Here is a 288,358-nt window from a genome sequence, read left to right as displayed (position 1 = left end):
TGAAAGAGACAGAATAGGTGCTTCAGGGTCTCTAACCCTCACAAACAAACTCCAAGTGCACCCATCACCTTGTGCATCTGGCTAACATGGGGCCTGGGGAACTGAACCTGGGTCCTTCGGCTTTGTAAGCAACTGCCTTAATCACTAAGCCATCTCTCCAGCCCCACACATTTTGTTTTATTGAGAACCTTAAGATAAGAACATACTGCAAATTGGCCATATTCCCATTGGGTTATATTCTTTATGCCCTCTCTCCCCAGCCCCCACTCCACTGAGGCCCTCCTGGGTGGGGTTATTGGCATTCACTGTGGGGTATACATGCACCAGTCCATCTCTGGGAGGGGAGCAGTGTTTCAGAATACAACTTCCCATTCTGTGTCTTCCATTTGTCCCTCCCCTTTTACAGTGTTCACTAAGCCTTTCGGGATACTTTAAAAGTCTTTTGGGGGGGGGGGCTGGAGAGATAGCTTAGTACTTAAGGTACTTGCCTGAAAAGCCTAAGGACCCAGGTTCGATTCCCCAGGACCCACGTAAGTCACATGCACATGGTGGTGCATGTGGCTGGAGTTCATTTGCAGTGGCTGGAGGCCCTGGTGTGCCCATTCTCTCTCTTGCCCTTAGCGTTGAGCTCTTGGCAGCCTCTACTTTTCTGCTTTCGTGAGTTTGGAGTCTCCCAGTGTCTACCACCACCTCACTGGAGGAGGGTCTCGGGCCAGCAGTGAGAGCAGCTCTCGCATTTAATCCTCTGCTTTTCTACAGTGTCTCCTGGGCTCTGGCCGAGGTGATAGAGAAGACTATGTCTTGCTAAGCAGCTGTTTTTCCTTTGTTATCATATTCACAGGTCTTGGGTCTCCCCATTATTCACTGTCATCTGCACAAAGTAGATTCTCAAAAATAGACCATTTCTCCAGCCCCCTCCGCTCTCTCTAAGAGTGATATATCTTTTAATTCGCTAATGAAGAGGTGTGTTTCTATGGCGCTCATTCATGCCATCATTGGTTTTGTGTATCTGCCCTCTCCTCACCCCCTCTACTCTGTCCCCAAACCCTGTACCCCTGTACTCTGCCCCTCCGCTTGCCTGTCTTGTACCCCATCCTCCATTCCCTTCCTGCCTCTCCTCTCTCCAGCCTCGCCATAGCTTCCTGACCAGCCTTACTGATGCTTTCTGTGACTTCTGGGCAAATCAGAAGATGCCATGTTGGGATCCACATGTGAGAGAGAACATGCAACATTTGTCTTTCTGACCCTGGACAACCATGTGTAGCACAGCTTTTTCCAGGTTCATTGACTTTCCTGCCAATTTCACAATTTCATTTTTCCTTACCACTGAATGGAATTCCAGTGTGTATATATACCACATCTTCATTACACATTCGTCAGTTGTGGGCATCTGGGTTGATTCCAGTTCCTAGCTGTTGTGAATGGAACAAACATGGCTGAGCAAGTATCTCTGTGGTAAAGAGTGGAGTCCTTGCTGGGCATAGTGGTGCACATCTTTAATCGCAGCACTCAGGACAGAGGTAGGAGGATCACTGTGAGTTTGAGGTCAGCCTGAGACTACATAGTGAACTCCAGGTCAATCTGGCAGATTTTTTTGAGGTAGGCAGATCCTACCTCAAAAAAAAAAAAAAAAAAAAAAAAGGAGAGTCCATAGGGTATATGTTCAAGAATGATATAGCTGGATAAAATGGCAGATCTATTTTTACATTCTTGAATAACCTCCATACTGATTTTCATAATGGCTGTATAAGTTTACACTCCTACCAAGAGTGAGTAAGGATTCCCCTCTCCCCATACCCTCAACAGCAGTTGTTTTCATTTTAGTTTTGAATGATAGCCATTCTGTGTGATGGGATCTCAAAGTAGTTTTAATTTACATTTCCCTGATGGCTAGAGCTTTTGGACATTTTTGTTAGATGTTTACTGACCATTTGTGTTGCTTCCTCTGAGAACTCTCTGTTCAGGTCTCTACTCCATTTGATGACTTAATTGGCTTTTTATTGCTTAGTATTTGGAGTTCATTTTATATTCTAGATATTAAGTCTGAATTAGTTAGATAGATGGTAGATTTTCTCCCATTCTGTAGGTTGTCTGTTGATGGTTTGTTTAGCTGTAAAATAGCTTTTAAGTTTCCTATTAACCCAGTGGTCAAGTGTTTGTCTTACTCCCTGGGCTACTGGGGCCTCACTCAGAAAGTCTTTCCCGATGCCTATCTCTTGGAGTGTTCTTCCTAGTTTGTCCTGTGGATGTTTCATAGTTTCAGATTGTATATTGAGGTCTTTGATCCATTTGGAACTGATTTTTGTACAGGGGGGAAAGAATGCAATCTAGTTTCTTTCTCCCACATGCAGTTATCCAATTTTTCCAGCACCATTTGTTGAAAATGCTGTCTTTTCTATAGTGTGTGGTTTTGACTTCCTTGTCAAAGATCAGGTAGCTGTAGTCAGTAGAACTTACATCTGGGCCTTCTGTTCTATTCCAATGATCTATGAGTCTGGTTTGTGTCAGTTTTATTACCATATCCTTGTAGTATTTCATAAAATCTGGTATGCTGATACTACCAGCAACATTTTTCTTGCTGAGGACACTTTTGACTATCTTAGGCATTTTGTCCTTCCATATGAATTTTAAGTTTGTTTTTTTTTTTTTTTTCTATTTCTAGGAATTGGCAGATTTTTTTGTTTGTTTTGTGTTTTATTTTGCAAGTAGGGTCTTGCTCTGGCCCAAGCTGATCTGGAATTCACTATGTAGTCACAGGGTAGCCTTGAATTCATGGCGATCCTCCAACTTCTGCCTTCTGAGTGCTGGGATTAAAGGCAGGCACCATCATGCCTGGTTTGGTACTGGAATTTTTACTGGAATAGCACTGAATCTGCATATTGCTTTGGTAGAATCCACCCACCTTTTTTGAGGTGGGCCTTCTCTCTAGCCTGGAACTCACCCAATTAGGCTGGACTGGCTGGCCAAGGAGCTCTAGAAATCCAACTTGGATCACAAATGCTGGGATTGCAAGCACATGCCACTGTACCCAACTTTTGCTTGTGGGTTCTGGGATTGAGATCATCTGTTTATGCTTACAAGGTGTGATGGTTAAATTTGTGTCGACTTGATCTGTTTAGGAATCCACAGACATTCCTCATAAGTAGGGCTCTGAGGTTGCTTCCAGGGAGGATTAACTAAAGGAGGAATCCTTGCCCCAGGGTGAGCCCTCCCCCAGAGTGGGCGGCCCCTCTCAGAGGCGGGGGGGGGGGGGGTCCTTTATCTAAAGAAGCTCTGGGAAAAAAGGATCCCCTCTTCCCACCTGGCTGCCAGTGCTGCTTGCTGCCTTCCACTGTGGACTGCAGAGCAGCGTCTCTCCAGGACACCTCCAGGCCTACAGTGCTGGATTGGGACTGCTGAGGCATCCAGCCTCCTGGACTGAGATGGTTCCTTGACTCCCAGGCCTGCAGAATGCTATTGTTGGGCTGCCATAAACTAATCCAATAAATTTCCTTTTAATACAATTCATCCTATGGGTTCTGTTCCTCTAGAGAACCCTGACGAATACACAGGGCAAACACTTCACTGCCTCGTCCAGATTGTTTCCCTCGACACACTTCCATTGTGTTTTGCTTCCTTCACTGTTCTTTCTGAATTCCTGGTGATGCTTTGACCGGTTTCAGAGAGCCCCTGACACTGCTGGGCCAGGCCTCCACACAGGAAGAGCTCAGCAAGTGCCTTTTGCTCAAGGATTAAGTTATTTTGGGACACTGTCACCTATGATTGCCATCTGTCATTCTAAAACTCAGGGAAATCTCCATTAAATGTGAAAAACACCATGCACAGCAAAATTGAATCAAGCATAGCTTTTTTTTGTTTTGTTTTGTTTTGTTTTTTCACTCCATGCCCCTTTATATCAGGGCTCCTGAAACTTTTTTCGTGGAAAGCACTATTTTGGCGTTTTGGTGAGGTCTTATGCTCAGATTAAGAGTTGGGTTTCTTTTTTAAACAATTAAACAGTACAAACCAGTAATGAGGGAGGAAGGAAGGAAGGGATGGAGAGAGGGAGGGAGGAGGAAGGAATGAAAGGAAGGAGGAAGAGAAGAAGGTAGGGAAAAGAGGAAGGGAAGGGAAGGAGGGAGGGAAAGAAGGAATCAAAGAACTGAGAGGTGAAAACATTTTATCTATAAAGAAACAAAGGTGAAACTGGGATCCATTTTCTCCACAAAAAGAAAAATACATATCTGGCAAGTGAAAAGAGAATAGAATGATTTAGTGTAAAGCAAAAATAATAATAATGATGAATTCTGTACTCTGCAAAATTATTCTTCAAAATTAAAAGAATGCCTTTCTCAGAAAAAGAAATTTTAAGAATGAGACCTTTTATTTTCCTAGTTCTCAATCTAACAGGTGACAGTTTGTTCAAAAATAATAGCAATGAGCCAGGCGTGGTGGTACACACCTTTAATCCCAGCACTCGGGAGGCAGAGGTAGGAGGATCACTGAAAGTTCAAGGCCGCCCTGAGACTACATAGTGAATTCCATGTCAGCCTAGACTAGAGTGAGACCCTCTCTCAAAAAACCAAAATAATAATAATAATAATATTAATAGCAATGATATCTTCAGCTGCATGTGTCATGCGTGTGTGGATCAAGTACACCACCCATGGAACAAAGAGCAGAGAGGGGCTGTGAAATGGTTGTTCTTTATAAAGCACTCACACAGCTGGTGAAGCCATGTAGCGTTATTAGGAAATGGATTAGTGGATAAATGTGCATTTCAAACTCTAGATCAGCTACTAACAAGCTTTTAAAGTATATTTGGCATGAAATGACATGTAAAACATAGAATCATACACAATCCTCAATTAAATCTACTAAAGGCAGAAAAGGTGTCACAGATACCAATAAGAGCAAAAACAAGTGTATCGAGTGTAAGTTGTAATAAACCTGATATTAATACAACTATGAAAACTGATGTTAAAGTAATCACTTTCAACAAGTATCTAGTACACCAATAAAAAGGCAAGTATTATCAGAGTGGACTTAAAAAAAAAAACTAAGACTCAAATAAATGTCAATAGGAAAGTCACTTTATATATAAAAACAAATGCAGATTAAAAATAAAGGAATGGAAAACTATGTGCCCTGATAACACTAATGAGGAAAGGGGAATTACATTTATTCATCTGAGACAGAGCTGACTCAGAGCAAGGGAAGTTATCAGGGATCGTGACAAAGGCATCAGTACTCCAGGAACACTTGGCAATCCTTAATGTGTATGCATGCAACAACATCAAATTACAGAAGGTAAAAACTGATAGAACAGCAAGGAGAAACAGATAAATCCACTATTTTACTTGGAGATTTAAACATCCCTTTATCAGAATTGGACAGATTCAGCAAGCAGAAAATTACCAATGATATAGCTGAACTCAAAGGCACCATCAATCAATCGAATACAAATGACATCCATGGACTACGCCATTCAACAATGGAAGATTACACATCCTTCTCAAGTTCACGTGGGTAGACTATGTCCTGGGCCATAAACCACATCTTTTAAAAAAGGAATTTTAAAGGATAGAAATCAAACAACATCTTCTTTCAGTCCACAGTGGAATTAAACCAACTAACTATAATTATCTATAATAAACATATACCTAAAAAGTCTCCAAAGACTTAGAATTTATGCAACATACTTGTACATAATGCATTCACTAAATTTCAACAATATTTTGAGCTGAAAGATAATACAACTAATAAAACTTGTTAGATGCTGGGAAAGTACTTACAGAAAATACAGAATTAACTTATGTTTCTAAAAAAATAAAAGGTCTAAATGTAATAATAAAAGCAAGCTTCTACCTTAGAAAGCTAGAAAAAGACAAACACATTAATTCAAGAGGGGTAGAAGAAAAGAAATTAATAAAAACTAGGACAAAAATCAATGGTATTAGAAGCAGGAAATGAATAGAGAAAACAAACAAAACTAAAAATTGTCTCCAAAAATGATTTTTAAAAAATAGCCAGACATGGTGGCATGCCTTTAATTCCAGCACTTGGGAGTCAGAGATAGGACGATCACTGTGAAGTACAAGCCAGCCTGAAAGTACATAGTGAATTCGAGGTTAGCATGGGCTAGATTGAGACCCTGCCAAAAAAAAAAAAAAAAAAAGATAAAATTGGGACTGGAGAGATGGCTCAGTGGTTAAGGTGCTTGCCTGCAAAGCCAAAGGACCCAGGTTCAATTCCCCAGGACCCACATAAGCCAGATGCACAAGGTGATGCATGCATCTGGACTTTGTTTGCAATGGCTGGAGGCCCTGGCACTCCCATTCTCTCTGTCTCTCCCTCTCTCTCTCACTCTCTCAAATAAATAAATAAATATTTTAATGATAAAATTAGGGCTGGAGAGATGGCTTAGTGGTTAAAGCGTATGCCTGTGAAGCCCAAGGACCCAGGTTTGATTCTCTAGGTCCCACATGAGCCAAATGCACATAGTGGTGCATGCGTTTGGAGTTCAAGTTCATTTGTAGTAACTAGAGGCCCTGCCATACCCATTCTCTCTCCCTCTCTCCCTCTCTCTTTCTCTCCCTATCTCTGTCTCAAATAAATAAGATACATAAATAAAATGTTGTTTAATGATAAAATTAATAAACCTGTAGTTGGGCTGAGAAAACAGAGAGGACACATCACTACTAACGCTATGGACATCAACAACAATAAACACAGCGTTCCAAAGCAACTGCCCCCATCCCGTGGTTCTTACATTCTTTCTGCCACCAACTCCACAATGGCCCCTGACCCTTGGCGGGTGTGACGCAAAGTGGCCTTTGCAATTCATGAGCTCACCCTGACCTTTATTACCTGCAGAAGACATGCATGATATCGGCATCATCGCCGTGTTGTCCTGGATGATAGAGGAGGGCAAAACAGAAATGACATCAAAAGAGAAGAGAGACTAGTTGGGAAAATGGGGAGGTTAGATGGAGTGGGGATGGAGGAGGGAGAGAAAGGAAGGTACTGGGAAGTGTTTTTTTTTCTTTTCAAAAATATCTTATCATTCCTTTATTTGAGAGAGAGAGAAAGAGAAAGAAAGAGAATAGGTGCGCCAGGGCTTCTACCCACTGCAAACAAACTCCAGATGCATGTGCTACCTTGTGCATCTGTTTAATGTGGGTCCTGGGGAATTGAACCTGGATCTTTTGGCTTTGCAGGCAAGTACCATGAACACTAAGCCATCTCCCCAACCCTCTTTTTTTCAATTAATAAAAGAATATTATTAACAATCTATGCCCACAGGTTCAATAACCTAGATGAAATAAATCAATTTCTTGAAAGAGACTATCAATCTATCGATACACAAAAGGAAATAGCTAAAGGCATGAGTCCTCTGAGGCACCTGAATCGATAATTAACCTTCCAAAACAAAAAGCGCCAAGCCCGGGTGGATTCAATGAATATTGACTTTAGAGACTTGTTATAAGTTTCTTTTCCAATACTTGTTATGAACATATGTGCAAAAGTCCTTAACAACATACTAGCAAATTGAACTTAAAATGTTATCTAAAGAGTTTACATTGTTACCACATGGTCTTTATGCAAGGTACATAAAGCTACTTCAGCACTAGAAAACACATTAATATAACTCATTACATTCCTCAATAGGCTAAGAAAAATAGTCACATAATTATATCAGCAGGTGAATAATAGCATGGCAAAATCCAATATCTAAGATAAAAAAATTTCAGCAAAATAAGAAGAAAGGGGTATTTCTTCAAGTTGATAAAGAACATCTATAAAAATCTCTTGACATCAGGAGTCAGAAACTCAATGACTTTCTATGAAGGCCAAGAAGGGATTTTCTCTCGCCACTGCCCTTGAGCACGGGATAGGAAATGTTAGCTCCCACGAAGACACAAGACAGCAAAGTACAGAGACAGCGTACAGATTTGGGAGGAAGAGCGGGAACTGTCTCTGCTCTCAAAAAGCTTGAGCATCTGGCTGCAGAGATGGATCAGCAGTCATGGCAGTGTGCCTGCAAAGCCTGGTGGCCCTATGTTTGACTTCCTAGAACCCACATAAAGCCAGATACACAAAGTGGCACATGCACCTGGAGCGGCAAGCAGCCTGGCATCCCCTGCTCTCTCTGCTTGCAAATAAATGCATAAATGTATTTTAAAAATATTTTTAAATTTTTTTTGGTTTTTCGAGGTAGGGTCTCACTCTAGCCCAGGCTGACCTGGAATTCACTCTAGAATCTCAGGGTGGTCTCTAACTCATGGCGATCCTCCTACCTCTGCCTCCCTAGTGCTGGGATTAAAGGCGTGCGCCACCACAACCAACTAAAAATGTACTTTTTAAAATCATGAGCATCTATGAGAAAAATCTAAATGAATTGACAAAAACATTGAAAACCAAGAAGTGGTTATGGCAAAGTTATAGGACACAAGGTCAACATATAAAAGTTAAGTGTTTTCCTATATGCTACCAATGAATAAGTGGAATTTGAAGCTTGTTTGCAGTGGCTGGAGGCCCTGGTGCACCCATTTGCCTCTCTCTCTCTCTCTTTCTCTGTCAAATAAATAAATAAATATTAAATATTTTTTTAAAAAAAAACAGTAATCAGGGCTGGAGACCCAGGTTCGCTTCCCCAGTATCCATGTAAGTCCGATGCAGATGGTAACACATGCATCTGCAGTTTGTTTGCAGTGGCTAGAGGCCCTGCATGCCCATTCTGGATCCCTTTCTATCTGCCTTTCTTTCTTTCTTTCTTTCTTTCTTTCTTTCTTTCTTTCTTTCTTTCTTTCTCCCTTGCTCTTTTTCTTTCTCTCTCTCTCTCTCTCACAAATAAATAAATAAAATTAAAATAGTAACCATAGGTAACACATAATTATTTCATTTTGTGCAAAGAGCTGATCTAAAAGACTTCACATCTAATTTGTCTGACCCTCTAAACTTCACAGTACATTTTGCCTGAGGTACTACTACCCTCTCAGTGAACAGATGAGGAAACTGACTCATTCAGGTAGTCGATATGATTACCTGAATATGCAGCTTTCGGGGGTTCATCGAAATTTGAAAATAGACTATCGAATTCTAGTATTTTGTACTTATGTTTCCTGTGTCTCTGGGTCACTGACAATGGTCTAGGTAATGAATTCTGGCAGCCAAGTGCTTTCCACCTCTGGCTGCCCACTGGTTGACTTTAAGACTTCAAAATTCCCTAAACACCTATCTACCTCTTTCCCTAAAATGTACCATAGAGCTGATCCTTATTGCAGAGTGACATCCAAATTGTCACTTAAATCATCAAAAATGATTCACTTTTCCCAAGAATAAAATAGTTTCCTAAGCTTAAGCCACCTATAGGAAAACTGGTGACCCATATGATTTTCATGTATTCATTCAACAAATATCATGGTAGACCCACAAAGTAAATACTAATCTAGGTATAGGTATCACAAAACTATAAAACAATGGCCCTGCCCTCATGGGCTTTCAGTCTACTGTGGGGAGAGCAGGAGAGAGATACATAACAAACAAATAAAGAGATCTCTGCTGAAGACTGTAACCAAGGAGAAAAAAATAAAAGAAAGGACATTTTCTGGGCATGGTGGTGCATGCCTTTAATCCCAGCACTCGGGAGGCAGAGGTAGGAGGATCACCATGAGTTTAAGACCATCTTGAGAATACAGAGTGACTTGCAGGTCAGCCTGAGCTAGAGTGAGACACTACCTCAAAAAAAAGAAAGGACATTAAACCAGGTTTGGTGGCACATGCCTTTACTCCCAGCATTCATGAGGCAGAGTTAGGGGGATCACCATGAGTTTAAGGCCACCTTAAGATTAAATAATGAATTCTGAGTCAGCCTGGGCCTGGGCTAGAGTGAAACCGTACCTCAAAAAAAAAAAAAAAAAAAAAAAAATTAGAGCCGGGTGTGGTGGCACACACCTTTAATCCCAGCACTTGGGAGGCAGAGGTAGGAGGATCGCCATGAGTTCAAGGCCACCCTGAAAGTGCAGAGTGAATTCCAGGTCAGCATGGGCTAGAGCGAGACCCTACCTTGAAAAACAAACAAAAAAAAAAAATGGCTTAAGACAAGGTGTCATTGTTTGACGTTTCCCAAAGCTACATAAGAAAGGTAAGCAATAAGTTCCCATAGTTTTATAACTAAACTCAGTCACTCCATTGCATAGATTGAAATATTTCTCACATTAAATTGTGAATAATATAAAAGTATAGATATAAGGTCAGAATTATGCATAGTTCTTTGTAATGATGTGTTAACTTTCAGCCAAAAGCACTGCAAAGGTATGTCATGGAAACAACTGTTGTGTTTGTGATGTCATGGAAACAACTGTTGTGTTTGTGATGTCATGGAAACAACTGTTGTATTTGTGCGAACTGTTTTTAAGTTCTTATTACATACCAAATTTGTAATCGATAACGCCTAGCCAAGCTGCTTCTTTTGAATCCATGGAAACTTGATATTGAATTTTTTTAAAGCTCTGTAGTTTATTATTCAAAGCAAATTTAAAAATCTTAAAAATACTAATTTTATTATAAAATTCTGAAAAGAAGTTATTTTAAGGTAGAAATTAGACTGGGCATGGTGGTACACACCTATACTCCCGGCCCTTGGGAGTCAGAGGAAGGAGGATCGCTGTGAGTTCAAGGCCAGCCTGGGACTACAGAGTTCCAGACCAGCCTGGGTTAGAGTGAGACACTATCTTGGGGGGAAAAAAAAGGAGAAATAATCTTTAAAAGGAAATTTTACAATAAGACGCTATTTCCACAAGTGTATTTTCACAGGAATCTTATTTTTGTGTCCGTAAGGCTGGAGATGTAAGTGTGCTTTCCACATCCTCCTAAATGTCAAGACAGGATCTCTAAGTGTGGACCCTAAGATTGTGCTCCCTGAGCCCCAGAACTTGTACATGTGATACCCCTCCTGTTACTGCCCTGAGTGGATCTTGAACAGGGGACATCGCCCTGTGGGCATAATCTAATCACATCACCACTTAAAAGCAGGGGCTTCCTCCTCTAGTGGCCCAAGAGTAAGGTAGGAGACTAAGGTAAACCCAGGAACGTGCTGAAGGTGAAGGTGGCCTCGGCACACTGCCGCTGGTCACGACGGAAGGGGCCAGGGAAAGGTGCCTCCAGCCATCGCGTGAAAGGGACAGATCCCACCCAAGGCTCAAGGAGAGATGGGGAGGAGAGAGACAGAGGGGCGACTGTGCCCCAGCCTCCAGAAAAGCAAACCTAGCCCTGTTATGTTGCTAGCTTGATTTAATCTTGTGAGATTTGAGAGCCAAAGATCCAACCATGTTTACCCACACTTTTTTTTAAGTTCTTTCTTATACTAAGACAAAAATCTGCCCCTCTCTTTATTTTTATTTTATTTTTTATCTTTGTTTTTGTTTTTTGTTTTTCGAGGTAGGGTCTCACTTTAGCTCAGGTTGACCCGGAATTCTCTATGTAGTCTCAGGGTGGCTTCGAACTCATGGTGATCCTCCCACCTCTGCCTCCTGAGTGCTGGGATTAAAGATGTGCACACCATGCCTGGCTGCCCCTCTCTTGCTTATATATTTTATTTGTATTTATTTATTAAAGAGAAAGGGGCAAAGAGAGAGAGAATGGGTGCACCAGGGCCTCTAGCCACAGCAAATGACCTCCAAATGCATGCACCACTTTGTGCATCTGGCTTATGTGTGTCCTGGGTAATTGAACCTGGGTCCTTTGGCTTTGTAGGCAAGCACCCTAACTGCTAAACCATCTCTCCAGCCCCTCACCCACACTTTTGACCTATAGAACTGAGAATTAATAATCCGATGATGCTCTAGGTTCATAAATTTATGGTAATCTGTTAGGACAACATTTGAAAACAAAAACCTTAACATACCCACTCATCCTATGTCATAATAAAATGTCTCTAAACAGTTTCAGTTTCTGTCTTTAGGACTGTTTTCTGTTGAGTTCACCCAACTGAACTGCATGTCACAACATTTAAACATAGTGTCTCTTCCTATTGCTTTGACTTTGTTCCGTTTGCCTGTGGTGTTAGGTATTTTCCTTATGCTGGTACAACATTTATTAATTAGTGAGGGAAATTTGCTCAGGGTCACTGTATGTTCTGTGTGACCTGTTGCATTGTTATCTGTGTTTCCTTAGGTTTCTGTAAACTTTGTGATGCTAGTTTCATCATTTTCCTGGAAATCTACATTTATGAATCTACCATTTTAAGGAAAGTATGGCACATGAAAGTATTTGAACCATCGGTGGAATTAGTATTATTCTTCAAATGCTGCATTATTTTTCAAGTAAAGCTAGTTGTTGTTTTGGTATTTGGTAGTTGTGACATAAGCAAATTGAATAAAAATGCAGTCTCTCAAATTACTATTGGAATCTGATATAGTACACAAAGCTTCTTTCTCACTCTTCATAAAATATGAAAATATCCTAACCTCTTCCAAAACTTGAATTATGATTCATGACTTCAGATCAGTGAAAATCGGCTTCCATTTCCAAACAGAGTAACCAGGTCTCTGGGTGATACAAAAAAAGAAAAAGAAAAAAGATTGACAATCCTCTTTAGTAGGTGTGATGATTAATCTTCATTGCTAATGTGACTGGCGAGAAACACCTGTGAGTGAACCTCGGCAGACATTGCCAAAGAGCATTCTGTGACTGAGGAGGAAGATACACCCTGAAGGCAAGTGTTGCCACCCAATAGGAGGGGGCTTGAATGAACAAAAAGGGGAAACATTGCCACATTTCCTTTTATCTGTTTCCTGGCCTGCCATGAAATGGCTCTGCTCTGCTGTGACATGTCTTCATGTCTATGATGAACCAAAGCCTCAGGATGTATAAACAAAACTACCCACTCTTCCTGGAAGTCATTTCTCTCAAATAGTGCAGTCATGGCAAGGCAAAACAAGAGTTGGTACCAGGAGTGGGGTCATTGATGTTCCTAAATCTGACTATGTGGTGGCTCTTAGGTCTTTGCAACTGCTCCAGAAAAAGATTCTGGGAGAGTTTAAAGATGAGAATAAGTAAGGAAGCCCTTGAATGTTATATGCAGCACTTAATGGGTGATTCTGACAGGAGTTTGAAAGACAAGATTGCCAATGATATGCAGATAGCAAAGACTTTACTAGCAAGGTTTCAAATGAGAAGAAGGACTCTGGAATTTGGCTAGAAGGTGTTCTTGTTATATTCTATGGAAGAATCTGGTTATATTTTATCTGTGATCTGAAAATTTGAGCTGAATTCAAAAGTAATGGACTAGTTTATTTGGTGGAAGAAATGATAAAACTGGGCTGGAGAGATGGCTTAGCAGTTAAGGCATGTGGTAGTAAAGCCTAAGAACCCAGTTCAATTCCCCAGTACCCACATAAACCAGATGCACAAGGTGGCACATGCATCTGGAGTTCCTTTGCAGTGGCAAGAGGTCCTGGCATGCCCATTCTATCACTCTCTCTCTCTCTGTCTAATAAATGAATAATTTTTTTAAATGATAAGACTGCATAACATGGTCATTGCTGCTTGCTTTTCTCCAGATTTACAGTGAGAATTGAAGACCAAAACCAAGAGGAAGAGTTACAAAAGCATGCACTTTGAGCACAGTCAAATTTAAAATAGTGGACAAGACAAATGCAAGCATAGCAGCTAAAGCTGACAAAGGGGTTGCCACCACCAAAGATAAGGTGTGTGCTTTCGGACCGTGGCAATGCAAAGGGTGCCCTGAGGGTGAGACACCACCTGCTGAAGACTCCAGGGTACAAAGCTAAAACCTCATTTGAAAGACTCATTGTTGTTGGGGGAGGAGAGTCTCTGCTCAAACAAGGCAACCCAAGGAAGTGTTTTGCCAGTTTCAATCATGCAGGCAGTTAGAGGCCATGACAGCTACGGTGTAAGCAGGACTGACTATTTCTCAAGGTGACAGAAGAACTTGGTGTAACCCATGTGGTGCCAGTCCTGCACACATGAAGAGTACAAGAATTATAGGGTATGAGGGCTGGAGGGATGGCTTAGTGGTCAAGGCATTGGCCTGTAAAGCCAAAGGATCCCAGTTCCACTCTCTCAGGGCTCACATAAGCCAGATGCATAAGGAGGCACATGCATCTGGAGTTCATTTGCAGTGGCTGGAGGCCCAAGCGTACCCATTCTTTCTCTCTCTCTCTCTCTCTCTCTCTCTCTCTCTCTCTCTGTCTGTCTCTCCCTCCTTCTCTATATGAAATCAATAAATAAATAAACAATATATTAAAAAAGAATCATAGGGTATGAGAGACTTACATGTTACATGTTAGGCTAGGTGATGTGTTGTGAAGCAGGTTCACCTCCCCTTCATGGGGCTCTTGAGAGGTTAATGCATCAAGCTTGAAGGTGAACCCTACATTGCAATGGTGACCCAAAAATAGAGGAGATGCCAGGAACACCCAGGCGCTTATGAGGGTGCTGGACTCAAACTCAGATGGTCTCAGGCCCTCATTCTTGTGTGGCACCGACCACAGCTTCTGGCTTTTTAAGGAGGGTCTGAGGATCAAACACAGGTACTCAGGCTTGAGCAGCAGACGCTTTAACCACAGAGCCATCTCCCCAGCTCCTGTTTTCACACCCGCTTTGCATCTTGTGATCATACAGTTGTTGACAGTCTAGAGTAAAGCGGTTGAATTCTTCCAGAGAGGATTAGGAATTGCTTTTGCCAGGTTTTTAATTAAATTAAATTCTCTTTAGAATCTTTGGACCACTTGGGAGTAGTAAATTCAGACTCACAAACCTGCGTATAGGTTCCCGCTTGTGGCACAAACACTCGAGGGAGACTCCGTTGTTTGTCTTTCTCAGCACAGCACTAAATTAATAGAAATTTCCTTTTTTTTCCCATATGGTTTGGGGGATTTGTGTCCTGAATTTATATGGGGGGGGGCTTCCTCTTTTGGATGTTAATATCTCTCTTAGTGGCATATCTTACAATCAATGACTTTCTAGACTAGATATGCTTAGATACATTAAATGTTAATAGTGAGGATATATTATGTTTTATTCTTTTGCTGATTTTTTTTCAAAATTTTTAGCAAAATGGCATGATTTTCCTTTTTTATCATATTTAAAAATTGAACAGCCTATACATTGTAATTCTGAACCAATAAACTGTGTGGCTGGTTTGTAGGGAAGAGAAAATATCTTCTCCTTACACCCTTATCAGGAAAAAAAAAGACAGATACATGAGAGAAAGACATACAAATATGTTTAATATAAATTTTACATGACACAGAAGCCTTCCAAAGGAAATGAGGAGCGGAGTAGAGAATGAAGGGTAAAAAGCTGTGAGGAAATAGAGTGGAACTAAAAAGACCCGAGCTGAGCTGGAGCCATGGCTTAGCTGTTAAGGTGTTTACCTGCATAGCCAAAGGACCCAGGTTCGATTCCCCAGGACCCACGTTAGCCAGATGCACAAGGGGGCGCATGTGTCTGGAGTTGTTTGCAGTATCTGGAGACCCTGATGTGCCAATTCTCTCTCTCTCTCTCTCTCTCTGTCAAATAAATAAATAAAATGCCTTAAAAAGACCTGAGCTAACAGGAGAAAGTGTCCTCTCAGGTTCCTCCAGTGTTGCCTCACAGATGTAGATGCTCTTTTCCCCTGGGTGTGGGAGGGTGTCTCACCTGAGGCTCCTAGAGCCTGCCTCATCCAGTCACAGTCCTCCCTGAGCATGCCGTGCCTCAGTTTCCTTCAGCTGAAAATATGTTATGTCAGAGCACTGCATTCTGAGATCGCACATCAGAATCATGGACACTTGAATTCCCAGACATTTTACACTTGTAGCGCTCATGATATGATATATGAGATCATTAAGTTATGGAAGAAACAAGGTTTATTTTGCTTCAAAATTCTAGAAGCAACAGTCTAAAATGTGGGAAGTTTACTGCTTTGGACCACTGGCAGGAACCCGGATGGTTACTGTGTGGTATACACAGCAGAGGAAAGCTTCTCACAGCACAGATCATGAAACAAAACTAGGGAGGCAGAGGTGGAAGGATCGCCGTGAGTTCAAGGACAGCCTGAGACTACATAGTGAATTCCAGGTCAGCCTGGGCTAGAGTGAGACCCTACCTCAAAAAGAAAGAAAAAGGGAGAGAGAGAGAGATACTGGATGCCTCGTGTTGTAATCAGCAACCTGTTGCTACGATGAACATCCCAGCAGACATAGCTCAAGGTGGAGGGGTTTATTTACTCAGCTTACAGACCACAGGAAGTTCCACCGACGGCCGAAGAAGCGGTTTACTTCCATATCGCCAAGCAGAGAGAAGAAACGGCAGCAAGCAAACACGAACCGCCAGCAAACATCATCGCCAGAGCCCAAACTGTCCGCATCACCCCCTTGGGCTTGAATCAGATTCGCCCCCCCCCCCGTGACACACCCCATGTAGCAAGAATTTGCCTGCTGGAGGCTGAAGTTAAAAACTCATTTCTGGGCTGGAGAGATGGCTTAGTGGTTAAACGCTTGCCTGTGAAGCCTAAGGACCCTGGTTCAAGGCTCGATTCCCCAGGTCCCAAGTTAGCCAGATGCACAGGGGGGCACACGCATCTGGAGTTTGTTTGCAGTGGCTGGAGGCCCTGGCGCACCCATTCTCTCTCTCTCTCTCTCTCTCGCTCTGTGTGTGTGTGTGTGTGTGTGTGTGTGTCTTTTTCTGTCACCCTCAAATAAATAAATGAAAAATAATAACCTTCTTAAAAAGAAACTCATTTCTTTTTAAGGCAAGCCAAACAGACTGGCCTTTTTGATGAGAGAGAGGGAGATTGGGAACTGGCCCACCAGAGTTTCCAGCCCCTGTAACTGAACTCCAGACACAGGTGCGACCTTGTGCGCTAGCTTCACCTTGTGCGTCTGGCTTACGTGGGACCTAGAGAATTTGACATGGGTCCTTAGGCTTTGCAAGAAGAGCCTTAACTGCCAAGCCTTTCATGCACAAGGGATCTGCCTTTGCTGTCCAACCCACAGCAGGCACCTCAGCAGTCTGGCAGCCAAGACCAGACCCCACAAAGAACTTTTTCTTTTTTTTTCCAAGGTAGGGTCTCACTCTAGCTCATGCTGACCTGGAATTCACTATGTAGCCTCAGGTTGGCCTTGAACGCACAGCGATCCTCCTACCTCTGCCTCCCGAGTGCTGGGATTAAAGGCATGCGCCACCACACCCAGCATCACAAAGAACTTTTTACGGAAGTCTGGTGTCTACTTCCTGCTGAGGCCAAGACCAGCCCAGGTTGAAGGGACAGGCAGGAACGCTGATCCCAGCCTCAGGATATGAACTTGAGTGCAACTGGTTTCAGGTTCCTTAGCAGCAGACTGGCTTGGCCACTGTCTGCTCGAGGTTCTCTGATCTTGGTTTGCCATTCTGACACACATGCACAATTTCAGTAAATACCTTTGAAGATGGCCACCTTAGTAAAATTGTTGTATTAAACCAGGTGTGGTGGCACACGCCTTTAATCCCAGCACTCAGGAGGCAGAGGTAGGAGGATTGCCATGAGTTTGAGGCCACCCTGCGATTACATAGTGAATTCCAGGTCAGCCTGGACTAGCACAAGACCCTACCTGGAAAAAACAAAAACAAAAAAAAGTGATGTGTTTGGGTTTCAAGTTGACAAGGGGTAGACTTGTAACCTATCTTGTCGACTTGAATGGACCTTAAAATCACATAGTAGACAAAGTTTTGGGCATGTCTATGACAAAGTTTCTAGATTAAGTTAGTTGAGGTGAGAATGCCTACCCTGACTAAGGGTCATGGCATCCCATGGGCTAGGATTCTGGACTGAGTAAAAAGGAGAAAGCTAGCTGAGCATCAGCATTCATCACTTTCTGCTCCAGACTGGGCGGTGAATATGACTGTCTACTCTAAACTCCCTACCGACCTTAGATCTTAGAACTGAAAGCTAAAATAAACCCTTCCTCCCTTAACCAAATAGATAAATTAAATTAAAGCCTTGGACCTATGTTCCTCTGAAGCAGGGTCACTGCTGATCCTAATGAAGGAACATTAAAAGGTCCTTTGATGGAAGTTCTTTCTCATCAGTGAGTGCAGGTTGAGTGGACTGTTCAGTTTTGCTAAGGGGTAGAGGAAATGTTGAAGATATTAACCAAGGAAATTAGCTAGAGACACGGAAAGAATTTCAAAACAATACTCAGGATCATCCAAACCCGTCCCCTCTTCCTTTGCTATTTTATTTTATTGTTGAGAGTGTGAGCAAAGTGAGGCCAGGGCGGGCGACTGTCACAGGCAGAGGTTCTCCGAGGACCCCTAAGTCCAGGAGCAGGAGCTAAGAAATAGCACGACAGTCATTGCCAGGGGTGGACAGTGGCAAGTCAGATGTCAAGACGGCTCAAGGAGCAGTCCAGCACCCGGAGAGGCTGCTGCTAAAGGAGCCAGAACCATGCACCAAGGAAAACTCTGATGCCCGCTGTGTGCCAACACACGCACTGCCCCGGCAGCCTTCCCACCTGCACTTAGATGAGGAAATTGAGACCCCCAAGTCAAACAATCTCCCCACTGTTAGGGGCTAGCGTTGGTGTCGCACGTGCGTGCACGCGCATGTGTGTGTGTGTGTTTACATGTGTGACTGCAGGTATACGTACACCACTATGTGAGTGTGCAGGTCAGAAGACACCTTCCAAATCGTTTAAGGCAGATAACGCTCTTCTATTCTCTCTTTCCTGTTCCTATTCCCCTGGGGCCCACCTCTGTTCAGCTATGGGAGTCCTTGTGGGTCATGGAGGCCTCAGTCAGTCCCAGAGGAATAGTGGGGGATGGAGTCAGAGTATTCCCACCCACCCTGTGGCTCTGAGGCTCCGTCCTCCTCCTCTTCTGCAGTGTCCCCTGAGCTGTGGCAGGCCCACGGCAGTCTGATTGAGCACTGAGCTCTTTTTGCAGCCGCTGGATGTCTGCTGGGATAGGTTGTGCCTGATCACCGTGTCTGCCACCTCTAAGATCCATTTTTAAAGCATGAATTGCAGAATTTTATGTAACTAATAAGTTCACCCAAGAAAATCACAAGTGGATAGTGATTTTTCAGAAATAGAGATTCCTCAGCCTTTTCACAAATGCAGTAAATGAGTATTTTTCTCTGATCTAAGTGTCCCTCCTTCTGCCTTGACTTGTCTCTTGGTGAGATGGCCCCTCTATTCCTGAACAAGACCCACTATGACTGGCACTCTCATCTGGAGAGAGTGCTAAGACTTTGGGGCTGTGCTGGAGAGATGCCTTAGTGATTAAGGCATTTGCCTGCAAAGCCAAAGGATCCCAGTTTGATTCTCCAGGACCCATGTAAGCCAGGTGCACAAAGGGGCTCATGCGTCTGGAGTTCGTTTGCAGTGGCTGGAGGCCCTGGCACACACATTCTCTCTCTCTCTCTCTCTCTCTCTCTCTCTCTTTCATAAACAAATAAATAAAATATATTTTAAAAAGACTTTGGGGCTAATCAAGGAAAAAGACATGCCCACAAGGAGGTAGCAGCAAGCACAAACTTTGGGTGTCGTTGACAGGTTCCTAAACAGGGCAAGTCCCTCACATTATGAGACTGTGCTGTGCTGAGGGCCACTGAGCAGGGCACACTATTTATTCAAAAGGTGGGGGGACCAGGGAGTTCCCAGGAAGTCTGCTCTAAGGGCAGCAGTAGCTTGGTGTTTGTATAACCCCAGGGCTTATCTGAGGTACAGCTGTAAGATTTGGGGGAAGAGTTTTATAAAGCCTGCAAAATGGGCCAGTTCTATATCTCCTTTCTGTTTTGTTGTTGTTGTTATTTCTTCTCAAGGTAGGGTGTCACTGTAGCCCAGGCTGGCCTTGAACTCACAGCGATCCTTCTACATCTGCCTCTGAGAAAGGCGTGGACCACTGCCGCGCCCGGCGTGGGTCCTGTTTTAAACAACGGGATGTGTAAATCATTTGGGTTTGATAGCAGTAGACTTTTGAGCTAACAGGTCTCAGCTCGCTGTCAACAAGGACATGTGCAAGGCCCTCTCGCTGCACATGCCATTAGCTTCCAATCTCTGGGACAAAAGCTACTTAAGGGAAGAAAGGGTTGACTTCACTTGCAGTCTCAAGGGGAAGGTTTGTCATGATGCAAGCAAGACAGGGGCATTTCACATCTCGCAGCATCTTCCTGGGTGGCTGCGCTAATAAGTTTCAACCCCCTCCCCAGTGACACACCTCCTCCAGCGAGGTTCCGCTTCCCAAAGCGCCCACGACCTGCCCAAATTTCCAGCACCTGGGGACTAGGTATTCAAAACATCTGAGCCTTATAAGGGACGGTTCTTTCAAACCCACCACATGGTTCCCGCCCAGCTAACCTTGCTGAAGCAGCTCCAGGGTTCTGACTGTCTCCATGTAACAGTCCAAGCCCATTCATCTCCAATTGTTTTGAACCAAAGTGGGTTGGCGATGCCCGGATTCCATTAAGTCTCGGATGGCTCCATCCTGTTAGAGCTCCTGTCCTCTGGGGCCGGCGGGCATTTTCCTGCACCGTTCCTCCTCCCCGCCCCTTCCTTTCTGTTTTTATTACGAAGCGTAGCCTTTGTACGGACACATCAGGTGCTGGTACCATCATCTCCTTCCTCCCTTCCCTCATTCCACCGAGGACCCTCCTCAGTGGGGTTGCTGGGATTCCCCACGGGACTGTGGGTGACCTGCACCACAGGTGACAGACACTGAGGATATCCAACAGTTACCAAAGCAGAACTCCAGAGGCTCCTGAGGGCTCAACGCTGAAGTTGACTTAAAACACACCCACTACAGCTCAGGGAATTCTGCAGAAGAGGGGGGCGGAAAAATTGTAAGAGCCACATAGCCGGGCGTGGTGGCGCACGCCTTTAATCCAGCACTTGGGAGGCAGAGGTAGGAGGATGGCTGTGAGTTCGAGGCCACCCTGAGACTCCATAGTGAATTCCAGGTCAGCCTGGGCTACAGTGAGACCCTACCTCAAAAAAACAAAACACAAAAAAAAGATTGTAAGAGCTACAGGTTAGGAGGGACTAGACAGACGCATTGCCCCCAACAATGACTGACTGCTGACTTCCATTCGTCTTAGCTGCTCTGATAGCAGGTATTTTGGTCTCAGATGTTATATGCATTCTCCTCTTTTCACCACTAGGCTGGGAGCTCAGCTCTGTTCACGCTCTTGTCCCCGAGGCCAGGAGCGACGCTGGCCCTTCCTTGGCAGCCCACCCTTGCTCGGCGAATGGTGCGCCCCCGCCACGCACTGTGAGCCTTCTTCCATGAGTGAAGGAGACATGTTTTGTTCAAAGCTGCTCATTTGAAGAGTTATTATTCATGCATATGTTCCAGGAATTTTTTTTTTTAACACAACTGATTATTGTTTTTTTCCCCACATTTTCATCACTAAACCTCCTGCAGGGATCAGTTTATGATCAGCTTAGGTTCAGGGCCATATTAATGACTGTCCAAGAGTAATTACACTGCAAATGTTTACGGACCACTAGTTTCTGACATGTGATCTAATAATGACGAAACATTACTTGCATTTCGCCTAATGCACAGGATGTTTGCTGTTTCTTTCTTCCCGCAGTGGGGCGGAGAATCAGATGCAGAGCCTTGCACAAGCCAAGCCCGTGCCCACCGCTGAGCTACAGCCCAGCCCTTCTGCTCTGTTTTCATCAACAGCTTTATTGAGGCATGATTCAAGCACAAAAGTACCCATATGCCTTAGTCTGCACGAGCGCCTATAACAAAATTCCTGGAATGGAGAATAATGGAAGTTAGGAAAGCCAAGGTCAAGACCCCTCTGGGTCAGTGTCGACAGAGGATACTGCACCTTGCTTCCCAGATGGCACCATGAACCTGCTTCCTCCTGAGAGAACGGACAGCTTCTTCTTCATCTGGTAGAGCGGGGAATGCTTCTCCTTAAGCCCCCTAATAAAGCAATCATCCCACCTCTGAAGGTAGAGCCCGTACATCTGAACCATATCCTGAAAGGCCCACTTGCTCATCTCCTAGGTGACTGACTGTGTAATCAGTCAAGTTGACCATCAGCATGATCCACCACACTCACTGTACAAATAAGAACAAAGTGGCTTCAGGAAGTCCCGAACTTTTAAAAGCGATCTATGCCCTCATCTTTGACTCTGGAAGTCCTAAAACTATCCCAGAATGACTCGTTGACAAAATACTTCTTGCAAGCCGAGTGTGGTGGCGCATGTCTTTAATCCAAGCACTCAGGAGGCAGAGGTGGGAGGATCACTGTGAGTTCAAGGCCACCCTGAGACTCCATAGTGAATTCCAGGTCAGCCTGGACTAGAGTGAGACCCTACCTCAAAAAACCAAAAAAATAAAAATAAAACTTCATGTAAAACTCTCTTCTTGCTGGTTTTGTGGTAATTAACCCTAGAGCCCAGAGCAACTGTCAGTGACAGAGCCAAGCACCAACACACAGAAGAGAGGAAGGACTTCCAAGACCCTCTATGTGGCCGGCAGAGAAATCCTCCCTGTGGTGCATGTTTGTATTTATCTGCCGTGGAGCCCTTTAATATAATCGGAAATCTACTTAGGATATTTAACTACCTCCACTCCTTTCTTATCAAGATCAGCATTCATCATTTTCTGATTTCCAATAAAGAGTCTGTACGTTGTAATTGTTGTAGTAGTATAGCTTACAAGACTGGCAAAGTATAAGGGATCCCAGATCTTACCTGAAACCCCAGTAGTTTAAGACGTGGATGAAATCACCATTTGAGCCATATTCCCAGCTAATGTTTCTTGAGTTTTATATTTACCTAAATTATCTCGTTCAATCCTAAAGATGTCTCTGTAGAGAAACCATTACTTCCAGCAGACTTGGAGAGAGGAACAGAGTGTGCATCCATATAAATCCACATCCAGGCACTTTCACCCAATTTCACTTGATTGGTCTGACACACAGACCAATCACGTAAGCGGTCCTCCTAAGTTTGTGCCATCCAATGACGGCAGCCACTGGCTCCAGGAGCTGTGAAACACTTGTCTGAATTTGAGACGTACTCAAAGTGTTCAATCACCAGGAGACTGTGAACATGTGTCATGGTTGCGTTATGCTAATTAAATTATATTATTATAATGCCACTTTTTTTTTGTTTTTTTGAGGTAGGGTCTCACTCTGGTCCAGGCTGACCTGGAATTAACTCTGTAGTCTCAGGGTGGCCTCAAACTCACGGCGATCCTCCTACCTCTGCCTCCCGAGTGCTGGGATTAAAGGCATGTGCCACCATACCCAGCTCATAATGCCACATTTTTTAACATTTTAACATGGCTGCTAGAAATTTTTTTAATTTTTTTATTTATTTATTTGAGAGCAACAGACACATAGAGAAAGACAGATAGAGGGAAGGAGAGAGAATGGGCATGCCAGGGCTTCCAGCATCTGCAAACGAACTCCAGACGCGTGCGCCCCTTGTGCATCTGGCTAACGTGGGACCTGGGGAACCGAGCCTTGAACCGGGGTCCTTAGGCTTCACAAGCAAGTGCTTAACCACTAAGTCATCTCTCCAGCCCTGCTAGAAATTTTTTAATTGCTTATGGTGTTCACATTGTATTTCTGTAAGATAGTGCACCCAAATATTCATCCCAAATCCCATTTATTCCCAAATATTTAACAAGCATTTACTAGGTGGTTGGCATACAATGCCAAATGAAAAAAGCAAATACTTCGTCAAGGAGCTTATATTTTAGCAGTGCAGTCAAGAAATAAATAACTAAACAGTGTGAGTGAACAAAATAAGCAGATTGGGAGATAATGGTGATGCTTAAGGGAGGAAAAGAGAGAAGGCCAAAAGGAATATTGACTGGTGAAAATTAAAAATGGTTTGTAATGAGAAAATGGTATTTCCGTAAAATCTTAAGGAACTGAAGGAGGAAGCCTCCCCATTGTCTAAAGGAAAGGTGCGTGCAAGAGAAAGCGTCAGGGGTGAAGGCACCGAGGCAGGAGCATGTCCGCCGCCTTGGATGGGCGTTGTAGCATCTCATAGAGCTGCAGCAGGGAGAGAGAGGTGCTAGAAAAGCAAGAGAGGCTGAGGAGTGTGTGGAGGGCACTGTGGAGGGCACAATCTCTCCTCTACAGGGAGACTGTGGTGTGCCTAACAGTGGAAGGGCATAATATGGCCTGTATTTTGAAGAATCACCCGAGCTGCCATGCTCAGGATAGACGGTTTCAAGATCACAGAAGTAATGGGATCTTTGAAGAATCCAGGAGTAAGGGGGTGGCGGTGGTGGTGACAGAAAGATGGGGAACAGTCGGGTTCCCTATGTACTCTGAATGCTGAAAGAACCATCAGGATTTCCCAGATCAGATTCAGGCACTGAGACCACAGAGAGAAGGAGGCATTTGATGGCTTAAGGTCCTCAGAATAGAAGGTTTTGACCGGAAAACTTGTCCACAAAAGGGGTAAGAAATGAGAAACTTCCTATGACCAATCTAGTACCAAACAGACACGTGAAGAAGTTGTCCTCAGTACGGGGCAGCAATGTAGGAAAACCAACAGTCTGGTTGAAGCCAAGTCTGAGATGATTGCTAAATGTCAAGCTAGGGAGTCTAGTGGACATCTGGATACACAAATACAGAGTCCAGAGGGACAGCTGGATTGCAAGTTCAGGAGACAGCTGGATGTATGTGAGTCCAGAGACCAACGGACAGCTGGATGTGCAAATCCAGAGTCCAGGAGACAGCTGGATGTATATGAGTCCAGAGAGTTCAACGCCTAGGGGACAGGGCTGCACACACATACAAATCTGGGTGACATTAGCAGTCAATTGATTATGCTATTTTAACATACAGCTGCGAATCTGTAGGGAACAAAGGCATGCAGGGCTAATATGAGGAAATAAGTTACTGTGGGGATGAACTATGCCAACAAACTGTGGGAATGAACTATGGGAATATTTCTTTTGAACATCACAATCTTCTATGAGAATTTTGCTGTGGGATGCTAAATTCCTAACTTGTAACTTGTCCTAAAGTCAATCTTACAACTGTGCCATTCACCCTGTTAAAGCAATGTGACTGATTCCTCTGCCTTGGTGGACCTATGGTCTGAACAGCGCAGGTGACCAGTATTGACAAGCAGTGTGTAAAGATGCTGACTAATCTTAAGCTACGCGCTTTGTCCAATTTCCACAAGTTATATCTTTATCTGACTGAAATTTATGCTATTGACATTCACCTTGTCCTTTGTTTATAAATGACAGGTACTCCTTGACTTGCAATACATAGTGACCTCTTGAAAAACCCATCATAAATTGAAAATATCATGTCAAAATGCATTTAATACACCCAACCTTCCAAACATCATCCTAAACACTCCCTTCAACACACTCAGAACCCTAAAATTATCAAACACCTGGATAAAATCAACACACCCGAAGGATGAAAATTTATAGTAGATCACTGAAAATCCTAGGCAATCTGTTGAATACTCCACTGAAGGTCTAACAGAATGGTTGCATGGATGGGCTTTTACTCTTTTGTAAAGTCGCAAATCTCAAGTCAGTCCATTATAATCACAGGCCAACTGCAGACCCAAATCCCATAGTCCTAGAAGACTCTGGAACATTGGTATTGATAGGAATCATAGTTATTTTTATATTGCATTGCCACTGCTACAATTTCTTGAAATACCATCTATTCTCATTATAAATTTAAAATCACCATGGTTATTTAGATTTATGCTCAATCTGATTACTTAATGTGCTAATAAGTTATATATTGCTGCTGGTACATTTAAAATGTCATTAGGATAGACATACCTAAAATAGTTGTCTTCCTTAAAATCCTATACTGCGTGTATTATATTTTTAAATGTGACTTTTCCACAGAACTAAGTGGGTTCATAGCATAAAAAATTAATCATCCCTAAAAGAAGGGTTGCTAAGGAATATTTTAAGTTATGAGATATGAGACAACCTTCTATGAGGCAAGTTCAAATCCAGGCAATAGGGTGTATCTTGAGAACACGTGACTTGTAAAGACAAAAGAGGAGCTGATACGGAACATGAGGAGGAAAATTGGCCAATGAGGCACTCCAGAAAAAACAGATGAAGACAGTATTTCAAAAGGAGACAGAGGGCTGGAGAGATTGCTTAGTGTTAAGGTGCTTGCCTGCAAAGCCAAAGGACCAGGTTCAATTCCCCAGGACCCACATAAACCAGATGCACAAAGGGGCACATGCATCTGGAGTTTGTTTGATGTGGCTAGAGGCCCTGGCACATCCTTTCTCTCTCTCTCTCTCTCTCTCTCTCTCTCTCTCTCTGTCTGTCTGTCTTTCTCTCTGTGTCACTCTCTCTGTTTGCAAATAAATAGATAAAATTTAAAATATTTAAAGGAGGGCTGGAGGGATTGCTTAGTGGTTAAGGCATTTGTCTGCAAAGCCAAAGGACCCAGGTTGTATTCCCCAGGACCCACATTAGCCAGATGCACAAGGGGACACACATCTGAAGTTCGTTTGCAGTGGCTGGAGGCCCTGGCATGCCCATTCTCTCCTCTCTCTCTCTCTCTCTCTCTCCCTCTCTCTCCCCCCATCTTTCTCTGTCAAATAAATAAAAATAAAAAATCTATTTAAAAATAAATAAATAAATAAAAGGAGATAGAAACATACTGTGTCAAATGCCAAAGGTCAGGTTAGCTAATTATAAAGAAAGGACACTGCACTTAACAATGCTGCTATCACTCATGACCTTGGCAGGAGCAACCTGAGAACCTTCGAAGATGTGCGGACTCAGCTGAAGTCTGTGCAAGTGGAGGGACAGTTGGAAGTGGAGCCCGGAGCCCACACCTTCAAGACATTTCGCTCTTCAGTGAAGGAGAAAAACAGAGCAAGACCTGGAAGATAACGTGGGGTCCGCACGTTGGGGCAGCTTTCTTTCTCTAACGAAGAGAAGTCAGAGCGTGCTTCCATTCGGACGTCTGCGGTCCGGGAGAACGGGGAACGTGGAGCCAGCAAGGCAGAGGGCAGCGAATGGAGAATCCAGAGCTGCTTTCCCAGAGTCAAAGGGGAGGGTGGCATGCGCGGGCACAGGCACAAGGAGGAGAGGGCGAGTGTGGGGCCTTTGGCAGGTCCCGCCCGGTTATTTAATTTTTTTCTAGGGACCCAGAAGACCACCATCAGCCAGTATTTGGAGATCCAAAAAGAGAGGAAGGCAGATGAAATCGTCCTCTGTTGAACCGAAGGGCAATTATCTTTCGAACAATGATTCCCAAGCAGCATGCATGGGCTTGACCTAACGCCAGGAAGCATCAACTTACAGGGAGCCAAACAATTCCTCTAATCAAGACAGGAACAACAGGGGCTGGAGAGATGGCTCAGCAATGAGGGAACTTTCCTGAGAAGCCTAAGGACCCAAGTTTGATTCCTCAGGACCACGAGGTGGTGCATGCATCTGGAGTTTACAGTGGCTAGAGGACTGGCATGCCGACTTTATCTATTTCTATCTGCCCCTTTCTTTCTCAAGTCAATAAATAAAATTTATTAAATATTTTTATTTATTATTTATTTATTTGAGATAGAGAGAAGCAGAAAGAGAGAATGGGTGCGCCAGAGCTCCCAGCCACTGCAAAGGAACTCCAGATGCATGTGCCACTTTGTGCATCTGGCTTACATGGGTCCTAGGGAATTGAGCCTAGGACCTTTGGCTTTGTAGACCAGGGCCTTAACCACGAAGCCATCTCCCCGGCCCAAATAAATAATTTTTTAAAAAAAGGCATGGACAAAAGAGATAGCGGGGCATGGTGGCACACACCTTTAATCTCAGCACCTGGAAAGCAGAGGTAGGAGGATCACCATGAGTTCAAGGCCATCCTGAGACTACATAGTGAATTCCAGGTCAGCCTGGTCTAGAGTGAGACCCTACCTCAAAAGAGAAAAGAAAAATGGGGCTGGAGGGATGGCTTAGCAGTTAAGGTGTTTGCCTGCAAAGCCAAAGGACCCACGTTAGCCAGATGCACAAGGGGGCACACGCATCTGGAGTTTGTTTGCAGTGGCTGGAGGCCCTGGTATGCCCATTCTCTCTCTTTTTTTTTTTTTTTCTCTCTCTCCCCCTTTTTCTCTGTCAAATATATAAATAAATGAAAGAGAGAGAGAAAGGCCCTGGCCTGAGAACCAGGAAGCATGTTAATGACTGGCCTTGAAGGCTGAGAAAAGCAAGGGAATGAGGGAAGTGAAAATCGAAAGATGGCAAGACCTCTGGGCATAGTAAGGCTAGATATTACAGGAAAGGCAGATAAAGGCAGGAGGTGGCAAAGATGCACGTTGGTGGTTACTGGATGACAAGGAAAGCGTGAGAGGCTGAGATAGAGGGCAAGACCGTGGATAAGTAAAGTTTAAGAAACCATGAGGGTGAATAGATACAGAAAGCTCTGATCATTAAGATGGAAAGAAAAGGAGAGAGTGACGGTGGTGATGATAGGAGGAACACGCTAAGTGTCCCAGGGGACATGTCCCACACACGCAGAGTTCGAGTGGATGGGATGGGATGAGCCAAGCCACTTAATTTAGCCACATTGCAGGTGCCAGGCCCCTCCATGCACCCTTGTCCTCCTCGACTGGAATCACTGGAAGCATTCTTCCTCCTGGCATGTCTGCATGGCAAGCTGCCTGGTGCCTGTAAAAAATCCTGTCTGGGGCTGGAGAGATGGCTTAGCGGTTAAGCGCTTGCCTGTGAAGCCTAAGGACCCCGGTTCGAGGCTCGGTTCCCCAGGTCCCACATTAGCCAGATGCACAAGGGGGCGCACGCGTCTGGAGTTCGTTTGCAGAGGCTGGAGGCCCTGGCGCGCCCATTCTCTCTCTCTCCCTCTATCTGTCTTTCTCTCTATGTCTGTCGCTCTCAAATAAATAAATAAAAAATTTAAAAAAAGAAAATCCTGTCTGCTAAAAGCATCCACCATGTTGCCTTGTACTCACCTCACACGCACACCTCCAAGCCCGCGAGTGATAAGAGACGCACTCGTCTGAGCGGGAAGAAAGCCTCACAAAGCGTTTCACAAGCCCGGGTTCTAAGGGCTTGATTGGAAGAAATCGTAATTTGGAATATTTTCCTAGGAAACATGTCCAAACCCTCCTCATGAAATGCTGGTCACATAGCCTTTAATGCCTCAAGTTTTTGCTTCAGTTGCAAGCTTCACAGGGAAAGCGCAGGCCAACATGATCCCCACTGCTTCTCTCTCCAAAACAATTTCCCAAGCCCTAAAACACGCATGCTTACCCTAACGAGTGGTCAATGGAATAAGAGTTCTGCTCAAAGGTAGGAAGCAAGTGAATTCTCCAGAGCCGAGAACTTGGTTCTTCATCAATCGAATTCTCAAGAGGTCAGGAGTGCACCACGCACTCAGCATTCGAGAACGCGCACGGGTTCTCTTCCACGTTCTGCTCACGTTGATCCACCTGCCCAAGCCTTCTCCGCTCCGGCGTCTGCGGGGCTCTGGGTCTTTCCACCCAGGTCTCTAACCAGTGCTGTGTCCTCGGAGGCTGGCAAACTGGCGACCCCAAGTGTCCAAGTGACACTCTTGCCCAGGAATGCTCCTGCTGACAACTGAACTGCCTTATTCTGGTTTATTTGGTGAGAGGAGGAAGAGGATAGGACCGCATGCATTCCAGGTTGGCCTCATTCGGAAACACAAAATGATCCCCCTGCCTCCACCTCCCTAGGGCTGATATGTGTCACCACGCCTGAATTATGTCATGCTGGGGATCAAGTGGAGGCCTTGTACATGCTAGGCAAGCACTCTACCAACTAAGCTACAGCCCTACCTATTTTATTTTCCTTATGGTGACCTAAAATCCCATCTACTTTAATCGCTAATGAACATTCACTGCCAAAAACCTTAGATCTGACACCAAGCATATACGCAACGTATGTGAACTGAATGAAGGAAAATGTAAGTGTATGAACTGAAAAATATGAATGTAAGAATTGATGTCTTGAGGAGAAAATGATTTTAGTAATGCTTTCAGTTCATGATAAAGCAACCAATTAAAATATATATGCTGCAAGCTTAAATAATTAAAATAGAGTAATATTACAAGAGAATTCCATGTAGCTAAGAAAAAGGCAAAGCAGAGATTCAGCCCAGAGTATATGCTTTTATTTGAAAAGTAAACACTTAAAAATAAAGGGTTATAATGGAAGGGTTTCATCAAATATGTTGAATGCCTAAGGTTTTAAGCACCTCGACATCACACACATTAAAGCAAAGGTTATACAAAAATGTACACACACTTCTTCCCAGCTAGTTCTGAAACAGAAAATTCCAACCTCTGGTTGATAATCACAGGGATCTTTATGGGAATTACCGTGTTAAGCTCCAGGAGGTATTCCTTGCCAAAAGATCAATGTAACCCTCTACCCACAGAAGCATCTGTCGTCGGGGTAACTTCCTCCTTATAGATTCAGGCAACATGAGACAGCATTTTCAGCTAGTTCTGGCTGAATTCCAACCCTCTTCTCACAGAGTCATTGATTCGGTTAGGGGAAGGAGACAGAGTGGGGGAGAAAGGAGTCCTGCTTCCATGCCTATGCTGATGTGCAACTGGACAGCAGCTACGGCCCATTTCGGAAATGCCACTGCCTTGCCATGGCTTGTTTCCCACGTACCCCGTTTACAGAAATTCTGCTAGCTTCCTGGTAGCATGTACAGGCACTTACCTGCTTATTCTCTTCTAAATACACATTATACATATTTTATTCAACCCCAGTACTTTTTCCTTTTTCAATTTACTTATTTTAAAGAGAGAGAGAACAAGGCAGACACATATACAGAGAGAGAGAAGAATGGGCACACCAGGGCCTCTAGCCACTGCAGACAGACTCCAGATGTATGCACCACTTTGTGCGTTTGGCTTTATGGAGGTTCTGGGAAATCTAACCAGAGTCCTTAGGTTTTGCAGGCAAGTTGTTTAACTGCATCTCTCCAGCAACCCCCCCCCCCCAGTACTTTTTACTTTTAATATTTTTATTTATTTGTGAGCAGAAAGACAGAGAGAATAGGAGTGCCAGAGCCTCCTGCGACTGCAAACAAATTCCAGATACATGCACCCCTTTGCATATCTGGCTTTATGTGGGTAATGGGGGATCAAACCCAGGCCAGCAGGCTTTAAAAGCAAGCACCTTTAACGACTGAGCAATCTTCCCAACCTTGACCCCAGTTCATTTATTGAAATTTCTTGGGTATCTACTGTGACAGAAGCTAGAAATGCTATTCTGGTCATCTTTGCTTAGGGTGTGGACCTAGAAAGTAGACTTCACAAAACAAAGAAGGGGAAAAAATATAACTGTTGGAGACATTGTGTCCAGCAACTCTTGGACTAAGCTATTTTTTTTCCTTTTTCTTTTTTTGCTTTTTTGAGTTCATTACTCCCATTACCTCTCTCTTCCCCTCTCCTAATCCATACTCTAGTTTCATGACCTAACCACACACACAGATACCCTACAACTTTTTTTTCAATGTAGGGTCTCACTCTAGCCCAGGATGACCTGGAATTCCCTATGTAATCTCAGGGTGGCCTCGAACTCATGGCGATCCACCTACTTCTGCCTCCCAAGTGCTGGGATTAAAGGCGTGCGCCACCACATGCGGCGGATTAAGCCATTTTTATTCTTGCACTTAAAAATTGTATTTGTTTTGAAGATTGACTGCTCATTTTTAAGAGCTTCAAGCCACATTCCTGTGACATAGCCCTGTGGGAAACTCCTAACCTAACCTCACCCAATAGTCAAGGAGGCCCATACCCAATTTCAGTCTTACAAGTCTGGCTTTCTTTAGTCTCAAGTACAATCACAGTCTTCCGAGACTAAGGGCCTCAAAACACAAAGAAGGCAAAACATGCACTCACTGTTTCAGATAGTCTTGCTTTAGATGCTGGGAGATTTATCTTTGATACTCTGAAAGGGGCAAGTAACTCTCATTCATTACTCTACTCATTCCCGCACGCCTCTGTGCACCAAGTCTATTTGTAAGCACCTTGTTGGTGAGGTAGATGTGTCCTCATAGAAGCACCCAGAGGGGCCCCTGTTCCTGGTGGAGTCTTGGAGAGGGTTATCAGCCAGCTTCCTGAAGCAGCTGCCTCTCCAGGCTTCTCATGCAAATGCAGACACAATTGCCCCCAGGAGAGAGGTGGTCTTCATTCTGTAGGGCATTTCCGGCTGTCCATGGCAGACACACTCTGGATATATCCAAAGATTCTTAATGGACTAATTTCATTGCCCCAAGCTGGACCCAGGAAATGATCTGCAAAAGGATAAAATCAGAGAACTGTAGTATGTGATGTTTCCTTTACCTTCCGTTGTGAATAATTGATCACAAAGTAGTCTCAAATTCTGAATAACACAAGCACGGAATGAATTATTAACGCGTGCTTCCCCAACCTAATCACTGTGTCTTCCTTTCTGGCCTCAGGCTCCTCAGACGTCTGCCACAACGTCATGGAAGCATCTCTATTCTGGGCTCTTGGTGCTGTGGGCTCAACATGCTTCTGCCTTGTGTCATTACTTGTAAAAGGGGTGTGGTGTGGGGGTTGCTCGGATCAATGACTAATAGTTTGTCATGTTTCTGTCACGATTTGGAAGAAGAGGTGGTTCCTTGTCCTGGTGCCATTCAGAAGCCATTCAGCTGCTTCTCGGGGTAAGGATTAAATCAAAGTTTCTCAAAGAAATTCCCACCCAGCTTGAAGCAAAGGACAGTTCACCACAGGATGAGTTTTCTGCAGGGCGATGCATGATAATGTATTCTAGTCATGAGGAGCACTCATTCAAAACAGGAAGGAGGAAAATCAAGCAGAACGTCGAAATGAAAGAGTGCAGGAGTGACTCCTCAGATCAGAACGTTGCCCCCACTTTCCCGTGGCTCCCCATTATTCCTGCTCCATTCCTGGCACACCTTGGGCCTTCTTCCCTTTGTGTCACGAGTTTGAAACTTATGACAGATTTTTGTCCTTTCCTCCTTGCCATTTTCCGTCATCACTCTTCTCCCCCACGCCACTCTCTTTCTCCTTTTTCTTCTGCTTTACCAGCTATCACCAGTTTTCCTTATTGGGAATGAAGCTGAGAGACAAAGGAACAAGTGAGCTGGAGATAAGTGTGGCAGCAGACAGACTGACCCAGAGCAGAGAGACTGCGGGGCAGTAACTGTTTCTCCCTGTTCCTCCCAAAACCTGTCATTGAAATAATACGCACTATCCTTGTGGGCTCAAAGGAAACCTCATATCCACGGTGGCGTGTGGCGTCTGTGTGTCCTGTCATGAGTCAGCCATCAGCAGGGGGTGACGCCTTTACTTTCAGGGAGTCTGGTGGCTGCTGTGGTGCCAAGTCAATACTTCTGGGGACAGGAGAAGAGATAAAGAAAGCGGAAGAGGGAAGTTAAGGAGAAGGGAATCAGGATGTGCATTTGACTGACAGTTTTAGCATCTGTCTCAGTGCATTACCTGGGGAAACTCAGCCTGGTCTGAGGATAGATAATGTCAGACTTCCACGCCTATTTTTCTGCAGCACCTTTAAAAAGATAACTATATCCATAAAAATTATGTTGACAGCCTCGTTCATTGATCCTTAAGGAATGGCAAACTGGAAAATGAAAAAACATGCTATGCATCACTGAAAAATACTACCACGCTTGTCTGCAAGTTCTCACAGAAGGTTTTATTGCTGGTCCTGAGGTTTAGACCAAAAACAAACAAAAAAAGCAGATTTTAGCTCAACATACCTGGTGAACACGTCGGGCACCAGGCCCTGCAGTGATGAAGGATGGATTGCTTCTTGCATTTAGAAGCTGCTCATTGGGCTGGAAAGATGCCTTTGCGGTTAAGGCGTTTGCAAAGCCAAAGGACCTCAGTTTGGTTCCCCAAGACCCAAGTAAGCCAGATGCACAAGGGGGCCCACGCCACTGAAGTCTGTTGGCAGTGGCTGGAGATACTGGAGTGCCCATTCTCTCTCTCCCTCTCCCTCTCTCTCTGTCTCTGTCTTTCAAATAAATACATGATAAAGTTTTTGTTTTTGTTTTTAAAAAGAAGCTGCTCATCATAATGGATTGCTCAGTCCTTTGGGTCTGCCAACAACAGAAACCACTGTGCTCACTGAACGAAAAACGGTCGCTGAAGAAGGGCATCACTGAGAAGCCCGCAGAGTGGCCACAGCAACATGACCGTCACCCTGGAGCTACGAGACCTCGCTGCCCAAGTCCTGTTCAGCAGCAGCCCACTGGGGCACACCGCACTGGCACTGGGCAGCACCTCAGCGGTCAGCACTGGCTGTCACGCCCACCACCCCACTGGACCGTCCACTGAACTGGACCCCACAGGGATCCCTTCTCATCCATCTCCCAACGTGCGAACTCCGGGTCCAACCGAGCAAGTATTCGCTTTGGGGCTTCATCGGACTTACACGGTGGGGTTTGCTCCCTGAGTAAAAAGGGGAAACGGATGTGGAAGGGTAGAAATAGGTAAAAAGGGGCTCAGTATCCACTAAATGCATAGTGTCATTTGACATGAAATAGGCAAGACTATAAAGCAACGGAGAGGCGCCTGGCCCAGAGGGTCGGAGGCGATAGTCACAGCAAAGCGGGGTTCGCGGAGTGGAGGTCACATGCAACGTGCAATAAGAGGGTGAACTTGGAATCCATGGGGCTCAGTGTTCCTATGGCAGAAGTCTTCAGTCCTGGCTTCTCAGCAGATGCAGCTCCGGGATGTTTCCGAGAGTTACCTCTGGCCCCGGCCTGGACATGTCCCATCTGGGTCCAGTGGGCACTTGGCGCAAGGGCTTCCGCGTGCAGAAGCGGGGCCAGAAATGCTTCTCTCGGCAACGAGAACCGCCTGCCCTCTACATCTTGCCTAAGAGCCTTTTACCCCTGAGCACCGCACCCATCATGTTCCAGGGTATTTGTCTCTTGATGTTTGTTTATTTGTTTGTTTTTCACAGAGCAAATCAGGCCAAATTGTACTGAAAGGTGAGCAAAAAGAAGAAAAATCAAATGATTTTGAAATACCATCTGCTTTGAAATTGAAAGGGGTTATTTTATATATATGTATATTATTTATTTATTTGAGAGAGAGAGAGGTAAATAGAGAGAGAGATGGTTATGCCAAGGCCTCTAGCCACTACCAACGAACTCCAGATGCATACGCCACCTCTTGCATCTGGCTTATGTGGTACTGGGGAATTGAACCTGAGTCCTATGGCTTTATGGGCAAGCTCCTTAACTGCTAAGCCATCTCTCCAGTCCAAAGGGGTTCTTAAGAGCAAAGAGAGAGCACTAGAAAGACTTCAATTGGCAGGTGTGAGGACCCAGTAAATGAACCAGGGGTAATGATAAGTGGATAAAAGTCTAGATAATGGTTTAAAACTTGACCTGCCTATCCAGAGCCGGCACCAATCGTTTTGTGGGATTTTGTTATTTTGTCTGCTTGGTTGACTGGTTGATTGGGTTTTCTTTGGTTTTGTTTTTCTTGAGACAGAATCTGGCTACATATGTTACTCAGGCTGCCTTACTCGGAGCTGGGCAGAGCTTGACCACAAATGACACTCTCTTGTATCATTACACTTTCTTATCCTAGAGCTCTCCAGATTCAGGATTCAAAACTGTAGCTTCAAGTTAGTCACAGAAAATATGGATTTCTACATCTTGGTTCATTGTGAATATATGCTAAGGATGGATTCAGAACTGGGATCAGTTCTGTTAAGAACTATGCCTAACTATCAGCACCCAAGCATGAACTAGTGAGAGCGGCCACTCCCCAGCCGCTGACATCCTGTGACTCCAGATGCATGTGCCCCCTTGTGCATCTGATTTATGTGGGTACTGGAGAATTGAACCTAAGTCCTTAGGCTTCGCAGGCAAGTGCTATAACCACTAAGCCATCTCTCCAGCCCTTTCTCAATTCTTTATCGGTCAAAGGCTACTTTGTTGGCTGGCATGGAATCATTTCAGCCTCTTTTTTTTTTTTTTTTTTTTTTGGTTTTTCGAGGTAGGGTCTCACTCTAGCCCAGGCTGATCTGGAATTCATTATGTAGTGTCAGGGTGGCCTCGAACTCATGGCTATCTTCCTACCTCTGCCTCCCGAGTGTGTTGGGATTAAAGGAGTGCACCACCACGCCTGGCTCAATTCTTCCTTATTCTAGTGACGTTACCACTATTTAAAAATACTTACAAGGTGGAGAGATAGCTTAATGATTAAGGCACATGCCTGGCCTAAGGACCCCTGTCCAATTCTACGGGTCCCACGTTAGCTAGATGCACAAGGGGGCGCACACGTCTGGAGTTCGTTTGCAGTGGCTGGAGGCCCTGATGCACCCACTCTCCCTCCCTCCCCCTCTCTCTCTTTCTCTCTCTCTCTGTCTCAAATAAATAAAAATAAAATCTTAAAAAAAAAACATGAGTAAAAATATTTACAATTAAGGGCTGGAGAGATGGCCTAGTGGTTAAGCACTTGCCTGTGAATTCTAAGGACCGGTTTCAAGACTTGATTCCCCAGGACCCATGTTAGCCAGATGCACAAGGGGGTGCATTTGTCTGGAGTTTGTTTGCAACAGCTGGAAGCCCTGGCGTGCCCATTCTCTCTCTATATATATATGCCCCTCTCTCTCTCTCTTTCTCTCTCTGTCACTCTCAAATAAATAAATAAAAATGAACCAAAAAGTAGTTACAATTAAGCTTGTGATTTGTGGGTAGTCACCAAGCCAGTCATTTGTGCAGGAATCAAATGGCATACTCCAAAAGCTGTAAAGGGAGAACTGAGCAAAGGGTGTGCTTCAAATGTGTGGCCAGGGCTAATAGAAATCAGCAGGTGACAAAGTTGTACAGATTTAGACCTGAAACGGGCAAAGGAAGAACGCAGTTATGAATCCCCTGAGAACTAGTTGACAAGAGCCACCTACGCAGAGTGGTGGTCTTAATATGGACATAAGCAGAGCGAGCAAGGAAGGAGCTTAAGGAATAAATGCCTGGACCACCTCTCTTTTCCTCACCTTCATGTCTTTGATCAAAATGACCTAAGAGCCAAAGGGGCCGGACCACCACTGACATGGCCCACAGACCACCTCCCCAGACGTACAGAAGCACGGAGTGGCCCTGGAAAGAGGCGCCCCCTCCACCCCCCCCACTGGTCCGCACTCTCGTTCTTATTGTTTCTGGGTTCACTGAAGCACTGCACTTCCTCGCTCTTGACATGCAAGACATATCAGCAGGTAAAACGTAAGCTCTGCAGGGCAAAAAAGACAAAAAACGTTTATCTAGCTTGGATCCTCACTGTGTTGCCACCCCCGAGGACGTCTGGCACGTAACAGGTGCCACATCAAACCTTCCCAGCTGAATGATGTGATCACACCACTAGGTAGCGTCAACTGTGAAACTCAAATTTTCCTATTTTCAACCTTGCAATTAATTATTCCTGTCTTCTTCTCTCTCACAGATCCTGAGCAAATTCCCCACAGTTGTTGAAGGGTCCACATGGACCCATTCACACGCCTTGGACCAATTTCCTTTGAAACAAGGAGCCCTCTCTTATCTTTTCTCTCCCTGGAAACTGTTCTCCAGGGACTGTACCTCTGTCCAGCTGCATCCCAGGTACTTCTCTCCAGCTCTCAATGTCTCAGAGCTTCAGTCCCTAAATTTCCCTCCTGTGTAGTTCTCCCCACTCTCTACACTCTGTAATCAGCCATAGCTTTTTTATATGTTTTATTTTTATTTATTTATGAAAGAGAGGGGGGAGAGAGAGAGAAAGAATGGGCATGCCAGTGCATCTAGCCACTGCAAACAAACTCCAGAAGCATGTGCCACCATGTGGGTATTGGGGAATCAAACCTGCGTCATTAGGTTTCGCAGGCAAACACCTTTACCCCTGAGCCATATCTTTAGCCCAGTCATATCTTTTATAAAAATATAAGACCCTCTTTCCACCCTAGAGATTCTAACACAGCAAATCTTAGTGAGCCCAGACATCGGAGTTTTCTAACAATGCTGGGGATTCTGAAGTGACTCTAGGTGCCGAGAAGATGGTTCAGTAATAAAGTCCTTGCAGCTCAAGAATGAGACCCAAGTTCAGATCCCTGGTACAGATGCAAAAGCTGGACGTGGTGGTGTGCCCCTGTGACCCCAGCACGGGGGAGGTGGAGATAGGAGAATCTCTGGGCACGCCGGCTAGCTAGTCTAGCAGAACTGTTTAGCTCAAGATGCTGTCCCCAAAATAAGATGCATTGTGATAGAGGAAGATACTCAACACCGACCTCTGAATACCCCCCCACACATGTACGCCCACACGCGTGTGAGTAGACATGCATGTACACCACACACATGTACACACCAACAAACGAAGTAAGAAACACCGCTCCATTTCCAAAATGGAATTCAGGAAAAACCTTTTTCCACAAGCCAAGGTTATTTCTAATCTGTCTGCTTCCATTATAATAAACCCAGCATTTCCCACCCACCCACCACCAACACCTGGTTCTCTGTGACTTCTCCCTCTCAATCTTAGGAAACTGTTGGCCCCACGTGGTTCCCTATTCCTTGTACCATTCTCCATCTCAACCACTGGTAATGATTCGGACATCATTTCTCTCCACTAGCAACAGCACGGACGGATATCCTCGAAGCCCCTAGAGGTACCCCCAAAGCCTCAGACGATGTAGAGTCCAAGGAGTTTGTTACTAGAACCGACCTGCTTCATTCCTTGTCAAGCGGAATTTATTTCATTAATATGAAACTTGTCAAGAGATATTATCCTCATTTTACTAAAAAAATGTAATCTGAAGTATGATTTAAAAAATTAAATTTGGGGGAGTTAGACAGATGGCTTAGTGGTTAAGGCGTTCACCTGCAAAGCCAAAGGATCCAGGTTTGTTTCTCTAGGACCCACATAAGCCAGATCTATCTGGAGTTCATTTGCAGGGGCTGGAGGCCCTGGCATGTTCCTCCCCCCCCCCCCACCTCTCTCTCTCTCCCTCATTCTCTCTCTCAAAAATTAAAGTTTTTTTTAAATCTTTTTTTATTTTTGGATTTTTGAGGTAGAGTGTCACTCTAGCCGAGGCTGACCCAAAATTCACTATATAGTCTCAGGGTGGCCTTGAACTCATGGCAATCCTTCTACCTCTGGAATTAAAGGCATGCACCACCATGCCCAGCTAAAATTAAGTTTCTCTGCTAAGGTGATAGAATCATGACTATTTTTTTTGTTTGTTTTAGTTTCCCCCTTATTGGTATTAAATTGCTGTTTGTTCATAGAAACTGAATAGACCGACTACTTGGCGACTTCCCCCAGCTATCCCAGAAGAGTAGACCAAATGTTAAGCCAACACAGGAGACCTTTCTTAAAAATGTATTTCGTTGTTTATTTTCATTTATTTATTCAAGAGCAATAGAGAGAGAGAGAGAGAATGGGCACATCAGGGCCTCTCGCCACTGCCAACAAACTCCAGATGCATGTTCCACCTTGTGCATCTGGCTTACGTGGGTCCTGGAGAATCGAGCCTTGAACTGGGGTCCTTAGGCTTCACAGGCAAGAGCCTAACCACTAAGCCATCTCTCCAGCCCCCGAGACCTTTTTTCAATTACATCTCTAGGATTCTGAGTATTAAACCCCAGGATTATTGTCAGCATGGACCTCCAGGCTTTTACCTTTGCCAAGAAAGAAAACATGTTGATGTCACCAGATCTACCCATCTGCTCACTTTTCCAGTGTCCTATGAGGTCCTCTGTGTTTTGTCTTCACACTGCCTTTGTTGCCACGATCTCTCTTTGCCCGGTGCAGCCTCACTGGCCTCTGAGAGACATGCTGACCCCCCCCCCACCTCTTTGTGGAGGACTTTGCCCTTGAACTTTTCTCCACCTGGCCGGCTGTTCCCCAGCCCCCTCCCTCCCAACGAGACCTTCCCTGCCCCACTCCTCCCCTTTCCCACTTGCATTTCTCTCTAGCATCATATTTTCTCTAATGCTAATGAAAAAAATGCCAAAATACCAAAACAACCACTTTTGGAGGCTGGATGTACTCTAAGACCATCACATATGGTAACTCATCTAATCTTCACAGCAATGACACGAATCAAGTCCCATGTCACAGGTGAGGGAACCGAGCCACAGACAAATTAAGAAGCTTCCTCGAGGTCACAAAACGACTGAATGGCGGAGCCAGCATTGGAGCATGAGGTATTCTGCTGGGAGACTCCCCAGCCCCCATGCCTTCCTGATTTAACTCACTCGCCAAATATTTTGAGCTTCCTCCTCTGTACTGCAGACCCCATAAGGCCAGGATTTTTTAATTGCTGTAGCCCCAATGCTAATAAAGGTGCCTGACCCAGAGTAATAGTTATCGCGTCTGTCTAATTTATCGGTTAGCTAGTTATCATTTTCACCCCCTTCAACCGCTGGTATAGCCCCACATGCCTAATAAGGTATCTAGTAAATATTCATTGGCATGAAGTCAATGCCCAGGGTATATAGATTTTGGTTTTGGTTTTGTTTTGTTTTGCGAGGTAGGGTTTCACTCTAGCTCAGGCTGACCTGGGATTCACTATGGAGTCTCAGGGTGGCCTCAAACTCACGGCGATCCTCCTACCTCTGCCTCCCAAGTGGTGGGATTACAGGCATGCGCCACCACGCCCGGTTCCAGGGTATATTTCTGTGATCAACTTATCCTACTGTTTGCTTTGGGAAGAAGCACCCATCAAATATGAGAAAAGATCTCTCTTTCTTTCTCTCTGTCTCTCTCTCTCTCTTACTTTGGGCCAAGGTCCCAAACGCTAAGAACAGATAGTGGGCACCAAGGATTCCTCATTCCCAAGCAAGGCACAGAACCAGCGACCCAGGAGAAGAAAAGAACCTTCAGACTGCAACTGTGCCAGCTGGACAGGCATGAGAAGCCCGCAGAGAGAGGCCACGTTCTGCTCCGACATCAGGCCAACTCCGCTCCATTCCAGAGACCAAATAACTGCTTCTGACTGCTTCACGACAGCTCTCACCCGCTACTTCACTCTCTTCTCTTTTCAGGGAGAGGGGAAAGTTCTCGGGACAGAGTGTCACACTACAGCCCAAGCTTACCCAGAACTCATTATATAACCAAGGTTGGAGCAGAATTCCTGACCTAGAATCAGCTGATAGGAAAAAATGGTTTTAAGTTAGCTTACAGTTCCAAGGGGTAGAGTCTATGTTGTATAGCAATTTTCTCCAAATTCAAACATTCCCTTCCAGGGGGAGGAAGGAAGCTCAGGAGACTCAGAAGGTCAACATGTCTGGGGGAAAAGTCGCAAGACCTGGCCCTAAGGGAATATAAAGAGGAACAACTGCCTAGAGACATTCCGACCAGCCAAGCTGCCTGCAAGTTTTGCAGTGTGCTGGAGAGATGTGCTGCTTCCATGAGTCTATTAACCTTTTTTTCAAGGTAGGGTCTCACTCTAGCCCAGGCTGACCTGGAATTCACTATGGAGTCTCAGGGTGGCATCGAACTCATGACGATCCACCTACCTCTGCCTCCCAAGTGCTGGGATTAAAGCACTGTACCACCACGCCCGGCTCATGAATCTATTACTTTTAAATTCAGTTTTACTCAAGTTCTCACAGGCAGAATGCCGCCAGTTTCTTTTCCATAATACCACTTAAACTGCCTCTAGCCCAGTTCCCAATATTCTCCTTCTTCCCCTCTGAAACTTCATGAACAGAAGTAATACCCAACGCTGTCATTCCCATTGATGGTGGGTTAGTGGACTTGGACTCCGGAGAAAGGAAGCATGTTATTTTTATGAGCACACCTGGGCAGGGGAATATCCAAGGTAACACTGGCATTACCTAAGCCATTAGAGCACTCCTTTGAGCCTCCAGCCATTCTCTACTTCCTTTTCCTGTTAGGTACTTTCAAGACACTGGCTTATTTATTCATGCTTCAGGGAGACTTAAGTTCACCATGGTCAATAAACTGGCATTGTTGTAAAATGTTGCAAGGCCTCTGTTGGAGAGCCCTGCCAAGTGGGCCGAGGGGGCTCCTGTCTCACAGCACTGCCCTTCTCGCCTTATCCCACACATGAATCCCTAGACTTAACTGTGCATGGTACTGATTACTGTCTGCTGGGTTGAGAACATCACTTTGCTTGTTTTCTGATTTCTGAGAAATCTGATATGGTTATGACATTGGAGACCATTAAATATATTTCTGCCTATGAAGTAGGCTGGAAAATCATTTATTCCTTTCACTGGACTCCTGTGCATGAATTGAAATATAAAACAGGCAGAGTATAGATGGTGAACTCACGTTGACTTCCCAACTTCAGTGTAACCTACTTTAAAACGTATTCACACTCAAACAGTGTGTCACAGTCCTTCTCCATCCTTAAGATCAATGAGTCTTGAATCATGGCCAGAGTATCTAAATGGACTTGAAAATTGCAATAAGACCTTAAAGATCACTGATGGAATATGGAAGACCCTGATGAGAAGGAGATGGCTCCATCGAGCCAGGAAGCGACGGCGTCTAAGTCAGATGCTCTTCACCACCCTTAGACATGCATCTAAGCTCTAAGGTCCAACTTGGATTCTGCTGAGGAAACAAACTTCCCCAAGAAACCCTCTTTATAGGCTTCTTGACTGTGACCACAGTCACTGGTCTATTATCTTTCTATACTAGATGGCAAAGCTATTGGTGGTGACGGTCACACCATTTCTTCAAACCCATAACTTGTGCCAGGAGGCAACAATACCTTTGCCTTGTGGGAATGCAGGTTCACTTAGAGTTCCGGACAAGTAGCTCTGTCTTGGGAGGTCAAAGACAGACAGTTTTCTCCAGCTACCTTCTCCAAAATTCACTTTTTTTTTTTTTTTTTTTTTTTTTTTTTTTAGTTTTTAAGATAGGCTCTCACTCTAGCTCAGGCTGACCTGGAATTCACTATGTAGTCTCAGGGTGGCCTCAAACTCATAGTGATCTTCCTACCTTTGCCTCCCAAGTACTGGGATTAGTATTTCTTATGGGAAATTATTTTTGCTGAGTTCTAAAAGCCTGCTTTGGCAGGGGAAGCTACTTTCGGAGTTACGGATTGACTATTTTGCTAAATTTGGTGAGTGTGGGATCAGGGCTATGCCATGTGCCTCATTAACTTTTTAAAGAGAAAGACAAGAACTGCTCTCATGAACTGCACCTTGAAAACCTCAGAAAATATAAGTATTGGCAAGGACACAGAGAAATTGGCAGGAGAGGAAATACATGGAAGGGAAGCACTAAGTGACTATTTACTGAAAGCATTAAGTGACTATTTACTGAAAGAATGTCACTTCTGTAGCCTTAAAGGAACTATTCTCATCACAGATATAAATAAGACAGACTGCCCCAGGCTCAGTCCTCAAAGGGTGACCTGAAGACCACTAACGGATGCCCAGACCCTTGAGGGAATATGCCATATAGTAGACACACACTGCTTTTGTAATAATAGTAAAATGTTAACATTTGCACCCATAATACAAAAGCAAGGCTGGATCCCTAATGGCCCTTGGTGTGGGCAAGGCATGGTACTTATGGGGCTCAGCATGCACAACGTGTGATGATTAGTTTCCATTGTCATCTTGACTGGATGTAGAATTGCTTAGGGAACTTTAAACACAACTTCTGGGTACATCTATAAGAATGTTTCCAAAGAACTTAACTAAGGGTAGAAGATTTACCCTGACTTTGGGCAGCACCATCTCACAAGCTGGAGCCCCAGGTGGAATCAAAAAGAACAAACGAGGGTAGCAACATCATATATCTATCTCTGCTTCCTGGCTGTGGATGCAATGTGATCAGCTACCTCACGTTCCTGCCACCACGTCCTCCTCACCGAGATAGACTGTGCCCTTAAACCACAGTCAAATAAGTAAATCCATCCTGTCTTAAGTTTCTTTGTGAGCTGCTTTTTTTCACAGCAATGGGATGAATAACCCCCAAAGGCTGGTACCCTGGCATCTAAGAAAACAGTAAAAGTAGGAAGCTCCCTGTGACCTGCTCCTGACATTCTTCCCTACGGCAAGTAATAAAACTTAGAATTTTCTGACGTGTCTGTAATGCTGGTCATGTGATCTTTGTGTGATAGATGTCTGCTCTGTACTATCTCTGAAGACATAGGAACACAGAGAAGAATACAAACACACAGGCCTTGATAAGTTTCCCCTGGTTTATTACCATTAGGTCACATCTCACTTACAAACAGTATTTTTCTGCCACCATTGGTTAATTTTTCAAACTTAGCATAACAATACAGTTTTGTCTACTTTGGGGGGTCTTCATTCCCTGTGAAACGTTTTATGATGCATGTAACATTAAATCAATATGGTTGCTTTTCTCTTGTCAATTTATCTTTTGCAAGGAGCCTCAGAAGTGAGCCTTAAAGTGGACGATGAAAAGAAACCACTTTTCTTCCCCATAACAAGCAACTATACTAACGGTCATTGATTTAGTCACCACCATACTCACAAAACATAAAATAAAATAAGAACAAGCCACTTTTCCTTGAGGATGCCCTTAGTGAAACTGCACAAAATTAATTTTATTAAGTCTCATTCACTGAGTATACATTCTTTTAATATTCAGTATGAAAAATGTGAAGACTACATACATTAATTTTACAGTTTACCAAAGTATTGAGGTTGTCTTGAAGGCAAGTGCTATGCAATTGTTTGGATGAAGACCTGAAGTAAGGCTGTATGGTGGCACACTCCTGTAATCCCAGTACTCAGGAGGCTAAGGCAGGAGGATCGTGGGTTCTAAGCTAGCTTGAACAACAACAGGAAAATCCCATCTTTAAAACTAGCAACATGGGTGCTAGAGAGATGGCTTAGAGGTTAAAGCACTTGCCTGCAAAGCCAAAGGACCTAGGTTCAGTTCCCCAGGACCCATGTAAGCCAGATGCACAAGATGGCACATGTGTCCGTAGTTTGTTTGCAGTGGCTGGAGGCCCTGGCACACCCATTCTCTCTCTCTCTCCTTCTCTCTCCCTCTGTCTGACCCTGTCATTCTCAAATAAATAAATGAAAAATTTAAAAAAAAAAACTAGCAATAGGGAGTTGGAGAGATAGATCATCACTTAAAACAATTGCCTGTGAAACCTAAGGACCCAGGTTCTACTCCCCATGTAAGCCAGATGCACAAAGTGATGTATGCATTTGGAGTTTGTTTGCATTGGCTAAGGCCCTGGTGTGACCATTCTTTCTCTTTCCATATGCCTCTCTGTCTACAAAATAAGCAACTAAATAAATAAATTTAGGGGAAAAAAACTATCAGTAGGATTGCTCAATGGTTAAAGGCACTCCTTGCAAAGTCTGCTGGCCTCAGGTTCAATTCCCCAGTCCAGTATAAAACCAGATGCACAAACTGGTGTATGCAGCTACAAAGTGCTTAGCATGACCCCCCTTTTAAAAAAAACTATCAATAGAGCTAGAGAAATGGCTTAGCAGTTAAGGCACTTGCCTGTAAAGCGTAAGGACCCAGGTTTGATTCTCCAGATCCCACATAAGCCAGATGCACAAGGTGGCACATGCGTCTGGAGTACGTTTGCATTGGCTAGAGGCTCTGGCATGCCCATTCTCTCCCTCCTTCTAATAAATACATAAAAATAATAATTAAAAAAGAAGAAGAAGAAGAAAACTAGCAATAAAGCAGGAAGCCAATCTTCTACCTGTACTCTCTTCTTCCTCCTCCTCCTCCTTTTCCTTTTCTTCTCATTTCTCCTTCTTTTGGGAAAGAATTGCTTATGAAATATTGTAAAGGAACTGCTGTGGTTATTCAATTTAACTATTTGGAAAATTTTCTTTTTCTCAAGAAATGAACAAGGGTATCCTATCTGTTTAAGAAAAATAGCTGGCAATTATTGTTGACCACAATAAAATTCCACTTTCTGAGAAAAAAAAATTAGAATTTTAAAAAACTTACTTCTGGAACCCTGAGCGTCACAGAATTTTCTAATAAAATGGATGATGACATGAGTAAATGTGATTTTTAACCTTGGGTAATGAAATGTGACAGTATTGTAGAGATCTGTCTAACTCAGTGAACAAAATTTTCCAAATGATCAATATGTGAGGATAACAAAATGTGGTATGAGCGAAAGAACCTTCCAAAATGCACGCTACGGCAACAGACTTTAACATATTAGAGAATGAGAAATTTCTACATTGCAGCTGACCTAACATCGGATAAAGAAATCCGCGATGATCTGAAATCAATGCAGGAATACAAAAGGCATCATGCTCTTCAACTTCATTATCTCTGGGAAGCTGGATTGTCTTCAGAGTTGTCAACCAGAAGAACACAGTACAGGGCACTGAATACAAACGTGGATAGGAGAAATACCCCATTAGCAACAGCTCAGAAAAATAAAAGCATACCTCAGAATAAATCTACCCAAGTAAAAGACTCTATAGTGAAAACTTTTAGCCATGGAAATAAAAACAGAAGCCAAAGAAGATACTAGAAGATACTGTTGGATTGGCAGGATTAATATAGTGTTAATTGGCTATGAGTAATTTACAGATTCAGTGAAATTTACATCAAAATTCCAGTGATATTCCTGACACAACTAGAAGAAAAAAAAAATCCAAGAATTCATTTGGACACACACACAATAAACCACAAATAGCCAAAGCAATTTTCAAAAAGGAAACAGCTGGAGGTGCTACAATACCTGACCTCAAATTATACTAGAGAGCCATAGTGACAAGATAACATAGTATTGGCACAAAAACAGACACACCAACTAATGGAACAGAACAAAGTAGGGAAAAAAACACATATTTTGGTGTCCTAATTTTCAACAACAATAACAAAAATAATCAGTAGCAGGGCTGGAGGGATGGCTTAGTTTTTAAGGCATTTTCTACAAAGCCAATGGACACAGATTCAATTCCCCAGTACCTACATGAAGTCAGATGAACTAGGTGGTACATGTGTCTGGAGTTTTGTTTACAGTGGCCTTAACACACCAACTCTTTCTCACTCTCAATCTCTCTCTGTCAAATAAATAAATGTTAAAAAATATATATCAGTGGGGGAAAATGACAGCCTATTCATCAAAAATATGTTGGAAAACTGGATATTCACAGAAAGAAGCATAAAATTAGATGCATCTCTTTCACTCTGCACAAAATCAATTCAAAGTGGATCAAAGACTGAAACACTGGAAATGCTAAAAGAGAACAGAGCATTCACTTCACCATATAGCCAAGAACTTTCTGATCAGGACTCCAATGGCGCAGGCAACAGCCTCAAGAGGAAACAAGTAGGACTACATGAAATTTAAAAAGTTTCTTCACAGTGGAGAACACCATCAGTTAAGAGAAAGGAGAGCCCACAGAGGGAGGGTTGCCAGCTATGATTCGTGGCGCTAGGATAATATCCAGAAATTATAAAGAAAAAAATTACACACCAAAATATCCAATTACCAAATGAACTAATGAAATTGACAATCCTCAAAAGAAAAGCCAACACAATGGGCTGGAGGTTAAGCCTGTGAAGCCTAAGGACCCCGATTCGAGGCTTGATTCCCCAGGACCCACGTTAGCCAGATGCACAAGGGGGCGCACGCATCTGGAGTTCGTTTGTAGTGGCTGGAGACCCTGGCGTGCCCATTCTCTCTCTCTCTCTCTCTCTCTCTCTCTCTCTCTCTCTCTCTCTCTCTCTCTCTCTGTCTCTCTCTCTCTCTCATCACTCTCAAATAAATAAATAAACAAAAAAAATTTTTTTAAAAAGAAAAGCCAACACTAATGGTCAATAACTGACTTTTTACATGTGTTCAACATGAGTAACCATCGGGGAAATGCAAAGAAACAAAACTTTGAGATACAACCCCAGTCAGAACGTCTATCTTCAAGAGAGCCGATAATAAATGCTGGCGATGCTATGGAGAAAGAAAAGTCTTTCTTTACTGCTGGGGACAGTGCAACCTAGTGTGGCCATCATAGAAATAAGTGTGAAAATTTCTCAAAAAAAATAAAAATAGAACTGCCACATGACCCAGTTGTACCATTCCTGGACATCCAAGCCAAGGACTCCACATTCCCCAGCAGGGCATTTTGCACAGCCGTGTTTATTGCTACACTATTCACAATAGCAAGGATGTGGAACCAGCCACATGTCCTTCAACATTATCCATGAATGGATAATGAAAACGTGGCACAAGTGCGCTAGGAAGCTGATTCAGTGGCTAAAGGCACTTTGTTGCAAAGCCTGGTGGCCCATGTTCGATTCCCTAGTACCCACATAAAGCCAGATGCCCAAAGTGGAACATGTGTCTAGGTTTTGTTTACAGAGCAAAAAGCTCTTGCACACCCATATCCTCCCCTCCTGTCTCTCACACACACAAGTAAATATTTTAAAACACGTTTTGTTTTGGTTTGGTTTGGTTTTCAGGTAAGGTTTAAATCTAGCTCAGGCTGACCTGGATTTCACTATGCAGTCTCAGGGTGGCCTCGAACTCATGGTAATTCTCCTACCTCTGCCTCCCCAGTGCTGGGATTAAAGGTGTGCGCCACCTCGCCTGGTTCATTTAAAATAATTTTTAAAGAAGAAAATGTGGCACATATACACAAAGGAATTTCACTCAGCAGTAAAGAAAAATGTGAATATTAAATTTGCAGGGAAAAAAATGTGGATGAATCTGGAGAGAATTCAATCCAGTAAGGTTACTCAAACTTGAAAATATAAAAACGTATATGCTCTCTCACATGCAGGTCCTGGCTTAGGACACTTATATGCGTGTATATAAACAGGAGCACATATGGGTAAAGCACAAGATGTAAGAAAAGTGACAGAAAACAAAGCACTGCGGAGGTGAGGAGGAAAGGACCCGCGTGAGTGAAAACCAGACAGGAGGGGAGACGATCCAAGGGGGTCAAGGAGTTGGGAGAGGTGGGGTGACTCCAACTAAAACCGTGTCTGAAAATGCTGTACTAACACCTATTACTTGGTGCGCTGATTTTACAAAGTAAAATAGAAGGGAACATGCCTTTGAGAAAAGGCACCATTATGAAGAGGTTTTGTGGCTAAAACAATGGCAGATCTGAAGATTCCGTTGTCTTCTGCTAAACCAAATGTGAAGACGACTCGCAAACATTCAAAAAGTAGTACTTTTTTCACTCGATTTTAATTGACACATAATTATTATATATATTCATGGGACACAATTCTAACCATTAGGCATATATAATTTGTATGTTCTGGAACGATTAAATCAAATTAATTGGAATATCTGGCACGTCAACTGCTATCCTAGCAATTTTAAAGTAGACAATATGTTATCATTAACTGTGGTCACCATGCTGCCAAACAACAGCTCACCAAAACTCCCCTATGACCAGCCTCCTTTCCCCACTTTATAAATATAAGTTATTTATCTTAAGTTCTAATTAGGTTTGTTTTGTTATGTTTAAATGAAGTAGTAAGGACTTTAATGCTTTGTTGATTTTAATTTTTTAAAACTTTTTGTTTATTTTTATTTATTTGAGAGCAACAGACAAAGAGGCAGAGAGAGAGAGAGAGAATGGACGCACCAGGGCCTCCAACCACAAATGAACTCCAGATGCATGTGCCACTTTCCGCATCTGGCTTACATGGATACAGGAGAGTCAAGCCTCAAACCAGGGTCCTTAGGCTTCATAGGCAAGCACGTGACTGCTAAGCCATCTCTCCAGCCCTAATTTATTTTATTTTATAACAGATTATACTTTTCCCCTCCCCCTCCCCATTTCTCTGGGAGCCTCCTTAGTGAGCTATGGTATTCACGGTGGGGTCATGAAGGCTTTGGTCAGTCCTTATCGGGTAGTGGGGAGCCATACCTTGGAGTATTCCTACCCACTCTGTGGCTCCTACATTCTTTCTGCCCTTCTTCCACAATGATCTCTGAGCCATGGCAGGCCTGTTGGTAGTCTGATTTAGTGCTGAGTTCTCTCTGCAGCTCTGGATTTCTGCTTTGATGTGTTTTGATTGATCACCATGTCTGTCACCACTGCCCTGGAGCTGGTTGTCAGGCTGTCAATAAGAGAAGTATTCATGTCGTCCTCTGCTAGTTCTCTTGGGCCCTGGCAGAAGTGGTAGAGGTGGCATATCCTGTGGTGGACAGTCGGCTGTCTTTTTGTCTTATCGATGGATCTTGGTTCTCCTTCGTCTTCTCTGCCCTCTGTAAAACAAAACAAATTCCCCAACCAAGAATGAGAGCAGCGCTGGTGTTCTGTTTTTATTTTTATTCCCAGCCTCCCAGGCAGCCATCGCAGAGTGGCCTAATGCTCAGTGTTTATGATCCAATATGGAAAGTGTGGTGCCTACCATAGGATGCACAGAAACAGTTCAGTGCTTAAAGCCTGAATGCCTCTTGGGTAGATAATGGTCTCCTGGCTACAACAGTCACAACAAGAAATTGGAGGGTGAAAGGACTGTAATAAATGTTAGTTTTTTACTCACACAGAAAATTGAATTTACTTTCAGATATTAATTCCTGTATATATTTTCCCTTTAATATGCAAGAAGATTGAATCATTGGAATCTAATTTCTTGGTCATAAATATGTAATGTGAGAGGGCTTGGAATCAAATTTGGAATATCTGGGTTGCATTATGCTACATTGTTTTATTCTGCGGTCACGTTGCGTGCTCCTTTCACCTCAGAGTCTGGACTGGAGACACTAGAATGAGCTGAACTTCATGAACTAAGTGGCTGATGACAGTTTGGGATGGAAATGGAAGAAAGATTTCAGTTTCTGTCTAGGCTTTGAGTTCACTGGTTTTCGCTTTAATTTCACTAATCCACCTTTTTTACTGAATTGACGTTTCCAGGAGCAAATCTACTCTTCTCCGGTTGCATAAAAGCCAGTGGCTGGCACTGATGAGAGGCGGCCCTTCCTGAGTGTCACCTCCTGCGTGAGAAATGCCACACTTGTAGCTGGTGTCCCCGCTCCCACTGCACACTTACGAAGAACTAAGCTCAACAGAAACGAAAAGACAGACCTGCTTGTTGATGCCCACTACTTGGGTGGTTGAAGCCAGAGGATCCCAGGTTCAGGGCCTGCCTGGCTACAGAGTGAGTTCAAGGTCACAAGGTCATCCTGGATGATTTAACAAGGCCTTGTTTCAAAACTACAACACGGGGCTGGAGAGATGGCTTAGCGGTTAAGCGCTTGCCTGTGAAGCCTAAGGACCCCGGTTCGAGGCTCGGTTCCCCAGGTCCCACGTTAGCCAGATGCACAAGGGGGCGCACGCGTCTGGAGTTCGTTTGCAGAGGCTGGAAGCCCTGGCGCGCCTATTCTCTCTCTCTCTCCTTCTATCTGTCTTTCTCTCTGTGTCTGTCGCTCTCAAATAAATAAATTAAAAATTAAAAAAAAAAAAAAAAACTACAACACGGATGATGAAAGAAGGAGGAAAGACACAAAGCATCAGAACAGAAGAGCAACTGCTTGGCTGGCTGAAAGGAGAAAGGGGTTCAGCGGAAGGGGTGTAGAGAAAGAGGCAGACCCGAGTGATTGGTGGGTGAGGATTGGGGGTGGGGATCCTGATAAGCATCTATTATGTACATATTTAAAATTTTTCAATCAAATGGTCTTTTAAAAAAGTAAAAAGAAGTGCTGGCCTAGCATGTGTGGGGCCCGAAATTCAATCTCCAGAATCACATCATAAATAAATAGATGTAACATGAGTTATAAAAACAAAGGGTAGCAATGACAGCAGAAGTATGAAAGGCTTGTGAGAAGATAATTCCCAGGATTTGAAGGCCAAATAGATTTTCAGGAGAAAATAACTCAATAAGATCTCACTCTCAGGTAACAGAATCGCCAAACAGAGTAGTTGATTTATTGAGAAAAGTTAATTGGGTTCTTACCCGGCCCTACAGACCTTTCCCTCAGTGTGGAAGGTTCACTGCAAGGAGAAAATCACGCATGTGAACGTGGAAGTTCATGAACAGGAGGGCATGCTTCACGCCTGGAGACACTGCAAAGAGCAGCTGCTGACTTAGCAGAACCCGAGAGGAATCGGGGAAGCTTCCTGAAACTAGTGAGCTCCAACCTCAGCTGTAAAGGGTAACTTAGAACCAGCCCGTAATTAGAGCCCAAAAAGGTATGAAGGTGAGAAATGCTATGATATGTGTAAGAGAGAGAAGTTGGAGTGGTAACAAGTAGAGTAGGAATTTGAGGAGTGTGGATTTGGGGACATAAACAGAGACACTCATGAAAGCCAGGGATTGAGTGATTTAGACGACAGGCGATGCGACATGTGTGACTTCCATTGTCAAGCGTACTGCCGGACGTGGTGGCGCACGCCTTTAATCCCAGCACTTGGGAGGCAGAGGTGAGAGGATCGCCTTGAGTTTGAGGCCACCCTGACACTACATAGTGAGTTCCAGGTCAGCCTGGGCTGGAGAGAGACCCTACCTTGAAAAAAAAAAAAAAGAGTACTGGTACACTTATGTCTGCATTTTATATACATCATTTCAGCAGTTTCATATAGGAATAATTTGCATAAAACAAAACTGTGCAGAGATTGGCTCTTTAGAAAACAATGGGTACAATGACCAGTAGAAAAAGGAAGACCCCAAGTGAGAACAGTAACAATAAGTGAGAGGATGAAGACATCTCTTTGCCACACTCTTTCGAGTGTGGAGAGGCATTTAAACTTCCTCTGATCAGGGCATGTCTGCCTTCCAATGACTGCTTTTCACAGTGGAGATTTCTATTTGGTTCTCTTCTCAAATATAAATGATAAATGTATCTCTTAGTTCTTCGTGCTATCTTCAATATTCTGTATGAAAGCACGTCACACAAACCTCACGGTCTCAGATGCTGATGGATCCTGATCGTGTCTGCTTGCCTCACTTCTCTGTTCTGTGTGTCTGTCGCTCTCTCGCTTTTGCTTACGACGGCTTGCTTTGGCTTAAGCTATTCCTAAGGTAGGAATCCATTTGCTTTGGAACATTATTCATGGGAGATCTTTGAGGTCATAATAAAAAGTGTGTCCATCTAAAGGAGGATTTTCATTTGCTGTGGCCAGCCTTCTGAGGCACCCACGAACGCAAGATGTTCTAAATTTTCCACAACCACACAGGCAGGGGAATCTTGGCTCCAAACCTTTATAACAGAAAGCTTATAATTTGAAATTATAAAAAGAACTTTTTTCCTGCAGTTCATTGACGTCTGGGACAACGACGTGTGTCCAGTGTTGTCTCCGGCTTCTTTTTCCGCGTGTCGGGTCGTTTCTGGTTCCTCCGGGTTGGAAGTGGCAGACTTTGATGTGACTTCTGACCTGACCACTGTCACAGCTCCTCAGTGCTGGGACGCAACACCCAGCCAGAGCCAGCTCCGGAGAGGACAGGGTTTATTTTCTCTTAAAGTCTCGTTGGGAAGTTTCATCATGGCAGGAAAAGATGGCTGAACGTCACATCTTGTCACCACAGCAAGAAAGTCAACATGAGTGAGCTAGATAGCAGTGGGGGGTAGGAGGGTTGAGAGGAAGTGCTGGAAGAGTCCCACAGCCTGCCCGTGCACCTCCAGGGACACACCTCCTCCAGCAAGGCTTCACCCCAGTTACCTCCTCAAAATGCCACCTAATCGTCTAAACACTTGAGCCTGGGGGGACATTTCATTCAAAGCACCACAGCCACTTCTCCCGGGATGGGTTCCGGATTTCCCTCCTGTCCCTGTGTGCTTGGCCCATTTAAAGTGAGAAAGTCAGCATCAGCTTCTACTATTTGTTTTATAGGGCAAGCCGTAGCTCTCCCCCCTTGTTCCTTTTTTTAAAATTTATTTATTTAGCAGGGAAAGAGGGAGAGAGAGAAAGAATGGGCATGTCAGGGCCTCCAGCCTCCAGCTGCAAATGAACTCCAGATGTGTGCACCCCCTTGTGAATCTGGCTAACCAGGGTCCTGGGGAATTGAACCTGGGTCCTTTGGCTAGGGATCAAGTGCTCAAACACATAAGCCTAGCAAGGACACACACATTCAAACCTCAACATTGTGCCCTGCCTCTGCAGAATCTGGAAGGGAGAGCCATCATCCTGAAGTACAACTCCAGGAAGACCAGCCACGTGCTTATGAAGCATGGAAAAGACAGCTGGAAGCCGGGCGATAACAAGACCAAACCATCATTCCTTCCACGTGACCTATGTGAAGATCCAGACAGGCATCAAGTAAGTCCACACCAGAGTGTCATTAGGAAGAAGAGAATGTCAGCCAGGTGTGGTGGGCACGCCGTTAATCCCAGCACTCGGGAGGCAGAGGGAAGAGGATCACCGTGAGCTCAAGGCCACCCTGAGACTCCATAGTGAATTCCAGGTCAGCCTGGGCTATAGCGAGACCCAACCTTGGAAAACAAATAAGTAAATAAATAGAATAGAATAGAATTTTGACATGTCAATACTTCCTTAAGTAAGGAAGAGCTACTCAGGCTGAGCAGTCTCCCAGGGAAGCAGCCCTACGTGACCTCACCAGGTGTTGGGAAAGTGCAGGCGTGGGGACTCTCAAGGCAACTGGGGTGATGGAAGTACCACAGGTAGGGTTGCCGGTGCTGGCAGAGACTGTTGACCTGAGAGAACTGTCCCTTCGCTGACTTTCGAAAGCAAGAGACCACACTCATTACTTGTCTTTCAGAAGCACATTAACTGATTAAGTAGGCTTAAAACTACTACTTCTGGGTCCCATGACTGTGAAATTAAGCTTCTCCAAAAGTAAGCAAGTTTAAAATCCACTTTAATGGCTACTCGTTACCATGACTACAGAATAATCAGCCTTTTCCTAATAGTGTGGGAAATACCTTAAGGTGAAAAAAAAAAAAAAAAAGATGTCATCAGAAACTGTGCAATAATTTGTAGCACTAACTCTTGACAGAAATCCATGTACTTTTTAGCTAAAACTGAAGTCCTTGAAGGAACGTTAAGCTGTCACTGCTACAATTAACCACGTATGTGTACACATATGATATGCAATGCAGGAGAAAGTGATAATGATAAAAAGTCCTGCACCAGAGTTGGAGTTTGTCTTTCACACGTGTGACATTACAGCACAATGCAGCGTCACGCTCACTCAGGGGGTTCGCAAGCCATAAAACTGCCAATCATAAAATAAGATTTAGGTTTCTGTTACAGTCTGTGTCAAAAAGAAAGAAAGGAGATATGTAGCCCAGATTTTTAAGTTTGAAGGAAAAATGTACTTGATATAAAATAAATTAGAAAAAAAATTAAACTTAACTCAGATATCTCATTTCCTAATGATTTTCATTAAGACCAATTACATAGACATTAATGTACAGTGAGAGAATTCTAGACATACTGAAGGTATCCATCTTATATTCTATTTCATTTATTTCACTGCACTAGTAAAAGTACTTGTGGGGCTGGAGAGATGGCTTAATGGTTAAGACACTTGCCTGCAAAGCCCAAGGACCCAAGTTCCATTCCCCAGAACCCATGTAAGCCAGATACACATAGTGGTACGAATGTCTGGCGTTCACTTGTGCAGCTGAAGATCCTAGTGTGCCCATTCTCTCCCCTCTCTCTCTCTCTCTCTCTCTCTCTCTCTCTCTCTCTCTCTCAAGTAAAAATAAAGCATTAAAAGGTACCTGTAAGTTCAGCACTAGTGCCTAAAATCCAAAATCCATATTTTGGCTTCTGTAAATGTCTCAGCTTCCTCATCTACTGTTATGGAATGCATTGTGTCCTTCAAAATTCACACATTAAAGTCCCAAGCCCCAGAACCTTGGAAGGTGACTTTATTTGGAAATGAGTTGCTGACAAAATTAATAAAGGATGAATGATATCATTACCATGGGTCTTAATCCAACACTGCCTCTTGTTTTTATAAGAAGACATGGGAACACAAACACCCACACAAACGAAGACCAAATGAGACCCAGGAAGAGGGTAGCCATCTTCAAGATAAGGAGAGAAACCTCAGAAGAAATCAGCTTGCTCTTGAACTTCCCGTCTCCAGAAGAGCGAGAAACTCAACATGTAGCCTGTGTATTTTTGGTTATGGAAGGCTAAACAAAGTAATATAGGACTGGAGGGGCAGCTTAGCAGTTAAGGCGTTTACCTGCAAAGCCAAAGGACCCAGGTTCAATCCCCCAGGATCCACATAAGCCAGATGCACAAGGGGGCGCATGCATCTGGAGTTCTTTTGCAGTGGCTGGAGGTGCTGGCCCATTCTCTCTATCTCTCACTCTAATGAATAAATAATTTTTTAATCTTTTTAAAGAAAAGCAATATAGTCACTAAATTGAATCCACATCTCAGAGGAGTTATGAACACAGCATACATTAATGAAGACGAGAGAAGCAAAGGGTGGTGTTTTGAATGAAAATGGGCCCGACCTGCACAGACCCGTATTTCTGAGTACTTGATCGCCCATGTGGAGCTGTTCTAGAAGGGCATGGAACCCTTAGGGGGTGGGGCTTCCTTGTGCTGGCAGAAGCATGTCTCTCGTGGCAGGCCTGGGCATGTTAGAGCCTGGCTCCATGTCCTGTCCTCTCTCTGCTTTCTGACTGCAGCGTGACACAGGCTTCTGTGCCTTGCCTTCCCCACAGGAAACTGCCCCTTGAAACTGTAAGCCAAATTCAACTCTTGTTTCTTCCCCAAGTTGCCTCTGGTCAGGTGTTTTTGTCCAAGCAAGCAGGAAGTAACTGACCCACAGGGTATAGTGGAATGGCGCTTGTCTACACTTCCAACAATTGGGAGGTCACAGCCGGAGGATTGGGAGTTCAAGGCCAGGCAAGGAAACGGGCTCTCCTGCCTCAAACAAGCAGGCAAGCAAGATTCACTACACGCAGTGTGTCAGACCAGTAAGATCAAAGGTTGGTGCAGGGTTGTTTCTCAGTCAGTCCACATAACTCGCTATTTTTATTTTTAACTTTCTTAAATCAAGGGTTGCTCAGTGAAAACAGAATGGTATTCTAACCGTAAGTTTGGGTTTGGTTTTGAATATCAACTGCTGGCTGTTCATCATCCTGCCTAACCTGGGGAGAGTCAGCCACTGGGAGGAACGGTGGGCAGAGATAGCTTTTCATCCACGCAGGGACACATTGCGGATTGAAGACTGCCAATAATTCATTTACCCTCATCCAGTTCGTTATAGCAGTTAAGAGCAGGGGAATTTATGCTATGTCTTGTGTCAGGCAATAACTCACTGCATTAAATGAGATTATCAGTCTTGACCAAACAGCTCCCTCTTCAGAGATCCTAACCTGACTCGGTCTTTACTTGGAGAGGAAGGAAATTGGATATAAATTTTCAAGAGCTGTCAGAAGAGACATGCCATTTCAATGTGAAGTAGAGACAGCTGGAGGAAAAGCATGTTTAAAGAGGCAGCAAGGGAGCAAAGGGAAGAGCTAGTGAAATTGCCTGCGTGGATCAGGGAATGAAGACAAGGAGATGGATAGATGCAGTGTCTGGTGCAACGAGCAATTCAGTGCAGGATATGAGGGGGTGATGGACGAGAGCATGTGGTGGGGTGTTTTCAGTGTTACTACAGACAAGCCAACGAGAGGCAAATAGACATTAAGATAGATCCTGAAAACAGTCTGCAATGAAAGGAAAAGAAGGGGCCACCTGGCAAATGGCCTCCCAAGGAAGGTCATCAAGGACTTACCCTTAGCTCCCATAGAGAGACCAAGGTGAGTCAAATGCACTCTTGCTCCACAGTTAATCAATATATCACGTCTACATGCGTAATAGATGTATAGCCAGGATATGACAAGGAAGTTCAGCACAGCCACTGGACCAAATATCCTACGCTTCACATTTTTTGGCAATGAGTAATTAATTTCTGAATGTTCTTTGTCTTACTGCGTGTCGCCTGGCCCCACCCCCTCCCGCACCCCACCATTGCCTATGCGCTGGAAAGAATGCCCCTAGGCATAGGTAGCAACATTTAAACCCACCTCTCCCGTTAGGGTCCTCCCCCCCCCCAGATGCCTATAAACCCATGTCCCTGACAATAAACCGAGAGAGCTGTTCAACTATCTCCCAAAAGTCTTTTTACTTTCGTGCGCTCACCCACCCCGGTTGCCTGAGTGCCTTTGGGGGGACCATGGGCAGCCCCGGAGCAAGAATCCAGGAACCCACAGACCTACATGCATGCATGCACACTACCCACATTCACATGTCAAATAACTTAATTAATTTGCAATTCATCCTCTTTTAAGAACCAGACTAACTTCTTGGGTTGTGAGCTATTTGCTATATGTAGTTCTTTGTTTCTGTATATTCATAATATACAATTTGATTGAATGCAATATGTTAATTCAGCCAAACTTTAGTAACTTTTTTTTGCACCAAGGTCTAAATTCCAGACACTTAAAAGACAGGGCTGGAGAGATGGCTTAGTGGTTAAAGCATTTGCCTACAGAGCCAAAAGACCCCAGTTTGATTCCCTAGGACCCACGTAAGCCAGATGCACAAGGGGGCTAGAGGTCCTGATGTGCCTATTCTCTCTCAAATAAATAATATTTTTTAAAAAGACAAAAATAAAAACAAGATCCTTATCTCCTCTCCATGGTAAAAATGTTAGTAGAACTGCCCCAATAACATTCCTATTAGAAAGTACTTCAACTATGTTGAGAATCTTTAAAAAGAAAATTAAGTTGCTGGGGATATAGTAGTAGAGAGCTCAACTAGCTGGTGTGCACAAGGGTTCAACCCCAACACTGTCAAAAAAATAAATAAACAACCTTCCTTCTCTTCCTTTTTACTGAAGTGCTGGGGCTTGAACCCAGGGCCTCTTCCATGCCACGCCGGCGCTCAGCTTCCGGGTTACAGCCCAGCCTTTACCGTGCACAGGGCGGGGCAGAGGTGGACTTGGGGAGCTGGGCTGAGCCCACGGAGGAGGATGGCTCCAGACAGCAGATCTGGCTTTGTATGCATACAGTAACTAGCTGAGAACTGATTGCACATTTAGGAAAGCTGCCTGAGAAACAACAAATTTCTTAGCCAAGCTCGTAATTGAGTCGCAGCTGCCAGAGTAGCTGACAATTTGATTCAGACATAAAATAAAAATAATAAAGACATCACTGCGAAAAAAAAAAAAATTCTTGGGCTTATGGTTACATGCAAAGGAAGTTTGGGGGCCCAGGTGATGACTGAAGGGTTAAAGGCACTTGCCTGTAAAGCCTGTTGACCAGACCAGGGGTTCAATTCCCCAGCAACTACATAAAACCAAACACGAAAAGTGACGCAAGCATCTGGCATTTGTTTGCAATGGCAAGAGACACGGGCCCGTACACACACAAACACAATAAAATGAAAGGTGGTTGTAAAAATCAAGTTTGATAATCTGTAAGCTCAATTGATGACATTAGCTGAAGGAACTTAAAAAACCATTGGACCGGTCCTTTTGCTAACTCATTTTCGAAAATGAGTAAGTTATGGGGGAACATGAATGCTACTATCTACCGTGACTGCCCCCAAGACAGGCAGCTGTGTGCCCGCCATTCGCTAGCTGGGACAATTTTTAATTGCATGCCTCCCTGATCTGCCCCTGACAACCCCACAAAAACCACGTGCAGTCAATACAGAAGCATTACGTCACTTCAGCGGGAATGCTATAACCTGGTATGCGTCCATGAAACCAGCAATCCCACAATGAGAATGGAAAGTGAACGCAGAGAAACGAAGGTGTCAGTTTGCAGAGGCTGAGAGAGGCCTCCCTGCTGCTCCACGCCGCGTTGGGAATCGCTCTGACCCAGATGGATATTTATTACAGGACAGCAGAAGGGCGTCTTGCCTCACTACAGTGAACGCGTACAGCCACTTGGGGTGCTAATTTGTGATCAACATAACTGCATGAAACTTCCCATCATTTCCTCTGACAAGTGATTCATTCTAGAAAAAGAAAAAAAAAACCTGTGACGCCCTTGCAGTCAGATAGCAGACATCTGCAAAACCTTCTCCTACCCAATCCATAGGTGTTCCGGGCTGGTGTGATGACAGTAACAGTAACAGTAAGCCAGAGGAAAGCTGTGATTCTCAGAGACTTTACCTTCTCGTATGAACGAGGCAAGGTTCATTATCACTTCTAGAACGTGTCTGTGACAGGGGTGACAGCTCACGTTATAAATAGCGTCTTCTAAACACCCAGAAATAAAAGGTGCTGGGGTGGGGAATCTTCAAACACCTCGCACACTGGGCAGGGGCGTTAGCATGCACTGTGCGGTTACCCCAACCTTGTACTGTGCTGATGTTCATTTTTACCCCATCGCAGAGAATGGCAGCTATGAGAGGAAGACAGTGGAAATGCCAGGATGACCCTGACAGGGGAAACACTTCAATGTCCTGACCGCTTTCGGGATCTCCGGGGAGAGGTTTGTGTGGGCCCCAGCGAGGAGGAAGAGAGAGGTCGTTCCTTTGCTTGTCTGCTGCTTGGGTCCAGGCTGAGCCACGACTCAGTCACCCTTCACGTCAAGGGAGGGACGGGCGGAAATGGAAGCAAGCCTTTCTCATCTAGCACATGGCTCTATTTGAAAAAGGCTAAATGTAATTAAAGCTTATATTATTAGCATGCATCAGCCCTTGGATTCTTTTAAAAGACCCATTTGTCTGACGCATTCACATTCATAAAAGCTTTTGCATGCTTCGGATGCTTTTAAGTGTCGCTCTGTTAACTGAGAGTGGACAGGAAAGAGGTGAATATTCGGGAACAACTTTGAGTTGTCATTTGAAGACCTCTGGTGTATACATTCTTGTCGGAGGAGGAGGACTTTGATCTCAGCAGGATGTGTCTCCCCAAAATGCCCAGCATTTTGGCATGTACAAGAAAGTTTTTACGGTCAATCTACCAGCAGTTAGACGTCTATCTTAATAGTTCTAGAATTTTCTTTACTAAAGGGAGCAGGTGACAGTTCTAATCAGCAAAGCAACTAGGTTTATACAAACAAGTACAACCTGCCAAGATGGCCTTCTATTCAAGGAAGGAGGGAAGAAAGGTTCCTGTGTGTTCCCTATAACCCAAGTACGTAGGGTAGAGAAGCCACAAATTTGTGAAGTCAGATAAATTTAAGCCAATGACGACTCCTGCTTTTTAGGGCAAGGGACAACCGCATGCCTTCTGAGTTTCTTGCTTAAATTAACCCTTTAGTTACAGGTACAAGTGAAAACAAGATGATGGGAATGTGAGGTTCAAGAGCCTGGTAGGGCATAATAAACCTATTTTCCAAAGAGCCAGTTGTTTCCATCAGAATCATGTGTTCACCGGACTGATAACTCACAGGCGTGAGGCCTCAGCTGTAATCCAATGCCCGTTCAGTCCCTGTGTCACGTAAGCATAAGGAACAAATGGGTCTCTTTCCTGACCCAGCAGGCTCATCTCAAAGCCATTTTGCCTTTTTGAATTGAATGGACTCGAACATGAACCTAGAACTTCAAGGCCCTATTTGGGCTCAGGACAATGGCAAGATGCACACTCCGTCTGGGGTTGTCAAGCATGTGCGCTGTCTGATTCACTTCTAAATTTGCTCATTAGCTCTAACAGCCTCAGAAGTAAAAGAGGATCAGTGCCCACTTCCATGTGCGGGCAGATGGAAGAGAGCGAGTGGAGGGTTTCAAAGAGAAAATCCCACCTGAGGACAGAGAAGGAGGTAGGGCATAAGTGAAGAGTGTCTGGGATTCTCAGAAGAGCACTGGTGTGCTAAGCCCCAGGGAGCTTGGAGAGAGGAAGAGAGCCTTACTGATGTCACTACATTGAATACATAAGAAGGAGTGGGGCTGGAAGAGACCTCACTTGCTAAAGCGTCTGCCTTGTAAACATGAGGACCTGAATCTGATCCCCAGGCCCCACATAACAATGCTGGGCGTGCTGGAGCACACTTGTTAGTTAAGCACTCTGGAGGCAGAAACAGGAGCATCTCTGGGGCTTATAGCCAGCTCGTCTAGCCTACTGAGAAATGACACCCAAGATTGTCCTCTGGTCTACACACACACACACACACACACACACACACACGCATTAAAACAAACAAAAATAAAAATAGAATAAATAAGAGGCCAAGGGAAAAGGGCACAAGACAGAGGAAAGGGAAGTCCAGCTGCTCAAGAAGATATTAGGCCTTCAAGGACATCATACTGATGCCCAGACACTTCTATCACAGTAGATGTGCTGTTCTCTTCCTCCCTTCCTCCCTCTCTCCCTCCCTTCCTCCCTCCCTCCAGCAAAAACATTGCATACTGAATGCCAGCAAGACCAGGCACTACGGGTGATTCCAATAAACACAGGGAAACTTTGGTTTGTGCCAAAGTTCTTTGCTATTAACTACACAACACACATATATGTGATTGCTTTCACACCCTAAGAGAATTCCAAAATCCTAGTACTAAGAATTCTGAGAGCTGAAGAGATGGCTTAGCCGTTAAGGCGCTTACCTGTGAAGCCTAAGGACACAGGTTCATTCCCCAGGACCCATGTAAACCAGATGTACAAGGGGGTGCATGCATCTGGAGTTCATTTGCAGTGGCTGGAGGCCCTGGCGTACTCTCTCTCTCTCTCTCTCTTTCTCTCCCTCTTTCCAATAACTAAATACAGTATTTGCTCAAAAAAAAAAGCATTCTGATACTAAGTTCTGAACTCCTTGACAATGTGATGATTGTCCTCAGTGCCTTTCATATAAGCTATGCCTATAACAATTAATTAACAATATTTTAATAATCTCAATGCAAATTTTAAAATCTCATATTCATAATCTATATCCAAAGTATTGATATTATGAAGAATTTATAGAAACTCATATTTATTCTAAAAATAATACTATAATAGTCAAGATTTGGCTAAAGAAACAGGACATTTCCAAATCTTCGAAGTTTTGTCTTCTAACGCCCCCAAGGAGCCTTCTCAATTCCCATTTCTACAGTGTAATTACTAATATTGTGAATTTTGTGTCCATCATTTCCTTGCTTCAAAGTGTCAAGTAACAGGGTGACTCCCCTGTCCAGAGCTAATTCAACTGGTGATTTTAAGTTGAACACAATGGTCAAGTGCCATTCAGAAAATCCTAGAGCCCTTAAGAATTATGCTAACTCTGCTCTGCCTGCGCTCTGTAAATGGAATAACAAAGCCTGCACAACAGCGCACCTGCTCACCACATGGTTTACTAAATACCTTAACCCGCTTTTAAGACTTGCTGCTCAGAAACAGATGTCCTATTCCAACTATTGACAGTGTGCTCAACCTGGCTGCAAAGGGCACTGGTGGATCTGTTCAATGAGATTAATGTTTTATGGCATCTGCTCCACAGCCCATGGCTCAAGGAGTTTTGACTTTCAGAGCTTATTACTTAAGAGATATACTTGAGAAGGCTGTAACTGCCATTTATTTTTCTGGTAGATTTGGACAAAGCAAATTGGGAACTTTCTAAGATGCCATGATAAATAAGCATCATGACTCTGCGCGCAGTGTTGTGACCGTGGCAGGATGAGACGAAGGGGATGTGACACTCATGCAGGATGCGGAGGGCCTGAAAGCTTGGAGGAGAAAGCAGTTACAAGCGTAGGAACAACACAACAACGAGAATTAGCAGTGGCCGTGAAGGCGAGACGAGATTGCTGCAATGTCAGATGAAACTTATGACAACCAAGCAGTTATTTCTTACGGATGAGCAAAGAAAGTAGCTTCTTAACATGAGATTTCCCAGATGTGGAGGCATACTTCTATCAACCCAGGACCCAGGAGGTAACGGGAGGAGGAACAGGCATCCAAGACCAGTCTCAATTGCATTAGTGAGTTCAAGACCAGCCTGGCCAGCATGACATGAGACACAGCAAAAAAGAAGAAGAAGGGCCGGGGAGATGGCTTAGCAGCTAAGGCGTTGGCCTGCAAAGCCAAAGGACCTCGGTTTGATTCCCCAGGACCCACGTAAGCCAGATGCACAAGGGGGCACATGTGTCTAGAGTTCGTTTGAAGCGGCTAGGGGTCCTGGTGCATCCTCTCTCTCTCTCTCGCTCTCTCTCTCTCTCTCTCTCAAATAAATAACGTTTTTTAAAACTTAAAAAAAAAGAAAAAGAAAAAAGAAGATAAAATGAAAAAAGGGTGGAGAGAAAGAGAAAGAAGAGAAAAAGAAAAGACAAGGAAAGATGCTGAGCATGTTGCTGTCACACGGATTTAGAATATTATGTAAGCTTAATCGATAAAGCAATGCAGGAGTTTGGCAGAAATGATGAATTTGGAAAGAAATTCTACTTTTGTCAAAATGCTGTCAAATACTTCATGTTAAAGAGGCCTTTCAAAAAAAAAAAAAAAAAGAGGCCTTTCATGAAAAGAGTGTCATTCAATGAGGCAAACTTCGTTTTGGTCTCATTTTCAGAAATTTCCACAGCCACTCCTTCTCATCAGTCAGGAGCCATCAACCCAAAGACGACGCCCTCCACCAACACGAAGATCGCATCCCAGGCTGGGGATGTGATGCGCCACGAAGCATTTGCCTAGCAAGTGTGAGGCCCAGATGTCAACCCTCAGAACTGAAAAATAAATTACAGCTTGAAGAGGGCTCAGATGGTAATTAGTATTTTTAGTTAATAAAGTATTTTTAGCTAAGATAGACACTTTTCCGTAGAGAATTCCAGGTCAGCCTGGGCTAGAGCAAGACTCTATGTACCTTTTAAAAAAAAAAAGAATGTACTATTGAAGTTAATATAGTACAGGGTAAATATAATGCATTGAGAAAAAAAATCCTATGACTTGCTCTAGTGCATTTACCACAGTCTCACAACATTAAGTACCGCTGACCTGCCTAATTCTTGCCTTCTTCATGAACATTCATGGGCAGATGTGAGACTTTGGTCTCTGATTCTACACCTGGCTGCCTTGAGAATAAACTCTTTTTAAAAAAATTTTTAAAAACCTGGACCTATGACAGAGTTTGCATATATATATATATATATATATATATATATATATACATATATATATATATATATATATATATATGTATATGGCAACACTTAAATAAGGAACCATACAATAAGCAGAGTTATGAAAATTAGTCAGCTGTATGAAAATTGTATGTAAAACATGGAATAGGAAAAAGAAAATAGAAAACTGCTTTACATCATATATAATCAAGTCCAGTCAGGCTAAGTGTGAAGGAGTCAAAATAAAAATTACAACTTCTAGAAATAGATATCAAAGAATATCTTTATGATATTGAGATAGAAGTGATATAAATGTGTATATATATATGGTTAGTTAGTTAGTTAGTTAGTTAGTTAGTTAGTTAGTTAAGAGCAACAGACAGAAAGAGGCAGAGAGAGAGAGGGAGAGAATGGGTGCGCCAGGGCCTCCAACCATTGCAAACAAACTCCAGACCGTGCACCCCCTTGTGCATCTGGCTAACATGAATCCTGGGGAATCAAGCCTCAAACCGGGGTCTTAGGCTTCACAGGCAAGTGCTTAACCGCTAAGCCATCTCTCCAGCCCAAAAGTGATATATTTCAAAAGACACTCTTCAGAGGAAAGACCGGGGATGGGAGTCACCAGCTATTTGGTATAGGAAGCTTTAATCATTGAGGAGCTGTCTTAAAACGCACAATCTGAAGAGGAATATGTGGGGTCTCTCTAACTAACCCATAAGAAAAGTATATACTCTCTCACATATGGGGATCTTAGCTTCAGATGGTTAGATTTTTTTTTTTTTTTTTTTTGGTTTTTTGAGGTAGGGTCTCACTCTGGTCCAGGCTGACGTGGAATTAACTCTGTAGCCTCAGGGTGGCCTCGAACTCATGGCGATCCTCCTACCTCTGCCTCCCGAGTGCTGGGATTAAAAGTGCGCGCCACCACACCCGGCAGATGGTTAGATTTGATGTGAGTGAGATTAGGAGTCAGTAGCAGGGCTGGAGAAATGGCTTAAGGTTCTTGTCGATGAAGCCTAAGGACCCATGTGCAACTCCCCAGATCCCACTTAAGCCAGACTCACAGGTAACACATGTGCAGGACTGTGCATACGCACAAGGTGGCACATGCATCTTGCAGTTTCTAGAGGCCCTGGCATGCCAGTTCTCTCTCTCTCTCTCTCTCTCTCTCTCTCTCTCTCACACACACACACACACACACACACACACACACACACACACACACTTTTGCTCTTTCATTAAAAACAAAAAAAGTCCAAGGCACCTCATGAGGAGCTGAGGAGGGTCAAAGATATGTAAAACAGGACCTTTGTGGTTTAGAAATGACTCAATCCATCCCTTCCATGAGCTGAAGTAGGGCCTGTTTGAAATATTCCCTGTATTTATGGAAAATAATGTCCACAATTCTTATCCTCTGTTGCTGCTCTTGCCTTTAGCTTTTTTACTACTAGTGGGCACACACTGATTTATACATCTTAGCCACAAGTACAGTCAATTTTTGTATGCTAACTGAAAAGATAACTTATTCATCCCACCTCTAACTTTGAAGCTAACAGAAGAAATCACACACCCTATCATTCCCAAGAATCCCTCAGGGATTTCCACTGCCCTCCCTCCCCCGTAAGCACATCACACACACCCACGTGCACTGACTTCACCCACTATATGAGGGTAAACCTTTCAAATTCTGGACCTCAGAAGCTGTGGTCATACCATGTACAAATGAGGTAATGTGCATTAGCTTTGTAGCACCGCAACAAAATACCTGAGACAAACAACTTAAAGGTGGAAAATTTGGGCTGGAGAGATGGCTTAGCAGCTAAGGCACTTGCCTCCCAAGCCAAAGGACCCAGGTTTGATTCCCCAGGACCTACGTAAGCCAGATGCACAAGGTGGCACATGCATCTGGAGTTGGTTTGCAGTGGCTGGAGACCCTGGTGCGCCCAATCTCTCTCTCTCCCTCTTTCTTTCTGTCTCTTTCTCTCACTCAAATAAATAATAAAGAAAATAAATTTTAAAAAAAGAAAGGGAAGAGTGTTTCTAAAAGGGTGCAAAAGTTTAGTGTGGCTCATGGTTTTTGGGGTTTCAGTCCATGGTCCCTTGGCTCCGGTATCTCTGGACATTTGGTGAAGTCATGTATCATGGCAGGGAGCACGTGGTGGAGGGGAGCTGCTTGCCTCAGGGAGGCTGGGAAGGAGATGCGAAGATAATCTGGAATGAAGGACATGCCCCCCAATGAAACATACTTCCTCCACCTAGGCCCTGAACCCAGAGTTTTCACTACCTCCCAGTAGCCCATTAAGTTATGAATCTAAGTATATTAATGCATTTGTGAGGTGAAAGCCTTCATGATCAAATCAGATTCCTGAGGTCCCTCTGAACCTTGCTGCACTGGGATTCAAAGCCTCAACACATGAGCTCCGGGAAGCATTGAAGACCCACACATTAAGAGGAAAAGACCCTCACTCGTTCATGTTGGAAAACAGTGTTTTGATAAGATAGAGTGATGGGCTAAAGAGATGACTCAGCAGTTAAGGCGCTTGCCTGCAAAGCCAAAGGACCCAGGTTCAGTTCCCTGGGACCCCCACGTAAGCCAGATGCATAAGGTGGCGCATGCATCTGGAGTTCATTTATAGCAGCTGGAGTCTCTGACATGCTCGCTCGTTTTCTCTCTCTCTCTCTCTCTCTCTCTCTCTCATAAATAAATAAAAATTTAGCAGGGCATGGTGGTGCACACCTTTAATCCTGGTACTCGGGAGACAGAGGCAGGTGGATTGTCGTGAGCTCGAGGCCACCCTGAGACTACATAGTGAATTCCAGGTCAGCCTGGACTAGAGCGAGATCCTACCTCAAAAAAATAAATAAATAAAATTTTAAAATAAGACAGGACTGAAAATTTCATGTACTGAGGGCAATAGAGTCATTTTGAGGCAGGTAGGCGTAACAAATAGTTTAGCCACCCAGGAAAGTGCATGGATTGAGTGATAAGCACTTCCTTCTCCTATCCAAGGCACCAAGCAACCTGCCAGGAACCTGGGACCACACAGGTACTGAGCTGCCTGGATCCGCAGCTCCACACAGCGAATTGATTTTCGCCTCTGCTCAGACAGTGTGTATTCAAATACATTCTTAGATCTGAGATCAAACATCAAGGGGCCATCAAACCTGAACTACTTTGGGGAACATGTGCAATAAGACAAGCTATGTCCTCTGATAACGGATAAACCTGTAGTTACCATCTGATGCCTATGTATAACTAGGTGTACATATAATTAAAATCAGATGCATCGTGGGAAGGAGCATGTGCATTAGAGAAAATGTTATTAACCCAAACATGTCAGTCAAAGTAGAGGATCACCCAAACCGTGCCTCCAGCAACCAGTCCAATTTTTCCTAAATCCTATAAACAGAAGCCCCAGGCCACCTCCTGGTGCCGTGGTACTCTGTACTCCAGTGGCCCGCTGCCCCTTTGGCAGAACGTTCAAACCTTCACTATCACGTTGCTCTTAATAAGGAATCTTTCTGAATAATTACTTGTGTGTGTGTCTTTCTTCAGCTCTTAGAGTAAGATGCCCAGAACCTGGAAACACCCAGAGGGCACTAGGAGCCATGTGGCCCCTTGCATTGTCCCGGTCTGAGTGAGATTCTTACTGTTGGACAGAAGTCCTGGAGAAGAGATGGATGATACACATGTGCCTGGGCCCTGGCCGCTGCTAATTCACTCTGAAGCAAGTCTGCCATTTCTGACTATTCAGGGTATGCAGGCGCTTAAGGGCTGTGAATAAAAATCAAACCAGGGCTGGAGAGCTGGCTTAGCGGTTAAGTGCTTGCCTGTGAAGCCTAGGGACCCAGGTTCGAGGCTCGATCCCCCAGGACCCACATAAGCCAGATGCACAAGGTGGCGCATGCCTCTGGAGTTCGTTTGCAGTGGCTGGAAGCCCTGGTGCACCCATTCTCTTTCTCTATGTCTCTCTCTCCCTCTCTGTCTCTAATAAATAAATAAATAAAGATAAATCTTTTTTAAAAAAGAAAGAAAGAAAGAAACAACAGTCAGTGGCAGTGGAGGTAGCAGACTGTGCAAGAAGTTTAGCCGACACTGGCTAATTACCTACTCTGCGCCTTGCTCACGTCTTACTAAATGAAGGTGATGATAATGATCCAATCCATGGGTTAAACCAAGAGCACACTGACAATCCTTCCAAGAGCAGCTATGAGCATAACAGCGCTGACAGTGCATTCAGTAAAATCTGCAGCGCTTGTATCAGTGATGGTGTAACTGGACATAAGCTCAGGCAATTACCTTGTATGCATGAAGCTCACATCCGCTGCATCGATCGGTGGCTCTCAGAGAACTGCACTTGTCCAGGCTGTCGGCAGCCTGTTCTAAGATTTGGGGTAGCAAACAACTCAGCCTGCTTTTCTGGAAGGTTACTGAAGGAAACTTCTGCCTTGTACATTATTTTAACGTGTTACAATAAGGAGTTATGTAACAGCTGATAATACAAAGTTGTTTGCATTTCTTTAAAGTGAAATGGAGGATTTCTGAGGGAAAGTTTCTATTTCTATAATCCTTATGGGCTCCGTGTCCCAGACTATCAGGGATAATTCTTAAACATTATTCTCTTTCACCATTGGACACTAACCTTTATGAAGAACATGTGTAATAAAGCGTCACCCTGGCCAGCTGAGAGCGCTCGGCTGCCTGGCATAAGACAGTGGCTCCATTGGCTGTTCCAGTGACCCTGAGCCACAGCCTGGCCACTTGGCATTGCCAGGACAGGACAGTCTCAACTCCTGAAGTGAACAGACCAGTCCATAGTTGGCCTTACACAGTCTTAACCCCAGTACCATGTCCCTGTTCCCAGTGGCTAGAAGGCAGAGACCTAAGGAAGTGTGACCCTCTGTAGCAACCCATCACTGATAAGCAAGCTTAGGACACGTGTAGTCAGCACAGTGATGTTTCCAACCAAAACAGCAGCACGAACTTTCATTCATAGGACAAACATTCACGGAGCCCTCACTATATAATAGCCCTTATCTAGGCTTGGTTGTTGGGACTGGTGTCTGGCTGGGTTCTTGCTCTCCCAGGGTTTGATGGGATTGAAGAAACCTACAAACATGTGGGAAACATCTCCACTTCATCCTACGCATGTTTGTTGCATAATTGAATTTGATCATCCATTTTAAGGCTTAGTGAAAAACCAATTGCAGAAAGCCTTTAATTTAAAATGGAAAAACTCAATGATTTCCTCCTACTGGAAATTTAAAGGGGGGGGGGTGAAACCTTATTATCTAATAAATTACCTTCATTAAAAATGCATTAGTAATCAATCTTTATAACATCTGGTGACAGCTACATTGCTTATTTAAAAAACAACACAGTCTCTTTTCTCCGAGCATGCTTTTTATGGTGCTTCCAAAGGCAGCTCATTAAACCAACCCTAGAAGAAGGCAAACTGCTCTACAATAAATTTGTGTGTTATAAATAAGAGAATGCTTAGCATAATATTTTAATTGCTATTTTAATTTAAGGCCTAATACATTGCTACCCAAAATGTCCACAGCAAGAACTTAAAAAGCATGGTTCTCACTGTCGACTGGTAAACTCTGGGAAGATATGCAGAGGTGAGCTTTCCTACCCTTCAGACAACAGAGTATCAACAACCCCACGACCAGGTGCTGTAACAACGCTATCCTCCTTCCTTACGAAGCTCAGTGAGCCCAGCTGTCCGGGAACCCTCAGGGTCTATCCATGGTTGGCTAGGCAAGTGTTCACCCAGGTGTGCTGGGGCTCACCTGTAATCCCAGCACTAAGCAGGCTGAGGCAATAGGGCCATGAATTTCAAAACAGCTGTGTGGCCCTAGCTCAAAAAAAAAAAAAAATGTTAATAAAGACTAAAAGAAAGTGTGAAGGGGCTCTCACGCTTGGCTGGAGAACAGCTTTAGTTTATAGATGGCAGAGAAAATGGAGGAGAGCCGGGGTCCATCCATGAGACAAGAAGACAGCTGACTGCCCATCATGAGATATGCCACCTCTGTGGGGCCCGGGAGAGATTGCAGAGAAAGTGGTGACATGAATCTGCTCTCATGGCTAGCCTGACAACCAGCTCTGGGGTGGTGTTGACAAGCACGGTGATCAATCAAAACCCATCAAAGCAGAAAGCCAGAGGCTGCAAAGAATTCAGCTCTAAATCAGACAGATGAGCAACGCGCCTGCCATGGCTCAGGGAACACTGCAAAGAGGGGCCAAGGGAAGATTGTAAGAACCACAGAGTAGGTGGGAACACCATGCACCCTTATCCTCCGCCTCCCCGCAGGGGCTCACTGAGGCCTTCATGCCCCACAGTGGATACCCCGCTACAGAAGGCACACTGGATTCTGCTAGAGCCCTACGTGCTTCCGTGACTCTTAGCATAATCTATCAGGGTATCTAAATGGTATCATAAAAATGACTTAGTTATAGAATTTTGTGGCCTAGTGTCATTGTTGGAACATGAGATGTCTCCCCTGAGCTGGTGTGCTGAAGGCTTGGCCCTCAGCTGGTGTGGTCTGGGGAGGTTGTGGGAACTTCAGGAGCAGGGTCTGGCTGGAGGAAGTAGTTCAATGGGTGTGAGCCTTTAAGGTCAAATTTAGTACCTGACCTCCCTTCCTCTTCTTCCTTCTCTCCTCTTCTTCTTTCTCCTCCTCTTTCTCCTCCCTCTCTCTCTCATTCATGGTCACCATGAGGTAAGCAGCCTCTATCATATGTGCACAAGGGTCATGATACTCCTCCAAGCTTTACGTCTAAAGCCTCAGATCTAGACGAACTTGGGACGACAGCTCTGAAACTATGAGCCAAAGGAAGTCTTTCCTCCCTTAAGTTGCCTTCCTAGGTATTTGCTCTGATTAATAGCCCTATTTTCTGACAGATGGGCTGTTTCTGTATTTGGCTGCGAAGGAAGCACTGAATACAAAATATAAGAAGCCAGTCTCCCACAGAGTGACTCCTGGCTTCTTCTAGAACCCAACAGTCCACACTGCACTCCCAAGGACTCCCAACAGATCAGGTAGGAAAGACGTCAATGGGGACAGAAAGCGAGGAGCTGCTGCTGCTGATTGACAAGGAGGGGCCCTAGAGCTGAAGGGAGGGCTGTGGGGGTGTGGTCCCGGCGTCCCCCAAACACTTAGGTGTTCTGAATGCGAGGTTCCCAGCTGATGGAGATTTGGGGATTAACACCTCCTGCAGGGAGTGTATTGTTGGGGGCGGGCTTATGGGTGTTATAACCAGTGTCCCCTTGCCAGTGTTTGGCACACTCTCCTGTTCCTGTTGTCCACCTTATGTGGGCCAGGGGGTGATGTCCACCCTCTGCTCATGCCATCGTTTTCCCCTGCCATCATGGAGCTTCCCCTCAAGCCTATAAGCCAAAATAAACCTCTTTTTCCCACAAGCTGCTCTTGGTTGGGTGATTTCTACCAGCAATGCGAACCAGACTGCAACAGCGGACTGAACTGCAACAATGGCTTAGCAGTTAAGGAATTTTCCTGCAAAGCCTAAGGACCCAGGTTCAAGTCCCTACGACCCACGTAAGCCAGATGCACAAGGTGGCCCATGTGTCTGGAGTTTTTTTGCAGTGACTGGAAGAACTAGCATGCCCATTCTCTCTCTCTCTCTCTCTCTCTCTCTCTCTCTCTCTCTCTCTCTCTCTGTCTCTATCTATCTATGTATCTCTATCTCTCTCTCTCTCTCCTTCTTCCCCTCTCTCTCCCTTTTTCTCTTAAATAAATAAATACATATTTTTTAAAAAAAGTAGAAGGGGTTTCTGGAGAGATGGTTTAGCAGTTAAGGGACATGCATGAAGCATAAGGACCCAGGTTCGATCCTCCAGGTCCCACATAAGCCAGATGCACAAGGTGGTGCATGCATCTGGAGTTTGTTTGCAGTGGCTAAAGGCCCTGGCACACCCATTTTCTATCCTTTTTCTCTCTCTCTAATAAAAATTAAAATATTTTTTAAAAAGGAAGGGGCACAACAAGTTATAAGCATGAGGTATGACTCAGTGAAAACTGGAATTCAGAGGAAACATGATTAGACATCTGCTGTAACCATGGTACTAATAACGAAGAAATTAATAAATGGAAACAGAAAGATTTCTCCAGTTTTGATACCTTTTACTTCCTTCTCTCAAGACTATGGTTTCAATGTAGCTCTTTTAAAATTCATATGGAAGCTTAAGCCCACGGAGAGGGCAGGAGGAGTCAGGGCTTTGGAGGAAGTGACCGAGGTCGTGACAGCGTCACTCTCATGAGTGGATTGGCGCCACACAAGAGGACAAGAGGCGCCAAGGTCGGGGGCTCTCTCCCTGTGTTAGCCAGGCTGTTTATTCCTCTGTGACAAGTATCTGAGAAATATCAACTTAGAAAGAGGAAAGATTTATTTTATCTTACGGTTTCAGAGGCTCTGAGCCATGGTCACAGTCTCCATTGTCCTGGGCACAAGGTGAGGACATCACAGCAGAGAGTGTGTGGAAGAGGGTGCTATTGATCTCATGGTGGGCAGGAAGCAGAGTGTGGGGGGTGGTCAGGAAAGGCACATCTTTTCCATGTTGTACCCCATGATCTGGTCATGTCCCCAAACTCCCCCCTGTGAACACGACTTGCACGGGGACCAGGCTTTCGGGAGATCCGCCTGTGAGAGAGAACTTCCTGTGTAAACTGTAACATCACCCTTCTGATATGGCACGGTCCACTGAGAGAGGCGTCGCCAGATACCAAGTGTTAATGCCTAGGTCATGGATGTCCCAGCCTCCAGAACTGTGAAAACATAAAGTTCTTTTTCTTGGGCCGGGGGAGGGGGGGCGGCTGCTTAGCAGGTAAGGTGCTTGCCTGCAATGCCAAAGGACCCAGGTTCAATTCCCAGGACCCACATAGCCAGATGCACAAGGGGGCGTATGAGTCTGGAGCTCGTTTGCAGCAGCTGGAGACCCTGGCGTACCCAACCTTCTCTCTCTCTCTCTCCCTCTTTCTGTTAAATAAATAAATAAATATTTAATTTTTTTAAAATTTCTGTTCTTTATAAATTATCCAGTCTGTAACATTTTGTCATGACAGCCTGAAGAGTCTAGGTCACCCTGCCCTGCTCTCATTCCAATCAAATGTGTTCCATTCTCTCTGTTCTCCATATAGGTCTCTTTTTTGGGGGGGTCCATGGTGAGGTCCCCATTGGTTGAGGTCACCCTCCTTCAGTCAATGCCAAAAGGGAAACTGAAGTCCACTTCCTATTTCCACCATTCACAGGACCTCCCGTCTTGGCATACCCATTGCCCTCCCCGAACTCAGTTTCTTCATGTGTAAAATACAGACGCCAGCACATCCTCCCGGTTGTGAGCACGTGTAATATGGCCCCTCCATTGTTCATGTCAAGACCACTACTGCACAGTTCTGTAATAGAGTGACATTTCTGGGACATGGACTTTGTGACCTTGACCCTAGATTTCAAGGCCAGACCAACTTTGGCTCAGCACATCCACCACCTGCTCCAAAGCTGCCTGCTAACATGCACAACACTTAGTTCTGCAGTTTCCAAAGCTGTCTGGTCATCATAATCACCTGAAAACCTTCTTAAAAAACACATCCCAAAGATGGCTTGCTAGAATCTCTCAAATAAAGAAAGAGAGTGTCAAGGAGGGGTGCGCGCGTGCAGCGTTGACAAAAGTTCTCTGATGAATATCTCCAGTGGACAGTTGTCATCCTTGGGCTCCGTTCAAGCTGCATTTCCCTGGGTGGAAAACCGTCCCAGACCAGTGCTATGTGTGACCAAATTTTCAGCGAGCAGTAACGTTTGAGAAACCTGTCTTGGTGGCCCTTCCTCTCACTGCAGTGGCTGTCTTGCCCTCCCGTGTCGCGCTCAGCTCTCGCGTGTTTCCAGCCTGCCTTCCTTGGTCCATCCCACTTTCTGCACTCGCTTCTCCCAAACTCAGGTTCTCCAAAAGCCAGAACAGCCTTAGCTTCTTGCATATTGTCTCCCCCTCCACTGTAAACATCTGATGTCCTGACATCTGGGATATATACCTCACCATGTCCACTGATCTCACCTTAGTCCTTATTCCAAGATAACGTGGTCATTTTCTTATACAGCCTCTTCCATACAATGACATAGAATAATTCACTTAAATACTGTATAGATGCAAAATAGCAGCTCCTTTTCCCCAGCCCACCACCAATGCCTTCCATCCCTTATGGAGAAGCTACAACTGGGGCATTAGTGGCCCTGAAAAGCCGATTCAGAATGTTTTACATTTTCTCCTGTTGCTCTTCCACAGGATGCAAATGTTTCTTTGACAATGTCTCCAGAAAAGCCCACAGTTCCTGAATGGGGGGTGACAGGCCTCCTCCCACAAAGCTGCAGAGAACCTCATGCCTTACCAAGACTCCTCCGGCAACCGCAGCCCAGCACCGCCCGGGCCCCCTTAACCATTGATGTTTTGTTTTTATCAATATTCCCTAGGCATTTAGAACTATCTCCCACACATGCAGTGAAGTGAGAGCAAGTGTGTGTGTGTTTACGTGCACAAGGTGTATGTGTGTGTAATGTTTGGATTTTTAAGGAGGTAGCTCCTTTGGGATTCACTCCCAGGAAAATGAGTATGCAAGGGAAGCCAGGGCACGTTTGTACTGGGATGTTTTCAGCTGTGGGTTGGTAAGAACTCAGCTAAAAGTTGCACAAAGGCTGGAGAGATGGCTTAGCTTTAAGGTAGTTGCCTGTGAAGCTTAAGGACCCAAGTTTGATTCCCCACGACCCATGTAAGCTAGATGCACAAGGTGGCACATACATCTGGAGTTCATTTGCATTGGCTGGAGGCCCTGGCACACCCATTCTCCCTCTCTCTGTCTCTGTCTCTTTCCCTCTCTCTCTCTCAAATAAATAAATAAAAATAAAAATAAAATATTAGAAAGTTGACCAAGAAATAAGGACATAAAGCAACAAAGGACCATGGGACGAGTGACCCCCCCCCCCCAGCTGCCACGCTTTGGTGATGGCCTCAGGCCTAGTCCATCTTTGTGCCCCGCAGTTGTGTCTGCCCTCTGGACTACATGTCCAGACTCACCCCCACGCCCCCCATATACAGCTCCCTTCCCTCTTGTGTCCCCTTCACCAGTATCAGGTCATAACCCCACGTTCTGTCTGGAAGAGAAACTGGGCCTATGAAAACATAGCAAGTATAAGCCATGGGGGGACAGGATCTGCTGGAGGTAAGAGGGAAAGAGGCAGAGGGTCGAATTGTCATGGTGTAAACAGCCTACACAGACCACCCCTGGGGCTCCGGACAGAATGGAGTGAAGGATGGAAGCATTGCTTCCTGCCTGGTCCTGCGGTGAATCCCTCTTGGTACTAACTGATGCTGTAAATGAGTGCTCTGGGCTGGAGAGGTGACTTAACATTTAAGGGCTCGCCTGCAAAGCCAAAGGACCCAGGTTTGATTCCCAAGGGCCTATGTAATCCAGATGCACAATATCACCATCTGGAGTTCATTTGCAATGTTTGGAGGCCCCAGTGGTCCCTCTCTCTCCCTCCCTCTCTCACTCTCTCTCTCTCTCTCTCTTTCTCCCCCCAAAAATAAATTAATTAATTAAAATAGAATATTTTTTAAAAATTTAAATGATTGCCCTTTGCATATATAGACAACACAAGCTCAGAAGTGAGGTGTAGATACCCAGACATCACTATTTTGGTCACTCCCTGAGGTGTCTTCTTCTCACCTTGATTGGATTTGGAATTACATAGGAAACACATCTTTGGGCGTGTCCACGGGGGCTGGGTTCCAGAGGGGTCTAACTGAGGGGAAGGAGCCCCAGCCTGAATCTAGGCAGCACCACCCCATTGGCCTGGGCCCTGGAATGAATCCCACGAGAAAAAGGAGGCACTGACTGAGCAGCCACTGTTCTGCTTCCTGGGCCTGGGAGCCCTCTCCTGGCCCTTAGGTGGCCATCTCCCTGCAGTATCCACACTCCCAGTGGAAAAACAACGAGCTAGCTCTCTGGCTTCTCCTAATCGAAGCACCGATCCCATCCATGGGCCCAGGCACTCAGACAGTCATTATCTCCCACAGTGCCCACCTTATTAAATCCATTAAAGCAGGGACTGGGGTTCCAACAGGTGCATTCGGGGAGACACGGACATTTGTTGCACAGCAAGACAAGAATGAAAAGAGGAAACGGGCAATAACAGTGCCTAGATTCACGGTCCACCTCGAGGCTGGCAGGGGTCAGAGGCTGCAGGGCATGTGAGCAGTGTGTGGAGACCCCGCTGAGCCCCATAGCGGGCAGGGGCACCGAAACCAAATGAAGGCACCAGCTACTGTAGAAACTAATTTCACTCTCGAGTCTGTGGAGCCTGCAAATTTGTGGATAAGGAGAATTAACGAGGAATGTCAGCAAATATTGGCTGCAGCAGACACTTGGAAGTCAGATTCTGGGCTTGAGGCCAAATGCCGTCCATGGATCATGGTGCAACCTTGGACACGGCCATCTGGATAGCAAGGAGCCACCCGAGCACCGTGTGCGTGATGTGGGCATGTTCTGGGCCAGCAGGAAGTGCTAACATGGACTGTTCCCAAACGAGAGGACACTGGCAAACCAGGCACCCCCAAAGTCAGAAGTGTAAAACTTACCGCATCAGTGAAAACTGTAAAGGAAGTCGGGCGTGGAGGCGCACGCCTTTAATCCCAGCACTCGGGAGGCACGGTAGGAGGGTCACCGTGAGTTCGAGGCCGCCCTGAGACTATAGAGCGAATTCCAGGTCGGCCTGGGCTAGAGTGAGACCCTACCTCGAAAAACCAAGAAAAAAATAAAAAACTGTAAAAGGAAACAGGGCCAGACATTGCTTCAAACTTCCATGGCAGTGCCTCTCTGGGTCTGTCTAGCTCCATTCCCATCCTGCTCAGACATCCCCTTGCTCCCAGCTCTCAGGTAGCTGGAGCTTTGACGGGGCGGGGGGAGGTGTCAGGGGTCACTACCCTTGCTTCTGGAAGCACTGTACCCTCCCGGGACTGCATCCTAGCCCTGCCTTTTCTCTAACGAGTGCACCACATCCAAACTTTCTCCACGCACACTGTTACTTCTGGCGCTGAGAGGTCACCAACACTATCCAGGAACGTAGCTACTGACTCAGGGTCTAGAAGGCGCCATCACTGCCTGTCTATTCCATCTGTATGGGGTGTGCCATGTCTGCATTCAGAAAGTGAAACCATGGCAAGGTTCTGCTGCCCCCAAAATCATTGTCTCTGTAGCTACAGCAAGACTTCACTTGTGGAATTATAATTGTCTTGCTCTAAAGGCAGAATATCAAAGAGGATATAAATTCAGGCTCTGGGTTCACATCTTGAATGTCCCTCTTGTCAACTGCATATGTCGACACCCTTGTGCCCAAATATCCTTTACCCCAAAGCCAATAAGAAAAAAGGATGGTAGTAAATACTTCATTGAATTAATGTGAGGATCTACTAAGCTATGAATTGAAGGTTTCCTTCCTACCACCCACATATTGATGCCCTAGCCAAACATGATGATATTGGTAGGGGTAGGGTACCTTTGGGAGATTTCAGAAGTTGTGAGGGTGGCATCTTGTGATTGCATTAGCATCCTTAGAAGAAGAAGAGACTCGAGCCATCTCTGCTATATGAGGACCCAGTAAAGAGGCTGTCTGCAAGCCAGGAAGGGGCTCTCGCCAAACCGAGTTGGCCAACACTTCCAGTGAAGGGTTTCCAGCCTGTAGAATGACAAGAAGTAATAAGTGCCTGTGTCTGCTGTGTAGGTGACCAAGCCTGTGAGGTTTTGTGAGACGAGCCCAGGTGGACTCGGCCAATGAGCTACTGCAGGTCAACAGAACAGAATGGAACAAGTGGGCGGCGGGGCTGGCTTGTGAAAAGCACTGTGGTCACTGGTCATGTGGTAAAGCTTGATAGATGTCTTGACTTTCTTTGGCATTTAAATATCATTTATCATAATTACTGAGTATCTTAATACCTTCTTAAGTTTTGGGCCCAAGGCAAGAGTTCACTTACCCCACCCAGTGTGGCCTTGGTTCCTGTTACCCAGTAAGTGCTCAGGGACACTGGGCTGCTATTGGAAGAGCAGTCTGAGGACAGAAATGTGTGCATTAATGAACTGCTCCCAAAGGATTATGTTGGTGTTGGTTTTTTAATCGTTCTGGGGTGCAAATCTATCCACTGTTCCCTTTCCAAGTATTTCCAAGTACTTCTGGATCCTTACTCCTACCACGATTTATGGACACGTCCAGTTGGGACGTGAAAATGGCATAAGTTTCGCCATAGCCTGACCCTGAAGGACGTGGGACTTGTAGAAAGAGGGAAGAGGCATGGCTACACCATCAGTCTCCTCCTGAGCTTTATCTTAAGCGCGCAACACGCTCCTCGGGGTCCATTTTGGCTGAGTCTCACCTGCCTTGTTAGTGTCTTAACTGGGATTTGCGGAAAAGTTTCTCAATTCATGTAACATGTTAGCCACCCGTGACAGACAACCCTTCGGAATATGACATTAATCATGAGAACCGCCACTGTCAAAACTGTCTCTATTCCCCTACATTTCTGGAGCCTTTTCTTTCCGAGACCTTAAATTGCTATCCAATGGCCGCCTATCTTTACAACGTTGCCAAGCACCACCCAAGAAGACATGCCATCTTTTCTACTTGGCAAGAGTAAGCACTGTGTAAAACAAACACAGGTCTCGTCCTGTGGCTGCTAACGAGGCAATGCGAGCCTTCCTCTGAGGTCATGATTCCTGGTTTTCTTTCCAATAATTTCCCAAATCTATTTTCATTCCTCACTTATGCTCCTTTTTTTTCCATTCTTTTTTTTAATAAATTACCTTTTAAAAATATTTTTATTTATTCATTTGAGAGAGAGAATGGGTGTGCCAGGTCCTCCAGCCACTGCAAATGAACTCCAGATGCATGCGTCCCCTTGAGCATCAGGCTTATGTGGCTCCTGGGGAATCGAGCCTCGAACTGGGATCCTTAGGCTTCATAGGCAGGTACTTGACCACTAAGCCATCTCTCCAGCCCTTTTCCATTCTTTTTTTTTTTAATTTTTATTAACATTTTCCATGATTATAAAATATATCCCATGGTAATTCCCTCCCTCTCCACCCCCACACTTTCCCGTTTGAAATTCCATTCTCAATCATATTACCTCCCCATTACAATCATTGTAATTACATATATACAATATCAACCTATTAAGTATCCTCCTCCCTTCCTTTCTCCACCCTTTATGTCTCCTTTTCAACTTACTGGCCTCTGCTACTAAGTATTTTCATTCTCACACAGAAGCCCAGTCATCTGTAGCTAGAATCCCCATATGAGAGAGAACATGTGGCGCTTGGCTTTCTGGGCCTGGGTTACCTGACTTAGTATAATACTTTCCAGGTCCATCCATTTTTCTGCAAATTTCATAACTTCATTTTTCTTTACCGCTGAGTAGAACTCCATTGTATAAATGTACCACATCTTCATTATCCACTCATCTGTTGAGGGACATCTAGGCTGGTTCCATTTCCCAGCTATTATAAATTGAGCAGCAATAAACATGGTTGAGCATGTACTTCTAAGGAAATGAGATGAGTCCTTTGGATATATGCCTAGGAGTGCTATAGCTGGGTCATATGGTAGATCAATCTCTAGCTGCTTTAGGAACCTCCACACTGTTTTCCACAATGGCTGGACCAGATTGCATTCCCACCAGCAGTGCAGAAGGGTTCCTTTTTTTCCACATCCCCGCCAACATTTATGATCATTTGTTTTCATGATGGTGGCCAATCTGACAGGAGTGAGATGGAATCTCAATGTAGTTTTAATCTGCATTTCCCTGATGACTAGTGACGTAGAACATTTTTTAGGTGCTTATATGCCATTCGTATTTCTTCCTTTGAGAACTCTCTATTTAGCTCCTTAGCCCATTTTTTGATTGGCTTGTTTGATTCCTTATTGGTTAACTTTTTGAGTTCTTTGTATATCCTAGATATTAATCCTCTATCAGATATATAGCTGGCGAAGATTTTTTCCCATTCTGTAGGTTGCCTCTTTGCTTTTTTCACTGTGTCCTTTGCAGTGCAAAATCTTTGTAATTTCATTAGGTCCCAGTGGTTAATCTGTGGTTTTATTGCCTGAGCAATTGGGGTTGTATTCAGAAAGTCTTTGCCAAGACCAATATGTTGAAGGGTTTCCCCTACTTTTTCCTCTAGCAGTTTCAAAGTTTCCGGTCTGATGTTAAGGTCTTTAATCCATTTAGACTTAATTCTTGTGCATGGCGAGAGAGAAGAATCTATTTTCATCCTTCTGCAGATATTTATCCAGTTTTCAAAACACCATTTGCTGAAGAGGCTGTCTCTTCTCCAATGAGTATTTTTGGCATTTTTATCGAATATCAGGTGGCTATAGCTACTTGGGCTTACATCTGGGTCCTCTATTCTGTTCCACTGATCTACATGTCTGTTTTTGTGCCAGTACCATGCTGTTTTTGTTACTATGGCTCTGTAGTATAGGTTAAAATCAGGTATGGTGATACCACCAGCCTCTTTTTTGTTGCTCAGTATTATTTTAGATATTCGAGGTTTTTTATGATTCCAAATGAATTTTTGGATTGTTTTTTCTATTTCCATGAAGAAAGCCTTTGGAATTTTGATAGGGATTGCATTAAGTGTGTAGATTGCTTTAGGTAAGATTGCCATTTTCATGATATTGATTCTTCCAAGCCAGGAACAAGGGATGTTTCTCCACTTTCTAGTGTCTTCTGCAATTTCTCGCTTGAGTGTTTTAAAGTTCTCATTGTATAGATTCTTTACTTCCTTGGTTAGGTTTATTCCAAGGTATTTTATTTTTTTTTGATGCAATTGTGAATGGGAGTGATTCTCTGATTTCATCCTCTGTGTGTTTGTTGTTAGCATATACGAAGGCTACTGATTTCTGTGTATTTATTTTGTATCCTGCTACATTGCTGTAGGTTTTGATCAGCTCTAACAGCTTGCTAGTAGAGTCTTTAGGGTCCTTTATGTATAGAATCATGTCATCTGCAAATAATGATAACTTGATTTCTTCCTTTCCAATTTGTATCCCTTTTATGTGTGTCTCTTGCCTTATTGCTATGGCTAAGACTTCCAAAACTATATTAAATAGAAGTGGAGACAGTGGACACCCATGTCTTGGTCCTGATTTTAGTGGAAAAGCTTCCAGTTCTTCCCCATTTAGTAATATGTTGGCTGTAGGCTTGTCATAAATAGCCTTTATTATATTGAGATATGTTCCTTCTATTCCCAGTCTCTGTAGGACTTTTATCATGAAGGGATGTTGGATTTTGTCAAATGCTTTCTCTGCATCTAATGAGATGATCATGTGATTTTTGTCCTTCAACCCATTTATGTAATGTATTACATTTATAGATTTGCGTATGTTGAACCATCCCTGCATCTCTGGGATAAAGCCTACTTGGTCAGGGTGAATGATCTTTTTGATATACTCTTGTATTCTGTTTGCCAATATTTTGTTGAGAATTTTTGCATCTATGTTCATGAGGGAGATTGGTCTGTAATTTTCTTTTTTTGTTCTATCTTTGCCTGGTTTTGGTATCAGGGTGATGCTGGCCTCATAGAAGGAGTTTGGTAGGATTCCTTCTTTTTCTATTTCCTGGAAAAGCTTAAGAAGCAATGGTGTTAGCTCTTCCTTAAAAGTCTGGTAAAATTCAGCAGTGAATCCATCCAGGCCTGGGCTTTTTTTAGTTGGGAGATTATTGATAACTGCTCGGATCTCCATGTTTGTTATAGGTCTATTTAAGTGATTAATCTCATTTTGATTTAATTTAGGTAGGTCATATAGATCAAGGAAATCATCCATTTCTTTCAGATTTTCATACTTTGTGGAGTATATGCTTTTATAGTATTTCCCTATAATTTTTTGAATTTCTCTGGAATCTGTTGTGATGTTACCTTGTTCATCTCTGATTTTATTAATTTGTGTCTCTTCTCTCTTTCTTTTGGTCAGATTTGCTAAGGGTTTATCAATCTTGTTTATCCTTTCAAAGAACCAACTCTTTGTTTCATTAATTCTTTGGATTGTTCTTTTTGTTTCTATTTCATTAATTTCTGCCCTAATCTTTATTATTTCTTCCCATCTACTACTTTTTGGTTTGCCTTGTTCTTCTTTTTCCAAGGCTTTAAGGCGAAGATTTAGGTCGTTTACTTGCGACCTTTCTAATTTCTTAATATAGGCACTTAAGGCTCTAAATTTACCTCTTAGAACTGCCTTCATTGTGTCCCAGAGATTTTGGTATGTTGTGTTCTCATTATCATTTGACTCTATAAATTTTTTGATTTCCTTTTTGATTTCTTCATTGACCCACTCATCATTTAGTAGTGTATTGTTTAGTTTCCATGATTTTGTGTATGCTCTATAGCCTTTCTTGCTACTGATTTGTAGTTTAATTCCATTGTGGTCAGATAGAATGCAAGGAATTATTTCAATTTTCCTGAATTTGTTAAGATTTGCTTTGTGTCCTAATATATGGTCTATTTTAGAGAATGTTCCATGTGCTGCTGAAAAGAATGTATATTCTGCAGCCTTTGGATGAAATGTCCTGTATATATCTGTTAGGTCCATTCCTTCTATGACCTCATTTAGTCCAGATGCCTCTCTGTTTATTCTTTCCCTGGATGACCTGTCAATTGATGAGAGTGGGGTGTTAAAGTCACCCACCACCACTGTGTTTGGTGTTATCTGTGACCTTAGTTCTAATAGTGTTTGTTTGACGAATTTGGGAGCCCCCATGTTAGGTGCATATATGTTTAGGATTGTAATGTCCTCCTGTTGGAGTGTGCCCTTAATCAATATAAAGTGACCTTCCTTATCTTTTTTGACTAACGTCGGACTAAAGTCTACCCTGTCTGATATTAGGATAGCAACCCCTGCTTGTTTTCTAGGCCCATTTGCTTGAAACACCGTCTTCCAACCTTTCACCCTAAGATAATGTCTATCCTTTGTAGAAAGGTGAGTTTCTTGGAGACAACAAATTGTAGGATCCTGCTTTTTAACCCAGTCTGCAAATCTATGTCTTTTCGTTGGGGCATTGAGACCGTTGATATTAAGAGATATTATTGAAAGGTGTGTATTTATGTTTGCCATTTGTGTGTGTGTGTGTGTGTTACTTGTTCTACCTGTGCTCTCTTCTGTTAACTGGTATTTGAGTATAGCTGGTTTTTTCTAGGTTCCTTATATGTGTGCTTTTCCTTTTGTTCAGCATGGAGGATTCTATCAAGTATTTTCTGTAGAGCTGGTTTTGTCTTCAGATACTCCTTTAACCTGCTTTTGTCATGGAATGTCTTTATTTCTCCATCTATTTGGATGGATAACTTTGCAGGATAAAGTAACCTTGGTTGACAGTTGTTATCTTTCAGAACTTGGAATATATTACTCCAAGCCCTTCTGGCTTTAAAAGTTTGTGTTGAATAATCTGCTGTAATCCTGATGGGCTTGCTTTTGTAGGTAACTTGATTTTTCTCTCTAACTGCTTTCAATATTTTTTCTTTGGTTTGTGTGTTTGGAAGTTTGAGTATAATGTGGCGAGGAGAGTTTCTTTCTGGGTTTTGTCTGGCTGGGGTTCTAAAGGCTTCCTGTATCTGTATTGGCACCTCTTTCCCAATTTGGGGAAAATTTTCCTCTATGATTTTGTTGAAGATGCCTACTATGCCTCTGGAGTGGAGTTCTTCTCCTTCTACTATGCCCTGAATTCTTATATTAGATCTTTTCATAGTGTCCCGAATATCTTGAAATTCCCACTCATACTTTTCTATAAGTTTGTCTTTCTCTTTGTTGGACTGCATTAGGTCTGCCACCTGATCTTCTAGCTTAGATATTCTGTCCTCTCCCTCATCCATCCTACTGGTGAGATTTTCTACAGAGTTTTTTATTTCATTAACTGTGTTCTTCATTGCTAGTAATTCTGACTGGTTTTTCTTTATTATTTCTATTTCCCTATTTATGTCTTGTATTGCCTTCTTTATTTCATTAAATTGGTGTCCTGCCTCTTCTTTGATTCCTTTGATTTCCTCTTTGATTTCCTCTTTGATTTCCTCTTTGATTTCTTCTTTGATTGTTTTCATGTGTTCTTTGACTTCTTTGAACATATTTATAATTATTCTTTTGAACTCTTTCTCAGGCATTTCCTCTAACTCTTTCTCACTGGAGGACATTTCTGATGCATTAATACTTTTAGGTGGATTTATATAGTCTTGCTTTTTAGTGTTTCTTGTGTTATAATGTATATATTTTTGCATCTTGGATTAAGTTAATGCTTGGATTTTCTAGCTAGCTGTGTATTCTTAGCTGTATCAATTGATTTGATGTAATATATTTTCAGGGTAGGACCTTAAGGTATTAGGTGTGGCTCTTAAGACTCTCAGAGTATCTACAAAGATGTTCTTAGGGGTTGAGTTTCCCTGCTATAGGAGTATTCAAGCAGGCTGAGTGGAATAAAATACTGGTAGATTCTAAAATTTAACTAAACACTGTACACATTCAATCAAAAACAGCCCCGAGTATGTATGCAAGAGTAGTTATTATAATGACCAGATCCTCTATCAACAAAGAGGTTTAGATTTCTGGTCTGTTGAGGTATCCAAGTCAGCTTGTGACCAAGTGAGACCCTTCCCTGGTGCAATCCCAGTTACCTTGGGTGATTGTGGTCTCAGTCAAGTTGCTGCCTGGGTCGTCGGGCTGCTGTTCTGATTTCTGGAGCTGGGCACTTGCTTTTCCTACGGGGCAAACTGAGCCGCTGCTGCTGCCTCTGCTGCTGTTGTAGCTGCCACCACCGGAGCCACCACCGCTGCTGAAGCTGCCGCTGCCGTGTCCACCGCCGCTGCTCACCCCGAAGCCGCTGCTGCGGGATCTGCCGCCGCTGCCGCTCCTGGGTCCGCTGCTGCTGGGGCCACTGGTACCGGTGCTGGAGCCGCTGAAGTTGCTGCCGAACTCTCCTCCTGCTTGGGTCCCGCTATCAGCCCAAGTTGGCGTGGCCGGGTCCCGGGCCGCTGCTGTGTTCGCTGGAGCTGGGCTCAGGCGTTGGGGGAGGGGAGGGAGCCGCGGCTGCTCTGGTTGTCTCGCTGCTCCATGTGTTCTTCTACCTCGCGGTCTGCTCCTCCGCTGCTCGCTGCCGCTCTCCCCTCACGTGTCCCGAGCCGCGGTGTGAGGGGAAAATCCCGCACCTGGCTTGTCCTGCGGCTCGAGCCGAGAGTCCGGAGGCTTTCTGCCGCTCCGCGGCTGCGGCGGGTGGCCGAGCCGCCCCGGAGCCGCTGTTCCCGCCTGTGCAGGCTCTGGATGCTCTGGAACTCTTCTACTTCTCCGCTGCCGCCTCAATTTCCTATACACCTCACTTTTTAGTAAAAGTGTGTATTTTGCTGAGTTTTTTTTGGTCTTTTTCCCCCCTAGGCTGCTTTGGCGTGGTACCTACGCCGCCATCTTAACCGGAAGTCCCCCTCCATTCTTTTTGTTGACAATTTTTATACAGGTAAATAATGTATTTTGCTAACATTTAGCCTGATTGTTCTCTCTTATCCTCCTCCTTCTCCCACTGAGGCCCCTCTGAAGTATTCTCTTATTCTCAATGACTCCCTTCTGTTTTCATGTCCTTTCCGATAACCCGCTGAGTTAGTTAGGGTTGCTTGCTTGGGCACATGGGGGACATTGTTTGCTGGACACTGGCACCGTACAGTGATGACAGCCCTGAAGCAAGTGACTTCCCCTTCTGAGCAACCATTAGCTGCCAACAGCTCCTCACGGAGGGGTGGAGCCTCACAAGCGCCCCTCCCAGCCATGAAGGAAGGTTGGTGACCCCGACGTTGTGCAAGTGTTACACAGACAGCCACAGACACTGCGAGTTCATGAGTGCCGAGTCCACGTCATACGCAGAGGACAGTGTTCCACAGCACTCCGCCCCATCTTCCAGCTCTTACGTTCTCTCCACGCCCTCTTCTGCAATGTTCCCTGACTCTTCCTGGCACTCTTTCCTCATGGATTCAGTGAGCAGAGTTTAGAGTAAAATATTCAGGGCAGTGGTGGGCATTTTCACTGGGGATCCCATCCCTGTTCCTCATGCCAATTCTCCATAGTGCTGAACCCCGACATCCCACAGTAAGTATTGTGATTGTTGGTCGTGAAAATGGAAAAGGGAAAGAGCCGCGGGCCCTAGGCATTTGTGGAGCCGGAGTTTAAACGCAGCAGCAGTGCTGGAGAGGGTTTCTGATCACCATTATGTCTACGTGAACAGCACCAAGCAGATGATAACCTCCTGAGAGCAAAACAGCATCGCCAGGGAATTAACTTTGAGTCAGGACATCACACTTTCCCTGTAAGAAGCACAGACTGCGACCTCAAAGAACTTAATCTGGGTCTAGAATGTGTGCTGACCATGAAGAATCACCTAGGAAACACACTATGCGGGTAACACTGAGGTCCAGCAGAGAGCATCAGGCCAGCTCCCCAGATGTCATGGGCTACTTTGCATTTCAATGCTTTTTTTAAAAAATCATTTATTTATTTATTTGAGAGAGAGAAAGAAAGAGAGAATGGGCACATCAGGGCCTCCAGCCACTGCAAATGAACACCAGATGCATGTGCCACCCTGTGCATCTGGCTCACGTGGGTCCTGGGGAATTGAACCGAGGTCCTTTGGTTTTGTAGGCAAATGCCTTAACTGTTAAGCCATCTCTCCAGCCCTATTTCAATAACTTTTTATCGCTCTAAAGTAAATGTGCATTTTAACTCAGGAACAAAACCTTAAACTGCCACATGAGAGTCCCCTAAAATAATAAGACACTTCTCAGAATAACATTCACCACTCTGAACATTTCTGGGAAACATTTTTGAAAGTGATTACATTCAAAGAGTCTTTTTCGCCTGGTACTTTCCCCTTTTCTTACTCATCCAAGTTCTCGGCCACTCGGGGATGACAGAGTGATGTGGAGATTCAACTGTGTGTTCATATCCTCAGCAAATTCTAATATCAAGTAACGAACAGAGAAGAAAAAGTAAGAAGGTGAAACAAAGCACCAAAAGATACATGAAATTTTTCACAAATGTTGCTCATTGCACAAATAAGCTACTTGGAATGAATACTGCCTGATTTTCTCTCTCTCTCTTTCTCTCTCTGTGTAGCTTGTGGCTTTATTCTAGCAAAGTTGGTTACTTTATGAAAAAAAAAAATACTCTGACCAGTAAACTCCATGCCCAGAATTAAATTGCTCCTCACAGTGAGCTATTAGCCAGGGAAACCCATGAGGTCCCCAAAACATAATAGGCCATTGGTAACATATCTGATTAACTGCCTGAGCTAAAAGGTAAGAGCCTGTTGTTGAAAATACCAGGAGCTGAAGTCACAGGACATTGGAATACCATGATGAAACCAAAAGAGAAACTAGCTCCCTCCTGGCCAGTTCTGAGAGTCTGGAAAGCAGTATGGGATCCTCAGTAGGACAATGGTCAGCAACAGTATGATTAAATAGAGGACCTTGCACAGTATGAAATCAACCAGCTAGGCAAGAAGTACACACTTGCGCAATAGTGGTACACAGTGTCTGCAGGTAACCAAATGTTCTCTGATTGGCTCAGTAGGAGAGAACTCATAACTGATACTGGAAACCAAGACAGAATCCCATTATCAGGAATCTCATCCTTCAGAGAGAAGTCCCCATTGCCCCTTAGAGAAGGAGAGTGGGCTTGCACACCCCAAAAGTCCCTCAAATAACTTTGCACATATACCTTTCAACACAAGCTGCTCTCACTCTTAGTTGGAGAATCAGTTTTATTTTACAGAAGGCAGAGAAAATGGAGGAAAACGGAGATCCACTAATAAGACAAAAAGACAGCTGACTGTCCACCATGACACATGTCTCCTCTACCACATCTGCCAGGGCCCAAGAGAAATTGCAGAGGAAACAGTAACATGAATGCTGCTCTCACTGCTAGCCTGACAACCAGCTCCAGGGTAATAGAGACACACTGATCAATCAAAACCCAACAAAGCAGAAATCCAGAGGCTACAAAGAACTCAGCACTAAATCAGACTGCCAACAAACCTGCCATGGTTCAGTGAACATTGTAGAAGAGGGGGCAGAAAGATCATAAGAGCCACAGAGGGTAGGAGTACCCTGAGACATGGTTCCCCTGCAACCCCACAGGGACTGAGGCCTTCAAGACCCTACAGTGAATACCATAACCCCACTGAGGAGGGTCCCAGGAAAACAGAAGCAGGGGCAAGGGGATAAAAGAGTTTAACTTGTTATAAAATATATAAAATAAAATAATTTTTTTTTTAAGTTAGGGTCTTGGGAGATGGTTCATGGTTAAGGGCTGCCGTAAAAGCCTGCCAGCCCAGGAAATACCCCAGACACTCAGTAATGCTGCACAGTCATTCATTTGAATTGGCAAGAGACCATGATGCACCCATACGCACATAAATAAGTAAATTTAATAAATACATTTAAAATAGTTAATTTAGAGGGTATGTATGTTCCCTTGTAGAAAAACAAACGGAATATATCCCTTTGTGTAAAAATGCTTAACAGACATTTTATTCTTTTGAGAATTAAATAGAAAAGGGGCTAGTAAAGTTAAAGGCTCTGGGGGACAGTTACTGCTGTGTAATTAAATGGATATACTGTGACCATCAAATTGTCCTCTAAATATGTATGTTCATGCCCATAAATTAGAGCTGCTCTCCCTTTCGGTCGGAGAAACTTCTTCTCGCAGATGGTGATGGTTACTGGGGAAACTCAAAGCTCGTCAAAGTGGTGAGAAGTGACAGTTGAAGGGTCAGCACAAAATGAGATATCACTATCACTCCCTGTAAGGCTCGGGGAAAACCGTGGAAGCGGTGGCAGGAAGAACGTAAGGGCAGAGGACGCGAGGGGTGCCTCGACAGGCTGTCTTCTGGATGCGCGGTGACTGCTGTATTCAGAACCTCACAGCAGGTGTCACCGCCTGCACCGTTGACATGTCATCGTGGGGGGCTGAGGAGGGGAGGGAGGACTAGCTGGAAAGAAGGAGCTCAGTGGCAGGAGGTGCGGAAGTGGAAACAAAATAAAGTAATGGGAGGACAGTAAGATCAAAATGCATTATTTACATGTATGAAAATTGTCAAGAAAAGTTAAAATGAATAGAACACCATCCACATAGTTTTAATAGTTCCTGAGGATTGAACCCAAGTTTTGCACATGATAGGCAAGAGTTCTGTCGTTGAACTAACTATATAGTCTCTTTCTCTGTTTGTGCATTCTGAGGCAAGGTACCTTTAAGTGACTCAGGCTGGCCTTGAACAGGCTCTGTAGCCCAACCAGGCCTTAAAGTTGTGATCTTTCTGCCTCAGCAGTTAGAGGTTTATATTAGAAGACCCAGATGTGTTCTACTTAAAAGTTCCAATTTTAAAAAAAGTTATTTATTTTTATTCAGTTATTAGAGACAGAGAGAGAGAGAATGAGAGAATGAGTGGGCCAGGGCCTCCAGTCACTGCAAACGAACTCCAGACACATGTGTCACCTTTTGCATCTGGCTTACGTGGGTCCTGGGGAATCAAACCTGGGTCTTTTGGCTTTACAGGATAATGCCTTAACTGCTGAGCCATCTCTGCAGCCCAAAAGTTCCAATTTTGGTCTTTTGGTCAATCCACTTCCCCATTCTCATCTCACGTGTCTTAAACGGCCCCTCCCCATGTGGAATAGCTCTGGCCATCGTCTTTTCTTGGGCAATATGAACACCTAACTTAAGTTTGTTCAACCCAAGGATATCCACCAATGAGAGGAGAGCTGGGAAGGCCAGAGTCTGAGAGGACGTGGATCTGACCAAGTTTCTACATGTAACTGCCAATTGATAAGAGGAGGAGAAAAGAATGCAGTAAGTACTCAGGGGATGCAACTAGCAGCTGCAGGATTTGGGAGGGCAGGGAGGGCTAGTCATTCAAACTCTCCACAGCAGAAGAGGCAGAGACAAGGAATCTGTACATAGAAAAAGTTGTTGCAAATAAGCAAACAAACAACAACAACAAAAAAAAAACAGATTAACCAATCACATGTACATGAGACTGATTTGAGTATTGATTCAAATATACAAGACCATCAGAGAAATGTGAACTCCAGAGTACTTGGCAATATGAAACAAGTGTCACTAATACCTTAGCTTTGACAACGGCATGACAAGTATTTTCAGGTAAAGCGTTTACCTGAAACACACAATGCAAAGCAACATACAATGAAATATACATAGAGGACATTGGAGATTTCCTTAAAAATAATGGTAGTTTAGAGAGGAAGCAGATAAAACCAGACTGACTGGGTATTGATAATTCTTGAAAATAGTAATAAGAACACAAATATCATCTACTTTTACTCTAAATTTTCACTCCAATATTCTGAATAAAATTGAATACATGGGTCCACTTTTGAAAAGATGATACAACTTAATAGACATTCAGTTTTGTTTTTAACTTTTTTAATTTTTATTTATTCATTTATTAGAGAGAGAGAGAGAGAATGGGCACCCCAGGGCCTGTAGCCACTACAAACAAACTCCAGTTACATGTGCCACCATGTGCATCTGGCTCACATGTGACCTGAAGAATCGAACCTGGGTCCTTAGGCTTTGTAGGTATGCACATTAACCACTAAGCCATCTCTCCAGCCCTAATAGACATGCATTTTAAGATACATGTTAGAAAGGAATTAAATGTCAAGCTACAGGTTAAACAGATTACAAAACAAAATTCCCTTATAATGACAGGAGTTATTTTTTGATATGGGAACATGTTCATTGTTATTTGTTAACAAACACATGTCAAGATTACAATAGCTCAAATATACGATATATACGTTGCCTAAAATATTGTATTTCCAGATGAGGTCCATCACCTGATCTCCTGCCTAATCTAATTCTTCCCGCCTGGGCTCACTCTGCCTGGCCACCTCCGGAGGCATCCTAACAGCCCGTCTGCGTTCTCAGGAGCTGCCTGGACATCTCCTGATCAGCATTCTGAATGTATAGAGACAGAAAGGGATGCAAATAGGCCACTTACTTCTGCTGCTTGTCGACTAATCACCACTATAAATTGGATCCTGTCTTCTGAATCCATGGAGCTGTGAAACATTTTGTATACGTATATGTGTGAGCAGGTGCACATGTGTGTGCATGCATATGTAGGCCCCAGGACAACCTCGAGTGTTGTTCCTCGACTACCATCCGCCTTTTAAAAAATATTGTTAGGGCTGGAGAGACGGCTTAGCGGGTAAGCGCTTGCCTGTGAAGCCTAAGGACTCTGGTTCGAGGCTCGATTCCCCAGTACCCACGTTAGCCAGTTGCACAAGAGGGTGCACACATCTGGAGTTCGTTTGCAGTGGCTGGAGGCCCTGGCATGCCCATTTTCTCTCCTTCTCTCTCTGTCTCAAATAAATAAAAAAATAAACAAAAAAAATTTTTTTTAATTTTATTTATTTATTTATTTATTTGAGAGTGACAGACACAGAGAGAAAGACAGGTAGAGGGAGAGAGAGAGAATGGGCGCGCCAGGGCTTCCAGCTTCTGCAAACGAACTCCAGACGCGTGCGCCCCCTTGTGCATCTGGCAAACGTGGGTCCTGGGGAACCGAGCCTCGAACCGGGGTCCTTAGGCTTCACAGGCAAGCGCTTAACCGCTACGCCATCTCTCCAGCCCACAAAAAATATTTTTATTTATTTATGAGAGAGAGAAGGAGTGTAGGTACACAGGGCTTTGCTGCTGCAAATGAACTCCAGATGCATGTGCCACTTTGTGCGTCTGGTAGGCACTGAGCAATAGAACCAGGCTTGGCAGGCTTTGCAAGCAAGCATCCTTAGCCTTTCAGCCATCTCCCCAGCACACCACCCATCTTTGTGGATACATTGTCTCTCACTGGCCTGGAACTCACCCAGTAGGCTACATTGGCTGGCCAGTGGGCCTCAGGGACCTGTTATCCCTGCCTCCTCAGTGCTGGGATTATAGGTGTATACCTGATCTTTACATGCATTCTGGGGATCACACTTGGATCCTCATGTTGGAAAGGGAAGCATTCTATAACTGAGTCACCGCCCCAGCCTGGCCTTCTGGAATGTAAGGACCATACGCAACCTCGTGGGATAAGAAGTAATTTAAGGGCTGGAGCGATGGCTGGGGGGGGGGGGGGTTGGTGCTTCCCGAGCAGAGGGCACCGAGCTCAGACCCCCGCCCCAGTGCACAACGCCGATCAGGACGGCGCAGGCCTATACTTCCCGTGCTTGGAAGACAGAGACGGGGGCTCCTGGTCCTCACTGGCTAGCTAGGCAGATCATGGAGCAAGACACCCTGCCTCCCACAGTAAAGTAGAAAACAGCTGAAGAAGGAACCTGTTCTTGGCTTTTGGCCTGCACGCACATGTTCATGCACGCTTGTGCACATACATGCACCCACTCATGAGCACACCCTTATCCGTGTACTCATGTATGTGCAGAAATAAAGGACAATTTCTCCATTTAAAATTTTTTTGTTTATTTATTTATTTATTTGAGAGTGACAGACACAGAAAGAGAAAGAGAGAGAATGGGCGCACCAGGGCCTCCAGCCACTGCAAAGAAACTCCAGACGCGTGCGACCCCTTGTGTATGTTGCTGATGTGGGTCCTGGAGAATTGAGCCTCGAACCGGGGTCCTTAGGCTTCACAGGCAAGTGCTTAACCACTAAGCCGTGTCTCCAGCCCAATTTCTCCATTTTAAAAGCGAGGAAACTGGGACTAAAATGGACTCTGGGTTTTCTAGAGGCTTTACCAATGGTGATTACACTTGCCTGGAACTTCACATCACCACAGCCTGCACTGTTCTCTCTGCACGATGACCCCAATTCATTCCGTTATTTTTTAAAAGTCACAGTCATCCGGGAGGGAGGAAGGCTATGTAACCTCTGTCATGATCTTCCGACCATGCCATACGACTAAAATGGGTATTTTTTTTTAAACAACCATTAGAGTTGTCCAGGCACAACTGAGAGGCCCTGGGCCCTTCCTGCAGAAGGCCCTGCAGAAGCCCAGTGGGTGGGCAGTGTCTGTGAACACCTGACTTTGCCTGGAGCTAGGAGGTCATGCTGATGACCATGACAACATGCCTGGGAGGGAAATCAGATGTGATGTGCTGGGCAAGACAGCAAGAGGGGGCTAGAGGGATGGCTTAGCGGTTAAGGCATTTGCCTGCGAAGCCAGAGGATCCTGGTTCGATTCTCCAGAACCCATGTAAGTCAGATGCACAAGGGGACGCATGCATCTGGAGTTTCAGTGGCTGGAGATCCTGGAGCACCCATTCTTGCTCACTCGCTCTCTTTTTCCTTCTCAAAAAAAAATTTCTTTTTGTTTTGTTTGTTGTTTGAGGTAGGGTCTCACTCTAGCTCAGGCTGACCTGGAATTCACTATGTAGTCTCAGGGTGCCCTTGAACTCACAGTGATCCACCTACCTCTGCCTCCCAAGTGAGTGCTGGGATTAAAGGTGAATATATTAAAAACCACACACAGCAAGAGGGTGAGATGGGTAAGAAATCCCCCACAGGCTATGAGTGGCTTGCCCTACAGAGATGCCCCACACGAGTGGGGCTGGTTCACAGAGTCCTCACAAGGCCCCTCTGGGCTCGCACGGGCAAAATGAAGAAGTATGGCCCATATGGCTTCCCATCTCCGCTCATGGGTGCACTTAGGAGCTTGTCCCGTTTATGGGTTAAAGGGCAGAGGTGAGGGTGAGACCCTCTCCCATGCTGCCCATTCCCAGCTGACTAGAAGGAGCCCCAGGAGGAGGGTTTGGGCTTTAAGCACGAGACAGCTATGTTCAGTGTCAGAGGAGTCCCTTTTCAAGAAGGCCCTGTGATAACGGCCTTATGTACATACTTAATTGTCACAGCACGGCTATGAAGCAGGTCCTATTAATCTCCTTATTTTATAGATATGGAAATAAAGCCACAAAGGGCCATAAGCGCTCCCCTCGAGGGCAACAGTAAGGTGGAAAGATTTGAGCCAGACTGCATCAGCTACATAGGCACGCATGTTTCTGGGGTCTGGGAGACGTAAGTGCGGTGTAGTGCAAAGCTTGCTGCTTGCTGGCCCGCTCTTCCCAGGAACCTGCCAGGCTGCCTAGCACCCCTAGGACATAGGAAGCAAAAACCCCTCAGGGCTGGGGAGCAGTGCAGGGTCCCTTGGGACTGCAGGAGCCCCAGCAGTATGCAGCGGCTGGTGCGGGCAGGCTCCTTGCCCGGTGAGAAAGTGCCCTCCCCCAGCCCACTCACCCAGCTGCCAGGCCCAGGCCAGGGCCCGAGTGTGTCCTGCAGACATGGGCATCACCATCAGCGAGACTTTTGCTCCCAGCCGCAGATAAGGAGAAAGAAAACCCTGGCAGAATTCTGCCTTCAGTCTTCCTCCATGCCCAGACATTCCCAGAGGGCTTTCCTGACCTTTCCAACAGCCTCAGTCCTCAAATTAGCACCATTGACTGGAAGGAACAAGCTGTTACCATAAACCAGGCTAATGACCACCTCGGAGACCCATCCCCGAGTCCATGTGGCTTAGAACTACTCTGGGCAGCCGGAGCAGTGGAGCGCCAGGCCTCGGGGGAAACAGATGCAGAATGGTAGATTGCACACACCACCAAAACTGAGGAAGAAGAAAGAAAACTCCACTGTCACTTCCCCTACAGTCTGGATTTCCCACCGGGTCTCCTATTTTGTCCCCCCTTTTTTTTTCTGAGGTAGGGTCTCACACTAGCCCAGCCTGACCTGGAATTCACTACGTAGTCTCAGGGTAGCCTTGAACTCTCAGCGATCCTACTACCTTTGCCTTCCAAGTGCTGGGACTAAAGGTGTGTGCCACCACGCCTGGCTAAATGTCTCCTACTTAGGATCCTACGGTATTACAGTAGCGTAGGGAGCAGGCAGGGTACCACCAGGGAAGAACTTAGCTCTGTATTCACTCGGGACTCGGGGAGAAGCGTCTTTGGAATCTTGCTTCAGTTCTGAGTCGTACCCTCCACCCCACAGCAGCCTTCTTGGTATCAAACACCACCACCACCACCCCCTGGCACATTCCCATTCTGTCAGCAGCTGGGCTGCTGAGCCTCCACAGCTCCCGTGCCGCCAGAGGGATGCTACGGCGACACCAGCTCTAATTGCTTCACACGTGGATGCCAGTTGATGGGACCTCTGTGCTTAACACCGCACCACTGCTGTGTTTCCTTGCTGGGAAGCCTGCCCTGGTCGCCTGCACACTGTTTTATAACTGACCCGGGGAGAGATGCCTTCTCGCTTGGTAAACTGTACCTGGTTTTCCCAGCCTCACTGGTCATTAATGTTTATGCTCAGCCCATGGTGAGAGTCAAAGAACTGCCGCTCTCGTTAGCTCCTGCTCAATTATGAAAATGCTCGCCTCCCCACAGCTCAGATACTGGTGAATTGCACTGCTGGAAGAACCAGGGGGCATTCAAGCCACTTCCAGCACTTCCGCCCAAGGCCGCAAGGGTGCACAGACCCCCGCCAATCCTCGATAGCCCCTCCATTGCACTGATTCCACACACACTTGCTGTCACTGCTGAGAGCTCATGTGTACCAGGGAGTCTCTCTCTCCCTCTCTCCCTCTCTCTCTCTCTCTCTCTCTCTCTCTTTTTTTTTTTTTGGTTTTTCGAGGTAGGGTCTCACTCTAGCCCAGGCTGACCTGGAATTCACTATGTAGTCTCAGGCTGGCCTTGAACTCACGGCAATCCTCCTACCTCTGCCTCCCGAGTGCTGGGATTAAAGGCGTGCGCCACCACGCCCGGCTCTCTCTCTCTTTTTCAAATGGCTTAGCAGGTAAGGCACTTGCCTGAGAAGCCTAAGGACCCATATTTGACTCTCCAGATCCCACATAAGTCAGACGCACAAAGGTGAGGCAAGCAAAAGGTCACACATGCAAGCAGCTGGAGTTAAATTGCAGTGGCTGGGGCTCGGGTGTGCCAATCCTCTCTCCTTCTCTAAAACAAACAAAAAAATATTAAACTTTTAAAAAAAGACACATGATGTGTTGATGCCATCTTCTCCCTTCTTCCTGCCCCCGTTCCACTGGGGCCCGCCTCAGTGGAGTTGCTGGTACTCCCCATAGACGGTGGGTTAGGTAGGAGCAGCAGAGAGCTATTGGGGGGGGGGCCTCTATGACATCCCACCCTGCGGCTCTTACAAGCTTTCCTCCACCTCTTCCACAAAATTCCAGGGAGTCTCTTATCCAACATGCAAAAGCTAGCTTGTGTTGATATCATGACAAATCTATGCTTTCCAAAGTCTAGGAACTCTGGAGCTCATGGTCAGTTCCTGACATGCCTGAGTGGTGTGCACTTGGGCACATTATGAAGAGGAAGTCCACCGTTTGGTACTTTAACTGGGTCCACTTAGTGACAAGAAAATCTGTGGGATCAATGCCTTCAGGGCTGAGCCCCCTCACTTTGTTCCCCAGCTCACAGTGTGTACCCATGCAGCCTTCTTACAAAAGCTGGGGACTGGCCATCAGGTACATGGAGGAAACATAAAAAACGAATCTACAAAAAGTCTTCACTACCCTTCACCCCAAGTGGGGTCAACTTTGTGCATCTGTAAACTGGACTTGGAGATGAGCAATTCTAGGTGTGTTAACAAGCATGGCCTGAGCGGGAAACATTTTGCTATTATATCCAAGTTCAAACACACAAACCCTTTCTTTTACAATCAGGAATTTATTGCCAAAGACAAGAGAAGAGTGTGTGTGCAAGGATACTTATGTCTTTATCACTTTTATAGCACAAGACTGGAAAGAATTCAGATGGAGGATGACTAAATAAGCACAGCGCATTTGTGCCACGAAATATTGCAGAAGCATGAAAGACTGTGGAATGGCAGGCATGTGCAAGGCCCCGCAACCCCCGGCATCACACACATGCAATTCAACAACAACAACAACAATAATAAGCTTTAAGTCTCAGGGAAACAATCTCTATTATGTTTTACTGAGAAAAGTAACATTAATATTTTTACAGTCTCTATCACAAAGGTGATCTCTAAAGTAATATCAATACTCTGATCATGGTGGCTGCCACAGGGGAAGGATGGAAGGTGGTGTATTGATGCCATGGTAACGAATCCCTTATGCAAGAAGTGGATAATGTACAGCTAAGTTCACAACTACAAACGGGGCTGGAGGGATGGCTTAGCAGTTAAGGCATTTGCCTGTGAAGCCGAACGACCCAGGTTCGATTCCCCAGGACCCACGTAAGCCAGATGCACAAGGGGCACATGCGTCTGGAGTTCATTTGCCATAACTACAGGCCCTGGCCCACCCATTCTCTCTCTGTCTCTCTGCTTGCAAATAAATAAATAAATAAAATTTTTAAAGGTTTAAAACTATTGATGTCGAAGTTAGCAAGGTGCTCCTGCTTTATAAGATGAAGACAGAAGGAACCGACTGGAAATCATGATCTGCAAAGATGCTGAAAGAATGATCTGGTAGACATACATACATACATATTACTACTACTAATAATAATAAACTAGCATTTGTTAGAGATGGTGTGGCCAGGCGTAGACCTTTCATATCTCCTGGCACAACCTGTTTCTCCACTCAGTGTGTGGCAAACATCCACGTGACCATTGACATGGAAAGGGTGTTTTCACTGGATGGCTTGATAATTGCCAGAGGCACTCTAGTCACATATATTGGGAACTGCCTAGACACTAAGTTTCTGGCATTCTCTGTTTACTGATAGCCCTCCTAACTAGCCTTTCCCCCTCACCACCCCGTCCACCAGGAACCATCCCCCAACTGTGATGGTTAATTTTATGTCACGTTGGTCAAACACAGTCTATATGTTTCTGTGAAAACAGTGTTGAGGTCAAATTGACATTTCTATCACTAGACCAAGTAAAGCAGATCCTGTCTCCCCACCAATGGACATTGCTGCTTCTTATCAATTGAAGGTTGAAGGCCTTCACGGAAAGAAAACAGAGATTCACTGAACAAGAAGACTACCTTCAAACTCTGAGATCTCCTTTTTTATTTTTTAAAATATTTAATTTTGTTTTATCTTATTTGCAAGCAGAGAGACAGAGAAAGAGAGAGGAGGGGGAGGAATGGGAATGCCAGGGTCTCTAATCCCTGCAAACAAACTCCATCACACTTTGTGCATGTGACTTTACATGGGTACTGGGGAATCAACCCAGGTTATTAGGCTTTGCAGGCAAGCACCTTAACTACTGAGCCATTTCTCCGACCCTCAAACTCTGAAATCTTTCTGTCAACTCTCTACCCTGCTGTATACTTCAGACAGCCCAGCACAAATGCACAACCCCATTCCTTAAAAATAAATCTGTGACGGGCTGGAGAGATGGCTTAGCGGTTAAGCACTTGCCTGTGAAGCCTAAGGACCCTGGTTCGAGGCTCGGTTCCCCAGGACCCACGTTAGCCAGATGCACAAGGGGGCACACGCGTCTGGAGTTCGTTTGCAGAAGCTGGAAGCCCTGGCGCACCCATTCTCTCTCTTCCCCTCTATCTGTCTTTCTCTCTGTGTCTGTCGCTCTCAAATAAATAAATAAAAAATTTAAAAATAAATAAATAAATCTGTTGAAAGGGGTGATTCCATTTCTTCTTTTCTAGAGATACCCCAAGTATCAATTACTTTCTCAGTACTTTCAACAAATACCATGCCAGGAGCAACCTATGAAAGAAAAGGGGTTTCATTTGGCTTATAGTCCCAAGGGGAAGTTCCACTATGGTGGGGAAGCCATGCCAGGCACCAGAGCAGGAGGTCTGTGCCACGCTGGTGGGCAGGAAGCAGAGGGTCAGCAGCACAAAACCTCCAAGGGTGGCCCTCAGCAACCCACTTGCTCCCTCAAGGCTCCTTGTCCTGAAGCTACTCCATTTCCCTCAGCTGGGGACCAAGTGTTCAAACACAGAAGCCTACGGGGGACATTTTACACTCAAGCCACGACCACCCACTCACAGGGATGGCTCCATTGATGACACATCATACCATGGCCCTTGGTACAGTCTCTGCTGGTCTCTTACCTACTGGCACGCATACACCGAGCCCCGCCAGCTAGCTTGCAAGGTCACCCTGAGCAGGTGCCAGCAACAAGGGCTCTAGGAAGAGGTGCCATTGAAATAAATTGCACTTTGAACGATAGTGACCCTGCGGCTGACTGCTGATTTGGTTCATCCACCCGCGAGCATTCCCATCAGCTCACCAATCAGAAAAACACAAAGAGAAAGGAAACTAAAGAGCATCTTCTCGGCCCTCACCAGTTGTTTCCAATCACCGGCAGGCTATAGGTTGCATGTTCCGCCCCACACAGCCACCTAAAGACCGGGCAGAGGCAACTGATGTCTCCCGAGTCATCGGGTAAATACGGTAGTCAAGTTTCCGCAGTGCCTGAGCTGAGCCTACACCGTTCAAGATGAAAACGCGAGAGTGATTATTTTAAATAAGACCCATTCAAATAGAAAAATGTATGAAGGAAAAAACATATATTTGACTTTACCATCCTCACCTATACTCCCAATGGCTGCATTTTATCATCCATGTTAAAAGATGAAATTATAACTTTCAACTCCAAGGTTAAAACGCCATTCCTGAAAGTCAGGTTGAATTCTTGGTTAGACACCTCCACTAAAGACTTTTTATTGTTTTCAGTATTTTAAGGGGTTACTAGAGAAATCAAACTAAACTTCAGTTGAATAAAGGACCAACTGGTTTACTGTGCCGATCAATACAGCTATTTTCAGTGAGTGCCCAGCCCCAACAGCTCTGTCCCTCGGGAGTACTGATGTATGAGCATGTCCGACAGAGAGTTGACTCTACTTCCTGTTTTTGCTGCTCTGCCTGCCGCTGTCCACCGAGAACTAGCCCCTGTCCCTGGGGAGGGAGGAGCCGGAGCAGCTTGAGGCCATCTCGGGTCATCCTTAAAAGCAGGAAACACTCAGCTCTGACCTGGTCTACTGAGATCAATACGGCCCAGCACAGCAAAAGGAAGCAGATGACAGCGTACGGTTACATCAAGATTTCTCTTCACTATGTCATTTGCATTACGTTCTGTTAAAGCACAGGCAGACTAAATTGACCGTGAAAGATACAAAAAGGAAAATGTGATGTGAATCATATCTCCAGTGAATTTTAATCAGCACTCTAGGTTTTGCAGCCCAGGCTTGTTTTCCTCTTAATGAAGTTATCTTCTTTCCATCCTAAGTTACATGGGATGTTTAACAGGAGGCTTACGCCAAAGAAACACGACTGTTGTCTACCACCAAATGATGTCACCATTAGCATTTCAGCATACCTGATCACAGTGGTCCTTATGAAAGTTATATAACTGTGAATTACGCTTTTTCCACTTAACACCAGGGTAAAACAATTTCTTGTGTTATCATAACTCTTTTTCCCAAAACAGGCTGTCACCATCCCATTGTGAAAGGGAGTCTCTTCCGAGCCCACAGAACTGGTCAGTAAAAGAGTTGGCCCTTCTCCTCATCTGTCTATCCCAATGCCCACGTTGCTCCTTTGACCAGCAAATCTTTCTGGAATCTAGATGGAATTTCAAATATTTGAAATGGGCTGAGAAAACGCTGAGGTGCCCAAAACAAGAAGGTATTAAAAACGAAATAGGTCATGTCAACAGAAAGCCAACTTGAGAGGGGGTCTCACTCTCAAAGCGGCACAGTATGATCATCAAAAAAAATAAAATCAGGCTCATTAAACTATTAAATATAAAATCAGTGTGTTCCAATGAAACTTAAAAAAAATTAGCTTAGGAGCATGGAATCATTATGATGAAAACCCATGCATACCTAGAATCTAAAATTTGGGGTACCCTTACTTCCTGTATAAACCATATTTCAAGGCAACAAAGTAATTGATGAAGATGAACTCTTATTTGGAGAGGAATGATAGATAACTAATGCAGAAGAAAGGACACGATAAGAAAGTTGTCATTTCAGTCCACAGTAAGACAGTGGATGAGTCCATGGTGGCCGTGAGGGATCAGAGGACCTGCCCAGCATGAGGACTCTGACCTTGTTCGATTAATTATTGCTGTGCCTGAAAGTGGGATAAATAGGCTCCGTGAGAACGTGTGGACCTCCACGGGAAGTACACAGCATGGGAAATATTAGAACCTAAAAAAAAGTCACTTGAACCTTAATCAAACCAAAGCCCAGATATAAACTACCAGTTTGTAAAAAACCCAAAGGACAGAGGAAAAAGTTAAAAAAAAAAAAAAAAAAACTCACTAACAAGTGTCAACTGCAGAATATTCTCCAACAAAGTCAGTAGCCAAACTTGGTGAGGAAATGAGGGACAAAATATATTAAAGGCAGCAAGAGATCGAGTAACCATGCAGTTACGGAGTTAACTGTTCATCACTGAAACAGCCCAACTGTAAGGAACTTTAATAGAATTGGAGAGATTTGAATATGAACTGAAATTAGAATATTTTCAGTGTTACCATTTGATGATGCCTAGGTGTTTATGTTTTTTAATGTGTTGCTTTATTTTATGCGGAATACAAAGAAAATGAGATTTGCTTCAAATGTTCCATGACAGGTGTGCGGTGTGTGTATGTGTGTGTGTGTGTGTGTGTGTGGTGTGTGTGTCCACGTGGCAGAGAAAGGAAGCCACCAATGAGTAAATGAGACAACTGTTGCAAATGCTGAGAAGTGTTGACAGTGAGCGACGCATGCATGAGGGTGCGTGATCCCATTCTCTGCACCTTTGTCTGGATGGAAATTCCATAACCGAAAAGTCACACGAGCCAGAAGCCACAGCACTAGCGTCTGTAATCCCCATGTGCCTGCAGTGAGAAGGGGGTCACGGTTCAGCGAGCCTAGAAGACCATGAGAGACAAGGTGGAAGGGGGGAACCAACGCCCCAAGTCGCCCCCTGCCCACACAGACGCTGTGGCGTGCCATGCTCACCCATGTCACATAGATACCCAGCAAGAAGAAGTAAAACTCAAATATACATCCAGGAAGATATTAAACAATGGAGAAATGAAGTCCCATTCTGGCCAGACACCAGCAAACATGACATAAACCACTGAACACTGCTCCATATGCTGCATACTGTTCTCTCACTGGAGATGGAATCACTCCACGTATCATCTGACCAGGCTTGAAGCTGACGACTAATTGAAAGATTAATCACCTTTCACAGCACAACCAGCTTAAGCAGGAATGTTAAAATCCTCAATGTTAGACAGAATTAAAATGTTTATGACATGCTCGCTGAACATGTCTTTCCTGTTTCAAGGAAAGAATCCAAGGTGGAAAGAGGAATGGGAAGACTATAGATCAAGCTAGGTGTGGTGGTGCACACCTTTAATCCCAGCAGAGGTAGGAAGATCGCCATGAGTTCAAGGCCACCCTGAGACTACATAGTGAATTCCAGGTCAGCCTGAGCTAGAGTGAGACCCTACCTGGAGGAAAGAAAAAAAAAAGACTGTTGGGCTGGAGAGATGGCTTAGCGGTTAAGCGCTTGCCTGTGAAGCCTAAGGACCCTGGTTCAAGGCTCGGTTCCCCAGGTCCCACGTTAGCCAGATGCACAAGGGGGTGCACGCATCTGGAGTTTGTTTGCAGAGGCTGGAAGCCCTGGCGTGCCCATTCTCTCTCTCTCCCTCTATCTGTCTTTCTCTCTGTGTCTGTCGCTCTCAAATAAATAAATAAATAATTTTTTTAAAAAAAGACTGTAAATCAACATTCTGTGATCCTCTTTAAAGAGACTAGAGTGATAATTTGCCTTTTCAAAATCAGATGCTTGGCTGTGGATAACAAGGTGAAACAAAGTTTATTGTGAAGGCTGGAGAGATGGTTTATTGGTTAAGGTGCTTGCCTGAACCAGGTTCAGTTCTCCAGGTCCCAAGTAAGCCAGATGCACGTGGTGGCGCATGCATCTGGAGTTCTTTTGCAGTGGCTAGAGGACCTGGCACACTCATTCTCTCCCTCTCTCTCTCTCTATCTATCTATCTATCTATCTCTCCTTTTGTCTATCGCTAATGAATAAATAAAATCTTTTAAAAAATTACTTAGGAGTGAAGGGAAGAAAACACTCATCATGGGGTCACTCCCAGAACACAGTCAAACATGCTGATGTCATTTAGGGGTTAAAAATATGTCCCCTCACCACATGCCCACACACATTCCATACTTGACAGATGGAGGTCTATTTTTAAAAATATACTAAATTTTAAATACAGTTCAGAAACATCTATCTACACAATGGATTAGGACTTGATTAAAAAATAAATAATTTAACGCCAAAAGCTCATTGAAGGAAAGATGGTCTATGGAGAAGCCTCCCCATTGAAAATAGAGCTCTTGTGCTCACTAGAATATTTTATACGAAATTAAATGCCCAACTATTTTCATTTTCAGTTTGTGAGGGAAATTATTTGCTGAAATATTGGTTTGGTGCTAATCCTACTGTAGTAACAGCGGAGAAAATAAAGGTGTTTATAAGGTGCTTAGACCAGAGAACACACTCAGATCAGGTCCCCAGGGAACCCAGTTGTGAGGTGGAAGGTCACACGCTGGTATTTTCTGGAAGGGATCTCTTTCATATCCATCACCTCTGACAACCAGGCACAGGAAGACGTTGAACTGTGATGTTATTGCTGGAAGCCTCAGCCAACCCCACAGCGAGACTGGGTGCAAAGGGTCCCTCAGAGCATTCCTAATGGAAGCACATAAGCATGGCTTTGGACGTCCACGGTCACTGACCATGGACAAAACAGCGCCCTTCGGCCAGGACCGCTCTTTCCCACGTGTACTCAGTAATGACTCCCTCTCAGAAGGCAGAGGCCAAGTTCTCCTCTTTGCTATTGAACTTAGTGCCTCGTGCTTCTAGGCAGGTACTCTACCACCGAGTTACTCTATCCCAATCTTTGTTTCATATACTCGAGACAGGCTCTTGCTAAATTGTCTAGACTGGCATTGAACTTGCTCTGCAGCCCAGGAACTCCTTAGTATTGTAATCCTCCTACTGAAGCTTCTGTGTAACCTCCACAGCACCACTGGCTGCAGACCAGGTGCAAAGCGTAGTTGGGGTGAGGATTACCCTCGTGACGCACCCCTCAGCCTGGCTCCTAAGAGCACTGCGCTCTGAGACCATAATACCCTCACCTGGGAGTTCATCTTCTGTGGTTTTAGTTACCCATGGGGAGGGCCGAATATAATAAATGGGAAATTTCCACAAATGCCCAACTCTTGTTTTAAGTTGCCCACAGTTCAGATTCACATGATAAGCCGTGTCCCTGTCCTGCGATGCCCCGCTCTGAACATGAACCGTCCTCTCCCCAGCATTGGCATGCTGTGAGCACTCTCCACGGGCCGGTCACTCAGTCCTGCTTATGAGCCTGGTCTGCGGTTCCAACGTACTGGTGTGCATGTAAGCCCCACAGAGTGACCCCGGGTACACCCATCCCATGCTGCCGTTCATGTCACCTCAGCTCATCACATAGGCACCGTGGGACCCCACCTCATTACAAGAAGGGTGTGTACAGTACAACATGCTAGTTACAGGGGCTGAGGGATGGCTTAGCTGCTAAGGTGTTTGCCTGCAAAGCCAAAGGACCCAGGTTCAATCCCCCAGGACCCACGTGAACCAGACGCACAAGGGGGTGCATGCGTCTGGAGTTTGTTTGCAGCTGCTGCAGGCCCTGATGCACCCATTCGCCCTCCCTCTCTCTTTGTCAAGTAAATAAATAAATAAATATTTTTTTAAAAAAATTAAGGGCTAGAGAGATGGCTTAGCGGTTAAGCGCTTTCCTGTGAAGCCTAAGGACCCCGGTTCAAGGCTCGATTCCCCAGGACCCACGTTAGCCAGATGCACAAGGGGGTGCATGCACCTGGAGTTCGTTTGCAGTGGCTGGAAGCCCTGGTGCACCCATTCTCTCTCTCTCTCTCTTTCCCCCTCTTTCCCTGTCTGTCGCTTTCAAATAAATAAATAAAAATAAACTAAAAAAATAAAAACAAAACAAAAAGAACAATATGCTGGTTTCAGAGGCCATTTATATAGCTTTTTTTTTTAAATTTATTTATTTATTTATTTATTTGAGAATGACAGACACAGACAGAAAGACAGATAGAGGGGGAGAGAGAGAATGGGCGTGCCAGGGCTTCCAGCCTCTGCAAGCGAACTCCAGACGCGTGCGCCCCCTTGTGCATCTGGCTAACATGGGACCTGGGGAACTGAGCCTCGAACCAGGGTCCTTAGGCTTCACAGGCAAGCGCTTAACCGCTAAGCCATCTCTCCAGCCCCATTTATATAACTTTTATTAGGGCATGTTTTATAACTACTTTATCAGTTGTTATCGTTAATCTCTCACTTTGCTTTATAAATTGAGTTTTACTATAGGTGTTTATGTACAGGAAAAGCATAGAGTATAAAAAGTTTGGCTCTGTTTTTAGGCAGCTCCTGGGGGTCTTGGAATACACTATGAATACGCAGGGCTGCTGCAATCACCCCTGTGGCTGTATATACAGCTGAGATCCACCTAGTTGCCACTTCAGCCTAGCACTTGGTGACTTTCTCTTTGCTGCCCACAAATAACTGACCAGACACCTATCCTTGAGGAAGGACTGAGTTTTTTTAGGCTTATTTTTTGAGGGGATGCAGCCCTAAATGATGTGGGGAAAGCATGGCAGGTCAGCTCCTCACAGCGCAGCCAGAGTCAGGAAGCAGAGGACGAGCAGGAAGGGAAGCCAGGCGATGAGGCTTCCAAGCCTAGCCCCAGTGACCCTCCTCCTCCGGCAGAGCCCCGGCTCTTAAGGGTTCTGCAGCCTGCCCAAATAGTGCCCCTAGCTAGGACCAAGTGTTCGAACACACCAGCCTTTTGGAGACATCTCACGTTCAAGCCACAACCACACTCTTCATAATAATTGAACATCCCCTACTTCTTCCACCTAAGGGCTGCCAAAAGACCGAAGGGGGCAGAAGCCCAGGGTCATATCACCGCCATTAGGAAGCCCAGTTAGATACCAGCGTCATCTACAGCATCAGCCGTGCCCTGCCGGGGGACAGTCACCCCTCACTTTCTCAGTGTTCCAAGGACCATCCCCAGCTCATGTCTTACAGCTTTGGAAAGTGACTTATCTTCTTGGTTTACCTCTGAGACTCGGTGAACTTGTGGAGGACATATTCATTCTAGCTGGCATGCTAGGCTCTATGAGCCTTTGGGTTTGTTTTATCACTGACTGCTAATACATATCCCTCCTATGTCTCCCTTGCTGCATTTGTTTTTGCTAGAAGAGTCAACCGAGAAAGTCCAAATCAGTCAAAGATAGCGCTGGGTGTTCCTGGTGTCGATCAGCTTTATCCAGTCATATAGCCATCCTCCTCCAGGGAGACACTTCAGAATTCAACCTGATGTGTTCTTCCTCTCCTGCAATGGTTTGTCAGCAAGATCTCGCATGTTCTCTGGTTTTTATCCCTTTTTTCTCCCCTTATCAGAGCCAGCACTTGGGTCAGGTTTTATTGTTTTAGCGCATTTACCCTACAAAGAGCCAGCTGGAAAACACTCCGGTTGTACGGGCCAGGTGTCCTCTGCTGAGACCATGAGAAGGCACGGAGAGACGGCGTCACTGGGCGGTGTGGCCGTGGATCCTGAGCCAGCATTTCCTCCCGCGTGGACTGCAGCCTGGATTTGGAGGCTGCTGGTGCTCATCCTTATTCTAGCTACTGGAACAGAGTCCGAGCAGGCTCTGAACTGGAAGCACGCTGGTTATGAAGGACAGGCTTCTGCATTCCACGAAAGGCAACGGTGGCTCTTACTAAGAGAGGAGGAGGCCCCAAGGATCTGAGTAATCGGGAGTATAGAGTTTTGGTCCATGACATAAAGATCCCCATGTAGTCTCGGATCCCACTCTTCTCTCCCCTGGCTTGGTTAAGGAACTTGCCATGGTGAGGAATTCGCCTTCTCTGGAGCTCTGCTCGTCTTTTTTTTTTTAATTGTTTATTTATTTATTTATTTGAGAGTTTATTTATTTGAGAGACAGAGAGAGAAAGAGGCAAACACACAGAGAGAATGGAGAGAGCGCCTCCAGCCACTGCAAACGAACTCCAGACGCGTTGCGCCCCCTTGTGCATCTGGCTAACGTGGGTCCTGGGGAGTTGAGCCTCGAACCGGAGTCCTTAGGCTTCACAGGCAAGAGCTTAACCACTAAGCCATCTCTCCAGCCCCTCTACCCATCTTGTAATTAAGTCCATGGCTTGATCCCGGCTCTTGTTCTGCCTCTGGCTACACGAGATGAGTTTCTTTATAAACTACCATAGGCCCTCTGGCTTCCCCACTTAGCCCTGAGCTGGTGATCAATCACTGAGCCTTTCATTGCCTTTGTCTGACTCATTCTGTAGCACTGAGCAGCTGCCGGCCAATTCCACTGCGCCAGCAATTCCCACTTCCCCCACGCCACCCTCTCAAGGACCTCAGACCCTGTGCTGCCGCCACCGGGAAGCTGCAGCCTGACCACAGCAGCCTGGGGGCCACCGGGACCCCACTACGCAGGGATGTTGTCCCTGACGGGCCAGCGGCAGCCTCTCTCCCGGGTGAGCCTCCTCCCTGACGCTGTTCCTGAACCGCATGGGTTTAGGTGAGAACGAATTCTGGGGTGGAAATGTCGATGTAGGACTCTTACTGGGAAGTGTTTTCAGGATCAATAATTATAGGGAACTAAGTGAAAAAAGAATTCCACAGAGGGAGAAAATGAACTGCGGTTTAGTTGTAACACAGGCCTCAGGCAATCCCATGGATTGCTGTCAGATAGTTTTCTAGTCAAGGAAGAGAGCCAGCCATGGGTGCCAGCTGCCTGCCTCAACCACAGAGGGCATGGCTCTGGGCAGGGGCATTTTTCTCCTCTGCAAGGGAGGGTCCCCACAGAAGGATTCATCTGAGTGACAGCAGGGACCAGCGCTCCTGGGCCGGGAGCGGAATGAGCTCTTGTGTCCTGCAGGGGAGTTGGGGCTCCTGGGCCGGGAGCGGAATGAGCTCTTGTGTCCTGCAGGGGAGTTGGGGCTCCTCACCCTGCTGTCTTCAGAAAGGCCACGGGACAGGTGTTGCTGTCACACCTAACTACGGGGGATCTTGGGAGAAGCGCTGGGTCCAGTGACGGCTGTGGTTGTGACGGAGGCTCCTAAGGGAATGTTGGGTGATGGAGGCAGTGAGGCAGCTGCAGTCTGCTGTAGATAGACTTCAACCTGTCCTTCTGAAGAGCAGAATAATGAGAGACAGAAACACAGAGAAAAGAAGGGAAGGAGGGAAGGAAGGAGAGAGGAAAGAGAATAATCTATTCACCCCAGCAGCCACATCTCCCTCACTGAATATACCCATTATAACAGCAAGTCCTGCTGTTTTTCTGTCTTAACAAGCAGCATTTTCCTACTCTTTGGCAAGGCTTGGGAAGGGTTCTGCATTTGAGTGTCACGACACTGCATTTGGGACAGCAGCAAACTTGAAGAGGCGTGCAATGTGAAACAGGGGTGTGTTAAAGTTCAAGTGAACAAAGTTAAGTGCCTCTGGCACGTCTGTCATGGGGGAAACCAACTGCCCTCGAATTGGACTGGAGGCCCGCGCCATGGGAGGGAATTCATCCCTGATACTGAAAACTTAAAACAGGGTAGTCATGAGCCCTAGGGGTGTAATGTCTGCTGCTGTCTGGATAAATGTATATACTATGCTTATCAAACTGCCCACTAAGCACTTCTCTTAAAGCTCATACCTATATATTAATTCTACTCTCACTTTTGGTAGAGAATCTTCTCTTTTCAGATGGCAGTGACCTTGGGATGACTCAGAAGGCATCATGGTGCTGGAAAGAAGTGACAGGAGTGCTCAGCACTGCAATATCTCTATCACACCTTCCAAGGCTCCGGGTCTATTGTGGAAGAGGTGGCGGAAAGAATGTAAGAGCCAAAGGAAGGGTAGGACTCCTTACAACGTGCTCCTCCAGACACAAAATGGCCTGGATATCCATGACCTCACAGTGCCTGACACTTCCTACACAAGACCATCATAAGAGGAGGAAAGGATAATGACATCAAAATAAAAGAGAGACTGGTGGAGAGGGGGAGGGCATATGATGGAGAGTGGAGTTTCAAAGGGGAAGGTGGGGGGGGGAGTCACCATGGGATATTGTCAAGTAAAAAAATTGAAAAAAACAGTGAAGTGCCTCTTAGTATCTGTGGAGGACAGGTGTCTAAGTAGATGGAACTTACTTCCTCCTGAAGTTAGAATAAAATTGTAAGCAGATTAAAAATTACGTTTTAAATTATTTCTTCTAACTCCCGCAGAAAACCACAGCTGACAGCTTCTCAGGGTCTTCAAGCACCGTCATAACACTTCCATAATTTCAAATTCTGATGAATTTGTCAGAAATTTAATTCCAAATCCTGTAATCCTTTCTTCTTGTCCAACAATCATCTACAGCCAGGACTTTTATCTTCAGACAACTTCAGGCTTTAGGCCTCTGTGAGACGCTGTACTCAGGGGATTATGAACAACCAGTGAGGCTCTTGTTTACAGACTTCGAAATGTCATCCGGTCAGTCTCTGTCCTTGCAAATGGGTCATGCCACGTCCAGAGAACGTGCTCTCGTGTCGTACTCACTCTTCAGGACATGCTCCTGGCTAGGCAGATTTTCAGTGCACCCAAGAAGACATTTGTTGATGCAAACTGGGGTCATCGTGTGCCTAGCCCCCCACCCCCACCACTAATAAACCCGTGAGCTCTGTTTTGTAGGCTACAGGTATAGAAAGAAAGGCAGGACTCACCAATCCAACCCTAGTAAATGTGGCTGAAAGATGAAACACTAGGCAAGGATGTTTCTGGATCACAGAGTTGAGAATAAAATGAGATGGAATGCGTACAGCCATAGCTTAGGTCTGAGTGAGTAGCATCAGGTAAGTAGGGTTCACCGTATCTTACGTACAATAGAAAGTTCTCCGCTCCGGACACCCAGATTTCTATGCACATGAACAGAGAGGGTATTTCTCACCTCTGGAATGAGTGAGTCATATTCTTCTCTAGAAAGATGGATGCACTTGACTATATGGGATGTGGCCCCGCAGCTCTAGGGTGGTCTAACATAAGCACTTCATGAGCCAGACTAAACTTCTGGAAGCCAGGGTGTGTTGCGGTGCAGGTTTGGGGGTCTCTCTTTTTTTCCCCTACAGCTGCCTGAGGCACCTCACCTTCCTTTCCTGGCCATCATGAGCCACTGTGCAGTACACACCACCCTTCACAAGGCATCTTTTGTGTGTCAGCCCTGTTGGGCACTTGTTACATACTTGTTAGAATGTGCTGAATGGTCCTGCAAGGGATTGGTAACCAACCCTGTTGTTTTTTCTTACATTTATTTATTTATTTACTTTGAGAGAGAGAACTGGTGAGCTAGGACCTCAGCCACTGAAATCAAACTCCAGACACTTGCGCCACCTAGTGGGCATGTGTGACCTTGTATTTGCCTAACCTTTGCGCCTCTGGCTTACGTAGGATCTGCAGAGTCGAACGTGGGTCCTTAGGCTTCTCAGGCAAGCACTTTAGCCGCTACGCCATCTCTCCAGCCCACCAACCCTGTCTGAAGGATGAGGAATAGAAACAAAGGCATGAAGTACGCAATGAAAGTCAAGAACGCCAGATTGGCAACCTCAATCTAGTTGCACAGCTGTTCATTCCTACACAGCAGGCTGGACTCACTTGAAGTGTTTCTTAGAGAGCATTCATCCAGGACAACATGAGCAGCAGTCACATATACTGCACAGCTTCTCAAGATGCAGTCCAGGAATGCCGGGTTACCTTGACACCCATGCAGGGGTCTGCAAAGCCAAAGCTAGCATCATATTAATACTGAGATGGCATTTACCCTCTCACCTATTGGGAAATGGAAATTTTTCTAGGGCACGCATGATGTGTTATATAGAACAGACTGAACGCAGAAGCAGATCTGCCAATCTTGTTGTGTAGAGAAACCTCGCGTTGCAATGAACGGAGCGCCAAGGGCAAATCTAGCTGACATTAGAGACTTGTAAAAACCTATGCTATGTCATGCGTGTTCCCCAAACTTCGTGTATTAAAAAGTTGGTGCCCGCCGGGCGTTGTGGCGCACGCCTTTAATCCCAGCACTCGGGAGCAGAGGTAGGAGGATCTCTGAGAGTTCGAGGCCACCCTGAGACTACATAGTGAATTCCAGGTCAGCCTGAGCCAGAGTGAGACCCGACCTCGAAAAACCAAAAAAAAAAAAAAAAAAAAAAAAGTTGGTGCCCACTGCAACAATGTTGAGGTGGCAATTTCAAGAGGGGATTAGATCATCACTTCACCAACGAAGGGGCTCGTGTTGCTGGCACACTTGAAATTATGAGTGTCATACACAGGGAGTTCAATCCTTTCTTGCTCTCCTCTACCCTCCTCTCTGCGTTTGTTTGGTTTGATTTGTTCTTTGAGACAGGGTCTTATCCAAGGCCCAAGGTGCCCTAGAACTCACTACATAGGACAAGCTGCCCTCAAACCCACGGCAGTCCTCCTGCCTCAGCCTCCTGAGTACTGGGACTACTCATGAGCCATCAAACCCAGCGCCTCTCTTGCCCCTCTACCTTCCACCATGAACAACACACCAAGAATAATTTGTAGATAACGTTGGCATCTTGATTCAGATCTGCCCCCAAACGTATCTTTGGGGTGGACCCCAGGACCCACCCCCAGTGGCACCTCCCCCAGCCAGGCCACTGGAGACCCAAGTTACAGGTTGAATTTTAACATCTGAGTCAATGGGGCACACACAAACTACCATAGTTACCAAGCTTAGTATTCAGTAATAACAACACAAAACAGACTAAGATAGATCACTGGTACTGGTGGTTTGATTCAGGTGGCTCCCATAAACTTAGGTGTTCTGAATGCTAGGTTCCCAGCTGATGGCAATTTTGGAATTGACACCTCCTGGGGGCAGTGGATTGTTGGGGGCAGGCTTATGGGTGTTATAGCCAGTTTCCCCTTGCCAGTGTTTGGCACACTCTCCTGTTGCTGTTGTCCACCTGATGTTGGCCAGGGGGTGATGTCCACCCTCTGCTCATGCCATCATTTTCTCCTGCCATCGTGGAGCTTCCCCTCGAGTCTGTGAGCTGAAATGAAACTTTTTATTTTTTTGTTTCTCCCCCAAGCTGCTGTTGGTTGGGTTCTTTCTGTCAGAAATGCAAAGCTGACTGGAACAGTACTGAAACACAGGAACACTAGAAGAACCTGGAGGATCAAGCTAGAAAAACCCTGTATTACTCAGAAATCTGGTGAAAAAATCTCAGAAGACAGCACTGTAGGGACAGCCTAAATCCTCCTACAGACAACCTAATGATCTGCTCAGGTTGTTATTAAAAAACACAGATAGTGAGGACCATTCTCATGAAATCTCAGGTAGAAATGAGGAGCAGGTGTTAGAAACTCAAGGTCAGCCTTGTTATCAAGAAGCCAAGACCTCGGTGGGGTTTTGTTCACGCCCCGAATCTTAAGATGAAACTTAGGAGTGATGAGTTAAGATCTCGGGCAGAAGAAATGTCTAAGTGGCAAAGCACACAGGTGCCACAGTCTTCTCTTGGCTGCTTACAATTAAAGAAGAGAGACATGGTTTATGGATGGGATTTATCACTTAAGGGAAGTAGAATGGAAAGTTTTGGAAAAAACGATTTGGCCATGTAAAGAATTAAATGTAGGCTGGGCGTGGTGGCGCATGCGTTAATCCCAGCACTCGGGAGGCAGAGGTAGGATGATCGCCGTGAGTTCAAGGCCACCCTGAGAATTCCAGGTCAGCCTGAGGTAGAGTGAAACCCTCCCTCAAAAAACCAAAAAATTAAAAATAAAAATATTAATAATAGTTAAATGTGTTTTGAGGGAAGAATACTGAGTTTGTAGGCAACCAATCAGTTCACACAGTGATTTTTGTAGTAGGAGCCAGGTGCCATTCAACAAATGGAGGAATGACCCTATTTGTCAGAGGCCTCTGAGGCAAGGATTTCCACACCTATCTGTGGAACCTCACCACTGGCTGCCTCACACAACCCTGACCGGGAAGTATATGCTAACTCACGACTTGCTGTCTTATCCCAGCTCAGACTCTGCTTCTTGGATCTCAGTCCAACACCCCTCTCCTCCCCATTTGTGTCTCGAGCAGCCCTCCGGAAGGTACCCAATAGCCTCGGTAGCATCACGTGATGCTAATTCTGCAGGCATGCGGAAAGTATGTGCTGAGAGAACATAGCGCTTTTTGTTTCCAAGGACAGACAGACAGACAGACTGGGGTTCAAGCAGAGACTTACCACAGAGCCAATGCATCAAGCCCTCACTTAGGGCAGGGCCACAGGAGCGCTGGGAACAAGGCCATGCAGAAAGCCCCTTGAGAGTGGGGCAGCCTCCCAGTCCCCTCAACTGCGGGGCCACTGCAGCATGTCACTGCAGCCCAGCCCAGAGGAAGAACAAGGCTGTCTGGCACCCACGTCCCAGCCCATGTGCATAGGTGGGGGGCCATGCAATCCCAGAGGGTCATTCTCCAGGTTTAAGATACGTTAGTTTCTCTATTGAGTTTGGGGCCTGTTACTCCTCCACCCCCAGCCCTTTTGAATCTTTTTTTGTTTATGAGAGAGAATCGGCACACCAGGGTCTCCAGCCACTGCCGTCAAGCACCAGACACATGTGCCACCTTGTGCGCTGTCTGGCTTATGTGGGAGCAGGAGGGCCAAACATGGGTCCCTAGCCCTCGCAGGCAAATGTCGTAACTGCTAAGCCATGTCTCCAGCCCTGAATGTCTGTCAACGCTGTACACTGGAAGTGACGTGGGATAGGAGTGCTGGGAAGAGCCGTTCATTAAGGAGACGACCAGGCAGTGAGCCCCAACTTCTGGTCCTGAAGACTCGTGAAAACATGGACAGAAGAGCAAAGTGTGGGTTTATTTTAGAGCTAAGAAGGAAAGCAAAGCAGGAAAGCTTCCAAGTCAAAAGCACATAGCTCGTGGTTTTACAGGCTTATTGCTGCGGAGGAATTTGCCTTAAGTGAGTTATGCCTTGAGTTGCTTTCATATCTGATTTAGAGAAGTCTAGAAGATATTTGAGAAGAGATATTTGAGAAAGAGGCAGAGAGAGAGAGAGACAGAGAATGGTTGCACCAGGGCCTCCAGCCAATCCTCGGGGTGGTGACTTCACATGGTCAAGGGTTCTAGGAAGCAAGGAGAAACTCGAATTGCTTTTTGTTTTTGTTTTTCAAGGTAAGGTCTCCTTCAGGCTGACCTGGAATTCACTACGTAGTCTCAGGTTGTCCTTGAACGCACCCAATCCTCCTGCCTCTGCCTCCCAAGTGCTAGGAGTAAAGGTGTGTGCCACCATAGGCAGCTGAGTTGCTGTTAAGAACCATCTTTGGAAACCAGCAGCATCGCTTCCCGCATGTTGTAACCATGAGTAGGCCCAGGCCAACAGCAGGGGAGGAAAGGCAGCTGTACCGCAGCACAGGAAGTCAAAGTGTGAGCAGTCATACGGGTGCCATGAGATGGATGAAGAATATCTGTATGTCCCCAAAAGAATGAAAAGGAGACACTGAAACTGTCCTGAGAAAATCCCAAATGATGTGAGCCGTATTTTTCCTACTGTCTGCAAATCAACTGAATGCCTAAGAATGGAGCCAATCTCAGCTCTAGGAGAGCCACGTGGGAAGAAGTAGCAATTATCAGGTGTATCTTAATTTGTGTGTGTGTGTATGCACGTGTGTGTGTGTATGCAATATTGTAGTTTTTATTCTGCTATAGTGTAAACTAGGCTAATGTAACAGAAACTCCACAGCATAATGGCTTCCATTTATCTTCTGTTAACAGTCCGGCCAGCCCAGGCTGGAAAGGCAGCTACATTCCGCAGTATCATTCAGAGACTCTTGGTTCCTTCCACACTGCTGCTCTGCCATCCCCTGCGGCATCGTTCACATCTGCATGGGTGATAATGGCACACCTCATTTCCATTTATGACTGAAGATACAGAATCCAGAAGAGCTGCTTGTCTCAAGAGACCATCTGTAGTCAAGTACACCCAGTGTCTGCACACGGCTTAATCACATGACCCAAGCTGCTGGAGGGGAAGCTGGAAATACAGTCCCTATCTCAAACCATTCGTGGGAAAAAACACATACCAGGGAACGGTCTGGTCAGTAAAACATTCAAATGTTTGAACCATTAACAAACTAATCAGTGTTTCTGACATCCACCACTTTAGTATTACAAATAATGTGCCAATTATACATGTGTGTGAGCTCAGTGGCACGTACTCATCTAAGTTCAGACACGTTTGTCTAGCACTGCCAGCAGCTCTCCATTAACGTATACAACAGTGACACTTTAACCAAGGGGGCATAAGCTCTTTTCTGGGGAGAAGCCAACAAGTGGTTGCTCCCCCTGGCAGGGCATCCCAGATAAATTAAAAGCCAGTTCCACCCATTTACCTTGGTTTACCAATATTGGGCTTTCTGACAGGGCATGGCAAAGGATTACTTTCACAGGTATGGAGACCTCAAGCAGCCATACTGAAAGGTCTCATCCTAACACGGTAACAGCATCGCCACGGCTGGGCAGATGATGCTCCCGTCCCTGGATCTTCTACCCTCTACAAACGCCAGTTCCCGAGGCCATTAGGTCTCGTGCATCACCGAGCCAAGCTGCACAGGGGTGGCTGATCGCTTTCCCTGCCACGCCCCTCCTACAGGGCAACCTCAGTAGGCTCCAGCTGCTTCTGATAAACACGGCACCAGTGGTTCTTTGGGAGGACCACGACACACCAGGGCTCCCGAAGCAAGCAGCAGGACAACGAAGAATCCGTGAAGAGCCAAAGTCAGTTGTTCCCAAGACAAGGTGAGGCTTTCTTCCACGCAGCAAACAAACATCAGACGAGAAGGACATCTAGATGGAGAGGTTTCTTTCACATTGCTGCAAATTAAATGGAGCCGAGTGAAGTTTAGCCCTTCTCCGTCTTCAGGAAGATGCTGAAGACACGGCGCTGGAGGGCGGCGTTAAGAACACCGAACCGGAAAGCGTCACCTCCGGCTTCCGGCTGCCGTGTCCTTTACAGTCACTCAACTCCCCTGAGCCCACTTCCCGTGGGTAAAGCAGCACCGCCCACGCCTCACAACAGAGGGTCACAAAGGCGTGCGCGCCCTGCAAAACGGGAGCTTATGGGACTCGAAGCAGAAAGCTCACACGGCGGCGTCTCTCTGGAGAAGGCATGGAAACGACCGAGAGCAGCGGGCTTTCTGCAGCGCGGAGAGGACCGGGCTACGCTCTTCCTGCTGCGGCCCGGCCGACGCCTCACGCCCGAGCCTGACAAGCCCACCCGACAGGGCAACCGGGTTCTAACGCTACAATGGACAGAGGTGACAAAGTAGTTGTTCAATAAAACCAAAATCACAACAGTCTCCTCTTCATCAAGGGATGAGGGGGTAGCTAATAAAATAAACGGAGGCATGATCTGTATTTTAGAGGTTCGTAAACCCTGCCTTGTCTCCCACTCCAATGGCAAAAAAAAAAAGAGACGAAGGAGGATGTAGACATAACAAGGTACAAGCCATCCATCCTGGCCCACGTGCTAGCGCAGGGTAGGAGGTAACTAAATTACTAGGAAGGAGGTAAGACCACCACCTGACCGAGAGCAACAGTCAGAAACTATGACCCAGACAGTGCCCCTGAAAGAAAGATGGAACAGAAAAGCTGTAACGCATCATGCACTACTTGACTACGTGTAAGTTGAAAACATAGCACACGCGCAAAGCACGACCTGGGTATAGAATTCAGTGTGTTAGCAAAGAGGTACCAGGAGACTGAACACTTCTGTGGGGAGGATGTTAAAAGGCACTGAAGGAGCAAAATTCAAACCAGGAAGCCCCTCTCTTTGGGTAATAGAGGACTCGGACCCTGAGATACATATGACTAACTCAATTCTGCCTGCAAAGTTCAAAGGAAGCAGATTGGCAGACAAAAGCCAGTTACCCCAGGCCAACTAAGTCCTCCTGGCACTCTTCCCTCTCTTTCAGGGTAGGGTGCCAGCTGGTCTTGGCCTTTCAGGAGCCTCTGCGTGCGCTGCGAAGCACCGCAGACCCCGGCCCAGCGCGGGGCCCTCGCTCAGCCCACCACCTGCAAGCAACAGCCGCCTGTTTGCAAGATTAAAAATCAAGTGACCTTTCCAAAGTAGCAAAGATATTTAATGGGTATGAACTTCAAATTTGGTCACTATATTAGTGCATTCTCTTCCAAGACTTAACAGTGAGGTAATCTAACTGTTCACATAAAGGCAGCCCCTGAAAACGGAGTCTGCGTGCCGAGCACTGTCATTCTGTGCTCTCGTTTAGAAATAAGGATGTTCACGGCAAGCCACTAGCATGCTCTTTCCTCTGCCTGGATTCCAAGTGCCCAGACATGTTCCACGTCCTAAACCACGTGTTCAATGAGTGACATTCAATTTGGCTCCTCCAAAAGCCTTACAGCTTCCAGCCCCCAAAACCACCGTCACACAGACCCCAGTGATTTGGCATAGACAAATCACTCGTGTTTCCCACATTACACTGCCAGAAAGCACCTGAACACCAGGCAATACAGCCAACCGCCAAGCAGCAGGTCCCAGAGCCCAACAAACATGTCACCACTTACTTACAAGCTTGTAACACTGCAAAAAATGAAATTTGAAAACCAGTATGATTCTGACTTTTTTTTTTAATTAGGTCAGGACAAATGAAATAGCAGCAAAAGAACGCACCCCACCCTCTGGCTCCCAGTGTCCTCGGGCAAGGAGCAAAGTGCAGGAGGTCCACCTCAGCCCCGCAGCCTCTCAGAACCTAACTTGGGCCCGAAAGTGCATCTGCTTGGTGGCATTGTTCTTCATGCCCGTCTTCAGCATCCACTTTGACTTCAACCTCTGCACATACTGCATGTCCCGCTCCCGCATGAGAGCTGCTCCTGTGGGTGGAAGGAGGTTAGGAAATGAGTGAAAGCTCTCTTACGTGTAGTCAGAGTCTTCATGGAGAAACCCAAAGTTCTCTTTGGGTAAGTGGCTTCTTACATTTGAAAAGAGATGCTAACTTGGGGGCTTTAAGCAATGGGCTTTAGGGATCACATATGAAAACTGTTGTAAACGTGTTTCTCTGGGTATCTTTAGTTTTCATCAGATTGAGGGAACTGCAGGCCCCAATGACCCATAAGACAGAAAACTATCATCATATGATAATTCCTGACAAGAGTAAGGCAATGTCCGGTGTGCAAGAATCAAGTGCCCCACAGCTGTGAGACGACGCAGGTTGTGCACTCGGGCCTTTCGGCACTTTAGGTACCGCGGCTTTTCAGAAAGAGATCTCTTGTCCTCTCCACAGCCCTCCACTGACTGGTCCTTTCCCGAAGAGCTGAGGACAGCCAGCTTTACACAGCACACATTTCAAAACAGATTTAAGTAGCAGCACATTGATAAGGTTTTAAAGCCTAATTCAAGTGGCCATTACTCATCTGAGCCCGACTGAATTACTAATCATACTATGGGAAAGTTGCCAGGAGCTGACAGCTAACCTGTGTGGTATCCACTCATAAAAGGAAGACCTATTGTTTCTATTGTATAAATAAGCCAATGGAAGGTTAATTAAATTACTCTTGCTTGTCGTGAGAGAATGTGAGTGCATATTTGTCAAATTAAATTCTACATCCCACCAGGCGTGGTTTAATCCCAGCACTTGGGAGGCAGAGGTAGGCGGATCACTATGAGTTCAAGGCCACCCTGAGACTACATAGTGAATTCCAGGACAGCCTGAGCTAGAGTGAAATCCTACCTTGAAAAACCAAAACAACCAAAATTCAACTTATCAAGCTAGGATATTGTTTACTTTCTCTGTGTGGCCTCTAGGATTATTTCAACTTTACCTTCCAAAAAAGTGGTCATGATGTATCTAGAGTCACTGGGCCAGCAACTTAAGCTGGGGGCCTCAGGATTATTGCTATCAAGTGGTGACAGAAATCCCATAGAAAGCCACATTTCCCCTGAAGAGGATCCCTAAGCACGAGACAGATAGATGGAAACCTGTCACCCAAGTCCCCTTGAAAGCATGCGATCCTGGCTGGTCCCCAGGGGTGTGCATGATGTACCTGTGCTGCCGGTCCATCCCAGGGCTCGATACTGCTGCAGTACCCTGCCCACGGCCTTCTGGTTTCTAGCGACTGCCACGGCTCTTGTCGACCCAAACCGCTGCTTGTAGTAGCGCATCAAGGAGCGGTGACCCACTCTGGCGCCTGTTTTCCAGAAGAGCAGTATTTAGACACAGCTGTAACACAAAGGCTTCTCCAATCCTATCTCTAAGGATGTGAGCCTTAGAATATCTAGCAGAAAAAGATATATACCCAGATAATGTTTTAATGCTTAAAGATGAGAAAGTATTAATGAAAAATAAGGGTAAAAATCCTTGATAGAAGAGTAAGGAAAGAATGGTTAGGTATGGTACAAAGCCATAGTCAAAGTCCAGAACGGAAATCAATCCACTTTAAGTCGTCTATTCCAGGGCTTCTCCAGCAGGGGTGATTCTGCCCCTTTGGGGAACATCTGGCCGTCAGTGGCAGCACCGTTGATGCTTTGGATGGAGTGCTACTGGCATCTAGTGGCTGCAGGACAGATGCACCGAACATCTTAAGATGCACAGAGCTGAAGCTGAGAGCCTCCCCTTTCCCATCTGATGAAAATCTCGTGGTGAATTTGGAAAAGATGATTAAGTTAAATTCTCTCTAAAGTTCTGCTTACTTAGGAATAAAAATTGAGACTGCTACTTAAGGGCAAGGTTCATGTGAGTGATTGTTATAGAGGTGACATGCCCAAGCGGGGTACGAACGTGCTAGGCAGCCTGCACGCACGCTTGCTGGGACAGCCACCCTCACCGGGGCAGCTATCTCTAGCAGGTCTGAACAGCTGACGCACAGAACGGCTCAAAGACCGTCGCTTTATAGAATAGTGCCCCGAACTCAGCTTCAGAATAGATGAACCTGAAAAGGACAGGCTTCAGGGGTGGCTCCAGGCTCCAAGAGAACAGTGGCTTTCAAGAGGTGGTCCTCATCAACACTGCCCTAGCCTTACTACTAATAAATACAAATTTTGCTTTCACAAGAACATTAATTAGGATATAAACAATCAAATACCTTCTCACATAGGCAAAAATACAGAGATACTTAATAAGTTATACACAGGCATGAAACAGCCAGGCCCACTAAAAATTAATGTGAAATATGGCTAGATAAAATTTTGTGTATAGTCCTTAGGAAACTTATTTTTATATATCTAAATTTATTTCTTTCAGAACCTTTTCTGGGGGAAAAAACACAACCACAGGAAGGAACTCTAGACTGTCATTAGCTTTTAGGATCTAAACCCTTAATTTTAATGAAAAAATATGGTATCAGGTTAATGCCTAGAAAGTGCATGCCACCCAGATGTGGAAGTTACCATGATGGATTTGATGAAGAGAACCTTCAAATTCAACACATGGTCTCTGGAAGTCAGTGTGGATGGATAAAGGGGTTCCCCTGAGTGTGACTGGGTTCACTAAGAGCTAACAACCTTCCCATACCACAAATGTGATAGAGCTGACGGGGACAGAGCAGAGTTCAGGGCTGTGGAGATGGTTCACTGGAGACAGTGCTCACAGCTCAAGCTCAAGCATCAGGGTGACCCCCAGGCCCCACATAAAGAGCCAGGAGCCATGGTGGGCTGTCATCCCAGCACGATGATGGTGAGCCGAGAGGTGGAGACAGGAGAACTTCCTGGACACTCATGGAGAGCACCCGCAGAGCAAGTGTCCAGAGAGAAACCCTCTCTCAAATGGGGTACACAGGCAGAGGACTGACCCAAAAGTTGTTCCTCTGACCTCCACATTCACATCATGTACCCGCCTTTTGAAAGTGGAGGCCAGCATAGGAACTTTCAGTACTTTTCACTGAGATTTCAATTTACAATATTAGGTCAAGATGTTCTAGATTTGCAATGATAATTAAGCCTTACTCAGCCCATTTACTGTTACTATGTTGGTAATTAGTATGTATTAAATCAATATGTATACATTACGCTTTTTTATTTAACAGAGAAAACAGGTGCACCAGGGCCTCTTGCTGTTGCAAATCAACTACAGACATATGTGCCACATTGTGCATCTGGCTTTACCTGGGTACTGAGCAAGTGCCTGTAACTGCTGAGCTAGCTGCCCCCCACTCTGCAACCTTCAGAAATACACCTTGTAAGTTCAGAGTATTGGGAAAGCAGTGCTCAGAGCTACTCCTGCTGTGTCAAAGACAGCAAGCGCGTGGCTCGAGCCGAAGTCCGAAGAGCGGAGCGCAGTGACACCGAAGGCCCTCGTCAAGGACGGCCCTCGGAACACCGTGGGACTGACCACGAACGGCGCACACGACCCGTCCAGCTAGCTTTCACCAGATACCTGCCGACCAAACTGCCCGTTCCCATACTTAGTGACAGTGGATACTGGAAAAGAAAGTATCTCCTACTGTGGCTTCTCAGGAGTAATTAAGCGCTTCTCATGAACCCGGCAGTTTCATAGTCAATGCGTCGTCCACACCACTTCCGTCCCTGTACTAACCGAACAGTAGAGGGGGAGATGCCAGGGGCGGAGCCAAACCGCCATCTCCAAGAGAAATGCTCACAGCGCCTTCTACCGCGTAGTTTCTGTCTTTGGAGTTATCTCATTGCTGACCCTACTACTGAACAATTGGAAATCTCTAGTTAAGAAAGACAGTGTAACTAATGGCTTTTGAAACCAGTTTAAAGCGAACTCTTAGGTATAGGTGACTAAATTACCACTAAGCTCTCTATACTACAATCCTTTCCAAATTAGCTTAAAGCTGACATTTCAGTCAGGAAAGGGGAAGGGGGAAGGGAGAAGGGGAAAGGGAAGGAAAAGGAAAGCAGAGCAAAACAAAGCAATCCTCCCCATGAACTTAAGGGGGGAGTGCAGGAAAACAGATTGGAAATCTCTTGCAACTATCCTCTAGTCACCCGTTTCCTTATTACTACAGGATCCAGGGAATCAAATATGACTTCATTTTATAAGTCACGTCTGGAGGCTGGAGAGATGACTTAGCGGTTAAGCACTTGCCTGTGAAGCCCAAGGACCCCAGTTCGAGACTCGATTCCCCAGGGTCCATGTTAGCCAGATGCACAAGGGGGCGCACACGTCTGGGGTTCGTTTGCAGTGGCTGGAGGCCCTGGTGTGCCCATTCTCTCTGTGTCTCTTTCTCTGTTATTTTCAAATAAGTAAACCCCCCAAAAAATTAAGTCACATCTGGATTGGAAAAAATGGCTCAGTAGTCAACTGAGACACCTGTAAAGAAATACAGTGCAGCCGGGTGTGGTGGCACGTGCCTTTAATCCCAGCTTACAGGGAACAATTGTAGGAGGAACACCATGAGTTCAAGGCCACCAGAAACTATATAGTGAATACCAAGTCAGCCTAGGCTAGAGAGAGAACCTACCTTGAAAAACCAAAAAGTTGAAAGTTAACATATACTGTCATCATCCAGGAAAGGAACAAAAACAAGTTCTAGAAGAATCTCCTGAGTGGTGAGAGGTGCACTGAAGATGATTCGAGTAAGACAGAGGTGCCCCGTGAAGACCAAGACCAGCAGGGCGTGGTGGCGCACGCTTTTAATCCCAGCACTCAGAAGGCAGAAGTAGGAGCACCGCCGTGAGTTCAAGGTCACCCTGAGACTACACAGTGAATTCCAGGCCAGCCTGGGCTACAGTGAGACCCTACCTTGCAAAACCAAGACAGAGAGACAAAGACCCAGAGGAGAAAACCACAAGGAACAGCACACAATATATGAGGGGCCAAAAGCAGAAGCTGAATTACTCTGAAGACAATGGAATTTCCCCACTAGGGAAATCTAGATGGCAAAGAAAATATACTGGTGTATTGCCAGGCATTAATCCCAGCACTTGGGAGGCTGAGGTAGGAGGATTGCCATGAGTTTAAGGCCAGCCTGAGACTATATAGTAAGTTCCAGGTCAGCCTGCATTAGAGCAAGACACTTCCTCAAAAAAAAAAAAAAAAAAAAAAGAAAGAAAAAGAAAAAAGGACAGGACAGGACAGGACAGGACAGGAAAGAAAACTACTCGTGTTCTGGTGGTTGTATGATGTGGCGATTTGAATTAAGTGTCCCCTACAAACTCATGTGTTCTGAATGATGGGTCCCCAGCTAGTGGCAATTTGTGAACTGAAGCCTCTTGGAGGGGTGCTGTTGGGGGTTGGCTAATGGGTGTTACAGCCAGCTTGCTCTTGCCAGCATTTGCCACTCTCTACTGCTGCTGCTGTCCACCTGATGTTGGTTTGGAGGTGATGTCAAGTCTCTGCTCGTGCCACATTTTCCCTATCATGGAACTTCCACTTGAGTCTATAAGCCAAAATAAACCGTTTCCTCCCGCCAGCTGCTGACTGTACTTCTCATTCCATAAAGACCAGAGGTTTACTGAACACATTCATGCTTTGCCATTAAGTATTATATAGGCTACAATGATATACAACAACGTAACTTCCTTATCACTGTAGGAAAAATTAAGTCTTTAATAAGACATTCCGCCCTTTCCTTTTAAGGTCATGACCTAAAGCTGCCCTCTGTAGCTTCCCTTCCACTTAGCAGCTTCCTCTCTCACAATAAACAATGGATGCTTCTGGTATTTATGGTTATTCCTCTTCTCATTAGGGGACCAAATCCAGTCATGATTATATTCCCCACAGAAGACGGGATTCAAATCTCTGCTACAATCAGGACAGGTATGTAACCCAAGCACTCTTTAAACAGATGCTCACATGCCAGGCTAGCTGGCAGCTTGGGATGGCGCGTTTTGAACATGAGATGCTCCCAGCAGACTCGTGTTTTGACCTCTAGGTCCTTGGGGACACTTTGTCCCATTCCTCTGTCGCTGTCTCCCATGTGCCGTGAGGTAAACAGCTCTCTTCCACGTGTCCCCTGCCATGATGATCTGCCCACATGGGAGTGCATGGAGCCAAGTAACCATGGACTCAGCTCCCCGAAGCCAATACGCCAAAATAGTTTTCTCTCTTTTGTTAAAGCAGGTACTTTGCTCAAAGCCACATGACAGGAACTAGCACAGAGCCTGCACACACAAGAACCAGAGGAATCACTTCAAGACTGAGAGTACAGCCCACAATAAGAAAACTCAGAAATGGCTTTTAATGCCTGGTCAAAAGAAGGGCACATCTTAATAGAAACCAACAGAATCAACGGAACAGCCATAGCTGGAGAGATGGCTGAGAGGTTCAGGATGTCTGCTTGCAAAGTCTGTCAACCACGACTCAATTCTCCAGTATGCATGTAAAGCCAGATGAACAAAGTAGCACATGAATACGGAGTTTCTTTGTAGTGGCAAGAGGTCGTGGAACACCAGACTCTCTCTTTCCCTACCTCTCAAATAATAAATATTTAAAAAAAAATAAACTAAATAGCCTTAGAGCACAATAACACTCTTTGATTGACATGTTGGTGACAACACATGTTTCCTTTAAACTTGAGGTTGTTTCCATCAATATGGCATGTAATTGATGGAGCTATTCCTCTTCCACAGCACATCCACATTAAGCTATTAATTTTATTTTTATTTATCTATTTTTGTTTTTGAGGTAGGGTCTCACTCTGGCCCAGGCTGACCTGGAATTCCCCATGTCATCTCAGGGTGGCCTTGAACTCATGGTGACCCTCCCACCTCGGCCTCCCAAGGGCTGGGGTTATGCACTTACCAGAAGGCAGAATCAGCTCCATGGTCTCATCATCGTATTCCAAGTGCCTGTCTGAAGACGGAGCATCAAGCTCATCTGGATCCTCTCCTTCCTTGTGATCTGGGTAGCTACTCCTGTAACAGTGAAGTGGCATTAATAAACACTTACTTCAACCCATCTCAACGATATGAGTGCATGTGCAAACATGGCCTTACCCCCAGAGACTGCCCACTGAAAGGTGTGAGGAATAAACAATCACCAGCGCTTCTCTGTAATAAAAGTAAACAAGTAACCCTTAAGGACTTGCTTTTCATAGTTGTTTTTCTTTATGAAAGTTGCCAAATGCAGAGGATGAGAACACAGAACTGGATATGGAGCTGTAGCTGACTGTAACCACAGTAACCACAAGTTCTAGAACAGTGCAGGCCAACAGAATTTGCGATAAGGTACATGCCTGTTTCTCACATGTTAGCTTTAGACATGTGGACTTTCAAATGAGGAAGTGTGCAATGTGACTGTGTATAATGTGGTGTGTGCATGTGAATGCACATGCATGTGCCCTGCAGTGTCCCACACACTTGCCTGTGGTGGGGACAGCTCACCTGCAAAGGCCAGAGTGGGACACTGGATGAACCTATCCATCACTTTTCTGCCTGGTTTGATTTCAGTGACATCTTCTAATCTGGAGCTTGTGGGGCTCCGTAGACTCTCCAGTCTCCCCTCCCCTGTGAGGCCAGGGTTACAGGCACAGATGGTCACACCCGGCTCTTTTACATATCAGGAGATTTGAGCTCAGGCAGCTCCAGACCCCCTTGGGCCCTCATGTTTACACAGGAAGCTCACTTAACTGCTGAGCCATCTCTTCAGCCCTAAATTTGTAATTTACCTTTTAATTCATTTAAACAGCCATAAGATACACCTAGTAATTAACACATTGGACAGTGTAGTTCTTTAACTCTATATTCTTAAATATATTGAACATTTCATAGTTATATGAATACATCGAAAATAACTGGACAATTAAGAACACTAAAATATTAACAGTAGGCCACCATTATTTCTAATAGAGCAAAACTGACAACTACTCAAATGTGTGTCTCTGCACTAGATAAGCCATTGGGAGCATTCATGCCATCTTCTACAAGTGAACGCGAGCGGCCTACGTCACATGCAACAGGAAGAGCCGATCTCACAAATGTAACACTGAGCAGAGGATCTAACTGTGTTTTCTTTGCAATTCCATTCATACAAGGTTCAAAAGCATGTAAAACCTAGTAAGTTTTAAGTCAGAATAATAGTTCTGCTTGTAGGTAAGAGAACTAATTGCTGGAAATACATACAAGGGAGAAGTCAGGACATTATTAATGTTCTATTCTTGCAATTAACATTTCACTGGGATGAATTATGATATGTGCATGCCTGCACCTTTCTATAAATTTATTCTTCAGTTAAAAAAACTAAGTATAAAACAAGCTAGCCAGTTATTTAAGAAACAAAAGCAGATTTTCTAAGTTTTTTATTGAGCCTTGTAAACTTTGTTTTTAAAGCAAAGTAATTTAATATCCATTTTTTTTAATAAAGGCTTACACCATTCCTCGCTTCTAGGAACCACAAAGTTCAAAACAGCATCACTGAGGCAAAAGGAAAATTCATTTTCCCCCTCCTTGAGGTACTACAGACCAAACCCAGGGTCATATCCATGCACTTCACCACTGAGCCAGATCCCCAACTAGGAAATTAAATTCCTTAGCCATTCACACTAGTTATCAATCTTAATTCAAATTCTCAGTCTTACCATTTAGTAAACAAGAACAACAACAAAAGGCACTATCCCATATTCTAAAAGGAGACACAATTAAGTAAATTTTTTTAAAAAAGTAAGTTGGCAGAAGAGGCTATGAGAACAGATAAAAGGATTAGGAGAGTACTGCTGTTTTATGAAAGCTCATCATGGACAGCCACCCTGGGATTTTATAATTTTATGCAAGCCTGTTAGGAAATGGGGACTAAGTCAATGAAGTCTCTGGACAAAGGTTACAGGCAGGAGACAGGAAGTACAGGGGTTAACGTATAATCCCTCGGAATCCAAAGAGCGAGACGTGAAAACACCAGCATCTTAGCTCAAGTCAATATACCTACAACACTGGGAGCAAGTAAACCCTTACCTTCACCTTGAGGAAGAGGGGGACCCTGGCAAGACTGAGAAGATTCGGATCTGGCTTCGTATTATAAAAGGACCCCTCTGGCTAGCTTTGAGAATATAACTCAATGGGTAGGAAGGATGAAAGTAAGGAGATCAGACCGGAGGCAAGCCCAGTGAAAGCTAATGGCAACCTTGACTTGGGCAGTAGAAGGAAGGACATGAGAAACGGTCACATTTCAATGACAACTTGAAGGTGGATAAAGGATTTGATGACTTAATTCCATCACGCTTGCATGAAATAAAATAGAAAGGATGAGTGCAAGGTTTTTGGCTTACATACCTGGAAGGACAGAATTACCACTTATTTAAGATGGAGCAGGTTAGGACGCACAGTATGAGTTTGAATCTGAACGCAGCACACATGTCAAGGAAAGCTAGTTGAGGGAAAGATCACATTAGAGATACAGACTTGATAGTCATGAGCCTATAAAAGGTAATGAAATCTAGGAGACTGGGCAGGAACCTGAATATACAAGGAACAGATGGGGATCAAGAGGTTAGACAGTCTGAACCACAACGTTCCAAGTAACTACAGGTTGTGACCCCTTGACTTGATCCTTGGTATCTGCTCTGACCCCACCCATGTCATTAGTCAAAAGGTCAAACCCACTAATCTGCCAGGAAACGAGGGCTATAAACTGTTCCCTTTCTACCTGCAGCAGACAATCCATCTTCTCCACTGTCACCACCTCTACCTCTAGTTATGCCCACTAACTGCAAAACCTAAACTGCAAAAATGAGAAATCAGGGAGAAAAGACGAAATAAACTTCTAAAGGTTAAATTTTTTCTGTATCACACAGGTCATGCATGCTTGACATACTACTCACACGTATCACGGGAACTGACAACAGAAACAAGTTATTAATGAGCACCTAACATATATTTGTCGTACAATACATAAATTGTTCAAGAGTCTAAATGATGTATGGGATAATCTCATCATCTAACGCTAGGATCTGGCCTACGTAGCAACCATCTCAATTTCCGAGAGCGAGCAAGCTAGCAATTCAAGGTCCCTCAGGGACGACAAGATGTGAAGCCTATTTTTCATACATCTCTTCACAAGATAAATAGCAAAAACGAACTTCTGTTTAACCACAAAGAACAAAAACAAGTCAGGCAAGCCACAGTTTGGGCCTCAAGTCCTCCCCCTCCAGGATAGAGCACAGTCGGTCTCTTAGCATATACAGAGGTGCCAAGAGTGAAGAATGCACAGAGCAAGGCTGGCCAGGGCAGTGCCTGCACGAAACCCCAGCGCCTCAGCCAGCTGACAAAGCTCAGGCTTGGGGCGCATGCCTCTAACCCCAGCAGACATAGGAGGATCACGGTGAGTTCGAGGCCAGCCTAAGACCACACAGTGAATTCCAGGTCAGCCTGGGCTACAGCGAGACCCTACCTCAAAAAACAGAACAAAACAACAACAAAAACCCACAATAAACAAAAAGAAAGGCTGAGGGGGAAGGATCTAAAGTTCAAGTTCAGCCCAGGCTACATTCATGAGACCCTAACTTTTTTCTTAAAGGCAGAACTGCAACAACACTGTAATACTAACCTGAGGACCTCAATTCATTTCATATTAAAACTCCGGACTTACCTGAAATCGTAGAAATCTGCAAATTCCAAAGCGGCGTCCCCGTCCGTGAGGAGCTTACAGTGGCTCTTGTCGTTCATATGCGCTTGCACAGCCTCCGTGGAGTAGAAGGATTTCCCTTTCTCGTTGCACCACAGGCAAATCTTGCCAACACCAACTTTCTCTCCTGGTCCAATGATGTGAGGGAAAAGATCAAAATTTTTTGTAACCAAGTCAAATCTCACTATTTATCTGTGTAACTCAAAAACCATCAAAATTTTGGTTTTCACAAAACAAGCAACTGAAGAGTCATGAGAAACACAAAATAAAACTTGATCTTCAATAATGCGTGTTTTCAATTAAAAAGAAAGCTGTCATACTTACCCAAATACCGAATCAGCCCCTTCAGGTCTGAAAGATACTCTATATCAGGGATGAAGAAGCTGTGCGCTTGGGTCATGTGAGCCACGTTCTTGAGGAGCGAGCGAGAGTGGCGGGAGCAAAACAAGCAGTCCGTGACGGGGATGGCGCCCGGGGCCGGCCTGTCCCCAGCCTCCGCTTGCACGTCCTGTTCCTCCACGTCCTCCAAGTCGTCCTCGCCTTCCACCTCTTCCTCAGAGTCAATGTCTTCCCAGTCTTCAAGTCGGAGTTGTGAAAGGCAAAGTTACTTTTTACCAAGTGATAAACACAATCAGAGCCATCACCATTATTCATGAGGCATTCTAGTCCGGCATTTCCCCGTGAAGTCACATCATCTTTCAAGATCTCCATTTCACTACACTCAAGCTTGCATGGTAACGAACTCCTGAATCTTCCATTCCCAGTACACAGTGAACTTCAAATGGTCTCTTATTTCTTTCCTACGCCTCACAGCTGCCTCTGACCTCACCTTTCAGTATAAATAAACTAAGTTAAAGGTAAGATCCTAACAAGGAACCCACTAGAACCACAAATTCTACAATAGTGTGCCAACAGTTTGTCTTCCTGTGTGTAGGTTTAAAACTTCCACATCCGAGAGGAAAGAGCCATCCACCCTGGGCCTACTTATAAAATCTTTAAGTTCTGAAATCTACAACTGAACACCAAACAGACAAAATTCCCTGTGGCACTTCAGAAAACAGATGCCGCCTTCACACCTACACCTCACTTTGAACTGTCATGACGAAGCCCACCATTTAGACCACGAATCCAAGCGAATTCTTTAAAAGGCACTGAGGAAATTTCATATAAACATAATGCGATTTAAAAAGCGGAAAGCTCACCTTTCAAGGATTAAAGTGCTAAAAACAACTACATTGTTCACATCAGACCCACCAAAAAGATGGCAAGGGGACAAGGGCAAGCATTAAAAAATAAATAAATAAAAATAAATGGAGGCCTAGGGCTGGAGAGATGGCTTAGCGGTTAAGGAGCATGCCTGCAAAGCCAAAGGATGCAGGTTCGATTCCCCAGGATCCACGATAAGCTAGATAGCAAGGGAACCCATGCATCTGGAGTTCGTTTGCAGTGGTTGGAAATATAAACATACATACGTGTGTGTGTGTGTGTGTGTGTGTGTGTGTGTGTGTGTGTGTGTGTGTGTGTGTATATACACATATATGCATACACATATAACTTAAATGCAGTAACAAAAACACACACACGTATAAAGTAATAAAATTAGCAAAAAGTTTATCTTTTAAAAAACGGTATTCATGCAGGCCTGTGGCACTGTCAGGCTGCAGGATCAAGGCCAGGGAGCCCAGGGCCATCACCTTCGTCGTCCAGGTCCTCCGGCCCGTCCCCGTCCCGGTCGTCTGAGTCACCGTCCTCGCCCGGCTGCCGGGCCAGCTTCCTGGCCTGCTGCTCGAACCACTGCAGCCGCGGCGGCTTGTCGGCCGGCTCTCGGTCGGGCGCGGCCCGCGTCCCCGCGGCGGCGACACTGTCGCGGCGCTCGGCGCCCGCGGCGGGCGTCTTCTTGGGCGACGTGGACGGCTGCGCCTTGATGGCCCGCTGGATGGCCGCGTTCACCGCGTCCTTGTCCACGGCGCCCGCGCGCAGCCCCTTCTCCAGGTTCTTCTCGTTCAGGCTCTGCACGCGGCGGCTCACGGCCTGCACGGCCCTGCGCTCCAGCTCGCCGTGCCGCCGCGAGCGCAGGTGGTTGTCGTAGGCGTTGAACGAGGCGAACTTCTTGCCGCACGCCGCGCAGTACGTGGCCGAGTCGCGGCGCTGCTCCTCGGCGGCCGCCGCGGCCCGCTGCGCGCGCACCCGCTCCTGGAAGCCCTCGGCGCTCACCGGGGCCATGGCGGCCACCTTGCGCCGCAGGTTGTAGCGGTGCCAGTCGCTCTTGTAGTGGGCGCGCTGCAGCTCCGCGTCGCGGAACGCCACGCGGCACGTGATGCACGTGTACGTCGCCGTCGCCGTCGCCGTCGCCGTCGCCGTCGCCATCGCCGGGCGGGAACAGGGGCACCGGGCCGGGAAGCCAGCGACCGGCGCTCACGGCCCAGCGGAAACCCTGACACCTTCCACTCGCCCAGCGGCCAACAACGCGCCCGCTCGGCCCCGGCTTCCGGAGTCGCTCTGCGCCGACTTCCGGCGTGCGCGGGGAAGAGTCTCGGGCGCGCCGGAAGCCCCGCCTCCGTGGGGGGGGGGGTAGCCACGCCCCGGAAGGGGCGGTGACGCTGGTCCCTGACCCGGTACGTGATCCGCATCCGTCCCCTGAGCCTGAGGCGAGTGGCGGTTGCGGGGCGTGGTCCTCTCGCACGGGATGTTCTCCAACGGCTGTGTGGCGCGACGGCCTCCCCTCCACCCCGGGTGAAAAGCGGAAGTCTCCGGAACGGGCGAAAGGAAGTGGCGGAAGCGAAGCCCAGGGCGGGACTTCCGGGTGTCCTCCCAGGGGCTGGGCGGCGGTGAGTCACTGTCACCATGGAGACGAAGCCCGCGCCTGCGCCCTGCTGACCTAAGCCTGGACCAAACGCCCCGGGAAGGGTTTGCCTGCTAGACTCCAATTAGCCTGCCTAGTTTCAAGTGCAGTAACAGCCAAACAAAAAAGTGAAAATAGGCTGGAGGGATGGCTTCGCGGTTAAGGCGCCAAAAGACCTAGGTTGGATTCCCCAGGACTCACGTTAGCCAGATGCACAAGGGGCTCATGCATCTGGATTGCTTCAGGGAGACAGCAACAAACACAGTGGAGAACTGAAACACATTACAGAAATAGAGGGTCTACAGAGAACGCAACCCTATAAACAAACTGCTGTCACTCCCACCAAGGCGAAGGAACTGTGGTGGAAGAGGGGCGTGAAGACTGTAAGAGCCACAGAAGTATCCTGAGGCACGACCCCTCCCACACTGACAGAGGGCCTCACTTCCCCAAAAAGAACATCAAAGACCCTCAGACGAGGGTCCTCAGAGAAATGGAGACCAGAGGTCTCCATAACCTACGTTAAATATATATATAAATATATATGTAACTGTTTTATAATAAATTTATATAACTATAAACACATAGATACACACTCATATGATGAAGATATTTGTCAATTATAAAATTTTTACAGTTATTATTCCAATAGTCTTTAAAATTAGGGAGGAAGAAACGTGTTTTATGTTGGTTTGTTTAATCCCTTTGAAGAATCTTAGGGTTGGAAAAAGCAAAGGTGTTTTAGAATGAGAGCATCTGGGCTGAATTAACCTTCCACAGCGAATGGCAGTTTCTTGAACACTGTTTATTGTTGTATACAAAATTCATGGTAAATGTCTGCTGTTCCCATTATGTGGTTTTGCTTGGCACTTACTTTTTGCACGAAATGAACCTCTACACCTTTTAAGTTCATATTTTAACGACTACCTTTCACTCTAGCCTTACAATCCATTCTTTATTAGGTTGTAGAGACATGGCGGAACATTGCTATTTGTCTAAGTTCCCATAGGAGTCGACGACCAGGGAATTGCTAGGGCCTGCTGACAGTCAAGGGCAGCTGGAGATGGAGTGAAAGACTCCATCTCCAGCAAACACCTAGACGACTGGTCTCCAACTGCCACAAGAGGGCACGGAGCGCACCCAGCTACACATACAATGTCACACACAGCACACACATACAAAAGAAAAACAGATACTGGTAACAGCTATTTTATAAATATGCGACTGTATTTTTCTTCATGTCCAGAAACTTATTGAACACGATTCAGATATATTCTTCCCAGACTTACAAGTTCCAAGATTATCTAACACAAATGTACATTTGTACCAAAATGGGCAAGATAATGAAGGCACAGGCTCACTTTATGTCAATACGGGACATCCAACACAGCCATGAGGCACCAATGACACGTAAGCATCGTCAGTCACAAAAAGCAAGTGTTCAAAGTCTTCAGGGACTTCTCTCCCTGTGATATTTGGCAGAATTCAGTCTAGATATTTTAATACCTCAGAAAGAAAAAATAAATAATAGATGCTAGATTAATTAAAATGTTGTGTCACTTAAAATTAGTCTTTAGGACTAAAAGGGGTGAAGCTTAAAAAGGAGAATACCAATTTTGTATATTCTTGGATCATCCTACCTCTTGGAAGGTCTCACATATAATATAATATAGAAATGCCAGCCATAACTGAAGATTGAAGAGAGCTTTGATAGTTGCTGACATGGTCCCTCAACACTATGAAAAGTTTATATTACAAAAAACAACTATCTTAGTTTCAGTTTTTTAGGTTGCTAGAAGCTGTAAGTCAAATTTGATTATTTAAAGGTGATCTTAAAAAGTTTTAAGGAAAAATATCTTCTAGCTCAATTTCTTCCCCAATAAGAAATAGATATATATTTAGACTGCAATGGCAAATAAATACATGGTAAGCCCAACACAAGGTCCTCTCTTCTATACAGACTAGGAACAGTTATTTCTTTACTGCTGATAACATCATCAAAGGATAACTAGTTCTGCAATCTTAGGAGACTCCAAGACACAAGATAAAAGGGGAAGATTACACTTCAGTCTGAGCAGGCAGAATAGATCTGCCTTCATGACGTCCTTGTGGACAACAAACATATTGTGAAAAGAACAACAAAACAACCCAACCTTTGATTATAACCATCATATGATACTTAACTCCTTGCTTAGTGAGGCTCAGGGCCACCCCTTGCAAGACTACATACCGTGGTCAATGGAGCATGCCACTTTTCAAGTAAGCCTATGTCTACAACTGCAGAAATAACATGGAAATGTTTCCACCTAGCAATAGTACTGAAGTATATTTTTCAAATTTTTCCTAGGAATTAATTTTGATAGCATTTCCCAAGTCCTTCGATGAAGACACCGTCATAATTTCTTTGTACATTAAAATCTATCAGCTTTTTAAAAAACTGCTTCCAAGTATTCGAAATAAGGGAGCTGACAGCATGTATTCACAATTACTACTTTTCAGTGAGGTACTTTTGCATGCTTGGAAATTAATTATGAAAAAAATAATACTTGTGGAAGGATCTTGGTGTTTTCTTTTGCTTTAAAAACAACCCCTAATCATTTCTGATACCACAGTATGTGTGTGTGTAGATATGTATATATAAAGATCATTTCCATGCTTATTACATAAAACTATCAGAAATATCAATCTATCAGTATCAGCTGATATATATCCAATTCACTGCAGAAGGGGGAAAAAACAAAAAATCTAAAGTAATCATTAAAGCTATAGTTCACAATTTTTCCCTTTTTTGTCTTTTTTATTGTTATTATTATTATTATTTTTTTTTTGCTTGTCTGAAATTTTTTGGTGGTTCATCTATGCTCTGCGGCAAGCTGGCCCCCAGGCTAATGGCCCCCGAGGAGATTTGAAAGGAAGCCGGAAGACTTCTTGTTCTGCTGTGTTTCTGTCTCCTGGTCTTGTGTAAGTCCCAATTCACTCTCAATCTGATCCAGCTCTGCCTGGTCAAGGAGTTCAAAGTCATCACCTTCTTCAGAGTCTGTGTCCTCCCCTGGGCTTGGGGCAGCCTGGGCAAGGGCCTGCTGGGTGACCTCTAACTGGTCCTTGACGGCGGCGGTCACGGCGGCCGTGATGACGTCTCCAGCCAGGCTGCTCATCAAGTGCAAGGCCCGGTCTCCGTGCAGAGGAAGCGTGAGCCCGGCTGCTGATGGCCGCTCTCGGCTTGGTCTGTGGCCGCCATCCATCGGCCGCTGCTTGCTTCTGAGCTCGGCTGGCAAGCCCAGGCTTATTTCGTCTTCATCATTTGTTCCCGTGCCGTTTTCTGCAGATGGGAAGTCAGAAAGATCTCGGGAGAAAACTTCCTCACTAGGCCGGTCCAGGTCTGTGAAACACATAACAGAAGTTCATGCTTAAGCACCAGAACACATAGGAAACGAGAGCTGCCTAGAAATGTGACTTTGATATTGAGCCCTCTGGGCAACCTGGGCACCTCACCCAGCTTCCTGAGTCAACTTCAATCGAATTTCACCAGATTTTGTTTTTGTCTCTCTCTTTCTCTTTTTCTTCAAGACACAGTCTCGCTGTAGCCCACACTGACCTGGAATTCACTGTGTAGCCTCAGGATGGCCTCAAACTCATGGCACGGTGATCCTCCCACCACTCTGCCTCCTGAGTTCTGGGACTAAAGGCATGTGCCACCATGCCCAGCTTGATTTTTTTTTTAAATAGTTTGTAAAAAAATTTTTATTTATTTATTTATTTGAGAAAGAGAGAAAGAGGCAGAGAGAGTTGGTGGCAGGGGTGGGATATGAGCACACCAGGGCCCCCCGCCACTGCAAACGAACTCCAGATGCGTGCGCCACCTTGTGCATCTGGCTTACTTGGGTCCTGGGGAATCAAACCTGGGTCCTTAGGCTTTGCAGGCAAGTGCCTTCACCACTAAGCAATCTCTCCAGCTCCTTGATTTTTTTTTTTTTTTCTTAAGCAGGGTCTAACTCCAGTCCAGGCTGACCCGGAACACACTATAACCCACGCTTGCCTGTATTCACTTCATGTTATTTGCTGTTTGAGGTAGGTTCTCTCTCTGGCCCAGGCTGACCTGGAATTCACTATGTATGCTCAGTCTCAGGCTGCCCTTGAACTCTGAATTTCACCATATTTTGAATTCCATCCTAACTCTATGGCAATCTCTCTCCACAAGTAGACAAATACCTTATGCCCTTCCTCTGTCTTTGGCTTTCCCTCTTAGCATAGAACAACGTCTATAAGGACAACCTTGTCAAATACGAGCTTGAGGATTTGACCAATGTCTTGGGGTTTGTGATGGCTTATCTTCACTGTCAACTTGACTGGATTTAGAATCACCCAGGAGACATACTTCTGGGTGTATCTTTGTCTCCAGGGGGGTTAAACTGAGGAGGAAAGCACCACCCTTAATGTGATAAGCCACATCCTATGGGCTGGAGTCCTGTACCAAATAAAAAGAACAACCGAGAGAGCGCAGAGCGTGAGCACCCGTTCCTCTGACCGTGCGTGCCTGCGGCCCTGTCTTCACACGCTGCCGTCACCTCGAGAGCGGCTCCCGCCATGACGCCCCAACTGCCTTCGGGTGCTGTGCGCGGCAAACAGGAAGCAAAGTAACCTTGCCTGGACTTGCTTTGTCAGAAAGTCTATCTCGGCAGTAAGAAAAGTAACTAAGACCATACTCATCATAATTATTCTATCCTGCTCCTAAGTGGGAATTATCTTAAGACAAAGAGAATGGTGTATAATCATGAACTAAAAAAATCCTTCATTTTGAGACATTCATGGATTCTGGTATATCAAATAAACACTGACAAGTAGCTTCAGCCCCTTCTATTCCAGTTTAACCCAAGAGCTTACAGAAACATTTGGCTCCCCAGAAATATGGCTGAAACTAGACCATGCCAGTATTCAAGACATTTGAAATCAATGTGAGATTAGAAAGCAGATTGATCTATTTTTATTTTTTTAGAAAATTTTTATTGTAGTAGTTAACTCCTGATGACAGTGATTTGTGTGGGTCCAATGATTATTGTTTCTCTTCTGTATAAATCTAAGACGTGATGTTTCAGCCCAAGTATTTGTCATTTTATTTTTTTAAATATGGCCTCCTTTGTCAATATTGAAACTTACAGAACTTGAGTAAACCTTAGTTTTCCTCTTGTTCTAATACCTTTGGAAAAAACAAGGAAATGGAGTCCATAGAAATCATTTATTTATTTCAGGTCATAAGCTAGTATATGGCAAGATTATTAAGTCTTTAACTTCCAAATTATCTTTCAAACATTGAAGAGCCTCCTTTTTCCTATAGGAAATACGTGTTTTTGAAGGTAGGTTTAAAATGGGTGATTTGTCCTCTTTCTTGATAATCTGTTAAATTCATCAAAATGTTCAGTATATGGAGAGATGGATCAGTGATTAAAGCACTTGCCTGCAAAGCCTAACAACCTGAGTTCAATTCCCCAGTGCCCATATAGAGCTGGATGCACAAAGTGGCGCCTGCATCTGGGAGTCTGTTTACAGTTGCTAGGGCCCCTGGCATACCCATACTGCCTCTCTTCTCTCTGTGCTTGAAATAAATAAATAAATAAAATGTTTTAAAACCTTTTTCAATGTTCACATTATGCTGAGACTATTTAAAATAACCCATTGGTGGAGCTGGAGAGATGGCTAAGTAGTTAAGGTACTTCCCTACAAAGCCAAAAGACCCAGGTTCAATTCCCCAAGACCCATGTAAGCCAGATGCTCAAGGTGGCACATTTGTCTGGAATTTGTTTGCAGTGGATGAAGGCCCATTCTCTATCTATCTGTCTCTTTCACTCACTCACTCATTCACTCACTCTGTCTCTCTCAAATCAATAAAATTATTTTTAGAAAAATAACCCACTGGTACCAGCTAAAGCTAAGTTATCACACAAGAGTTATCTCTCAATTTATGTTATGGATAGAAGGCGCATTCATAAGGAATACGGTGCTCTACTGTTTTAATTGTACTTAATCTCCGAGGAAGACAGGTAAGTTTGCCTAATGTTGAAGGTAAACATGGAGCTAGCTTTGTAGTCAGGGAGACTCGCCCCTTACACTTCCGTGTTCATGAGTAATAAACCTGCATGCTTATGATTGGCTTTTGTCTCTGTCCTCCTGTGATTGCTAAAAACAATACTGCCTGACATTTCAGAAGGCTTTTTAAAATTTTTCCCATTTTTGTTTTCAACATTAAAGGCAGATTTAGTCATAACTTTTTACAAAAAAAATTCTGAGACATAATTCATATATCACAAAAGCACCCTTTTAAAGCATACAATCTGGTAGGTTTTTGGTATATTCATAATGCTGTACCATTACCTCAACTTCTAGAACATTTGCATCAGCCCCCAAAAAACAGTTATACCAAGTAACTCACTATTCCCTCCAGCTTATCTCCGGCCCCCACCACTTAACTTTCCCTCCACATGCATTTGCCTATTCTGGACAGTCCCGGAAGCTGACTGGAATTAAACACTGTGCGGCCTTTGTATCTGGCTTCTGTCACCTGGCCTCATGTTTTCAAGGCTCATGGAAGCTTTAGCAAGTATCAGTACTTCCTTCTCTTTCACAGCCAAGGATTATTCTGTTATACCCACGTACCACACTTTATTTATCCAGCAGTCACGGTTTTTATGTACTCAAAAGAATACCCAACCCACAAATATTAGCCTACCATCCGAAGTGTCCGTCTGTGGGGTGTAACCTTCTGAAAGGTTGAAGGTCCCATTATCCGTCCAGGAAACTTCCGAGACGTCTGTGTCGGACACGGATAACTCCTTGGCAGCCACTGAGAGGCTAATCTGTGTCAATACAAATCCCAATGGACATTTTATTTATTTATTTATTTGAGAGCAACAGACAAAGACAGAGAAAGAGGGAGGGGACAGAGAGAGAGAGAGAATGGGCGCGCCAGGGCCTCCAGCCCCTGCAAACGAATTCCAGACGTATGTGCCCCCTTGTGCATCTGGCCAACGTGGGTTCTGGGGAATCAAGCCTTGAACCAGGGTCCTTAGGCTTCACAGGCAAGCGCTTAACCGCTAAGCCATCTCTCCAGCCCACAATGGACATTTTAAACTGAAGAAAATCTTTTGGAAAATCTACACTAACCCCCACAATTTCAGGATAATAAAAAAAATTGAATATTTTCTTTTGAAAATGTTCAACCATCTTATAAAGCAGGAGGAGTCAATCAGGGCAATCATTTTACTTTGGTTTATGTAAACAAATTTATAATCAAACCATGTAGAAACAAACTGGAAACTAAAAGTACCTTAGGGCAAAGAGCTGAGAAGTCTAGTTCACTGTCATCTTTGTGACTTTTCTCTTTATCTGCCGCTGTGAAGAAAAAACAAAAAGGAAGCTTTCAGTTTCCTGGCACGCTTAGACATACTACATTTATTTTACCATAACTCTTACCTCACACTCCCCATACTCTCCAACAACTGCCTCTATGATGAAATTGAAGCCTCACATAATGATTGCAAAGCACTGCTTTCCAGAGAAAAATGGTCCACGTTGGCTTAGCACAGCATGCACTGAGAGCAAAAGGGTCCCTCGGAACTTTACCGCATTTCAGATTCTCAGCCCAGCCCTAGACCCTCTAAGTCAGGCATGGTCTGGGTCCCACGTTCTGGGCTTTCACAGGCCCTCCAGGCGACTCTGATGCACACTATATAGTTTAAGAGCCTATAAGGTCACAGGCAAGTTAAAATGTAAAAAGAAAGTTTTCCTGTTTTCTTCTCCTTCCTGTTAGCTCAATGGCTCACACTTATTTCTATTGTTAGCATTTCCAGTAGTCCAACCCAAAATAAAATAAATGATAAATGGTAAAACAGAGTGCTCTAAACCTTTTTTCCCCCTGACAATTTAGACTTAAACGTCAATTTATTTAATTGTATGTTGGAGAAAAGAAAAACTAAATATATGACTTTGGGAGTACCTTCTATAATATTATTGAATAAAGGGCAAAACCTTCCCTGATAATTATTAAAGGTGATCTCATAACAAATAACCTGCCCATGTCTCATTTCATGTGTAGAATCTTTAAGATTCAAACTTTACCTACCAGATCTCTCACGTTTCTTCTGGTTAATATATTCTCCAATTCCAAAATCTAGTTTCAATAGAACTGACTTGATCTTGCTGTATATTTTTTGTCCGAAATCATTACATTTAAACAGTGGACACAAAAATGCAAACAGTACTGAAAAATAAAAAAGAAAACAGTCTAGGTAAAATGTCCTTCAAAAGCTTACATTTTAGTGCTTCACAAAATACTGTTCTCTTTATGGAACAACGGAAGCTCTTTCCTTGGGGCACTCCCTCCATGAATTAAGTTCCTAATTTCTGTTCTTCCACAGTGAAAACATGTTGTACAATACACATACACACATACAGCCACTGATTTTAGATGTGCAATCAGAATGACTTTCTCCTCTGAATCTTCTACCGTTCAAGCTCAAAGAAAGGTTATATTTTGCAGGTGACTGCCCTGCATTAAACCTTACCTCTGTTCATTAAATGTCAATTTGCCATGGGAAAGTGACTGTCCATTAGCCTCTTGTCAGAAACACTGGGACAATGCTGCTTAGGCCTACTGTGAAGTGTAAGTGACGTTCATCCAAAGCATTTGAAAAGTCCCTGTCCCAGCCTTTTTCTCCCTTTCTTCCTAAACAGTGCAAGCGAAGAAACTAAATTTCTACATGAGTTCAATTAGGAGGACTGGATTTGCAATTTCAGTTATCTTTTGCTGTGTTTTGCTTTAATATTTTTGTTTATTATTTATTTATTTGAGAGTGACAGAGAAAGACGGGGTGGAGGAGAGAGAGAGAGAGAGAATGAATGAGTGTACCAGGGCTTCCAGCCACTGCAAACAAACTCCAGATGCCTGCGCCCCCTTGTGCATCTGGCTAATGTGGATCCTGGGGAATCGAGCCTCGAACCGGGGTCCTTAGGCTTCACAGGCAAGTGCTTAACCACTAAGCCATCTCCCCAGCCCTGTTTTGTTTTTTGAGATGGGGTCTCACTCTAGCCCAAGCTAACCTGGAATTCACTATGTAGTCTCAGGGTGGCCTTGAGCTCACGGTGATCCTTCTACCTCTGCCTCCCAAGTGCTGGGATTAAAGGCGTGCGCCACCACTGAGTTATCTTCATAAGCCAGTGAAATTCAAACACCAGTGTAAGAAAGATAGAAAATGTGAGGTTCAGTTAAAGTAGTGGGTATCGCCTCAATTAAAAGGTAACAATGTGAGACCTTCACTTTTTTTTTTCTTCAGGAAAAGCAGAAAATATGTTGTAATTCACATACAATGAATTGCATATAAAGTGTACAATTTGATAGAATTTCACATGCATACCACTAAGAAATGAACATAATCAAGACAGTGGACATAGGCGGGGGAGGCGGTTCAGTGGACAAGGGTGCTTCCTTACAAAGCTCACCAGCTGGCCCAGACTCAATTCCCTAGTACTGACGCCAAATGCACAAAAGGCTGCATGCATCTGGAGTCTGTCTGCTGTGGCAAGAGACCCTGGTGTGCTCATACTCTCTCCTTCCTCTCCCCTCATAAATGAATAGCATTTTTAAAAGAGCATATTTTCTACATAGCACAAGCTTCCTCATGTTTTATGAGCTGTTCTCTCCCGCGCCTTGCCTCTGCCTCCCCTATGCTGCATCCCCTGACAGTCACTATCCGCTTTGTCACGAAAGGCTAGTTAGAATCCTTAAGAATTATATATAAACAGAACTACAACATAGACTCCTCTTTATCCAGTTCCTTCCATTCAGCCTGCTTGCTCTGGAATTTACCTGAAGTGTGGTGTCAACTTTGAGTTCTGAACAGCAATCTGTCCCTCCACTGTTTGCCCTTCATCTGTTCAGCTCGTATAGACTGTATTCCACTTTGTGCCACTAAACATGAATCCGTTATTAGCAGCTATGTATACGTCTCTGTAGAGATGTGTGCATCCATTTCTCTCAAGTATTTAATACCAAGTGGAGGGGTGCCTAGTAGAAACTGCCAAACAGTGACTTGAAATGATGACTGTTCTACCTGCCTGCCAACATCATGCAAGAATTCCAGCAGTTCTGCACCATTTTTAATACCAGGTACAACATTTTTGATACTAGCCATTCTGGCCAAGACACAATGATCTCTCTTGGGGTTTTATTTGGTGAAACACAGAATGTGCCTGCAGGCAGAAGTGTTGGTGTATTTTCAGGGAAAGGGGCAAATAGCTTAAGAGTCTCACCGACTTGACAAAACACACTTCTGATCCCGTCTTTTGCAGCTATTTTTCCTTTTTTTTTTTATTATTTATTTTTCCTATTTTTTAAAATAATATGTCTCTAGGAGAAGACAAACTTTAGATATACATTAGGAGAGTAAATCAGCAGCAGCTTGTTTTATGAAGTAGAGTTCACCCCTCCCTCCCAGGCTCTGGAAGGACTGCTGACTTCTAGGTGACGCCGCCGGCAAGGGTTCTGCGATACTTACACAGTAGGTAGCTGAGTACCACTCCAGGCACGTAACTTCCCAAGATGGTGAAAAATGTGCACACGCTGCAGACCAGGAGACAGAACTAGAAGTCCCAGAAATAACACAGGACAGTTATGTATGGCACCAGGACATTTTAGGAGACTGGCATGCTGCCTACTGAGCCAAAGGAGGCCCCTCACCAAGACACCTGAGATACAGGATATGCACGCGGTGATTATTGACCTATACGACATCTATTAGGTTATGGTAAATGTTTCTCAAGCAGCATTCCTTATTCTTAGGAACCCTAAAGAAGGGCTTTGACTCGTATTAATGAGCATTTTCAAGGGCAGAGGAGCTAATTTCCAGTACTGAGAATGGTGTGTTCCATTACTCACACCTGCAGATGCGTTACTGTCAGATTTAAGCATCTAAAGGGTAACCCAAACATTCCCCAGAAACAACTTCTGCTGAGCCTGATAACTGATCTGAAACTTCAAACTACGCTAAGTCTACTGAAGTTGATAAACACAAGAAAATACGTTACAGAGATAGAGGCGTCTGCACAAATCTAACGTCATTGACACGCTGGTAAACATCTGGCATGAATCTATGGACAATACTCCCTCCTAACCTTATCAACTTACTTTGAGGTCAAATCAAAACCAAATACGAATGAAATGCAATCCCTCCAGTGAAATGTGGTTACTTTTCCTTCTTTCTGTCAGTTACAAAATAAACTTTGTTTTTTCGAGGTAGGGTCTCACTCTAGTCCAGGCTGACCTGGGATTCACTCTGTAGTCTCAGGTGGCCTCGAACTCACAGTGATCTCCTCCTACCTCTGCCTCCCAAGTGCTGGGATTAAAGGCGTGCACCACCATGCCAGGCTCTTTTGTTACACTTTTTTTTTTTTTCTCAGTCTAGCTCAGGCTGACCTGGAATTCACTATGTAGTCTCAGGGTGGCTTTGAACTCATGGTGATCCACCTACTCTGCCACCCAAGTCCTGGGATTAAAGTCGTGTACTACCACACCTGGCAAAAGGACATTAACAAACAAACAAAAAAAAAAAACTTGGTCATTTGGCCAGGGAGATGGTTCAGAGGTCAAAGGCACCTGCTTGCAAAGTCTGACAAGCCTGGGCTCAAACTCCAAGTACCCACATAAAACCAGATGCACAAAGTGGCCAATGCATCTGGATATCGTTTACAGTGGCTGGAGGCCCTGGTGTGCTCATTCTCTCCCTCATAAACAACATAAAATATATTTTTTAAAAAGCTACTTCAGGGCTGGAGAGATGGCTTAGCGGTTAAGACACTTGCCTGCAAAGCAAAAGGACCCAGGTTTATTCTCCAGGTCCCACATAAGCCAGATGCACATGGTGGCACATGCATCTGGAGTTCATTTGCAGTAGCTAGAGGCCCTGGCACACCCATTCTCACTCTCTCTCTATCTCTCTCCCTGTCTGTGTCTCAAATAAATAAATAAATCTTTTTTTTTAAAGCTACTACAGAAATAGCATGAGCCCTTGAGAGAGTGTGAAATTGTTGAAGGTGTGAGCAAGTCGGTCAACAGAGGCATAGTTACACTAACGATTCCATTTTGCAAAGGGATCCCACTCAGTCCTACATTTCGTCACATCATCTTCAGCCAACGGACTTGGGGCACATTAATACAATTAATAAAATGCAGAAGCTTAAAGTTTCGGATCTTCCAAAAATATGCTTAATTGTGTCAGCAAAATAGACACTGAAAATGTATCATGCCTCTCGTATGGTTATGTATTCTAACAATAACCTTGAGATGATTAAAGAAACCCAGTAGCAGATTGTTCACAGAAGAAGCGTGCTGGGCCCATGATTAAAGAAACTCTTCTACATAGAATACTGCCTACAACAGTGTGCTCAAGATTTTCCCAAGCCCTGTTGTATTATTTAATGCTCTGGTGAGGTGAGATTGCTTATACCTAATACAGTAGGAAGGATCATAACGGCTGATAGTTCTTCTCTCCCTTCCAACTACTGTTGGACACTTTAATCTGAAAAGCGGTGCTAGAACCAACCCAGTGGGGCCCTGCTATGTGTGAACAGTAGTTTCAATAGATGGCCCCAAATATATTCAACATTTTCTTAGTTTGAAGTTTGCATCTGCAGCCACCTGGCTGGAGGCAATGTCACTGGGTGGATCTTAAGGTGTGGTGGTGGTTTCAGATTTCAATCTAAACATATGCAAAGTGTGCCTAGCTGGAGTTCTTGAATTGAGCTGTGCTGCATGGCTTTTGGCTCTTAGGCTTGAGCTTCTCTCTCTCTGCTTGGACCTGTGAAGGCAGGCCAGCTTCTTCTGCCACTATGGAACTTCCCCTGGATCTGTAAGCTTCAATAAATCCCTTCCTCCATAACCATGCCAGGTCTGGATGTTCACCTCAGCGGCCCCAAAGCTGTCTGCTACACCATGTAACTCATTTTAAAATCTTGTTCTTCCTACCTCAGCTTCCGGAGAATTGCTTTACAGATGTCTGACACCACATCCAGCAAGGTTTTCTAAATAAACACACTCTAGTCTCTAATTCTTACATAAAAAGTGAAACTCCATTTCCTCTGCAAGTCCCCCAAAGGACTATGGGTATAACTCAACTTCCTTTGCTGTCATAACCAGACCAAATACAACAAGTGAACTTCTGAATACGACAACTTTGTCCTTTTGGTAGGGCAAAGACAATCACCATTAAATATAACTAATGTGCTAAATAAATCTGTATTTTAAAAATTACTTTTTTTTTTTGTAAACCCGGATCATTTGGCTTTATATGCAAGTGCTTTAACTGCTGAACCATCTCTCCAGCCCAGTAAATCTCTTCAAATACAAAATCATAAGAATTCCATACTTGATCATTTCTGAGCCTCCTTATACCAGATTTTATGGCAAATGTTCATGGTATATTCAGAACTGGAGAACACATATAAGGAAAGTTGTTAGTTTATTCCCAAGTATACTTAATATGCCCCTGCATTGGAAAACTTGCCTTGCCAGGGTTCTGCTGCTTAAAAAGAGACATTTCTTGAAGAAATATGCTGAAATTCATCCATGATTCTGCAATGCAGTGGCTGAGCCTTGGTCTTTCATCTGGCTTGGAATTGATAACTTCCCAGCTAGAGAGAGAGAAAGAAAAAAATAAAAGCAGCCGAAGCTTAGATAATTCCTTCAAGGTTCATGGCTTCAGCAAATAGTTACTGAGCATCCACTGTCACTTCAGTATGGCCAAGCCCCAGGAGGGTGGGGCTTTGGAACTTGTTTTCTGCAGAAATAATTCTTTTAAATTATTTTATTTGTTTATTTATGTGAGGGGGGCACACAAGGGCCTCCAGCCATTGCAAATGAACTCCAAACGTGTGCACCACCTTGTGCATCTGGCTTATGTGGGTACTGAGGAATTGAACCTGGGTCCTTAGATTCCTAAGGCAAGCGCCTTAACCACTAAGCCATCTTTCCAGCCCCAGAAATCATTTTTCAGCTCAGATCCAGAATGAATTCACAGTTTACCATAGGTGTTATAAAGAACCTTGCAGAAACCTGGGGCAGGAAAGAACTAAAAATGCTATTCTCTCCAACCCCAGTGTGGCTCTGAAATGAACCAAGAGGAAAAAGAAAAAAAAAAAACAAACCACGTACAGCCAGGTGTGGTGGTGCACACCTTTTATCCCAGCACTCAGGAGACAGAGGTAGGAGAATGACTGTGAGTTCGAGGCCAGCCTGGGACTACAGAGTGAGCTCCAGGTCAGCCTGGGCTAGAGTGAGACTTTACCTTGAAAAACCACACACACACACACACACACACCATGTACAAAGCTTAGGGGGAGCAGACACAGGCCACACAGGGCTTTGTAGAACTTCTCGGAAGCTTAAAACCCTCGGGATAGGAAGCCACAACACCTTCAAAGCACATGCCTTAAACGCAGTTACTAGTAATCGCACCACACAGTCTTCAGTATGGCATGGTAGCCGGAAGAAAAGAGTCTTACAATACACCCTGCATTCCTCAAGGGTCTTCCCAGCCTTCGTCCTGAATGAGCTGGGTGGGAGGCAGGGGCTGGCAAGGTGCCATGTCCTACCAGCACCTCAGCAAGCAACAAACCAGAATGTCACTCCAGAACGAAAGAAAAAAACCAGCAAATGCATGTCATACCCTACAGCTACAAGGATGCCAAGCTTAAGCCCTACTTACCGGTCCTAACTCTAATCCACCAGCTCAAACAAGCTCTGGTAAGGGATCTCAACCTCACTTATTCAAGGATAATTCAAGAGATAGGTCACTTGAAGACAGGGCCAGGAAGCTCCAAGCATGCAATAAACAAGTGCACTGAGGTTTCTAGCAGAAGAAAGAATTAGTGGACTGTCACTGGAGCTCTGATTGTTGAGGTTTCAGGGTGAGGTCATCTGTGGATTTGACTCTAGGCCAAAAGACAAAATGATCTTGGCCCTTAGATGTTCATCTAAGCAAAAAAACAAAATCGTGTTCATATAGATTCTGTCAGTATGCTTTGAATAATAAGACAATTTGTCAATTAACTGAAATTCTTTTTTAAATATAAACTTTGTGGGGCTTGGTGGTGTGGGCCTGTAATACCAGCTACTCCAGAGTCTGAGATAGGAGGATTGCAAGTTCCAAGCCTGCCTGGGCTAAAGACTGAATTTAAGGCCAGTCCAGATAATTTAGTAAGACCCTGGCTCAAAATTTAAAATAGAAAAACTTTAAGACAAACATAGTGCTGGGGGATATATACAATGATTGCCTGGCAAGAAAAAAGGCCCTAAATTCAGTCCTTAGAGCCACAACAAAACAATCATTTAAGTGAATATAATCGTGGTGAAAGTATAACTGTGGTGAAAGGGAGATCAGGGTGTTTTATTTTCCTTTTAAAAAATTTTTTCTTTTGCTTATTTCCATATATTTATTTGAGAGTGACAGAGAAAGAGGCAGAGAGATGGAAAGTGGGCATGCCAGGTCCTCCAAACGGACTCCAGATGCATGTGCCACCTTGTGTATCTGGCTTACATGGATCCGGGAGAACTGAGCCTCGAACCAGTGTCCTTAGGCTTCACAGACAAGCACTTAACTGCTGAGCCATCTCTCCAGCCCTTGTTCCTTTTGTTTGTTTGTCTTAATTAATGCTGAGCCAGAGAATCACCGAGGTGTCACTTGTCCATGCTGCTGCTGTTTGACCACGTTAGTCATTTCCCCAAACAACTTCTGACATGTCATAAGAAATGAACCTTGGTGGTGTCAGTGATTAAGGGAGTGGCTTATGGACCCACAAGTCTTCCGCCTCTTGAATCACTGAGCGTGCGTGTTGTCGCTAGTGATTAAGTCTTGCTTCAGGCCTCGTACCTGGGGAATGGCTCCAGGTTACTAAAAGAACAGTAAGTCCGTGGCTAAGAAGCCACTACCTAACAAAACCTTACCCAGCATATTCCCTTAGCAGGAAAATTTTGACACAGGAGGGAAGAGGCTACATGGATGAAGAAATGCAGTGTTACTCAGCTGTGGTTTCTTTGCGGGCATGAGTGGCTGCCATGGGCATCAGCTTGTCTACTGTTTGGCCGAATGGGACAGTACAGATGACAGAAACACAGACTTTTATTTTGTTTGTTTGCTTGTTTTCGAGGCAGGGTCTCACTCTAGCTCAGGCTGACCTGGAATTCACTATGTCGTCTCAGGGTGGCCTTGAACTCACAGTGATAGTGATCCTCCTACCTCTGTCTCCCAAGTGCTGGGATTAAAGGCGTGCGCCACCACGCCTGGCAGATTTTTACTTTTGCTTCCTATACTATCAGGGTGGAACTGTTTAGAAAACATGATTCTACCAAACATCAGTGTTTTGTTTTTTTTTTTTAATAATGGAATGTCAGGAGTATGAGTACTTCAAAGATCAAAGTAAAATGTAGGAAGAGTTTGTGTTTTAAAATAAATTTAAGAGACCTGGGCAATGGCTCTGTGGGTAAAGCACTGTTGGCTGAAAACAAGAAAAATCAACTTTTAAAGGTTTTATTTCATTCAGATGTCAGAACTTGGTTCTAAATGCTACCTTTAGGGTTCAGGCTTCAGAGAGAATATCATACATTTTATTACTTGGTAAGTAATTCCCTAAAATTGGGAAAGAGTCTACTCTGATGCTAAATGGCCATTGCAGAGACCATGTAACATAAAGTGTTTCATATCGCAATGTTATTACCCAATTCAAAATACTCCTGCATTTATGAGTCTTACCTATTTTATGATGGACTTCAAGTGGAATCATCCATTAATTTACCAAATAAGACATGATCGAGCTCTCCCTATGTCTTACGTTGTGATAAATATGTCACCTCTTTTTCCGTGTGTGTGTGTGTGTGTGTGTGTGTGTGTGTGTGTGTGGTGTGCATGTTTGTGGGGGAGTATGTGCGCATGTGTGTGTGGAGGCCAGAGGATAACCTCAGATATATCTTAGGAATTCATGTCTTTTTGAGACAGGGTCTCTAATTAGGGCAGACCAGTGAGCGTCGGGGACTCGGCTAAGCCCACCTCCCCAGTGCTGGGGTTACGGGGGCGCGCTGTCACGCCCAGTGTTTCAATATTATTTCCGAAGCTGAACGCCAATACCTCCGTTCCTCTCCTCCGTCCACAGGTAGCATCACTTGCTGGGAAGAAACAAGCATATTCAACTTATAACTACTCTTCACAGCTATCAGAAACAACTGAGTTATATGAACCGTCTCTCACTTTGAAAAGGCCTCATGTGTGCTGGAGAGGTGGCTTAATGGTTAAGGCGTTTGCCTGTGAAGCCTAAGGACTCAGGTTTGGTTCCTCAGGACCCATGTAAGCCAGATGCACAAGGTGGCACATGTGCCTGGACTTCATTTGCAAGGGCTGGAGGCCCTGATACACCTATTCTCTGTCTGCCTCTTTCTGTCTCTCAGATACATAAATAAAAGTATTAAAAAAAAAAGAAAGAAAACGCCCCATGTGGTAGGAGTTTTTTTTAGAACAGTAAGCTCCATAATTGCTAACATTTACATTAACATAACAAGTTGTTACCTGAATTCTCCAAAAGAGATTCATGCTGTAAAACTTGAAAATGTTATCTAACCAAATGAGCTCAGGGAAGAGTAATAAATGTTTCTGACATGAACAAATGTTTAGACTATGCTAAATAAAATCTAAGGGAGACATGACTTAGAAAGAAATCTAAACGCAAACATGAAAAGGGATACCATGTGTCAATTTAAATGAGACCTGGACCCAAGAGGTGGTCACTGAGCGTTTAATACTTAAAAACTATGGGCTGGAGAGATGGCTTAGTGGTTAAGGCGTTTGCGTGCAAAGCCAAAGGACGTAGGTTCAGTTCCTCAGGACCCATGTAAGCCAGATGTACAAGGGGGTGCAAGCATCTGGAGTTCATTTGCAGTGGCTGGAGGTCCTGGTGTGCCTATTCTCTCTCTCTCTCTCTCAAATAAAAAAAAAAAAAAACAACTATCCAGTGGTTATTGCTGAAACAGGTATGTTTATAGTCTTCCAGTGAGTCTATTACTAATGTACGTCACCACACTTCAAGTTAGGTAAGATAAGATTACACAACCTGGAATGAGATGAGACACTTAATGTCAACTTTTCAGAGTCCTTTGTTGTGAATGAAGATCATGAAACCTACCCACTCTGTTTTCTCACTTCCTAGAAAATGCAGAGGAATGTGTTGTGACTGACCAGCAGCAGTGCGGATCACCCAGGCCCAGCCCTTTCCAGGAAAGCGGAGCACACAGTGTGCAGAATCCAATACTCAGCGGAAACGAAGACCCACATGTGGTGGCTGGTGACGTCTGTCCGCGCACATCCCCACACAGCTGCTCCATAATGACACTCTAGGCTATTTTCCTAGAAAGCCAGGTTTGGGAAACAACCAGAGAAAGGATCTCCTGTGAATACTGGACGCAGTTGGGGAACCTATCTTTTCCGTGGAGTGTGGCCGCGCTCCTACCATCCTTAGAATCCATCGGTGAGGAGCATAAAGCGCGGCTCCCGTGCACCTCTGCCTGCAGAGTAGCTCGGGATTTTACCAAGGTTTATTACTATTTTATTTATTTATTTATTTTTAGGTAGGGTCTCCCTCTAGCCCAGGCTGACCTGGAATTCACTATGGAGTCTCAGGGTGGCCTTGAACTCACAGCGATCCTCCTACCTCTGCCTCTTAAGTGCTGGGATTAAAGGTGTGTGCCACCATGCCCAGCTTTTACCGAGTTTTTAATAGAAGAATACAAGCCATCTATGATTGAAGCTCATCTAATATTCCCTCCTCACTTTCAGCAGAACATGCACATTCTAGGTCCAAAGGGAAATAAAGTCTGTGGTACTGCCTCCTAGCCTTCTCTTTGTTGTTTTTAATTTTTATTTATTTATTTATTTATTTGAGAGTGACAGACAGAGAGAAAGACAGATAGAGGGAGAGAGAGAGAATGGGCGCGCCAGGGCTTCCAGCCTCTGCAAACGAACTCCAGACGCGTGCGCCCCCTTGTGCATCTGGCTAATGTGGGACCTGGGGAACCGAGCCTCGAACCGGGGTCCTTAGGCTTCACAGGCAAGCGCTTAACCACTAAGCCATCTCTCCAGACCCCAGCCTTCTCTTAATTAGGCAGTGAACCAGCCATGCACTCACTCCAGCCACAAGGGAAGGACCACTGGAGGGTCCCTTTAGCTACCACCGTCCTCAATGCTCCGTCCTTCCAGTACTTTTAGAACTAGTCCTTCCCAGCCAGAGAAAAGGCACTGCGGAGTCCCCAGTCTCTCCGTGTACATGCCAACCTTCAAGTAGACTTTGCCCCATGTCTGAAGCTATAAATCCTTCCCCAACGCTCCAGCGCTCCAGGAATTCCATTTGGTTCCATTTTCCTCCTTCTCCTCCTCCTTTTTTTTTTTGGTTTTTCGAAGTAGGGTTTCACTCTAGCTCATTCAGGCTCTCCTGGAATTCACTATGTAGTCTCAGGGTGGCCTTGAACTCCCGGTGATCCTCCCACCTCTGCCTTCCGAGTGCTGGGATTAAAGGCATGCCACCATGCCCGGCTCTTCTTCTTTTCTGAGAGTGAGCAAGCAAGAGAATTGGTGTGCCACCATCTCAGCCACTGCAATTGAACTCCAGATGCTTGTGCCACCTAGTGGGCATGTGCAACCTTGCGCTTGCCTCACTTTTGTGTGTCTGGCTTACATGGGTTCTGGAGAATCAAACATGGGTCCTTAGGCTTCACAGGCAAGCCTTAACTGCTGAGCCATCTCTCTAGTCCAAGTTTTCCTTCTTAAGAAAAACTAGCAAGATGTTTTTGACAAATGATATTCTGCATCAAAACAAGAGATCATTTACAGCCTCGGAACTATGCCCTTTTTAGGATCTGAAGAACTTATGACTTCACCTGTGTGAGAGCTCCAAAGGTTGAAAGGCTCTGCTCATGAAGCTGCCACACCACCTGCAGAGAGGAGCTGTGACTGCAAGGTAGAATTTCCAGAGAGGGTCGGTCCTTCTGCCTCCAAATCCCGTCAGGACTCACGTAAAGCCAGAGGCACAAAGTGCAACCGGAGTTCCTTTGTAGTGGCTGGGGCACCCATTCTCTCTCTTTCTAATAAGTAAATAAAATGTATCTTTGAAAAAAAAAAAAGCTCCGCTCTAAACTGAGACCCACCCTGGTCCTGCCCCCAGGGGATCACACTGACCGGAAGTAATTCAACAGTCACTTGTAGGAATACACCAAATATGACTTAATGTCTTTATTATGTATCTTATTGTGTACCTCTTTTCCTTTAACCATGTGGGGGAGTCTAACCTTGAACTCCTGATCCTCCTGCCTCCACAGCCAGAGGGCTAACTTCACAGGCATGCACCACCATGTCCAATAAAAAGAAGTATTGAACATTACAATGAAAGACTTGTTCAATGGGATTTTGTGTGGGCTCATTTCAGAGTGCAGTACACAGTACTGTCCAGTAGAGGGTGATGCAGGACTAAGAAATAAGACACCCATGCTCCTCAAAAATAGATTGTCTTTCTGCAGAGGACATGTGTTAGCAAGCAGGCTCCCTTGCCTTCACTCCCATCATGTTTAAGCACAAGAAAAACGAATGATACTGAAGCAAATGAATCTTGTCACGGCACTTCAGCACTGTTCGTGTCAATGAACATACACCAAATGTGGGCAGTCTGTTACCATTCCTCCTACTGACTTAGATGTGTAAGGCACAGCCTACAGTCAGTAAGGAAACCTTTTACATGTGATCCCACAATGATTCAGGACACACATACTCTGCACACAAAAGTCATCTGTTTAAAAAAATGGCAATTGTGGGGGCTGGAGAGATGGCTTAGCGGTTAAGGTACTTGTTTGCAAGGCCCAAGAACCCAGGTTCGATTCCCCAGTACCCACATAAGCCAGATGCACAAGGGGACGCACGCATCTGGAGTTCATTCGCAGTGGCTGGAGGCCCTGGCACAGCCATCCTCTCTCCATCTACCTCTCTCTATATATATCTCAAATTAAGTAAATAGATAAAATACTATTTTTAATGGCATTTGTATCTCTGCCACTGGAGACTAAATCTGAAAATAAACTGGGAGTTGGATAAATGGGGGGAACCTGTTAAATGCGAGATCGTTTCATACCGTATCTCTTGTGGGATTAAAATGGAACTGTATAGTTATAAACTTTTTTTTAATACAAGAGGGTTTTTTAAATTTTCTTTTTTAATTAATTAATTTGAGAGCAACAGAGAGAAAGAGGCAGAGAGAGAGAGAGAGAGAGAGGGAGGGAGGGAGAGAATAGGAGCGCCAGGGCCTCCAGCCTCTGCAAACGAACTCCAGACACGTGCGCCCCTTGTGCATCTGGCTAACGTGGGTCCTGGGGAGTCGAGCCTCGAACCTGGGTCCTTAGGCTTCACAGGCAAGCACTTAACCGCTAAGCCATCTCTCCAGCCCAATAGTTATAAACTTTTCAAAGGTAAAAAGTATTTTTACAAGCCGGGCATGGTGGCACACGCCTTTAATCCCAGCACTCGGGAGGCAGAGGTAGGAGGATCTCTGTGAGTTCAAAGCCACCCTGAGACACCTAGTGAATTCCATGTCAGCCTGGGCTAGAGTGAAACCCTAACTTGAAAAACCAACCAGCCAAACAAACAAAAACAAAAGTATTTTTTTTATATAACGGAAAGCTATTTTTCAAAGCAAAATTACCATGTTTAATATTTCAAAATTCAGGTCCTTTGACATATTCTTTGAGTTTGTAGATTTGAGGAGATAATCTGGCAGCAAGAGAGAGATGAGCAGGAGTGGAGGGAAAGAGGGGGAACCCCGAGTGTGGGTGAGGCGAGCATACAGATGAATCTTGGTGGCGCAGTCTGAGTTCTTTTTTTTAAAATTTTTTTTTGTTCTTTTTTTTTATTGATTTATTTGAGAGCGACAGACACAAGGAGAAAGACAGATAGAGGGAGAGAGATAGAATGGGCGCGCCAGGGCTTCCAGCCACTGCAAACGAACTCCAGACGCGTGCGCCCCCTTGTGCATCTGGCTAATGTGGGACCTGGGGAACCGAGCCTCGAACCGGGGTCCTTAGGCTTCACAGGCAAGCGCTTAACCGCTAAGCCATCTCTCCAGCCCCAGTCTGAGTTCTTGGTGCTGGTAAGCTCAAAGGGAGGAAGCAGGGAGCCAAACCAATCCTTCCACAGCCATCCCTGTCTCTGGAACCAGTTCCCTTCTGCCTGAAGCTGGGTTTGGGTCTGATTACTGGCATTTGTAATACAAAACAAAGTGCTATATTTTTTCAGCTCGAACAATGGAACATTGTATGCTCTGAACTATGAGTGGACACGCCAATCACAAAGAACGCTAGGATGCAATCACACATGGCATGACTTTCATTCAGGCGGCAGGTCTCTGAGGGAAGATGCAAACGGGATCAATACAATTCGATAAAGGTTTACCTGTTCGAGTAAACAGGACTGTAGGTATCTCACAGACTAATAATAGAGAACACTTTCCAGAGACCAGACACTCTGCTGCCTTATAAAGCTGTTCCTTGTGTCTAACCTGTGAGTGAAGTCTAACTTGTTATTCCCGTTTGATAGCGAGGGAAACTGAGGGCCAAATTCATTAAGCATCTGGTTCAAGGTCACAGCGCTAGCAGAACGGGGGAGGGGCTGAGAGGCACCGGACGCTCTCCGCGTTGGAACATGGGGATCGTGTCAAAGATGAGTGACAAGAAGATGAAGGCGGAAACACGGGCACAACGATGGATCCCTAACCGCCAAGCTAAGTACACAGAAATAGAAACATCAGGGGAGCAGCCCTGGCTCCCCCGTGAAACTTGGGCCCGGGCAGGTCAGCTCTCTCTTTGCTCTCGGAAGCCCACCAGCAATCTCTAAGTCCTGCCCACGACGTGATCTCAGCATGTGCGTCCACCTTCTCCAACTAAGTCACCACACGCGCACACGATAAGCATGGCCAAGCTTGCAGCTTGCCAAGCACTCTGCCAACGCTGTCTCCAGTCCTCCCCGCACAGTGCCCTCTCCCGCTGAGTCATGGCAACAGCCGCATGCTCAAGACGAGTGTCCCGGCCACTCTGCCCAAGAGAAAATGGATGGCTAGCCGGACACGAAGCCCAGCAGATCCCGTTACTGACAGCCGCGCATCGTGTGTTGTGTCTCCATGGCAATGCTCTATCGAAACGCTGACTTGCCAAGGGTCTCGAAGTCCTGTGAACAGTGCTCTGATCAGTAGCCACGACCTCTATGAAGCACGTACAAATATTGAAAAGAAGCCCGGCGTGGTGGCATACACCTTCAATCCCAGCATTTGGGAGGCCGAGGTAGGAGGATCACCGTGAGTTTGAGGCCACCCTGAGACTCCATAGTGAATTCCAGGTCAGCCTGGGCTACAGTGAGACCCTACCTCAAAAAAACAAAACAAAACAACAACAACAACAACAAGAAAACGATTCTAAGCAGTAAACATTCAAAAAAGAAAAGTTGCTTTTCATTAATTTATTGTAATGTTGCTATAAATATTAGCAGAATTAGCACATATTTATTTACATGTATAAAAATGTAAAACAAAACTCCTCTTAAAGAGTTGGAAACTAGGGCTGGAGAGATGGCTTAGTGGTCAAGGCACTTGCCCGCGAAGCCTAAGGGCCCAGGTTCACTTCTCCAGGTCCCATGTAAGCCAGATGCACAAGGTGGTGCATGCATCTGGAGTTCGTCTGCAGTGGCTAGAGGCTCTGGTGTGCCCATTCTCTCTCTCTTTAGGAAATAAATAAATATTTCTCGTAAAAAAGGGGAGCCAGTCTATAGAGCTTGCCTCAAAAAATATGCCGCATGTATCTCAGCAGTTTCTAGAACTGTAAATCAGTATTCCACGTAGAATTCCTTCTGGCCAAACTTAATGTTGGACTCTTCTAAGAGCGTCCGATACGGGCTTGAGTTGCCCAGGACCGAGCAGCATCTGTGACAGCAGCGGAAAACAGAGCTTGGCACGCTAACTTGAGGAAAGTAGAAACCACATGGGATCACCATCTTCCCATGGGATGTCAGAAAAAAATGAGTCTCTTTTTTGGCACTATTTTTAAAGATTTTATGGGCTAACCTCGTTTCAGTAGAAAACACTGTATTGTTTATATTGCTGATAACTGATATTGTTGTGTCCATGCACATATTCACACAGCCCATTCTAGTTCAGCGTGTAGCTTTTTCATCTATCCCTATGAATCCATGATTCAATAACCAATTTTAAAACACACCTAGATGATTTCTAGCATCTTGGAGAATAAGCACTGTTTCATAGTATGATTCTACCATCAATAGGAAATGTATATTAAAGCAAAACAGTATTTCCATGAAGCTGCGTCACCATCCTATATTGAAACTTAAAAAGAAAAACAGGATTTGTTTTAACTCCGGTTGTCACCTAGTAACCGTGACAAACACCCGTTACGGCCCTCACACCTATAAATACGACTTGACCTGGAGACGAGGCGTTCTCAGCTAGTGACCTAAGGGTCTCGTGCTCTCTGCGGGGAGTGAACATCTGTGGGTATTAATTCCTGTCAAATTTTTCTTAGAAAGGTCAGTCAGTATCCGCTTACAGACTTAAACACTTTTCAGTGCAATGTGTTCGAATCTTTTTTTAATCCTGTGGAGACTCACTAGGTTTCTCCACGAGCGAACAGAAAGATGTAGGTGGGGAGCAAAAGAGCATCATTATCTCCCCCACCCCCCCAAAACACTGGCCGACGCAGAGCCATGACACAGCATGTAACATGTGTCGACTGGGGGATTAAACAAGCAAACACAAGATTAAGAAATTACATGGCACTCAGTTTGAAGCTTTCCCTTTCTCAGATCCAATTAGCCACATGAGCAACTCCTTCTCCCGAGGCCAGGGACAGCGAGGCGCCAGCACAGTGCCCGTCGCCCACACCAGGGAGGACGAGCCCCACCTTCCCAGGGGCGACGTATGTTCCATTTGAGGCTCTCTCCCTTCAACGCCGTGAAATGAATGGGAGATCAGAGAATGACTGTGAAGGTTGTCTTTCTCCCTTCTGTCTCAACGAAGCACGGTCACCTTCGGGGGGAGGGGGTGGGCGGTGTGGAGGGGGACATCACCAGCTATCCAGACTATCATTTAGAAGGCTGAAACTGACTGACCACCTGGGTTACCTAGGATATTCCAGTTTCATGTGCCTAAGAACAAGATGCCATTTTTGGCATCTTCACTTTTGTTACTTTAAGAATAACAGTTAATTCGGGCTAGAGAGATGGCTTAGTGGTTAAGCGCTTGCCAGTGAAGCCTAAGGACCCCGGTTCGAGGCTCAATTCCTCAGGATCCACGTTAGCCAGATGCACAAGGGGGCGCACGCATCTGGAGTTCGTTTGCAGTGGCTGGAGGCCCTGGCGTGCCCATTCTCGCTCTCTGTCTATCTCTCTCAAATAAATAAATAAAAATAAACAAACAACAAAAGAAGAATAACAGTTAATTTAATGATGAAACTTTCACAAGCCCTGTGCCTGGATGACGTAGGACCTTGCTAGGGTCCAATAAGCACCTGCTGAGACTGAGAACGTCAAGGGCAGGGGCTGGGACCCAGAGGAAGGAACGCTTTCTATGGTACCCTTGCAGGACAGACAAACTCCATGGTGAAGAACTGTGGCCGAGACAACGCGCTGGCAGCGCAGAGCAAGCCTGCTGACTCGGACGTAGCAGTCACACTCTACTTGGGGTCCGCCTATCCCACGAACTACAATCCAGGATTTGCTGCCGTTGTACTCAAAAGCAAATGTCACTTCCTGCTTTTCGATCTTTGGACTAGTTTTGTGAAACCTAGGGCAACCCTCTTAAAGGTATCTTTCTGATTGTAAGAGCCACAGAGTGGGTACGAATACCCTAATGCATGGTGCCCCCAGTATCCCACAGGGGCTGACTGAGCCCTTCGTGACCCCCACAGTGAATCCCATAACCCCACTGAGGAGGACCCCAGGGAAACAGGAACAGGGGCGAGGGGCTCAAGAGTATAACGTGTTATATATAAAATAAGTCTTAAGCCGGGCGTGGTGGTGCACGCCTTTAATCCTAGAGGTAGAGGTAGGATGACTGCTGCGAGTTCGAGGCCACCCTGAGTCTACATAGTTAATTCCAGGTCAGCCTGAGCCAGAGTGAGACCCTACTTCAAAAAACCAAAAAAAAAAGGTTTTTTTAAAGTATATTTCCTAGAGTGAAAAAATTAGCAAAGTTTCTGATTTTGCTCTTAGAGATTCTGACCATATATGTGTGTGTGTGTGTGTGTGTGTGTGTGTGTGTAGACACACACACACACACATACATACATACATACATACACACACACACAATACAACCTGACTGGATTACCAACTTCTTGCAAAGGGTTGCCTTCATGAAAGACCAGTATAGATTAATTTTGTTTGGAGAATCCAATGCCAGCTTTTGTGGTAACAAGGGATAAAATAGTGTGTGAAACTGGAGTGACCATCATACACAGAACTAAAATCAATTGTCCTCCAAGGTGCTGGGCTGCATAGGGGTAGACCACATTCATGTCTTTGTCTTATCTTTCATCGGAACATCTTTCATTTCCCTTCATGTGTAAGTCAACTGAATGTTTTTAGGCAGTCGCTTTTAAGAAATAGCATATCAACCTGACTGCACCCTTATCAGTCAGAAAAAAAAAGACGACAGACTCATTGTGATGTCATACTGCTCTGCTAATTTTTCCATGTGTCCCCCTCCAAAGCAGATTCTGAGCCTAGGCGGTTCTGTGAGTATCGCCTATATTCATAGTGAATTTGTGAAAGGCTCTGCTCCACAGCAGCGAGCAGAGAGGATGGCAGCTGTGAGGGCTGGAAGGTAAGGAAGGCACAAATGACACGGAGCCCAGCGCGAGGTTCCGTCCTCAAGTGCGGTGTTGAGTAAGGGAGTCACTCCCTTAGTGACAGGCCCCGCAGCAAAGTCAACGTCATAAAAATTATGTTTTCCTGCCTGTTTTCTTCCTTCCTCTCTCTTTCTCTTTCTTTCTTTCTTTCTTTCTCTTTCTTTTTTAAATGTATTTTATTTATTCACTTGAGAGAGACAGAGAACAAGGAGAGACAGAGAGAGAGAAAATGGGTGCGTCAGGGCCTCCAGCCACTGCAAATGAACTCCAGATGCATGAGCCTCCTTGTGCATCTGGCTAATGTGGGTCCTGGGGAATCAAACCAAGGTACTTTGGCTTTGCAAGCAAACACCTTAACTGCTAAGCCATCTTCTCCAGTCCTTTCACTCTTTATCCATCCTTCCTTCCTTCCTTCCTTCCTTCCTTCCTTCCTTCCTTCCTTCCTTCCAAGAAAGAAGGGAAGAGAGAAACAGGCAGATAGAATGGCCCTGCCAGGACTTCTAGCCACTGCAAGTGAGATGCATGCACCACCTTGTGGCTCATGTGGGTACTGGGGAATAGAACCTGGGTCCTCAGGCTTCACAAGCAAGTGCCTTAACCACTAAACCACCTCTCCAGCCCTTCTGTCTGGCTTAGAGTGATTTTATCGAGATGTATCTCTTCCATTTCCTAAGAATGAAAAAGACTAGCGCTTCGATGTAGGTCTAGTGATCACAACAGTAGCCACATTGTATCTCACACGAAATTGAAGGACATTCTGGAATCTTTTTTCCAGTCACTAATTGGCTAGAAAGCTCCTTTCCGTGGTGACCTGCGATGAAGTGGGATTGGAGGAGACCAGTGGTCCAGGCTCAATCCAGCAGCGACGGGGCCACCCGCCCATCTTCTCACCTATGGGTGGCAGACACTCACCTCTGCACCAGGGCCCTCAGCTGGCTCAGGTTTCTGCCAGTGGTGTGCAGAGAATTTAATGACTGCCACCTGCGTTTTAGGTGTGCCTAAGTGATGGGCCAGTGTCCTGGAGATTATCTGGTCATTGGCACTTCCAGGAATTCACTTTCTAGAAACCGGATAGTGCAGGAAGGTCAGCTTATCCCCAGCCCCGGCCCGCCATCACCACCACCAAGGGTAAATCCTTAGGAGCAGAGGGGAGCCACCTCCCCTCCTCCTCTCCCTTGGGGGCACTAGCTATTGGACTTGCCCCATAGTGAAACGATTTTAGATGGCTTTTCTTTGTTCCTCACAGCACGCATGCCGTTTATAACAAGGGACACTTCTTTCATTGTCTGCACTCTGTACTCCAGTCACATGAGAGAGACTGAGCATTGTCAAATCGAGTCACAGAAACCGCCTTTCGCTGAGCCTGGACATCCCAAGGATTGTTTCCACCCAAACAGATAAATTACACGAGGCTAAAACATTTCTATCTTGACCTATTTGGGTCAGACAACCAGCTACAAAGGTAAGTAGTTTTCAGGGGCGTGGACACACTAAAATGAATCCAATGAGCCAAGCCAGGCAAAAGAAAACCGCCTGTCATTGATGAGCAATGCCATTTTAAATAAACATGCAGTACAGACGGACAGGGACAGGCATCCACGTAACTCTTAACCATGGTCTCCAAAGTTGTTCTAAGTCATTTAAGCTTTGATGAGAGACAAATCTATCAAGCACGTTCCTCTGTTGCTTGTTCTGGTATTTTCAACAAAATGAAAAAGTGGCTCAAATAAGGTTGAGCTTGGGACTGGAGAGGTGGCTCAGTGATTAAGGCGCTTGCCTGCAAAGCCAAAGGACCCAGGTTTGATTTGCCAGGACCCACGTAAGCCAGAAGCACAAGATGGCAACACATGTCTCTGGAGTTTCTTTGCAGTGGCTAGAGGCCCTGGCATGCCCATTTTCTCTCTCCCTCTCTCTGCCTGTTTTTCTCTCTCAAATAAATAAATGAAAATAAATATTTTTAAAAAGGTTGAGCTTGTACAAGGTAATTGTTTTTAAACACAAATATTTATAATGTCTTTTCTTGCCATAAGTATATGCCCTTGTGTCTTCTAATCTATATAGTCTTTAATGAAACTGCCCAGTTCCAATGTGTTTGAGGTAACCCCACTATCTATGGCCAGAAGACACCCCAAGCAGAGATTACTTTCTATGGACTCTGGGTTAAGGACTTCCAGGGACATCTTCTAATGTCAGAAGTTAGCCAAAGTTTATATACTTCAAATCCTACACTTCTGGGGAACAAATGCTTACTTTCTCACATGGAGAATGACTTAGAAATTTCTAGTAACTTGGGCTAGAGAGATGGTTCAGTGGCTAAGGCACTTGCCTGCAGGGCCTAATGACCTGGGTTCTGTTCTCCAGTGTCCACATAAAGCCAGATGTGCAAAGTGGTACACACATCTGGAGTTCATTTGCAGTGGCTGTCGGCCCTGGCAGCCCATTCTGTCTCTCTTCTATCTCTCTCTACTTGCAACTTAATAAAACATATTTTTAAAAAGAAATTTATATTAACTTGCGAGAGTAATGTTAATATTTAATGTTGTCAACATTACTTAAAGCATCCCTGGTGACACGATGGGAAAGTGCATCTTGAGCAGCAGCTAACTACCAGTGGCCTCCACGTACTGTTATAACCGCAGACCTCAGGCCCAAGGGGGTCCCAGCCAACAGGCTCCTAAGCACACTGGAAAAGGATAAAATAATTTCCATTTTACAATGCTGTGAGGATGTTAAAGATGTAAAATGTCACCATCAATATTTGTCCTATAATGGAGAAACTTAGAGACTTTTCATTTTTCTTTTTATTTCTTTTTATTTATTTGTCACTTTGAGAGTGACAGACAGAGAGAGAGGCAGAGAGAGAGAGAGGGAGAGAGAGAGGGAGAGAGAATGGGTGCACCAGGCCTCCAGCCACTGCAAATGAACTCCAGATGCACAAAGGGGGGGGGCACATGCATCTGGAGTTCGCTTGCACTGGCCAGAGGCCCTGGCGTGCCCATTCTTTCTTTCTCTCTGTCTGCCTCTTCCTGTTTCCCAAATAAAAGTATTTTTTTTAAAAAAAAAAAAAAGGTGATAAGTGATGGCTGATGAACCCAGCAACCAAATCAGGACCCATTAAGACAATAGCATGTTCCGGGCATTTGGAATGTACCAAGCCGGAACAACCTTGGCAGCTTTATTTTATATCGTCTCCAGTCAAGCAGAGAAAAAGGCCCCCCTCTTCCAGATGACAGGCAGGCGACCAAAGATAAGAGCCCACTCTGCAGCTCCAACAGTCGGTTTCTAGACTGTTCTCTTCCAGGCGAAGCAACGTCGCACAGCTGTCAGGTCAGACCCACGCTGGGGCTCACTGTACGTGGAAAGCAGGCACTCAGCTCATTTCATCTTCCTGGCAAAGGCACTCAGCTAGGTATGATGGGCAAAGAATTGCCACGGCAAACTTAAAATAGTCTTGCCTCAGGAGTCCATTCTGCCTTTAGCAAGGAGGTCTTCCCGGGCGGCAGGGCCGAGGCTGTAGGTACTGGACCACCGCTAACTAGAGGTGTAAAAGGCGAAACCCTCACCACCCCTGAATGCTTGCAGGGTCCTTCAAAGGTTATCAGAGTAAAAAGAAACAGTGCCAACCCTCTTGCCCTTGTTCTGGAGCAAACGTGTTCTACGGTGCTCTCCCCGTCCGTGGGCAATTAACAAACATGTCCCAGCACGCTTTCCAGAAACTTCCAAGCAAGCCTCAAGGTCCTTATCGGAGGACGGGTCACCATTCTCACTTTATAAAACTTTGATACAATACAGTGAAGCCACTTGCTCTCAAGACCTTCCTGCTTCCTTCTTCCCCTGGGACCCCAATAAGAAAAGTACCCTCTTTCTTGTCCACACTGGATCTTAGATGTACTGATGAGCAAATCTCTGGATTCAGCAAGCGAGTCAATTCCAGGTTGGAGTTTCTCTATGGGTGCATTTGTTTTATAATGAAATACATACCTCAAAGCCTGTCTTAACACAAACAAGTAAGCGCCTACGAGCAAGTTTTCACAATATCTCAGCATAGAAAAGGAGGGATACTGAAGACTTGGGTTCTGTGTATCCAGTCACATAGGGAGAGCTGGCGGCTTCCAGTGAATCGTGAGAGCTGCCCCAGAAACAGGGTCTTTCACACAACAGTGAAAGCAGTAGAATCTAGCCACATCCCAGAGACATAAGTACACATCCCTTCACCTTACCTAAGGTGGAATTTTTAATTTTAAGATGCCCACTGAGCCAGGCGTGGTGGCAAATGCCTTTAATCCCAGCACTCAGGAGGCAGAGGTAGGAGGATCACTGTGAGTTCAAGGCCACCCTGAAACTACATAGTGAATTCCAGGTCAGCCTGAGCTAGAGGGAGACCCTACCTCAAAAAACAAACAAACGAAAAGCAATGGCTTTTAGGGACTGGAAAGATGGCTTAGCAGTTAAAGTGCTTGTCTGCGAAGCCAAAGGACCTGGGTTTGATTCCACAGGAGACACGTAAGCCAGATGCATCAGGTGGCTCATGCATCTGGAGTTCATTTGCAGTGGCTGGAGGTACTGGTGTGCCCATTCTCTCTCTATCTGCCTTTCTCTCTCTCTCTCTCAAATAACTAAATAAAAATAAAATTTTTATTTTTTTAAAAATGATGCCGACTGAAAGGAGGTTGCTTTCAAACCAAAGCACACGTATAAATCCCACTTAAAAGCCCAGTGTGGACTGTCACTTCGGAGTCACGGCGTCATCGGCGCACAGCTGCTCTGTTGACATGGCCAGCCCGATGGCAATTACTGTGCGACGCCCATCAGCCACCATCACGCGTGGCAGTCTGCCCAACTGCAGGCGCATCCGCGTCCACGCACAGACCACTCGCAGGTCAGGGACGAGGAGAACACAGCCATCCTTCGTCGCTTCCTGCTGCCGAGCAAAAGGAACATTCCGAGCTCATCTTTCTATGTCAGATGCTTGCAAGCGCAGTTCTCCCTCCCAAAGCAAAGGATCTGCAGCCTGGTGATGCCTCCCCAAGACACAGCTAGCAGCCTCGGTGCCAGACCTTTTATAGCCCTGGCTGGTATTTACCCGGTAGGTGATGATTACTCCCAGAGCCATTGAACTCTTAAAAAAAAAAATTAAACAAGAAACAACAACAACAAAGAGGCTAAAGCAGGAAAGAGGGCGCGGCCCGGGCTGGGAGTCCCAGAGCCTCTCTCTAGAACTGTTGTTCATTTGTATCCCTAACCACAGGACTAAGCGGTCCATGAGCCCAGAGCACTACAACGGTGTGCCTGGCCAGCATGTTCCTTATGGGTGTCTCCAGGGACAGGGAGGATGTGCTCTGTGTCTGGTCTGCCAACTTCAGTATCAGAACATGGTGTGACTGAGATGTACTGCGGAGCTGCATCCAAGCTTTGCCCCTTGGCCTTGTCAGTCGGGATTCCCAAGAGGCAAGTGTGTAAGGAGAGCAAAGAGAGAGGGAAGAGAGAATATAGACGATGGATGGATGGGATTTTCTGAGGGTCAACAAGACCACACAAAAGAAACTAGAAAAATATATATATATATCTTAGGGTCTGTGAAAAACACAATGTCTTAGCTAATTTTGTCTCCCCCAGGTCACTGCATAAAGCCATTCCTATCTAAACTTAAGAGCCTTCAGGCAATCTTCCATCCCTCATGAGGTCATTTTTATTTTCCCACTCAGTTTTCTGGTGGTTTCAACAAGAACAGCTGAAAAATGTGAGCAGAGTTTTAATACGCATTCCTGCCTGCAGGTCTTTCCTCTGAGTTTTTGCTTCTCTCCTCACTATATACACAGAATTTTTTATTTATTTATTTATTTGAGAGTGACAGACACAGAGAGAAAGACAGATAGAGGGAGAGAGAGAGAATGGGCGCGCCAGGGCTTCCAGCCTCTGCAAACGAACTCCAGACGCGTGCGCCCCCTTGTGCATGTGGCTAACGTGGGACCTGGGGAACCGAGCCTCGAACCGGGGTCCTTAGGCTTCACAGGCAAGCGCTTAACCACTAAGCCATCTCTCCAGCCCTATACACAGAATTTAAAGCCGGGCATGGTGGCGCACGCCTTTAATCCCAGGATTTGGGAGGCAGGGGTGGGAGGGTTGCCATGAGCTCAAAGCCAGTCTGGGAATACACAGCAAGTGTCCAGGTTAGTCTGGGCTAGAGTTAGACCCTGGCCTTGAAAAAAAAAAAAAAAAGAATAAAAGAATAAGAAGAATTTAGGCACTATCAGGGGCCAATCCACTATAGACACACACCAAAACACCTGGATTTCAGCTGAACAAGAAGTTTGACAGTATGGATTTCGGCGGTACAGCCATAGGTGGTACATGGCAGACACTGTGTGCGGACGTGCTATGGTTTCAAACCCGAACTTGAAGCGCTGTGTTCCTTCCCTGCAGCCCCAGCCTATCTGACAGAGCTCCACCCTTTCTCTGATCCCCTAGTCTTAAATTTCAAAACAAAGTGAATGGGGCACTTAATGTGATCCATTTCCATATCTAGATCATACGTCAGCTCCGTATCACCTAGAGCTGCGTCATCTAAATCTATACCATCTGTACTTACAACTTACCTCCACGTCATCTCCATCTACCTCCATTCATCTATGCCTATACCATCTATACCTATAGCCATATCACCTATATATCACATACAGCTCTACCTAGTCCTGTATAATTCGTGTGTACCACCCCAGAGGATTTTCTTGGTCACAGGATGCATTTGTGCAACCCAACAAAGTGGTAGCCCTTCACCCAGGGAATGGCCCCCAAAGTAGGGCAAGCTGCCTGGGGCCCGAGGCTGAGAAGGTGCCTTGGGGAGCTACCATGGGGAGGGAAGCCCTACAAGGGAATGTGGATGAAGGGCTGGAAGGGAAGGGGAGTAAGGAAACCAGGCAGAACAGCATGCAAAAGTGAGTCGCACGGAATCCTCCACACCTGCTTGTGGGGAGCTGTGATTTTTTGCTAAAGGCGATTTTGGAATCCTTTGCGGGGGAGGGGGGGGGCTTGTGAATAGATAAAGGGATGACTATACTTTCATTTACTCAAAATAGCTCCAAATGACTCAATCAGAGCTGGAGACAGGATAATAAAGCTCACAGTGCCAATAAGATGGAACCAAGCCATTGTACGTGAGAAATGCACGTATTCTGAGCCTGAAACCCCCATGTACACTCACCTCCTTGAAGGGGCGAATACAGTCTACCCTTCATATCCGCAGGATCCATATCCAAGAACTCAACCAAGTCAGACTAAAACTATTCAGGAAAAAAAAATATACCTGAACAGACTTCTTCTGCTCAGTATTCTCTAAACAATATGGTATGACTATTTAAACAGTGCGTGTATCGTGTTAGGCAGTATAAGAGGCTTAAAAATGCACGAGGGTACTTACACAAAGGTTCTATGCAAATTCTATACCATTTTATATTAAGGGCTGCAGCGCCATAGATTTTGGTGTCCAGCTGGAACTGATGGCCTCCGGCGCTGGGGGACGGCTACACTATGATTCACTCAACCCAGTCTGTGGCACGGCACCAGCGCACACACGGGTTAAAACGAAGGTCAAAGCAAGGTGAGCAAAGCACTCTCCTTAGAGCTCCATTGGAAGCAGAAATGACAGAGAAACCGTCCACAGCAGCCCCTCCGGGACTGCTCCCCAGAGCTTCAGGGGACTCTGCATCGCCTCGCACGGAGCTGAGCGATCAGCTAGAAGGGGGTGTGCTCACGTCTGCCACGGGAATATGGAAAGGGTTAGACCGGGGTCACTGAGGCTCTCACTCCAAAGTGACCTAGCTCATGTCACTTCAGGAACTGCATCTTACATGGTATCATTGTTTGCTATTTGAGGGTTTAAAAATGAGTCCTGTACTACACTGAACAGTTCATGTGTGGCTTACTCTATTCCGTCTCTTCAGCAAGCCTCCCATGAAGGTGTTTTGACCAGAGAAAAATGAAATTTGCAGAAGTAAAATAACTTGCTCAAAACATAGTGTGTCAGCCGGGAATGGTGGTGCACGCTTTTAATCCCAGCACTTGGAAGGCAGGGGTAGGAGGATCACCACGTGTTTAACACCAGCCTGTGACCACATAGTGAATGCCATGTCAGCCTGGGCTACAGAAAGACCCTACCTCAAACCCCACTCCTCAAAAAAAAAAAAAAAAAAAAAAAAACCAAAGTGTGTCTAGGAATTTTAACCCATATTCATAAATAGTTTTGTTAGTTGGTCCCCTAAAGAATGGTTAACATTTTTAAGTGTTTATGCCTATAGACGTAAGCTGTAAGGAACTAGAAGGTTAGTGTATGTACGTGACTTATCCATCACGGGATTCCATTCTGTTAGGGACAAAAGTCATTGATCGGGAATATTGTTCCAGAGCAGGGGAAGGAGGCAAATGGCAAGTTTCACCATAGATGTATTTATGGTAAATAAATTTGGTAGAATTAGGATAACAAATATGACTAGTAAAATTTGGATAACAAATACTAAACATTTCTTCCCTTTCTGTGAGTTAAAGCCTGCAAATTCTTTGAAATATTCCCAAGGAATAGTCCCCTCAAACTCACACCACTCAAGTAATAGGACGTGGTGGGAAAAAGGCACTGCCAGTCTGGCCCTGGGTGAGGAACAGGCAATTTACACTTCCCAACCCTCAGTCCCCATTCACAAGAGCTGGTGTTGTATCCCATATCCCATTTATAAAGGGCAAAGTCATGTGCAATAACAATGATTAATAGATATGTAAAAATATAAAGGATAGAACAGTTTGAAAAACATTTCAAAATGGCTTTCAATGGGCTGGAGGAATAGCTTAGCGGTTAAGGCGTTTGCCACAAAACCAAAGGACCCTGGTTCAGTTCCCCAGGATCCATGTTAGCCTGATGCACAAGAGGGTGTATGCAACTGGAGTTCATTTGCAGTGGCTGGGGGTCCTGGCATGCTCATTCTCTCTCCCCCCCCCCCTCTCTCTCTCTATCTGTCTCTCTTTCCCCCCCCTTCCCTCTTTCTCTGTCAAATAAATTAATAAGATTAAAATATTAAAAAATGGCTTTTAAACTGCTCAGATGTCACTGGGACGAGCTTCCCTAAGAAAAAAGCAACACAGAAACTATATAGCACATGCTTGGGGCTGGAGAGATGGCTCAGTACTTAAAGGAGCTTGTATGGCAGCCTGAGGTCCAACTCCGCAGTACCCACATAAAGCCAGACGCACAAAGTGGCTCATGTAGGTGGAGTTCGTGCAGAATGGTGGGAGGCCCTTGCTGCACCCGTGTACTCCCTCTCCCTCTCTCCCCCTCTCTCTTTCTCCTCATATTTTAAAAAGGAACTACAGGGGCTGAGGAGATAGCTTAGCGGACAAAGGCACTTGCCACCAAAGCCTGCCGTCCTGGGCTTGATTTCTCAGTGTCCATATAAAGCCAGATGCACCAAGTGGCACACGTGTCTGGAGTTCATTGGCAGTGATAAGAGGCCCTGGAGTGCCCATGTTGTGCTCTCTCTCTCTCTTCTCCTTGCGAATAAACAAAATGTTTTCAAAAAGAAACTATATATACCATATGCTTATTGTAACCTGGCCAAGAAAATATCCCAAAAGACAATGTATGGCTGTATATTTAGGGTACTAAGATTACAGTTGATCTTTTCTGCTGTATTCTTTTTTCCTGATACTACTTTTATGAATAGCTATAATATCCTCTAACAGGAAAACTGTTCACTGAGAAGTTTCTTTTAAAATATATAAATGATGTAACCTAGACGTGGTGGCGCACGCCTTTAATCCCAGCACTTGGGAGGCAGAGGTAGGAGGATTGCCATGAGATCGAGGGCACCCTGAGAATACAGAGTGAATTCCAGTTCAGCTTGGGCTAGAGTGAAACCCTACCTCGAAAACCCCAAAATAAATAAATAAATAAATAAATAATAAAACATATAAATGGGCTGGGCACGGTGACACATGCCTTTAATCCCAGAACTCAGGAGGGGGAGGCAGGAGGATTGCCATGAGTTCAAGGTCACCCTGAGACTACAGAGTGAATTCCAGGTCAGCCTGGGCTAGAGTAAGACCCTACCTTGAAAAACCAAAAAAAAAAATTAGAAATTAAAAAAATGTATACACACACGCATATGTCTATAAACGGTAGTGAGGCTGGCCTTTTAGACAAAGATCTGTGTCCCCAAACTCCTGCGGGACCAAGATTTGCACAGCGTGAAAAGAAGAGAGACAATCAAATGGATCGAGACGATAAAGCGGCAAGAGACAGGAAGTAAGGGGTGACCCATACCACAAAGCTCTTGCAGTGTCAGTCACCAGGGACAGACCTGACCCGAGGCCACCACACTGCGTCTCCAGCCCTGTTTGGTACTGTAAGCCTAACAGCCTTGCACCACATTTCATGGATGGCAGCAAAGAGTTCATCGGTCTGGGCTTATACACCAGGCATCAGCTCCACCGCGGGCCTGAATGCCAGAAGGCTGATGGGGAGCCGAAGGCTCAGTCGTGGCGAATGAGGTGTCGCTACAAAACAGCCTCCTGTGCCACAAGGACAGGCTGTATTGTCCAACGTGCTCCTGGTCAGGCTCAAATATTTGCCCAGCTGGGTCAAAGTAGGATTTCAAAAGTGATAAACCTTTCCCAGGTCTGATAGACACGTTCCGTGATTGCCTGGGAGAATGGGAGGAAAGAAATCATTAATTCATTCAGCCAAACTTAAAATGTCTACGATGGCTTTGGGATCGATCAGAGAAGCTCAACATTGTTAGAACTACATTCGGACCCTCGCCTTGGCCCCCAACCATTGTCTTACTGGAACTGCCAGCGATGAAAGCCAGCAGCGGGAATGCTCTTTCCAACTTTACTTTCGGTGACGTCATGAGGGAGGGTGTGCGTATTTACACCACAGGGAGCCAAACACCAAAGACCGGTGACTCCTTCCCCAGGCAGCAGGCTGCTAGCCAGAGCCACCCCTACCAAGCCCCAAAGGGGTGGGTGAGGGGCAGCTCCTCCACACCCCCACTTACCTCCAGCCAGGTAACAACCCCTTCACTGTGAACCTTTCCTTTACCGCTCAGCGCCCACTTCCAAATCACAGGCAGCCTGAGGCTTTTTCCAGAATGGCAAAGCTGACAGCCACTTGCTCATAGGCCTGCACCTCAAAGGTCGAGGCTCACCAACCTAGGGCTGGGCACTCGGTCAGATTTCTATGAAAGGTGTTCCTTTTCTTCACCTTATATTCTAAAGAAACAGTATTATCAATAGGTAGGCCTTCTAAGAGCATACGTGTACTGCCAATGTGAATCACTGGAACACCTGGATTCAAGAGTGTATTCCAACCAATTTCTTTTATGGCACAAGATTCAGTGCAATTATCAATATTTCCACATACTAAATTGTCCATTCTATTTTCAAAGCGCTTTGGCTCTCATAGATGCAATATCCTTCAAATACAAGAAACAAATGCAAATTAAGCCACCCTAATCTGAAGAACCCAAATCTGGACTACACAAAACCTGAAACTTTTTTTTGTTGTTCTGTTTTGTTTTTCAAGGTAGGGTCACACTCTAGCCTAGGCTGGCCTGGAATTCACTACATAGTCAGGCTGGCCTTGAACTCACAGCAGTCCTCCTACCTCTGCTTCCCAAGTGCTGGCATTAAACGTGTGTGCCACCACGCCCGGCTCCCATAAAACCTGAAACTTTGGGTTTGGCTAAAATGATGGCTAAAAAGATGTCACAAGTGAAAGCTTTCATTTATGTATGTATTTATTTATTTATTTTCAGTTGGATTTTTTTCTTTATTATCAGATATGGACATATTTTGTATGCAAGCAACATATGTTAGTACCATCCTTTCCCTCCTCCCTGCCCCTTTTCTGAAGAGGCCTTCCTCACTGGGGATGCAGGTCAACCCCATGGGGATTGTGGGTCATGCATTGTGGGGGCAGCAGCTAGTTAAGGGAGAGAGGCAATGTCTCTGTGCAAAATGTCCCAACTTGTGGCTCTTGTGCAAAATTCCCTGAGCCATGCTGGGAGCATTTTTTTCAGCAATGGGCACTTAGGAGCATCTAGATCTCTGCATTGGTAGGTGCTGAGTGTCCTCAGTATCTTTCTCCATCACCCTTGTGCTGATGTCAGCTTAACAGAGAGAGCAGCACTCTTGCTCATTTTCCCAGTTCCTCTGTGGTTTCAGCTGGGGCCGGGGTGGAGTGCGCTGGGTCGTTAATCTCAAGTCCGGTTCCCATTCCTGACCACAGCGCCTGCCCACACACGGAAACTGGGAGGAGGTGGGAGCGTGTTTATTTATTTATTTATTTGAGAGAGAGAGAGAGAGAGAGAATGGGTGCACCAGGGCCTTTAGCGATTGCAAATGACCTCCAGACACATGGGCCACCTTGTACATCTGGCTTACATAGGTCCTGGGAAATTGAACCTGGGTTTTCTGGCTTTGTAGGCAAGCGCCTTAATCACTAAGCCATCCTTCCAGCCCACAAGTGAAAGCTTTTGTTCATAACTTCATGTGACTAGTCAGGCATAATGCAGGCATACTATGTTCTATAAAATTAAATTGCAGGATATACGACACATATGAAACCTACGTGAATTGCATGTCTGGATGTGAGTCCTACTCTCAAGCTTCTTTACTATGTATGGGAAGGCATGACAATGTCTGGAGAGGGGGGATGAAAAAACCCAGAGAGCTAACTTCTGATGCAAGCCTTTAGATCGCAGATCCCCAACCGGAGAGTGGTGGCCTCAAGGAGACATGAAAGCAGAGGCTACTGTCGTAATTTTAGAGGCTTAGTGGCCTTTTAAAGAAAGTGCTTAACTTTTTTATTTATTTGAGAGACAAAGAAAGAGAATGGGCACGCCAGGGCCTCCAGCCACTGCAAATAAGCTCTAGACGCATGCGCCATCTTGTGCATCTGACTTACGTGTGTACTGGGGAATCAAACCTGGGTCCTTTGGCTTTGCTGGCAAGTGCTTTAACCACTAAGCCATCTCTCAAGCCATCAGCGGCCTTTCAAACAAAACTTATCAGCCTCTCCTACAGGAGCAGTGGGGTAACAATGGAGTCCTCAGCTGCTACATTTTACTTTGCTCCCCACCCGCTGTCCCAGGCCAGGTCTTCCCTCACATTGACATTTTAAGCTAGCTCTTTAACCTTGAGGTCAGTAGCCCTTTCATTTGCTGACTGATTTACCCCGCGTCTGTCTCTTCACCCAGGCTGTTGCTCTATGCCAGCTGGGGTTTCACCCACTAACCCATCACCTGGTTGACACTCAAAGCTCAGCAAATCCTTGAGCGAACCTATGCATATGCGAACATTGTCCCACACTGTCAGCGCGCTTTCATGACAAGACACCTTCGTGCCTGGGGTCCATCTCCCTCCACGACAGCTGGAACAGGGGATGGCCTGCCCACCCCCGAGGCTTGCTGGGCTTCTCCAGGGCAGGAAGCGAATGAGGCTGGATAAGGAGCCATGGGAGACTCAGGGACGGCCAGGACAGGGGTACGGTGGTTCCCATGGTGCCTCATCCAGTCTGTTTCTGGGTTTTTCCTCTGTCTTTGGCATCCGATGTTTCCTGCTTGGAGCTCTGCCTTCCTGAACCTGCCTCATGAGGGCTTTGCTGCTGTTTCTGCGCAGCCCTGGGCCTTGAAAGCGGCAGGGGCCTTACAAAGCCTGTTCTTCCCGGGTAAAAGACACACAGCGAGGAAGTGATAGTCCCTCCCCTGCTTGTCCCGGCTCCCGGGAAGTCACATGCACCATCTTCCACATGGTGAACGTAAAACAGTGCCTCAGAGACACTGGATCATGAATGAGCCAAGCCCAGGGCACCTGGGATGCCCAACAGGCACACCCAGTACAAGGGAGGCGTCTCTACCATGCCTCCCGTTTTCAAAGCCCAAACTCCAATTTAGCTCCCTGGCAGTTACAGAACGATCTTGGACCTCAAATTCCAAAAAGAGACTCAAGTAACATAATCAGCCTTGATGCGAGGCTCGGTCAGTAACTCCTGCAATCAGCTGTCAGCAGACTCGGGTTTAGAACAGTCCTTTCTCTTTTACACCCCGCACCGAAGGACTTGCCCAAAGGCACTGAATCTCAAATTCAGCAGAAGGAAAATTCTCTCAACTGTAAATATTTTATCTTAGCCCTAAACTTTCCCCCTTTCTGCAGAGGTATGATGTAAAAGCAAGGACGAAAAACCACTGTTAGCAGCTAAAATTCCTATCACCAGAGTTCAAAATGTGAGGCAGGAGTATGTTACCTCACAGAACCAACACGGAGTTTCTCCCTTGCAATCCATGCATTACAGTCCTTGAAAATAATAATTATCATGTCTGCAAATAATAAATTTATCTATGTGTATATACACATATTCTCCTTTTACTGTTTATTCTTTTTAACTAGTGAAACATATGGAGAAAGGTTGTTTGTTCAGTTCTTATCAGGAACAGTACAAGGTGTTTCTTATCAATAATTAGTTACTATTTAATTTTGATAATGTTTTTCATCAAAGCCACTCGTTCCTCCCTTAATTACAGTGCAGTCAGGCCCAGGAGACATGCATTGTAGGTGTAAGATGGTTTATACATGCATTCCACTTGATATATGTTTGCTAAAAATATCTGCTCTGTGCAAAGGTCTATTCAGAGAGCTTACAGGAATGCCTGTGTCCAGAAGTCTTGCTTTCAGAAATGTAAGATGTCTAGGAGAAGGCCGGAACGACACCCATGGATCAATCTTTCAAGCCAAGCTAAAAGTCAAATTTCTCAGAAAACACTTCTTAGCTAGTTGGCTTATCATATGTGGCCTAGGACACTATTGTGAAGGTCATCTTGAAGTGCTTTATTAGTCTCATTTTATGTAGAAAGTTACTTAATATAGTATCAACTTAATGTTTCATTTGGTTTGATGGAGAGGAATTTGGGAGAAAATAAAGACTAGAAAAGTACAGAGAGAGGAGAGAGGCAGCTTTGAAGGACACACACCCCATACCATATGGACATGGCTCACAGAAGGAGATGTTGGGGTCCTTGTTCCTAGTTGCCAAGTGCGTGCTTTCTTTAGTCATAAAATGATCAAAGACCTCTTTCTTGTTAATGATTCTCCTTCTGCTTCTCCATACTCAAATCTAAACGACAATTAGAATTCCAGTGTGCCTGCCCAACAGATTCATGCAGTTTTTCATCCAATATGGAGAGGAAATGGAGGCCTTCTATGTGGACAGAGAACAAATCAGTAGCCTACACCTTTTTGCCTCTTAATACCTCCCTCCTTAGAGTTAAAAAAACAGCGAAAACATTGATAGAGCCAGGTGTGGTGGCGCACACCTTTAATCCGAGCACTTGGGAGGCAGAGATAGGAGGATCAGTGTGAGTTTGAGGCCATCCTGAGATTACAAAGTTAATTCCAGGTCAGCCTGAGCCAGAGTGAGACCCTACCTCGGGGAGGGGAGAAAAAAAAAAAAAAAAAAAAACCACCACCAACAACAACAAAAAACCACATTGATAAAACTACTGAACTGCACAGGGAAGGGAGCCTCTGATTTCAAAGAATAGTTCTTAAACTATGGTTTAAAAAGTTATGAAATAAATAGCCTGAGACACCATATTTCCCCCATTCCTGCAGAGACTGACTGAAGTCTGTTGGTCCCCACGATGTATACCAAGAGCCCACCAAAAACGCTCTGCAGAATTGAGGTGGGGGAGAAAGGGACCTATGTGTGCAATGTTTTTATTTAAAAATACAACAAATAAACCAATATATCTATTAAAAAGTTATAAAATATCAAAAATGATACATTAGCAGTAGTCTTTAACTCTTAGGGTTAGGATTAGATTAGCAAAGAAAGGCAAACATTTCAAATTCGTCATTAGCTAGATTTCAATGTTTTGATCCCAAGTTAAAAAAGAAATATTAAAAACTTCAAGCAGACTACTTTTTGTATGGGAAAATTATTTTTAAAAATACCAGATTATCACGGGGCATGGTGGCGCACACCTTTAATCCCGGCACTCGGGAGGCAGAGATAGGAGGATCGTTGTGAGTTCAAGGCCACCCTGAGACTACACAATGAATTTCAGGTCAGCCTGGGCTATAGCAAGAGCCTACCAAAAAAAAACAAACAAAACAACAACAACAAAACTCCAGACTACCATTTCCCCTTAATTCTTGTGGTGGTGGAACACACAGCATATATTTCTAAGAGTATATTGTTTATATTCTCTCTCCAATCAGCTCATGTCAATGAAAATTCAGTTTCCTGGAATTAAGGAATAACACTTAGGCATCATATTTTCAAGAAGACCCACTAACAACCAAGACAGGCCCTAGGAAAGGAATATCTCAGGGTTACCTTTTGCCTGGGGCGCAGTCCTCTCCTTCAGGCATTTCTCCCCCTGCAGAGCAGCTCCAGGGCAGCGGGCTGTCTCCTGCTGCTCTTGGCTAAGAAGGCTGATTAGAACCTTCCACAGTCACACACAGACTGTCAGAAAAGGGAAACCCCAATGGGGAAATTCTTTCCTTTTTGGAGAAAAGCACTCCTCTCCTATTCAGAAAGTTGCTGTTTACAAACTTCCCAAGCGCCTGCCTCTCGCCTTGAATGAAGCAAGGCGCTGGACTATTAATGACACCCCTTTCTAAAAATACCCAGGTCACCTCTTACTCCCAGCACGGTGACAGGCAGCTGGGAGGGCATTGTGCCCAGCTGCCCAGCATTTTCCCCTGAGTCCTGTGAAAAGGCGTCACCGCCTCGAGGGGGTGATTTCACCAAGCCAGGCTGCCCGTTCTCTTTCCTTCCTTCCTTTCTTTCTTACTTTCTTTCTTTCCTCCCCCTGGCATGGCCAGGCACCCACCCAAAGATGGGAGTGGCCGCCGCAAGGGAAAGGTTGAAACCTCACCCAGGCTGTGGGATCTCCTCCTTCCAGTCACTGGAGGGAGCTGGAGAGCAGAGAGCAAAATGGGCTGTCCCTGCAAGGGAGGGGGAGGTTGGTTTGTTTGCATAATGCCTGATCACTCTGAAAAAGAAAAAGAAAAAGAAAAAGAAAAAGAAAAAGAAAAAGAAAAAGAAAAAGAAAAAGAAAAAGAAAAAGAAAAAGAAAAAGAAAAAACAGTCCCTCACTCAAAAGGGGAAAAGGCAAAGTCCATGGAGTGATCTTCCTTTATGAGAAAATCTCTGTGGCTCATGAAGGGTTCTCAATCCCAGGAGGCATGCGCATGAATGCAGGTTGATGTGTCTCTGCAGTCAAAGAGCTTCTCCCTCCCCTTCCCACAGCCTCCTCTGGAGCAAGATGGTGCTGGGCCAGCATGGCCTTATATACTTTGCTTCCAAAAGGCCAGGAGAAATATTATTGAGATTCGTTGAATAATATTTGCAGAAAGCTCTGGATAAAAATCTAAAAGCTTTTTAATTTTTTTCTTTCTTTATTTATTCATTTATATATATATATATTTATTTATTTATTTTGAGGTAAGGTCTCTCTCTATCTCAGGCTGACCTGGAATTCACTATGTAGTCTGTGGCCTCGAACTCACAGGGATCCTCATATCTCTGCCTCCCAAGTGTTGAGATTAAAGGTATTTGTGACCATGCCCAGCTAAAAGCATTTTTTTTTCCTAACTGTCATCATCAGGACAAGTTGAATAATATTTGCAGAAAGCTCTAGATAAAAATCTAAAAGTTTTTATTTTTTTTTCTTTCTTTTATTATTTGTTTGTTTGTTTTTGAGGTAAGGTCTCTATCTCAGGCTGACCTGGAACTATGTAGTCTGAGGCTGGCCTCAAATTTACAGGGATCCTCCTACCTCTGCCTCCCAATTGTTGGCATTAAAGGTATGGGTGACCATGCCCAACTAAAAGCATTTTTTTTTTCTATCTGGGATCATCAGGAGAAGGCATAGGACAAGAAATGATATACAGGGCTGGAGAGAGGGATCAGCGGTTAAGGTGCTTGCTTGCAAATCCTAATGGTCTGCGTTCAATTTCCCAATACCCATGTAAAGTCAGGTGCACAAAGTGGTATGTGTATCTGGATGTGCCCATTATCTCCTTCTCTCTCCCTCTCCCTCTCTTCTTATAAATATATAAATATAAAATAGGGCTGGAAAGATGGTTTAGCAGTAAAGCACTTGCCTATGAAGCCTAAGGATCCCGGTTCGAGGCTCGATTTCCCAGTACCCACGTAAGCCAGGTGCACAAGGTGATGCATGCATCTGGAGTTCATTTGCAGTGGCTGGAGGCCCTGATGCGCCCATTCTCTCTCTACCTCTTACTCTCTCTGTCTGTTGCTCTCAAATAAATAAAAACAACAAAAAATTACAAAATATACATTTTTTGTTTAATATGTATACTCCACTAATCGTGGCATTATTTTATATGTTCCCCTTTAAAAAATGCTTTTCCAGAACAGTAAGGAATTTCACATGGTGTTGGCTATTCTGTGACACTATTTATGCCATCATTAAGAGCAGTTCTTTACATGACTTAGCATTTCACAGTAAACCTGTCGCCTGAGACGCCTCGGAGCATGGGGTTAACAGGTGTGAGTCAACACGCAGCCCTGCAGACTGGAGGGGGCCGAGCCTCTTGGAGCCACAGGGTTTGAAGACCCGAGAAGCTGAAATGCTACGAACAGTATCCATAACCTTTCAGCGCCTCAACTTTTGGCAACACACAAGACTAATTCTACTGTCTGACTTTCGTTTCTGACCAGCCTAGTGCCTTGGCTTGAGAAGGAGCCAGGTAGCTTTGTTAGGCAAATTCGAGAACAAAAGCCAGAGCACAGGGCTGGAGAGATGGCTTAGTGGTTAAGCGCTTGCCTGTGAAGCCCAAGGACCCCAGTTCAAGGCTCGATTAGGACCCACGTTAGCCAGATGCACAAGGGAGCGCATGAATCTGGAGTTCATTTGCAGGGGCTGGAGACCCTGGCGCGCCCATTCTCTCCCTCCCTCTCTCTCTCTCTGCCTTTCTCTCTATCTGTCGCTCTCAAATTAAAAAAAAAACCAAAAAAACAGAAACAAAACCCAGAGCACAGCTCCATGACTGAGAGCGATTCACCTGGGTCCATCCATGTCACTGCCTCACCTTGATGTCACCTACCGCCGGGTGTCCTGCTGAAGACCTAGGGAACTATGGCTTTCCTCAGTGCTGTTGACATGAAAATCCACTGGACGAATGCAATTTATAAGTCCTGAGACCCTATAAAGCTATCACGAAGCTTTTCAGATGATGAAACCACAGCCCAGCGAAGTGAGGCGACCCCCGCCAGTGACAGCCAGCGGCCTTCCAGACTGTCCCTTGGCTGGGTGCCCTTCCCCGCTCTAGCAGAACCTGCACTTTCTGCCAACATCTCACGTTTTTGGCATTCCCTGAGATTTTCCTGCATGCACGCTCTCCTCAAATTTGTTCACATTTAGCTCTAATGATGCAGCCTAAATGAGATCAGAAATCTTTTCCTTTCAGCTGGGTGTGGTGGCACACGCCTTTCATCCCAGCACTCGGGGAGACAGAGGTATCCAGGTCAGCCTGCGCTAGAGAGAGACCCTACCTCGAAAAACAAAAGCAAAAACAAAATCTTTTACTTTGCAATGTAATCACATGATACGGCCTAAGAGAATCATTTTCACTTCGAAGCTAACCGTCCCATTTCCATGATGTCTCTTTCTTCTCCCCACATCACCTAAGAGTTTATGATGTTTCTATCTTACCACAGCTTTGATTGAAGCTCTGTGTCTTTCTGTCAGAGGTAATAGGACAGACCTTCCTTCTATTGTAGGTTAAAAAACAGTATGAGGGCTGAAGAGATGGCTTAGTGGTTAAGTGCTTGCCTGTGAAGCCTAAGGACCTCGGTTCGAGGCTCGATTCCCCAGGACCCATGTTAGCCAGATGCACAAGGGGAAGCACACGTCTGGAGTTCATTTGCAGTGGCTGGAGGCCCTGGCACACCCATTCTCTCTCTTTCTCTCTCTCCTCTCTGCCTCTTTCTCTCTCTGTCACTCTCAAATAACTAAACAACAAAAAAAAATTTTTTTAATATTAAAAAACAGTATGAGCCACAGGGGACCAAATATTAATGCTATAGAGACAGACTTTCCCCTCATAGCCCTTCCCAACTTTACCTAGATGTTTTCAGGCTATTTTAAGCCACAAATGGCCTTGTGACCAAGTTCTGACTGAGAAGATGTCAGCCAAAGCATTAGGCAGTTCCAGGAACCTTCATTAAAAGCCACCCAGAACATCCCTCCACCTTTCCCACAGTGGACAGAATGCAGACAACTCTGGATAGGATAGGATGTATTTGTGGGAGGGCAAGCAGGACAGAGGCCCCCAAAAGAAGTGTGAAGCTTGACCACACTGGAAGCAGTCAAAGCACCACATTCACTTCTGAAATTTCAGGCGAGAGAGAAATGAGATGTTTGTTTCAGTGCCACTATTATTTTGAAATACCATTACAGCAGTCTCCCGTTACCCAGTTTTAGTTTCAGCTACCCAGGGTCAACCATAGGCTAAAAAAAATGACATGGAAAATTCCAGAAATAAACAACTCATCCAGTTTAATCTTAAATCATCCTGTTCCATCCCACCTCTTGTCGCCCCAAAATGTGAACCATCCGTTCTCCAGAACCAACAGTGTATATGCTATTTGCCTGTTAGCAACTTAATAATCATCTCTCTCCAGAAAGACAGTCAAGCTAATTGTAGGGCTCATTCCAAATTCGAGTGACCATCATGAAACTCAATAATAGCCCCAAAGCACAAAGTCAGTGATTCTGCCAATCCAGAAATGGCAAAAAGAAGCCACGAAGGTACTTCCTTTGAAGTGGAAATGGAAAAGGAAGGAACATCTGTGAAGGCTGCTGTGGTCTACAGAGATTCTGTTGTTGATCCCTTGCTGTGTTTACTTTGTGAATTAACCTGCATCACAGGTGTATGTGGATAACTTTCAAAGCCATAGATATGAGGCCCAGTCCTATTCATGGTTTCAGAATCCCAGCACTCTTAGAGTGCACCCCTCAGACGTGCACCCCTCAGACATGAGGAGACGCTGCCGTACCCAACCCACCTTCACCTTAACTAGTTCCCTAAAAGCATAAGCAACAGCTATGAAAACAAAAGCAAACCATGAAAACAAAAGCAGAAAGTACAGTGTGCTTCCACCTCGGACCCCGCGGCCTAACCACATCAACGTCAGAGTGAGGGGACAGAGCAGATGCCCCTCCAGCTTGCTCCCCACATGAGCCCCGAGACTGGTTCCTGCTGACATGTCTCCTAGCAGAGTCAGTGGATGGTTTCTGTTTGCTTTAAGAACAAACAGGCTAGAGACCACATAGATGGCAAAGGTCACAGTTCCAGCAGAGAGAATGCAGAGAAAAGGCAGTACTTGAGTGAGGACTCTGCTCTCACACTTCAAGGGGCTCCTGCAGAAGGGAGGGTTCAGTTTGCTCTACTGAGCCCCAGGGTGGAATGTTGGAGGAGTGTAACGTGCTGCAAGGTATTCAAGCCCAAAGGGACCTGCTAAAGAACTCTAGAGGAAACCCTGCAGGACCCCTGCTAGCTGGCAGACCCCTGCCCCAAGCCAGGTGCCAGGACCTCCCTCGGACTTCCATAGACAGGCCCGGGAATCCTGTGCACATAGCAGCAGTGGATGACAGTAAATCCTTCTGGTACTTGTGGCAGTTTGCATGCATGTCCCCCATAGACTCAGGTGTTTTATCAACAGTGAGTTTGCAGCTTCAACCCGACTCCTGCTTCAGGGGGCGTGTCACTGGGGGCGGAGGATCCTGGGACCTGGCCCAAAGGTGTGTTTGGGGGTGGATCTGATTCCATCCCAAAGATGTGGAGAGCAGTGTGAGCTTGCGTGGGGGGCTGCTTGCCGCCTTTGGTGTGTGCTGGCTGCTGGCATTCCTCTCTGCTTGGATTTATGAATGGGAGCCAGCTTCTTCTGCCTGGATCTGTAAGCCTGAACTCAATCCCTTCCACCTATAAAACTGTGTTTGCTTGGATGCTCATCCCATCAACATGGAAGCCGTCTAATACAGTCGTCCTGCCCAAACCTCAGCCTGTAAGAAGTCCCCAGAGTCCCTTGGTGATAAAGGTGTCTGTGGGCAGCCTCCGGAGCCTGGGCCACACCTCGGAGGCAGCGCACTGCACAGGTGTGCTCAGGGACTATCTGCCTGGAGACCACTGCCAGGACCGTGAGGACCTCCCGTGACTCAGATATTAGCGTCCCCAAACCCCTGCGCCCACCGCAAGGCTCTCGGCCTCTCCCTTTGGGGCACAATCTGACCCCAGTAACTGGCTTTGCTGACAACGCAGGACCTTATCCATGTAAATAGTGCACACTGACTGCCACTGGTGCTCCAAGGACCGTGTGTGTGTGTGTGTGTGTGTGTGTGTGTGTGTGTGTGCGCGCGCTTGCTTTTCTGACAGGGCCTCATACATCATATGTCTTCATATATCCCAGGCTGGCCTGGACTTCTCTATGTAGCCAAGTGTAACTGGGATGAAGAGCTACTTACTACCCCTGGAAGATGATGGAGTGATTTCTAGATGCTTCAGAAGCCACCTGTGGTGGTTCGATTCAGGTGTTCCCTATAAACTCTGCTATTCTGAATGCTAGGCTCCTAGCTGATGGAGATTTGGGGATTAACGACGCCTGGAGGGAGTGTATTGTTGTTGGGGGCTTATGGGTGTTATAGCCAGTGTCCCCTTGCCAGTGTTCGGCACACTCTCCTGTTGCTGTGATTCATCTGTTGTTGGCCAGGAGGTTGATGCCCACCCTCTGTTCATGCCATCATTTTCTCTGCCATCATGGAGCTTCCCCTCGAGCCTGTTTGGCCAAAATAAACCTGTCTTTGTTTTGTTCCCAGAAGCTTCTCTTGGTTGGGTGATTTCTACCAGCAATGCGAACCTGACTGCAACACCACCTAACAGCCCAAGGTGCATCCCTGAGGAGAAGCAGATTCGCAGTGAGCAAGGAAGGCCTGCTCTCGTTGGACCTGTGCATGGTAGCTGAGTTTGTTAACGCCGAGTGTGGTGACGTCATCAGGGATGCTGCCTCTCTAGATTGACTTCACTGAATGACCGACACTCAGAATGTGGAATAAGTAAACCAAGCCGTCAGTCAACCAGTGGGCGCCAACAGAACCTAGAGCAATCTGAATGATAAAACCAGCACCCCACAGGCTTGCCATCCAACCACACGAAGCGCTTAGCCAGCAACTGAGGTGAGTCTGGTGAGGTGGAAGCACCTGCCAGGCTCACCCAGCAGGAGAGGCACGGCTTCAGGTCAGTCCCCACACTCACTTGCCAAGTCTGTGTCCTGAGCTGCTAGGTGATGCCTCCTATGTGACCCTTGGGGACACAGCTTCTGTTACAGAACAGACTTACTCGGACACTTGTCAAGGAATTGGGAGGCAGAGGGGTCAAGAGACTTATCCCACAGGGGAAATACTGGGTTCAACTTTAAGCAAGACAGCGTGGAGATTTATATAGCCAAGAAGGAAGGTGGATATAGATGGAAAATTACTGAGAGTACTAAAAAGCACGAAATTACTAAAAGGTAGGTCTGAGGTTTGAATGTACTCCCCAGATCTTCATGTGTTTTACAAACCTGGCCCGCAAAGTTGAATGTTGACAGTATTTGGAGAGAGGGCCGGCCCTTGGAGGGATACAAAAAGTAGATTAAGTTGTTGGGATCGAGCCCTCATGGTGACACTAATGACGTTATGAGATCAGCACACTTACTATCTCGCCACATGATGCCCGGCACCGTGTTCTGATGCAGTAAGAAGGCCTTGAACCAGGCGCTGGCCCCATGCTCCTGGGCTGCCTTCTATTACTGTGCACTCAATAAGCCTTGACTCTACTTCTTACCCAATGGTACTCAATTATGGCAGCGTAAAGCAAAGGCCGAAGGATGACTTTTTGCTAAAATGGTATAAAGGATCATTGCTTGGAGAGGATGAGGGGAATGCAGAATTTTTAGTCCCATCTTCAGAGTAGACCAGATATGGAGAATAAAAGTTTCTGCCTAAATGAACTTGACAAGATTCTGGTGAAAATTGGGTTCTTTGAAAAGCAGCTTGGAGGAGCCTGTCCAGAGTCTGGCCAGGGACAGCCTTTGTCATTTTTAATAAAACAACAGGCACATTTTAAAATATCTTTTTCTATTTTTTGGTTTTTCGAGGTAGGGTCTCACTCTAGCTCAGGCTGACCTGGAACTCACTATGTAGTCTCAGGGTGGCTACGAACTCATGGCAATCCTCCTACCTCTGCCTCCCGAGTGTTGGGATTAAAGGCGTGCACCACCACGCCTGGCTTTTAATATCTTATATTAACATTTAGTGCCATAAATGCATAAAATGAACCATCCAGGATGGCAGCCAGTATCCATCTGTGACCCTTGAGGACCCAAGAGCCTAATCTGAATCGAGATGTGCTGTGAGTATCACACACACACAGGACATTTGGGGAAAAGAAAAAGGCGAACATCTCATTAATAATTTTCACAGACAGCATTCTGAAAGGACGTCATGAACACAGCAGTTAAGTAAAACAGTAACAATTACTTTAACCTGTTTGATTATTTATTTAGTTATTTTTGAGGCAGGCTCTCACTCTAGTTCAGGCTGTTCTGGACTTCACTGTGTAGTCTCAGGGTAGCCTTGAACTCATGGTGATCCTCCTACATCTGCCTCCTGAGTGCTGGGATTAAAGGTGTGTGCTACCACGCCCGGCTCTAACCTGTTTTTTATGATTTTTTGAGGTAAGGTCTCACTCTAGTCCAGGCTGACCTGGAATTCACTATGTAGTCTCGGGGTGGCCTCAAACTCATGGCAACCCTGCCTTTGTCTCCCAAGTGCTGGGATTAAAGGCGTGAGCCACCATGAGTGGCTTATCTTTTAGCCTCTTCTGACACATTACTAGACCTGCTGAGCTTCAGTATTTATGGTGAGGTATGCTCTACTGGACAGCACAGCTCAAGTGCTTTAATTCTTTACCTAAATCAGCCCAAACTAGACATAGAGGAAGTTACAGTGAGAGAGCTCAGAGCTAACTGGCTCACACACAGTCTTAACAATTATTTCAGCGATATTTCCAGAATTGTTTTTAATCAGAAGGGACAGAGGTAGAAGTTACAAACGGCAGCAACAGACTAAGAAAAGAGTCCATAGGACATTTGATTCCCTCACTGTCTTGACTCAAGGGTACGAGAATTCCCCTTCCCTGCCTTCCGTAATCCATCACAGCCTTTCAAGGATGCTACACGGAATCCACTTCCCATAAAAATCAGAGCATGTGTTGTACATCACAACAGCGGAATGAGGGACACAGTGACGTCAGACCCGGTGTGGCTCTGGAGCTGAGTGAAAGGCTTTTACTGTTTAGATCTAACCGAACGAAAATCAAAGGATCAGACTTGCACATATACTCGTGGCATAAATGTGCCAGTCAGCGCCGCCAAGCTGCCGGGTAATCTCCAAGAGCACCCCGTGGAAGAGCTGTCTCCTCACTTGTGCTTTGTGGTTGGTGGGGTCATACATATCAAGACCTGCCCTAAGGGGCTGGAGAGATGGCTCAACGGTTAAAGGCACTTGCTTTAAAAGCCTGATGGCCTGGGTTCAAATCCTCAGTACCCATGTAAAGCCAGATGCACAAAGTAGTACATGTATCTGGATTTCATTTGCAGTTGCAAAGAGGCCATGGTGTGCCAATTCTCTCTCTTCTTGCAAATAAATAATAAATAAAATTTTTTAAAAGACTTGCCCTAGATTAATTGCTTACACAACAGAGCAGAGTTGCTTTTCTCTCAAATACAATATTATACCAAACCTTAATGTACAAAAGACACAACAGCCAAACCAAGAAAAGCTCATCAGGCTTAGACGGGGGCAGGGCACTGTAATGTGGCCCTAATCCCCCCAGGTAGCTTGGGGAACCCACGTATCAGACATAAGCGTCAAACAGTGGCGTGGATCACCTGAAGAGCCAGCAGCAAACAGGCAAAACTGGGAAACCTTTTCCTCAGTCTCTTCTCAAAATTAATACCCGACCTAACCCATTTCATCTTTCGGCCTCTGGGGGAAGTACAGCCCCACAGAGAGCTCTGCTCAAAGTTCTTGTTATCCGAGAATGACTGCACGTGAACCACCACGCGTAGCCTCTGAGGCTTCCCACCTCAGCTTTGTTGGCCTTCTAGAACCATCTATGGTCTGGAGGTGTGTGCCAAATTCGTGTACTGGAAGTTTGATCTCCAGTGTAGTGATGCTGAAAGGTGGGACCTAGGGACAGGCGGGTGGGTCGTGAAGGCTGATCCCCCATGAATGAATGAATCTCATCACAGCAGAGGGAGCTGGTTCCCCTTGGGGGGCTAACAGGAAGCGCCCCACCCCGCCTGCTTTCTGTGCCGTGCATGCTCTCTCGCTCGTTCAAATTTTGCCATCTTGTGCAGCAGGACCACCAGACACCGTCCAGAGGCCTTGAACTTCTTACCTGTGGAAGCATGAGCTAAATACAGTCCAGGCTACCACATCATGGCCACGGGAAGAATCACTGAAACAGCCACGAGGGGCCCCCCGTTTCCAGTCTGCCTGGGGCAGTGCATCCCGGGCTATACCCACTGTCCTGAAACAATTGTCACCTTCCACTCTGATCTGTGCCCCTGGCTAGAACATGAGCTGTAAGGTAACCAAATCGTCAGAACTTCTGTTTTCTTCAGCGCGCTGGACTGCCACAGCTCACGGTCTGCTTATTATGGTCTCAGCTGGGCCAACAATGAACTTGGCCACAAGACCATTCAGTTTGGCCAGTGGGTGCCTCCCCACAGCTTCTCTGTCTCGCCTGAGCTATGACTACTGGCTAACCCTGATCTACAGTGAATGTGTTTTCCAGAAAAAGAGATCCTGAAGTGGCATGGTGTAGGAATGGCCTGGGCAGATACACCCGGGGGAATGTCAAAGCCCATCAGGGCAGGATGTGGGCTGGGCTTGCGGAAGAACAGGGGTGAAAATGTAGAAGGAGGCAGAGATGGAAGAGGGGGGGAAGGGATAGCAGGGAGCTGGTGGGATTCCACGGCCTCCTAGGTGGGGAGAACAGGGAGTTTGGAGGAGAGGAGAGGGGGGGCCAAAGAAGGTACTGGGAGGGGATTATGATCAGGATACACTATGTACACATACAAAATTTGTCTATAAAAAGTTGTTAAAATTCAACAGAGCTGTGACCTACGTCAACTTAGGAGGTGGGGATATATTATGTACATATATAAAATTTGTCTATAAAAAGTTGTTAAAATTCAACAGAGTTGTGACCTACGTCTACTTAGGAGGCGGCAGATTTCCTAGTCAGGCAAATTTCTGAATAAAAGGTCACTAATTTATGTCGCTAATTTTTTGCACAGTTATAGTTAGGAGTTAATGGCCATCGAAATCGGTGAAGGGTGGGTCTGCTCCAGGAAGGGTGGTGGGCATCGGCAAGGACTTGGCGAAGAGCAGCCGGGAAGGGAAGGGAAATCAGAGGGCAGGAGGAGAGGGGAAGCGCGCAGAGGGCAGGAGGCAGCCCCGATCCGGCTGGGGCTGGAGGGACAAAGACCACAGGGCTCACAGCTTGTGAGCCCGTCACTCGCCAGCACTGACCGCTTTCCGCTCCGGCCACCATTTCTGAGGCCCGGTTCCTCGCACTACGCTTGGGCTCTGCACACTGCACTGTGACCCCCCTGGCCGGAGGGGGGCGGGGATGCAACTGTTGACCACCAGGAACGAGTTTTATTCCTTCTTCCTCATTGCTTCTCTCCTTTAACCCATGTGCTTCCTTTTTATAAAGGCATATGCCACCAGGCCTGGCTCTTTTTTTTTTTTAAGAGTTCTTTTTATTTATTTATTTAAGACACAGAGAGAAAGCGGGGGAGGGAGGGAGAGAGAGAATGGGTGCGCCAGGGCCTCCAGCCACCGCAAACCAACTCCAGACCCATGCGCCACCATGTGCATCTGGCTTACGCGGGACCTGGGGAATCGAACCTGGAGAACTGAAAGCAGCAATGTGCTTCTTTTATCAATCCAACTCTTTTCTTGTTGTCATCCTGACCCATCTTTCCCCCTATCCACACGCCCTTACTCCTCCCTCAGAAAATAAAAGCACCTGTGAACTTTCCACAGCCGTTCAGACCCTCACGGGGGCTAATTCTCTAGGGGTCAACACACCTAACTAGGCCAGCTCCGAGGGCCACGGCTGTCCCTGAATAGCCTTTCTGCCTGCTTGCTCTAGGGCCGCATGAGTATCTAGAAATTCAGTTCCTTGACAGAGAAGTTTGGATTCCAAGAAATTCAGCCCGAGTAGCCACGTCCGTGAGAGAGCTCTGGCAGGTCTCCCTGGCCTCCCTCAACAAACATAAGGAAATGGAAAGTTCCCAAGGCCAGGAGTGGTGGACACAGAAGTCTTTGTGGGCAGGGAGGCCAGGTGGGACTCAGGGGAGGTGGTGCCCCGTTTAAAACAAACCTCACCTCCTAAATTGAAAAAGCACAGTGTAAGGGGGTAACGGTATCTAATCTTCTGTTTAAAGTGTGTTATGTAAGACTCTGTGACAGGCTAAACTTCCTTATTGCATTTTGCTCATGTCGGTGTTCAATGGTTTTACCCCTTCAACAGCAACTACTAAACTGGTGTGTAGCCACACACTCACAGTCTTCTGTGCAGAAGTCAGGCTACCATGGGCGTTCTCACCTGCTCTGCTGCAATCGTTGGTCATGACGTGGCAGGTGAGGCGACAGAAAGCCACCCTGGCAAGTCCCTCTTTCCTGCACTACCTGGCAAAGCAGGCCTGGGCTGGGTGGACTCCAACCAGTAAGCCCCAGCCTTGGCCAGGGACGAGAGTGTCCTTAGCCACTGAAGGAACTTGCCCTCGGGCCCCTGGGATGTGTAACCTGGCCAACATCCCCCAGCCTCTGGGCCTCTTCAAACAGGAAGCAGCTGCTTTAGGATTTGCTACAAGGAGAGCTGGGGGCCAGGCTGATCTTGATATGTGGGGGAAACACGGCTTTAGCTTAAGAGAACCCCCTCAATGGCTTCCCCTGAAGACCCGACAGCTCCAGTAACGGAGGACTCTGACTGCCTCGTCCTGGTCCCCTCCCAGCGATGCAGGGTCGGGGAGCCAGCATGGCTTGTCACCCCTGGAGGCCACTTCAGCCTCTACATAACGTCACTTGAAGGGATCCGCTCCAAGTGGCTCCATTTCTATCAGGCTACGAACAAAGCCCCTCTCTCAGTCCTTTTCGTGTTGAAATCATTCCTGAGACTGGATACCGTGTAAAGAACCAGCATTTACTTTCTGAGCACCTCACAGTCCACGGAGAAGGATGCTGCGCCTGGAGAGGCCTCGACATAGCACCCCAAAGGGCATGGGGGCAGAGGGAAAGAGTGCATGCAAAATATGGGGGGAACTCATCTTTTTTCTTTCTGAGGCAAGCCCAACAGACTGCCCCCCCCCACTTTACTATGAAAGGGAGAGGGAGACAGGAAGCGAGGGAGAGAAGGAGAGAAAGAGAGAGAATTGGTGTGCCAGGGCCTCCAGCCACTGTAATCAAACTCCAGACACCTGTGCCGCCTTGTGTGCATGAGTGATCTTGCACACGTGGGTCACCTTGTGCGTCTGGCTTACGTGGGACCTGGAGAGTGGAACATGGGTCCTCCGGCTTCATAGGCACCGCTAGACTATATCTCCAACCCGGAACCCGTCTTTGGTTAGGAACCCACTCACTCCCACAGGGACTAACTCACTCATGAGGCAGCGCCTTCATGGCCTGATAACATAGTTTTCTCTTGTTTTTTTTGTTTGTTTGTTTGTTTTTACTTATCATTTGCAAGCAGAGAGAAGAGAGACAGACACAGTGAGAATGGATGTACCAGGGCCTCTAGCCACTGCAAACAAACTCCAGATGCCAGTGCCACATGGTACATTTGGCTTTATGTGGGTGCTGTGGAATTGAACCCAGGTTGTTAGGCTTTGTAGGCAGAAGCCTTAATCACTGAGCTATCTCTCCAACCCTAATTACATCTTTATTTAAAAAAATATATTTATCTGCAAGGAGGGGGAGTTAGTTTACCAGGGTCTCTGGCCACTGCAAACAACTCCAGGCATATGTCACTTTGTGCACCTGGCTTTACATAGGTACTGGGGAATCAAATCTGGGCTATCAAGCTTTGCAAGTGCCTGTAAGTGCCGAGTCATCTCTCCAGCCCCTAATTATCTCTTAAAGGAGTCTCCTCTCAACATTGTTATTTGGGGATTAATTTTCCACACGTGAACTTTGAGGACACATTCAAATCACAGCACCCTTTGATGACTAGGAGGAGTAAACTTTAAAACCAGAATGAAACAGACCCCAAATGTGAATCTTGAGCCCCAGAAGGGATTGGACCCAGGAGGCCATAGTGGCTCTGCTCTCCTGATTTCCTGACCACATAATACCACTTTCGGAGGACTTTCCCAGCATTCAGCACCCTCTCCTGGGAACAAGAAGACTTGTTTGTCATAAACTCTTTATTATGGAATCACTTTGGGTTCGCAAAACAGTTGTAAAGACAGTGCAGAGAACCACCATGTGTACGCATTCAGTTTCCTTCAGGGGCACATCTCACATTGCCATGGGGCACGTCAGAACTCAAAGCCAGCAATGGTACGTCGCCAGGTTCCGTCTGCGTCTTTCAGTAGTTTCAAGGTTTTGTCACTTGAACATGTTTCCCCTACAGGATCCCCATCCAGGGCACCAACTCCACATAGTCTGTTAAGGTTGACAAGAGCTGGTGGTCTTCCTGGGTTTTCATGGCCTTGATAGTTTCAGAATATTCTCTCTCTCTTATATATATATATATATGAGAGAGAGAGAGAATATTCCAAATATATATATAATATATTTATATATATTATATATATATAATATGTATATTATATACATATATAAGTATATAAAGTATAATATAAGTATATAAATATATAAATATATATTTGAGAGAGAGAGCAAATGGGCATGCCAGCCATGGCAAACTCCAGATGCATGCACCCCCTGGTGCAGCTGGCTTACATGTGTCCAACTGGGGTCCTCTGGCTTTAAGGCAAATGCCTTAACTGCTAATCCATCTCTCCAGCCCAGTTTTGGGATATTCCGTAGACAGCCTTCACTTTGGATCTCTGTGGTGTCTTTTGAAGCACCAGGCAGAACTGGCAAGAACACCACGGGGCGGAGCGTCCTCTCTCTCGTGGGGGTTTGTGATGTCTACGTGACTTTCCGCTGATGAAAGTTCACTGGGCCACTTGGTTGCCGGGGTGTTTTAGACACGCCCACGGTGTAGCTGCTATTTTGATCCTTTCCATACTCTATTCTTTGGAAAGAAGTCACTACATCCAATCGACATTCAGAGATAGAAGGACGGGGACACAAGGGACCGAAGTCTCGGCTTCTGAACACGGCAGTGCTGACACACAGCACTTGGGATTCTCCTCCCTCCGTTTCCTTAAGGACTCGTGTGTTTACCTGAAACCCTGGACTCAACTCCAGAGCTACAATATTTATTTCATCGCTACACCGGTTCCGGTCACAAACCTGTTTTTGCCTCCCTGTCTGACAACTCCTCCAAAACCACTTACATGACATACAGAGGCCCCAGCGGCTTCAGCACCATTTGGGGGTGCTTATTTATTTATGACAGAATGAATGGCACCTTGGCATCCTGCCACCGTAAACGAACTTCTGACATATGTGCCACTTTATGCATCTGGCTTACATGGGTGTTGGGGAATTGAACCTGAGTCCTTAGTCTTTGCAGGCAAGTTCCATAACCCCTAAGCCATCTCTCCAGCCCCCCAGCATCACTCTTATTGCTCTTGTCATTGTTCCCCTACACAGGTCCATCTGAGTCCCACCCTCTCCAGCTGAGCTGCGTGTTAAGCCCTGGAAACCAAGTCCCCCCAGAGATGAACCAAGTCCTCCCCCAACAGCATCAGCAGGAACCACAGGTCAGAGGGGAGCAACAATGTCCGTACCCCACACGTGTGTCTGTCCCTCCACGCACACGTGACATGCATGTGCCTACTCGATATTGTGAGCAGCGTCCACAGAACTGGGCCACGCGACGCGCTCCCGGCATGCTCTAACGAAACCGAGACTTAACAGCTGCTGTTTCCCCGGCTTTCATAAGATCTCCAAGGCTTCAGCCTGGCCCGGATTTCTTGCCATGTGTGGCATCAGTCCCTCGTCACCCTCCATGTCGCTCTCCTGTGGTGAGTATCAGAGGAAGTCCGTCCGTCGTTTAAAAATAGAATCAACCTTCGCTTCTTGGCACACACTCACTTTTAGCACTAAACCATGGCAACTTCATATGCACAACTCCTCCGAAGTTCCATGGTGGATTCCCATGATCAAAAGCAGCTTCCGGCTTCATTCACAGCCAGCATAAGTCTTTTCTATACGACTTGATTTAACATTATTTTTTTTTCTCATGAGATAACAAAATCACAACTATGCTGAGAATTGTACGGGGCAGTGACCTGTCTGAAACTCCTCCTGCTCCAGCTTCTGCGCCCATCACAGGCAGTTAAAATGTGAACATCACCTCAGTCCTAAGTACAAGTGAAGAGGAAGGGACACACTGTGTCAGAGACCCACCAACAACCTGAGTCGGCACCGTGCGCGAGCAAGGACACCATGTTGACACACGTCCTGCCGAGTGACCCATGTCCCTTCTCCCACGAAAGCGCACCTGCCTCAGGTGAGAAGCAAGATGAGGAGTCCCCGTCAGCAGTGAAAGCCAGCAGTCTGCAGCTCTTCACGGTGACCTGGAAGTCCCCACCCCATAGAACGAGGACCCTCTGAGGGCTGAGGCTGAAACCAGGGAGTCGATGCTGAGAAGTCAGGCTTGGAAACCCAGGTGGGCACAGGCACAGTGTGCGGGCGGAGACGCAGTGGACACTGGGTTCCGAGGTGCATTAATCACGATGCCGCAGGGAATCTGATCCAAGCGGGTGCAGATCGAGGCTGACTTTAAGGAGCAGACTCACGTATTTGAGAGGGCCAGCGGGTCTGACGTGAAGGCTGGACAGTCCTACAGAAGCTGCAGGCTGGAGTCTGAACAGTCTAGAAGCCTAAGTCCTTCCCCACGGAGCTCACCCTTGACTCCTTTCACTGACTGGACAAAGTCCGCTCACACTACGGAGTGCGATCTGCTCCAGTCAGAGTCTACTGGCGTGTTTATTGCATCTAAGCTACCTTCACAGCCACATCCTAATGGGCATTTGGTCCAATGACTGGGTGCCTTGCTGAACTGACCCAACTTTAACCATCACACCAGGGGCCCCTTCCCATGTTCGTCGAAGACCATCACTTTGTGGCACAAATGCTATCAAGGAGATTCTATAGAAATAGATTCTGTGGCCAAGAAAAAATATGGGTGAATTTTGGCCTAGGGGTGCACCGTGGAGCCCAGAAAACCCCGCGGCTTGCTGACTCACACGTCACGCGTGTGGTGGGGACACGTTCTGTGCACAGCCCATGCGGTGTTACGAGTCACAGGGTCAGCTACCGGGGGGGGGGGTGGTCTTGGGTACAAGGAGAAGCCAGAGTGGAGGAGACTTTCAGACCCCACCCCCAAAGGCTCCTCCCTCAGCACTACGTGGGTCCCGTTAGCCAGCCGTGGATTCTGTGATGCGCCGGCCAGCCCTGCCTGCCACCCCCACGGGAGTGAAGGACTCACTCCCTCCGCCACTCGTGGGGACCCTGCAGGGAACACCTCGCAGCTGCCTGCCTTCTTTTGGGGGCCAGCTAAGAAAACTACCTCTCCCAAATGTCATGCCCCCTCCAGGGCCAGGTCTACCTACCTAATGACTGGCCTACCCAGGGCTGGAAAAGCCAGGCTTCCTTGTCCCAATCTGGGACAACACTGCAGGACTGTCCCCGCTCCAGGGCTCCCCCGGCACCCCGCTCCCTTTTCCTTCCCGCCCTGATGGAGATCTCTAGAGCAATCGTCACCATGTCATCACCACCGCTCAGAATCAGCTTTGGGAGGGGGGGAGAAAGAGAGAAAGACAGAGAGGGACTGAATGCTGGCCGTATGGAAGGTCCTATAGGGTTGCTGGCATGCAGATTTCAGAGTTCATCTTTGCACCCAAAGACAAGGCAGAATTTTTCTTCTTTGCTTTGTTCTAGCCAAAGTTAGCCCTCAAAAGCAGTATGAACTGGACATGTTGACCAGCACCATGACCTCAGCGCTTCAGACACTGAGGTAGGAGCATTTCCCAGTAAGGCCAGGGTAGGCGCCTGTGTGTGATACAGGCCAGCCTGGGCTACAAAATGCAACTCTCAAAAGCAAAAACCAAAATCAGTATGTGGTCACGTGACTGTGGTCTTATAAAACCTGCCACGGGGGCTGAGGAGAAGTCTCGGTGGATAGAGTGCTCGCTGCTCAAGCCTCAGTACCTGAGTGGGATCTTCAGACCCCATGAAAGCAGCCAGACGTCAAGACAGACTTCTGTAGTCTCAGCACGCTGGCAGACCTGGAGGCCGGGACAGGAGACTTTGCCAGAAGATCTCGGCCAGCAGAGCGAGCAGCAGAGGAGCGGAGTGACACAGAAAGAAACCCGGCCTCAAGTGAGGCACAAATTTGGGGGCAGACTTGAATGTTGTCCTCGGACCTCCACAAGTACGCCATGGCATGGGTGTGCCCACTCCCTTGCACACACAGTACATAAGTACATGTGTGTGTATAAATAATAAATAATGATTTTTAAAACACCCGTCATGTAGACTGGGGAGAAGATACAACAGTTGAAGGTCCTGCCTTGCAAAGTCTGCTGGCCAGGGTTCAATTCCCCAGCACCCACATAAAGCCAGATGCACAAAATGGCACATGAGTCTGGAGTATTTTCTTTTGCAGCAGCAGCAAGAGGCCCTGGTGCTCATTCTGTCTCTCTCACTCTCTCTCAAATAACTTTTTAATCAGTCATGTACCAGAGCTATCCATTCATACATACTTACATATTTACTATGACTGGAACGGTGCTGGGGAAAGAATGAATATGCAGTTAATCAATGTTAGTTTAGCTCTTAGATGTTACAGAGGTTATGAAAGTGGTAAACATTATTGGTTTTACTACTAGAAAAGCAGTAATACTTACAAAGGAAAGTGAACATGAATTTCATGACTGAGGTGGGAGAGGTGGCCGCTCAGTCCACAAAGCCAAGTGTCATGCAAGGAAGCCTTTGCGACGGTCTTCAGAAAGTAACGTGGTATGTGGTCACGTATGAAAGGGATCTCAAGTTTTGAAGTTAGTACATATGTTAAGTACTTTAATTTTTTAAATATTTTATTTTAGTTATTTGACACAGAAAAAGGGAGAGAGAGAGAGAGAACGGGCGTGCCAGGGCCTCCAGCCACTGCAAACGAACTCCATACGCGAGCGCCCCCTTTTGCATCTGGCTAACGTGGGTCCTGTGGACTCAAACCTGGGTCCTTTGGCTTTGCAGGCATGCTCCTTAATCACTAAGCCATCTCTCGAGCCTTAAGTACTTTAATTTTTAAAATTCTCTACCACTGGGCTGGGAAGATGGCCCAGTGGATAAGCACCCACTGCTCAAGCCCAGTTCCATCCTAGAAGCCGTGGTGGGTTTCTATGATGCCACCATCCTGATGGTGAGACGGGAGGCAGAAACAGGAGAATTTTCAGGAAGTCCTCAAAAAGCACAGCAAGGAATAGTGGAATGCATATGTCCAAGTTCTCTCTCTCTTTCTCTCTCTCTCTCTCTCACACATACACACACAAAATTTTAAGGTGTTCACTTTAACACTGAAGGCAATTTATTCTAGAATATACTACTCTCAAAAAATGGCCGTGGGCTAGGCGCTTGCCTATGAAGCTTAAGAACTCAAAATCACTCTGGCTGGTATGCTCACCAGGTTCTCCATAGTCACGAGCAGGGCAGAGACTGGTTTTGGTAAGAGCTATCCTGGCATGCCTGAGGTGAGGGAGGGACATTCGGGACACTCTGAGAGGACCCTCAAGAGGGGAAGGTATGTGGCACGGGACAGGTGATAGAACTGTAATTCTGCCAGGAGAAAGGCTCACGCAGCCCTTGGGAGCACGGTTGTGAAGAGCATCGACGGCGGGCCGACGTGTGAGACAGACGCTGTGAACGTTTCCAGCACGGGCCACATAGTAAATGCTTTCTGCTCGCAGGCCGGATGGTCCCTGTCACAACAGCTCAGCTCCGTTTTTCAGCATGAAGCAGCCCAGACAGCATGAAACACGAGTGTGGGCCAGAGTTTGCAGTGCTTGTGTGACACACACACACACACACACACACACACACACACACACGGCCCACTCAACTTATAAAAGCACGTGTTGCCTCGCTTGTAAAACACCATCTGAAGGAGCTGGCTCAGTGGGAACAGTGCTTGCCACAAAGGCATGGGGACATGAGCTCAGATGCCCAGTGCCCAAGCAAAAGCTGGCACAGCGGTGCCCCCCTGAAATCCTAGTGCTGTACCTGTGGGGCCTGGCACGTGACTGTGACTTGTCTGAACAACTGGTGAGCTCCAGGTGCAGTGAAAGGCCCTGTCTCCAAAATAAGGTGGGTAGGCTAGGAAGGGGGCTCAGGAGAGAAAGCACTTACCTGACTCTGGACCCCAGATCCACATACAGCCACATCTGTAGCCCTCACATCTATAATCTCAAAGTGTCTGTGGCAAGAAGGGAGGCTGAGACAGGAGAATCTGCCCAGAACCCGGAAAAGAGAACACTGAACAGGGAGTGACCCCAACTCAAATGAGGTGGGAGGCAAGGACCCACAAAGGTTCTCCGCCGACCTCCACACATGTGCCATGGTACTTACGTGCCTGCACGCACATGCACACGCACACACACACGAGTAAGGCGCAGTGTAATTGAGGAAGTCGCCTTATGTTGACGTCTAGCCTCCTCACACATGTGAACACACGCACGCACACATGTGCGCGTACCACACATTCACAAAAAAAACACCATCCGGGAGAAATTATATACCTCCACCCTTTTCACAACGATTGAATATTCTAATCTAGTAGTCAGCCAAATGGGAGTATGCACCATTAGCCAAGGGCTGGAGAGATGGCTTAGAGGTTAAGACACTTGTCTACAAAGCCAAAGGACCCAGGTACGATTCCCCAGGACCCACATAAGTCAGATATACAAGGTGGCGTATGCACCTGGAGTTTGTTTGCAGTGGCTGGAAGCCCTGGCACTCCCCCACCCCTCTCTCTGTCTCTCTCAAATAAAATAAACAAGTATTTATTCAAGGCAAGTTTCATCTTAATGTAACATAACACTGGGATGGGTAAGATCCTCATAATACCAGCAGGGTCAGCTAATTTTTTCACATCATTATTTGCGTTAGGATATTACTGTAACTTGTACTATCAATAGAGATTATAGGTTCGTTTGTTTTCCCTCCTTTTTTTCTGTTGGAGTCTTACTATGTATGTAACCCAGGCTGGCCACAAACTTGTTCTTTTCTGCCTCAACCTCCCCAGTGCTAGGATCACAGGCATGTGCCACTACACCCAGACATGGTTATGATTCTTTACTTGTGTGTACCTTAAATGTCTAAAACTTTCAAACATTTCCCCATCAATATATTCCCTTTTTTTTGTAATTAAAAAAATTATTTACTTATTTGTAAGAGGTAGAGAGAGAATAGGCAAGCCAGGGCCTCCAGCAACTGCAAAGGAACTCTAGATACATATATCACCATGTCCAGCTGGCTTATGTGGGTTCTGGGGAATTGAACCTGGGTCCTTAGGCTTCACAGGCAAGTGCCTTAACTGATAAGCCATCTCTCCAGCCCTGTAATTGTTTTTTATGAGAGAGAGAGAGAATTGGCATGCCAGAGCCTCCAGCCACTGCAATCAAACTCCAGAAGCAATCAAACTCTTGTACGCGTGTGTGGCCTTGCACACTTGCGTCATTGTGCGTCTGCCTTATGTGGGGCCTGGAGAGTCGAACATGAGTCCTTAGGTTTTGCAGGGAAGTGCCTTAACCACTAATCCATCTCTGCAGCCCTCCTTTATTTTTCTAAAATCAGAAAAAATCTTCAAGTCAATTCACATAACCTGAGAATCTATCCTTAAATAATGACAAGTGGAGACAAAGTCTGAGACTCTGAGTGAGGGTGTCCTGCCATTGATGATCCTTCTCCATTGAGGCTACTTAGTGTGAAATCACTTACAAGAAAGGTCATCAATGAGTGACTGCCAAATCCATAGCTGATTAGAAATTACCTATCCTTGGGATGGAAGGATGGCTTAGCAGCTAAGGTGTTTGCCTGCAAAGCCAAAAGACCCAGGTTCGATTCCCCAGGAACCACGTTAGCCAGACACATCTGGAGTTCATTTGTAATGGCTGGAGGCCCTGGCGAGCCCTCTCTCTCTCTCTCTTTCTTTCTCTCTGTCAAATAAATAAATAAAAATAAAACCTTAAAAAGAAAAGAAAAAGAAATCACCTATCCTTGGGTCCCACTGGCCTGGGGCGTGTGGGTGAGCAAGGGAAAAAGTTGTTTGCGACTGCTTTGGCCGGATGTCTGGAAAAGATTGCAGCTTGAATTAGCAGCTCAGCTTTGCTGCCCAGATAAATATTGTGTTGCCAGGGCTGAGAGTGCCCCGCCGCGCGGGTCACCCGCTCCTATCAGGTGCTGGTCAAGCGAGCCGCACAGGCTGTCAAGGCGGCAATCCAACAAGCCAGGAGGACTCGCCCCTTCCCGAGACGCACGGGCGGGCCGGAGCCCTCGTGCCTGGGGAGCCAAACCATGGCACCTAGTTCTTGGTGGTCAGCCAGTCTGACAGCACGCTGAATGTCCAGTTCTTGGCCGCTGCCCAGTCTGACTGCTTTCCTCACATCCTCGGGTACTCTGCTGTTCGTCTTGCCCCCCAGCAGCCACAGAACAGGGGAGAGAGGGGACCCAGCCGCGAGCGTCCTTCTGGCGCGGACACACGGCGCGCGCGCTTGAGCTGGTCACTGCACCACATTCCAGCCCCTGCGTCCAAGAGCACGTAAGGACCAGGACAGCCTACTTGAGACCAAAAAGCTGTGCCCTTTCATGCCCACATCATCTCCCATGTCCTCCAGCTCCAGGAGACCAGCCTCCATTACAACTCCACTTCCTGTCCTCAAACTCCTTCGAGGCCTTCCCTGCCCAGGTGTGGAGCCTCCTGCGTGCCCTGTGTTCATGTCCATCTCACGGTCTGCTCCGGTGGTGCCCGCCTCATTGAAACCCTCCTCTGCTCCTTTCCAATCTGCACGTACTTCTCTGTGACACAACCACTGTTCTCGATCAGACTCTACTACAGGGTCAACTGGGCCGCCTTCTCATTGTGCTGGGCCCAGCCCACGTGCTCCCAAGGGGCCTTCTGACAAACAGCCCCTGTAGTCAGTCGGCACAGGTTCTGATGCCAGCCGTATCATCTACGGGCTATGTGATTTCCAGCCACTTGCTAACCTCCTTGTGCCTGATTCTTCACTAATATGATGAGGATAATAGCAGCCTTTCATACAGATGCCAGGAAGACGCAACATGTATATGCAAATGTATGTAGGGTAGGTTAAGTACATGATTGGATTGCATTGGATTAAGTATGTAGACTGAATGAGAATGTACTCACATGCAAAGCAGTCATGCCTGGCATACTGACTTTCATACTTAGGAATCTAGAAAATATCCAAGGGAGAGATGGCCTAGCAGTTAAGGCACTTGCCTGGGAAGCCAAAGGACCCAGGTTCAATTCCCCAGGACCCATGTAAACCAGATGCACAAGGTGGCGCATGCAACTGGAGTTCGCAGCAGGTGGAGGCCCTGGTGTGCCCATTCTCTCCCTCTCTCTCTCTCTGACTCTCAAATAAATAAGTACAAACAAAAAGAAATTTTTAAATACCCAAGAATTCTGAGGAAATGGCTTAGCAGTTAAAAGTGCTTGCTTGCAAAGCCTGAAAGCCCAGGTTCAATTCCTAGCACCCATGTAAAGCTGAATGCAAAAAGTGATACATGTGTCTGGTGTGCATTTGCACTGTCAAGAGATCCTGGTGTTGCCACACACACACACGTTACAAACACACATGCAAACCAATAGATAAAATTTGAATTTTAAATACCCAAGAAATAAAGACAGCCTATTGCTTAGTGGTTAAGGTGTGAAGCCTAAGGACGCATATTGGAGTCTCCAGATCCCACGTAGCTAGAAGGAAAGTGATGCAAGCATGCAATATCACACGCGCACACAAGGGGGCGCGGGCGTCTGGAATTCGCTCACAGCAGCAGCAAGGCTCTGGTGTGCCCATTCTCTCTCTCTCTCTCTCTCTCTCTCTCTCTCTCTCTCTGCTTCTTTCTCTCCCTCTCTCTCTCTCAAAAACAAAAGAAGGCAGGGAGGAAAAGAGGGAGAGAAGGTAGACTCCAAGCTATCCTAATCTTTCTTTCGTAGTTCTCGCTGCTCTGGATGACAGGTAATAACAACAGCAGCTAATACGTTCTTCCAATGTACCCAATCCTCCAACAGTTCTTTTATGAAATCCTTAAACTGTGCTGAGAAAGATGCCCTTAACCCAGTTCACAGGTAAGGAGACTGAGGCTGAGAGACCAAGTGTCCTGAGCAAGGTCACAGAGCTTGACAACAGCTGAGCCAGAGCGGTGTTTTCTTCTCTAGAATCACCAAGTGCTTACACCACCACTCCACACTCATCACACATGCTCATTAACAGCAACGACTGGTTAAATGACTCACGTAACAACTGTTTATTCTTGCCAACTGCACGCTAGGCACCACAAGGGCAAAGATTAGGAATGCACTGAGCTGTCACCATACGTAAGTCTGATGGGGAAACACAAGTCTACAGGCCAGCGAGAAGCAAGGCGCTAAAGGCTTTTCCGGCAAGGAAAGTACAGGGTGACGCAGGAATTCGCCCAGTGAGCGCAGGAGACAGCATCAGAGCCCCGGGGCTCCGGGATAGGCCTCCCAATCAAGACAGGTGCCAGGGACGTTTGCTGAAGGATCTGCTGGGCTTTGGTGAGGGGCAGAATTCCATGCCAAGGCTGTACAGTGGTGCCCATCTGGAGACATGAGGGAGAGGGTAGGCACGTAGAAGGAAGCCCAGGCTGAGGCGGTCGCCAAGCATCAAAGCAGAGTTTCCTTTGACAAGGTAGGCGGTGGGCACCAATGAGCTGCTTTTCTTTCACAACCCAGGAGGTGACTCCAGGAAGGGTTCCTCCATGCCCCACCATGAACAGCGGGGTTTCTTTCGCAGGACTAGTTAGGAGGGCCCAGAAAGGGTCACACCGTTGGGACCGTGCCTGCCCCGCAAGGCGCTCATACTTCTGGTGGAGGAAATGCAGCCAAACTCTGTAGATCTCAGAAATCCTCCTGACAACTATAAGAGGATCTACACTGTTTAGATTTTCTCTAAACTAATAATTATCCCATCTAACCAGGGCTGGCTTCACTCTCTGTTGGAGAATCTGCCTCTCTTTTTCATGGGAGCGGGACCTGAGGAGATAAACGACCCAGCGCACACCACCCCGGTCCCAGCTGAAGCCACAGAGGAGCTGAACAAGAGTGCTGCTTTCTCAGTGAACCTGATATCAGTGCAAGGGTGAAGGAGACGGACACTGAGGACACTCAACACCTACCAAAGCAGAGATCCAGAGGCTCCTAAGTGCCCATCACTGAAGTAGACTTAAAATGCTCCCAGCATGGCTCAGGGAATTTCATGGGAGACGGAGTAGAAAGATTGTTAGAGCCACAAGTTGGGACATTTTGCACAGAGACATGGCATCCCCCGCCATAATGCATGACCCACAATATCCACAGGGTTGACCTGCATCCCCAACGAGGAAGGCCTCTTCAGAAAAGGGGCAGGGGGGAGGGAAAGGATGGCACCAACCTGTGTTGTTTACATACTAAGTATGCGCATATCTAATAAAAGTAAAATTTTTTTTAAAAAAAGGAATCCTCCTGACGGAGCAGGCTCTGGACACAATGCAATGGGAATAAGAAGTGTTTCCTCATTCAAAACAGACACCCAGGACTGGAGGGATGGCTTAGCAGTTAAGGCGCTTGACTGCAAAGCCAAAGGACCTAGGTTCGCCTCCCCAGGACCCACGTAGGCTAGATGTGCAAGGTGGCACATGCATCTGGAGTTCGTTTGCAGTGGCTAAGGGCCTTGGCGCATGCCCATTCTATCTGTGTGTCTGTCTCTGTCTCTCTCTCTCTCTCTCTCTCTCTCTCTCTCTCTCTCTCTGTGAAATAAAATAAAATTAAAAAAAAAAAACAGAGACCCAGTCACAGTGAATTCTAGCAGTTGTTGCTCAAGTTTGGGGTCTCGGTGTATGATGCAGTTGTCATGATGATGAGAAGTTTGATCAGAATTTCCTAGCTGTTGTTTTTGCCCTTTTTGTTCCCGATGCTGGGTCTCCATGCAGCCAATACAGAGACTGAAGCCAACACACAGGTTCTGAGAGGTTTTGGTTTATTTTTCTTAGTGTGCCTCAATGACCTATATATCTCCAAAGAGCCTCCCTGATTACCTGCACATGAAGATATGACTTCTCCACATGGAGCTGCCGTCTGAGCCAATCTCTGGGCTCTTCCACTGTTTATTCGAATGTTCACTTTATAAACTGCTAGGATTTGCACACATAAAAGACTGTGGTGAAGCTGGAAAGAACAGCAACAGCTGTGAATGTGGAGAATTTCGAGAAATTGCCCCACGCCACAGAATAAACTGCAAAACCCCAGCACAGACAACAGTGACTGCGCAGGACGGGCTCAGCTTGGTTCACCGTACGGCACTTTGGACACGAAGAAAACCCTTTTGGGAAGATTTTCATCCTTCGTTCTGGACTTGAGGACGGAAAGAAATTTACAAAGGACTAAAATCCATGCTTTCTTGATTGATAAGATGGGCACTGTGGTGGTTTGAGTCAGGTTTATGAATCCCCCATAAACTCAGGTATTCTGAACGCTAGGTTCCCGGTTGATGGAGATTTGGGAATTAATGCCTCCTGGAGGGAGTGTATTTGTGGGGGCAGGCTTATGGGTGTAATAGCCAGTTTCCCCTTGCCAGTGTTTGGCACACTCTCCTGTTGTTATTGTCCACCTTATGTTGACCAGGCGGTGAGGTCCACCCTCTGCTCATGCCATCATTTTCCCTGCCATTGTGGAGCTTCCCCTCAAACTGTAAGCCAAAATAAACCTTTTTTTTCCCACAAGCTGCTCTTGGTTGGGTGATTTCTACCAGCAATGTGAACCTGACTGCAACAGGCACCAAATGCTTAGGTCTTGTAAGATTCTCTCAACCGCTCAGCTCGCGACTCTAATCACAACCCTCACCCCCATACCTCCCCCCTCCCAGGAGAAATGCCCAACTCCCCGAGGGGAGGAAGTATGTACAAAGACAGACCCACTTGGAGGTCTCCAGGCCTAGGCCTTGCTCCACTGATACTCAGGAGCTAGCAGAGCCCAGAGCCCACCAGGCATGTGGAAAGATAGCTCCTGGAACGTAAACTGTCCAGTGTTCCTGGTGCCAGATCCCATGGGCTTACTCTGGCTGGTTGAAACGGAGCGAAATTGGCTAAGGGGCCCCTAGGATTCTCTAGAAGTCCAGAGAGCGCCAGATTTCCACCCTAGCTCAGGAGGAGGCTGGGAAAGTGAGCTCAGCCCCAGGGGAGCTGAGACTCCATAACGTGTGAGGACCCTTCGCGTCTGCAGACACTGTGAGCCACGGCGTGAGTTACCTGCTAATTTGAGTGGTGAGAGCGAGCCAGAGGGGAATTCCCCAAGGTTATCATCCTCGAGTGCGGGGACGCCACGCTTGCCCGTGTCGCTGCAGTGCGGACACAGAGCGTGGGGGGGGGGGGATTACCACGCTCACGTCAGCCGACCTTATCAAGGCCAAGGCAATCATGTGATAATGTGTGAATCAATCCAGAGGGGTAGCCTGGGTATTTCTGTACTCATATCAACATTCACACCTCGCTTCTGGCCAGATTCCACTTTCCCTTCCTGAGCTGTCATTAGCCACCTTCCACACGGGATTCCTAACCTCTGATCCACCCATCTGTTAAGAGAAGTCTCTCTAGATTCTGCTGTGAGTACAACCATTGTTCTGTGGACAGCCTATCCCGGCCAGACTTTAGAAGGAAATGCCTTCCACCATTTTTTTTTTCTTTAAATGATGGTTTCCATTACACGATCCAACTTATTCGTTATTTAAGTAAATTTGTGGAGCATTTATTAAGTGTGCTGACTGTAGCAGGCCCTAGAGATGCAGAGATAAAGAGATATGCCCATGCTTCCCACAGCCGGGTGAACACTAAACAAGTGAAGTCACAAACGCGCAAAGAGCCATTTTGTTAAACGTGATGAGACGCGGGAATCCTAGTAGGTGACGTTAAATCACAATGCCTGCTGGGTATAGTGGTACATGCCTGTCACTTCAGCATTTGGAAGCCGGGGTCCAGAAAATCACCTCTTGTTCAAGGCCAACATGGCTCCACAGTGAGTACGCCACCAGCCGGGCCATGCAGTAAGACCTGATCTCAAAACCATAGTAAATACATGCAATAGAACACCTGTGTCGCTTTTCTTTTTTTCTAACTTTCAAATATAGTTCTATATTATTTTTTCATTGTATATCTTACAAATATACAAATCTACCTTCAGTCCATTCATTCCTGGACCTGTGGCTGGGATCAATCCTTGCAAGATCAGAATGTTCTCCTGGACCTCAGCATCGCCAAGAGCAGAGAGTGTGCCCTGAGCCTGGAGTTGTGGCTCTCGGGTGCAAGCTGCTGCCTTGGGCTGGTAAAAGAGCAGTGTGTCATGTGCTCTGGCCTGACCCCACATCACACAGGGACACACAGACCAAGAGCGATAAGTCCTTTCATCTCCTCTGGAGCCCATCCCTGGAAGGAAAGACATGAACTCTCACCCACTTTATTTCTCTTGACTGATATGGGCCATCCCGTGGATGGACAGGTCAGAGTTTTCCAACCAGCTTCCGTAAGGGTGGGAGCCTGCCTCTCCCTAGTAGAGGTCTTAAGGCAGGGAGCCAAGGATTCATTCCCAAAGATTAAGGTCCAACCCAATGTCCTGAAGCCCAACGGTGTTGACGGAGATGCAGATTTATTCTTGGTTTCTACAAATATAAACAACCTTCTTGAGGTGGTCACAAAAGTGGCAGGAACTTTCCACCAACATGAGGGGACCAGCCCACAAAACCTGTTTCACCCGCCCCCCGGCCCAGCAATACTAACACAAGGCCGCAAAACACACATTGGTCTCCTATTTTGTTTAAATATATATTTACCCATCTAACACATGTTTTTATTCATTTGCGTGTGTGAATGTCTGTGTATGGGTGTGCCAGGGTCTTCTGAGGCTGTCAACAAGCCCAAGATGCTCAAGCCCCTTTTCCCATCTGCCTTTACATGGGTGCTGGGGAACTGAGCCTGGGCTGGCCGACTTTACAAGCAAGCACCTTTTAACCGCTAAACCATCTTCCTAGCCCCTCCCGTTTCTTTTCTTTTCCCCCCACTCTCTATTTATTTATTTTACTTTTCCCCAGAGATAGGATCTTGCTATATAACCCGGCAAGCTTGGCACTCACTCAAACTCAAAGCAATCCTCCTGCCTCAGTGTCCAAGTGCTGGGATTACAGGTGCGTGCCACCATGCCCAACTCCCATCTCACTTTGTTGCCTCTCTGGCACTTATTTTCTGTCCCATTCAACAGGAAACACTAACTCCACAGATGTGTAAGATTGCATCAGATAAACACGGAAAAAAACAATAAAGCATGATGGGGTAGGGTGCAGATGTTGGCCAAAAAACTGCAAATCAGTTCAAATTGATCAAAGTCAATGAGTGTCTGACGGAGACCTAATTAAAATCTGAGTCAATTTATTTCATAAACTAATGGGCATCAAAGTTAATCTCACGCTCTTCTCTTGCAGGACCATCCTAGCACATGAAAATGTTTGTCCAACAAAGGTTTGTTTGGGGGCCCTTGGAGGTGAGCTCTGAGTGCAGCCGAGGTGCCCTGGGCCCAAAGCTGGGCTTTTCTTTTTGCCTCATTCCATAGTAGCTCTGAGGTGGCAAGAGCTACTGTCTTAGGCCATTTTCTGTTGCTATAGTAAAATACCTGAGGCCAGGTAATCTGTACAGACTGGAAGTTTATTTGGATCAACAGTTCTAGATGCTGGGAAATCCAAGATCATGGGGCCCTGGAATCTGTCGAAGGCCTTGTACTACATCATATCACAACAGAAGGCCACTTACAGCAGGAAAGCCAGCTGATAGCTTGGGTCTCTCTTCCTTTTTAAAGTTTTTTTTTTTTTTCATTTTATTTTATTTGAGAGAGAGAGGAAGGGAGGGAGGGAGAGAATGGGCACGCCAGGGCGTTCAGCCACTGCAAACAAACTCCAGATGCATGCGCCACCTTGTGCATCTGGCTTACGTGGATCCTGGGGAATTGAAACTGGGCTTCACAGGCAAACACCTTAACTGCTAAGCCATCTCTCCAGCCCTCCCTTCCTCTTATAAGGACATTGTTGCTATTGTACAGACAGTTGTGACCTCATCTAATCCCAATCATGTCCAAATACCATAGGAGTTTGGGGGCGAAATCTGCAGCGCATAAACTTGTGAGGGACATGGTCATACCATAGCTCCACCACCAGCAAGCAGGTCAGGCAAAGGTCCAGGGCCCAGTGACTTTCCTTCCTCACATCTGTGAGTGGACCCACATCAATCCCACCGTACGAATCAGCTGGACCAATCTAAGAAGTGTTCATGGGGGCCACACCAGAGGCCAGGCTCTGTGTCAAGCACATGCTAGACTTCTGTGTGCTTAAACCTTACCGTGACCTCCAGAATTAAATACCATTTCCCACATACTAAGAGTGAGGAAAGGACATTTCAAGGTCTTACGACTTGCCCAGGGGCAGAGCTTTGTTAAGAGGGAACACTTGAAATCCCACGTGAGCCTCAGAGCCCATCCTCTCCGGGTTCCTTCTCCACCACAGGAAGATGCTGGGGAAACGGGCACTCGGGGACCAGGCAGCTCCCAGCGGCAGACGTTACCACAACTCCACACTCAGGAAGCAGGAGTGGGTTTTATGTGGTATGTGGATTTGGTCACAGATCAAAGGCTTGAGCTCTTTAAAGGGGGAAATAAAAAAAGGACAGAAAGAGACAGAGATATGCGAGAGGGATGTGCGAGGAAGCGGGAGGAAGAGGGGCTGCCCACACGGCGGGTTCTGTGCCCACAGCCGGGAGCAGCGGCCGTGCGGGCCCTTCTGCTTTGTACCACTCACACCGTCCAAAGCCCCGCGGAGCAAACACAGGAGAATGAAGCCGAACCCAAGCACACGTGCTCCGCCTTCGGCTGCGTTTACAGAATCAGGATGGTATCACAGGAAGGAACTTGGGATCGGCAAGACCCAGTCCTGTCTTCTTCCTGCAGCCCAGACGAGAGAAAGAAGGTGACGTGTCTGTAAGCGGGCCACCGAGGCCCCAGAAGACAGCCGCCAGAGCCGCGTGGGGTGCAGCCCTGAGCCTTGGGAAGGACTTCGAAACTTAAGCCGGCCACACGCCCACCTCAGCGACAACAGAGCGCAGACGGCGCCAGCCGCCGGGGACAGATGGAGCGACGGTCCTGGAAGAGCGGAGCCGTGATGTGAGCGCTCCGGGCAGCTGCTCACTCCCGGCTCCCCCTCAGTGTCAACGCGGCGGGCGGCGCTGGGACAATGGCTCGTCTCCAGTAAGATGAAGGTAACAGCAGATAACATGGACGGAGGCTGCTGAAATGCACCCCGAGCTGCCGGCAGTATTCAGCATTAAGCATCCTCTCGCAAGCTCTGTGAGGGTGTTTCTCCTGCAGCATTCACTTTACAGAGAGGCAGGCAGAAGACTCTGGGCTAGCTTAGGCAACAGAGCCTTGCCTCCTAGCATGGCACGGACCTGCTGAGAGACACCCTGAACCTCACCTGGGCCCACAGACATAGCCTTAGAAAGAAAAGGACCTCTTGGGCTGGAGGGATGGCTTAGCGGTTGAGGCGTTTGCCTACAAAGCCAAAGAACCCAGGTTCCATTCCCCAGCACACACATTAGCCAGATGCACAAGGTGGCGCATGTGTCTGCAGTTCATTTGCAATGACTGGCAGCCCTGGAACACCCATTCTCTTTCTCTCTCTCTCTCTCTCTCTCTCTCTCTCTCTCTCTCTCTCTCTCTGTCAAATAAATAAATAAAATATTTTTTTTTTAAAAAAGAAGGGAGAAAAAGGACTCTTATCCCACAGTAACATTGGGGATCCGTTATCTGTCGTGATCTCACTTTGCATTCCAAGAGTTTTCAGATGTGACTGGAATCCCCTTTCTAGACTCAGACTCCTGTATCGTCAGGAGGAGCTCCAGAGAGCCTTAGTAACCACATGTCCCCGCAAAGGACAGAGTGATTCCTTGCTAAACGGCCCAGGGACGTGCATAGACAGTCACCAGAGTACCCAGGCCCTGCTCCGTGGCCCGTCAAGATGACACTGGAAGATATAAACAAGTTATTTTGCTTCTGAACTCATGTGCTAGACTCCGGGCCAGCAGGGAGAGTCCTTAGAATGTGGTGACTAATCAGATGACAGGCTGGGAAACACACCCCTGAGTGTCATCAGAGTCCAGGCATCGGCACTGGGGATCCGGCTGTCACCAGAGGGACGTGTGCCCTCTGGAAACAGCGTCCAGAACACGTTTCGTAATCTCGCCCGGGACGGAGTGAGCCAGGAGACAAGGAAAGGTCAGGAGGGAGCCCTCGCCCTGCCCGGCCCTGGCTCTGCACCTGCTCGCCAGTGTCCCACCAGACCCTGGGCAGGCCACTCTCCGCCTGCCCTGATGCCTGGCCGGCAGCCCCTGCATCAGCCCGCCTGCGGCCAGGGTCCCTCCGTCACGTCTTCGTCTGAAGCCGAGCTCACGCGGATGGCCCAGGGTGGCGCCACCATTTCCTGTGCTCGCCTTGAGCTGTTTTGGAGAGACTGTCAAAAGTTAATGCACAGCTGACTCATCAGACATTTAATGTCAAATAATTACTGGGGCTCAGTTCTCCACTCATCAAACATGACTGAATTGAATGACATGTTTTAAAAATAACTTTCCTTTTTAAAGTAATGTAGTCTCAGCACAGAAAGCGGGAATGATGTTCTGAATAGATGGATGAGAATTCTTCTTAAAGAAAGGACATGATCAAATAATTCATTTATATTCATTTTTGCATGTGTATGTGGGTGGGTGTGTTCACATGCATGTGCAAGTATGTGAAAATCTCTATCTCTATCTTTCTCCACCATCTTTTTTTTAAAGGTTTATTTTTATTTATTAGAGACAGCAGGGGGCGGGGGAACAGAGTGAGAATGGGCGCACCAGGGCTTCCAGCCGCTGCAAACAAACTCCAGATGCGGGCGCCACCTTGTGCATCTGGCTGACGTGGGACCTGGAGAACTGAACCTGGATCCTTAGGCTTCACAGGCATACGCCTTAACTGCTGAGTCATCTCTCCAGCTCTCCACCTTCTTTTTAGAGACAAGGTCTCTCACTGTGCCCAGAGCTCACTGATTCCACTAGAGAAACTGGCCAGCAGGTCCCAGGAAACTCTCTGTCTCCACTACCCCCCCCCCCACCACTGGGATTATAGGCACAAACCACTACAGCCAGCATTTACGTGGGTTTTAGAAATCCAGACTCAGGTCCCTATGGCTGCGTGGCAAGCACTTTTCATGAGCCATCTCCCTAGCCCTCGAATTTTTTTTTACAATATATTTTTTTTTGGTTTTCTTTTTTTTTTTTTAATTTTTATTAACATTTTCCATGATTATAAAATATATCCCATGGTAATTCCCTCCCTTCCCACCCCCACACTTTCCCATTTGAAATTCCATTCTCCATCATATTACCTCCCCATTACAATCATTGTAATTACATATATACAATATCAACCTATTAAGTATCCTCCTCCCTTCCTTTCTCTACCCTTTATGTCTCCTTTTTACCTTACTGGCCTCTGCTACTAAGTATTTTCATTCTCACGCAGAAGCCCAGTCATCTGTAGCTAGGATCCACATATGAGAGAGAACATGTGGCGCTTGGCTTTCTGGGCCTGGGTTACCTCACTTTACACTATTTTTATTTATTTGAGTTGGGGGCAGAGAGAGAGAGAGGATGGGCAGGCACACCAGGATCTCTAGCCACTGTAAATGAACTCCAGATACATGTGCCACCTTGTGCATCTGGCTTACATGGGTGCTAGGGAATTGAACCTGGGTCCTCAGGCTTTGCAAACAAGCACCTTAATCACTAAGCCATCTCTTCAGCCCCCTTAAATAATTTTTAACTGGAAAAAAATTTAAACTTACATATTCCTCCATGCTTTCTGGTTATCAAAATCAGTTCCTCAACAATTTCTTTCTTGGGTTGTTTGGTTCTGTTTCTGTTTTGTTACTCTGCTTGCAGAGCCAGGGATCAAACCCAGGGTGGGACAGCATTTGCCGAGCGTATGCCTGGCCCTGGGTTTGATCTCTGGATTTCTTAGGTCCTCATCAAATCATGTTGCTGATAAGGTGGAACCAGGGTCCTTAGGCTGCGCAGCCAAGTGCCTTAACCACTAAGCCATTTCCCCAGCTCCAGAGTGAATTCCTTAAATCAAACCCTGCATTCACCAACTAGAAATGACCAATGAAGCCAGCACCCTTGAAGATAATCTAAGCCAAGTGAGCACTTGTAAACTCCTCAGGAGCTGCCTGCTGGCTCCTTGGCTTGGTTTACCCTGCAGCCATCATCAAAGCCCCGGGAAGGTACAGACTGAGAGGGCAGAGAGAGAAGCCCAGGGGACAACCGTGTGGTTGGCCTGCCCTCTCCGGAGCGAGCAGTGGACCAGCGCTGCCGTCACGCTGGAGCCGAGCACCACGTTCCCCTTGGCACAGATGCAGCGAGTGAGGAACGGGCCGTAGAGCCTGGGCATCCCAAACCCTTTGATTCTTGTCCTGTTCAGGACACTCACTCACAGCTTAGTAAATGATTCAGTTGGTCCATAAGAAAACCAAATGTGGGAAAGACAGAGACCTGCTAATGAGTAGTTTGGAACTGACCAACAGTCACCTAACAGGGAGAGGGAGATAAGACTACATCGGTTCCACACAGCACCGGAGCTGGGCACTCCATCTGCATGGGACCCCTGCCCTCAGCCACCTCGGAAAGCCCCGCACGGGAACGCATGGCTCCCTCTCGCACTAACGACAGGCTTCCTGCTATCTGGGCTCAGCAAGCAACAGGACAGGATGCAGAGCGCACCGTGAAGACACCGTTACTGGCTGGCTAACTTGTCCTGTGTGTCTTTCCGCCAGGTGTCTATGTAAACCCTGGGGACTACCGAATCCAGCACGGTCTCACTCTAGCTCAGGCTGACCTGGTATTCACTATGGAGTCTCAGGCTGGCCTCGAACTCTCAGCGATCCTCCCACCTCTGCCTCCCGAGTGCTGGGATTAAAGGCGTGCGCCACCGCGCCCGGCAATTTTTTTTGGAAATTCTTTATTTACTTCTTTATTTGAGGAAGAGAGGGAGCGCGAAAAAGGCAGATAAAGAGAGAGAACAAGTGCGCCAGGGCCTCCAGCTGCTGTAAACGAAGTCCACACCCATGCGCCACCTTGTGCATCTGGCTTACGTGGGTCCTGGGGAATCCAACCTAGGTCCTTTGGCTTTGCAGGCAAGTAAGTGCCTTAACTGCTAAGCCATCTCCCCAGCCTCTAGCAGTTTTAAGTAAGTTATTCAGAAGAATCAGAGGGGCAATGAATTCAGCTAAATCAAGTTTTTTAAAAACGTGTGTACTATGTGCCCACTGTACGAAGATTCCAGGAGAAACCCCACCAGGACGCTGCACTGTCCAGAGCTTCCAGGAATGAGCAAATATGATCAGCCACCATGCTTGTCCACAGTTAATGTTATGGTCTAAATGTTTGCGTCCTTCCAAAACTCGTACATTGAAGCCTAACACCCAATATGATGGCCTGAGGAGACGGGGCTCCCTGCAAAGTGACTCAGTCACAAGGGCCTCACCCCGATGAATGGAATCCACGCCTCTGAAAGACATTATGGGAGCCTCCTATTCCACCTGTGAGTGTCTGTGGAGGAATGAGGCCTCCTCAGACACCGAGTCTGTCTGCATTTAGATCCTGAGATTCCCACTCCCTAGAACTGTGATCTGTCTATGTGTACTATTTATAAATTGCCCAGTCTAAGGTATTTTGAAATTGTAAGCCAAATCAATAATCTAAAACAAACTGCTTCGGTTTCTCACTTGACTTGGTCCTTAGAAATACAGATGTAAAAAAAACAATATTCAAGTTTGTGGGCTGGAGAGATGGTTGAGCAATTAACAGTGCGTGTTTACAAAGACTGCTGACCCAAGTTCAACCCTTCCCAGCATCTACATGAAGCTGGATGCAAAGTGGCAGAAACATCTGTGATCTCAGTGCTCCAAGGAGAAAGGGAGGCTGAGCCCGACTTCAAAGCTCAAGGAGCACCTAGCCGAATGCTCCCTGGCATGAGACCTTGTCTCAAGAAATGTGGGAGAAAAGCACAGACACCCCGAGGCTGACCTCCGCACACACACTATGGCGTGTACACACCCATATACACACAGTCGGAAATACAGCAACATTCTGAAAAGAAACCAATATTCGAGTTTAAAACTAAAAATTCTTCTCTATGCTTACAATTAACCTATGCTGGTACTGTTGTTACTATGGTGCAATTCCCGAAGGTGGGGAGCATTATCATCATTATTATTTCTTTTAGTTTTTCAAGGTAGGGTCTCACTCTAGCGCAGGCTGACCTGGAATTCGTGGCAATCCTCCTACCTCTGCCTCCCAAGTGCTGGGATTAAAGGCATGCACCACCATGCCCAGCAGGAGCAGCATTATTATTATTATTATTATTATTATTATTATTATTTTATTTATTTGAGAGCAACAGACAGAGAGAGAAAGAGGCAGAGAGAAAGAGAATGGGTGCGCCGGGGCCTCCAGCCACTGCAAACAAACTCCAGAGGCGTGCACCCCCTTGTGCATCTGGCTAATGTGGGTCCTGGGGAATCAAGCCTTGAACCGGGGTCCTTAGGCTTCTCAGGCAAGAATTTAACCGCTAAGCCATCTCTCCGGCCCCGGGAGCATTATTTTTAAAGGTTCAATTGTGGGCATGTTGGTAGCGGGGTGGGCGCGCACACGTCACAGCGTGCCTGGGCAGGGCAGAGAATAGCCCCAAGCTGTCGTCCTCCCTTGCTAGGCACTGGATCTCTCTTGTTTTGCTGCTGTGGACACACCCCGGCAGGCCCTGTGCTTTGGGAGTTTCCTGGATCCCCCCCCCCACTGCTCTGGGTGTGCTGGGGTCACAGAGCTCGCACCACTTGTGTCTGGCTTTATGGGGGTTCTGGGGGTCCAAAGTTCGGTGGTCAGGAAGTACTTGTCATCACTGAGCCATCTCCCCAGCCCTTAAAGGTTCAGTTAAGTCAGAGTTTTGGAGGCCAAAAAATCTAAGATTGGGGTCCCCACTGGGTCAGCTTCTGATAGGAGCCACAGTGCACTGAGCAATGGGATCACCTCACAGACAGAAAACCAGAGGCAAGAGGGGGGTCCAGGCTCTTGTACAGGATCCTCTTGGAAGAATTTACTAAGGGATCATATGACAACGACCTTAATATCTTCCTAGCAAAGAAACGGCTCACCAAACTCCTCCTCTTAAATTCCCACGTCACTACCAAGAGCAGCCTCCAACACGCGAGTCCTTGGGAAACAAAACACGTCTTGCCACCGCAGTGTCTGCGGTTGAAACAGTAACTAAGGGAGACGTTTTAATCTGTCCTTGAGAAACCCAGGGAGGAAATGACTTAATTATTTTATTACTGCCTGTGTTCAGGACCACTGTGTTCCAAAGCCAAGGCCTGAGGCAGAAAGGTGTGGAGTTTTTACAGCAGCATTTTTATGAAGGTAGAATTCACAGAGAATAAACGAGATCTATTCAAAGCATAAATGTATGCTCACTAAATCACTACCACAAACATAGGAACCTTTCCCACCCTCGACCGCCTTACCTCGGGCCGTCTACTGTTACTTAGGCCCTTGGGAATCCTGCTTTCTAGAAAAAAAATACAACCAATACAAAAGCCACACCCCTCCAAGCTGGCTCCCTCAGGAAGGCTCTTATGAGAAGGGAGGGTCCAGTAAGTGGATGTCTCCTCATGTTCATTCATGTACAAGGTGGCAGGTGATGACAGGTTTTCAGAGTAGAAAGTAGCCCAAGAAGTGGGAAGAGACAAAAGTCTTAAGACTCTTCTTCTCCCCTTTGACAGAACCCATTTTCCTTGAACCAAATGCTCCCATTTAGCCAAACAAACAGTCTGATTGAGTTTGCATTTTAAATGCCCCAACAAAGGCCCGTGTGTCCGAAGTTGGCTCCCTTGGCCACTGTGAGAAGGTGGCATCTTCAGCAGGTTGGGCCCAGTGGAAAGAAGTGAGGTCGTTGGAGGGGGGTTGTCCCGGCAGGACAGATGGGGACCCTTACCTCTCCCACTCTCTCTTTGTTTCCCGGCTACCACACGGTAATCAGCCCCCTCCACCACGACCTCCCGTGAGAGAGTACTGAGCTGATACTGACCCAGGCACCAGCTCAGCAACCAGGCACTAAGCACCTCTGAAACTGTAGGACCAAAATATTCTTTCTCCTTCTCAAATGTTACATGAGTGAGAAAACTAACACAAAGAACAAAAGCCACTTCCAAGTAAACTGAACTTATAACTCAAGTTATATTTGCTGGTGGTGTACTATAGCTCTTCAGAACAGTAATTTATTCCCCAAAGCCAAAAGACCTTTCAATCACTTGAGTAAAAGAAACAGAGCTGGAGAGATGCTTTAGTGCTTAAAGCACTTGCCTGAGAAACCTAAGGACCCAGGTTCAATTCCCCAGTACCAGCACACGCATATGGAGTTTGTTTGCAGTGGCTAGAAGCCCTGGTGCAACCATTCTCTCCCTCTCTCTCTCTCTCTCTCTCCTAAATAAATGAATAAAAATAAAAGATTTTTTTTAAAAAGAAACATATGTGTCACAGTACACGTGAAAGATACCTATTAAGAATATGAATTGAGACCAGGTCCAGCTCTGGAATTTTCACTTAAAATATTTTGTTCATTATTTATTTATTTATTTATTTGAGAGTGACAGACACAGGGAGAAAGACATATAGAGGGAGAGAGTGAGAATGGGCACGCCAGGGCCTCCAGCCACTGCAAACGATCTCCAGACGCGTGCGCCCCCTTGTGCATCTGGCTAACGTGGGACCTGGGGAACCGAGCCTCGAACCGGGGTCCTTAGGCTTCACAGGCAAACGCTTAACCGCTAAGCCATCTCTCCAGCCCTCACTTAACAGTTCAATAAAATTCCTTGCTGGCTTCTACAAAAACACATCTCTCATCTCTCTTTGGGAAATCATGTTGTATTTTATTGTAGCAGTTTCAATGCACGTCCTCCACAGAGTCAACTGTTTTATTAAAGCTTGTAACTTGGGTGTCCAGCAGCCTGACTGGAGATGGTGCCACTGAGGTCCAGACCTAAGGGTGGTGTGCTCAGCTTCACGTTGCTGGGATGAGCATCCAAACCAGACACAGTTGTATGGGAGGAAGGGATTTATTTCAAGCTTACGGATTCAGGGGAAGTTCCATCAAATGGGAGAAGGAGCCGGCTCCCATCCATAAATCCAAGCAGTGCCAGGCGTGGTGGCGCACGCCTTTAATCCCAGCACTCGGGAGGCTGAGATAGGAGGATCACAATGAGTTCCAGGCCACCCTGAGACTCCATAGTGAATTCCAGGTCAGCCTGGGATAGATCAAGACCCTACTTTGAAAAATAAAAAATAAAATAAAATAACTCCAAGCAGAGAGACACCACCAAATAGCTAGCAAATACCAAACGCAGCAAGCACAAAACCCAGCCGTCAACAGCAGGGGCTCAAACTCCTCTGCTGGAGTTCAGATCCGTGTACAATCCACCTTAGGACCCTAGGATCCTCCGCAGTGACACCTCTCCCAGCCAGGTGGCTGGAGACAAGCTTTAATAAACGACCTGAGTCTAAGGGGCACACACATTCAAACTACCACAAGTGTGGTGGCGGCAGATCTGACTTCCAGGCCAAAAGTTTGCAGACCAGTGTGAGCTACGGCGGGGTCCGTCTGCTCGCTGCCATTTGTGCTTGCTGCTTTGGGTTTTCAGGGGCTGTTTTTTATTTTATTTTATTTTATTTTATTTTATTTTATTTTATTTTATTTTATTTGAGAGAGGAAGAAAAAAAAGGCAGATAGAGAGTGACAAAATGGGCATATTTGAGCCTTCAGCCACTGTAAACAAACTCCAAATGTATGTGCCCCCCCCATGCATCTGGCTTACATGGGTCCTGGGGAACTGAACCCGGGTCCTTTGGCTTTGCAGGCAAGCACCTTAACCAGTAAGCCATCTCTCCAGCCCAATGGGCTGTTTTTGATGGTTTCTCTCTGCTTGGATGGATGGAAGCAGCTTCTTCTGCCACTGATGGAACTTTCCCTGGATCTGTAAGCTTGAAATAAAGACCTTCCTCCCATAAGCTGTGTCTGGTTTGAATGTTCACACCAGCAAAGTGGAGCTGACTAGATAGTTATATTGCTCTGTTTTATAGCTTTATTGGAGTGTACTTGACAGACTTGCGTATTGACGCCTATGGATCCATCGTGAAAACCGACATAGTGGGCATCTCCACCACTCCCCAGTTTTCCCTGCCCCTGCTGACCCCTCCTGCTCCAAGGAAGACACTGGCCTACTCTCGGGCTGCAAATTGCTTAGTGCTTTAGAATCTTGATATAAGTGGACTCATACAGCAAGTTGGTTTTGTACAACATCTTCATTTATTATAATTATTTTGAGATGATGCCCTAGTTTTTCATTTGAAAAATGAATTTCTATTGTTGAGTATATCAAGAGTTCCTTCCACTGCATGGCTTTATAATCATTTATTCCCTAAGAGCTAAGAGTGCTTGGCTATTACAAGGAAAGCTGGTATGAATGTCCACGAGCAAGCCTGCATGTGGGCAAATGATTTCATTTCTACTGGGTAAATTCTTACAAGCAGAAGCAACCTAATCATACACAATGCATATGTGTATCTGTTTAAGAAACTGCCAAACTGTTTTACAAAAGGGTTGTACTGGGCTGGAGAGATGGCTCAGCAGTCAAAGGTGTTTGCTTACAAATCCTAACGGCCTAAGTTCAACTCCCCAGTACCCACTCACCCATTCTCAATCTCTCTCTCCCTTTCTATCTATCTATCTATCTACCTACCTACCTACCTACCTACCTACCTACCTATGTAGCTATCATCTATCTACCTCAAATAAATACATTTTTAAATTTATTTTTTATTTATCCAATAGAAAGAGAGAGAAAAAATGGGTATGCCAGGGTCTCTAGCCACTGCAAATAAACTCCTAGACACATGCACCCCTTGTGCATCTGGCTTACGTTGGTACTGGGGAATCGAACCCAGGTCCTTAGCCTTCACAGGTAAATGCCTTAATGGCTAAGCCATCTCTCCAGCCCATAAATCAGTTTTTGAAAGGGTTGCACCACTCACTACTCTTTTGCACTAGTGAGTGTTCCCACAGCTCCACAGAAGAAAAATTCAGTTCTTCCCCATCTTCATCTCACTTTACTCCCCACTTCCAATCATCCTCCTTTGATCGCTAGGGAGAGACCATGTTGCTGTCCTGGTAACTTCCTGATAATGGCTCCTCCCATTTCCTGGGCTCAGCTTCCAAGAGACACACGGAGTCCAAGTAACAAAGTCTCCCTTATTTACACTAGACTGAGGGAGAGGGAGCTCCTAGTGGCAGTTAGTATGGACACTTCTTCAGGAAGACAGGTAGGTTCATGAGCTCCTCCTTTCCTCATTCTGCCCGCCTAGCGGGTCACACTGGCCAGGGAAGGAGTGCTGGCCAGGGCCCAGTTGCAGCTCTTGTGGCAAGGAGCTAAAGATTTGCTCCCTTGGTGACGGACTGAACATTAACTATTCTGCGCGGGTCACAAAAGTCGAACTGGTTACAGACAATGATGAAAACCCAGGGAAGAAAAAGGGACACTGAAAGGAAACCACTTTCCTGTCATGTATCTATTTTCCCATGGTACAAATCTTAACATTTTTTAATATTTTATTTATTAGAGAGAGAAAGACTGAGGGGGGAGGGAGAGAGAGAGAATGGGCGCACCAGGGCCTCCAGCCACTGCAAACAAACTCCAGATGCACGCACCTCCTTGGGCATCTGGCTTACGTGGGTCTCGAGGAATCGAACCTGGGTCCTTAGTGTTCTCAGGCCAACGCCTTAACTGCTAAGCCATCTCTCCAACCCAAATCTTGAGATAATAAGCATTCATCGTTTGGAAAAGTGGTAAATTGCTACAGGCAATGTCTTACATCAAAGACACTTCTCTAGTTTAAATAGGAGACAGCAGAATTATTACAGGAGATAGAAAAGCAGGAAGAAAATAGGATGATGATTCTAAATAAAGACTAATGCCAAACTCCTAAAACACTGTGGGTACAAAATAAATGTAGTTACCTTTCTTCAGTCAACCCTCTACCTTTTTTTCTACTGGCTTTTTTTTTTTTTTGACACTGTCTAAAATTATCATTTCTGCCAAGCATAGTGGTACATGCCTTTAATCCCAGCACTCAGGAGGCAGAGGTAGGAGAATCATCCTGAGTTCTAGACCACCCTGAGAATAAATAGTGAATTCCAGGTCAGTCTGGACTAGCGTGAGACCCCATCTCGAAAAACCAAAAAAAAAAAAAAAAAAAAAAAAAGGATTATTATTTCCATGAGGCAAACAGAGTGAGTTTAAATATAAGCATGGACTTAGTTCCCTCAAGGCCCAAGGGACCAATGAAAACTGATGGAGATGATGTAATGCTGTTTTTATTCCACATGGGCTCATCTTTACATAGAGCAAAGAGCAGCAGCCGTTCCCCAGCACCCTTTGAAAGGTGAATGCACAAAGCTCCAATAAGCCCAGCCAACAATGTACAACTCTCTTGTGATCTGTGTCACCTTCCTGATGCTTGACACATTTTCCAACATCAAAGGAAGTGCAACAGAATCTTTTTAAAAAAATTTTTCTTTCTTTATTTATTTGAGAGTGACAGAGAGAGAAAGAGGCAGAAAGAGAGAGAGAGAGAGAGAATGGGTGTGCCAGGGTCTCCCTCCAGCCACTGCAAACGAACTCCATGCGCCCCCTTGTGCATCTGGCTAATGTGGGTCCTGGGGAATTGGGCCTCAAACCGGGGTCCTTAGGCTTCACAGGCAAGTGCTTAACCTCTAAGCCATCTCTCCAGCCCTGCAACAGAATCTTAACACAGCTTGAGGCGCTGTGCTATATGGTGCCCAACACTTCATGAGTGAATGCTTCATGAATGTCTAAAGGCTGAATATACCAGCAGAGAGCTCTGCACACCTACAGGAACAGTGGCATTAAAGTGTGAGCAGGTGTTTAAAATAGCAGCCCCGTCCTCGACCCATGAAAGCGTCACCACCCTTTCTCTGTTCGTGACCCAAAGGCTGGCATTTATAAAATATCTCATTCCTGTACAAAGATCACACGCACACACACAAAAAAATCCCTGTGAAGCATTTCAGAATCAGGCCAAGATAAAAGATATTCATGAAAGTAAGAATAGATGGTTAATGAACTCCTGACAGAAAACTGGAGAGTTTGGTTTCCACATCTTTCAGCGACACTCCTGCTGAGCCCAGAATACCTGGCTCCTATTGATGTTGGATGAATAATTGTAACTGCTGCCAACAACAGGAATTTAATTTAATTTTGGGTCCAAGACCAAAAAAAAAAAAAACAACAACTTGTGTTTTAACAACATTGTTTATGCTACAGAAATAGCTGGATGATATTGATAAAGAATGTATCTGATTCATACAAATTATCCTTTCAATGGGCACCAAGGGGTCCTTCTGTAAATATGAAGCTACACAACGTGTTGAGTCATGTCACGGCAGGTATTCCAAAGCCCTCTGTCCACATGGAAAAAAGTCATTCTGAAGATCTTTGAATGTAGGAAAACCTATATATCTGTCGTGGTCACCCTCTCCTTGCTGGGATAAAGCCCTCAACTAAAAGCAGCTGGTGGGAGGAGAGTTGTTTCTTTTGGCTCACAGTCTCGAGGGGAAGTTCCACGATGGCAGGGGAAGGATGGCATATGCAGAGGTTGGATGCCACCCCTGCCACATCAGGGAGAAAACAGCCACAGCACAGTGAGCCGGGTTCAGGCAAAAGAATGCTGCCTATAACATCCATAAGCCTGCCTCCAACAACAGGCCTCCTCCAGAAGACCTCACCTCCCAAACGGCACCACCTGGAGGCCAGGTCTTCAGAACAATTGAGTTTATGGGGAACATCTGACTAAAACCACCACATTCTGTCCCTGGCCCACATAAACTGTTGACCATCCATGACATAAAACATAATGTATTCAGTCCAACTTCAAAAGTCCCCATAGTTTTCATCAATCCTAACATTGTTCAAACATCCACATAGTCCAAGGTCTTTTAACTATGAGCCTGTAAAACCAAAAACACATAATGGCCCGGAGTAAACATTCACACTGAAAAAGACGGCATTGCAAGCAAACCCCTGCTTCAGCTTCCCAAGCGCCGAGATGACGGACGTGGCCCACCATGGCGGGTGTTGATTTTGATGTGGACCCCTGGCTGGCAGCAGTGTCGGGAGGTGCCGAAGCCTTGGGGCTGGCGGAGGGCAGTGAGGTCACTGGGAGGGCATGCTCTTGGAGGCGACCCTGGGTTCCTACCCACCAAGATGTACCATTCTCCCACAGTCCCCAAGCAACAAGGCCACGTGGCTGTAGGACCAAAGACTTCGGATACCAGGAACCACAATCAATCTTTGCTTCTAATAAGCTGAATTTCCCAAGTGCTTTGTCACAGTGACAGAAAGCCGAGGAACAGAGCTAGTCCAGGGTATTGTATTGCCACAGAAAAAGGACCTAGACAGGCCATTCTATTGTGTCTGGATTCTCTCTTCCTAGAACATGAGTGAGGAGTCTCTCTACCGGACTCCAGGGTAGACAGGAAGGAGGTTATCAGGACTCCTCGAGGCCTCTCAGCTTCCTGCAGTCTTTATGCTCCCTCTTCCTCCTCGTCCGCGCCTACTACGATGCTGGCCATGAGTCGGTGGCTGCAGAGCATCTTCCAACAGGAATAGAACCGAGCTGAGCAAAAGCAGCATGAGAAAGGGCTTCATCCTCCAGGAGCCAAAATGAAATATCTACAACACGTCTAGAAACAATTTCCAGAATCCGGGGGTCCCCAGAGTTTCACAGTAGTAGACAGGGGAAAACAACCAAAAGGACAGGAAAGGGCGTTTCCTCTTTATACCTGAGGGAGTCATGAAACCCTAGACCCATTTAACCAGCAGACGTGAGTACTTAATGGCTCCTAGAGTCGCTGACAGCCGTGACCTCTACTATCACCTCATTATTATTGGATTACCCGTGGCTTCATCTCCCTGTAACCGTGCATTCCGAGGAGGGGTATCGGCCCACTTTCATCCTCTACATCCTTCATCACTGAGTCCTGAGCCTTGTAAAGGGGGGCAGGTGAGGAGGAGAGTGTTGGAGCCCAAGTGCCCCAAACTCACATGTTGAACGAAGCCCTAAATGCCAAAGGTGGGAGACTGGGCAGTTGTCAACTTGACGGGATTTTAGAATCACCATGGAAACAAATCTGTAGGCAAAGTCAGTGAAGGAGTTTCTAGGTTAGGTTATCTGAGGTGGGAAGAACGACCCGGGATGTGGGTGGCACTGCTCCATGGGCCACATGCCAGGCTGCAGAGGAGGGCACAAGCCAAGAAGCAGCAACTCCGCCCTCTGCTCCCTGACTGCGGACTGAAGGGGACCACCTTCACGCTGCCGCTGCCGCAGCTCCCCCACCCCCACAATGGACTGTACCCCCAAACTGTAAACTAAAAGAAATGCTTCCTCCTTTAAGCGGCTTCCCATCTGGTATTTGTGGAAGCAACGAGAAAAGTAACTACTAAAGTAATCAAATGGGTGTTGACAATATTCTGAGCATCAAGCCTCAAGATAGAACTACTGCATTTTAAATTCGTTTGAGTGTGTGTGTGTGTGTGGGGGGGGGGGTTATGCCAGGGTCTCTGCAAACAAACTCCAGACACATGTGTCTAGCTTTACTTGGACATTGCAGAATCAAATCCAGGACAGCAGGCTTTGTAAGTAAGCATCTTTAACCTGTGAGTTCGAGGCCACCCTGAGACTACACAGTTAATTCCAGGTCAGCCTGGGCTAGAGTGAGACCCTACCTTGAAAAAAAAAAGTTGGAGGCCAGGGCTGGAGAGAGTGTTCAGCAGTTAAAGCACTTGCGTGCAAAGCCAAAGGATCCTGGTTCGACTCCCCAAGACCCATGTACGCCAGATGCACAAGGGGGGGGGCATGCGTGTGGAGTTTGTTTGCAGTGCCTGGAGGCCCTGGCGTTTCCATTCTCTCTCTCTCTTTCTGCCTCTTTCTCTCTCTTAAATAAATAAATGAATAAATAAATAAATATTTTTTAAAAGTTGGAGGCTATAGCTGGAAAGATGGCTCACGCAGTTAAGGTACTTGCCTGCAAAGTCTAACAACGTGGGTTTGATTCCCTGGTACCCAGATAAAACCAGATGCACAAAGTGACGCGTGTGTCTGGCTTTCATATGTAGTGGCTAGAGACCCTGGCGCACCCATTCTCAATCATTCTCTCTTTCTTTCTCTCTCTGTTTGAAAATCAATCAATAATCTTTTTTTAAAAAAGTTACAAACTATTGCGGTCTTCTGTAATCCAGCATCCGGACAGTGGTGGTGAGACGGGAGGCAGATAAGCACAGAGATAAGAGCAGAGAGAGAAAGCCCTGCTTCAAATGAGGTGGGCAGGTGAGGACCCACCCAAAAGTGACCTCTGTCTCCACACTCACACCCCCGTACTTACACAGGAACATGCACGGGGTGGGGGGAACAAGCATGCAGACACACAAATAAAAATAAAGTGTTAAAAATTTTAAAGTTACTTTTTTCTTAAAAAGCACCTCACAATGAGTAAGACCAGGGAGATGGCCGGTCTTCTCTTCCAGTTGATGAGGACCTGAGACAGTCCTGTTTTCGGTTCCAAGTCAGTTTCAGAACCAGTTTTCGGTTAGAAACACAAGTTTCATTTCCATTCAAAAAATCTCTCAGGAAAGCTGGAGAGATGGATTAGCAGCTATAGCGTTTGCCTATGAAGCCTAAGGACCCAGGTTCAACTCCCCAGTACCCATATAAACCAGATATACAAGGTAGTGCATGCATCTGGAGCTTGTGATGGCTAGAGACCCTGTCATGCCCATTTTCTCTCTATCTGCCCTTCTCTCTCCCAAATAAATGAATTAATAAGATATTTTTAAATATTCTCTCAAATAGTATTCATTGCACAATCTGAGCATGATATAACCAATAAAACCGTTTAAAGCCTTATAAACTCATTCCAACTTAGCCCCAGTGGGGGGAGAAAAAAGATTTCAAATGGGTAATTCATTCAAATTAAGTGTCCATGTCTGAGTTGAGGATGGTTAGCCCAGTAAGTTTCGGGATATATTTTCATGCCGTGAACCAGCCTCTGCTCATGTTATATAGATAACAGTAACTCATTAAAAACCAGGCAGATATCAAGGGGAAGATTCAAAATAGACTTCCTGTGGAAGTAATAATACTATCAAAAACCTAACGCTTGTTGTTCAGGGGGAAAAAATCCACTGCACGCTGCCTGAGTTGTACATGACAAGAGATAGCTCTGCATGTTGTAGTTTAAAAATACCCTAAGAATACAAGCCAGTGACTGCAGGATTACAAGTCCCCTCTCCCAGCTGTTCAGGTATTAAAAACAGGCACAGTAAGAATAGGCTTCAAGAGACGGAATAAACAGTACATGTGCAACAGTGCAATGAGCCCCCGTCAGGGGACGACACCAGGTCCCTGGTCCTGTCCTCAAGACCCTCTCAGTAGTAACAGGGACCTGTGCACTTACTTCTCCTTTTCCTCCTCTTTTAAAGGAAAGCATGAGTTCAAGGACAAATGAAGGGCGCTGCTGCAGTCAGGTTCGCATTGCTGGTAGAAATCACCCAACCAAGAGCAGCTTCTGGGAAAAAGAGGTTTATTTGGCTTACAGGCTCGAGGGGAAGCTCCACGATGGCAGGGGAAAACGATGCCATGGGCAGAGGGTGGACGTCACCCCCTGGCCAACATAAGATGGACCACAGCAACAGGAGGGTGTGCCAAACACTGGCAAGGGGAAACTGGCTATAAAGCCCATAAGCCCGCCCCCAACAATACACTCCCTCCAGGAGGCATTAATTCCCAAATATCCATCAGCTGGGGAGCTAGCATTCGCAACACCTAAGTTTATGGGGGACACCTGAATCAAACCACCACAGGCGCATTCTTGAGTTCTGCCTTGAAAGCAATTCTCGCTGCCTAGGATTCAACCTCCCCGGTTGGCGTCCCAGGATCTGCAGTTACTTCACCCGCCTTCAGCTTCCCGGGGAAGATTTGGAAGTTATCAACAGTGTCCAAGCTTGGCCAGGCCTCCTCCCCCAGGCACCTTCTGTCCCCCAGGCATGTCACAGGAATGGCGCTGTTCTTGTACCGTCACCCGTTCTTCCCCCACGTGGCCAGACCTCTCTATTCGGAGGACAAAACCAAGATTAAGAACCAAGCTGCTCAGCAGATGAAAGATGAAAATAACCCGAATGACTATTGAGTAATAGCAAGGCAAAATGTGGTATGTCCAGGCGACTGAGTGCACATGACTCAGCTACATGAAAGATACACCATGGGTGGGCCCTGAAGTCACTCTGCTAAGTGAAAGACGGCGACACAACCAAGGCCATGTGGGTGGGTTTATGCGGAATATGCAGAAAGCAAATCCAGAGACAGTGAGCAGACGACGGATGCCAAAAGCTAGAGGGAGGAGAGACAGAGGAACACTGGCTTGATGGTTACGCGTTTAGGGGATAAAAACATCCTGAAACTAGACACTGGCGATCACAGGAGCGCACTGCAATATACCACATGTCACTTAGATCAGCCTTGTGTACTTTAAAGTAGAAAATACGAAGCAGTGCCTTCTCCTGACCTCTGGTTAACCTCTCTATTCAAGGGCTGGAGAGATGGCTTAGCGGTGAAGCGCTTGCCTGTGAAGCCTAAGGACCCCGGTTCGAGGCTCGGTTCCCCAGGTCCCACGTTAGCCAGATGCACAAGGGGGCGCACGCGTCTGGAGTTCGTTTGCAGAGGCTGGAAGCCCTGGCGCGCCCATTCTCTCTCTCTCCCTCTATCTGTCTTTCTCTCTGTGTCTGTCGCTCTCAAATAAATAAATAAATAAATAATGAACAACCTCTCTATTCAAGCACCACCAAGATTTCCCAGAATGCATCTCACACTACCTATCTCCATCTTCTCAGCCTTCGTCACCTTTAAGCCCCTGGATTTGTGTTTTTGCTCCTAATAATCCTTTCCCTCTTCCTCCTCCACACACATAAACAGAACTCATAGAGTGTTCTTGGCAGAGATCACCGTGTCCTTGCACACTCTAGTGTCTTCCTCCAGGCTTGAGGCCGCAGGCGATGGGTGGACGGCCACCACCTTGAATCTTGGGCCCTGGCTTCCCAGAATGGCACCTTGGCAATGTTCTCACGTGTTCTGATCACACCGATTCCTTTTTCAATCTCCTATCGTTTCCCCACCCCAAGCTCTGGCACAGAGGGAACATTCTCCCAGACTCTTTCTTGGCTGCCTGTCCTTCCCGTCTGCCTCCACAATCTTGTCTTCCTGTCCCACACACCCTGATGCCCCTGTTTCAGGATGCAGTTCCCCACAAATCAGGTCAAACTGCGCTTCCTAGGTCAGGAGTTGGAACTTGGCAAGACTGCCCTCAACGTTTTCCAACAAAAGCGACTCCCTTCTCATCATAACAAACACTATACTAGCTTCAGGATTAAGTTACTTCCCTAGAAGCTGTGACAAAAGCAACTTAAAGCATCAGGGCTTTGTTTCAGCTCACGGCACCAGGGGACACAGTCCATCATGACTAGCAAGGCACAGAGGCAGGAGCACGAGCCACTGGGTCACATTCAGTGCACAGTCAGCAAGCAGAGAGCCACAAAAGCTGGTGCTCAGCTACCCTCTCCTTCCCGGTCAGCCCGTGGCAGGATGCCGTCCACAATCAGGGCGGGTCTTCCCCACCCATCAACCAAAGACTTGTTTTCATGCTAATTCTAAATGTCATCAAACTGACCATCAAGGGCTGGAGGGACTGCTTAGTGGTTAAGGCGTTTGCCTGCAAAGCTAAAGGACCCAGGTTAGCTTGCCCAGGATCCATGTAAGCCAGATGCACAAGGGGATACATGCATCTGGAGTTCATTTGCAGTGGCTGGAGACCCTGGTGCACCCATTCATATTCTCTCTCTCTCTCTCTCTCTGTCTCTCTCTCTCTCTCTCTCTCTCAAATATATATTTTGGTTTTCTAGAATTTTAGATAGGGTCTCACTCTAGCTCAGGCTGACCTGGAATTCACTATGTAGTCTCACGGTGGCCTTGAACTAATGGCAATCCTCCTACTTCTGCCTCCAGAGTGCTGAGATTAAAGGTACGTGTCACCACACCCAGCTAAAATGTATATGCATTTAAAAACCATTACAGATTCCTGCTGTTTCAGGGCTGTAAATCCCCCCAAAAGTACTGGCTTATCCAATTCTGATGGTTACTCTAACCAAATCTGCTGGCCGCCTTCCCTCCTGTGGTTATCTCTTGAAGCTCTGGTCTCTATGGTCCCTACGCCTCATCCTTATCTCCAAGCCAGCCACCGGCATCTTCACGAAGGCTCGCTCCTGTCTCCCAGGGAAGGAGCTTGTGGTGGCAACGGGTCGACATGCATTGTCCAGGAACCCTCCACTTCCCACCCTGTCCAGGTCCCAATGGCCATGTGAGGCAACAGAGTGGTGGGAGTCTGCTGTTTGGGTGTGGACATACCGTGGGGGTGGGATTATACAGTCCACTCCAGCTACACCAAGGTTCCAGAATACCATGGCAGTCATGAGACTTGCACATTTTTCTAACAAGTAAGAGACATTTGTTTCGAAATTTAGCAGGTCGTTTTACTCATAGGAGCAACAAATCACCAGTTAGTTCTCCCCGTGCATAATAGCTTACGAGTGAAGCCATTCTCACGTTCTCAGGCTAGAGATTCCAGTTTGTATAGAATTCTGTGGGGGGAACAAGATATTGATAGGCTTTCATTCTTTTCCGGGAAAGAAACCGTACTAAGTGTGACACCACCGAGGAGGACTTTATGCCAGTGGATAGAAATACGTAGTGAAAAGATCGTGTGGTGACAGAGACAGAGACCCAGCTCAGTGCGCAAAGGCACTTGCTCACAAGCCTGCTCAGCGAGCACATAAAGCCATATGCAAAGTGGCCCATGTGGCTGGGATCCCAATGAGCCAACGACCACGGCAGGCAGAGCCAGGAGATTCTAGAAGCTCACTAACGGCAGTGGCAAGAGAGACTCAAAGGAAAGTGGAAGGAGAGAAGAAACATCTCAAGGTTGTCTTCTGACCTCCACATGCAGGTGTGTGTGTAATAACAATAATAATAATAATAATAATGGGCCATTGAGATCTTGGGGCTCATAGATCATGAACTTGTTTCTAAGCGGTCACAGCCATCTATCATGAGTCTGTGACTCTCCTCATCACCTTCTTCTCTTCAGCAGGTGGGTCCTTCGGTCCCCTCCAGTCCCTGTTCAGATTTTTTTTTCACTATTCCCCTATGCATATCCACGTAAATTTGTGCCACAAGTGCAGAGATAGATAGTAAAAGGAACAAGGGACACGGAGGAGGACTGGTGGTCAGACGCACTGCTTGCGAAGCTGCCCAGGCTGGTTGGCTTAGGTTTGATTCCCCAGTACCCATGTAAGCCAGTGGAGTTTGTTTGCAGAGGCAAGAGGCCCTGGAGCACCCGTTCATATTCCCCCTCTCTCTCCCCACCCCCCCCCTCTCTGTCTCTGTATGCCTGCACCCCTCTCTGCTCGCAAATAAATAAATATACTTTTTAGGTTACAGTCCTGTTCTTCCTGAACGCACCAGTACTAACTACACTTTGCAGCTCGTGCCCAGTTCCCAACAGCAGCCGGGTTAATCTCAGTTTCCCACCGCTGAGGCCCTGTCTCGTGTGCGCCCCCTAGCGGCCACACGCCCCATGACACTGCTGCCTAAGAACAAGGAACTTCACAGAATGCCCCGAAGCGGTTCTGAAGCAGGGGCGCTGGGGTCAGTTTCAGACACAGCGTCTTCACTTCACAGGCTGCTCACATTACGTGCCAGTATATTTTGTTTTTGTTTTTGTTTTTCACCTTTTCCCTTTGACAGGCTGTTCACTACCTGGCTGTGTTGTAAATCATGACTCACAGAAACAGTAGATCTTCCCACTAAAACAAAACACCAAGTCCAGTGAAAGCAGACCAGGGAAGTGTCATGCACTCATGTGTCTGGAGTTCATTTGCAGTGGCAAAAGGTCCTGATGCACCCATTCTCTCCCTCCCTCTCTCCTCCCCTCTCTCTCTCTCTCTCTCTCTCTCTCTCTCTCTCTCTGTCTCTTTGCTTGCAAATAGATAAGACATTTTAAAAATTAAAAATAAAAAAGTGGCTCTTTCCTACCCCATGATCTGCAGGAGTCGGTGGCCAGATGGAGGGGAGTGTATCTTCCCAGGATGGAACTGGACGGGATCCCCCCCACCCCCAACACACGCACATCCTATCCTATAGTTTCTCCTGGCCGCATCCCAGGAAGGTCAGAAGAGGAAAGGAACGCAGAGACACCTGGGTGCGAATTCTTAGGGTTTGCACGAAAAATGGCATATTCCCTGGAGTGTCACTCCTGCCCTGGGGCTGCAGACTAGCGGGGTGTCCATTTTGCCCTGCCCTGACAATAGACCCACCTTAGATGAGAAGAAATATTTACACAACCTTCACCTCTGCTACCTAAGGAAGGCCGGCTACAGGCTTCTGAAGGAGCAGGCCTGTATTCTTTTATTTTTATTTTTATTTATCTATTTGCAAGCAATTCAAGGTATGATCTCACACTAGCCCAGTCTGACCCGGAATTCATTATGTAGTCTTAGGCTGGCTCTGAACTCACATTGGTCCTCCTACCTATGCCTCCCAAGGGCTGAGATTAAAGGTGTGTGCCACCACATCCAGCTCCTTTAAAAATACATATATTTATTTGCAAGGAGAGAGAGAGAATAGGTGCCAAGGGCTTGTGGCCACTGCAAATAAACTCCAGATGCATGCACCCATTTGTGCATCTGGCTTTATGTGGGTACTGGGGAATCAAACCCCAGTGATTAGGCACTGAAGTCAAGCGCCTTAACTGCTGAGCCATCTCTCCAGCCTAAAAGGCCTGTATTCTTGTCAGCCTGAGGTTCCCTGTAACTAGGAGTAGGGCTGAGCACACAAGGTACTCAAATCTGCTCATTTCCTGTCTAGAAAACGCATCTTTTTCAATTTCAGCTTTGTTAGTATTGTCAACATTCGCAGAGTGACTCTCAGAAATGAAAAGGGAAGGTAAAAGCTCCTGCTTGGGCAATTTATTGGAGAAGACAGAAAACAAACAGCTGATAACTCATAAACACTGTCTGCACTTTGTTTCAGTTTGTTTAAAAAATATATTCTGGGCTGGGCGTGGTAGTGCACGTCTTTAATCCCAGCACTCAGGAGGCAGAGGTAGGAGGATCGCCGTGAGTTCAAGGCCACCCTGAGACTACATAGTGAATTCCATGTCAGCCTGAGTTAGAGTGAGACCCTATCTTGGAAAACAAAAAAATAAAAATAAAAAAGTGTTGCAGTGTATGTACTAATGGAATATTATACAGTCACAAAAACTGAGTGAACTACAGCTAGTTAGAATAACAATAATCTTTTGAAAAAAAATATTTAGGATAAGAATAAATCCTATGATGGTACCATTTTGATTCACCTCAAAACCAAAAATTTTTATTTAGCATGCATATAAATGTAACTTAAATATGCACAGCCACAGATTTTGTTTTTGTTTTTGTTTTGTAGGATCTCACCCTCGCGCAGGCTGACCTGGAATTGACTATGCAGTCTCAGGGTGGCCTCGAACCCACAGCGATCCTCCTACCTCGGCCTCCCAAGTGCTGGGATTAAAGGCGTGCGCCACCACACCTGGCTACAGATATTCTTTTAAATCGAATAAGAGTAGACAGCTCAGGGGTTAGCTTGTGTCGGCAGATGACATTGCTGGGGAGGCAAACAGCACTGGCAATGGATGGAGGGCGAGGCTCATGTGCACACGGCCTGTTGACAACTCGTGTCTATGGTGCATCTATTCCTGCATAGATCAGAAACAAGCATCACAATACAGCTAAGCAGAGCAAGTAGGCAAGCCGGCAGACAGACAAACAGACCAGCTGACTTACAGTCCCTAGGGATGGGCTACTGAGCAGGAATGCACACCCCCTCATATTCACTGTCGGTGTCATTGTCCAAAGATTACAGAAGTAGGTGACAGACCTGGGCCCAACCCTGGGTGACACCTAGCTTCCACGCACGTATTCAGAACATCCCTGGGAGTGACCCGGAGATGCCGAGGACATCTGTCCCTGGGCTCTGGACTTCAAGCCACTTCTGAGACTTTGTAAGGAATAATTAATGACAAAAGGATCCCACTCTTGGGGACACCACATGATCTTGGGAATTAAACACCCCAACTCATGAAACCTCGGGTCAAGCGACACTTGGGCCAATGAGCCCCACCTCTGATCGGTCAGACATCTTTGCCCGGGTGAGTCCTCTGGGCTTCTGATGCCTGAACCACACAGCCTCCCTCCTTGGAACCAGAGCCACCTCCGGACAGAAAGCAGCTCAGGAGCCAAAGCCCCAGCAAGCTAAGGTAAACTGAGTCCACAGGGTCCACTGCTGGCATAGCCCGATGTCACCGGCATAGACCGGCTTGCCAGGATATCCCCCTCCCGTGGATAGCTTTATTTCCCTTGTGAAAAAGATAGATGCGTGGAAGAGGGAAGAGAAAACCACAAGCATGAGCAAAAGTTAAAATTCAGAGCACTTCCACCCCCCTTCTACAGTAATCAGCTTATGGCAGTCACATGCTGTTCGATTTCGCTGAAATCACTTTACATCTGCAAGTGTTTATAAAACTCAGCAATAAATGACCATCATCCATGTACTTACATATTCTGTGTGTGTGTGAGACAGAGAGAAAGAGAGTCGGGTGGTTAATCTCTGTCAAATTAACAGGATTTAGACTCAGTGTGAACCGTCTCTGGTCATGTCTGTGAGGGATTTTCTAAATCGGATTAGTTGAAGGGGGTTGAACTCAGGCTAACTGCGGGCAGCATTATCCCCTGGGCTGGCCTTCCAGACTGTATAAAAAGGAGGAAGCGGGCTGGAGAGACGGCTTAGCGGTTAAGCACTTGCCTGGGAAGCCTAAGGACCCCAGTTCGAGGCTCTATTCCCCAGGACCCATGTAAACCAGACGCACAAGGGGACACATGCATCTGAAGTTCGTTTGCAGTGGCCGAAGGCCCTAGTGCACCTATTCTCTCTCTCTCTCAAATAAATAAAATAAACAAAACTATTTAAAATTTTAAAAAGGAGGCAGCTGGCGGAGCACTCAGCGTCTGGGCTCTCTGCTTCCTCCCTGCAAAGGTGATAGTGTGAGCTTCCGGCTCCTGCTGTGCCCCTCAAAACCACAGGCTGAAAGTAAGCCCTGGTCCCCCTTGAGCTGCTTCTGCTGGGTATCTTCACCCACAAGAAAGTAACCAAGACAACGAGTGTGTAGGTGTGCCCATGCTTCTGCGTGTGCGGGTCAGCGGGCCATGTCTGGGCGTCGGTTCCCACCGTCCCCCAGGAGCTCTTGGTGTTCGCTGCTCCATGGAAATCCTCCTGCATCTGCCTCTCTCTGTCACCTTGCCGTAGGTGACTGGGACCCCTGATGCCCACCACAGCTTTGGGCTTTTATGGAGGGTCCCAGGATCCAAGCTCGGGTCTTGGCACCTTCGTGGCAAGCACCTTGTGCGAAAGCCATCTCGCCTGCCCCTCACGAGCTCTTCCACACGCCCTCTTTGTGGGCCACACACACTCCGCTCCCTCCAGTCACCCTGACTTCACACCGCAGAAAGCTACGGTCACAAACCAACCACCCCTCACCCACAGCTACAGCTCCTGTCTCAGGACCTCGTCCGGACGTGAGTCTCAACGTGGCCTCCCTCAAGTCTTTGCTAGAAATCATCCACTCGAGTCTCTAGTTTTCTGCCTGGTTTCACTGGATCGATCTGCTTGAATTTAGAGAAGATGTGTGACTTCTGAAAGGAATATATAACTAGGCACAGAGCTCAAAAGTGAGCAAGTGGGGGATGAACTGTATCGCTTTCATTCTTTTTTTTTTCTTGGTTTTTCAAGATAGGGTTTCACTCAAGCTCAGGCTGGCCTGGAATTCACTATGGAGTCTCAGGGTGGCCTCGAACTCACAGCGATCCTCCTACCTCTGCTTCCCGAGTGCTGGGATTAAAGGCATGCGCCACCACGCCCGGCTCATTCTATTTTTAACACCCTGAAAAATGTACCCACTGATCGCCATTTCTGGTGATGTTTTCCTGGAACTCCCCTTTCAGACATGAGCTTACTGCCATCTATGTCCCGGAGAGCAGCAGGGGCCTTAAAACGTCTAGTGGGAGACATTCTAAAAGGCGTGATTCTCATATACATACACTGGTGGCGGCAAGAGATAATGAACTTAATTCCACATGCCATCTTCCTTCAAAGCAGCTCTGAAATCAAACCCTGTCTCTCAGTTTCAAAGTGCAACTCGGGGAAATGAACCGTGCAGCCTGGAATCCAAGGGAGCCCTCTGCGTGGCCTGGGGACTTGGAACAGTGGCCTCGTGAAGAGCTTGCTATCTGCCCATGAATGCGCCCCTTCTTTTATCGGGAGAGAAAGGGACTTTGAGTTCCCATTGTGCAACTGATGACTACAGAATTGTGCTCAGCTATTATTTTTTCTTTTGAAAGAAAAAATGGGGCGGGGGGACAAAAGGCCTATTGGACTTTCCACGCGGGCATAAGATAGGCCTTCATGCTTGGCACTCAGCTCCGGGGCTCGCCTGGCATTGTCAGCCAAGATGCCCCAAGCACAGACACGCTTCCGTGGACTTCCAGCACAGCCTGGAATTAAGTGATTATTTCTCCTGAGGAAGATTTTTTTTTTTTCATTCAATCAAATGCAGCCTGCACCATGAGGTTTTCCTTTAAAACTCATGTAGACGCCTTTGTGAGCAAGGTGTCAGGCTAACCTGTCCAAGGCTCAAGGTTTCCACAAGTGAGAACTGGAAATGCTGTGCTGAGAAGAGATAGGCTGTTAGGCCACCAGTGTCTTACCCAAGAACTCAGATCAGCCACATTGCATATGTAAGTTCTGTCTGAATATGAGGGCCCATAATTATAGAAGAGCTTCTATGGCTGGAGTTGAAATCAATGGTAGAACATTTGCCTAGCATGTGTCTGGCCCTGGGTTCAATTTCTAACACACACACACACACACACACACACACACAGAGAGAGAGAGAGAGAGAGAGAGAGAGAGAGAGAGAGGGCAGAGAGAGAGAGAGAGAGAGAGAGAGAGAGAGAGAGAGAGAGAGAAAGTTTTCCCAGTACATCCCATTTCTCAGAGGGGATGATTTACCAGCCCTGATGTGACTTTTTCACTTTTAAAGGAGACATAAAGTTGTCCTTAGAATTTGATGTCTAAGCCACCAGACTAAAATGCTCCGATTCGTTCTGAGCCTTTGAGCCGAGTTAACACCAAGACGGGGAACTGACTAAAGATTCTCTCCCTGCTCCTCAAAAAACAAGCAGCATTCAAAGGGGAAAGTGTGGGGGTGGGGGGAGGGTATTACCATGGGCTATTTTTTCTAATCATGGAAAATGTTAATAAAAATTGTGGGAAAAAAAAAAGACAAGCAGCAAACAAGTGCCGTCTGGCAGTTAGCTGGATGCCCCTGGAACAAAAGAGTGTTTCATCCCAAGAATCAGAGCTTCTCTTGAGAGTGAGAGAAAGAGAAAGGGATGAAGGATGTCTGCTATCTGACCACACTGCGGGCAGCAATCTCAGGACCCCCGCCGACCCCTACTGGCTGGAGGGAATGTGCCTGCACTTGGCCTTGAGAGCTGGCGCCAGGCGAGCCTGGCAGGTGCCTTCCCCGGCTGCACCTCCAGATGCCTCCGCCTCAGCTTGCAAACAGAGGCTGCAAGCTCTGGCCTCCCCTCAAGTGTCAGAGAGTCCACGGAGATCAGCCGTCATTCTCAACTTCCCAACTACATTGATATGGGGGAAAACTTTTATATAAATTGAAACAGAACAATAAAATAATTTATGCAAAAACCTTTAATCTGTGTTCTTGCAAACAAATTAACTACTTATTAAAGCTAAAGACAATTTGAATGACTTTTAAATATAAGTAATCTTACTTTTTAATTAAAAAAAATGTTCCATTATTTGAGAAAGAGGCAGAGAGAAAGAGAGAAAGAGAGAAAATTTGTGTGCCAGGGCCTCTAGCCATTGCAATGAACGAACTCCAGACACATGCACCACCCTGTGCATCTAGCTTTACATGGGTACTGGGAAATCAAACTCTGGGCCTCAGGCTTTGCAGGCAAGTCTCTTAACTGCTGAGCCATCTGTCAGCCCCAGTAATTTTACTTTTGTTTATAGAGAAAAAATCTGAGTAAACAGAAGATGATTTTATGTTTTCAAAAGGAGATATGTGGGCTGGAGAGATGGCTCAGCAGTTAAGGAATTTGCCTGTAAAGTCTATGGCCTGAAGTTCAACTCTCCAGCACCCACGTAAAGCCAGGTGCACAAGGTAGCCCATGTGTCTGGAGTTTGTCTGCAGTGGCTAGAGGCCCTGGTGCACCTATTTTCTCTATCTGCCCCTCTCTCATTCTTTCTCAAAGAAATAAAATATTTTTTTTAAAAAAGGAGGTGTGGGGCTAGAGATGGCTTAGTGGTTAAGGTGTTTGCCTGAAAAGCCAAAGGACCTCAGTTCGATTTCCCAGGACCCACGTAAGCCAAACGCACAAGGGGGCGCACACATCTGGAGTTCGTTTGCAGTGGCTAGAGGCCCTAGTGCGCCCATTCTCTCCCCCACTTTCTCTGTTAAATAAATAAATGTGTCCAGTGACTGCCAATGATGCCCTTGAAAATCAGACTGGCTTTCAAACACATCTGCTAGCTTTCTAAGGGCTCTTTAAGAACTTCCCCCTTGCCCGGCTTGCAGACACGCTGTCTTCCTCAAGCTGGGGTTTGAAAGCCTTAAGCTTCCTTTTGTTGACAAAAGCAAATTTCTCAACGTGTACATGACAGTCTTGAGTCACGATGCCTGGAGGGAAGCAGGGAGGGAGGCTCCTTCCTAGGGTGAGTGCCTTGCCGGCCAGGCTCCCAGCAGCACCTTTTTAGCAGTGGAATTAACACAGTTAATGCTGCTGACACCTGGGCGGGGGGGGGGGGGGGGGGGGGGGGGGGGGGGATGGGAGGGGATAACTCTGAGGAGAAAAGGCTTGGCTCATTCCGAGATCTAACCCAAACTGAAAATTGATCTAACAAATTTGAAAAGGGGGGAAAAACAATCAAGCCTTATCCACTCACCTGAGCATCTCAGCTGCTGGGCCAGAGGGCAGCGAGGCCACTTCCAGCAATGCCAGGTAGGAGGTTTAGAATTAGGGTTAAGGTCGATTTGGGCTGGCAACCATGAACTTGGAAAAAAGACTGATCACACATGGCTACCATGAGCACCCCGTACCTCTCTGTACCTCTAAAGATCATACCAGTCATAGACCCTGACAATAATGTTTGTAGGACAAACGTAAGCATGCTAGATATGCTGGTAAATGCCTTTAATACCAGGACTCGGGCATGAGAATCCGAAGTTCACGTTGCTCTGCAGCTAAATACTGAGTTTGAAACCAAAACTCCAAATTTAATCAATCAATCAAATAGTTAAAAATAAACATCACCTAGCACCCAGATGTTGAGAATCTTTGAGTGCACAAACCAAACCAACATCAAAGAAATCCAAGGCATAAATACTTGAATTTTCCATCCCAAGGTCATGAACGGTATATACAATGAAAACTTCAGTGAGCTAATACAGATACACACACACACACACACACACACACACACACACACACCTCTTTTGGTGTAAATGACATCATTTTGAAAGAGCCTCTGTCCACACAAAAACCATGCAGACCACACTGTAAGGGCGACACACACATTCCTCGAGGGCACAGTAAGCACCCCACCGACATCTGAGGCTGGGCAGGGAATGTGAGCCTCCTCGTCCCCCCCCCCCATAAATGCGGAGGAACAAGAGAGAAGTGGACGTGTGGAGCACCGGCCTCAGGGCTGGGAATTCATCACCCCCGACGCTCGCGGGGGGACGGTGGTGACTGGGACTCCTCCAGGTGGGTCTCTCCACGATCACGTCCTCTCTGGGCCATGTGTGCATTTTCCCCAAGGACAGCGGGGGACTCTGACTAAAGCAGCCCGTGCGTGCGTAGTGGGGGTGTACCGCGCCGACTCCTTCCCCGCCCACGGCCTCGGCACCGCAGAAGCCCCCCCCCCACACACACAAGTTGCAGGTGCATTTAGGACTGGGGACAGCAAGGACTTCCGGAAAGCAGAGAAGGCACGTCAGTCCTTTCTCACGTACGCGACAGAACGCCTGACACAGGGCGACTTATAGAGCAGGCCTTATTGCTCATCGCTCCGGAGGCTGCCAGTCGCATACTGGGGTGCACTTGGTGGGGGGCTTTCTTGAACACTGTGGCGGCGGCAGCACTGAGTCCAGCCTCAAGCCCTTTTAATTAATTTTTTAAATTATTTATTTATTTATTTGAGAGCGACAGACACAGAGAGAAAGACAGATAGAGGGAGAGAGAGAGAATGGGCGCGCCAGGGCTTCCAGCCTCTGCAAACGAACTCCAGACGCGTGCGCCCCCTTGTGCATCTGGCTAACGTGGGACCTGGGGAACCGAGCCTCGAACCGGGGTCCTTAGGCTTCACAGGCAAGCGCCTAACCGCTAAGCCATCTCTCCAGCCCTCAAGCCCTTTTATAAGCAGCACACACCCGCCCCTGAGGACCACCCCTAAGAGACCCTCCCACTAGGCCCCACCTCCCAGTCCAGTTGCTGTTCTGACGTGTGAGGTTGTGTGTACGCTGCACATGTGTGTACAGACTCACACCCATGCACTTGCGGGTGGAGGCCAGAGGACAGCAGACTGTCATCTACACGTTATCCTGGCGACTCTCCTGAGCGGCACCCCTCACTCTAGCCCAGGCTGACCTGGAATTCACTATGGAGTCTCAGGGTGGCCTCGAACTCACGGCAATCCTCCTACCACTGTCTCCCAAGTGCTGGGATTAAAGGCGTGAGCCACCACGCCCGGCTTTGTTGCTTTGTTTGTTTGTTTGTTTTTAACTTATTTATTTTTCTTTAGAGACAGAGAGAGAGAATTGGCACACCAAGGCCTCAGCCACTGCAATCAAACTCAAGATGCTTGCGCCACCTACTGGCCATGTATGACCTTGCACCTGCCTCACTTCTGTGCATCTGGCTTGTGTGGGATATGGAGAGTTGAACATGGTTCCTTAGGCTTCATAGGCAAGTGTTTTAACCACTAGGCAATCTCTCCATCCCCACACCTAGCTTTTTATGTGGGTTTTTGGGGAGTTGAATTTGCTAATTTCCAGCCTAAGAGACCCACATGCTTAAGGGTAAGCACTCTTAACCCCTGAGCCATCTCCCTGGGCCCAATACGTGAATTCTGAGGGGCACATTTCAAACCACACCAAGAATAAAACTAATCAGCTCAGAGTTTCAGTAAATCTGAAAGAACTCTGTCAAAGAGCACAAGTATTTGCTTAAGAGATTAACTGACTGAGTCACCCAATGTGTACAGAAACCTTAAAACGTTTACCCACTGTAGCCCAGCATACCTACAGAGGGCAAGACTAGAGCCCAGATGCAGAACCGCCAGGCCGGCCACCTGCGTGCCAGGTGGTCTGGGGTAAAATCAACAGGCATAAAATACATCACTGGCATGTACCCTTACTTAGTTAATGAAAAGAAAATGGCACTGCACCTTGGTGACTTTATCCACAGAAATACACAGACCATCATCTGACAGAGACATGAGGCAAATGTCAGCAGGTCACAGAGGTCGCCATAAAGGTGTCTGGCGTCCTCACGTCTGTCAGGACCAACAGCAACAAGCAAGCCTGAACAACAGCCACCTCTGGGAGGAGCCCGAGGGCAGGATGACGAGGTGTGAGTGGGGTCTTGGCCCCCCGGGAAGATGACGTTAGGTAAGCGCTAAGGAGACGCGCACGGAGTACGGACCGTGGCCACTGCCTCACGAACTGCAACACGCGCAACGTGAGTGCCGGGTGCTAATAACGGGAAACTATGGGTCGGGAGCGAAATGGCTCCTCTGTTTTTCTAAAAAAAGTTCTATTATTTGAGAGAAAGAGGTAGGCAGAGAGAGAGAGAGAATGGGCATACCAGGGTCTTCAGCCACTTCAAACAAACCCCAGACGCATGCGCCACCTTGGGCATCTGGCTTATGTGGGTCCTGGGGAGTCGAACCCAGATCCTTAGGCTTTGCAGGCAAGAGCCTTAACCACAAAGCCATCTCTCCAGCCCGGGGAAATGGCTTTTCATGGGAGTTTCCAAGGCTGCATTTGCCTTGTCCTCTGTTTTGTATGTTTGTGTCCCCAAGTCCACTTTGATACAAGTACCCTGAGCACCCTTGCTTGAGTTATGAGGATGCATTTTTAAGGCCAGGTCAAGTTTGTGGTGTTTTTTTTTTTAATTTACCAGGTTTTATTTATTTATTTATTTGAGAGCGACAAACACACACACACACAGAGAATAAGCACGCCAGGGCTTCCAGCCACTGCAAACGAACTCCAGACGCACGCGCCCTCTTGTGCATCTGGCTAACGTGGGTCCTGGGGAATCGAGCTTCGAACTGGGGTCCTTAGGCTTCACAGGCAAGCGCTTAACCACTAAGCCATCTCTCCAGCCCAATAGTTCCTACAGTCATTCACTTCACAGGGATCTCAATCCTCAGACTTTCTCCATCTTTCAGATGCCCAGCGGGTGAACGATCTGGACTCCACTCCTCACTGCCCCCCTTCTCTCTTCTGCTTGGAAACAGTGTCCTCACTGCAGGACAGAGGACAGTCCAGCGAAGCCAGTGCTCTGGTGACACCATCCCAGTGACTGACTGGCATCCGTGACACTTCAGACTGAAGAGATTACACCCCTCCTCTTCTCCCTTGCCATCCTCCACCCCCGCTAAAGTCCTCGGATATGACAGCATGACATGAAATGACTGTCCTCCCAAAACATTCCAGCAAGGTGCTAGGACTCCCTATGGTCCCATTCTCTCGTTGTAGAAACCAGCAGCCACTGTTCACACCCCCTCAAAAAAAATGAAGTCTGAAAGAAAATTAAAACCAAAAATGCCTCTCTTTCTGCACTTCCAAATCTTCACGCATTGGGACTGTCACCATCTGCCACCACCACAGCAGCGAAGCACAAGCGCTGCAAGACTGACCCCCCGCCTTGTCCTCCCCGGCTTCACCGTACGCATCATTCGGCCTCTCTTGCAGTTAACTATGGGACTCGGGGTCAACGTGATTTCGGGGGATGCACCTCATCAGCTCAGTGACATGCCCCGCCTGCCCCCCAGCCCTCCATGCCCCCGTTACGGGAAGAAAGGTGCCTACCTTGCGCTGAGGCTCCTCCACAGCTGCGCTCCTGCAAAAGGAAGGGAGATGTGAAACGTGAGCGAGTGGCGACAGCTCCTCAGAGGCACCTGCCAACTTAGAAATTAACATCCAAGTTTCGTAAAGTGGAATGCTTACATGTTTAAGTTCTAGAGACTACTGAATCACACAGGGCACGCTTCCGTCACCATGAGGGAATCAGGCAAGCAGTCCACACATAGTTACTATGATCCTCGCTGCACACAAAACACGCTGGGTCGGTACCTTGAGAGACGAAGCACTCTGTAATTCACACACACACACACACACACACACACAGTCTGCCAAAGACAGGGCCAAGGGAAAGCACGATCAGCAAAGGGCTGAGCAGGGAGGGTAAACAGCCAAGAGCTGGCTGCACGGGGGAGTGGGCCAGGAGGCTGAGCAGAGGGGCTCTGAGAGCTGACGTTTGAGCTTCGCAAGTGGGGACCAGGCAGCACTCCCGACGGCCAGCTCAGAGGTGGAACGAACCCCACAGGGAGCTGGATCCAGGGCTTGGATAAGCCAAGTTGGAATGACAGTGAAAGGAGAATGCAGGAAAATCTAGAGGTCACGGCCCCCATTCCTATCAAGTGACCTCTTTTTTTGTTTGTTTGTTTGTTTTATGTTTATTTATTTATTTGAAAGTGACAGATAGAGAAAGAGGCAGAGAGAGGGAGAGAGACAGAATGGGCGTGCCAGGGCCTCCAGCCACTGCAAACGAACTCCAGATGTGTGTGCCCCCTTGTGCATCTGGCTAACGTGGGTCCTGGGGAACTGAGCCTCGAACCGGGGTCCTTAGGCTTCACAGGCAAGCGCTTAACCGCTAAGCCATCTCTCCAGCCCTCAAGCGCACTCTTAACAGCCAAGGAGGTGCTTATCTGCGGTACAAGAGGGCAGTGCAGGTGTCCCGGGAGGGAAGGTGGAAGGACACGGTGGGTACAGAAAGGAACGCAGACACCTGCTGGGTCCTTTTCCCTCACATGTCAGAAAGAAAACGAAGTGGAGAGGACTGGCCTGTTACCACCAGGGAGAAGAACAAGGTTGGCACAGTCAAGGTGAAGGATGCAGAGTTTTCCACAGCACAGAAGAAGGCCTCAAGCCTGAGAGTAAAGGGCAATGCAGGAATTCACACACTCAAGGCTGTAAGAGAGAGGGTCGGCGGAAGCTGGAGGGTGATCGTGGCACTGGCTCACAAACTGGTTTTTTTAAAAAAATATTTATTTAATAGATAAAGAGAGAGGCAGATAGAGAGGAAGAATGAGCATGCCGGGCTCTCCAGCCACTGCAAATGAACTGCAGACACATGTACCACCTGGTGCATCTGGATTATGTGGGTACTGGGGAATCGAGCCTGGGACCTTAGGCTTCGCACACAAGTGCTTTAACCACTAAGCTATCTCTCCAGGCCCTGCCAGTCCTGAGGTATACGATGGCGTGGCTGATGTCCTGAGGTACACGATGGGAGTGGCCAACTGTCCTGAGGTACATGAAGGGAGTGTCTGATTGTCCTGAGGTACATGATGGGAGTGTCTGACTGTCCCGAGGTACACGATGGGAGTATCTGACTGTCCCAAGGTACACGATGGGAGTGGCTGACTGTCATGAGGTACACGCTGGGAGTGGCTGACTGTCATGAGGTACACGATGGGAGTGGCTGACTGCTGACTGTCATGAGGTACACGCTGGGAGTGTCTGGCCGTCCCGAGGTACATGCTGGGAGCGGCTGACCATCCCGAGGTACACGCTGGGAGCGGCTGACTGTCACGAGGTACATGCTGGGAGCGGCTGACCATCCTGAGGTACACGATGGGAGCGGCTGACCGTCCTGAGGTACACGATGGGAGCGGCTGACCGTCCTGAGGTACACGATGGGAGCGGCTGACCGTCCTGAGGTACACGATGGGAGTATCTGACTGTCCTGAGGTACATGATGGGAGTATCTGACTGTCCTGAGGTACATGATGGGAGTATCTGACTGTCCTGAGGTACACGATGGGAGTATCTGACTGTCCTGAGGTACATGATGGGAGTGGCTGACTGTCCTGAGGTACATGATGGGAGTATCTGACTGTCCTGAGGTACACGATGGGAGTATCTGACTGTCCTGAGGTACACGATGGGAGTGGCTGACTGTCCTGAGGTACACGATGGGAGTTGCGGACTGTCCTGAGGTACACGATGGGAGTTGCGGACTGTCCTGAGGTACACGATGGGAGTTGCGGACTGTCCTGAGGTACACGATGGGAGCTGCGGACTGTCCTGAGGTACACGATGGGAGTTGCGGGCTGTCCTGAGGTACACGATGGGAGTTGCAGACTGTCCTGAGGTACATGATGGGAGTGGCTGACTGTCCTGAGGTACACGATGGGAGTGGCTGACTGTCCTGAGGTACACGATGGGAGTTGCGGACTGTCCTGAGGTACACGATGGGAGTTGCGGGCTGTCCTAAGGTACATGATGGGAGTTGCAGACTGTCATGAGGTACAAGAGGGGAGTGGCTGAGGGTCCTGGTGAGTTCCATGGATACCCGAGAGCTGCTTCTGGGTTCAATGTTGCCACCGAGTCTGTTTGTCACTGGGAACAGCCCCTGCCGCAGTGTGCTGGGCTGGAAGGCCCACTGCCAGACCACGGCCAGCTGCTCGCTGGACTCAATTGTGTCTTTGTCCTACAAAACTCATTAAAGGAGGACAAAGACAACCCTGGGGTTTCTTCAGTGAAAGGCTGGGAGGTCTGGGAAAACACCATAAAGAACCCCAGCTTTTCTTTCTTCATACATTTAATCAACCATCATTCAGGAAAGTGCTTGAGAGAAAGGCGGGCCTGTGGCTGCGGCCGGCCCACCGGTGTGGCTCAGGGCTCCATTCCGATGGAGGTCACCACAGCTGCATCGTCACTGGAAGCTGGTGCCTCCCACCAGCCTTGGCACGGAAAGGCCTGGGTGATACAAGGCTGACCCTGTGTCTATTCTGTTCTGTGACCAATGGACCTTCTCACTTCACCCTAACTCGGGCCTGAGATCTGAGGGTGTGTCTGCTCATGTTACAGTGGTCCAGAGGGAAACATAAGCTGAGAAAACCTCCCAAAGATACCACGTTTTGATCCCTAGGGCCTTGGAATGTCACTTCCTATGGAAAAGGGGTCTTTTTTTTTTTGTTTTATTTTTTGTTTTTCAAGGTAGGGTCTCACTCTAGCCCAGGCTGACATGGAATTCACTCTGTAGCCTCAGGGTGGCCTTGAAGTCACAGCGATCCTCCTGAGTGCTGGGATTAAAGGCTTGCACCACCATGCCCGGCTGATAAAGGGACTTTTGTGATACTGTTGGGTGAAAGAAGTGGAAAAGAGTTGATGGTCACTGGTCATCTGGGTGGGCACCACAGACAATCACAAGTGCGCTTTCCAGAGAGGCGGCAGGAGGTCTGATGCGCACGTGGTGTCACAGCCATGTCGTGTCACTGGCATAAAGCAGCTGATGGGAGGAGAGCTGCTTATTTTGGCTTTCTGACCAGGGGAGGCTGCACAATGGCAGGGGAAACGATGGCATGAGCAGAGGGTGGACATAGCCCCTGGTCCACATAAGGTGGACTATAGCAACAGGATAGTTTGCCAAACCTGGCAAGGGGACACGGGCTATAACACCCATAAGCCCGCCCCCAACAATACGCCACCTCCAGGAGGTTTTAATTTCCAATTGCCATCAGTTGGGGAACCTAGCATCCAGAACACCTAAGTTTGTGGAGGACACCTGAATCAAACCACCACACAAGGGAAGATGACATGACAATTGAGGTAGAGACTGCAGTCATGTGGCTCCAAGGCACAGGACAACACTCAACAGAGCTAAAGACAGTAATGGATCCTACGCACGAGCCTCCAGAGGGAGCATGGGCTGGCTGATACTCTGTTTTGGCCCAGTGCTAAGGATCTTGAACTGGCCTCCAGAACTGTGAGGGAAGAATTCGGCTATTCTGAGCCAACCATTTGCGGTAATGCGTGACAGTGGACACAGGAAACCTCTGTGGTTTCTCCACAGCTACAAACTGAATGAGCCTAAGAGTTAGAGCTTGCTTTCTTTTTCTTTCTTCTTTCCTCTTATCTTTCGTTTCTTCTTTCTCCTTCTTCCTTTCTATTTCTTCTTCCTTTCCTTTTTCAGTGCTAGGGCTCTGCACATGATTCATAGGCCCTCTACCACTGCCCTACACCCATTCCTTTTTCATTCCGAGACAAGGTCTCACTAAGTTGTACAAGTTGCCCTTGAACTTGCTCTGTAGCCCAGGCAGGCCGTGAACATTCCCCTCCTGCCTTGGCCTCCAAGTAGCTGAGGTGACAAGCCTACTCCATGAGATCTGGATTAGGAGTCTGGCTCTTAGGTTTCTAGTCTTTCATGACTCCCAACTTATTGGTTTCAAGGCCTGGATCTTCGCAATGCAGAGGTCTCCTGCCATTTGAAAATAAGATGTTTATACATTGGAGTAAGAATCAAGCCAGTCAGTCGGCTGGAAACAGAAGCTGTAGGTGCCTCCAAACAACTTCCTACATGTCCTGCTCTCAATCCTGGGCCCTCTCCAAGGTCAAATCTTTCTGTCTGTCCTTGTCATTCCACATTTGTCTGTTCTTTTTACCTTGTGCCCAGGTGAGGGCCAAACTTGATACCCAACTGAAAATACCGAGACACTCAGCTTCCCCTGTGAACCAGCTGCCGAAACAAGCTTGCAGGAGAGGGAGGTTCTGACGGAGAACTTGCTACAAAGTCTACTTGGGGAAAACGGGCCCTCTTCTGCGGGCTATGAATTAAGGCAGAAACACAGGACTTGACATGTGACAGGCCAACTTCTACACAAAACTCTGAGACCTCAAATCGCCTCCTTGCATCTGGGGTAAAGAAGCAAGAATTACAGCAAGTATCTGCTTCAGGCTGAACATGAGGCAGTCGGGCATTTGTTTTGGAAAGGATGGAGAGGGAGCAGAAAGAGAGAGGACATGTGTGTACAAAAAAATACAATTTAAATCTATGGGTTCATGAACCACATTAATCACATAAAAACGAAGGCGTTCCCAGGCAGCATTCCAGAGGAAGTGGTAGATTACTGAGGAGAGCTCCTCTCACTGCTAACCTGAGAAGATGGCAGTAGACACTGAGGAGCCTCAAAACTCATCAAAGCAGGAAACAAGAGGGTGCCGAGAGCTCAACACTAAAGGAGACTTCTGATGACTCCCCCCTCCAAGGCTCAGGAAACATTACAAAGAAGCAGCAGAAAGAATTTAAGAGGCACAGGGTGGGAAGGTATATTCTGCATGCGTGCACACGCGCGCACACACACACACATACACACACAAACACACACAAACACACACAAGCTGCCTGGCACATTCATGACCACTCAGTGAATACCAGTAACCTCAGAGGAGGCCCCTCAATGGAAAGGATGATGGGGGGAGAGAACCTAAGAGCCTAACCCCATGGGACAATTACCAATATATGACCATAAAGTTCTCAATTAACACAATAAAATTTTAAAAACGAATATGTTCACCTTCCCAGAAGGCTAACATGAAGAAATTACCCCTCCATGTCTGGAAACAAAATCTTTTGAAAAGTTGCTTACACAATGATTTGCTTTGAAAACTGGAAGGTCTTAAAAGCATAAACTAGATTTACAGCAGACTGATGGAATACCATGATGGCAAACCCATAGCAAGTCATATTCTAGGATTTAAGTTCAGGTTAGGGAAAAGAAACTGCTTCCTGAAATGTGAAGCTAGTACTTGACCCAAAATGAGAAACCTTGGCATACTAGCTGAACAGCAACCCCGAGAGAGCCTCCTGTCTCTGTCCCCTCTGGACTGGGGTTACAGGCCTGCATGGCCACATCTGGCAAGCTCTCACTTTTAAACATGTTTAAAGTTAATTCTGTTTTCATTACCATCAAGCCCTTTAAATGCTCTTCTGAAATTATCACTGATTTTGAATCCCTTAATTATTTTTCTTCACTGAAGCCAAGAAAAAATTTATATAAACTAGTCTCATTTTCCAGTGGCCTAGTTTTATCTTGTAAGATTGTAATAAATATTTAACTGCTATCCTCATGACAGCCTAAAATATCAAGCTGGCATTTGAAATAGCTTCAAGCCGAAGGAGAAGCCAGTATGCATGAGCCCTCTGTCTGTCCGCCACAGCTGTGACCACAGACAGCATCGCTTAACTGCATTCAGTAGCGCAGCAGTGGACGCTCGCCTGGCACGTGTAAGGGCCTGGGTTAAAAGCCAAGCCCTGCAAAATAATTATTATTGAAAATAGAAAAAGTTAAATAGAAAAAAAATAGAAAAATGTGGGAGCTCATGCCTATGCTCTCACACCCAGGAGGCTGAAACAGAAATAATCCTTTCCACATTCTAGGCAGAATGGGCTACAGAAAAAGACCCTGTCTCTCCCACCAAAATAATAATAATAGTAGTAGTAATAATAACAATAATTAATAATAATAATAACAACAACAAAAGAGGAGAAGGAGGGAGGGAGAACTAGTGTCTATTCTTCCATAGAGAGGATTAACTGGTTAACATATGTACACAAAAATCAGAAAAGCTCTTAGGAACATGTCTACATCTGAGGGTTCTTACCTCTCGTCCTAGACAAAACCATGTCCTTTATTATTTGCATGATAACACGCCCAAGCATCATGACAGCAATCAGGTGGTAAACTCTCCAAGGAGTCAATGCAAGGAACCTATAGCCAAAACAATAACAAAGTAATCAAGATAAAAATTTTCAATTGTAGGGAATGTAGGCTTACCCTCCCGCCGCAGGCACAAGTTCCATTTAATAACCATTTCCCTTTTCAAGTCACCCCAGTGTGACCACAGGGGAGTTATTATAACGTTCCAGTCAGCAAAGCCGGAAGCTCTCCCATTCACAGGAACTCTGGGCGCAGAGCGTTCTGCTCTGGGCTCTGATTTTGATGGAAGGTTTGTTCTGGGTCTGACCCCGGCGTGGCTCTGGGTGCTGCAGGTGGAGAGTGAGGTGGTCTGGACTGTGCTGTGATGGGCTGAAGGGTGATCTAAGACGAGAGCACTGGCTCGGACTCACCATCCTCTCGGCTTTTCCTCTCATGCTGCAGTCACTCCTGTTGACCAATTCTAGCCCCGTCTCTTAAAAATGGCATTAAAGATTCAACTTGTAGACTTGGGGAGATAGCTAAGTGGTTAAAGGCACTTGCTTACAAAGCCTGCCAACCTGAGTTCGATTCCCCAGTATCCATGTAAGGCCATGAGTTTGGAGTTCCTGTGCAGCTGCAAGAGGCCCTGGTGTGCCCATACACCGCCTCTCTCTTCTTCTCCCCTCCGCCCCCCGCCCTCCTCACAAACAAAGAAATCAATTAAATCAAAAGATCCAGCATGCCTTTAATCCCAGCACTCGGGAGGCAGAGGTAGGAGGATCGCCATGAGTTCAAGGCCACCCTGAGACTACATAGTGAATTCCAGGTCAGCCTGACCTAGAGTGAGACCCTACATCAAAAAACCAAAAAAAAAAAAGATCCAGCTTGTAGTGCTGATGGCATAGCTCAGTGGCAGAGCACGTGGCTGGCAGGCGTGAGGTCTTGAGTTCAATCCCCAGCACCACAAAAACAGGATCCAGTGTGTGAGCTCTTCCTCTGCATGGCTGCCCACCTCCTGTCCAGAGGAAATCAAACTAAAATTCCTCACCATGCCGAGGGCATTATCCTGGCAGGTTCACAGAGGAGCAACAGCAAAGCTCACAGGAGGATTGTGTCTTGAACGAGACCAGAGTCGGAAGCTCTTGATTTTCACATGTTAACTGGCCAAGCTGCCAGTTATAATTAGCTTTGATGTAAGCAGAGCTCATAGAAAAATGAACAAATGTTAATCACTGGTGCTGGGCTGTAAAGAGAAGTAAAGGACTCATGTATATTGCCTTCTGTACACTTAATTTATCATGACAAAAACACAGGCTGAGCAAACAAAGCCTAAGGCAATATACATGGGCTCTAGTCCAAGTTCACCAACATATCAGACTATGAGCAAAGAGACGAGAAAGCAGTACTGAGTGCCCTCCCAATCCGGGGCATCTCATAGGTGGCACTTGAGCTGGTCTGTGTAATGGCTGGCCTTGTCACTTGATGGGACTTAGAATTACCTAGGAGACATACCTCTGGGTCTGTATGAGGGGGTCTCCAAAGAGGTTTAACTGGAGAAGGTGGACCCCTAAATGTGGGTGGCACTATCCCACGGGCTGTAGCCCCAGACTGAAGAAAAGGGGACTGGAGGCAAAGCAGGCTGAGCACCAACATTCTCCTCTCGGCTTCCCGAGCGTGGGCGCGCCGTGACCCAGCACCCTGCCTTCCGGGCTATGAGGGGCCGTGTCCCCTTGAACGAGGAGCCGAAAGCAGCGCTTTCTTCCTTAGGTTAGTTATTGGGCATTTTGTCACAGCAACAAGAAACAACTAATACAGCCCAGGAGAACTAATGCAGGCTAGGAAGCAATGCTAGCTATACCATGGACAGAAGATCAGTCAGTGACGGGGGAGGTGTGCTTTCTGAGTACTTTTGAGATGGCCGGGGGGGGGGGGGGGGGAGCCGAGAGAAAGACACCGACTTGTCAGATGGGTGACAAGTAGTAACTGACTAAATGATAGGGTAAGGGTGCTTGATCTTCCTTTTCTAAATAGTTTCATTTATTTATTTGAGGGGTGGGGTGGACATACTAGGGCTGCAAACAAACTGCAGAACTCATCTATCACTTTAGGCATCTGGCTTTACATGGGTCCTCGGGAATTAAACCCAGGCAGGTAGGCTTTGCAAGCAAGCACCTGTAACCACCGAGCCATTTCCCCAGCCCATGTTTGGTCTTTAGGGTACAGGCCACAGAAAGCCAAAGGTAGAGAGCAGGAAACGGAAGTGACTTAGGAGCACAGTCTGGGCTGAGGAGGAAGTGTGAAGTCTAGGCTTGCTCCCACAAGGCTGTAGCAGTGTGAACGACTCCACGTAAGAGGCTGGGAGAAGTTGTGAGCACAGCCCTGCACCACAAAGACACACAACCCAACGTCTACCCCGGTTCTAATGCCAAGTGTCTTTGTGATCTGGACCAGTGAGACAGACAGACAGATGAGATCACTACTTCCAAAACAACGTTTTCAGTCATAGCTTGGCTGGCCCCCTTGTGATGGTTTGAATATGAAATGTCTCTCAAAGACTCATATCTTTGTTTTATTATTAACTTATTTAAGAGAGAGAGAGTGGGCACACCAGGACCTCCAGCTATGGCAAGCAAACTCCAGATGCATGTGGCATGTGCCACCTTGTGCATCTTGATTACATGGATCCTGGGGAATCGAACCATGGTCCCTTGGCTTTGTAGGCAAGCACCTTAACCATTAAGCCATTTCTCCAGCCCAAGGCTATAGCATACGTAGGACTTCTGCATTTCTATTTTCTCTTCCCGCTTCCTCCTCTCCCTCCCACTGGTCATGAGGCGAGGAGTTACTACCAACCCCTGCTGCTGCTGCAACATCCATCTCCCCATAGCCCAAAGCAACGGAACCAGGCACCATGGTTTGAAGCCATGAGCACAAGATAAACATTTCTTCCCTTAAGTTGCTTCAGTCAGATGTTTTGTCACAGCAACAAGAAAACCGATTAGCCGGGCATGGTGGCACGGGAGGCAGACGGAGGTGGGAGGATCGCTGTGAGTTCAAGGCCACCTTGAGACTACATAGTAAATTCCAGGTCAGCCTGAGCTAGAGTGAGACCCTACCTCGAAACCCCACCCCCCAAAAAAGAAAGATTAACATTCCCTGCAAGACCTGTTCAAACCCAGAAGATTCTCCAGGCATCTCCTCCCATGTCCTCTGAAGTGGACAGATTAATGACTAATGCTTGCATTTCGTGTTTGTTTAAAGGTTGCCTACCCTGGGTCAACGAGGCTCGTGGAAAGGAGGAGTAAACACAGAGAACCAGGGTGGCCACGTCCACATCTTTAGCAAGCCACGCTAAGGACCGGCTGCCTGGTCTTCGCTTAACCGTTCATGTTTGTTTTAACCCAAGTTGTGTTTTGATGTTTGTGTCTCTGTCGTTTCAGTGTAGAGTTCATTCTCACTTGCTGTCTGTGTGCTGGTTTCTCCCAGCATCCTCCAGCGCACTCTGAAGTGGACATTTTCAGAACTTTTGATAGCAATGCATCGTAAGCAATGCCCTTACACTGAAATGCAAACAAATGAAAGCAAGCCTTCAAGGAGCAGAATGTCCCCTGAGCACTTGCAATGCCTCGGATGTTGTCCATTCAAGTCTCCCTGGCTTTGAATGCTGGCCGCGGCTCTGAACTGACTCGGATACGCTAACGAGCGGACACTCACAGCGCGGCTCACACGCTGTCAAGCGTCAGATGAGCACGTCTCGTTAGAACGGCCTTCTTTGTACAGAGAGGCCCGACCGCACACAGAAAGCAACCTCTACTTCAAACATCTTCACAGCTAGCCAGGTAGCTACTTAAGTATTTCTCTAAAAGCAAAGACAGGCAAGAGTACCCAAAGCTATGAAAGCCATTGTAATTCTCTTCGCAGAAGTTCCAAAACTTTCAGGAACTGAAAAAACAAAAGGGGGCTGGAGAGATGGTTTAGCGGTTAAGCGCTTGCCTGTGAAGCCTAAGAACCCAGGTTCGAGGCTTGATTCCCCAGGTCCCACGTTAGCCAGACGCAGCTCAAGAAGGGGTGCATCTCATTTGCAGTGGCCGGAGGCCCTGACGTGCCCATTCTCTCTCTCTCTCTGCCTCTTTCTCTCTCTGTCTGTAGCTCTCAAATAAGTAAATAAATAATAAACAAAAATATTTTAAAATAAAAGGTAATGACAGGGCTTGGACCCACAGACCTGGGGCACCAGAGCTCATTTGGTGGGTATTACCATAGCAATACCATCTCTGTATCCTGGGGTAGAGTCCAGGTGCATTCAGCAGGGGTCTGTTCATCATTAAGAACCAGTGGTCAGGGACTGAAGAGATGGCTTAGTGGTTAAGGCACTTGCATGCAAAGCCTTAGGACCCATGTTCAATCTCTCTCCAGATCCCACATAAGTCAGATGCACAAAGGTGACACAAAGTGCAAACAAAGTCAGAGAAGCGCACTAGGTGACATGAGCATCTGGAGTCTGCCTGCAGAGGCTGAGGCCCTGACACGCCAATTTTATCTCTCTCTCTAATTTTTTTTTTTTAACTTGAAAAAAGAATCATTGGCATGGTGGTATACGCCTTTAGTCCCAGCACTTAGGAGGCACAGGTAGGTGGGTTGCTGTGAGTTCGAGGCCACCCTGAGACTACACAGTGAATTCTAGGTCAGCTAAACAGTGAGATCCTACCTTAATCCCCTCCCCCCGCCAAAATAAAAAGAATCAGTGGTCAGCTGAGAAGCCGACCTCAACATTGCCTGGGAAAGCTATGAGGACTACTCAGCTGTCTCTGTGGTGGGTGATCGGCTCTAAGCTGAGAGGCTGACATATAAATGAGAACGAATTTTTAAGTCAAGGATTTGTGGTTAGAAACATCAATGCAGAGTTGGTATTTTAATTATACCCATCTCATTTTATACTTTAAATCCATACTTATATAATTTAGATTTGTCATTTGAAATGAACATCTAGTAAAAGTAGCTTAATCTATTCATGTTTAATTCTCTCATCCTAAAGGAATTGCCTAGTATTAGGGAGATGTTGGGTTATTAGACATTCATGTCATTTTAAAAACAATGCTTTTGTTAAATTCCAACCACGTGTATCAGATAGGCCACAGTATCCCAAACACAGCTTCCTCGTGCCTGGCCAATCTCATTGGCTCATATTCGCATCCACTGTGCCTTCCTCCCAGTACCTGAAGTAGATTCCAAGCCTTAGCTAACTTAATCTGAAAATATTCCCACTTATCCTCCCCCAAGCGCTTTTTAGTGAACATCACCCTCACTCTTGAAAACTGGACTGGGCGGGCTGGACAGCCGGCTTAGCAAGGCCTGGTGGCCCACGTTGGAATCCCCAGTGCCCAGTCAAGCCGCTTGTACAAGGTGGCACCTGCCTCTGCAGCTCCGTCTGCAGTGCCCTCTCGGTGCTGGGGTGACATGTCTAGCTGTTCATGGGGGTGCTGGAGACCAAACTTGGGGCCTCGCGCTTACATTGTGTAGCAAGAACTCAACCCACTGAGCCGTCTGCCCAGCCCCCACCTCAGCTTGTTGTTGTTGTTTTGTTTTTTGTTTTCCGAGGTAGGGTCTCAATGTAGCTCAGGCTGACCTAGAATCCACTCTGTTGTCTCAGGGTGGCCTTGAACTCAGAATGATCCTCCTGCCTCTCGAGTGCTGAGATCAAAGGCGTGAGCCACCATGCGGAGCCCACCTCGGCTTTTTAAATAAAAGTCATTTGCCAAAGACTCTTTGCCTTGATGAATACTTCATAAAATATGCTAGACCCATAAGCAAGATGATATTTTCTAAATTAAAATTGAAAGCATGAAGAAAAATGAACATTTTAAATTAGTTGCTATGCAAGCAAAACTTACAATTTAAAGATAATTGAAAAGAGTTAGTTGTTTTTAACTGACGTATACTAATTATACATGATAATAAGTATCTCCATGTTATATGTTATATGTGACATTTCACACATGTTGGCCCTTGATGCTATCGCTTCCCCTAATTTTAGCAGCAATTATCCTTCCTTCCCCTTCTACTGGTCCCTAATTGTCTCCCTGATCCTTTCACATTTAACCTAGACAGCAGCATGCGATATTTCTTTTGCTGAATCTACTGCTTAACATCTCTATTTCCATCCCTTCCTGAAAAGAGCATAATCTTGCTTGTCTTATTATTTTAAAAAATGGTATTTTAAAAAATTTTTTGGTTTATTTTTATTTATGTACTTGAGAGTGACAGAGAGAGAGAGAAGGAGGGAGGGAGGGAGAGAGAGAGAGAGAGAGAGAGAATGGGCATGCCAGGGCTTCCAGCCACTGGAAATGAACTCCAAACGCATGCGCCCCCTTGTGCATCTGGCTAACCTAGGTCCTGGGGAATTGAGCCTCAAACCGGGGTCCTTAGGCTTCACAGGCAAGCAATTAACCGCTAAGCCATCTCTCCAGCCCTCTTATTATTTTTAAATACTTTATATAAAAATTTAAATAATTTTGGAGAGTGAATGGGTGCACCGGGGCCTCTGGCCACTGCAAACAAACCCCAGACACAATGTGCCACTTTGCACGTGGCTTTATGTGGGTCCTGGGGAAACAGGCCTGGGTCCTGAGAGGCTTTTCAGGTAAGGGCCTTAACCACTGAACCATCTCTCCAGCCCAGTCTTACTTTTCTTAACGACTGAATAACATTTCGGTTTGTGGGTGCATGGGCCCACGCATGCATTTCTGCGTGTATTACTTTCTTTATCAGCAGATGGGCAGTTACCACAACTTGGCTTCTCTGACCGGCTCTGTGGGTGATAAACATGGGTGCGCAGCTAAGTCTAAGGGTGCGCTTCCTTTGGGCCCTTCCAGCAAATTTACTCAGGAGTGGGACAGCTGGATGCTATGTTGAACCAAATCATTTTCAACCAATCTTTACCTGGAATTGTTCTTCCTGACTTCAAAACAGCCATCTAGTAAGACAGATGGTCTCCATGCCTGGGCTTTTTGATGCCTTCTGAGAAAGGTCCACTCTCAGGGTTCTGTGAACCCCTCAGTCGAATCACAAGCACCTCCCAAGACACCTCCCGCTCAGAAAGGGCAACATGCATGCCCTGTGCCGTGCGAGCGTGAGCGTACCCTGGGCACGGAGGAACGAGCCGCCGGGCCAGCAGCAGATGAGCGAATCCCGACCTCGAGAAAGCAGACAGACAGACTACCCCTCTGAAGCAAGCACTACTTACACTGCTGCGTCTGCAGAAAAGAGCGCCTCTGGCTGCACATGAGAAAGTTCTGGAGAAACTTCGTCAGAGACGCCAGCCTCAGCCAGATGAACAAGAGAGAAACACAGCACCCCAGGTCGGAGATCAGTGGGCGCAGAGCGGGCAGGAGAGAGGTAAGGCCAAGGTAGGGAGTGTGCCTTAACCAACCCCCATGCCCTCCACCTTCTCCACACTGAGCTTCCTCTCCATTTCCTTTTATTTATTTATTTGAGAGCGACAGAGAGAAAGAGGGAGAGAGAGAGAGAGAGCGAGAGAGAGAGAGAGAGAGAGAGAGAGAGAGAGATTGAGGGAGAGAGAGGGAATGGGCGCGCCAGGGCCTCCAGCCATTGCAAACGAACTCCAGACGCGTGCGCCCCCTTGTGCATCTGGCTAATGTGGGTTCTGGGGAATAGAGCCTCGAACTGAGGTCCTCAGGCTTCACAGGCAAGCACTTAACCGCTAAGACATCTCTCCAGCCCTGAGCTTTCTCTCTAAAGCCAAGTCCTAGATGAACGGGGCATGACTCTCTTCTGAGAGTGATAAACACACTGGCTCACTTAATCCTGATGACCAGCCCACAGGAAGGCACGGCTATGACCTTCATTATGTAGAAGAGCAAAGAGAAGTTAGAAAATTGATCAAGGCTCCAAGACGAGGGAGCAGTGTGACCACGACGTGATCACAGGCTGCCTAGCTCTGAGCCAGCTGCCTGTCAGTCAGCCAGCTGCCTGCTGGAGGGACAGGTTCTGCCACTTCGCATCCTGCTACCCCACGAAAAGATTTACAAATGCTGTCACAGATTCGTAACCTTTTTCTTTTCTAATGCATAGACTCCACTTTTCAGAGCAGTTTTAGGTTTACAGAAACACTAAGTCGGGGTACACAGAGCTCCTATGTGCTCCTCTCCCCTGGTTACTGGATTCCCCTCTTCTGAACATCCTGCATTACTTCTGGGGACCACTGGTTACAGCAGAAAGACCTCTGCAGGGATATTATTCCCGAGGTCCACTGGCCTTCCCTCTTGTGATGGGTGCACTCACTTTGGTTCATCGTAAATGCATACTGTCATGTTCCTGCGATCATAGGACCGTACAGAGTAATTCTGCTGCCCTAAAATTCACCCAGGCCAGGAGCTGGGCACAGGAGTTAAAGGTACTTGCTTGCAAAGCCTGCTAACCTGGGTTCGAATCCCCAATACCCACAGAAAGCCCAATGCACAAAGTGGCACATGTATCTGGAGTTTGTTCACAACAGCAAGAGGTCTTGGCAAACCCATTCTCTGTCTTTCTCCTTCCCTGCTCCTCTCTTGTTCTCTCTCTCCCCTCCTGCAAACCTCTCATCTTTTTCCTGCTACAGCTTCACCTTTGCTAGAATGTCATGTAAGGAGAATCACACAGCGAGCAGCTCAGTCTATCGGCCTCCTTCATGTAGCACTGAAGAGTCCAGAGCATGCTTTTGTGGCAAACAGAAGCTCCCTGAGGAATAACTGCATTGTGTGACACACTAACAGTGACCAGTTGAAGAATATCTTGGTCATTTCTACATACTGGCAAAGAAGCCTCTCTTAACACGCACGTGTAGGACCAGTCTTGCATGGTCACGCATGCACATTCCCACAGTTCCACCAGCAGGCTAGCTTCTCTGAATATATAGGTAGTCACAGTGCCCAAGGGATCTATTTTTCACGTGCACTTTTGATTCTAAGTATGTCCTATTAAATTTGCCCTTGTTTGACACCTCCCATCATTCACAGATGGTGGCATCAATCCCAGTTGTTCCCTTACCAGGCTGCAAGACTTCCACCCATTAGATGTCTGCACAGGAGCCCATCTTGTCCCTATCACTCCACAATAAGAGGCTTTCCTAGAGCTGGAGAGATGGCTTAGCGGTTAAGTGCTTGCCTGTGAAGCCTAAGGACCCCGGTTCGAGGCTCGGTTCCCCAGGTCCCACGCTAGCCAGATGCACAAGGGGGCGCACGCGTCTGGAGTTCGTTTGCAGTGGCTGGAAGCCCTGGCGCGCCCATCCTCTCTCTCTCCCTCTATCTGTCTTTCTCTCTGTGTCTGTTGCTCTCAAATAAATAAATAAATAATTTTTTTTTAAAAAAAAGAGGCTTTCCTAGACACCTGGCCGAACCCCACTTGTCAGCGTCCACTCACTTGGCCGCTGCTAAGGATTAGTCTCCATGACAGTTCTCTGCAGAACTCAGCACACCAGAGCGTCCCAAGGATTGTACGAGGGCGCAGCCTGTGTCAAACCCAGGTGACCCTGGGCATCTGACCATCCGCAGAACTCCCCGATGCGGAGACCACCTGGTCCATGGGGGTTTCTGGGGCAACGACGGCCTACACGGACTGTCAGAGGGTTTCTAAGTGCCGCGGAGCAGTCGTCACAGGATGTGCGCCGGAGCCGGAGCTCCGGAGGCCCAAGAGACCGTGAGAGCAGACAGACGGGCAACCTGAAGGAAGGGCCTGTGGTGCGCACCATCCTCGTGTGCAGAGGACTTCATAATTATCAAGGTCCAAAGCAAAGTGCCAGTGCAGGCACCACGCCAGGGCTCAGGAAGTCAGAACGACCCCCTCTCACATCACAGTCACCCCAAGCCACAAGAGGAGATACTCAACCTATTGCAACCCACATTCCGGAGCACTTTGGGGACCTGGATTCAGGATGAGCAAGAGACCCCAGCACTGTCACCCTGAATGCAGCACACGCTTGGGTGAGGGGTGTCATGATCTTGCTTGTGGCTGCAGAGCACACAGCTTCACAGCTCCACACAGACCCTCATGAAGGACGGCAGCCACGGTGAGACACAAGCCTCCCAACGATGTAATCCGCACATTCTGGGCATTCACAAGAGCTGGGATTGCTAGAGACACGCTGGGCAGAGTTGGGCACCAAGTGGCGGAGATGCCAGCCTTACCCTCACTAATGTCCTCATAAAAGCTTTTCTTCTCACAATAATTTTAGATGGATTTAAATAAAAGAAAAGAAAAGCAACTGGGGGCTGGGAAGACAGCTCCATGCGTCACGTGCTTCCCTCAAGCATGGGGACCTAACTTCAATCTCCAGAACCCACGTAAAAAAAAATGCCAGGCACACAGGCGGGAGAGATGGCTCACAAATTAAGGCTCTTGCTTGTGAAGCCTAAGGACTCACGTTTGACTCTCCAGATCCCACGTAAGCCAGACGCACGGTGACATAAGCATGCAATGTCACACATGCACACAAGGAGGTGCATGTGTCTGGAGTGGCTGGAGATCCTGGCGGGCCAATTTTCTCTCTCTTACTCTCTCATAAAAAGGGCAGTCTGTTGGGCTTGCCTAAAAAAAAAAAAAAATGCTAGGCACAGTAGGGCACACCAGTAATCCAGCTCTGGAGACACAGAGACGGGGATGCCTGAATCTAGCTGGCCAGCCAATCAAACCTAATTGGTGAGCTCCAAGCTGTGAAGAAGATGGATGGGGCTGGAGAGATAGCTCAGCAGTTAAGGTGCTTGTCTGAGAAGCCTAAGAACATAGGTTCGATTCTCCAGGTCCCATGTAAGCCAGATGCACAAGGTGGTACGTGTGTCAAGAGCTCATCTGCAGTGGCTGAAGGCCCAGGCATGTCTATTGTCTCTCTTTCTCTCTTTAAAAAAGAAAGAGATGGACGGCATTCCTGAAGGTGACACATGGGTGTCCTCTCTCTCTTTCTGTCTCTCTCTTTTCCACACACACACACACACACACACACACACACACACACACACATTTCTTAAAGGAGCAGCTGGCTCTTTCCTGTCCGTCCAGTTTAACCACCATACCTTTTTAAATTAAAACTTATCTTTCGGGCTGGAGAGATGGCTTAGCGGTTAAGCATTTGCCTGTGAAGCCTAAGGACCCCGGTTCGAGGCTCGGTTCCCCAGGTCCCACGTTAGCCAGATGCACAAGGGGGCGCATGCGTCTGGAGTTCGTTTGCAGTGGCTGGAGGCCCTGGCGTGCCCATTCTCTCCCTCCCTCCCTCTCTCTCTCTCTCTCTCTGCCTCTTTCTCTCTGTTTCACTCTCAAATGAATAAATAAATTTTTAAAAAATATCTTTTGTTTACTAAAAGAGTTTTCTCTTCTTTTAGCTGATACTGTTATCAGACAGGATATTCCAGACTTTGGAAACTAAGACAAACCTATATGACAATTATAGTACACACATGCATATCAGGGGTAAGCATTGCATAAGACAATTACACAGTAGGTAAAACTGTCTGTGTGTAATAACAGCCCATTTGTCCTATGACGACATCCTGCGTGGTTTGGCTGCTACGGGGAAGGTAGGTCTGAAAATCACTACACGTGCTTTCTTTTTGCAAGCTTGACCTATTTCTCCGGCTCAGGTGATGACGACTTTGAAAAACACACCACATCACCAGGTGACTCACACACAGCTTGTGATTAAAACCCGGAACCCCTTTCCAGCCACGCTTGTCTTGCATCATTTCGTATTCATTTTTACATTAAATTATTTTTTTCTATCTGATTTTTCTTACTGGCTTTAAAACATTTATTTAGTGTGTGGAGGGGGGACACATGCAGGTTCCGGCACATATATGGAGATCACAGGACAACCCAGAGGTGTCTCTGTTCTTCCGTCTTTGAGACAGGGTCTTTGCCACTGCAAACGAGCCCGGTATGATTGGCCACAAGCTTTGGAGTCTCCGGGCTCTGCCGCCCATTGACTTGGGCACACTGGGATCACAGATGCAGGTGCCACTTTGCATCAGGCTTTACACGGATGCTGGGGAAGATCAAACTGCGGCTGGCAGGCTGTGCAAGCAAGGACTTTTAACCTCTGAGTCATCCATCTCCCCAGCCCCAGCTCTCTTTCTTTTCCTTCCCTCCTTCCTTCCTTCCTTTCTATTTATTTATACAAGTTTTCATGTAGCCCAGGCTGGCCTCAAACTAGCTGTGCAGCCAAAAACTGACCTAGAACTTCTCTTGCTTCCGTTCCTGAGTGCTGGGATTACATCTGTGGGCCACCACACCCAGTCCATGCCACACTGGGGACTGAGCGCAGGGCTTTGGGCATTCTCGGACGCTACCAACTGAGCCACGTCCCCAGTGCCTCTCACTGCCTTGTTTCCGTACACTTTATTTTCCACTGCATTCCCAGAGTCCGTAATGAATGCTACTCTGAATTTTAATCTCATTTTCAAGCAATCAAAAGCCGCCACCCACTTGCCTTCACTGGGGTAGTTTATAACCCAGTCTTGTATTCAGTTATGCTGATACAGAGGACGGTCAGAAACACAGGTAAAGATTCACAGAAAGACTCAAAGAATAGAAAGAGCTACCCTTGACTTATGGTTAAAATAAAAATACAAGCCGGGGGAAGACTCTCTCTCCTTGGCCTAGCTAGCTGAAACGGCGCTCGAAAGCGTTAGGACAGCTGAGGGAGGGCAGTCATCAACCGTGTGAACAAGCAAGCTTCCAGATCAACCAGCCAGCAAGATGTACCTACTGGTGCAAGAGCGGCCCCTAACTTATGGGGTAATCAATGGCCCTCTGGCCACGAGGCCTGCTCGGTGGAAGCAAAGTCGTGCTTGGTAATGAGAACCAAGTCACAAACCTACGGCTCGAAGGTCATAGACCCTACAGGAAAGATGCCACTGTTCTTTGGCCAAATGGAGAGGTTATGGGCATCAAAAAGCCTTCTAGGGCTGGAGAGATGGCTTAGCGGTTAAGCACTTGCCTGTGAAGCCAAAGACCCCAATTCAAGGCTTGATTCCCCAGGACCCACGTTAGCCAGATGCACAAAGGGGCGCACGCGTCTGGAGTTCATTTGCAGTAGCTGGAGGCCCTGGCGCGCCCATTCTCTCTCTATCTGCCTCTTTCTCTCTCTCTCTCACTCTCAAATAAATAAATAAAAATGAACAAAAAAATAGAAAAAAAAAGCCTTCTAAATGAATGAATATATTTCTCCCCTTGGGTCAATGCTGCTCTCCCTCTTGGTTAAAGAACCCTACTTTTTATACTGGGGAGACCCAAAACCCATCAAAATAACAAACAGAGAAAGCTTAGTGCTGAGCACAAGACAAGTCATCTCGATGGCACATGCCAGCACCCAGGGAAACCCACAGATTCCACGGGAGTGCTGCTCTCCCCGCCAGCCAGGGCCTTCTCCCGGGGCTGGAGGCACACACCGAGGAGACTCAGAACTCATCACAGCAGAGACTCAGGAGCCGCTGAGAGCTCAGCACTGAAGGAGACTTAAACACACCCTCCAGGGTTCAGAACACTGCAGAAGAAGGGGTGGAAAGAACATAAGACCACGGGGGGGTGGGGGGCACACTCTGCGGCACTGCCCTGCCCAGAGGAACTGACTGGCACGTGCCTGACCCCACGGCGATTACCAACGGCCCCTAGGAGGAGAGCTCTCAGTGGTCTGGGGGTGGAGGAGAGGGGACCACAGAGCACAACGTGATGGGAATAAAGCCAACTTGCCTGGGCTAGAGTGAGACCCTACCTTGAAAAAAATATATTTAATTTTTAAAATTTTGATACTGAGTGGGGCTCAATAAACTTCAGGTTATTTCTATTTTAGAACGTATGAACATACAATGGCTTTAAGAATATTTTCCTAGCAATTATTTTTTTATTTTCTTTTGTTTTTTCAAGGGAGGGTCTCACTCTGGCCCAGGCTGAGCTGGAATTAACTATGTAGGCTCGGGGTGGTCTCGAACTCACAGCGATCCTCCTACCTCTTCCTCCCGAGTGCTAGGATTAAAGGCGTGTACCACCACGCCCGGCTTTCCTACCAATTTGATTGATCCAGATTGGTCTATACTCCATGTTCATAAGCCGTACAAGAAACAGGGCACTCACTCCACAAGATGCCCAGGAAGAGAACGACAGTCCCAGCAGCTCAGTCACTCCCAAGCAGGTTATCATCTTTGCTTTCTGGGAGTGAGTCGCTGAGACCCCCACCAAGGTGGCAGCTCTCCCTTGTCCTTTACTGATTGTCAAGCGCTTCATACACCGTCTCTAGTTGGGGCCGCTCAGGCTTGAGGTAAGGTCACAGCCCAGGAGCCAGCTTGGGCAGAGTGGAATCAGGCCTCAGCCTATGTGGACAATATACATGATGAAAACATACAAAGATGACAGGCAACTTTCTGTAGAAGCCCAGAGTAAGTGACTATAAATTTTTTTGACGGGGGGGGGGGGGGGGTAGGGCTGGAAGAATGGCTTAGCTGTTAAGGCATTTGCCTGCAGAGCCAAAGGACCCAGGTACGATTCCCCAGGACCCATGTTAGCCAGATGCACAAGGGGGATCACACATCTGGAGTTCCTTTGCAGTGGCTGAAGGCCCTGGCACACCCATTCTCTCTCTCTCTCTCTCTCTCTCTCTCTCTCTCTCTCTCTCTCTCTCCCTCCCTCCCTCCCTCTTTCTCTGTCAAATAAATAAATAAGTAAAATATTTAATTTTTTCCAGTTACACATTCCTTTGACAAGGAAACTTGCATCTTCCATTACTCCATGATGAGTTTTGTTGGGCCAAATTATATGGTCCCATAGGGCAAATGTTTTGTAAAGTCAAAAAATATATACTATAGACACCCAAACACACATACAAGGAGGCCAGGTACCAGGATAAATTTCTTTCATAATGAAAGGACAACATTCAGTTCTTCCTATGTCTGAAAAACTTAGCCCTCACTTGTGGGTAAAACATCCCATGTGCTATGGGATCAGTGGTGTCAATAGGTAACGTGTCCGTGTTTTTCCTTCACAGACAGAAGGTCTACGGAGAAACCACTGGAACCTGTCATGCTCGACGCGCTAACTGCTCTGCTCATTTGCTTTACAACTCTGTCAAACTAGAGATCTAAAAACAGAGGGCTGGAGAGATGGCTTAGTGGTTGTTAAGGCTGCAAAGCCAAAGGACCCTGATTCAACTCTCTAGGACCCACGTAAGCCAGATGCACAAGGGGTGCACGCATCTGAAGTTTGTGTGCATGGATGGAGGCCCTGGAGTGCCCATTCTCTCCCTCCCTCTCTCTCTCTTAATACTTGTTTCTCTGTCAAATAAATAAATAAAAATTTTAAATGAACAAAACATAGCTTTATGTAGTTTAGAAAGAAAATCATAAAATGGGATGACAACATAATAATTTAATAATTACATGCAAAAGAAAGATTCAACGAAACTTGGATAGCCTCTTACTCTAGAGAAGCAGTTGTTATGATGCGGAAGAGTATACAAGAAGCAGGGGCAGGGCAGAGAGAGAAGGGGCTTCCCTGGGGAACAGCTGGGAGACCTCAGAGGCAGGAGATGACAGGCAAAGGCGACTGTAACTGTCCTGGCAGGATGCAGACACTCAAAAGAGACACTGCTGCCCCATACTCTTGGATATCTCACTACCGAGACGACGAGCCCCAGGGAATTAGAATTTCTTCAGGAATCTCATGCTGGGGGAAATAAAAGGCTGGGACCCCGGTAGCAGCCAGAAGCAAGTTGTCTCCTGGAGAGACCATTCATACACAGTACTGACCACTGTCAGACTGCTTTGCGGGAAAGGCTGTACCCAACGAAGACAGGCGAGGAGCACCTTTGGCCAAGGCTGTTTGGTTATGACACTTCTACACTTCTATTTAGACCTAACCCTTTGGGCTGGAGACATGGCTTAGTGGTTAAGGCGCTTGCTTGCAAAGCCAAAGGACCCAGGCTTGATTCCCCAGGACCCACATAAGCCAGATGTACAAGGTGGTGCATGCATCTGAAGTTCTTTTCTAGTGGCTAGTGTCCCTGGCACACCCATTCTCTATCTGCCTCTTTCTCTTTGTCTGTCACAAATAAGTAAAAATAAAACCTAACCCTCATGTTAGGAACCCAAAGTCTTTGGGAGATGGTCATTGGACCCCTTTGTTCCTTTTTATTTATTTCATTGACACAGAAAGAGAGAGCAAGATAGAATGGATGTGCCAGGGCCTCCAGCTACCGTAAGTGAACTCCAGATGTGTGCACCCCTTATGCATCTGGCTAACGTAGGGCTTTGGAAATCGAACCTGGGTCCTTTGGCTTTGCAGGCAAACACCTTAACCACTAAGCCATCTCTCCAGCCACCCCCCACCCTTTGTTCCTTTTATTTTGCTTCTTTCACTGGCCTGTTGAGGATGGGTGGCCAATCGCAGTTTGTTAGGGCTGCCAGGGCCCCAAGCTCTGACCTCTGTGCGGTGACTCACTCAATATCGGTTGCTGCAGACAGTAGGGGCCTGGCTGATCCTAACAGAAACGGGCTGTGGTCATCCAGTGAATTCAGGGAATGTGCCCGGGTCAGCAAGGCGCGGCGAAGAAACACAAAGACTGCGGGGAGGAGCAGCAGGGAGTCTGTGTTGTGTTTGAACTTGAGCCACAGGGACAGGCCAAGAGCACCTGTTGTAGATCACAGTCAAGGGCAACGGCACCGTGTCCCGGTCTACGTCACATTAGTACCGCCAAGAGCCTGAGTGTGACAAGAGAGGAGGGACACAGGGAGAAAGCCACCAAGAGGCCCACATGGAACAAGCCAGGTGACAGGGAACCGGGAACCTTTTTCCACACCTGGGCCACGAGTGGCAACAGGGCACGTGTGACAAAAGTCCCCAGCTAGGGCTGGAGAGATGACTTAGCGGTTAAGCGCTTGCCTGTGAAGCCTAAGGACCCCGGTTCGAGGCTCCGTTCCCCAGGTCCCACGTTAGCCAGATGCACAAGGGGCGCACGCGTCTGGAGTTCGTTTGCAGAGGCTGGAAGCCCTGGCGCGCCCATTCTCTCTCTCTCTCCCTCTATCTGCCTTTCTCTCTGTGTCTGTCGCTCTCAAATAAATAAATAAATAAATAAAAATTAAAAATAAAAATAAAAAAAAAGTCCCCAGCTACACGAATTCAGGAGAAGGTCAACACCACGTTCATGACCAACAACTGGTCAGGACTCTTGTGGCACAAGGCTTTTGAGCATGCTTTTCCTTTCTTTTCGAGTGCATGTGTGTATGTGTGTGTGTACAGTGTGTCTGCATGTCAGTGTGTGTGTTCAGTTGTGTGTGCAGGTGTGCATGTGCGTGTGTGTGTGTGTGCACATATGTGTGGAGGCCACACGCTGAAGTCAGGTGTTCTCCTGTGTCACTCTCATTCTTTGAGCCAGGGCCTCTCAGGGAACATCGAGCTCACCCATTTGGCTAGGCCGCTTGGCCACTGAGTCCCTGGCCTCCCCAGCTCTGAAATTAAAGGCACGTGCCACCACGCCCAGCATTTTCCTGTGGATACTGGCGGAGGAGGGGGGCCTATACTCCAGCTCTCACGTTTGCATGTCAAGTGCTTTGCTGACTTCTGAACCACCTCTTCAGCCAGCCCCAGAGCACGTGACTTGTCCTAGCCCTCTGGCCTACTTTCACCCTCGGGTGCCCCCCCTTTTTTTAAATCTGTTAATAAACTGCCTCTGTTTCTATCACCCTCCCGTCCCTGATCCATTGTATTATTCCAGAACACAAGAATGTGCTAACCTCAGCAGGTGCTCTGCCCTGCACCTGGAACATGAAAGTCAAGTCAGGTGGCCCAGAGATCAGTGCCCGGATTCCTCCTAGCCACCCAGGTTTAAGCTGAATGTCTGCCTATGCTGCCGGCTTGGCACTTTTGACTTAATCTTGTAGAGAAAGGGAAGAGGCGGATGTGTGCGGAGGGCTGCTTAGCCACTCTCACAGCCAGCTCTCCCAAGCCACTGGTCCCTTACATGTTAACCTCCAGATTCAGTCACAGCAAGAAGCTAAAAGGAGGAACGGGTAGCGATCAAAGTCTTATACAGCAGGGGACTATCAGGAGGCTTAAGAGGAAAGACAGCATTAAAAAGGTAACAAGGGGCTGGAGAGATGGCTTAGCGGTTAAGCGCTTGCCTGTGAAGCCTAAGGACCCCGGTTCGAGGCTCGATTCCCCAGGACCCACGTTAGCCAGATGCACAAGGGGGCGCACGCGTCTGGAGTTCGTTTGCAGTGGCTGGAGGCCCTGGTGCGCCCATTCTCTCTCTCTGTCTTTCTCTCTGCCTCTTTCTCTGTTTGTCACTGTCAAATAAACAAATAAACATAAAAAAAAAAAAAGGTAACAAGAAGCAGAGAAAGAAAAACACATGAGGGTTAGAAAGGTGTGGAGGTGGGCAGGAAGTGTCTTGGGGTTTGCGTGCAGAGGGCAGAGATGCTCTGTATTTCTACCCTGGGGGATTGTAGGTGTTTCCAAGGCCAGCCTCGGTGCTCCAGCACCAGTGAACACCTCCACACCGTCAAGCCTCAGTCTTTCATGATTCAGTTGAGGTCCTGACAGGTAAGCACTCCCGAACCCTCAGACTCGCTTGGAGCAATTCTTGAAAAAAAAATCCAGATTTCAAGATGGGCGGGGCGAGGGGATAGCTCAGTTAGTTAAGTACTCGTGATCCCAGAGTCAAGACCACCCACATAAAGGCCAGGTGGGGATTGGAGGTGTGTCTGTAACTCCGGGGCTCAGGACGTGGAGTGGAGATCCCTGGGCAAGCTGGCTTGCTAGACGAGATGAACTGGAGAGCTGTGGGGGAGGGGGCTCGCGGAAGGGACCTATCTCAATCAATAAGGTGGACAGCGATTGAGGAAGACCCTGTTGTCAATCTCAGTGCTCAATTGCCTGGCCCACAGCCTGCTTCGATGCCATCCTGTTAGCTAGCCGTACAGTGGGTCCTGACAGCCTCACAATGCTGAGACCCCATCCAGCCCCTCCCAGGCATTCTCTCAGACTGCTGTTCTCAGCAACAGAAATGGGAGCAACATGACAGGATCTGAACAAACCATCAGAAACTGTGCCAACTAAAACAGTTCACTTAAGACCAAAGAGGCCATCATATCCTGCTCTATACAGTACCCAGCCTACTTGGGTTTGGATAATAAATTACACAGTCACCCTACTTACAAGCCACATGAACACATGACACATGCCTTAATTTGTTTCAAAAGCTCAAAATACGGCATATGCTGGGTCGTGAATTGGTGAGTGTCACCCAAAGAGGACCTCTTATCTGAGACCACAGTCAAGTGTCCTTGATCAGCATGGCAAAGGTGCATGTCCAACAGAGCTGACCCAGTCACACCCTTCGTGAGCACAAGGTCACGGTCCCCCGGGTGTGTGTGAGAGGAGCTGCCTTCATAGAGATGCCTTGAATGTCCAGAACACATCCAGAAGTTGTCCCAGAAAACATGGACGAAAAAGTGGGAGCACTTTTGTTTCTTATTCAATGCCAAAAATTTGCTAGAAACCACGCCATGTCAGAACTGGACACATACCTGTCATTGTCACGCTCCAGAACCACGGTGACCCTCTTGGGCCTCCCTTCTCACACAAGGCAGCCCTGCGACGGGGCGTTCAGGGCCGAGGAGAGTCCCTGTCGATGCAGCTGCCCTGGCCAGCGTGCAGTGGGAGCTCATAAAATCAAAACGAACGGAGCTGGCTGGGTCAGCGGACGGCCTCCAGCCGCTGGCTGGAGAAACTGAGGCCCTCAAGTCCAGTGGGAGACGCCTGCCTGCTGCTCCACAGCCAAGCCTAAGAAAGGGCACGGCATGGCACGTACTGGTTCACGAACATGACCTATCAGGAACGGCCACTTGATGCCAGTGCCCACATTTCAGTTGGACTGCCAGCAAGGACAAAGACGGGGTTACGTCATGCCGAGCAGAGAAACACCTTCTAGTCCTTTCTTACAGGTCAATATAAAAGGGAAGATGAATAGACAGGCGGAAGAAATGAAGGCCAAAACTGTCAACTGCTTCCTGAGCCCTGCTCCTCTCGTTTTCCTAGCCTGTTTCTAGAACATTCTGAATGAAGAGTAAATCTGGGTTGAGAATCTCTTTTGATGATTAATTCGCTAGGTTCCCCTGTCCTCAGCCCCCAGACCCACAGCTTCAACCGCCCACTTTGATAGAAATAGCGAACAAAGCTGAGGGGAACCGGTTCCCACTGGATCAAAACCTGCCCTCTAACCTTAAATCTGCAGGCAGGTGTTGAATTTCAAGCCCCAGGTACACGTGAGGTTGCAAACCGGACTTCCTTCAGGTGGACAAGGGTCTTCTTGTTTCACAACTTGTGATTCTGAAAATAACCTCAGTAAATGACACAAGCTAATGACCCATCCAACAGGAAATCAACCTATGCAAAAAGCACCACAGGGCGGGGTTACTGGCCTGAGTGAGGACACGGCCTGAACCTCACCTACTCAGGTGAGCCACACCTTCGAAGTGGGCCGTAACTCTCAGGTAGGCCACAGGTGTGAGGAGAGCCCAGGCTACCATGCCCTGACTTACTTTGTGAGGTGAGGGCATCGTCCAGTATTTACAGATTAGAAAACCATAGCTTAGAAAGATTAAGTCACTGGGGTAGGTAGGTTCATCTAGCTAGAAGCCACCTTGCCTCTTTCAATACAACTCAAACTTCTTTAACACCACATAAATGTAAAAGAAAGCCGCAAGTTGGAAAAAGGAAAAAAAAAAAAAAATCAAGAAAATCAAGAGGGCTAAGTTAAAGTGTAGCCCCTAAAAATTCAAGGCTGGGGAAAGTGCTTACTGATTAAAGCTGCTTGCTTGCCATGCCAGACACACTGGGTTCGATTCCCCAGTGCCCACAGATGTACAAAGTGGCAGATGCATCTGGAGTTCGTATGCAGCAGTAGTAAGAAGCCCTTGATGTGACCATATTCTTCTCTTTCTCTCTCTCTTTAATAAATAAAAATACTTCAAAAGAAAGGGAAAGAATTCAAGCCTTGAGTTGGAATGCAAGAAGAGAGCCAAAAGAAGTTGTTTCTAAGAAGAGTGGAGCCCTTCAGGATAACAAGGAAAGATATTTCTTTTCTTTCTTTAAAAAATTTATTTACAAACAGAGAAAGAGAGAGAATCAATAGAGACAAAGACAGACAGAATGGCATCCAGCCACTGCAAATGAACCCAGATGCATGAGCCATCTGTGCATCTGGCTTTACGTGGGCACCAAAGAATCAAACCTGGGTCGCCAGGCTCTGTAGGCCAATGCCTTAACTGCCGAGCCAGCCCAGGAAAGGCCTTTTTAACCAAGTGGGAGGAGGCAGACTCACCCGGGGGGCTGCTCCCTGTCTTCTCACTACAGACAGACCCCGCCAGCCAAGCCCAGCATGGCCACAGCATGAACACACGTGTCGCAGAGCCAGAACAATGAGCTGCCCAGCAGCGCCGCCCCGACTCTCAAAGTCAGTCTCCCGGGATGCCTGTTCTAATGTTTCTCACTTTTTACCAAAAAGCAACGGCAAAGCAGGGAGAAGCAAGAAGCCAGGGGTACAATTCCTGTTATGAAAGGGAACAAGGCCACCCCCTCCATCACACACCGTTCAAACCGTGTGGCGGGGCCAGCGGCTCCCTGGCCCGGCAGGTGCGCCCACACCCTGTTCCCTTTGTGTGCACACGTGTGTGCACGAGGCGGTACAAACAACCCTAACGACTCTCTAATTAAACAAGGGGGACAAAGACCTCCCTCAGCTCCGGCCCCAACCACACTCCAACGGAAAACATCTGTCTCTCCTGATAATTCTGCCTGGGATTTCCAGCGCCACGTGAACTCTCCAGACAAGACAGGCAAAGCCCAAGGAAACCTGTGCGGGGACCGAGAGGAAAAGGCCACGTCGTAGGAGAGGGACAGTTTCCATTAAAGCTCTCCCGATGAGCAGCGCAGTTTCTGGTTGTCACATGCGATGTCAAACAGAACAAGAAATCAGCTCATTGCAAATGAGTCCTGCTGCCTTCAGAGCCAAGAACCTGCACACAGCGGGGTCTCCACTGCCATCAGAGCGTTCAAGTCACGCAGATGGGCAGGGAGGGGGGAGGCAAAACTGTACTCACAAACAGTAACAAAGGAATGCCTTCTGCCAAGCAAATTTTGTTGGAAATAACCTGTAGCAGACAGTTTCAGGTTCACTGAGATGAACTTCCAGACCAGGCACAGTTATGGAGAAAGGGATATTTTTTTTTAATATATTTTTTTTTGTTCATTTATTATTTATTTATTTGAGAGCGACAGACACAGAGAGAAAGACAGATAGAGGGAGAGAGAGAGAGAATGGGCGCGCCAGGGCTTCCAGCCTCTGCAAACGAACTCCAGATGCGTGCGCCCCCTTGTGCATCTGGCTAACGTGGGACCTGGGGAACCGAGCCTCAAAACGGGGTCCTTTGGCTTCAAAGGCAAGCGCTTAACCGCTAAGCCATCTCTCCAGCCCGAGAAAGGGATATTTATTGGAGCCTACAGATCCAGGGGACGTTCCATAAATGGCAGAAGAAGCTGGCCTGCCTTCACAGGGCCAAGCAGAGAGAGAAGTACAAGCCTAAAAACCTAAAAGCCACACAGCACAGCACACTTCAGGAACTCCAGCAAGGCACACTTTGCATAGCTTTAGATTGAAATCTCAACCCCACCACCACACCTGAAGATCTGCCCAGTGACACCGCCTCCAGCCAGGTGGCTGAATATATTGGGGGCCATCTATGCAAACCACCACATAACTCCAACCATCAAATCAGCTATATCAGGAGCTTTAGATGCATATATACAAAAGAATTGATCATCATAATTAGTAAAGACTTGGAAAAGACGCACTCATGTTCCAAAGCTTGGGGAAGGCCAGCAGAGAGGTCTTGACTCACCGCCATGGGCACGGCAGTCATGCCCCACAGTGACAACAGCAGGAAGCTCGAGCCAGGCTCCCTGGCAGGCGCAAGCAAATCAGGTGCCATGCCCCGCCACAGTGACGTCTGCGCCTTCGGGGGCGCTGCCCTTGGCTGCCACTCGACTGTTTCCTGCTCATTTCTTCCCCACCTCCTCCCTCCCCCCAAACCGAAGCTCCACGGGAGGACCCACTCTTGCCTATTGGCCAGCACTGGGCCCCACCTGACCAGGATCAGGGTCTTGGGGAGTAGTGACCTCAATGTTTGTTGACTGCAGGTTCAAGTTAATGTAGCTCATCCAGCATGCATGTGATAGATGTAACTGTTAATCATGAATGCCCTACAGCTCATATTCATAATAATAAACCATTCGTAAAATTTTTAAAAATGTATGAGGTGATATTAAAATTTCTTTTTTTCCCCCCCAAAATAGGGTTTCGCTATAGCGCGGGCTAACCTGGAATTCACTATGTCTTCTCAGGCTGGTCTTAAACTCATGGTGATCCTCCTTCTGCCTCCTAAATTGCTGGGATTAAAGGTATATGCCATCATGCTCAGCTCCATATAATTTCTGAAGACAGCTGGAAAGCAGTGACGAGCATAAATGACCACTGGGTCTTAGCTTGGACCATTTCTTCTTCGGTAGAACGTAGGTGTTAATCTATCTGTCTTAGTCCATTTGCTGCTGCAAATAACTGGGTTAGTTGTAAAGGAGGATCCAAGGTTGAGGGTTTGCAGGCAGTGATGAGGCTCTGGTTGGCAAAGTCCCATGACAATGGAGACATCACATGTCAAGGCAAGAAAGGAAAGCTTGACCTTATATTTGCCCAGCCAAGCCAGATAAGCCAACGGGTACAATAGTGGCACGTCTGTGTCTGTTATGGGGAAAACCAACTACTCTCTAATTTGACTGGAGGCCTGCTCCATGGGAAGGAATACATCCCTGATACTGAAAACCTACAACAGGGGTAGTCATGAGCCCTAGGGGTGTAACGTCTGCTGCTGCCTGGCTAAATGTATCTACTATGCTCATGAAACTGTCCAGTAAGCACTTATCTTAATGTTCATACCCATATATTAATGCTACTCTCACTTTTGGTTAGAGAACCTCCTCTTTTCAGATGGCAGCGACCTTGGGATGACTCAGAAGGCACCATGGTGCTGAGAAGAAGTGACAGAGGAGTGCTCAGCACTGAAACATCTCTATCACACCTTCCAAGACTCAGGGTCCATTGTGGAAGAGGTGGTAGAAAGATTGTAAGAGCCAAAGGAAGGGTAGGACTCCTTACAGTGTGCTCCTCCAGACTCAAAATGCCCTGAATATCCATGACCTCACAGTACCTGACACTACCTACACAAGACCATCATAATAGGAAGAAAAGATCAAGACAACAAAATAAAAGAGAGACTGATTGAGAGGGGGAGGGGATATGATGGAGAGTGGAGTTTCAAAGGGGAAAGTGGGGGGAGGGAGGGAATTACCATGGGATATTGTTTACAATTATGGAAACTGTCAATTTAAAAAAAGAAAAGAAAGAGAGGAGAGCTTGAGAGGCTTAAGCCAAACTGGCTACTGTCCAGATAGTTCACTAATCCATGATCATGGGCATAGATCAGTCCATTCGTAAGGGTAGAGCCCTTTAAAGGTCCCACCTCCCTAAGGGTGTAAACTAGTCCAGCCACTATTGTAATCACTGTGCAGGTTTCTCAAAAAACTAACAATAGATCTATCATATGGCCCAACCATAACACTCCCACATATTCAGTCCAAGGTCTCCAAGTCACCATACTACAGAGATATTGTCACATCAATGTTTATTGCACCACCTCTCATGATAGCTAAGAACCAACCTAGGCATCCAACAACAGAGGATGGGCTAAATAAAATGTGTGCGATGTACATAGTGGGAATTCACAGCCATAAAGAACAAAGCTGTCATTTATAAGAAAATGGATGCTGGGCTGGAAAGATGGCTTAGCATTAAGGCACTTGCCTACGAAGCCAAAGGGGCCCAGTTCAACTCTCCAGGACCCACGTAAGCCAGATGCACAAGGGGGAACATGCGTCTGGAGTTCATTTGCAGTGGCTGGAGGCCCTGGTGCACCCATTCTCACTCTCTTTCTTTCTCTCTGTCAAATAAATACATAAAATATATTTTTTCAAAAAAGAAAATAGATGCAACTGAAGATAACCATATTGACTGAATTAAGGCATTTTCAGACAAATAGATGTTTTCTCTCATGTGACTCCTAGATTTTGCACAGGTACATAAAATCATGTGCATACATGGACATACGTACTACATATGGCTTATTTATTTCCAAGGCAGGATCTCACTCTAGTCCAGGCTGACTTGAAACCCACTCTGAAGCTCATGCTGGCTTTGGCATCATGGTGATTCTTTCACCTCAGCCTCCTGAGGGCTGGGATCCAAGGCATGTCCACCATGCCAGGCTCACACATGAATATATGACGTGACTGGGATCCAAGGCATGTCCATCATGCCAGGTTCACACATGAATATATAACGTGACTGGGATCCAAGGCATGTCCACCATGCCAGGCTCACACATGAATATATGACGTGACTGGGATCCAAGGCGTGTCCACCATGCCAGGCTCACATATGAATATATGACGTGACTGGGATCCAAGGCATGTCCGCCATGCCAGGCTCACAGGTGTAAATATGACGTGACTGTAGAAGTTGGTCTGTCTGGGGGAACACAGGGCACAATGGGAGGAAAGGAAGGAGAAAAAAAGAAGGTAGTACAGAGGGAGAGGAATGTGGTCAATATCCAACATATGTGAAAATATCCCTATGTAACACAGCGTAGCATACAAGGGATGTATGCAATGAAAATATTTAAAAATGAAAGGTTCCGCTTCTGTCTCACATGGAGATTGGATGTCAACAGGAGTTTCCGAGGGGACAGATCATATTCCAAACACAGCATCTTCAGAAGTCAACCTGGCTCTCCTGTGCTAAGGCAGGGCTGCAATGGGGAAGCTGGGTGGGTCCCCGAGGGTGGCGTCCTGCACGCACACTCGTGTGTCCTCACTGACGTCTTGGGGACTGGAGCCCAAGACTGGTTTTGGGGTGGGATGGCGGAACAATTTCTATTCGACAGTCCTGCTCTTGAAGGCCACAGGCATGCAGCAAGAATGGAACAGGGCATGGCCTCACACGCACCTCTGTGACCCAGACTCTGATACCGGTTGTGTGCTCCCCGGCTCCGTGTGGAACCTTGGGACGCAGTTTCTTCATCTATGAACTGAAACAAAGATTCCCTCTCCTTTAATTTCATCACAAGGATGCCTTCTTTTGAAAGGTTGAACTGGCACCAAAACAACCGGCTTTAGTAGGTCAGTGCTGATGCAACCTGATCACCAGAGTGAGTCCCTCCCCGCAGGTGTCGGGGAGACTGGAAAGAGGTCAGTGCCGTCACAGCCCTGGGTGGCGTGGGGGCCCCTGTGAATCTGTGGTTCTTTGGCAGAAACTTATTTTAGCTATATTTTATTCCATGCTATAAGCTAGGCAAAAGCACAAGGTAAACTGTAAAGGCGGCTTTGGGAAACGGAGAAGGGGAAAGAGACACTTTTATGGCACCAAGTTCCAAAACAAGCCCAAAAGGCAGCTGGCATCGTCTCAACTCAACGCATCCTGGCAATGGGCAAGCTGGAGTATTCGTTCTGACTGTTCTGCTACCAAGGCTGGCGTGACTTACGCTCTACATTTCAGCCTCATCTAGACACAGCTGAAAAGGCAGATGTCAAGCCCGACACCCACCAATCAAGGTACCAGGCCAAGACAGGCTCCCTGCATGGCGATGGTGGTTAACACTCATAGGCGAACACATTACTCTGTGGGTGGCTCCATCCACTTGGAGGACAGACTACCAAAGTCACACACAGCAAGCAGAGGGCAGTCACACAGCGGGGAGCAGGGAGGTCTCTGAAACCCAAAGGGCAAAGGACATTCTTGCGCGAGTCAATGTGACTGTCCGTCTCCTTCCCTAAACACTACAACCCACCAGTCAATAGCTGGTCAGGAGCAAGCAGGCCACCTAAACCAACACCATGCGAGGAAACTGGACGAGCAGGCCGGCCAATGGCAGTGAATACTTAGAAACACCTCAGTGAGTCAAGGGCAAACGTTACAGTCTTTCTCCTCACCTATCCACCAGCCTCAGCCACATGTGAGCTGGGTGCTCTTGGCATGTCGCTCTGGGCATTGTGGGGAGGAGGGTCACCAGGAAAATGGGAGTAATTGTAACAACACCGACCTCTTTATCCAGCTATTGCATATATGAAGTGAGACATGAGCTAAGCATGTCTCAGGCTAGCTGTGAGTTACAAAGTGCTTCATTGGCTTATCACAGTGCCTTCATCATTGAAGTCTGACTCTCCATTAATAACCTTGGAGCACAAAAAGCCTTTCTCGGCTGGACTCCACACACCCTCAGGGAATCCCGAGGTCACACACTGGTACTTCGGGGGCTCGGCTGTGCCTCAGGAATGACAATGGAATGTCAGTGACCAGAACCCCGCCTGTGGAGAAGGTCCCTTCTCACTTACTCTGTCCTGTGACCTCTTCCTCTAAAAGGGGACCTTGAGCAACTCTGGTCAGTGCACCCTTGTGGAAAACTTGGGGACCCGCTGATGGCCCACTGTCCAGATGACACATGGACCTCACACCACCTTAGAGCGTTTGTTGTCACCAAGCTTCGCGTCAGCTCCAGAGCTTGCCTATATAATGCCCTGCTGGCTTTCTAGGCCTTAAGGGGGTCCCTCGTCCATGGGCTACGGTGTCCACACTGTTCGGGGTCTGGGCCGCCCTTCCTCCACCTCACAGCCTGCTACTTCTGCACGCCACCTCCTTGCTCGGGGGTAAGGATGGATTGTGGAGGGGTCTGGGCAGACCTGGCCTTTGACTACCAGCAGGACAGAGGACGGCCTTCCTCTCCACTGCAGAGCCCCTCCACGGCCGCCCCCACGTCCACTGCCTTGTCGCCTTGTCACCTTACTCTGTCACCATCCCACCCCCACCTTCGCCTCTGCACTGTTGCACGCACTACTTCCCTGGTTTGAAACTACCCTTGCCTCTGCACACCAGGTGATGCGGCCAGCTCTGGTGGTTTGTGAAGTCATTTCCTCTCCATCCTTCAAGACCACCGGCCACATGGCTGCCGCGCCCGCCTACTCTGCATGGCCCTGATGGGAACATATATGACTTCGGTGTCTTCCCCACATTTTGAACTCCATGGAGGAGGAAGACACAGCATCCCCCCCACCCCGCCCCAGTGTCTAACACGGGAGCCTTCGACCTGACAGGGTTCCGCTGGGCACACACCACAGAGCTATCACTCACTGTCACACCCCCTGTGACCGTCATGCCACTCCTGCAGCCGGGAAGGCTCTCCTCAACACGATTCAGCCACTGCATTCCCATACATCGCTGCCAACCCGGCCGCAGCGTGGCCTCCCCAAGGAAGCTCTAGCGACAGGAGCTCTGCTCCGCTGGTTCCAGCTTGGGGTATGCTACTCATGTCTCTCAGAAAGAGGCCCGGGCCAGCCACAGGCCACCTGGCATTGGAAGGGTGCCTATGTAAATCAAAAGAAAGCCAGGCCAGGCGTAATAGTGGTACCGGCCTATAACTGCAGCTGCTGGGGAGGCTGAGGCAGGAGGATGTTGAGTTTAAGACACCTTGAGCTTCATAGTAAGATCCTGTCCTCAAAATAAAAATTTTGGAAGGTATGAGCGGTAGGATTTAAACTCAGTTGTGGAACATTTGCTCAGCCTGTGTGCAACCCTGTCAACGCCCCCACACACACCCACACTCGTGTGCGTGCAATGCACACAGGCATGCACACACCACTGAAAGCAAGCGTTCCCATTCCTAAAGGAAAGCTGCTTTCAATCCAGAATCCTAAAGAAAGCCAAAGCACGGGCCAGCAAGACCAGACCAGGTATCGGTGCTTTGTCAGAGCTACAGAGACGCACAGAGACGCGCTCTCTCAAATGAGAGCGCTACAAGAAAGCCCAGGGATCGAGAGAGAAAACAAACAGGGCCGAGGGGCTGGGCACAGGCAACTCTTCATCTGCCACGGGTGTGCTGTAAGAGAAGAAACAGGAGCCCTGGCTGAGGATCCCCGCGTCCTCCTGACCGCCGAGAAGGGCCTGGCCTTGAGGTTCCACATGGGAGAAGAGAGAATGAGCTGACATCCTCCGCACGCAGTGGATCGAGGACGTCACCAGACACGATCAGAACTGGGGGTGGGGGTGCTGGGCTCCCCAGAGACTCACTCTGAACCAGTCAGGATAAGAGGGTTGACTCCGAGGGACAGAGGAAATTACAGAAACTGACAGCCTGATATTTGTCCTTTATCAAAAAGGAATTTTCCAGGTATGCTGAAGAGCTTTAAAAAAAAAAAAAAAAGATCAACTGGGAAAAAATGCTAAGAGCAATGGTAAAGTAAAATCCTCAGAGAAAGGACAGGCGACAGGGGCATTCCGCTCGTCTCGGCTGTGAGCGGTGTTGGCACAGTCACAACATGCGGCACGCGAGCAGGAACGCGCACTGAGGGGCAAGGAAGAAACCCAGGTCCTGCCCGCGGAATCACGGCGAAGCAATCTGAGACTATTACTTGGAAAGCAGCCAGACAGAGCTGAGTGTGGCGGTAACATTTGCTCCAAAAAACGAAAAACGACCCGGAAGGAAGGTGAAGGGTAGCAAAAGGTTGCTGTGTTTTGATGCAAAGGCCAATTAAGAGCACTTAGTGCACGGCCTGAGGGCTTGAAAGGGCCTCGGACTGCCTGAGTTGGCTTCCTAAGCATCAATGTAAACAGCTGGGTGTGGCCATGCATGTCTACAGCCCCAGGTCCCCTGGGAGGCAGAAACCCACAGAAAACACACACACACACACACACACACACACACACACACACACGCACACACACACACACACACACACACACACACACACGCGCGCGCGCGCGCGCGCGGGCTAGAGAGATGGCTTAGCGGCTTTCGTACTTGCCTGCAAAACCTAAGGGCCCATGTTAGACTTTCCACATCCCACACAAGCCAGACTCACAAGTTGACGCGTGCACAAGGTGGCACACGCATCTGGAGTTCAATTCCAGTGGCTGGAGGCCCTGGCGCACCAATTCTCTCTCTCTTTCTCTCTCATATGTCCTTTCTTTCACTCTCTCATAAAAATAAAAATAAAAACACGGGCATGAAGAGCCGCTCCGGGTTGAATGAGAGACTCCAGTCTGTCTCAAGGAAACAGGAAGGTAAGCAAAAAGTAAAGGTCACCCGACGTTCTCCTGTGGCCTCACGTCAGTGACCACAGGGCTCTCACATCTGCACACACATATTACATCACATCACATACCACACCACATACTCTACACACAAGCGTGCATACCCTCGAGCCAAAACAACCTTAAAAGTCTTAAAAAACCAAGTGATGGGCTGGAGAGATGGCTTAGCGGTTAAGCGCTTGCCTGTGAAGCCTAAGGACCCTGGTTCGAGGCTCGGTCCCCCAGGTCACATGTTAGCCAGATGCACAAGGGGGCGCACGCGTCTGGAGTTCGTTTGCAGAGGCTGGAAGCCCTGGCGCACCCATTCCCTCTCTCTCCCTCTCTCTGTCTTTCTCTCTGTGTCTGTCGCTCTCAAATAAATAAATAAAAAATTAAAAAAAAAAAACAAGTGACGTCAGTTGATGTAGGAGATAAGTGTGTGAAAGAGGGATTGATTCACATGGACTCTCATGTCACCGATTCTGTCACTGCAGTTTTAGTTTTTGCTTCAACTCACGTGAGACGTGACAGCTTAATGAGTCTCTAAGAATTAGAAAAACAAGCACACAGAGAAATAAACAAAATGCCTTCAAATTGCACCAAATTCTCTGAAGAATATAAACACATGTGAAATGGAAATAAAAAGATGCTCTTGTTTGAACGTGTCCGTCAGAAGTTCACATGTGGAAACTTACTCCCCAGTGTAACCACGTTGGGACATGAGGAAGAAGTGATTTAGGCCACGGGGCTCCACCCCCATGAACGGATTAGTGCCGCGATCTTGGGAAAGGGTCAGTTATCACAGGACAGGATTTGTCATAAAAGCGACTTGGGCCCTTCCTTGCCCCTTCACTTTCCGCCACATTCTGACACAGCACACAGCCTACATCCTAACTAAACTACCCAGTCTTAGGTATCCCAACGCCAGGCAACCAGGCTAACAAGGGGAGGTCTAATGGCAGAGAAGAGGTTAGGCAGGGAAAAGAGACACAGGGCACAACCTTGGAAGGAGGAGGGAGGGCTCTTCAGGAAACCGGAAACAGCATGGTTCACCTGGCCAAATACAAGAGGAGCCAGCCGACATAAGCTCCGCTGACATCAACCACAACACAGGCACCCAAGCCCAGCAGCCAGGCCCACCCACAGTGAGGCAAACACCCTCCTTCGAGACACCAGGATTCTCCCAGGCCTGGCACCGCTCCACTGGCCCACACGGTCATCTCAGACCAGGACACCTCACCTGTACACAAACAGCCAACCCCGGTCAAAAGTGCAAACACAAAAAGGAAGTGAAATCGGATGTGACGGGGTCACCTGACAGAGCAGGGTGGCCCAGTCTGAGTAACAATGCCTAAAACAGGAAAGCTGCCAGTGGAGGCCTCTGCAGGCATGAGGCCTTGGTTGGTACTGAAACTTTATGGGGAAAATCAACTTCCCTCTCTAAAGCTAGATCAAGAAAAACATGCCATGGAGCTGGAGAGATGGCTTAGCAGTTAAGGCGTTTGCCTGCAAAGCCAAAGGATCCCCATTCAATTCTCCAGGATCTACGTAAGCCAGATACACAAGGGGACATATGCATCTGGAATTTGTTTGCAGTGGCCAGAGGCCCTGGTGTGTGCTTGCTCTCTCTCTCTCTCTCTCTCAAATAAATACATAAATATTAAAAAGAAAGCATGCTATGGGCTGGAGAGATGGCTTAGCAGTTAAGGCACTTGCCTGTGAAGCCTAAGGACCCAGGTTCAAATCCCTAGATCCCACACATGCCAGATTCACATGGTGGCACATGCATCTGGCCAGATTCTCTCCCCCCCACCCCTCTAACAAATAAGAAATAAATAAAAACATAAATATAAAAAGAAGAAAGTGAGTTATCTTTGTCTCTTAAACTGTGGCTCAGTCCCCATACAGGGTCACATAGGCTGAATGTGGAGGGTTCCAAAAAACTGGTCAACAGGAAGAGGTTTCTGAACATGCAACAACCAAAAATTAGCCCAAAATCAAACATAATGAAGCCGAGGCACTCGCCTGAGTTGTGTCTCTGGACTTCACCATAGCCTTGACTCTGAACACATGAGACACACCTTGCATTACACAAACCATCACACCACAAACCACCACCGACTGCCCCAAGAGCTCGGCTCAGAGTCAAGACTACCGTGTATGTGCTATGAGCTGCACTGGTTTTACCATACACACTCTCCTGCTCTGATGGGAACATAATGGCTTAGTTAGGAAAAGAGCCAATATTTTATTCCTCATCATGCAATTATCAAATCAGTATACCTTTGGGTCATAATACATTAGAATTTCTGACCTTAAAAACTGCTACTTGAATTGCTGACTTGAAGTTCATTTTTCAAAATGCTTAAATCATTAAATGAACCTTGGTTTGAGATTCAGACAGAATTTCCAACAATCTCTGAAATGATCCTCAACATACTTTGTGCGCTGTGTAGTGGATTCTCAGCATTGGCAATTATAAACCCAAGATAGCAATAAACTCCTCCGCCTCCCCATCACTCCCTTCCTCGCCAGCTCTACCGCCCTTCCCAGCATCCCTCCAGACAGCTCCAGGGGTCTGGAGAAGAGAGCCCGTGAGAGCTGGAGATGCTTGGACTACAAAGAAGGGTCACTGGGGCCAATCAAACAGGCTGCTTCTCACGTGAAACGGGGCATTCCACCAAGTTTGTAACAACGAAGCCATAAGCTAGGTAGCATGTCAATTAGCAGTTGTAGGACCTTGGGAATCTAAGATCAAGCGGCCAGTAGATTTGGTGAGGGTTCATTTCCTTGTTTGGAGATGGTACGTTCCCTACTACGTGGTAAAAGAAGGACCAAACGCCCCTAGGCCTCTTTTTATTAAAGACACTAATCCCATTCCTAGGAGCTCTTCCCTCGTGGCCCCATCATCCCCAGTCTTCCCACTGCTGCCCTGGGGACCACATCTCACGGGGTGGATCTGGAGGACACAAACACTCGCAGGAGCCAGAAAGAAAGGACTTCCTAAACCCCTGCAACTCCTATTGGCCAAGCCAGTAGCTGGCCTGACGTCAAACCACCCAGGGCTCCAGAGCAGAGGAGGTGGTCCTCCCCTCGGGCCCCTCTGAGCCTGACAGTGTAGCAAGAAGGCCGAGACGTGCGAGATAGAGTGTGTCGCCATTTCGGACGGAGTGTGGGGTCCCTAGACCCCTGTGGAAACTGCCCTAGAGCAGGCAAAGAAGGGGTAGACACCTAGTCAAGTGCCTGCTGACCTCAGCAGTGACCTGGGCTGGCTTCCCAGGAGCCAGGACACCTGGAACACCACGCACACACAAACCACGCTGTCCCCCTCCTCCACGTGGTGCTTTTTTTTTTTTTTTTTTTGGCTCCTACATCCCGGTAACATCAGCCTCTTCTACAGTCTCCTCCAGGTCACCCCTCATCGTCACCCGCAAACGCTCTCCAGAGATCTCAACGATTATGAAAACGGCAAGAACTGACGTTCCTTCCCCAGCGCCCGCTGCTTTTCGCTTGCCCACAGCACACACTGGACTCGTGTCTGTGAATCGGACCCCAGAGCGACCCTTGTTGGCAATCCACTAAAGGCCCCAGAAATTCAAAAGCCACCAACCTAGTCAGATCGCCCTCCTCTGCCCACGCCCTCTGGCCCCTGCGCCCTCAGCATCTATCCATTGGCTACTGACCGTCCAGACCTTCGCCCTGACCCTGGTAGTTCTAGTCACTTCCTCCACCTGCCAGATGATTCAGTCCTCCCAGATGTTGCTTCCGTCGTCCCTGGCTCTCCGCTCCGCACCTTGCCCTCTGCAGCGCTGACTCCGTTGGCCCCAGGCCCCTGGCTCTTGCCCCTCTAGCTCATGTGGGTAACTAGCGGGCAGCTGACAAGAGGAATCTCGCAGAACTGCGGCATGGAGTTCTAAGCTACAGAAATCCTATCTCCTCCTCGCTGCCCAGCTCCAGCTCCACTGCCCACGCCCCAAGCGCCCTCCACCACAGGAACCAGCCACGTTGTCTTGCGGACCTCTGCCTAGAACGTGAATTGGAGAATTAATAAAGTTTCCAGCAGGTGAACTTTTAGGGGACCCAGGAGAAGCAGAGAACCCGTCACCCACCGCCTAAGGAAAGCCTGCCATTCTCCCAGGCCTCGGCGTGCTCGGCGCTCACAGCACAGCCCGTCTTCGACGTCCTCCCTAACTAGCTTCTCCTCCCCCAGACGGACCATGTCTTGGTCGTCCTCCAGTCCCAGCGGCTCGGGACATTGGCACGCCATACCTGTAGTCTGGATCCACCGGACGGCACTGAGAACACACAGGCACGGTAATGGGGCGGAAAGGAAAAGACAGAAAAACCAAATGAGGGCTGCAGGGATGGCTTAGGGGTCAAGGTGCTTGCCTGCAAAGCCAAAGGACCCAGGTTTGATTCCCCAGGACCCACGTTAGCCAGGTGCACGATGTGGCGCATGTGTCTGGAGTTTATTTGCAGTGGCTGGAGGCCCTGGCACGCCCATTCCGTGTGTGTGTGTGTGTGTGTGTGTGTGTGTGTGTGTGCGCGCCTCTTTCCCTCTCTCGCTCTCGCAAATAAATAAATAAATAAATAAATAAATAAATAAATAAATAAAATTTTTAAAAAGATGGAAGACTTCCAATGTCGACCCTCAAAAAAAAAAATGAAGTGGACGGAGGTTAAGTTATGATCTAAATTGGTGCAAAGCAAATCACTACAGACACGGATCTGAGGTTTCGGTACAGCTTCGGCAACGAGCACTAAGCTGTCTTTCCTCCTCAACCAGCCCTTGCTGGTGGCAAACAGGCAAAGACAAGAGAAAGCTTCCCCAAGGGGCTGTGTCGACCAGCAAGCGCGGAGGCCAGGACCGGCTGGCATCTCTAAGGAGCCTCAGATGCTGCTGGTCCGGGGCTACTCTTCCTTGTAAGCTGAGCCAACCAATAAGCTGGAGGAGAAAGGAAGCTTTGGCCCCAGCTGGCATGTGGGACCAGGCATCTTCCAAACCAACCCCATTCACTGGGTCCAGATACACAGTTCAAGATGCCAGGAAGTCAGAGGACGCATATAAAAACAATAAAGGCTAAACACTAAACAGCAGTTCTGGAAACTGCTGTCCCCAAATGTGTCCTCACAGCACGCGGTCAACCACGCCTCCTTTCGGTCTCCACCGCATATGTGCGCTGTGGGTGAGCTGCGGAGTGTCCCTTCCAGACAATGGCCTCTGATCAGTGCGCTCCTGGGGGCTGGACAGCTGCTGACCAAATGCCACATCTCCTACCACGCCTGTCCACCAGGGTCCTGCTTGAGAATAATCTTTTTAGGAAGACCCCCGTCAATGTCTCCCATCCATAAAGTAAATTATCCTTCTGGAATCTTCCACAATGCTCACTGAACTGCATAGTGCACACAGTCTTTTGTGATGGCCACAGCTCACTTTGTGGTTTTTCCAGTACATAAGTGCTAAAACATTGCAGATTACAACAAGCGGGTAGTAAATGTCAAGACATTCAAGTCAAATTCAAAATCCCAAAAGCAACTATTAGTACCAGGCACTAAAGTATTCAAATTATTCTGTGTTTAAAAAATTAACGTGGGGGCTGGAGAGATGGCTTAGCGGTTAAGCGCTTGCCTGTGAAGCCTAAGGACCCCAGTTCGAGGCTCGGTTCCCCAGGTCCCACGTTAGCCAGATGCACAAGGGGGCGCACACGTCTGGAGTTCGTTTGCAGAGGCTGGAAGCCCTGGCGCGCCCATTCTCTCTCTCTCTCCCTCTCTCTGTCTTTCTCTCTGTGTCTGTGGCTCTCAAATAAATAAATAAATAAATAAATAAATAAAATTAAAAATTAACGTGGTAGCGCATGCCTTTAACCCCAGCACTCAGGACACAGAGGTAGGAGGATCGCCATGAGTTCAAGGCCAACCTGAGACTACATAGTGAATTCCAGGTCAGTCTGAAGTAAAGCAAAACCCTACCTTGAAAAAAAACTTAACTTCCAAAAAAATGAAATATTATTGGCTATAATAAAACATCACTATGGCTAAAGATTTGGGTTTGCGAAAATATGGGTTAGCTTTTTAAAAATTTATTTATTTATTTATTGGAGAGCAACAAACAGAAAGAAAAAGAGAGAAAGTGGCAGATAGATAGAAAGAGAGGATGGGTGCGCCAGGGCCTGAAGCCACTACAAATGAACTCCAGATGCATGTGCCACCTTGTGATCAGGCTTATGTGTGTCCTGGAGGATCGAGCCTCGAACCGGGATCTTAGGCTCCACAGGCAAATGCTTAACCGCTAAGCCATCTCTCCAACCCCTAGGTTAACTGTTTGATCCTATGTTTCACTCTATATTCTACTATCTAACATTGATATTTTTGTTTTCTCACTGAAAATAGAAACTAAGATTCCTGGGGCACAGAATGTTAGACTATCGCTTCATTTCAGATCATCTGAAGCATGGTGTTCACACCCATAACCACGACGTCTGGAAAGCTGAGGCAGGAAGATTGCCACGAGTTCAAAGTCAGCCAGCTTGGGCTTCCTAATGAGTTTCAGGGCTACAGAGTGAGATCTTGCTTCAGTCAAAAACGAGGGGCTGGGGAAATGACTCTGAAGAAAGAGAGGCTTGCTTGTAAAGCCTGTCACCCTGGATTCCAGTGCCCATGAAAAAGCCAGAAGTATGAACTGGTCCATGAGTTTGGAGTGCCTTTGCAGAGGCAAAAGGAATTTCTGCACCTATGTGCAAGCATGTCTCTCCTCTCCTTCCCTCCCTCCCCTTCTTCCCCCTTCTCTCAATAAATAAAATTAACCAAAAAAACACATTTTTCTTTTAAAAAGGAAAGGTGTGGTGGCACATGTCTTTAATTCCAGCATTTTGGAAGTCAAGGTGGGAGGATGACCATGAGTTCAAGGCCAGCCTGAGACTACATAGTGAATTCCAGGTCAGCCTGGATTAAGGCGAGACCCTACCTCAAAAAAAAAAAAAAAAAAAAAAAAGGAAAGGAAGGAAATAAGAGTCATTTAAGAAGAAATACATTATTTTTAAAAATTTATTTATTTATTAGAGACAGAGAAAAAGAGGGAGAAAATGGATGTACCAGGCCCTCTAGCTACTGCAAACGAACTCCAGAGGCACGCACCACCTTGTGCATCTGGCTTACACAGGACCTGGAGAATCAAACCTGGATCCTTAGGCTTCACAGGCAAGCACCTTAACCACTAAGCAATCTCTCCAGCCCAGAAATACATTATTAAAATAGGCCTCGAAAAGCATTTTATCCCGAGAGACCAGTGAAGAAGAAAAAAATTCTAAGATTTTATGACATCACTAAACGTGTCTTAACCCCAATGGATTATAATACAAAAGCAGCAAGTCGTAGTTCAGCATTTAAAGAGCAGGACTGTTAACCTTCTGTCAAAGAAAATGCACGCGTGGAATTCAGATATGGCAAACAGAAGAAGGAATCAAACAAGCGAGGCTCTAACCACGCGGAATGACTGGACTTTGTTTGCCTCAGCCTGATAATGCACCGGCTAGACGGTGACGCTCCTGAGTAGGAGCAAATGTGTCTTTGCATTGTTTCATTCAAAAGACACTGTCAACAGCTGCTCTGAAAGAATGCATCACAGTACAATAATTAGGCTAAAATCTTTTATCTAAAAAGAATCGCAGGGGTGGAGACATGGCTTGGTGGGTTAAGGTGCTTGCCTGCAAAGCCAAAGGACCTAGGTTCAATTCCCCAGGACCCATGTAAGCCAGGTGCAAAAGGTGACACATGCATACAGAGGCCCTGATGGCCTCCCCCCTCTCAAATAAATAAATAAATAAATAAAAATACCAGGGCTGGAGGGATGGCTTAGCAGTTAAGGCATTTGCCTGAAAAGCCAAAGGACCCAGGTTCAGTTCCCCAAGACCCATGTTAGCCAGATGCACAAGGGGGCGCACACGTCTGGAGTTCGTTTGCAATGGCTGGAGGCCCTGGCGTGCCCATTCTCTCTCTTTCTCTCTCTCCTTTCTCTGTCAAAAATAAATAAATAGAAATAAACTATTTTTAAAAAATACTAAAACATTAAAACAATTTAGAATTTAAAGAAATTAAAAAGAGCTGCAAATCAATTAAAAAGAAAACAAGTGACCAAACTGAAAAAAATAGAAAGGTTCTGACAAGTGCTACAGAGAAAAGATATCATTGTGGCTCTTGAACGTAACATAAATACACAGTCTCAGGCCAATGCAAAGTTTAAGCCATACTGAGATCCCCTTTCCCATCTATTAGATTTTCAAGGTTAAAATGTTTTATAAAATACTCTTGGTTGGGCTGAAGAGATGCCTCCGGGGTTAAGGCGCTTGCCTGCACAGCCTATCACCCCAGGCTCGATTCCCCAGTACCCACATAAAGCAAGATGCACAAAGTGGCGCATGCATCTGGGGGCTCCTTTGCAGCCACTGGAGGCCTTGGCATGCCCATTCTGCATGTCTCTCTTCTCTGTCTGCTTGCAAATAAATAAACAAATAAATAAATTTCAAAATAAAGGTAAAGTATTCTCGGTAGAGAAACAGGCATTCACACTCACTGTCAGTGGGTATCCGAGTTGGAAGGGCCCTGAGTGCAACACGGCGATACCCATTAAAATTATGACCGCATGGCCTCTCTGACCTGGTAATTGCCCTGTGAGAATTTACCCTGCAGAGGATGGGGAATTGGCTCAGGGGGTAAAAGCAGCAGCTGTGCAACAAGAGGGTCTGAAAGGGCCCGAGGCAGTTTGAGGGAGTCCCCAAGGCCAGAGTACAAAGCTGGGCATGTCCATGCATGCCTGTGACCCCAGCGTTGGAGAGCGAGGGGGAGGCAGGAGAATCACGGGGCTTGCTAGTCTGACAGACAGCAAACAGTAGGCTTGGCGAGAGACCTCACCTCGAGGAAGCACAAGGAAGAGTGACAGCCGAAGAGCCGACATTATCTTCCCTTTGGCCTTTGCACATGTGCATAGGGAACATACGTCACTACACATGCACGCGTCACGCGTCCACACTCATGCAAAACTTCAAGATATGCAACATGGTCCACGAACATGGCCATCAGCTGTAACACGGTGACTGCACCTGCGTGGAAACTACCTTAGTGTCCCTGTAATGACACACATCCTTACAGACAAGTTGTAGGCATTAAAAAAAAAAAAAAGTGGGCTGGAGGGATGGCTTAGCATTTAAAGCCTCTGCCTGCAAAGCCAAAGAACCCAGGTTTGATTCCCCAGGACCCACATTAGCCAGATGCACAAGGGGGCGCAGGCATCTGGAGTTCGTTTACAGTGGCTGAAGCCCTGGCTTACCCATCCTCTCTCTCTCCTGTCCCCCATCCCCCCCTGCCAAATAAATAAATAAAAACTAAGGACCCAGGTTTGATTCTCCAGTACCCATGTAAGCCAGATGCACAAGGTGGCACATACATCTGGAGTTCACCTGCAGTGGCTAGAGGCCCTGGCATGCCCATTCTCTTTCTCTCTACCTGCCTCTCTCTAATATAAATAAAATATTTTTTGAAAGTAAGAGATCACTAAGACATCCTCAAAAAAGGAAGAGGCACATGTGGGCCCACAATCTGCATGGAGTATTATGCATTTGTCAAAACTCACACAGAAAAAAAACTATCTGCACTGGTGGCTTCTGGGAGGAAACTGGGTAGCCAGAGACAGGCGTGGGAAAGAGATTTTCAAAGGGAGACTTTTCAAAGTGTTTACATTTTTGTACCTTCAAACTTTGAACTGTGGGCTGTTGTTGCTTTTTAAAAAAGTAAATAAAGAAATAAAATGCAAAATTTTTAAAAAATCAAGCATACTGCTTAGTGGTGAAATGAGATACAGCCTTAAGACTTGGCTTCCTGCCCAGTCTGGCATAATATAATACACCCTCCTTAGTTCAGGGCTCAGGTAACTTCAGAACAGGACAGAAAGATTTGGACTAAACTCAGCAGCTAAGAGACTGAAAGTTAATGAACGTTCAGAGACCGCGACAAGACGCAGCTCGTTTTAAGAGACAGCCAAGACCAGCAGGATTCTGCAGGAAAACCCTCGCGCTATTCAAGCTCATCTGGAAAACTGACACAGTTACATTTCTTTCCCAACTTTAAGGTTAAGAAATCTACATCCTGTACCAAGGTATCTGTTAGTAAAAATGCTTATGCTGCACGATGTGGGCATGTTTGTTAAGAAGATCTTTCTCCGCCCAGGGCACCCTGGTAGTGGATGACCAGGGCAGGCCATCAGGGAAGGAGCCAGAAACCGCCAGCTCCTTGCCCGGAAGGAGCCCTTTATGCAGAGACAAACCTGTTGATCAGGGGGGGGATGTTAAAAGAACACTCAAGCATTCGCTGCGCAAACAAGGTCCACCCCCACCCCGCCGCCTGGGCACACCTAGGGGAAAGGGGGATATGTGTTGGGCATAGTTTACCTCTTGTTTTCCCAGTTGGGAGTCAAGGCAGTAAACGCAACCCTCCGGGGGAAGGAAAAGCTAAGCATTTGGTGCCCATCTCTGAGTCTTGAGCGTGTGCCTAAGCTGGTCCAGATCTGTGCGGCCGCTGGTGGTGGGGTGGGGTGGGGGGGTGTACAAGAATGAAGACCCCCGTTCCAAGGCCTCTGCTCCAGCCTACTTGGAAGAGCGGGTCTAGAAGTGCGAGTTTAGAATGCCAGGACAGAAGTTTTCCAGCGCTTTGGGAACACCCGAGGGCACAGGTGCCTGTGAGACAGATGACCACCCCGTGGCCTCCGAGGCTGGACACACACACACGAAGGTGTGACGGACAGCCACCCCAGGGAGGCGCGTCCGGAGGAGTTGAAGTGGGCTGGCTGTCTACCTGTTTGGACACAGGTGACCTGGAAAATGGGGCCGGGCTGACCCTTTTCCAGTGTCCAGTTTGCACGGGTCACACCCGGGCCACCGGGCACCACTCGCCCCCCCGCCCGCCCCGCGCGCCCAAGGTCATCTGCCCTGGCCACCACCGGGCCCCGGCTCGCTCACCAGAACAGCAGGTTGGCGCCCGCGAAGCCGAGCAGGCTGCGCAGCGGCCTCTCCCAGCTCAGCAGCTCGTCGGCGCGGCCGCCCAGCCACAGCGCGGGCTCCCCGAGCAGCCAGCGCGCCGCCGCCGCCACCCGGGCCGCGGCCTCGTCCGCCCGCGTCTCCCCCGGCTGCGGCCGCCGCCCGGGTGCGTCCTGCCCGCCGACCCCCGGGGACGTGGGCGGCCCGGGCTCCGGCTCCGGCTCCGGCTCCTGCCCGGGCTCGGGCTGCGGCTCCGGCTCGGGCTCCCCGCGCGCCGGCGCCGGGCATCCTGGCGCGCCCTGCTCTCCGGGCGCCGCGCTCGCCATCTTCCGCCGCGCGTCCACACGGCCCCGGTCACGGCCACGGCACGGGCACGCGCGCGCCCGGAGGACGGAGCGGCGGGTCCCGGGGCGCGGGGTGCGCACGGCGGGGTGCGCCGGCCGCTGGGTGTCTTGTGACGTCAGGCCGGGCCTCGCGGGGGCGCCGCCCGAGAGAAGTGGGTGCGGTCAAGTGCGCGCAGGGGGCGGGGCCGGGCGCCCGCGGCGGGGACGGGGACGGGGACGGCGATGGGAAAGGAGATGGGGACCGGGACGGGGATGGGAAATGGTTGGGGATGGGAATGGGAATGAGAATGGGGACCGGGAAGGGGACGGAGATGGGGATGGGAACGGGATGGGAACCGGGATGGGGAAGGGGACAAAGATGGGGAAGCGGATGGGAATGGGGACGGAGATGGGAATGCGGACGGGAATGGGGGCCTCGGCTGCCTCCTGCGCGCGGTGGGCGCCTCCCCCTGGGGGGAGCTCGGGACACCAAAGGAAAGTCCTCTCCCTTTTCTAACTCGGCCGGGCTGCGAGGAGGGTCAGGCGGAGGACTTCGGCCCCGGCTCCTAACCTCCCAGGGAATCGAGGCTCGGGATAAAATAAATAAGAGAGTCTCCCTTGTCCCCCAACTCTGGAGCCCGAGGCTCTCCGGT

General features: G+C 46.7%; 2 protein-coding genes across 3 annotated transcripts; both read right to left on the bottom strand.

The window, feature by feature from the left end:
- Positions 1-118,572: 118,572 nt before the first annotated feature.
- Znf622 (zinc finger protein 622) lies at positions 118,573-131,843 on the bottom strand. Its single transcript, XM_004652612.2, has 6 exons — positions 131,171-131,843; positions 129,801-130,052; positions 129,441-129,603; positions 125,664-125,776; positions 120,004-120,147; positions 118,573-118,833 (listed from the first exon to the last, which is right to left on the bottom strand). The coding sequence occupies exons 1-6, from the start codon at positions 131,841-131,843 to the stop codon at positions 118,706-118,708; spliced, it is 1,473 nt and encodes a 490-aa protein (XP_004652669.2). The 3' UTR covers positions 118,573-118,705.
- Positions 131,844-133,102: 1,259 nt separating this feature from the next.
- Positions 133,103-287,708, bottom strand: Retreg1 (reticulophagy regulator 1). Of its 2 annotated transcripts, XM_004652535.2 has the most exons (9): positions 287,365-287,708; positions 246,062-246,168; positions 239,423-239,453; positions 145,863-145,989; positions 142,860-142,944; positions 140,429-140,566; positions 139,634-139,698; positions 139,037-139,163; positions 133,103-135,694 (listed from the first exon to the last, which is right to left on the bottom strand). In XM_004652535.2, the coding sequence occupies exons 1-9, from the start codon at positions 287,706-287,708 to the stop codon at positions 135,201-135,203; spliced, it is 1,518 nt and encodes a 505-aa protein (XP_004652592.2). In that variant the 3' UTR covers positions 133,103-135,200. The 2 variants fall into 2 exon arrangements, with proteins under 2 accessions (XP_004652592.2, XP_044988868.1); XM_045132933.1 differs by lacking the exons at positions 239,423-239,453; positions 246,062-246,168; positions 287,365-287,708 and adding an exon at positions 175,668-175,834.
- Positions 287,709-288,358: the final 650 nt, after the last annotated feature.

This window comes from Jaculus jaculus, chromosome 13, assembly GCF_020740685.1.
Source record: "Jaculus jaculus isolate mJacJac1 chromosome 13, mJacJac1.mat.Y.cur, whole genome shotgun sequence".
Taxonomy (NCBI): Eukaryota; Metazoa; Chordata; class Mammalia; order Rodentia; family Dipodidae; genus Jaculus; species Jaculus jaculus.
Note: the sequence above shows the minus strand (reverse complement) of the source record. Positions and strands in the feature narration are given on the sequence as shown.

Coding starts and splice junctions, on each gene's coding strand:
- Znf622 (XM_004652612.2), bottom strand. CDS start 131,843: ATGGCGACGGCGACGGCGACGGCGACGGCGACGGCGACGTACACGTGC. Junction 125,777..129,440: donor GCAGATTTCTACGATTTCAG/GTAAGTCCGGAG, acceptor TCACTGTTACAG/GAGTAGCTACCCAGATCACA. Junction 120,148..125,663: donor GGAGCTGATTCTGCCTTCTG/GTAAGTGCATAA, acceptor TCTGGAAAACAG/GCGCCAGAGTGGGTCACCGC.
- Retreg1 (XM_004652535.2), bottom strand. CDS start 287,708: ATGGCGAGCGCGGCGCCCGGAGAGCAGGGCGCGCCAGGATGCCCGGCG. Junction 145,990..239,422: donor TGGAGGAGCCTCAGCGCAAG/GTAGGCACCTTT, acceptor CTCTCTCTCTAG/CTGGGAAGTTATCAATTCCA. Junction 142,945..145,862: donor AGCAGCAGAACCCTGGCAAG/GCAAGTTTTCCA, acceptor TGGGACTTCTAG/TTCTGTCTCCTGGTCTGCAG.